At 39.0% G+C, this 262803-nt stretch overlaps 6 protein-coding genes and 4 pseudogenes across 13 annotated transcripts; 5 read left to right on the forward strand and 5 right to left on the reverse strand.

Annotated features, from left to right (window-relative positions):
- Positions 1-1122: 1122 nt before the first annotated feature.
- Positions 1123-1922, reverse strand: NCBP2AS2 (NCBP2 antisense 2 (head to head)). The gene has a single exon (XM_047098561.1). It carries the CDS (start codon positions 1854-1856, stop codon positions 1557-1559), a length of 300 nt encoding a protein of 99 aa, XP_046954517.1. The 5' UTR covers positions 1857-1922; the 3' UTR covers positions 1123-1556.
- A 103-nt stretch (positions 1923-2025) lies between these two features.
- NCBP2 (nuclear cap binding protein subunit 2) lies at positions 2026-35652 on the forward strand. Of its 2 annotated transcripts, XM_047098560.1 has the most exons (5): positions 2026-2163; positions 6912-7093; positions 9965-10103; positions 10620-10687; positions 35510-35652. In XM_047098560.1, exons 1-5 carry the CDS (start codon positions 2086-2088, stop codon positions 35511-35513), a joined length of 471 nt encoding a protein of 156 aa, XP_046954516.1. In that variant the 5' UTR covers positions 2026-2085; the 3' UTR covers positions 35514-35652. The 2 variants fall into 2 exon arrangements, with proteins under 2 accessions (XP_046954516.1, XP_046954515.1); XM_047098559.1 differs by lacking the exon at positions 35510-35652 and having other exon boundaries at positions 2027-2163; positions 10620-10863.
- SENP5 (SUMO specific peptidase 5) lies at positions 12258-63010 on the reverse strand. Of its 4 annotated transcripts, none has more exons than XM_047098558.1 (10): positions 62840-63010; positions 42792-43354; positions 33702-33807; positions 33437-33575; positions 33123-33170; positions 29803-29880; positions 21029-21166; positions 18191-18274; positions 16309-16359; positions 12258-15527 (listed from the first exon to the last, which is right to left on the reverse strand). In XM_047098558.1, the coding sequence occupies exons 2-10, from the start codon at positions 43321-43323 to the stop codon at positions 15417-15419; spliced, it is 1287 nt and encodes a 428-aa protein (XP_046954514.1). In that variant the 5' UTR covers positions 43324-43354; positions 62840-63010; the 3' UTR covers positions 12258-15416. The 4 variants fall into 4 exon arrangements, with proteins under 4 accessions (XP_046954514.1, XP_046954511.1, XP_046954512.1 ...); XM_047098555.1 differs by having other exon boundaries at positions 41826-43354; XM_047098556.1 differs by lacking the exon at positions 62840-63010 and adding an exon at positions 43498-43585 and having other exon boundaries at positions 41826-43354.
- Positions 36192-37432, forward strand: LOC124525924 (40S ribosomal protein S24-like; annotated as a pseudogene).
- A 34796-nt stretch (positions 63011-97806) lies between the features above and the next one.
- On the reverse strand, positions 97807-147783 carry PAK2 (p21 (RAC1) activated kinase 2). The gene is made up of 14 exons (XM_047098763.1): positions 147597-147783; positions 128316-128416; positions 127825-127972; positions 125004-125035; positions 124134-124241; positions 122955-123087; positions 121522-121585; positions 118064-118112; positions 117463-117575; positions 116259-116376; positions 114612-114711; positions 111670-111866; positions 100008-100145; positions 97807-99550 (listed from the first exon to the last, which is right to left on the reverse strand). Exons 1-14 carry the CDS (start codon positions 147781-147783, stop codon positions 99464-99466), a joined length of 1575 nt encoding a protein of 524 aa, XP_046954719.1. The 3' UTR covers positions 97807-99463.
- On the reverse strand, positions 143925-147440 carry LOC124526059 (NADH dehydrogenase [ubiquinone] 1 alpha subcomplex subunit 5-like; annotated as a pseudogene).
- Positions 147649-232708, reverse strand: PIGX (phosphatidylinositol glycan anchor biosynthesis class X). Its single transcript, XM_047100428.1, has 9 exons — positions 232673-232708; positions 229826-230159; positions 229351-229785; positions 226660-226723; positions 213866-214007; positions 203185-203398; positions 200656-200756; positions 197357-197413; positions 147649-147804 (listed from the first exon to the last, which is right to left on the reverse strand). Exons 1-9 carry the CDS (start codon positions 232706-232708, stop codon positions 147793-147795), a joined length of 1395 nt encoding a protein of 464 aa, XP_046956384.1. The 3' UTR covers positions 147649-147792.
- Positions 159374-164444, forward strand: LOC124526498 (40S ribosomal protein S21-like; annotated as a pseudogene).
- Positions 216131-217776, forward strand: LOC124526057 (ras-related protein Rab-5A-like; annotated as a pseudogene).
- Positions 229807-237741, forward strand: CEP19 (centrosomal protein 19). 4 transcript variants are annotated; one of them, XM_047098768.1, is made up of 3 exons: positions 229807-229891; positions 235467-235663; positions 236273-237741. In XM_047098768.1, exons 2-3 carry the CDS (start codon positions 235534-235536, stop codon positions 236632-236634), a joined length of 492 nt encoding a protein of 163 aa, XP_046954724.1. In that variant the 5' UTR covers positions 229807-229891; positions 235467-235533; the 3' UTR covers positions 236635-237741. The 4 variants fall into 4 exon arrangements, with proteins under 4 accessions (XP_046954724.1, XP_046954721.1, XP_046954720.1 ...); XM_047098765.1 differs by having other exon boundaries at positions 229815-229891; positions 235464-235663; XM_047098764.1 differs by lacking the exon at positions 229807-229891 and adding an exon at positions 229985-230074 and having other exon boundaries at positions 235464-235663.
- The last annotated feature ends 25062 nt before the right edge of the window (positions 237742-262803 follow it).

The raw sequence follows: 262803 nt of genomic DNA on the forward strand, positions 1-262803 counted from the left end.
ATAAACAACTGTCCCCCTCTCTTGCTTTTCTTCCCTTTCTTACCAAAATGGCCAGTTTGTCTAGTAGCTTCATGGCTTCCTGCAATGCTTCCTTTTGCTCTCTGCCAGTCTGGAAAAAGACCTACCACTGAGTGTGCTGACCTGTGTTGAGGGTAGGGGGTCCAGCTGGAGACCGCTAATATTCTGCTGCTCTGAGATCCAGAGACAAATGAGTGAGATTGAGACCAATGAGGCAGAAAGGCAGTAGAAGGAACAAGGTCTTCAGGCTCCTCATTGACAGCCTCAAAGAAGCCGGAGTTGTCTCTGGTCTGGGAGAAGGACTTGTCCTTTGGTAGGACAGGGGGTAGGATGCCAAATCAGGACTCTGGTCATCAGGACAGTGGAACTTCTGGCCGCAGAGAGGATTAAATAGCAGCACCTCTGATGGGATATCAAATCAGAAGTATGAACATTAGGAAAGCTACTTTAGCTTCTCCATCCCCATGGGAGGTCTCTGGCCATATCCAGCTTCCTCTCTGTGACTATAAGAAAGGCCAAAATATAAATTCTTGCTCGTCACCAGCCTAAAAACATCTCCTGTGGCTTCAAATTCCCTAGATTGCATGATTAGCTGTGGAGCCTAACTAGAGGCAATCAGAAATTCAGTCAGAAGCCTCAGATGACAAGACATTTCTGTATACCATGGATTTCCTAATCACGGGTCCATTAACTGGGCCATAGTCTTGATTGTATCCCAAACCCTCTAAAACTGGGACTAGGAATCCAGACAGCTTGTTCCATGGTAGGCAGTGGTCCTAACGCCCAGTGGTGACTTCTGAAGGTAGGAGGTCCTGGGGTGAAGGCAGGCATTGAAGGTCAGGGTAAATGCTGCAGAGATTTGTAATTAAGGACTTAGGCCCTGGAATCAAACTCATGTATTCACATCCCACTCTGTAAGGATGTAACCTACACTTCCTCATATGAAAGTGGTTGTAAAGTGTGAGATAATCCACATGGAGTGCAATTATCAAGTGCCAGCACAGAATAAGCATTCAAAATGCGTTAACTAGTATTACCATGGGCCCATAGTCCCCAGGAACCCTAGCCCATCTTGCCAGAGAAGTACCACACTCACATCATTACTCAGCTCATACATTTAATCAGAGGATTTGGGCAGCTGCAGGTTTGTCCTTCCATCCATGCTCCCCCCCTGGAAGTAGCGCGCTGCTCTGTGAGTGCAGAGGTAGCAGCATCTAGCACGAGTTTTAGTCCCATTAGCAGAGGGCACTCTTTCGGCTGTGGTTTGGTTCATAACTCTCTGTACACGGTACATCAGGGCCCAGCCTATCTGCTTCTGTCAGGCTTCGGGGCTTTCTTCACATTGTCCAGTCGGATCACAGGGCTTCACCGGGGATGTCGGTTTGGCCTGGGCTCCCTGATGAACGGAACCCCAGAAGGCCGACAATCTGAGTCAGAATTCGAAGCCGTGCACAGTGCCCACGGTGACTCCTTACCGCCGAGGCCTGTGTCGAGCCCAGAAAGGAAAGCCGGTGACCTTGATCGGGCCCAGCGTGGATTTAGGGGTTTGCGCCTGGGCCCCTCTGGCTACCCGGGGGTGACCCCGGGCGGTCCCGGAGGCCGCGGCGCAGCTCCTGAGTGAAGGTGTCTTTGAAGCGGGCAGCGCGGCGACCTAGGGAACCCGCGGGCCCAGCCGCAAGGGCTCGAAGGCGCCGGGCTGCGTCCTGGCCGCGGAGCTGGGCCTGCAGCAGTGCGAAGGCTGTCAGCTGCGCCGCACGCCGGATGGGCTTAGACTCCGACAGACGCTCCACCAGCTGCGGGCTGTAGAGCAGCGCAGCCAAGAGCCGCCGAAGAACCATTCTCGGAGCAACCCGGAACCCAGAGGCCACAGCTCTTGCTTCCGACCGACGACTCCCCAAAACGGACCACGTCTGCGCCCGCCCCGCCCCGTGACGACACTACCGCGCTGGGATTGGTCCATAGGATATCCACCTTCTGCGGCCGCTTCAGCGCGTTTCCGCTTCCGCCGCCGCCGCGGCTGCCTCGTTGATCCCTGAGTGGCGGCGTCTTCGTCTACCTCTGTGCACTATGTCCGGCGGCCTTCTGAAGGCGCTGCGCAGCGACTCCTACGTGGAGCTGAGCCAGTACCGGGACCAGCACTTCCGGGTGAGGGAGGCCGGGACGCGAGAAGGAAAGCCCAGGGCCAGAACGCCCAGAATCGGCTTACTGTTGTCTCATTATGTCGTTTTCCATTCTTTGGTTTCCCGAAAAGCGAAATGAGGCCCGGTGTCTCCTGGGGAACGGATGGTGAAAGGGCTGAATGCCCTTATCTCATAGAGAATTTGAGGCTCATTTTCCTTTCCCTTGCAGCTGCTCCCTGCAGAGGGGTTCCAGCGGCAGTAGTAACGGTGGCTTGCGTTTTCACAGGCAATGGCTTGGGAAGGTGACTTTGTGATATGAGGGGCAAAAGGTGTCCTTTTGACACTTGGAGGGAGTATGGAGGGGCGCTTTCCTGACCCAGGTACTGGGACTTTTTATTACTTTTTTAATTTTTAGAGAGGGAGCAGAAGCGGGTAAGAGTTGCAGAGGGGGAGAGAGAGGGCAAGAATCCCAAGCTGTCTCCCTGCCCAGCGGGGAGCCCAGTGCGGGGCTCCATCCCGTGACCCTGGGATCATGACCTGAGCTGAAATCAAGAGTGGGAAGCTCAACTGACTGAGCCACCCAGGTGCCCCTAGTGCTTTTTTATTTTAAGTTAGATCAGCTTTTTGTCGTTGTGGCCCTTTCCTTCCTTGGCAGAGTAGATTGGTCCTACAAAGTTCTGCGCAGTGGGCTGGCGAGACACAAAGTTCAGCCTTGTCTCCAACCTTAAGGAGCCCTCGGAGTGGGAAGGTGGACCATCCCAGCTAGGCACTTTTAAGTGTCTAGGTGTCCAGATCAGAGAACTGCTGGGTTTCAGAAGAGGGAGGTTTTAGTTTGTGGGAAAAGGAAAGGCTGCAAATATTCAAGGTGGGCTGTTGAGTATCAGCAGAGGCAGTGTTGAAGTGGAGCAACACTCATCAACCACTGGTTATTTCGTAAACTTTTATCGAGTGCTGTTGCCGAAACTGCTAAGTCCTAGAGGGAGAGGGAATATTGTTTCCGTACCCTTAGAGTTTATAATCTTCTAATAGGGATTGTAAATAGTGGCAAGTAATCATAATCTAGAGCAGAAATGGTGAGGATAAGGGAATCCTGTGAAGATTCAGAAAAGGAAGACCGCTTGTGACAGGAAAGGAGGGACGTGTTTTCAGAAGAATGTGGGCAGGGGTACCTGGCCGGTTTAGGCGGTTAAGACTCCAACTTCGCCCTGCATCAGGCTCTGTGCTGACCGCTCAGAACCTGGAGACTGTTTCAGATTTCTCTCTCTTCTTCCCGCCTCTCTCCTCCCCCTCTCCCTCTCCATCTCTCCCTTTCTCTCTCTCTCACCTTCCCCCTCTCTCCATCTCCCTTCTCTCAGTCTCCCCCACCCCCTTGCATTCTGTCTCCTTCTCAAAAATAAATAAAACATTAGAAGAGGGTGGGCATGGAGAATGCAAAAATGTGTTAGTAGGGTAGGGAAAAGTTAATTTTGAGGCCAAATTGAGGATGATCTTAAATTCATTCACTAAGCCAGCCGTTTTTAAATGCTTACTATATGCCAAGCAAGATTTTCACTTCTATCACTTTTACAGTTCTCGTTGCTTTAGAAAGTTTCCTGCATCATAACCATCTTGAATTTCAGGTATCCTATGAGATTAAAACTGTGAAAAGTTTCAACTTTTTCTGTTATTCATCTGTGCGGTCTAAAGGACCTGTAACTTTATTCAGATAGTAGTAAGATACTATCATGAGGAATTTCTGGTGTTCTCTGAATGGAACCCACATGAATATTCCTTAAGTAAGTACTTACACCACAGTTGTCTTAAGCTGTAGCTGTTTGTTTGGAATAGGCTATTTGTTTGGATTACTTACATGTGTGAGAAAAGTAGAATTAAGAAAAGGCCTCCTGGTAATTTTAATAAATCAGTAACAGCAGTGATACAAATAAGGTGAATCTACTTTAATGCCTCATTCCAAAGCTCTGAAAACTCAGGGCACCGGGGTTGCCCGGTCAGTTGAATATTCAACTCTTGATTTCAGCTCAGGTCATGATCTCACAGTTTCTGGGTTCAAGTCCTGCGTGAGTTAGAGCACTGTTAGTGCAGAGCCTGCTTGAGATTCTCTCTCCCTCTCTTGCTGCTCTTCCCCCACTCTTGCATGCAAGCAATAAATAAAACAAACAAATAAATAAAATTGATGTTTATTTATTCTTGAGAGAGAAAGAGACTTGGAGCGGGAGAGGGGCAGAGAGAGAGAGAGAGAGGGAGACACAGAATCCAAAGCAGGCTCCAGGCTCTTGAGTTGTCAGCACAGAACCCGATGTGGGGCTCCAACTCACAAACCGTGAGATCATGACCTGAGCTGAAGTTGGATGCTTAATGGACTGAGCCACCCAGGCATATTTTTAAAAGGGGTGCTGGGGTGGCTCAGTCGGTTAAGTGACCAACTTCAGCTCAGGTCACGATCTCATGGTTCATGAGTTCAAGCCCCACATCAGGCTTTGTGCTGACAGCTCAAAGCTTGGAGCCTGCTTTGGATTCTGTGTCTCTGTCTCTCTGCCCTTCCCTGCTCACTCTGTCTCTGTCTCTCTCTCTCTCTTTTTATTTTTTAATGTTTATTATTTTTGAGAGAGAGTGTGAGTGGGGGAGGGGCAGAGAGAGAGGGAGACACAGAATCTGAAGCAGGCTCCAGGTTCTGAGCTGTCAGCACAGAGCCTGACACAGGGCTCGAACTCATGAGACCATGGCCTGAAACGAAGTCAGACGCTTAACTGACTGAGCCACCTGAGACGCTTAACTGATAGAGCCACGTTAATGTATCTGACGCTTAACTGCCTGCCCCGAAAACTTGTTTTTAATGTAGAATGACTTGTCCTGTGTACTTTTTAAGGAAGTATGGGATTGGGGCTAAGACTGGGTTTGGATTCCAGCTGCAACTACTGAGTAGCTGTATGACCTTGAATGAATTACTTAACTGTCTTTTCTCAGGTGTAAAATAGGATAATAAAACAGGACCTACTTCGGGATACCTGGGTGGCTCAGTTGGTTAAGGTCCAACTCTTGGTTTCAGCTCAGGTCATGATCTAACACTTCCTGAGTTTGAGCCTTACTGTCAGCTCAGAGTCTGCATGGGATTTTCTCTCTTGCGTGTACGTGCTTGCTCTCTCTCGCTCTGCCCCTCTCTGACCTTCCCCTGCTCACACACTCCCTCTTTCAAAAGGACCTACCTCATTCAGTTCTGAGAATTAAATGCGATTCATAGGTGGAAGTCTCTGGCCTGTGGTCCCTGGAGGAAGATATACCTGTTTCTTGTGTATGAGATCTATGTATATTCATACTTAAAAAAATAATAATTTGGGGGCATCTAGGTGGCTCAGTCCATTGAGTCCCCAACTTCAGCTCAGGTTGGAATCTTGTGGTTTCATGGGTTTGAGCCCGGCATCAAGCTTGCTGCTGTCAGCGCAGAGCTTGGGATCCTCTGTCCTTCTCTCAAAAATAAGTAAACATTAAAAACAGTAATAATTTGGAGCATACCCTTCACATTGTTCTGTACCTTTTTTCAGTGTGCTATCTTGGAGATGTTCCTTATCGCTGCATGTGGTTCTACTTTTTTCTTGGGGCTGCATAGTTTTATATTTATTGATGTACCATAATTTATCTCATCATTTTTCTCTTGACGTGAGTTCAGATGGTTTGTCTTTTCCTCTGTTCTACCACTGTACGTGATCACATGAGATCTGTTAGTCTGAGTGACCACTGTGCTACAAAGCATTCAGAGACCAGCAATGCAAAGTCTTATTCTTAGAGTGAAGGAAGCTGGATCAACATTATATAGAGAGTAGTAAGTGAAGAAGGGAGGCCTCTTGGTAAAGTGCTCTGGGGGCCTGAGTGTGGATCTACCCAGCCACTTTCCAAACTGGAATACCACTGTATGGTTGGTGTTAGAGCCTTAACCTGAGAGCCTGAGAGCAGGTCAGTGGGTAGGCCTTCTATTTAGTCAGCATCTGTCCTGCCCATTGTGGAGGCTAGAAGAGGAGATCCAAGATGGCCAACTGGTTTCTATGCCGGCATATAAATACTAGATCTAGCCCATGATGAGTCCCAAGTATTGTGAAGTGTGTTGGCTGAAGGCCAGTTATGTTTCTGTCTCTGGCTTCATCCTGTCTTCCAAATTAGGAAGGCTGTCAAGAACATAAGCACTCGTTTTTAGTGATTATTACATTTTCTCCTAAACTCAGAAAAATCTATGAGCATGTAAACCATCTCTTCTCTAGGAGAGTATTATAAGGGATACCCTGTCTGAAAATGCATTTATTTTTCACTACAAAAAAAAGACCTTTCTAGTGTATTAAATTTAACAATGAGAGAAGGATCTAATGCTGAGGATATGGAGTGTGCAGGGAAAAGGCATGCCATTGGGAGCAGTGTGTTACAGGAGGGCTACGTGCAACATGACTCAAGTTGTGGCTGTCTCCTAGAAGCAGTCTGGACCTGCAGATGTGCCTCCTAGAATGTGAACACCTGTCTTTCTCTCTCTCTCTCTCTCCCTCCCTCCCTCCCTCCCCCCCTCCCTCCCCCCCTCCCCCCCTCCCTCCCCCCCTCCCCCCCTCCCTCCCTCCCTCCCCCCTCTCCCTCCCTCCCTCCCTCTCTCCTTTTGGCAAGGAATTTGTGGTAGACTGGGATGATGAGAAAGAAGCTGATTCCCAAATCAGAACTAATTGCCATACTTTGAATACTGTTTAAGCAGGACTCTTCTTAGATTGTGTTGCTTAACTTTTTCTCTATTTGAAATTCCAGGGTGACAATGAAGAACAGGAAAAATTACTGAAGAAGAGCTGTACGTTGTATGTTGGAAATCTTTCCTTTTACACAACTGAAGAACAAATCTATGAACTTTTCAGTAAAAGTGGTGACATAAAGAAAATCATTATGGGCCTGGATAAGATGAAGAAGACAGCATGTGGGTTCTGCTTTGTGGAGTATCCTTCCTATGTGTCTGGCATAAGCTATTGGATGAGGGTGGGCCTAGAGTGGCTAGTCACCTGTTGAAAAATTGAGTGAGGCCATCCACTAATTAGCATCCCTGTACTTAACCTCTCCTTCTTCCTTCATCTCCCTCTTAACTTCCTGTCCAATGTGTCTACACTCTTGAATTGTGAAAGCTGATAACATTTACATCCTGTTCTGAAATCCATGCTTTTGTTTATAACTGATTCTTTAAGAAACAATCTGTTGAAAGTATATGCTCATGATATTTACCAAAGTCCAAAGCGGGGGCACCTGGGTGGCTCGGTTGTGTCCAACTCTTGATCTCAGCTCAGGTCTTGAGTTCAGGGTAGTGAGTTCAAGCCCCATGTTGGGCTACACACCCACACTGGGCGTGAAGACTACTCAAAATGGGGGCAGGGTGGGGGTGGAAAGCTGACCAAAAGTTCAAAGGGTATAGTGAAAACCTCTGTACTATTCTAAACCTAGAGACTGTTACCAGTCTCTTGGGTATCTTTCCAGAAGTGATCCTGTGGATGTGTAGTAGCATACTGCATGCACTAATTTTTGCCCTCTACCTTAGAGATTGTTTTATGTTAGCATATGTAGGTGTACCTCTTTTTTAATGGCTGTATAATATTTCATTATGTAGATATATAGAACTTGATTTTATAGGTCAAAACCAAACAATTTACTTCTCTGGAAATTGTATAAATGTTGGACTTCCTGGATTTATCATTTGGGGGGTTCTTCCCCAATATTTTCGTATTTGGTTGTTTTGCTTTATATTCTGAGAAATTTCCCAGACTTGATCTAACAGTGTGTTTTTAAAAACTTGTTTTTGTGTCCCAAATTACCATTTCTTTTTTCTTTTTGGCAGGTTGTATTTATGCTGTAAATTTTCCTTAAATGTCTGGTGATCCCTAGGTTTCTGATCATAATCAGGGAAAGGCTAAGGCTAACTTTGTAGACCCCAGCAGATCTTCTCTCTCAAGTTTCTGCCTTGCCTTTGGGATATGTGGGTTTCCCAAACGCTAGTATGAAAGGGATTTTATTTTGTCATACTAACATCAAAGACACTGCCCTAACCCTAGTTCCTCCAATTTGTTCAGAATTCTGTCACTCTTTTTTTATTTGCCTAGGATTAAATGCCTTCCTGCTACCGGGTCGTCTTCCCACATATAGACCTTTAATTAAACCGTTTGCTGTCTCACACTTTTGAGAGCCTCATGTGTTTGCTGTCTCCTTTAAGCTCCTTCAAGAATATTTCAAACTGTGACTTTCTTTCATCAGCAGTCTTCCATCAGCTTTTGTTGAATCTCTGGTTTCCTGATGGCCTTTTCTGTTCTTTGGGTGTATCTTTTCTGTCATTTTAATTGGGTCTTGAGAAGGAAATGAGGAATATGCTCACTCTGTCAGCTTGAAATGGAAGCCCTACTTAACCTATTCCAAACTTGTGATTTTGGTATTTGATTTCTAGGCTCTGCAAGCTTCTTCCATTCTCCTGTCAGTCACAGAGGACAAGAGTGCTCAGATTTTATATCTGCCTCTTCACAGGGAGAACAATGAGAACACAAAAAGCAAAGAAAATCTACCTTATAATTAATAATCAGTCTGAGAATTGGAATGCTTTTGCATCTGTCTTGTAGGTCAGAGATTCACAATCATAATAGCAAATACCCAAAGGAAAGGCTGCTGTGGACAGTGGTGTCTCTCAGTTTGCCCTTTTCTCATGTCATTCATTCAGCAAAAAAGTTATTGAATGCCTATTATGTGCCAGCAGTGTAGGTGTTGGACACTGGAATTTCTGCAAGTGCTTCCTTACCTGTGTAATTAAAGACATAGAGGGAAAGGGGCGCCTGGGTGACTCAGTTGGTTAAGCATCTGACTCTGCTCAGGTCATGATCTTGTGGCTTGTGAGACTGAACCCAGCTTCGGGCTCTATGCTGACAGTGCAGAGTCTGCTTGGGATTCTCTCTTCCTCTCTCCCTTTCTCTGCCCCTTCCCTGCTTGTGCATGTTTTTGCTCGCTCTCTCAAAATAAGCCTTAAAAAAAAAAAAAAAGACATGGGAAAAAATCTAGATCAGCATTTCCCTGAACCCAGCCAATGATCATAATTGCTTATGGAGGTTTTTTTAATATATAGATTTTTAATGTTAATTTAGTTTGAGAGAGCATGCGCATGAGCAGGGGAAGAGCAGAGAGGGAGAGAGAGAATCCCAAGGCGGCTCCCCAACTCTCAGCATGGGAGCCCCACGTGGGCCTCGAACTCACGATCCATGAAATCATGAACTGAGCTGAAATCAAGAGTTGGATGTTTGAGCCATCCAAGTGTCCCTGGAGATTTTTTTTTTTTTTTAATACCACTCCAAAGATAGATTTAGTAGACCTAATTAAATAGATTTGGAAACAACTAACCTGATAGAGCCTTTCCTTCTAATGAAATGCAATGGCAACTCCATATGCACTGTAATCTCTATTTATTAGGGTTGTTGAATATACAGTTTCAGATTTGGATGCTTTTGTTTCTTTGGATAAGAAGTGTGCAGTTTGTGATCCAAACCTGCACTGAACATATTTATACTTTACAAACCAAAATATGGGGACAGTGGGACCAAATCATTATCGGCAAGATTCTCCAGGAAATCTCAGTCAGTAGTCCTGGATAAATCTTAGTTGACCCTGTAAGTGCTTTTGGACCAACCTCAAACAAGCTTGTGCAAGCCAGATTACTGTCTCTGAAATCTATCTGGTTGGATTTGTTTTTGTATTCTTTCTTATCTCAGCTTCATTTAGATGTTTCCTGTATTTCTAAAAATGTTTGGAGAAATGCTATATAGTGTTCCTTAATACTTCCACTTAAGATATTATTCAAGAGCAGATGCAGAAAATGCCATGAGGTACATAAATGGAACTCGTCTGGATGACCGGATCATTCGCACAGACTGGGACGCAGGCTTTAAGGAGGGCAGGCAGTATGGCCGTGGGCGATCTGGGGGCCAGGTATGCAGGAAGGTTCTCTTGGCTCAGGGTTTGCCTAGGATTTCAGTCCTAATGACAAGATTTTGTCAGTTTGTGTTTGCTCTTGTAGAAAATAACTTTGTGCCTATAACCCTCGCTTGAAGGGAATCTGAAAACTACCCATTAGGATTGGTAAATTACAGATTGTATACATTTTCACAAGCAACCATTATTGGACTTCTGCCAGGGCCTAGATATTTTGTACCTGCAAGTGTCTAGAACAAAAGGAAAATGCACTGAAATAAGTTCTAAGTTTTTATTTTAAAAAATAGCCTAACTTGAGTAATCTTTGGAGTATGCTACTTTTGAATGCTGGTGAAAGAGTATGAGCATAATGTTTGGTAAAAAACTGTTAGTAGGGGCACTTGGCTGGCTCAGTCAGTAGAGATGTAATTCTTGGTCTTGGTTGTGAGTTCAAGCCCCACGTTGGGTGTAGAACTTACTTTATTTGCTATCCCAATCTTCTCTATAATGTAACTTGTGTTCTTTTCAATTAAGGTACGAGATGAGTATCGTCAGGACTATGACGCTGGGAGAGGAGGCTATGGAAAACTGGCCCAAAACCAGTGAGTGGTGAGAGCCCCATCGTGAAAACTCAGTCCTTTGGCCTGTTCAATTTGCCATGCATTACCCAAGGTCTACAAACCTGTCCACTTGTACCATGCTTTGATCAAGGTCTCTTCTGAGCTGGAAGCCTTTTCCTGGTTTTCCTTTGAAAACTATTAAAGGACAGAATCCAAAAGAATGCCTTTAAATCTATAGTCTTACAATCTTGGCCATGTGTCAGGTTACCAGGTCAGAATTTGTGTTCCATGGCAACAGATTCGATCTATGATGTTGATCTGTCAGCCCCAAACACCACACTTCTTTTAGGAAGATGGAAAAATTTTTAAATGGATAGTACGATCACAGTCTACATTGGGGCCTGGAATTATTAAAAATCAGGTTTGCAGGAGATAAAATGTAATAAATGGGGCTTTGCTGTGTTGTACAGCTTTGTTCTGTTTAGAAGTCTGACAACTACATTTGTTTCTGGGTTGAGTTCTAATCTCTAAAGGCAAATTTAGGAGTCAGGGCAACTTCCTAAATTGTTGGAGCAAAAGTAAGCCTTAGACTGTAAGCCAGGGGATACCACCAGCTTATATGCTATATGTATTAAGACTTGAGTATTTATTATTTTATACATTTTTCAAAAGATGTGTTTTACTTAGAGCTACAGAAGGGTTTATGCATCAGACTGATTTGTTTTCAGAATGATGTTAGGAATGGACTGGGTTTAAAAAGGGCTTGAAGATCAAGAGAACACATAACAACAAGAACAATCAGAATTGCTTCCCTCAGGAAATGTGTTTTGGCTAATTCTCATACTGAAGTCTGTCTTGTTTTTTCCTTAATTGTGCTTACGGAGTGTCAGAGTCTGGACAGGGAGCTGATGGTTTCTTTAGAGAAGGGAGTCTACAAAACTTATTTTGTATTCATAAGGCATAAGTTGATTTCTCTAATGTAACTGTTAGTCTAATATAATTTTCCCTGACATATAAGTGAAATTTTCTCATCTATCAACAAAGTATCTCCTAACTTCTAAGGTTTGTGAGAATTGGAGATGAAGTACCTTAATAGGAACATCTTTCACATTAAAGTATAGGTTCTCTCATTAAGTTCAAGTTGATTACTTGGATTAAGAGCTATGACTAGCTGTAAGTGCAGATGTTTAATGAAGACATAACACTTCATCTGAAATATTTTTTACGCTGTACTTTGAATTAACGTATTTTATAATGTTGTAGTAAAACGTAACTCAGATTTCCACAGACAGTGGTTCCTTTTTGAATTGTTGAACCAAGTTATCATCTCTGCCCATCACCTATAAAGAGAGACATTGGAACAGACATCTGGAATATTTGAGTAATGTGCAGAATTTACATGTCTAATAGCGAGCTCATGAGTCACATGGGGGTAGCGGCTGTTGTAGTGCATGCAAATATGAACATTGCCATCACTGCAGAAAATTCTGTTGGACACTGTTGGGTCAGCTGCTTAGAGCTTACACTGGTCACTGTTCGTAAATGAGCTTTGTCGTGACAAGAGCGTCACTCTCCCAAACAGTACGTGTTATTCAGTACAAGAGAACACACGTTTATAAAGGCATTTAGTTTATTTTTCAAAAAAATATTTTTGCTAGAAGGTTTGAGTAATTTTACATGATCACAATCTTTAAATAAATTCTTTTTCTGTCCAAAGGTACCATTTAAGTGAACAGCTTATCTAGGCCTGTTTTCGTAACACCCAAATACAATTTGCGTTTCTCTGACGGTATATTCCCTAGGTCTTAATTATCTATAGGCCAGGAGGCAGAGCCTCGCACATAATAGAAGTAGGTGCTTTACAACTGTTGATTAGTTTGGTTTCTTAACATAATTAAACAGAGCAGGTAGTCAGTATATTCAATTCACACTATTTATTATTAACATACTTTTTCTCGTGTGAAGGGTCTGATCCACCCAGAGCTCTCCCAGTCAGCCCTTCTCACCCGGGGAAGCAGTGAACACAACTGCAAAGAAAAAGGGCAGCTCTTCCACTAGTCAGGGCTGTTGTTTTGTTCCAACCGTGACTCCAAGATGACAGTGTCACTCAGAAGTAGAAAATACAATGCAAAGCCAGAAAGTGGGGATTATTGGCAGCAACTGCTTCCTTTCCCTTCCTTAGAGGTTCCCTTTCTTCTTAAGAGAACTACAAGTTGAATTAAATCCACATTCATGGCTACAGATTTAACATAAGGACAAATCACTGGAAAGAAACAACAGACTAGTAATTTGCTGATGGACCGGGCAGCTTGAAGGCACATCATAAGCAGCTTTTAGTTTGTACAAGGCCTGCACCCAACCTCAAAAGCATAAGGTCTGCCCACTTTGTGGGCACCCAAACAATTCAGTGCCAAGCTAGTGACAAAACAATGCCTGTCTCTTCCACCAGCAGCCCAGACTATATTCAAAAAATGTCTTTGTTGCAAAGAAGCAATTATTGCAAACATCAGGACAGAGGCCCCTCTGATGTAGGGTTTGGGCTAATAGAGGTTTACACCTAATCACAAGGGGAAAAAGCAACTCTGTATGCTAAAACCGAGTTTCATGAATAGAGGAACGTTTTGAACCATACTTAAAACATCTGACATTTGGGCAAAAGCAAGCTTGACAGTACACCTCAAGGTGCCCTATGAAGCTGGAAGTGAAAGGGAAGCGGGACTTGGGCAGCTTACTGTAGTTACCTCTGAGCACCCCTGCTTGCCTCAGCGCCGAGGAGGTGACCGTTTCTCAGACTGGAGGAAACTGGCAACTCCACTTCTGAGCATTAAAGATTCAGAACACAGTTCTGCCTCTTCTACGTGCCTGGTTGTCAGTGAGGAGGTGAGATGGAGCTCTAAAGTATAAAACACTGTGAATCCACAGCCTAGTTACTGGCCACTGCATAACTGCCCCCTTCTCCCATTAGGCAAATGTCTTACATGCAGATTTGAAAAAAATCTCATGTTTGCATAATTAGCTAATGTCAGAAAACCTCAGGATCTCTTCCTCACTTTAAATTGTCATCTTTGCAAATGCTGACAACACAAGCCTAACTGTAGCAGCATAAAGTGCCTCTGATCTCAGTCCTTTTAGTGACCTGAAGCACAGTAAGAAATACTGACCTGGTTTTACACGAAGTCTAGAGGAGTGTGGAGAATGCTGGGGCTCTTTACAATGTAAACACTGGTGTTGGTGCTTGGAATGTCAGGGGATGGGAACCCTGCGTGTAAACATGTTCTGACTCTACCTTCAGCTGCTGGAAACCTTACCTCATGGCCAAGTTTAACTGCACGTTTTAGCTTTTTATTTCCAACACCCCACACCTAACCAGGCATAAATCCAAGTATCTTCTGTCATTTACTTGGTATTTGGTGTAAGCTTCTGAGATGCTTACATACACCTCTGTTGTTTTTTCTGCCCCAGTTCAGAAAAGGTAATTGAGTAGTTTAACATGCATCTTTCCTCATTTCCTTTCTTTTCAAATATCACAAAAGGCTAGAATAAAGATGCAAGATCCATTACTTTAATCCTAATGCAGCGAAGTATTAGGACAGGGTCGCTTCTGCTTTTCCCCAGAAGACGAGGTTGATAGAAGTGAAAAAAGGACTCCAGCTCTGGAGTCTCAGGGTTGGTCAACAAGAGGCCAACTGAGGGAGCCCCGCATGCTGCTGAGATCACTAAAGAGGTAGGAGCAAAAAAAAAGTCTAGTAACATCTGCTGTGCTCCTGTGCAAGCAAGTCTTACTACTTTTCCTCTTCTCCCCACCCATCTGCAAAAGACCTGGTCAGTCTTTAGTTCTGAAGATTAATATTTAAACACCATTGAAATAGAAAGGTATTTGCCACATCTTAGACAACACAAGGGTAGTGACAACTTGTAAATTACTCTTGGAAAGGCTGAATTCTCATGTGGTTGACTACTAGTTTGATGGATATTAATGTTTTTTAATAAATCCAGAGAATTCAGTGTTCCAGCAAAAGCCTTTATAAGATTTAGGCATTTGTTGTAATTCTTAAAGCCAAGATTGACATTTTCTCCTGTGTTAAAATAACTGGACCCCCCCACCCCCAAAAGCTGTTGTCTTTAATCAACTCCTCCCAAAGTAGGCACTGCACTTGTAAGTGTGCTTGTATAAATAGAACACACCAGTCAGGTTTTGGCCACTTCTCACCCTTTCAAAAGGAATGCAATTCACTCTGCAAGACTCATTTGGAGAAGGAAGTCCATGAAAGGTGCAGCAGATAAAACAGGACTGGCTTTGTCAAAACCACCACTCCTAGCTACCCTTTACACCCCAGGGAACAACGATCCTTCTCAAAGTTATGTTTTATCAAAAACATCCTGCACTTTTAGGTTCTGGGATTAAATTTTAAACCTGTATTCAGTTCACGTCTAAGTAAATTTCAAAAGCTGCACCAAATCTACTAGGCTTTTTTTTTTTTAATACTCTGCACTGCATGCTCTGTCTATATGCATGCGTTTGGATAATAAATATTAAATATGGGGGAAACACACGGAATCCATAAAATTAAAAATGAAACCAAACTGAACATTAAAAAATAGTACACGGTAGCTAGAGAAATGAATAGGGCAAAAAACAAATTTGAGGTAACAATAGTGGCCCAACACCACTGATCTGAAATATCTGTAAAAATTCAAATAAGTGTTTGGAGATTCAAGTAACAAACCATCTGCTTCAACTTGGTCAGACCTTCCAGAGTCCTGCTGAGTTTCAGTCCATGAGCCGGCACTCACACAGCTCCTTGTAAATCCTCTTCCGCACTCGGGGCATGTCCTCTTGGGAAAACTGGAAAGGCTGCTCTAAGGCGAGGCACTTGCAGTACTGCAAAAGTCCCAGAAACACTTAAATGGCATATGGAGCTTTGATGCAGACCTAACAGAATGGGGCCTAAGGTGGCATTTTAAAGTTTAAACTCGTTGTAAAAACATTGTTTTGAAACATTTGCCTCCAAATTATAGTCAACTTTCCAGGTAAGTATATGGTTTGGGGTCTCCCCTCTCTCCCCCAAACAACACTGTGAGAAGCAGAAATTGATGGAGAGGCTCCAACTCTTTCCAAGGTGCTACCTGCTGAGACTGCCACTCCACCTAAAGTGGTCTTTTAAGTGAGAACTTCGGTTTGTTTACAAACCCCAGACATTCATGAGTCAAAGGAATGAGCCCATCTTCCATGATCTTTGCAAATCTCTATAAATTCGTGGGTTATACACAATTTCTTCGTAAACGTAATGTATGACAAAATTTGCATTAATCCTTTTAGACCACTAAGGGAACCCACAGCATGAGAAAGCAGTTTTTGAATGTGGACCTTATTTAAAATGTAATTAATTTTGTTCTGTGGTTAAAGACCACTTGCCAAAGGTCAAAAAAAAAAAAAAAAAAGTAGTTAATTCTGCAAATGCCAAGGGTCTACGATACAGACAGATTCAGGCCAGTCTCTAGCGTGCCTAACCTCTGATAAGACGTGTACACCAGGGGAGGAGATATTGGGGTACCTGTGCCTAATGCCAGGTACATAACAACAGGGGCTCCCATCTCTCCTTTCTAAACCCAACAAATTTAATTCACACATTCCAAATTCTGGATTAAACAGATTTCTTTACCTGGAGCACAAAGACTCCACAGTCACTGTCATTTTTCTGTTGTGGAATACACTAAAGAGAAAAACAAAATGATCATTAAAATAAGACCAAGTACTCATCTTCAGATAGGAAAATTTGTTTTTATGGAAAAATAAGTAAAAGAAACTTGTCTGTCCAGGACAGCTGGTGTACTAGTATATATCTCTGGTATTTAAAGTGTGTGATTTTACAGAGGCATCAAAAGAGCTAGCAACCAAATGTATGGAACCTTCGCCTAAATATGAGAAATAGAAAATCAAAACCCTGTTTTAAAACTTGATTTGGATAGTTTTGCTATCAGATTACTGACAATGGAATCAAAATGGAATTGTGGATCAGAAAGCATACGCCTGGACTCTGAGTATGTACTAAAAATCCTGCTTAGTAGTCTTCACGTTTCATCTGTCACTCTTTGAAAGAAATAAAGATAAGCAGTATGTTGGGGTGCCTGGGTGGGTCAGTCGGCTAAGTAATTTTGGCTCAGATCATGATCTCACGGTTTGTGAGTTCAAGTCTCACATCAGGCTCTCTGTCAGCGCAGAGCCCGCTTCGTATCCTCTGTCCCCCCTTCTCTGCTCCTCTCCTTCTTGCATGCTCTCTTAAAAACAAACATTTAAATTATTTAAAAAATAAAAAAGAGCAGTATGTTTCCCAAAGAACTGATTATGTATTCTGCCTAAAAGGGAAATGTGAAGGATGTTGACTAAATTTGGAATACCTAGATATTCTAGTTGGGTAATTTTCAAAATTTACAAGTTCAATTCCGGTTTCAACTAAAAGACTAAGTTATTAAAAGAAAACTTAAGCCTAGGTTTAAACCTTAGCATTTGGTGTAGTTCAAGGATGAACAAACAAATCTGGTTCCCTTGGGTTTGGCTTAAAAGTTTGTTTCAAGACTCTGCCTTTTTTTTTTTTAATAGGTTTGTTTTGAGAGAGACAGACACAGTGCAAGTGGGGGAAGGGCAGAGAGAGGGAGAAAGAACATCTCAAGCAGGCTTCCAGCTGCCAGCTCAGAGCCCAACATGGGGCCTGAACTCACGAAACTGAGATCATGACCTAAACTTCAACCAAGAGTCGGACGCTTAACCGACTGAGCCACCCAGGCACCCCAAGACTCTGCCTCTTTAAGATTGTGCTCAGTGATCTAGACCTAAGTTCAAGGACCCAACTCTATCAGTAGTTCTGATGGCCTAGGTGACACCTAGGCTTCAGTTTGCTCATCTATAAAATAAAGAGGATGCCCATCCCTAAATGACCTGCCTACCTCATAGGCTGTAAGGATCAAATGAGATCACACATGGCAAAAACACTCTGAAGACAATAAAGCAGTGACCATAAAATGTAAGATGCTGGTATCTGTGACAGTGATGAGAAGACCTGCCTGAGCACTCTGCCCCATAGACAGCATGAGTGCATATAGGACAAACATAGTGCTGCTTTCATACTGAAACCTTCAAGCCACTGTCTTCCCCAGATGCCTGGTAAGAAGCCCAGTGCACTTGCTCCCTTAGTGGATCCAAACAGTCACTTCAGCATTTCTCTGGGTCTATGTGGGTCATCTGGAAGAGGCAGGTGCCATCAAAAGAAAAAGTTGTTTTCCTTTCCCTTTTTTCCAATATAACAACCATATCATTAGCAGCTGCCCCACTGATGAAATGACTAAATTTTTCTCCAGAAGCACTGGGAAACTAAGTAGCTAGATGATCAATACTACACAGGTTTATTCTAAGCTGCCTCCCTGCAGCCTCCAGACTCTTACTGGTATCTCCATCACCAGTCTTCAAATGCTTTTAAAGACACCCACCCCTAAGGATAATTCCATCCCCTTGACATGCCTGGGTTTTCATTTTTATCACATACTTACCTTTGTAACAGCAGTCTGCCAACCCTGAAGAAATTCAGGTCTATTTTTTTCTCTGGCTTCAGTCAGCAAATACTTTCTTATATTCTGGTTAAAAAGAAACCACAACACAGATGCTGTGTTCCATCAGTTGGTGAAAAATGGAACCTGCTCACAGCAGATAGAAGCAAAGGAGGAGGAGGCTGTGGCCCCACCACTGGGCAAAGTCTGCACTCAAGAGTTTAAAAGGTGGAACTTTATTTCTGACCTTTCATTTCATAGTGTTAAGAAGGACTCAGGCCTTCTATACTCAGGTATGCATTTAGGCTGTGGATACCACTGTATGTTTTAATTAGAAGTTTTTGTAAGATGGTCAGCCTTTTCCAGCAGCCAACTTGCTGAATTTGACATTTAAATATTGGGAAGACAAAAAAAAAAGACCTGATTACTGCCAATGTTCAATACAAAGAAGGAACCCATGGCAGAAATCAATAATTGAAACTAAATGAAAAACATTCCAGCCTTAGATATACTCTATTTTGAGGGCTGCAGATAAAGGTATCTTGCAGTTTCTAGAAAGTTCTACTGAAACCCATTCTGGATACTAAATACAGTCGAGTCCACTGCTGAAGCTTCTACCAAGATGAAGCCTATCAGAGTTTCAAATATTCCCTTATGCCCTCTACTTCTGTGCATCACTTCTAAAGGTGAAGTCAGAGGTAACAGGAATTAAACCAACCACACCGAAGGTGGAATATTAGTATGTATGTACATGTATACAACTGTGTTTATGCACATACTACCACACACACATATATACATACATACATGCACATATGTATTTTCTTCCCATAAACATATACTCTATCACTCTGCAACTGGCTATTTAAAACCCAATAGGTCTTGGAGATCTTTCCATGTTATTTAGAACATGGAGATCTATATTCTATGATCTATGATCTAGATCCATGATCTATGGCCAGTTTAATAGTATGAATGTACTATAGTGTACTTAACTATTCTGTTGGTAGAGCTAAATTTAGGTGGGTTTTTTTGGTTTTTGTTTTTTGTTTTGTTTTTACTATCAGTAATGCTGCTGCAGTCAACATTCTGGTGCATGCCCTATCACTGTGCACATATGTACACAAGCATTTTTATATACCAAGAAATAGAACTGGTATTCAATAGGATATATATTTTCTTTCTTTTAAGTAGGCTTCACGCCCAACATGGGGCTTGAACTCACACAACCCTGAGATAAAGAGTGTACTCCAAGGACTGAGCCAGCCAGGAATCCCTAGGATACACATACATCTTTTATAAATTTATAAGGCACTTAGAACTGATCAGGATTTCAACTCCCCTAAGTGGCTGGCTATATTAATTCATATACTCCACCAGAAAAAATGAAAGCTGGTTTCCTTACACCTAATGAACACCTGAATACCATCAAACTTGCCTAATGGGCAAAAAATGAAGCCCTGATGTAGTTTTCATTTGCATTTCCTGTATTTCTGATAAGACTAAGCATCTCTCCACATGTTTCAAGGCTATTTGCATTTTTCCTAAAAATTACTTATTTGAATAATCTTTATCCATTTCTCTTAAATCCTTTTATTAATTTTTAGGAGTTCTTTATATTTTCTGGGTAGTGATTATTATATGTCACAAATATTTTCTCCAGGTCTTTCCTTTCTCTTTGAATTTTAGGACATGCAGAAGTTTTAAATTATGGTATGGTCCAATTTATCAATCTGTTCCTTTAGGTGTTTTGCTTTTATGGCTCTGTGTAAGAAGTCTTTCCTGAATCTAAAACATAGCATTTTCTATATTTTATTCTAACTTTTATAGTTTTGCATTTTATATTTAGGTCATTATTTTACATGGAATTTGCTCTTATAAATAGTATGAAGGATCTGTATGTGGATCCAAATAGACAGCTACTTTTCACAATGGCATATATTGAATAGCCTGTCTTTCCCCAACTTTATCATATACCAGGTTCCCTCATATACAGCAGTGATTCCTAGATTCTCTGTGCTGTACCACCAATCTACTGGTCTATTCCTAAGTTTTAATTATTAAAACTTTGTGATATGGTTTGGCCTCTAGTATTCCTTCCTTCAATGTTCATGCAATAAACTCTGCACTATGAATTCTAGGATGAGCTTATCAGTTTTCATTCAAAATCCTCTTGAGAAATTGGGGGCAAATTGGTATATATTATTAGTTTGAGAAGAATTGATCTCTTTCCAATACTGAGCCTACCTATCTTTCCATCTGCTCAGATTTCCTTTAAATATAGAGCTCTACTCTTAAAGAACTTCCACAATTTTTGCTGGAGTATATACTCCTGGTCAGTTTATATCTTTGTTTGCTTTTGAAAACGGAATCCTTCTTTTTTCAGTTAAATTTAACTGGTCCTTGCTACTGAAAGAAAATCAGGAAACCTATGGATTTTTCTTGCATCTCACCATGTTGTTGAACTGTCATTAGTTGAGCTCTCCTATTTTGCTGGCTGATTCTCTTGATTATAACACATTCTACATAAGTTATTTTGAAGATACAAGCCAATTTTAGCCCTAAGAGAAACCAAGGAAAATGATTTGTATCCATTCAAAATGCAGCTTTATAGGGAGGCAGGAAAATATGTGACAAAATCCAAATTAGACTTGTTTCTCAGAGTGGGATCCATATCACAGACAGCTACCTCTCCCAACCTGGGGATTCCTCTTGTAGTTCTTTTTCTCTGCCAACATTTTAGAGGGTTTTCATGACAGAAATTGATCCTCTATGATAACTGACTTCTGTTCTATTTGATCACAAGATAAATGAAAAAATATAGGCAGTATATTAACTTACCTCTACACAAAACTTAAAATGAATGCCTTGGGAATCATAAAATGAAATAATTCGATTAGAGAGTGTCACGGTAATGAGAGACCAGTGGACTTCCAGGTGAATAGGAATCAACAGAAGACTCTTTTTAAACAAATCCACCTGATTAAAAAAGAAAAAGAAATGCGGCCATCACCACAGACTATCCAAAACAACAGCAGAAACAGCTTCCATTTACTGACCTTTGACCTGTTTGAGGTCATAAAAGCAGGAACTGGTGAAGCCAAAATCTGAACCTAGGTCTGAATCTAAAGCCCATGCTTGTAACTACTAAGCTATAATACACAATAAGAAAACTGAAGATCCAGAAAGCACCATTTCACATTCAAACCTGCTACACCTGTGCTTTGCAAATGCTTAATGTGACTTAGCCTCTTATTTTTATGCTTTTGTGTACATATTTGACCTTGACTCAATTCTTATGTAGGAAGGAATCATCATATTGTAAAACAGCACAGGCACCATAAGCCTTCTTTTTATAAACTCAGTGTCCTAGTTAAGATCATGGGCTCTGAAGGAAGTCTGGTGAAGTTCAAAGAGAACCTCTTCCACTTACTGGCCAGGTGACTTTGGTCATTTTCATAGCTTCTTTGTGACTTGATTTCCTCAACTATAAACTATAGACAACAGCCCCTACCTTAGGAAATTATTGAGAGAGATGATACATATAAGATGCAGAAAACTGCTTTCACATATTCTATGTAGCCAGTGAATCTTAACTATTACCATTATCACTACCTCAGGTTTCCCAGATGGTAAAATTGAGAAAAATATCCTTGATAATTCTTTACACATCCTTTACAATCTAGAAATATTTACTATTCCACTCAAAATCCCAGTTGTGGAATGAATGATAAAGTAGTAGGTGCTCAATAAACATCTGTAAAAGTTGTGAATGAGTTTTTTTTCAGGTTTTTTTTTTTGAGAGTTTTTAGGGATTCCTTGGGTTAAAACAGTCACAAGGCTATTTTAAAGTACATCAGATTCTTAGAAGCTATTTCTCAAGCCTTCCTTGCTTTCTGATATTCAGATAATGTCCTGCTCTAAATGAATCTTCTACTAGTCGACATGATCTTGGAGCAAAGCACTTTAGCAACTCTACTTTTCCATTTTCTGCATCCATAAACCTGGCAGGTGAGGTGGACAGAAGAAAACATGAAGACAGTTGGTCCTTTCCAATGCACAAATCCTAAGTATCTAAAACAAGGAATCACATCTAAACACAGTATTAAATGAGGCTAAATTTACATTCTGCTTAAAAAGAAATTCTTTCTGGGGTGCCTGGGTGGCTCAGTTAAGCGTCTGACTTCACATGATCTAATGGTTCAGGAGTTTGAGCCCTGCATCGGGCTCTGTGCTGACAGCTCAGAGCCTGGAGCCTGCTTCAGATTCTGTGTTTCCTTCTCTCTCTGCCCCTACCCCGCTCATGCTCTGTCTCTTGAAAAAATAAACATTTTTAAAAAAGCTTTCTCCTAATTATAAAAACAATTTTGTCTTTTTAGTTTATTTTAGAGAGAGAAAGTGTATGAGCAGGGGAGAGGGGCAGAGGGAGAAAGAGAATTTTCTTGTTAGTAAAGATTTTTTTTTAATTTTATTTATTTTTAAAAATTTACATCCAAATTAGTTAGCATATAGTGAAACAATGATTTCAGGAGTAGATTCCTTAGTGCCTCTTACCCATTTAGCCCATCCTCCCTCCCACAACCCCTCCAGTAACCCTCTGTTTGTTCTCCACATTTATGAGTCTCTTATGTTTTGTCCCCCTCCCTGTTTTTATATTATTTTTGTTTCCCTTCCTTTATGTTCATCTGTTTTGTCTCTTAAAGTCCTCATACGAGTGAAGTCCTATGATTTTTATCTTTCTCTAATTTCACTTAGCATAATACCCTCCAGTTCTATCCACATAGTTGCAAATGGCAAGATTTCATTCTTTTTGTTGCCGAGTAATACTCCATTATGTATATAAACCACATTTTCTTTATCCATTCACCCATTGATGGACATTTGGGCTCTTTCCATACTTTGGCTATTGTTGATAGTGCTGCTATAAACATGGAGGGGGTGGGGGGAGAAAGAGAATCTTAAGCATTCTCTGTGCTCAGTGTGGAGCCCAACACAGGGCTCAATTCCACATCCCTGGGATCACAACACAAGCCAAAGTCAAGAGTTGGACACTCAACCGACTGAGCTACCTGGGTGCCCCTATGAAAACAATTTTTAAATAAAAATTAGAAAATACAGATAAGAAGTACACTTCAGTGTATATCTTTCCAGATTTTTCTTCTTTTTAATACATTATCTCTCTCATACATAACTTTATATATATAATTAAGAATGGTATGTGTGGTAGACTGTATTATTATTGACCCAATTATTTGTTGCCCTTCCTATAAAGAGAATTATATAGAACTGCCTGATGTCATGTGGCTTCACTGTCCCTCCCAGGTGAAGAAAGTAGTCCTGTCATGTGATTTGCTTTAACTAGTGCTCTGTAAATAGAAGTGAATTTATGTCATGACCAAGCTGAAGCTTCAAGAGCCATCCTGTGGCCCTGAGACTGTTATGTCTCCAGATTAGGTGCTGTTCCTCCCATCTGGGAGCCCATTTAAGGACTAAAGATGAGAAACTATAGGATCATGTCCTTAGACGCAGGAAAAGTATTTGATAAAACTCAACATCCATTTATGGTTAAAAACTGTCACATAAACTAGGAATAGGACCAAAACTTCTTTGACCTGATAAAACAGTATCTACAAAAAACCCTACAACTGTCAACACAAACAGTAGTGAAAGACTGCTTTTCTCCTAAGACTGAGAACGAGGCAAAGATGTCCCCTCTCATAGAAGTCCCAGCCAGTGCAATAAGGCAAGAAAAAAAATGGCATACAAATTGGAAGGGAAAATTAAAACACTCACTACTTAGAAACATGATTGTCTATGAAAATCTCATAATCTACAAAAAAGTTCCTCAACCAGTGAGTCTGGCAAGGTCACAGGATACAAGGTCAATTCACAGAAATAAGTTGTATTTCTATTGCTAACAGGAAACAATTGGAAGACAGCATTTAAAAAATTCTGTTTATAGCAGTTCCGGAAATATGAAATAGGGCTATGTTTTGTTTTATAATTTTTTTTTAATGTTTATTTTTGAGAGAGACAGGAGGACGTGAGTGGGGGAGGGGCAGAAAGCGAGGGAGACACACAATCAGAAGCAGGCTCCAGGCTCTGAGCTGTTAGCACAGAGCCTGACATGGGGCTTGAACTCACAAGCCGTGAGATCATGACCTGACCTGAAGTCTGACACTCAACCGAGCCAACCAGGCGCTTCATGTTTTGTTTTGTTTTCGAGATAAAGAGGGCGCAAGTGATCTAGGGGGAGGGGGAGAGAGAAAGAAAGAAGCAGGGCTTGAGCTCACCCAATGTGGGACTTAAACTCATGAACCATGAGACCGTGACTGTGCCGAAGTCAGATGCTTAACAACAGCCACCCAGGTGCCCATGGTTACATTTTTTTAAAATATGTGCAAGACCTGTACACTAAGAATTAGAAAATATTGCTGAGAAAAATTAAAGACCCCAAATAAAGGGAACATGTACCATGTACATGGAAATGGAAGATTTAATATTGTTAAGATGTTTATTCTCCCCAAACTAATCCCGCAAGTTTAAAAAAAAAAAAAACTGACAAGCTGATTCTAAAATTTGTATGAAAATGAAAATGCAAACGACCTGGAATTCCCAAAACATTCTGGAAAAAGGATAAAGCTGGCCAACTTACACTATATATCAAGATATACTCTAAAGATACAGTGATCAAGACAGTGTGGTATTGGCATAATAACAGAGATCAATGGATAAGAACACAAAGTGCAGAAACCGACCCATACATATGTGGTCAGCTGATTTTCTACAATGGTACCAAAGCAACTAAACTAGGAAAGAGAAGTCTTTCCAAGCAAATGACATTGGAAGAACTGGATATCCATATGGAGAAATCATCAAAACTAAAAATCTTTACCAAAACACATGCTTAAGAAAATAAGTAAAAAAGCTATAGACAGAAAACAATCACAAAACATAGACCTGACAAAGAATTTATTTCCAGAACACCTTTCTTTACTACAAACCTTTTCATTCATATCACCCACCTATTTTTCTGCTGAGTTGGTAGTCTTTTTCTTATCAATTTGTATAAACCCTTTATATATTAAGAAAATCAGTTCTGTGACATTAATGGCAAATATCTTCCCTAGTTTACTATTTGTTTTTTTACATCGCTATTTTAAATGCAGAGTTATTTTTATGTAACTGAATTCACTTTTCTTTTATAAACTTTTAAGTTGTGCACAGAATGGACTCAGTTACCCTATGGACCAGTTCTTTCATGGAGTTTTCTTAGTATTTCCATTGTTTTATTTATTTTTGTTGCATTCAAATCCTTGGTCATTCTGTAATCTATCTTGATGTAATCTAATTTAGTGAACACTAAATTCTGTTTTTAATTTTTTATTTAATGATCAAGGCATTTAATGGCCATTAGCTTTCTTCTTCTTTTTTTTTTTTTTTTGAGTTTATTTATTTATTTTGAGAGAGAGGCAGAGAGAGAATCCCAAGCAGGCTTCGCACCATCAGTGTGGAACCCGATGCAGGGCTTGAGTCCACGGAACCCTGAGATCATGACCTGAACGAAAATCAAGAGTCAGACACTCAACCAACTGAGCCACCCAGGCACCTCCTATATATTGAAATTGTATCACACAGTTTACTTTCTACCTTAAATTCTACCTCATCTGCTCCTGATACTGCCATTCCTTCTTTTTATTTACCACTCCTTTCTTTTGGTTTACATTTGCCTAGACCCTTTTTAACTGTCACTTTATTTTCAACCTTTCTTGTTCATTTTCTTTTATGTTTCTTATATATAGCATATACAGGCATACCTCGGAAATATTGTGGGTTCAGTACCAGACCACTGCAATAAAACGAGTCAAAGGAGTTTTTTTGGTTTCCCAGTGCATATAAAAGTTGTTTACACAAACTGTAGCCTATTAAGTGTGTAGCATTATGTCTACAAAAAATATACATACCTTAAATAAAAAATATTTTTTGTTATTAAAAGTGCTAACCACCAACAATGCTGACTCACTTTTAGTGAGTTGTAATCTTTTTGGTGGTGGAGGGTCTTGCCTAAATGTTGATGGCTCCTGACTGATCGGGATAGTAGTGTACTGAAGGTTGGGTGGCTGTGGTAATTTCTTAAATTGGATAACATGAAGTTTACAGTACTGATAGAATCTTCCTTTCACGAACAATTCCTCTGTAGCATGTGATGCTGTTTGATAGCATTTTACCCACAGAACTTCTTTCACAATTGGTGTACATTTTCTCAAACCCTGTTGCTGCTTTATCAACTAAATGTATATAATATTCTAAATCTTCTGTTGCCATAACAATTCTCACAGCATCTTTACTAAGAGCAGATTCCATCTCAAGAAACCACTTTCTTTGCTCATCTGTAAGAAGCAACTCCTTATCTATTCAAGTTTTATCAAGAGGTTGCAGCAATTCAGTCCCATCTTCAGGCTCCACTTCTAGTTCTCTTGCTATTTCCCCCACATCTGCATTTACTTCTTCCACTAAAGTCTTGAACCCTCAAAGTCATCCATGATAGTTGGAATCCACTTCATCTAAACTGTTAATTTTGATATTTTGACCTCTTCCCATGAATCATAAATGTTCTTAATGGGGCACCTAGAATGGTGAGTCCTTTCCAGAAGATTTTCAATTTACTTTGCCCAGATACATCAGAGGAATCACACACCATCTATGGCAGCTATAGCCTTATGAAAAGTATTTCTTAAATAATCTGACTTGAAAGTTGAAATTTCTCCTTGGTCTATGGGCTGCAGAACAGAGGTTATGCAGGCATAAAAATATTAATCTCGTTGGACATCTCCATCAGGGCTCTTAGGGTAACCAGGTGCATTGTCAATGACAGGTCTTATTTTGAAAGGCATCTTTCTGAGTAGTAGGTCTCAACAGTGGGCTTAAAATAATCAGTAAATCATGTTGTGAACAGATGTGCTGTCGTCCAGGCTTTGTGGTTCCATTTACAGAGCCCAGGCAGAGTAGGTTTAACATAATTCTTAACGGCCTTAGGATTTTCAGAATGGTAAATGAGCACTGGCTTCAACTTCAAGTCACCAGCCACATAAGCCCCTACCTAACAAGAGAGTCAGCCTGTCCTTTGAAGCCAAGTATTGACTTTTTCTTCTCTAGCTATTAAGGTCCTAGATGGCATCTTCTGCCAATAGAAGTCTGTTTCATCTACACTGAAAATCTGTTGCTTAGTGTCATCACCTTTATGAATTGTCTGAGCCAGATCTTCCAAATAACTTGCTGTAGCTTCTACACCAGCACCTGCTGCTGCTTCACCTTGCACTTTTATGCTATGGAGACGGCTTCTTTCTTTAAACCTCATGAGCCAACCTCCGCTAGCTTCAAATTTTTCTTCTTTCGGTTTCCTCATCTCTCTCAGCATTCACAGAACTGAAGACAGGGTCTTGCAATAGATTAGGCTTTGGCGTAAGGGACTGTTTTGTCTGGTTTGATCTTCTATACAGACTACTAAAACCTTTGCCATATCAGCAATAAGGCTGTTTTCACTTTGTCATTCATGTGTTCATTGGAGTAGCCTTCAAGAACTTTTCTTCTGTGTTCACAACTTGTCTGGCACAGGAGGCCTAGCTTCCAGCCAATCTCAGCTTTCAGTGTGCCTTCCTCACTAAACTTGATAATTTCTAGCTTTTGATTTAAAGTGAGAGGCATAGGACTCTCCCTTTCACTTGAACACACTGTGGTGTTACTGGCCTAATTTCAGTATTGCTGTGTATCTAGGGAATAGAGAGGCCCAAAGGGAGAGAGATGGGAACAGTTGGTGGGGGGAGCAGTCAGAACATACATAACATTAAGTTTGCCATCTTCTATGGGTACAGTTCATGGCACCCCAGAACAATGGCTATACTAACATCAAGGATCACTGATCACTATAAAAAATATAATAATAATAAAGTTTAAAATAACTACAAGAATTACCAAAATGTGACACAAAGACACAACATGAGCAAATGCTGTTGGAAACACGGCGCCAATAGACTTACTTGATGCAGGATTGCCACAAATCAATTTGTAAAAAGCGCAGTATCTGTGAAGCACAATAAAGTGAAGCACAATAAAAGAAGGTATGCCTGTATGTGGCTTGTACCACTGGATAGGCTGTATTGGTGTTTATGCAAGAAAAATTAAGGATAACTATTAGGGGACTGGTCAATTTAAAAAATATACCCATATGGTGGGATGCTACTTAACCAAGAAGAGTTATGTAGATGAGGAAAAGATCATCATATACTGTACTTGGAAGTCATCTTTCACATTTCCTTCTCCTTCATGCCCATAACCAATCTGTCACCCAAGTCCTGTTGATTTTACTTCCTAGATCACATTCATATTTATGTACATATCCCATCTATCCTGCTACCATTCTAATCCAAAGTACCACTAATGGTACTTTGCAGTGGCCTCCTGTTCTACCCACATCAGCTTTGCTCCCACATTCATCCATCTTCTTCAGTGCTGCTAGAGCAAAGACTACAAATTGGATGATGTCACCAAGAACCCTTCAATAGATTCCTATACATTTAGGGTAAAATTCAAAATCTAAACCTTAATGCCCTACATCACTAGATCAGGTCCACTTCATGCCACTCTCTTCTTTGCTCTCTGTACTCAAGCTACACTAGCTGCTGCCCATGTTTCTACCATCATAACATAATGATTCTTACTGTTGTGCTTAGTGATTTACACAAATTATCTCATTTAATCCTCTTAGCAAGGTAAATACTTGTGATACTACCATTTGACAAATGAGGAAACTGAAGCTTAAAGGAATTAAGTCATCTGCCCAAGGTCTTACAACTTGTAAAGTGGCTACAGCAGGATCTGAACCCAGGTCTGAGTCCTGAGTTCATTCTATCTATTCCCCTGGATTTGTACCCTTCAGCCATGTTTATCTTGGCATTACTGATAATGCTTTGCACATATTACCTAAATAGTCATGTTCAGTCAGGTGTTTTACTTTGCAAAAAATTATTTCCATCCACAACTACTCAAGACAAGACTTACTCTTAATTTTCTATAACCTATCCAGTATAAAAAGACAAAATGCTACAGTATCTCTAAACCTGTAACTGTGGAATCTAAACTCGGTAATTATGTCAAAATATCAAAAACAGAATATAAATGGGCTTTTAAAATAATGTTTCTGGCACTAGTAAATGACTCCAGAGAGAAGTTAAGGTTGCAAGGAGCTTTAAGGGTTATGCTGATTTTATCATTTTGTTTTATGAAGCCCAAATGAAGCATTCTGAAGCCCAAATAAAGTGTCTCGTCCAAGTTGCACAGCAAGCTAATGACAATGCTGGAACCATTAACTTCCAGCTCAGTGCTTTCATTTAGAGCATAATCCAATAAACTGGACAGACTTGGAGTTTTATTAGTGTCTTGTGTTTCAAACAACAGGATGTAAAAAACAATAAGAAATAATTATATTAAAAGAGTGGTTTTTTTTTTAAGCGTCTATTTCTAAACAGTATCATATGGACATTAAAGTTGTTATCCTTCCACTCAAAGTGGCTTATTTGCATTTCACATTTAGAATAAAAAAGAAATAAAGAGAATACCTTTTTAGTCCATCTTTTTACTCCATTATATCCTTTGGTTACCAGCTGTCTATGAAAAAAGCTGTTGAAGAAGTGAACCTAGAAGAGACATCAAATATAAGCACCCAGATTATATTAAGCCGTACCCAGATTTAACTTCAAAAGAACATGGAAATTTAAAAACCCTTGTATGTACGACAGACCAAAAGGAGGAAAAGTTTCTTCTATAGAAAATACATTACCTGATTCACAGAAGATTCTGTTCCAAATTTTCTTAGAATAACCTTACACTGTGGTCTATAGTCAGAACTGGAATGGGACAGTAAATAAATAGATTACCTGAATCCAATCAAGTAGAGAAGCAACCTGACAAATCTCTCCAAATCAGGTGATAAAACTGAAAGAGGCTAAGAAAGAATGAGGTAACATTACCTTGAACTCAAGGGATATGGATTACAAAACTAACCCCATCTGAAGGATATGGACTTGCAGATTCCTGCTTTCATAACTGTTAAAAAGCCTTAACATGATCATTTCTAGCACAGAAATAATTAACCTGGTCATATGGAACATCATGTCCTGACATCAAATTTCTGGCTTATAAATTAGGATCGGCTCATGTGAGCTAGTAAACATATTGTGGTCTTAACGTGTTCACTCAGTAATGGATTCGCTTGAGATGAAAAAAATGTTCCCTCAGTGTTGAGGTTCTCAGGATGTGGTCACCAGATCAGCAGTATCAGCATCCCCAGGAACTTCTTAAAGTGCAAATTTTCAGGCCCTACCCCAGACCATTTACTAATGCAGAAACTGAGCGTGGAGCTCAACAGTTTGGTTTGAAAAACCTTCCAAAAAACCCTAATGCACGCTGTTCTGAGATCTCTGCAGCTTAAGATATCAATAAAAAGAGCTTGTGGGGCGCCTGGGTGGCGCAGTCGGTTAAGCGTCCGACTTCAGCCAGGTCACGATCTCGCGGTCCGTGAGTTCGAGCCCCACGTCAGGCTCTGGGCTGATGGCTCAGAGCCTGGAGCCTGTTTCTGATTCTGTGTCTCCCTCTCTCTCTGCCCCTCCCCCCGTTCATGCTCTGTCTCTGTCTCAAAAATAAATAAACGTTAAAAAAAAATTTTTAAAAAAATAAAAAATTAAAAAAAAAAAAGAGCTTGTAATAGCTATTTCTAAGAAAAGTGATTCTCAAACTCTGTGTGCATTAGAATCCGGACAGCTTGTGAAAGCAGATTGTTGGGCCCCACCTCCAGTTTCTGATTCAGTAGGGGTAGGTTAGAGTTCAAACTTTTACATCTCTGGTAAATTCCTAGGTAATGTTGGTGCTACTGGTCTGGGGACTGTAAGTGTCCTTTTAATCCAATGAAGGTTCAGAATTAAATATAATGTAGAAATAATGAAGGTAAATTATACCCTTAAAATTAACACCTTTATGTTAAAAGTCATCTATAATATGTGTTTAGGTTTAAACTTTCTGGTGATTAAGAGAATTTCACATAATAGAGAATCCAACAGATTAACCTCATGATTCCAATTTAAAATGCAACAGAATTGCGATTTTAAGTGGAAAGTTGTAAAACATTTTGTCTATATTCATAAAGTGTTGGAATCTCCGACTCATTATATTTATTTACCTGTTTAAATTATTAGATTTATAAAAGTATTTGGAAAGATTTTAGATATTGAAATCAAAAGTTACCCATCAGGCAATCTAAATACTCAGAAAAATTAACACATTAAATTAAAAAAAATAATTTTAGGGGCGCCTGGGTGGCGCAGTCGGTTAAGCGTCCGACTTCAGCCAGGTCACGATCTCGCGGTCCGTGAGTTCGAGCCCCGCGTCAGGCTCTGGGCTGATGGCTCAGAGCCTGGAGCCTGTTTCCGATCCTGTGTCTCCCTCTCTCTCTGCCCCTCCCCCGTTCATGCTCTGTCTCTCTCTGTCCCAAAAATAAATAAACGTTGAAAAAAAAATTTTTTTTAAAAAAAAAAAATAAATAAATAAAAAAAAAAATAATTTTAATAGTAACAAAACTCTATGGGAATTTTAGAGTTTAAGGAGGGTTTGTCTGTATTTAAACAGAATACCCAAGATTAATCCAAGAAAAAGTGACAATGAATACCACTTTATTACATCTTTAAAAAGAATAAGACTTTAAGTTAAATTGAAAAACTTAAAGCAAAAATACACTCTTTTTGTGCATCTCCTCACTGTTAAAAAAGAGACAACAGACCCAAAATAGAGTCTAACTTAGTGCTGACTTGTGCTTAGCCCATGTCACCAAACCAAAAATACCTAACCTAATTGCAACTTCAGCCTCTCCCAGGACTGTAATCTTAACAGAATTACCTGCTCAGCACTACTTAGGTAACCTGCCTGTTAGACCTGGTCTTCCCCTCAAGTAAGGTAACTTTGCTGCAATCAATCTACTCTTGCTAATAACCCCCTCGTCCTGCCCCCTTCTGCCTTATAAGTCTTCCATTTTGTACAGCTCTTCAAAGCTCCTTTTTACTTATTAGATGGGATGCTGCCTGATTCATGAATCATTTGAATAAAGCCAATAAGATCTTAAAATATACTCAGTTGTTTTTTATTTTTGAGAGCAAGCACGAATGGGGGGAGGGGCAGAGAGAAAGGGGACAGAGGATCCGAAGTGGGCTTTGCAAAGACAGCAGTGAGCCCGATGCAGGACTAAAACTCAACAACCGGGAGATTATGATCTGAGCCAGAGTTGGATGCTCAACTGACTGAACCACCCAGGCGCCCCAACTTTTTTCACACCTTAAAAAAGCCTCCTTGGGGTGCCTGTCTGGTTCAGTTGGTGGAGTGTGTGACTCTTGATCTTGGATTGTGAATGCAAGCCACTCGTACAGAGATTACTTAAATCTTAAATTAAATCTTTAAAAAAAAAAAAAAGGTGAGGCACGCCTGGATGGCTCAGTCCGGTTGAGTGTCTGACTTCCACTCAGGTCATGATCTTGCAGTTCGTGGGTTCAAGCCCAACGACAGGCTCTGTGCTAACAGCTCAGAGCATGAAGCCCACTTCAGATTCTGTGTTTCCTCTTTCTGTCCCTCTCCCGCTCATGCTCGCTCGCTCTCAAAAGTAAATAAACATGTAGGAAAACACTGGCAATCTGACTTTCTTATGCTCAAATATTGTCTAGGACCTATGCCCAACCTAATGTTAGCGCCTGATCAAGATAAAATCAAAACCTTTAAAAATCGAAGGAATATTAAAAAAAAAAAAATCGAAGGAATATCAAATAATTACATCAAGTTAAAAAGAAACCTCATTTTAATACACAAGAATTCTCTCTCCTGAAGAGTAACTTTCACTTACTTTGTCTGGGACTGCATCCATTATCAGCTCACCATACATATTAATGACCTATAAAAAGTCAACATAAAACCAGCTTACTAACCCTATACAATTCAGAACATCCCATCAGAACATCCCATCAGAATGAATAACACTGACACCGTTAACAGTAATCAAACCTTTTGGATGCTGGGGTTGGTGAATGAGTAGCTTTAGTAAGGGTAAAGAATCCTTGATTCAAAACATAACTATGAGACCAACCCAAAGGTTAATTATATTTTATTATCCAACATCCTCTGCAACTTTTCCACACTGAGAACCTACAATACACTAACCTGGTCATTCAGCCAATTCTGACCATCCAGAGTTGCCAGATCATCCATATCCAGCATGTGCTTATTGTAGAAGATGCGGAAGTTGCATTTTTGATGCCTGGCCCGATAGTTTGTTATTTCTCTATTGATAAATGGTTTTCTGAAAAAGATTTTGAAAGAAAAGAAACACGAGTTCCACTAAATTTACTAAGTATCTTCTTTTTTTAAAGTCACATGTACCAACAATTTTATTTTCAAGGGCTTAAATTAAGCATTATTGACAAACCTATTAGAAAAGTCTTCATTAAAGACATCTTTTAGTCTTCCAAGGACATCTTTTTCACTGAGTGGGACCAAACTGCCATACTTCTTCATAACCTCATCTAGGAATCCTTAAATAAAGGAAGAGAAATTACAATGGAAAAACCATTTTCAGCAAAAGTCATTCTCCCAATATTTAACCTATACACAACACTTACCACACATTTAACCTATACATTACGCTATACAGAAATCTTTTAATTAAAAGTTATGTTTTGTAAGAAATAAAATAGATCAGGCCCTCACCATTCCAATCCAGAGAGAAATGCCTTAAGGTATCATTTCACATTGGATTTTTAAAGCTACTGATGCACTGTTAGAAAATGGCTAGCTAAAACTGAAGATTGACATCACTCAATAGTTTAACCTTGAAGAAGAATCTTCCCTTCTAAAGAGTGAAATCTAAAATGGTTTAATCACCTGGTTAAATGTGTATCACATCTGGTAACTAAAGGAGTTTTCTTTTTTAAAATATTTTTTTTATTTTTGAGAGAGAGCATGTGTGCATGAGTGGGGAAGGCGTGGCAGGGCTACAGAGGATCCAAAGTGGGCTCAGAGCTAACAGCAGCAAGCCCAATGAGGGGCTCGAAATCACAAACCCTGAGATCATGACTTAAGCTGAAGCTGAATGCTCAACCAACTGAGCCACCCAGGTGCCCCCAAAGGAGTTATCTTTTCAAAAAGCACAATTTGTTGAAGGATTTGTTGAGATCGCAGTCACTATTATTTGGTAAGTGTGTGTCAGCGTATTTTAAAAGGGGAAGCAGAATTAAAGGATGACTTCTTGGCCAGAATAGGACAGTCTTTGGGTCAAATAAGATGTATACGCATTTTAATGGCTTCCATGAGGACCCACTGAACAAACATACTTAAAAAGGTCCTAGGAAATAAAATCAGGGCTTTATTTCTAAGGAAATACACAGAAGCTGAGGGAAAGAAAGGCTTACAAAAATGCTGACATGACTTAGGACATTCACTGATGCTGAATGGGGAGAGCAATAACCTAATTAACCATCAGTCTAAAAGTTTCCAGAATTAAGATGGGAAGAATGAGCACTGTTAGCCACTTATTTTACCCAGTCCCCTTTCTACCTTCAAGAATGGCCTCTGGTACACATCAGTACAAAATGGACAGGAAAGAGAACAATGGAGTAACTGTCCCAAGAACAGGGTGGATTTTTTTGAGGGAGGGTCAGACAAAGGTGTGAAAAACAGATCTTCCTTTTGTTAGTCTCCTACCAGAAGGCTCCCAATTTGAAAGGCTTCAGAGCAAAGGTCAGGATATAGTAAACAGGAAACCGCTGATTGTTTATGCCTGGTTCTGGTCTAGGCTTTAGGCATAAAGAAGACAGAAAGGGAATCCTTTGTTCCAGCTTAATAAGAGAAGGAGGTAAAGATTTGGGGCTTCTAAACTTGTATTTGCCAACAAGTGTTTACAGGTTACCTAAGAACAGCCTTATGTCTGTCTACATGGGAGAATGAACTCAAATAGAAGATAAGGAATCCCAACATTTGAGAAACTGCATTTGAAGAGCAAATTTCATACAAAAATAATGCCCCTAATAATAAAAGAGTAAACTGTAGGCTCAGCAACCTTGAGACTCTTCAAATAAGAAAGCAGTCTCCTCTATCAATGGGATATTGACCCCAATTCCAAACTAGTATCATAGGAAAGAGGTATCCCTCTTAACAGTGTTATCTATGGTGGTAGTATTGGGGGGATTTTAAGTTATTTTTGTTTCTTCTTATCTGCATTTTTGTTTTCACTTTCAGATGATAAACATGGATTTCTAATGCAGCAGAAAGGTCCTGTGCAGATGTTCAAGGAGAACCCTAGAGGACAATGTCTTATTGATACACACATCTCACTGGGACCAGAAGTAAAACTGCATTCAAATAGCATTATCATAAACCAACCACTACTACATCTCATCCTTTTAACTACCCTGTGTTAGACAGCATCCCTACTTTACCAATGGAGGTAGGAAGCTTAGGGAGGTTAAGTAACTTTCCCAAGAACCCTTAAGTAGCATATGGCAGAGTAAGATTCTGATTATAGGTTATATGACCACAGAAAGTTAACCATTAACTATTAACCTATGCTGCCTCCAAAGCAGGAGATACCTATTATCTTTTCTCTACAAAAGCAACTTGTTCTTCACTGCATCTTTTCCTTTTAATACCCCCTGGCCAAGAATTACCCAGAAAATGGCTTCTTAAGATGAGAATTAAACCCATTATTTTTTACCCACTTGCATTCACAAACTAATGAACCAAAAAGGAAAAATGCATGTGGCATAGTACTAAAACTTCAATGTGACCAAGAAAGAAATGATAAAATGTTAGGGGAAAAAGAAAACAAAAACTAGAATTCAAATTATAGTCCATCTGCCAGCACAAAAGGTAGTAACAAAAGGTAGTAACTCTTCCTCCCTGGCTGCTAGAAGCTCAGCCATCATGAACAACACAACAACAGTAACTGTTGGGACCAGCAAGTTCATGACCAGTCCACTATTTCAGCAGAAACAAGTGGTCACTGATGTTCTTCATCTGGAAAAGGCAAAAGTACCTACGTCAGAAATTCGGGGAAAAACAGCCAAAATGTACAAGACCACATCAGATGTCATCTTTGTATTTGGATACAGAACCCATTTTGGTGGTGGCAAGGCGACTGGCTTTGGCATGATTTATGAGTCCTTGGATTATGCAAAGAAAAACGAACCCACAGTCTTGTAAGACGGCCTGTATGAAAAGAAAAAGACCTCAAGAAAACAACAAAAGAACACAAGAACAGAATGCAGAAAGTCAGGGGGACTGCAAAAGCCAATGTTGGTGCCAGCAAAAAGGAGTAAAGATTCTACAATGACTTTATCTGTGGTGATTGTGCAGATAAATACTGCAGAAATCCTTCATGAGAGGATTAATAAACTAAGAATTAAAAAAAAAAAAACCCACAAAAGGAAATAATATGAAAAACAAAACCTGAAGTGTTATTTCAGAAGTTAAATTGCTCATCTTAAACCAAATGTGCTGGATAGTTTTTTCTAAAGGCAATTGACAGGTCACATCCCACCATGAATGTGGAATGAGGTTGTGTTGTGCATACAAGAAGTGGAACCATTTGCTTCTTCAACAAAATACAATACACATGTCAGAAAGGTCCCATCAAAAATAAGGAAGGCATGGGGCATCTGGCTGGCTCAGTGGGGCATGCCACTCTTGATCTTAGGGTTGTAGGTTCGAGCCCAACATTGGATGCAGAGATTACTTAAAACAAAATCTTAATGACAAAATAAGGCATGAAATAGCTAAGACTAAAGAAATGTGTAAGCCTAAGTGAAAAGCACAAAATTCTGGTGAAAGGACATAGGTCAATAAATGGAGTAATTCTTTGTTTTTAGACAGGAAAACTCAGTATTATAATAAATGTAATTTCCCCTTAGTCTATAAATGTGATGCAATACCAATCAAAGCCATTATTTTTGTTTGTTTAATTGAAAAAACAAATCTAAAATTCATCTTGGGACCAAAACATGAGAAATTCCTAGAAATTTTTGAAAAGAATTAAAGAGGAGAGGTGAATAAGGGAGGGCAAGAGAGGAGAAGGGCCTACTCCCATCAAATTATAAAACTGGGGCACGTGGGTGGCTCCACTGGTTAAGCGTCCCACCCTGGATTTTGGCTCAGGGCACGATCTCATGGTTTGTGAGTGTGAGCCCTGCGCTGGACTCTGTGCTGATAGCACAGAGCCTACTTGAGATTCTCTGCCCCTCCTCTGCTCACACACACTGTCAAAATAAACTTTAAAAAAATTATAAAACTACTAGAATTAAGACAGACTACTACTAGTACAGAAATTGAAAAACCAAATCCAGAAAGAGACCTAATAACAGGTAGCAACTCATAACCACAGGGAAAAGATCACTCAAATAATATTAGAACTATTAACTAAATCTTTTATTTACAGTTGGAATTCATTTTGATGTAAATCGAAGCCTAAATCAAGAGTCAGACGCTCACTGTTCAATCGACTGAGCTACCCAGGGGCCCAGGATTTTTTTTTTAATATTTATTTATTTTTGAGAGAGAGGGAAAGACAGAACGCAAGTGGGGGAGGGGCAGAGAGAGAGGGAGACACAGAATCCAAAACAGGCTCCAGGCTCTGAGCTGTCAACACAGAGCCCCACATGGGGCTCAAAATCATAAGCCGTGAGATCATGACCTGAGCCGAAGTCGGACACCGAACCAACTGAGCCACCCAGGTGCCCCAGTATTTTTTTTCTAATACATGACCATAAACATTTTAAAATAAAATGGCAATCATCCTCTAATTCCTTTAGAACTTTTATGCCCTTTAATATGAACATCATTTATTCAACATGTAAGTAGCACTCTAGTTTCTCTTTTTGAAGTTATTTTATCCCATTAAATACACTATGGAATTTTTTTTTCCCTAGGCCAATTCAAAACAATCTAGTAACCCAGTAAATGGGTATGCCATAAACAATTCCCTACTGGGGACCATTTGTTAATTTTTTAGCTCTCCAATTAATGTCACAACTAAAACCCTTGATATATCCTGGTTCTGTTGTTTCTTCACAACACACTCACTAAAAGTCAAATCTCTGGGTCAAAGGACATGCATATCTAAAAGTTCTAAATTTTCATTAATGACTTCTTATATACACACACAGCTTTAGTGTTTATGGAGTCAAACTGGTATATTGCGTCTGAGTTTCCTATCAGGCTTTAAAATGTATTATTGGGACACCTGGGTAGCTCAGTTGATTGAATGTCTGACTCTTGATTTTGGCTCAGGTCATGATCTCATGGTGAGACTGGGATCTACGCTGGGCATTAAGCCTGCTTGGGATTCTCTCTCTCCCTCTGTCCCATCTCTGCACATACACTCTCTCAAAAAGTAACAGAAAATTATTAAATGTATTATTAATGTGAAATTATAAAATGGTGTTATGTGTTCTTTTTAATAGCTTTACTGACCCATGATTCACATACCACAAAAAATTACTCTTCTAAAGTGTAAAAAAATTCTTTTTTTTTTTGGGGGGGGGGAAATTCAGAGTTGTCCAACCATTACTATCACCTAATTTAGTAACATTCATATTACTCCACAAGAAACTTTGTACCAGTTAGGAGTCACTCCTCATTGCTTCCTCTCTACAGCCCCTGGCAACTATTAACCTACTTTCTATCTCTGTATTTGCCTACCATGGACATTTCAAATCAATAGAATCACCATAGTATGTGGCCTTTTGTGCCTGGCTCTTTTTACTTAGCATGTTTTCAAGGTTCATCCACACTGAAACATACAGCAGTACTTCATTCCTTTTTATGCCAGAATATCCCATTGTATAAAATACCAAATTTTACTTACTTTTTCATCAGTTGATGGACATTTGGATTGTTTCTACTTTTTGGCTATGATGAATAATGATGCTATGAACATCTGTGTACAGGTTTGTGTGTGTGTGTCTCTAATTGGTTAAATTTTTAATCTACCTGGAATATACTGACATAGGAATCTATTTTTTTTCCTTCCAAAACCAGTTTTATGCAATATTTACAATTATAAAACAGTAAGTAAACTGTAGTAAGTACTACTGGCTCTTGATAAGTGTATCAATCTACTGCAGTGAACATGTGTAGTTCTATTAGAGAAAAGCCAGCATTCACCATGCCGTGGAACTTAGTATTAACTAATGCTATAGAAGTCAGTTAAAGGAGCATTCACTATACTGATTGTCCCGTATGGATTCCTATTCTAATTGCTCTATTAATACTGATTATTCAGGTTTAGTTCCTTTATTTGTTGAATTTGTCCTTTTCATTGTGCTGGCTTTCCTCATATTTGGTGATAGATTGTGGGCTTATCTCTACTCGGGTAATTTTTTTTTTTTGCTGGTGCAGGGAGGGCTGTGATGGGCAGTAGCTGTTGCTCTGCCTTCAACCCTTTTCAATCAGCATGGAGATGCTAAGTAAAACCCCAAAAATGGTTCTTCTGGTTCTTCTTTCCTCAGTCTATTAAAATAATGAATTACTTTGCAGATCACCAAGTGTGCATTCTGTAAAAATGCCTACTTCCTCATGTCACACTACAGTCTTACTGTATGCCATTAGTCAACTGATCAATTGCTTTTGGAAGCGCTACATCTCTTTAAGTTAATTGGTATCTATGCGTAAATGCTTACTTTTTCAGGTTTATGTATTATGTGGTTTTGCTAACTTTATAGTAGAGAATTTGCCTTTCCCTATTCTAAGACAGTATAAACAACAGAAACTGTTTTATTTTTAAAGATTTGCTAGGACTCTGTACTACTCTGTGTCTTTTTGTGGAGAAAAACTTTCTATACATACTTAACGGTTAAGAAAACAAAGTGCTCAGAATTGTTTAAACCACCAAGAAGTGATTCTCCTAATTCCCCAGAAAAGCCCTTTATAACAATTTGATATCTATTTCCAGATGTGGCCGATACAAATGTGTGCACACTTCTATACATATGCTCCATTTGTGTGTATATCTCTTAACAAAGTGGCATCATTCTGTTTTGCAACTTGCTTTTTTCACTTTATGTAGACAGCTTTCAGTTCAAAATATAGACTGAACTTTTTAACAGCTTCATAATGTAGTATTGCCCAGATGTGCTGTAATTTATACTTCCATAGAAACTTTTTTTTGGTTGTCTCCAGTTTTGTTTTGTTTTTATAAAAAAAAAAAAATTTTTTTATGTTTATTCATTTTTGAAAGACAGAGAGAGACAGAGAGCAAGTAGGGGTGGGCGGAGAGAGAGGGGGACACAGAATCCAAAGCATACTCCAGGCTCTGTGTTGTCAGCACAGAGCCCAACGCGGGGCTCAAACTCACGAACCACGAGATCATGACCTGAGCCGAAGTCGGACGCTCAACTGACTGAGCCACCCAGGTGCTCCAGTTGTCTCCAGTTTTTTTACTACCAGGACAATACTATAAGTAATGTCCCTATACAAATAAATATATTCCTATTTTGGATAAACTGCAAGAAGGGGAATGGGTCAAAGACTAATATTGCCATATTGTCTTCCAAAAATGTTTACACCAGCTTACTCATGGGGTAGATTTTGACAAGAAGACTTTTTAAAGTATGACGTAAAAACTTGAAGCCGTTAAAGATAGATAAGTTTCACAATGAAGAATTGATCATTTCCTTTAAGCGAAATTACCACACTCAAAGTCAGGGTACTTTTACCTTTGGGGAAGGAAAAACTTAAACTCTTAGGACATTTGTAATTAAAATTTAACAAGGTAGGAATCACTGTTTCTTGCTCACTGCCACAGTCTCAGAACTAGCACAATGCCTGGCATATAGGAACTTCTAGGCAAAGGAAAATTATATACAAACCAAAGATGGCCAAGAAACACAGAAAAAGATGTTCAAACTTTAAACTCAAAAACACAAATCAAAACAACTCTCAGGTGATCTAGAAGAGAAGATTAGTAAATTTTAACAAGTGTAAACTGGTTCAACTTTTTGGAGGGTAATTTCACAATTCTCTTAAAATTTTAAGTGTATTTGTTCATTATCAATTCCACTACTACAAATTTAACTTAGAGAAAAAACTGTTAAAGTATAAAGAAGTAGTTTCATTGCGCTATCATTTATAGAAGAAAACAACTGGAAGCAACACAAATATCATCAACCAAAAGTATTGAACATCTCCATAATACAGCAATATAGAAGACTTCAAAGAAGAATGTCTAAATGCTTAAAGGGAAATCCATGTGTGGAAGGAAAAAACAGGAATCTCCCAGAAAAGATAATGGGGGGCACTTGGGTGGCTCAGTCAGTTAGGCATCCAACTCTTGGTTTTGGCTCAGGTCACGATCTCATGGTTTGTGAGTTTGAGCTCCATATCGGGCTCCGTGGGAACAGTACGGAGCCTGATTGGGATTCTCTCTCTCCCCCTCTCTCTGCCCCTCCCCCAACTCATTCTCTCAAAAATAAACAAACTTAAAAAAAGAACACAGAAAGAAAAGATAATGGACAGCAAGTGTGGGCCGCAGGTTGAGGGAGAATAAAGGAAGAGTGCGTACCAGAAAGGCAGATTGACAGCTGTTCGTCATCCACGGGAGATGCTTTCTGACTGTTCCTCCCACCTCCTGCTTGATTTTCGAGTTTGAGTCCACTGCATGTCAGAGGAGCCTCCAGTGGACTTTTACAGTAAGGGTGGTCCAGCAACTTAGAACTAAGAATGTTCTGCTTGAGAGATCCATCCTCATCCATCTGGCATGAGCTCTCAGTCTTTTCGGACACAGGCCCATCTACATCACTCACAGACTGATCTGCCCCAGACATGGGCAGTTTTACTCTGTCATCACTGACAGTACTTGTCCGATTTTCCTGACCCAGAGTCATAACTTCTCTTTCGTTTTCTGAGATAAACATGTTACTAGAATCATGTTCTGATAAGGGGATATCATGAATCAGCTCTGTACACTCCCACTTAGGAGAACAGGGTGACTGGTCCCAGGTGTATGTGACACTACCATTCTGTTGGTCAGGGAATGCTTCATCTAAACTAAGCTCCTTGCCCAAGAAAGGGCTTCCTTTAGTGTGGCCATCAGGCACATGAGAGTTCTTTCCCTTCATCACAGCATTGCTGTCCATATCTGGGAAGTACGGTTGATGCCGACAAGAAGGGTCTTTAGGTTCTGGGGAAGGGAATGGGCTGCAACTGCCACCCTCACTGTTTTCCCTAAGGGTCTCTTGATGGTCCCCAGTGACCTGCACCCAGCTTCGCTGGGCTTTTTTTAGCTTGCAAACTTTGCTTTTTGTTCTGAAGTGCTGGGATCTGAGAATCCTGTACCGAAATCTAATCATGGATAATTTCTCATACATCATAAGAGGAGATACTTTTATTCTTCTATGTTGGTTAAGTTGAAACTTTTTTGGAATCAGGGGTCCCCCATTCCTGTGGTGCTCCAGCCCTTGGTAGCAGCCATAACAAAAGCGCTTTCTCTTATGGTTGCTCAAGGTGACCACAATTGTGCCACTCTCACCTGGACTTTGGCTCTCCCCATTGAACTTCATGGGAAAGTCAGAAGCTTGTGGCTCCGTCCCAGGTCTGTGACCACTGACCTGACCTAAAACACTATTTGCTGGTAAGTCAGCAACCGCCTTCAAGAGACTTTTATCTCCACAGTATTCATGGTCAGAGTTCTTTGTTGATGATAGCAGCCTCTCTGCTTGGAGTTTCAGGAGGGTCCTTGAGGAGGAAATGAAGTGTTTAGAGTCTTTTCTTTTCACTTTAGAGGGCAAAGTACTAACATTCTGAGAAGCCACACTGGACTTTGCCTTAGCAAAAAAAGGTGCATCCTGGACCCATGTCTTCTGGATTTGAAGGGCCTTCTTTCTGCACTGGAAATGCCTCAGCTGCCTGCTCCAAATAATTGGCCTTCCCAATTTGGCTTTCAGAATGCACAAGTGTTGGTGAAAGCAGAACTTCTTAAAGCCTCCAAATCCAGTATTCCATTTCTCAGAAAAGGCTAAATGGATTCCTTTCCTCCATAAAATTTTCTTCTGTTTTTTCATTTTTCTGATGCATAATGAGATCTTGATGCAGCTGTGAAGAGAAAGAAGAGTTACACATTTACCCTAAAAATGTCATTAAGATATAATCACAGCATTAGAAGTTAGAAAACTCTTAGGGGCAAAAAAAAGCCTATGAAGTGCAATTTAGACTATCAGACATAACGAAATCCTTACCTGATTAAGGTTTTCCTCACAGTGAAAACTGGAAGACATGAATACTCTCACATGACCCCATTTGGTATAGCTGACTCTGACAGAAATGTCAAGATCATTTCCCAAAATGCAGTCAATTTCTGATGGAGTAAACAGGGTAGGGAGTCAGAAGAAAATCGGTCAGTGTTGACACTGCTTCTTGTTAGCTAAGTGACTTTAAGTCAGTCACCCAAATTCTGTGTTCTCATTTGTAAAATGAAGGATGGGGAAGGAGGGGGGACCACATACCATTTAAAACTGATTCCATATAAAAAGAGTGTGTTCTAGGGGTGCCTGAGTGGCTCAGTCGGTTAAGGGTCCGACTTCAGCTCAGGTCATGATCTCACAGTTCGGGAGTTCGAGCCCCGCATCAAGCTCTGGGCTGACAGCTCAGAGCCTGGAACCCACTTCGGATTCTGTGTCTCCCTCTGTCTGCCCCTCCACTGTTTGCACTCTGTCTCTTGCATTGTCTCAAAAGTAAATAAACATTAAAAGATTTTTTTTTAAGAGTGTGTTCTATACATCAAATTTTAGAAAGGAAGGGCGATACTTTTGCTGGGTATAGACATCTAGAGGCAGACAATGCAAGCAACATCAGTACCTCAAGAGGGAAACCAGCTTCCTCTTTGTCAGTCAGTCAAAAACTATGAGTGACTATGCAGGGATATGAGCCCATCAGGTGCTCTCACACAGTTAGGGTTCTGATTCTCAAGTGAATCTAAGTAAAAAAGCACACGCACACACACGCATATATGAAGTTCGGGGACACACTTATTAGGAATGATAGATGAAAATGATAGTCAAAAACCAAACAGGATCCCCCCTCAGATTTAATAAGATCTAGCACTACTGAAGGCTCTTCAGTGCAGAATGAAAGGTGTCGGCTGTTGTGGGTGGTGGGGCAGAAGAAATAATAGACTATGAATCAAAAAACTAATAATCTAATTTCAGCTTGCTATTAGCTTATTAAGAAAAGTTGTATTACTTTTTTGTGCATCAGTTTTCTCTGGGGAAAAAAAAAAAGGACTGAGCACATGTTTACCTCAGTTCCCTCTCCAAATCCCATTAAGATGAGAGAAATGGGTTTTAAGAAGGGAAAACTCTCACGGACAAAGAAAATTAAAAAGCAGACAAGAAAGGGCGCCTGGGTGGCTCAGTCGGTTGAGTGTCCGGCTTCGGCTCAGGTCATGATCTTACGGTCCTTGGGTTCGAGCCCCGCGTCGGGTTCTGTGCTGACAGCTCAGAGCCTGGAGCCTGCTTCAGATTCTGTGTCTCCCTCTCTCTCTGCCCCTTCCCCACTCATGCTCTGTCTCTCTCAGTCTCTCAAAAATGAATAAACATTAAAAAAAAACTTAAAAAAAAATTTTTTTAAAAAGCAGACAAGAATACAATTTTGAAAGAAGAAAGCACAGAACTGAGTGATGAGCAGGCCAAAAGAATGAAAATCTAAGCCAGCAGCAGGGGAAGACCAGAAGCAAGTTACAGGACCTCAGAAAGGCTCAGGAATAGAAGCAACAATACCTATGAAGGTCAAGAGAAGGGAGTTCAAGGGGTACCTGGCTAGCTCAGCTGGTAGAGCCTGCAACTCTTGATCTCAGGGTTGAGTTCAAGCTCACGTTTGGTGTACAGATTACTTAAAAATAAAATCTTTAAGGGGCACTGGGTGGCTCAGTCAGTTAAGCATCCGACTTCGGCTCAGTCACGATCTCACTATTTGTGAGTTCAAGCCCCATATGGGGCTCTGTACTGACAGCTCAGAGCCTGGAGCCTGCTTCGGATTCTGTGTCTCCCTCCCTCTGTGCCCCTCCCACACTCATGGGGTGTCTCTCTCTCTCCCTCTCTCAAATAAATATTAAAAATTTAAAAAAAATAATAAAAATTTTTGTAAAACAAAGAAGGGAGCTCAAAAAGGAGGGACCCATTTAAAGTCTGAATAAGAAGCAGTTAGACCCCCCAAGATGCGCATTCTCCTACCCTGGCAGATAACCAAAGTTTTACTTTCTGGGGAGGACGAACCAGGCTAGTCAGGCACATCATGCACAACTGAAGGCAGGGGTTCAACAGGATATAGGATTTTACACAGTGAATTCCCTCCCCAACCCATTTCCCCATTTAGATCCCAGAAAAAGATTTATAGCTTAAGGAAGAGATCAGCCTTGGGAGCAGATACTGATTTTTGGGATGCCTCAACTAAACAGGCCCGAACAATTACCCTACGCTATACCCCAAAGTTTAAGCAGTGACACCCCAAATCCCTCCCCAACTCCACCCAGGAGGTAACTGCCCCTCCACTACCCAACTTTGGAAGTTTATTCTCCAGAAAGGGTAAAAGTGAATGAAGCTCTGCAGCCAGGGTGATCCCAGACACAATATGAAGATGGATTTATACACTAAATATATGCATCCCAACACTTTCCCACTCATTTCCCAGAACCTTGGCAGTTTGCTTTACCATCCAAGTAGGAAATTAGAAGATTCTTCTCTGGGGAATCTAATTAGTCCACAAGAAAATACATACAGGTATCCCCCCAAAATGGCCCAGGGTGGCCCACAGTACATCTCAAAGGTTGCCAAGTCTCACTGCATGTTCTAAATTACCAAGCAACCTCTTAGTGGTTATTCTTTAAAATGACAGGAAAATCCAAGATTCACCAGATTTCTAGGGTTGACAAGTGGACCAAAATAAACATTTAAAAAAGCAAAAACTTACATAGAGAAGTCCACTTCAAAAAACTAAGGGAGGGGGCACCTGGATGGCTTAGTCAGTCGAGCGTCCAACTTTGGCTCAGATCATGATCTCACAGTTCGTGAGTTCGAGCCCCATATCGGGCTTGCTGCTCTCAGTGCAGAGCCCACTTCAGATCCTCTGCTCCCTCTCTCTGCCCCTCCCCCACATGCACTCTCTCAAAAATAAATAAAACATTAAAAAAATTAAAAATAAAATAAAAATAAAAAACTAAGAGGAGAAGGAAAGAGGAGTTCTTGTTTAATGGGTACACGTTTCCATTTAAGAAGATGAAAAAAGGTTCTGAAGATGGATTGTGGCCATGGTTGCACAGCAGTGTAAATGTATTTAATGCCACTGAACTGTATACCTAAAAATGTTTAAAACGGTAAAAGTTGGGGCACCTGAGTGGCTCAGTGGGCTAAGTGTCTGACTTCAGCTCAGGTCATGATCTCGTGGTCCATGGGTTCGAACCCCACGCTGGGCTCTGTGCTGACAGCTCAGGGCCTAGAGTCTGCTTCAGACTCTGTCTCCCTCTCTCTCTGCCCCTGCCCACCTTGCACACATGCTCGCTCTCTCTCTCTCCCTCTCTCTCACACACATACAAAAATAAACAATTAAAAAATATTTTTTAATAAAATGAAATAAAATGGTAAAAATTATGCTATGTATATTTACCACACTAAAAAACAAGAGGGAAGGAAAAAAATCTAACAGTATCTTCAAAGTAAAAAAAAAAAAAAAGTTATATCCACTGGGGGGAATATAATAGCATGTTTTATGTTGTTTAAGTTTGTTTATTTTTGAGAGAGAGAGAGAAAAAACAAGTATGAGCCAGAGAGGGACAGAGAACGGAAGAGAGAGAATCCCAAGGAGGCTCCACACTCCACGCAGAGCCCAACTTGGGACCTGATCCCACAACCATGAGATCATGACCGGAGCTGAAATCAAGAGTCAGATGCTCAACGAACTGAACCACGCAGGTGCCGTTTTGTTTTTGTTTTTCTAAAGGAACAATCAAAAATAATAAAGGGACCTTGGAAATTTAAAAGAATTGAAAAACTCAGTAAAAAGTAAAGGGCTAATATCCCTAATATAAAGAACTTTCTTAAATTGAGGGATAAAGAAAAAAAAAAAAAGCCTGATGGAAATATGGGAAAAAGACATAAGGAGACATTTCACAAATATTTTTAAATAGCTCTTAAACATAAGAAAAGATGTTCAACTTAAAAAAAAATGGGCAAAGAGGGTTGGGGAGTTGTGCAAAATGAGTGAAAGGAGTCAAAATGTAAAAACTTCCAGTTATAAAGTAAGTTATGGAGATGTAATGTATAGCATGGTGATTATAGTTAATAATGCTGTACTGTGTATTTGAAAGTTGCTAAGAGAGTAAATCCTAAAAGTTCTCATCACAAGAAAAAAAACTTTGTTACTAAGTATAGTAGATGTTAACTGGACTTACTATAGTCATCATTTTGCAATGTATACAAATAGCAAATCATGATGTAGAACTGAAAATGATATAATGCTATATGTTAATTATACCTCAATAAAAACGTGGGCAAAAACTGTAACAACACATTCTGTTGGTGGGAGAAAAGAAACTTTCATACTTTGCTAATAGGAATACAAACCGATAAAATCCTTTTGGAGGAGAATTTGATAATATCTAACAAACCCTGGTATTTACCTTTTAATCTAGCAGCCCCACTTTTAGGAATTTATCCTTAAGATACACCTCCAATAATAATGAAAATACAAAATCAAGGTTAGTCATTACAACATTGTAATTGCAAAATACTGGAAACCTAACAGGAAGGTAGTTGAATAAAGTATGGTTCTTCCACACACTGAGTGAAGCTATAGAAGAATAAAAATGAACTCCATGAGCTAACATGGAATGATTTCCAGGGTAAGTGAAAAAAGCCAAGTTCAAATAAGTATTAATACTATGCCACCAAGACATGACCGTGGCACATAGACACCACAATTGCAAGTTTGGGGAGTTCCCAAAACCAGCCTCAGGTTTGGCAACTTGCCAAAAGGACTCACAGAGCTTACTGAAAACTCTTATATTCATAGTTATGGTTTATTAAAGCTGAAGAATATGGATTAAATCAGCCAAGTGGAGAAGCACATAAGGTGTTCTAGCACCATGAACACAGGAGAACTTTACTGTCCTGACATCAGTGTATGACAATATTGCCATCCAGGAAAGCTTACCTGAGCCTTGATATCCAGAGCTTTTACTGGGGTTTTTAGGCATAACTGTTTGCCCACAAGACTGAGCTCAGTCTTTCAGCCCCTCTGGAGATCCACTGATACCAAAGTCATTACCCTAAACTACACTGTCAGTCCTTCTGGCATGGCCAATCCCCATCCTAATTCATGCTGTTAGACTGTTGGTGATCCAAAGCTCCCAGGCAAATACAGACATTCCAACAAGGCATGACATTCCAAGGGCTTAGAGATTACCTCCCAGAAGCCAAGGATAAAGGCTTGCTTTTGGGGCAAGGTTAAATTCTTTACCATGTAGCTGCTTCTCATGAAAGAAAAATTACAAAAATATACACATATATCTGCCCTTTCGTCCCCCAAGACAAAATAAAATAAAAATACAAACATGGGAGGATAAACCAGAAACTAATGAGAACAATAACATACAGGAAATTATAGATATGTATAGGATGAAAGAATGAGAAGGAAAGGGCACAGGGATGAGAGAGAGTGGTACTTCTCTAAGCTTGCCTTTTTATAAAGTTCTGACTTTTAAAACCATGTTAATGCTTCATATACTAAAAAATATATACAAATAGGGGTGCCTGGGTAGCTCAGTAAGTTAAGTGTCTGACTTCAGCTCAGGTCATGATCTCATGGTTCATGAGTTCAAGCCTCGCATCTAGCTCTCTGCTGTCAGTGTGGAGCCTGCCTCAGAATCTTTGTCCTCCACTTCCCTGCTCACGCTGTCTCAAAAATAAATAACTTAAAAAATACATATATATATATATATATATATATATACACACACACACACACACAAATAATTAAAATCAACCAGAATGCAGGAGGACTCCAAAATGAAATACAAATAGCAAATGAATGACAAATAAATAACTATACTGAAAAAGTATGAAAAAATTAGCCAAAGTAATTTTCAAAAACATTTGGACTGTACAGGACTAGAAACAAAAGGACTGTATACAAATACTGTACTTTAGTTAGCAAATTAGTCTTCACAGATGAATGAGTTAATTTTGAAACTCTTTTGTAAATATTCTAATTTTTTTAGTTAAGTAGGCTCCACACCCAACATGGGGCAAGGGTTATATGCTCTATCAACTGAACCATCCAGATGCCGCAACTTGTAAATACTAAAACTGAGTACATAGGAAAATAAGTTGTAGATAAATAGAGCTAGGTTTTTCACCATTGATGAAAGGAGTAGCAGATAATGAACAGACTGAGACAGGTTTGAATCTATAATGACAGAATGAAATCAGAAGTATCCATATGAGTTCATGATTTTATATATACATATATACAGATATACATCTAGAAATGTGCACACATGTGTATTTCCTAGCTCTACTTAGCGCAGAAGCAGTAACATCCCAGTAGCAATGAATACCCCTAGCACCCAGATCTTGGTTCCCATTTTAAAAAATGACTGATGCCAGAGCGGGACAGAGCAAATAGATGAGCCTGGAATATCATTATAATGCCAGAAAGCAAAAAAAAAAAAAAAAAAAAGTGCTCAAGAAATTATGACATGTCAAAAGAACACAGGAACCAACCTAAAGAGACTTGCCATGGTCAAAGACTCTGAGCAACTAAATATATAATGACAGTAATGGATTATAAGAGCAGAACAAATGTCCTAGTCTGCAACAATATATGACTAAATAAATGGGGAGAAAGGGACAGCTCTCCTTACACAGAATTTCAAATTAATAAATACAGAAGGAATAATGGAAATAGAAAAGTTATAATTTGCAACTCATAAACAACAGACTCAGGAAAGAAAATTACATGAAAAAATACAGTGAGAAACAAGATATATACAGTCTCAAAGTATCTCCACAAGATACTTAAAATCACAAAGGGAAAAGTTGTACCTTTCAACAGAAAACCTGACAAACATCACCTTAGTCAGGTGATCAGGGCTATCATCACCAGTAGTAATAAGATATGATGTTCATATGCCTCCTGATGTAGCACAATGTCACTTGTATGATTTATCACCTCTGTGATGTTATAAATGTATAACCTGAATTTAATCATAAGTAAAAACAGATAAGGCCACACTGAGGGACGGATACTCTACAGGATAACTGGCCAATACTCTTCAAATGTGTCAAGCAGGGGTGCCTGGGTGGCTCAATCAGTTAAGTGTCTGACTTCAGCTTACATCAAGATCTCACAGTTTGTAAGTCTGAGCCCTACACCGGGCTCTATGTTGTCAGCACAGAGCCCACTTCAGATCCTCTGTCCCTCTGCCCCTCCCCCCAGTGCACACTCTCTCTCAAAAATTAACGAACATTTAAAAAAAATGTGTCAGTCAAGGTCATGAAAGACAAAAAGATTGAGGACCTGTCCCAGATTAAAGGACTAAGCCTAAGACAGGATAACTAAGGCAACATGTAATCCTGGATGGGGTCCTGGTCCAGAAAAAGATCACATGTTAGGCCATAAAACAAGTCTCAATAAATTTAAAACTGAAATTCTATTATGTGTCTTTTCCAACCAGAATGGTATGAAACTAAAAATCAATGACAAGAAAAAAAAAGAATTAAAAAACACAAACACATGGAGGCTGAACCACATGTTCACCCAATGGGTGAACAAAGAAATCAAAGACACCAAACAATACACGGAAACAAATGAAAATGAAAACACAGGGTCCAAAATCTTTGAGACACGGCAAAAGCAGTTCTGAGCAGGAGATGTGTAGTGATAGAGGCCTACCTCAAGAGAAAAAAAAAAATCTCTCGGGGTGCCACCCGGGTTGCTCAGTCGGTTAAAAGTGTCCAACTCTGGATTTTGGCTCAGGTCACAGTCTCGTGGTTTGTGGGTTCAAGCCCTGCTGGCAGTGTGAAGCCTGCTCAGGATTCTCATTCATATTCTCTCATTCATATATTCTCTTTCTCTCCTCTCTGTCCTCTGTCTCCCCCTCTCTCTCCCTCTCCCTCGACCTCCCCATGCTAAGTAAATATATAAACTTAAAAAAAATCTCAAATGAGTAATCTAAACTTACACCTAAAAGAACTAGAAAAAGAAGAATAAAACACAATACGAGTAGAAGAAAGGAAATAATAAAGAACAGAAATAAATAAAATAGAGACTAAAAAACCAATAGAGGGGCACCTGGGTAGCCCAGTCGGTTAAGCATCCAACTCTTGATCTCAGCTCAGGTCATGATCTCCGTCGTGAGTTCAAGCCCCACACTGAGTTCCAGGCTGAGTTTGAAGCCTACTTAAAAAATAATAATAAATAGGGGCGCCTGGGTGGCGCAGTCGGTTAAGCGTCCGACTTCAGCCAGGTCACGATCTCGCGGTCCGGGAGTTCGAGCCCCGCGTCAGGCTCTGGGCTGATGGCTCAGAGCCTGGAGCCTGTTTCCGATTCTGTGTCTCCCTCTCTCTCTGCTCCTCCCCCGTTCATGCTCTGTCTCTCTCTGTCCCAAAAATAAATAAACGTTGAAAAAAAAAATTAAAAAAAAATAATAATAAATAAATTTTTAAAAATAGAAAAGACCAATGAGGGGCACCTGGCTAGCTCAGTTGGTAGAGCATATGACTCTTGATCTTGGGGTCATGAGTTTGAGTCCCACATTAAGCAGTAGAGATTACATTAAAAAAATATTTTTAAAAAAGAAAAACAGGGGTGCCTGGGTGGCTCCATTGGTTAAGTGTCTGACTTCGGCTCAGGTCATGATCTTGCAGTTCATGAGTTTGAGCCCTGCATTGGGCTTTGTGCTGACAGCTGAGCCTGGAGCCTGCTTCAGTTTCTGAGTCTCCTCTCTCTGCCCCTCCCTCACCCATGCTCTCTCTCAAAAATAAAAAAGTAAACATAAAAAAAATTAAAAAATTAAAAATTAAATTAAAAAAAGAAAAGAAAAAAGGGCAAAAGGAAAGAAAGAAAGAAAGAAAGAAAGAAAGAAAGAAAGAAAGAAAGAAAGAAAGAAAGAAAGAAAAAGAAAGAAAGATTATAAACCGGAAGATCAAGGTCTGAGGGAAAATTATTTTCAACACAGAACTTGAAACTCAGCCAATTCATCAATCAAAACTGAGCATAGAAAAAAGGTTTTCAGAGATGTAAGTTATCAAAATACAGAACTACCATGCATCTTTTTCTCAGGGAGCCACATTTTGTCACACTCTGACAAAACGAGGGAGTAAATGAAGAAAGACCTGAGACCCAGGAAAGATCCAAAACAACATACAAGCAAGAGAAATCCTAAAGAAAATGGTAAAGAAAGATCAGAGTGACAACTATGCCTCAAGCCTACAGAGCCACCAATCCAGAAGAAAGAGGTCAAAAGGATTTGGGAAAGATGTCTCCAAAAATGTGAAATTGATAGGATTTCTAAAATGTCTGAATGCAAAGACAGATGAGATACAACTGGAAGAGAGCTTGAAAATATATTTAGCTTACTAAAAAGACTACTCACTTTAGGGACAAGAAAAAGTTGCACAAGAAAGGAAAAACAGTCACTATAAATCATAGAGTACTACGTAACTTAGCTGTGATTACCATTTACATAATCATAAAAAGGCAAACACTGCTCTAATCAAATGGTTCTCAACCAGACACTCCATATCATACCTCTCAGTCCAGTATTTAGAACTGTGTGGGAAATTTTTGGTTGTTACAATGAATTTAGGTTGGTATTGATATTTAGTGCCTGGTATAATGCTAAATATCATGTAACGGACAGGATAATGAAGCACCGTCTCATCCAAAATGACAATACTGCCCCTATTGAGAAAAACCGCTTCTAGCCAAAATTACAGAATCACTACACAGTGAGGATAGATGGGACAGCAGACGTGTACATGTATGTAGAAGTGAGGAGCACATGTTAAAGAGAAGTAAATCTTTATCTTCCATAGTCTACAGATAAAGCTTAACACTAGGAAATCAAAAGTAACATTAAAAAAAAAAAAGCTAATTTAGGGACATGCTGTCGATACCAAAAGAACAGCTCAAAGACTTGAAAGTGGCTGTTGCTGGGAAACAGGAAATGGCAGAAAGGGGCAAGATTCTGGGAACTAAGTCAGGAAAGAGGGCTAGAGGTTTCTCCTTCAGTATACATTTCTCTACTTAGTCCCTTTTATTTTTTTTAACATTTATTTATTTTTGAGAGATAGAGACAGAGTGCAAGTAGGGGAGGGGCAGAGAGAGAGGGAGACACAGAATCCAAAGCAGGCTCCAGGCTCTGAGCTGTCAGCACAGAGCCCAACACAGGGCTCAAACCCACGAACTGGGAGACCACGACCCGAATCAAAGTCGGATGCCCAACCGACTGAGCCACCCAGATGCCCCTCTACTTAGTCCCTTTATAAAGCACCTACATCCCATCCTCAAATAGGCAAGGTTCCCTCAGACCAGAGACTATTTTACCCTCTCCACACCACATACTAAATCTTTAGTTATCCTGTTTTTATGTATAGGGAGAAGAAAATGTCAGATCTGGAAGGATTTTTCTTAAACAGACTTTCAATCACTTATGTATATATATTTTAGTCTCACCTTCACCTACATGTCCACAGTCCATGACACTACTCACTAACCCTGAAACTTTTAAAAGGTTCTGAAACACAAACATGACTACTTGTCAGCTTTCTCCACTTGTTGGTTTAGGATTCAGCTTTCTCAAGTCTGTTAATCAGTTACCACTAGTCTTTTCTGCTTTCCAGCTTCCAGAATGTGGGGCTTGAACTCACCACCCCAAAATCAAGAGTTGCATGCTCTGACTGAGCCAGCCAGGCACTCCTCACTTCTCTAATGGAGTTTTCAGGCTGCTGTGGAATTAAATGTGTACATTCAATCCAATTTCCTTACCATAACACACTGCTGAATAAAAAAAAAAAAAAAAAAAAAAAATTGCTAAACAAAATGTACGAGCCCATTTTTTGCTAAGTGGAAAAAGCCGTGTATTTTGAATATTTATAGGGGAAATCATGTCTATCAGAATTTACACCAAACTACTAAGAGTTTAGGCCCACAGTTCCTAAACTATGTGCCAAGGAACCCAAGGGTTCTGCAGTAAATTCAGAGGGATATCACAAAGCATTCTAAATCAGAGGGGAAAAAATAATATTCTTTATCTGTCATACCTATCAAACACGTGACAAACTACCAGTTTAATACAATTCAGTTTCAAATTAGATCATGGTATATTCTTTCTAATGACATCCTATCTTTGCAAAGTTGGGTTTTTGTTGGTTACTGTGATGATTAAAAAAAAAAAAAAAGTTTGCAAAAATCTATTTGAAATAGGAAATGTGGGTAGCAGTGTCTAATGATTCCAAGGTTTGAGAAGTTCTCTAGTGCCCAACCAGTACATTGGGTAATTGATTATTTAAGAATAAAATAAAAATACTATATTGTCTTTCAACTGATGTGTATTTAAAAAAAATTTTTTTTAAGTTTATTTATTTTGAAAAAGAGGAAGAGAGAATCAGTGGGGGAGGAGTACAGGGCGGGGACAGAGGATCCAAAGCAGGCTCCGTGCTGATAGCAGAGAGCCCGACGTGAGGCTCAAACCCACAAACTGCCGAGATCATGACCTGAGATGAAGTCATACGCTTAACCGATTGAGCCACCCAGCTCCTGATGTGTATTTTTTAAACAACTATTGGGTTGCTAGACTATAAGTACTTAAGTTATTTAGATCTAATTACTTAATAAATTACTAGTTATTTAATTATTAGGCCTAAGGATACTATGAAAAAGACACGAAGGGGGCAGTAAACAAAGAAAGTTTGGGAACCTCTGGTTTAGGGTATTTTACTTTTTTTTTTTTTTAAGGTTTTTGTTGTTGTTGTTTTAGGTTTTCTTTCTTTTTGGGTGGTGGGGCGGGTCAGAGAGAGAAGGAGAGCGAGGATCTGAAGCAGGCTCTGTGCTGATAGCACCAAACCCCATGCAGGGCTCGAACTCACAAACCATGAGATCATGACCTGATCCAAAGTCGGACACTAAACCAAATGAGCAACCCAGGTGTCCCTTTATCAATGGAAAAAGAAATTAAAATAAACAATATGAAATCCAAATACATTCTCATTGTGCACTACCAACATAAAAGGAGATCTGGAGTTTATTCTTCCTAATACTTAAATGTAATAATCACTGGGAAATCTTAATAAGATGTTTGTCTGTTTATTTATTTATTTAGAGAGAGAGAAAACGAACACAAGCAGGGGAGGGACAGAGAGAGAAAGAGAGGGAGAGAGAATCCCAAGGTGGCTCTCCACTGTCAGCACAGAGCCTGATGCAGGGCTCAAACTCACAAACTGGGAGATTGTGACCTGAGCCAAAATCAACAGTCAGATGCTTAACCGAGTAAGCCACCCAGGCACCCCTATAAAATGTTTTTTATTCTAAAAACACACACAGAGCTACATAATTATGAGCCCATAACAAATATAGACTGAAGAAGGGGGTAAAAAAATGTATAATTAAGATCTTAAAAGTCCTGCCCAAATTAGAGAAACTATCTGAACTGTACCTTAAAAAGTTAATCTAACATATTTCTTGGTGGTGGTTATATCACCAATAATGCTGAAGTTATAAAGATATAGAAACATCTTTCAAATTTCAATTCAATAAATGAGTTTTTACAAATATGATGACATATGAGTGTTCAAAAAATTATTATAGTCTAATGTGAGAGTCATTTGAACAGGTATTCACAAATGTAATGAATAGAAGGTCAAATTGAGAGTATTATGGGAAGGGGCACCTGGGTGTCTCAGTCAGTTAAACATCCAACTCTTGATTTTGGCTCAGGTCATGATCTCACAGTTCCTGAGATCAAGCCCCACATCGGGCTCCACACTGACAGCATGGAACCTACTTGGGATTCTCTCTCCCTCTCTCCCCTTCACCCCACTTGCACTCTATGTTAAAAACAACACAACAGAGTATTATTCTGGCAAAGGGTCAGGAGGAAAGACCTCTCTGAAGAAATTATTTTTAAGCTGAGACAAAGGATGATAAATGGTTACCAGGCAAAGGGAACAGATCAACAAAAGCCCAGTACAGTGAATGCAGTATTCAAAGGAAATGAAAGAAACTTCAGGATCACTTGGAGGAGGACCCGGAGAATAGAAAATGTAAACTAATGGTGCTGCTACTTAACATAAAGGTAGTGTCAAGGCACTAAAAGATAAAGAGGGGTACAAGACCTGATCTGTATACTTACAAAGATCATTCTACCTGCCGTGTACAGAATGGCTGGGAGAAGGCCAGAGCAAAGGAAACCTGTTAGGAGGCTGTTGCAGGTAAATATAGGCAAGGTGCAAAGTCACTCAGATTAAGAGACAATGGAGAGAAACAGCAAAGTGAATCAATCTTGCGACTTTTTAGAAGACTGTGTGGAGGGAGAGGAGTAAGAGTTTTGGTATGAGCTACTGGGTAGATGGCTGTATAATTTACATGGAACAAATGGAGAAAGACTGGAGGAAGGTTATACTGGCTATGTCTTTAGTTTTAGACATGGCAGACTTGAGGTGACTGTAGGAAATTCATCTGGATGTATACTGCTGGATATACAGGTCAGGAAGTCTAAAAAAAGGATACCACAGGAATTATAGTTTAAGCCATCAGCTTATAATAACTAAAGCTACAGAAACTGATAAACTCACCTAGGGAGACTCTGTAAAAGGTAGAAGCAAATGCACCCTAGGGCAGTATTCAGAGGAACTCTGGGATGTAAGAGTGAGATAAAGGAAGACTACTTAGCAAAGGAAAATGACAAGGAATGATCAGAGAAATAGGTAGAAAATCAGGTTAATGTGGTATCAGGAAAGCTAGAGAAAGTTTCCAGAAGAAGAGAAATGGTCAAAGGCTGTTGAGAGCTCCAGCAAAATAAGGACTGGGGTACCTGACTGGCTCAGTCAGTACAGCATGAAACTCTTGATCTTGGTTGTGAGCTTGAGCCCCATATTAGGTGTGGAGATTACTTAGAAAACAAAAAACAAAACAAAACAAAACAAAAAAGATAAGGATTAAAAAGTCTCCATTTGATTCTCATGACATTTGTAAGTCAAATTTTAATAGAATGGAGAGAACAAAAACCAAGATGGATTGAAGAAGACAATATATAAAACTGCCCAAGAAGCCCAAGTAAATACGAGATAAACAGGGTAGGGGTTTTTTTGTTTTGTTTTTAACGGAGACAGTTGTTCATATGTGAATGCTCCATACTATACTTATGGAAAAAGATGGCAGACTGAACATATTTTACTCTTACTCCCTCCAAAATCCCATTAAAATGAAAATAAAACATTATTTTAACTTTATTTTTTAAGATATGAATTATATACAATGAAATGTATAGATAAAAAGGTTTTGGGTTTTTTTAAAGCATATATACACAAAATGGAAGAGGGGACAACAAAACCTTTTGGAACTTGGAATGCAGATTGACTTAAAGACTGAAAAAAGTTAATCTCAAGTTCGCAAAGGGGAAGCAATCCAGTTTATGCAACAGTGCCTCAAAACAGATCAGGAATTGGCAGCATCAGGTTTTATAAGAGAGGTGTAAACATGGTGCTAAAAATGAGACCAAATCATTTAGATAACCTCCTACTCTCCACAAAACCAGCCAACTACCCCTATCTCACCTTTACACAGTATGGAGAATTATTTTCTATACGAGAACAGTGCTGTCCAATGAAACTTCTGCAATGACAGAAATATTTTATATCTGCCTTATCCAACATGGTAGCCTTTGGACACATATGGTTACTGACCACTTGAGATGTGTCTGGTTCAAATGAGGTATTTACTCTTTAATTTTAATCACTAAATTTAAGTGGCTACATGTAGCTACTGGCTACCATATTGGACACTGCAGCTCTAGAAGGTAAAACAATGGATTCCTGGCCCAGTTAAGAATATGGGTATCATACTGAAAATAGTTAACCAAACATAAAGAGTTTACACACTAAGGGCTAAAATCTCTATCCCTTCACTCAGGTTAGCTACCAGACTGCTGGCAGCCAGCTTAAAAGCTCCAAGCAGGAGATCTGAAGATTTTTTTTTTTAAGATTTTATTTTTAAGTAATCTCTGTACCCACTGTGGGGCTCAAACTTACCACCCCAAGATCAAGAGTTGCAAACTTACAACCCCAACTGAGCCAACCAGGTGCTCCTGAAGATTCTTTTTTGAGGAATCTAACTTGCTCAAAAGGAAAGCCAAAGATACTGCTACTGAAGGTTCTCTAAGAGTCCATCCAGTGTGCTCTAAAATCGACAAATCTCAGGGCGCCTGGGTGGCTCAGTCAGTTGAGCGTCCAACTCTTGATTTTGGCTCGGGTCATGATCTCACAGTTTGTAGGTTGTAGCCTGCATCAGGCTCCTCTCTGACAGTGCAGAAGTGCAGAGCCTGCTTGAGATATTCTCTCTCTCTGCCCCTCCCCACCCTTGCTCACTCTCTCTCAAAATAAAAAAAAATTAATTAGGGGTGCTTGGGTGGCTCAGTCAGTTGAGCATATGACTTAGTTCAGGTCATGATCTTGCCATCCATGAGTTCGAGACCCACACTGGGCTCTGTGCTGACATTTCATAGTTTGGAGCCTGTTTCAGATTCTGTGTCTCCCTCTCTCTCTCTCTCTGCCCCTCCCCTGCTTGCTTGCTCTCTCTCTCTCAAAAATAAACATTAAAAAAAAAATTTTAATTAATTAAAACAAATGGTATCCCATTATGCTCTCAAGTCCTCACAGACATAGAAGACTGCCTCAAAGACCAGCAAATGACTTCTATTAAACTCCACTTTTCACTGGGTCTTCAAGTTGTTATTACCCTCAGCCCGCCTTGGTTTCTATGTTAAACCTGTAATATCAGTTTAGACTAAAACTGGAACCATGGGTTCAGATTTATCCTTTTTAAGTACCTCTAACTTGAAAATTTTGCTGGCAAAATATGAAATTCAACAATTTTTAAAACATCAGAATTAAGGTATTTCAGCCACAAAAATAAAAAAATTTGGAGACTCAGTAACGGCTTTTCATCTCAGACACATATCATGTTTCTCTAGACTTGAATTCACAGACTACATATCTGTTAACCTAGGGGTTTTAAAAAATATTTATTTTTGTAATCTCTGCACCCAATGTGGGGCTTGAACTCATGACCCCAAGATCAAGAGTTGCATGCTCTACTGACTAAGCCAGGCAGGCACCCCTGTTAACATGTTTTTTTTAATTAGCAAATTTAGAATGCCCTTTGTCATCTTGTTGTAGGAAGTTAACATGCTAATAAACAGGGTCACTTTTAGAAAATAATTCAGCATCCTATGGACTTGTGATGTAGGGTCTATTTGTGGCTCTCCTACTAACACAGAACAGGAATACTAAAGCAATGAGGTTACTGAAGAATAATTTGAGAATGAGTATATCTCCCTAAAAGAGAATGTTCAACTCTGCCTCGTTACCTTAGCAATTCTGAAAATATTACAAAAAATAAATAGTCAAGAGGTTTTCACTATAAGAAAGATACACATGAAATACTGTTACCGCCTAATCAGTTGACCCTTTCCAGGCATCTATCAAAATTTTTTAAATATTTATTCATTTTTGAGAGAGAGAGAGAGAGAGAGAGAGAGTGTGTGTGTTGGGGAGAGGCAGAGAGAGAGGGAGACAGAGGATCCACAGCAGGCTCCAAGCTGAGAGCAGAGAGCCAGATGCCAAGCTCGAGCTCACAAACTACAAGATCATGGATGATCTGAGCTGAAGTCAGACACTCAACCGACTGAGCCACCTGGGCACCCCATCAAATTCTTTAAACCAGTGACACATTACAACTTAACCAAGAAAAGAAAAGGGACTAAAAATTCAAGGACAAGCTTAAATACCAAGAGCCTCTAGTTAAATTAGGTGTTTATAAGGCAATTAGAGATGTTTAGAGCCCAGTTCTCAAACTGTGTTTCACTGGAAGCTGACCAGTGATACAGAGTGGTCATACATACGAGTACACATGAGGATAGAGGAAGGGGTTTAAAAAAAAAAAAAAGTCTGTGTATAGTTGACTGGGTTTATGATAAGTGAGAACAACAGCAAAATTTTCTTAAATAGAATTTTTCCATGGTTTGTGAAAGCTTGGCATAAAAGCCTACTAAAAAGCTGATTTACAAAGTGATATAACCTTTATATAATTACGCCAAAAAACAAACCTAAGCAATATTTAGTAAGAAACTTTATTGTAAAAGTTAATACTTTCATCAAAGAGCTTTAAGGAGTGTTAATGCATAAGAAACTACAAAAACAGAATTATACTGAGCCACTGACTTAAAGGACTTATCTTCTGGGCTCAAGGTGGTACAAAAGAGTACTACTGATTCAAGTAAAGTGATTTGTTAAGGAAAGGAAGAGAAAGAAAAAAATTAAAAAGGTATAGAAGGCAACAAATTAGTTGGACATTACATTTCATCTCTGAGCCTGTTTATAAACTAATATATGAAACCTGCTCTACATCTGGGTTTTCAAAACTTGAGTATCACCTGAGAAGCTATTTAAAGACCACAAATACCCATGTGCCACTTGAGATCCACCCAGGCACCTGGGGTTTTGTTTTAATTACCCCAGCCGATGCCCAGCCAGGTTTGGAACCACTGGATTAGATAACCCTCAAGGTCCCTTTCGTGTCCATGAGCTAAAATTCCCAACTGACAATTCTGTGTCAAAGGAACTGAAGAGTGCACTTGGCTACATACCGCATGGCAGCCATTGTCATGTTCCATTAAGGAAAAGGAAGCATCTTTAATCTGTCTGAGCAAGCAACTGTAAGAACAGGTGCAACTTACTCAAATCACTTGGCTGCATATCTGCTTACTCCTCCCCAAACACTTCTCTAACTTTGGGTCTACTCAACTTCAGGGGCACCTGGGTGGTTCAGTCAGTTAAGCCTCCAACTTCGGCTCAGGTCATGATCTCACGGTTCTTGGGTTCGAGCCCCACGTCGGGCTCTGAGGTGACAGCTCAGAGCCTGGAGCTTGCTTTGGATTCTGTGTCTCCCTCTCTGTCTGCCCCTCCCCGACTCACACTTTCTCTCAAAAATAAATAAAACATACAGAAAAAATAAACTTCAGAGTGGGGTATGTTCTACTCTCTCCAATACAGAGAAAGGGCAGCTCCTCAGATTAACTCAGGACTGTAACGTCCAGCCACTCAAAGGGTCAAGTTCTTGTTCTTATTCTCTGCGCATTTTCAATTAACACTAAGTGTTTTAGAGGACAAGTGAGGGGTCCTCAGAAAGATGTGCAAAGAATTTCTTCTAAAGCAGGCCAAGGTATAAATAAAGCCCCTCCAGCTTTTTATCCTAGAAAGGGCCCACTGGACAAAACAATCTTGAGTAAGGAGCAAAACTGATTTAGGTTATTCCTCATATACCAATAATGCTTATCATTAAACATGAGACATCTGGTTGGCTAGGAGAGTCTGACCTCGTCCTAATGCTGCCCAACCCAAAGCAGAGCCCACAGTTAGGTTCTAACCACATAAGATACTAGTTTCTCCTCTGGCCCCCTCCTCCATAGCAAGTGTAGTTATTCTGAGTAAAAGATGTAATTAAGAACCTACCATTAAATGTCCAGGATATTCTTAAATCCAAAACGTTTAATGGCTGATGTTCTGCTTTTTTCACTGCTCTTCATTCTCCCAGGTATTTATGTAGGTATAAGAAAGCTCCGCTTTACATGTGGTTAAAATGTCTAAGTGTCTAACACGAGATTAAAACCACTAACAAATGGCAGGCTAGGATTTTAACTCCGCTCTTCCGACTTAAGTACAAAACCCTCATTTCCCACATCCTCTCGGCGTCTCTCCTCCCCCAACAGAGTGGCCCAGTGGAAAGGGGGTTGATACTGCCCAGCATAGACAGAAAAACAGAAAGCCTCATAGAAAACAGACTTCCCACCATCCTAATGTTTAATTGTGCCACACACATTCGCTACAACAGGGTCTTAAGAGTGTGCGGGGGCAAGGAACCAAAGGCAGGAAGAAAGCAGAACTGTCCGAACAAACATAAACTCTCGGCTTTCAAAACGGCAGTAGCGGGAGGACCTCTAACAGCAGCTCTTCCTCTCAAACCTTTCCCCGGCCTCAGGAGGGGCCCTAGCTTTCTCCCCTTCTACGTCGTACAGTTCAAACTGGAAAGAAAAAGGGGAGGACAGAGGTCCCTCGGGACAAGCTCCCTTCCGGCCCCCAGAAAGGCAGAGCAGCGCTCAAGGAGAAATTTGCTGCCTCCGGTTCGGGCGTGGGGGAGGGCAGCGCTCGAGGCCTCCAGGCCGGGGTGCTGAGCTGGCGCGCTCTGGCGCGGGAATGGCCAGCAAGCCCGGTCCGTTAAGTCATCCCGATTTGACACCGGGCACCTACTTACCTACGTCGCTCGCTGCCGGCACCTGCCCCACCGCGGGTTCAGATACTGCCGCAGCTCAGACTAAGGCCCCGCCTTCGCCAGCTCTAGGGAACCCCAGACAGTGAGGAGGTGTCCGGCCTGCTCACAGCGGCCACGGCCACCGAGCTTCCTTTGCAGCCTCCGCCGCGAAGCCGGCGCTCACTTACATCGTCACCTCCTTCCGTGCCCTTCCGCCTCAGCCCCGCCCGTGCCCCGTGCGGGCAGCGGAAGAGAGAGTGGCAGGCTGGCGCTGGGGGCGTGGCTCCGCCTTCCCTCCGCTTCCGGCGGCGCGTTTCCCCGCCCCCCGAGACGTCCGCTTGACGCGTCCTGCCGCGCCACGGGGACTCTTACCCGCGCCTCTGCAAGGGAGGGGTTTGGTAGAAACAGTACCTGGAAATTGTAGAGGCTCGGCAGGGCTGCTTTGAGACTTTTCTGTTCAGCCCCCTCTCACCTTTATAACCCCAAAAGGGCCAAGGCAGACCACAACTACTATATGGCCGCTCCCTCCGCTAATCCCTTTTTCCCTTTGGCCCAAAGCGAAAGACCACATTCCTGTTCTGGATGCACTTTAAGGCGTGGCCCAAGCTTTTCTTTTCTGGTTTTTCCGTGATCTTACCCCTTGGTATAGTAATGTGCCTCTTCATCTGTGCTCCGCCTGTGAGGGAACACTTCCCCTGGAGAGGAGAGCCGGGTCTTATTAACGTTATAGCCCCAGCACCGAACGGTGTCTGGCCTACAAGTGCTTGCTTAGTAGGTGTTCAGTAAAACTGTTACTTTATTTCTTATGAAGAGAGAAAAGTGGCTTCAGCCTGGTACATTGAGGCACTAGTCACTCAACATTTTTTTCAACGTCTTTATCTTGCAAGCCCTCAGTCTAATTGTGGGGAGTCGTAAATGGATAATACAATGTCTAGACAGAAAATACAGCAGATGTATAGTGGAAAGTGAATTCCATTTTGGACATTCGATTTGGAATAGAATGGAGGTGGATACAAATGAGTATTACGGGTGGGGTGCTTGGGGCCCTGCGCCCCGTAGGAAATTCTCAGGCATCGTCTCTTCAACTGGAGTTTTTGCTTCATTCCCTCCTTTCCTCTGAGATTCCAATTACATGTGTAAGACTATTTGACCTTGTACATCATGTGTTCTAACACTCTGTGCCATCTTTCTTCTCACTTGATGCTTCAATTTGAATGTTTTCTATTGTCCTATTGTTTTGAGTTTCCTAATTCTCTCTTCTGTGATCTTCAGTCATTTGTCAAATCTATACACTGAGTTCTTAATTTTTAATAATGTATATTCAGGGTTTTGATTGTTTTATACATTTTATGTAGATTTTATATCTGATGAAAATCTCCAGCTTTTCATTTTGTTCATCATTTCTTCTGTTTTCTTTATCATGTTTTGTTTGTTTGTTTTTCCTCCCTCCGTCCTTGTTTGCTAACTTCAATGTTTTGATCATCCTTGGTCTAGTTCAGTGATTCATTATTCTCTTTTAATTATCTGTCATATTTTCCTGCCACTTCACATGCTCGGTAGATATTATTTTCTTGTGTACATAAAAGGATTGTAGAGCCACCACATGATATCATCTACTGGTGAGGATTCCCCCTTCCCTCTGTTAGGTTGGTAGAGAGGGGCTAGTCCTCGGAGTCTAATCAGGGATTGAGATGGGTCTTGGCAAGTTTGTCTTCTATACTCATTCTACCTCTTGTTCATCCCTCAGGTGTAGCTCAAGTTTTTGATAGAAAATCTGTTTCCTCAGCCCTAAAAGACTATAGTACTTCCAGTTCATTCCTCTGGGGCTTTGAGCTTAGTTCTTTAGCCTCCAACCAATTGTGCTTCAAAATATGAGAAATGTCTTGCTGAGCTGGAAAAAAAAAAAAGAGAGAGAGAGAGAGAGAAATTAGCCATGTGTTTGAGGAGGCCATGTCCCTCTAATGGGGTATGGTTTCCTAAGTACCATGACTTTTTTTTTAAGTTTTGGTTCAGTCCCATAGCCTCCCAAGCAGGTCTCAACTCAGAAAATGCCCTACATGGAAAACTAGGTATGCATGGGGGCGCTTCTGCTTTCAGTCAGTCCCAGTAGCCCACTAAAAGTTCCTCTGGGTGTTCTTTGCCCCCATAGGCTGCCTCTGCCTAGATTAAGACTGATTCCCAGCCTGTCCCTAAAATCAGCAAATGTTTCCAGAAAAAAAACCAGCTAGTGATTATCAACTCACCTTACAAGGGCTCTCCCCTCTCTGGAGTTTTTGTTTACCTCAAGTTAGATAACAAGTCCTTCTTACTTCACAGCTCTCTGATACATTTTAAACTATGATATTTTTAACTTATTCTGCACTTTCTAAGGTTGTTGTAGCAGGAAAATTGTCCTGTTACAACCTACTATGTCCTATTTGGAAGGAAAAGTCACTTGTAAAACTCAGTTATAGCATGTCTACAATGCCCAAAGTATAAGTGATACCTTCAGTTTATAACCAAAATCCTCACATTTCTTTAGACTTAGACATTTATATAGACTCATTCCTCACTACAAAACCCTTCTGCAAAATTTTTCCATCCATGATTTGGTAGACTTTTTAGGAGATTAAAAAAAATAATAACCATAATTGAGCTCTTACCATGTACTCAACATTTTATGGATATAACATTTTACTTTGACAACAAACCCTTGATATGGGGATTTTTCTATTTTTATAAATGAAAAGACAGAAACTAGAGTTAGTCATAGGCCTAGAGCCATGTAGCGGGATCCATCCGATCTTAAATTCCCTAAAAAAATACTATTTTGCTTTCCCTTTAGGGTTAAATACTCTACAACTGTACTATAAAAAAATAGCCACTAGCCACATGTAGCTATTTTAATTTAAACTAGTAAAATTTAAAATTCAGTTCCCCAGTTACACTAGGTGCATTTCATATGTTTAATAACTATATGTGGTTAAAGGCTACCATAATGGAAGACAAAAATATAAATCATTTCCATCATTGCAGAAAGTTTTACTGGAAAGCTCTACTCTTAGATTTTTATAGAAAAAAAAAGGAAGATTTTATAAGAACAAAATACTTTGAGTTCTTCATATTTTAAAAATTTTTGTGATCTGGGGTACCTGAGTGGCTCAGTCAGTTGAGTGTCTGACTTAGGCTCAGGTCATAATCTCGGGGTTTATGAGTTGGAGCCCCACATCAGGCTCTCAGCTGTCAGCACAGAGCCTGCTTTGGATCTTCTGTCCCCCTCTGTCTCTGCACCTCCCTCACTTGCACTACCTCAAAAATTAACATTAAAAAAAATCTGTGATATATATGTCTTTATTTTTTTATTTGAATTTTTTGCATGCCTTTATTTTTATTTTTTTTTTAACGTTTATTTATTTTTTGGGGACAGAGAGAGACAGAGCATGAACGGGGGAGGGGCAGAGAGAGAGGGAGACACAGAATGGGAAGCAGGCTCCAGGCTCTGAGCCATCAGCGCAGAGCCTGATGCGGGGCTCAAACTCACGGACCGCGAGATCGTGACCTGAGCTGAAGTCGGGCGCTTAACCGACTGAGCCACCCAGGCGCCCCGCATGCCTTTATTTTTAAATAATGATTTTGTAGCAGGATTCTCACACAGAGTCGTGGCACTGAGGCTTTTCTTTCCAGGAAGCAACTTTATTCCTGCCAGCACCACTCAGTTGGGTTCCTACCTGAAGAACTGAGCCCCAAATGCCATGTGGTGTAGTTTTTTTTAATATATTTTCCACTTCTTTGTCTCCCATATATGGTAACATACAAACATGTAGACTGATTAAGTGGTCTCATGTTACAAGGTCGTGAGGGCTGTTGTCACGGAAGCATATAACCAGGTTGCTTGAGGTTTTTTTGTTTTTTTGTTTTTTCTTTCCTTAGGGAGGGGTCTCTACCACATTCTCCTCTTTGATGCTCTGACCCCTCTATTTTGGGTCAAAGAGCATCATCTTGGTTTAGAGTTTATATTTTTATAACAGCCTTACCTGAGTGGCCGTTCTTTTTAAATTATGGCCTCAATGAGACAAGACAGACCATACAACCAGGGGAGTTAAGCAAGGTAAGATTAAGCAACCTCCCAGGATAATTTTTAAGAGAGTTTTGAATCCCCTGAAAGTTGAAAACCATTCTCTAAATAACTGCCTGGGGTTTTAACCATTCCAGGTCTGGACAGGGATATGAGAAATTCTTTTCATTTGATTTGTGATACCTTCTACGACTTTTTTCTCATTATCTATCTGTAGGCAGCAGTTGCTTAGGTTAAACTTTTTACAAACTTCTTCCTCAGAAGCAAGTAGGCAATCTAAGGCCAAGCGATTTTGATCGACAGCATTGCGCATTTTGGTTTGTTGCTTGGCTAGTAAGTTATGAGCTCTGGCACTTTATTGGTTATAATTTTTATAACTGCTTGTAGTCTGATTATGAGGTTTAGCATGTAAATGGGAGTGCGGTAGCCCAAGGACCCATCATCTGCGCAGGTGGCAGGGCCATAATATTGGATTATATGCTCGGGAGGCCATTTATCATCTTTTTAATTGCCGATTTGTAAGGCATGCCGCTTTTTTTGAGTCTCCCTGTCCCCATACACTTGCACTAGAGCCATGTAGCGGGATCCAACCGATCTTAAAGTCCCTAAAAAAATACTATTTTGCTTTCCCTTTAGGGTTAAATACTCTACAACTGTACTATAAAAAAATAGCTACTAGCCACATGTAGCTATTTCAATTTAAACTAATAAAATTTAAAATTCAGTTCCCCAGTTACACTAGGTGCATTTCTTATGCTTAATAACTATATGTGGTTAAAGGCTACCATAATGGAAGACAAAAATATAAATCATTTCCATCATTGCAGAAAGTTTTACTGGAAAGCTCTACTCTTCGATTTTTACAGAAAAAAATAGGAAGATTTATAAGAACAAAATAGAGTTCTTGCATATTTAAAAAAATTTTTTTTAATTTTTAAAAAATTTTTAAAAAAGCCTCCCAAATGTTTCCCTCAGGCAAGTGAGAGCAGGAAGATGGACGAATAGTTTCCAGCACACATGCATGATCCTGACCAGACTGAGGGAAGTACTATATAGGCTGTCCTTCCACATATTAGTTTGGTCCACCTGGGGCCTGCCATTTGATGGCTGCGTTGACATTGTTCCAGGCCTCTTAGAGATGAGAGAAGTTAGACAAGGGGTGGAGATCTAGCTCAAGGTGATCTGGGGTCCCCCACCATCGGGGTTTTTTTGGCAGTTGAGTTATAAAATCTTTGGCCTAGACATGTTAAGTTTTTAACAAAGACAACAGTGAACTTTTTCCCTGCTAGGGAAAACAGTTTTTCCCAATAATTGAGCTTTTGAGAAGCCAAACCCCAGTAGTAGGACTGGGGTATTTTGTTTTACCATAAGGTTTGTGGGGATCTAATTTTCTAGTCTCTTACGGCCGTTGTTTCCCCATGTTGGTACCAACGAAGTATCCTATCCACAAAAAGAAGGTGAGTGTTAACAGAAACCTCTCACTACATTTTCAGCCAGCCAGGGTGGCCTTGGCCAATCCTATGGCAAAGAATAGAGCAAGAATCATAATAATAACGAGAAACAAGGCGCGACAGTGCATCACAGTAAGGAAACATATAGAAAATAAGGACAGTCTTTTGTTTCATCGGACAGCTTGAAACTGTCAAGCTCCTGCCACGTGTAGATTAGTCAGCTTCTGCAGTGACTAAAGCAAGGCTGCAGTCTCCTGGAGCCTCTGGAGTTGCAGACTGCTTCTCCCATATGGTCAGCTTGCATGGCGTTGATGGATCAGGAATGCACTCCCAGTTTCGAGATGCCGGCTTTACTCTGCTGTAGTGAATCCAGGGACCCACTTTGGCTACCTTTACTGAGTAGGGATGGACAAAATGACAGTGAACAGGCCCCTTTAGGGGTTGGACATTCCATTCCTTCACCCATACAGCATCTCCTGGTTTAAAGAGGTGAGCGTCTGTGGTCAGACTCACAGGTAACTGCTCCCTGACCCAGTGGTATAAGGTGGTTAGGGTAGAGCCAAGGCCCGCATCTGTTGCCTTAGGGTTAATTTGCCTATCTCATTTAGATGCCCCGCTTATGCCCTTGATAATGGGGGGAGGGCACCCATAAAGGATTTTATAAAGGGAGAATCCCATCTGCTTCTTTAGCCTCCCACTTACACCTGCAGTCTGCCTCCCTGAAGGTCCCTATCTCTCCCTGCCTAATGTTAACCCTTTTCTTATGTATTTCTCCCCTGGAATAGGGCCTGTAACTGCTATTAGGGAACAGGGACGATGACCGTGTTGGCTCCTTCAAGCTGATAAGGGATGGTGTGGGGATACAGCAGTTAGAGTCTACCCTACGGTCAGTCGAGTGGCCCACGGTGTGGTTCTACAGGAAGGCTGGCAGGCATGAGGCGGCATAAACATTAGCAGACACAAAGAGAAAAACACAAAGTAGGGATTATACTGACCAACAAGATGGCACCTTAAAATGTCTCCAGTTTTTAAACCTGTCAAACAATCTAGGAGAGACCCTGACTTTGTCAGTGACATATGTCAGGGAATCTCTCGTACCCCAGGTGCTGGAGGAGTAGGAGCAGTAAGTAATCAATGGTGGCTCTATTTCCAAGAGTTTGGCCCTAACTTAATTAAAAGAAAATTTTAAGCATCTAATGCTTGTTAGCTATTATTTAGAGGTTTGCTGAGTATAAGCAGACAGTTTGCTTTATTTTGAGGTGTAAAACTTTTCCAAGAGCCTGGAGTTCTACTAGAGAAAGAGTCAGGCAGCCATTTACCATTATTAATTTGCAAATTTTTAGGTAAGCCAAACCTGGGTATTATTTTAATGTGTATTTATTTTTGAGAGAGACGGAGACAGAATGCAAGTGGGGAAGGGGCAGAGAGAGAGGGAGACACAGAATCGGAAGCAGGCTCCAGGCTCTGAGATGTCAGCACAGAGCCCGACGCAGGGCTCGAACCCATGAGCTGTGAGATCACGACCTGAGCCGAAGTCGGACGCTCGACCAACTGAGCCACCCAGGCGCCCCAGGTATTATTTTATAAAGCAGAATTTTTATTACTTTTTGTGCCTTTTCTGTTTTGTAGGGGAAGACCTTTACCCAATTAGTAAAAGTATTAACCCATACCAACAGATGTTGGAATCTCTTTGACCTTGAATGAGTGAAACCTAATTGTTAGTCTTTCCTGGATAGCCTCCAGTTTCTTGATTGCCTGGGAGAGCAAGTTTGTGGTTGAGAGGATTGTTTCTAAGACATACTTCACAGGCTGATACTACTTGCTGAACTGTCCTTGACAAATTCTTTTCCAGTAAACATCCTTTGGACCATTTGATACGTTTTGTCCCTCCCTAAATAAAAGGCCTGATGCTGTCTTTTAATGATCTTTTAGCTCTGTGAGCTTGGTAATAGTAACTGGCCTGTTCTGTTTGTAACCATTCCAAGGGCTGGAAATAGTGTCTATGAGTCAGACTGCAGTTTATTTTGGGGGGAGGGGAGAGTAGGTGGGATTGAGTCTCCTTTAATAAATGATATAGCGGGGCGCCTGGGTGGCGCAGTCGGTTAAGCGTCCGACTTCAGCCAGGTCACGATCTCGCGGTCCGTGAGTTCGAGCCCCGCGTCAGGCTCTGGGCTGATGGCTCGGAGCCTGGAGCCTGTTTCTGATTCTGTGTCTCCCTCTCTCTCTGCCCCTCCCCCATTCATGCTCTGTCTGTCTCTGTCCCAAAAATAAACGTTGAAAAAAAAATTAAAAAAAAATAAATGATATAGCAGGCAAACTATTTTCCTGAACCCTGATAACTATAGCCTACAATATCCAGTAATTTCCAAAAACTCACATAAATGTTTTCTGTCCTGGCGTTAGCACCACCATAGTCTCTCTAATTTAGTTATAATGTCCCTTTCTAGAAATGGAGTAAGGCTCTCTGACATTATCAGGAAAGAATGAGAAAACATTAGGTTTCCCCATATACATCCCAGGGGCTGAGAGAAAAATTTAGTTTTCTGAAGATGCCTCTAACCGTCATGCTGCATTTGGAGAGTTGGCCTGGGGTAGACAGGAGGACGAAAAGGTAGCTCCGATGTTAAGAAGGAAATCAACCAGTTTTCTATATTTAGAGTTACCCAAGGCTCTGAGTTTCTGATAGACAGTTGGTTTAGGGGAGCCACCATGAAGAGGCCCAGGCCCGTTAGTCCCTTCCAGGGACATTGGTTATCTGAGCCCTCACAGATAGAGGTCCCCAAGGGCATTCAGATTTCCAGTGATTGTCTCCACATAAGGGCAAGGCTTATGGGGTTTTAATTTCGGTTGTCCTCTCTCAGGACATTCTCATTTTAGTGCTCTGAATGGTCATGTAAATGGCACTTGGTGCCAGGATCTCAGGAAGTCTGGTCTGACATAGTAGTAAGGCCACAACTAAGGCCTCAGATTTTTTCTTTAAGCCTCTTTTTCATTTATATGTTTGTTTGTTTGTTTGTTTGTTTGTTTTATTCTCCTCTTGATCTTGGTTGTAATGTTACAGCAAGTACTCAGCGCTCAGGAAGAAATAAGCCACACACACCCTGGGAATCAGAAAAGACTGTTTATTGCGCATTGGTGTCGGCCCAGCAGAGTCACCTCCAAAGGCTGAGCCCCAAACCTTGGCACCTCCTTTCATGACTGGGATGGTAGGGGGTTGAGAGACAAAAGAAAAAGGGGAGGGGGCCCTTATCAGTGATGCTATCTGGGCAGTTGGTAGACACAGGAGACAAACAAGATTACAAAAGCCAAAAGTATGCAAGGGGAGAATCCAGCCGTGGGCATCTGACTGGCCTCTTTTATCTTGTTTTTACAGCTTTTCTTCTCATTCCCCCCTCTTGATTCTCAAGCTGCTGTAGCAGACGTAGAGAGAATCAGTTTGTGGGGGCCAGGGAACCCTTTGCCACCATGGGAGGAGGGGGGAAGACCATTCTGGCTTCTTCCTGCTGGACAGGGATGTCGAAGGGAGGGGTGAGGCAGCTAGGGTTCTTCGTCATCCAAAGGAGAGTAGCGACAGCTAGAATGGTCCAACTGGAGCACCATCTGGAGTTTTATAGCTTCTAGAGGAGAGGAAACAAACCTGGTTGGCATATTAAGAATGCAAGGACTGGGGCGCCTGGGTGGCTCAGTCGGTTAAGCGTCTGACTTTGGTTCAGGTCATGATCTCGCAGTTCGTGAGTTTGAGCCCTGTGTCAGGCTCTGTGCTGACATCTCAGAGCCTGGAGCCTGCTTCGGATTCTGTGTCTCCCTCTCTCTCTGCCCCTCCCCTGTTCATGCTCTGTCTCTCTCTGTCTCTGTCTTTTTTAATTTTTAACAAAATTAAAAAAAAAAAAAAAAAAAAAGAATGGTGGATCCAGGCAGTTAGACCTGCACCCTTGGGAGCTGTGGGCATGGTTAGCACAACTAAATAAGGTCCCTTCCAGGTAGGTTTAAGTGGTTCCTTTTTCCGATTTTTTACCCAAACCTGATCCTTAGGTTTGTGGGGGTACAGTTATTCCTAGGGAAATAGGTATCCTGTCTGTCACCCATCTATGTATCTCAAATACAGTTTTCCCCAGTCCTTGTAGTTGTTGTTTTTCTAAATTCCCTAGCTCTGTCAGGTCCCCCTTGAATTTGACTAGTGGAGGGGGTCTTCCACATAGGATCTCGAAGGGGGAGAATCCTATTTTTGCCCAGGGTGTTCAGTGTATTCAGAGAAGAGCTAGGAGTAGTATATCTGGCCAGGGCAAGTTAGTTTCCTGACATAGTTTTGCCATGGCAGATTTAAGGGTCCGTTTCAAACATCCCACTTTCCCTGAACTCTGGGGCCGGAAGGCTGCATGTAAGTTCCATCGGATGCCTAGGACTTTGGCTACTTGCTGCACCACCTCGGTCACGAAAGCTGGGCCATTGTCTGAGCCTATGGTTAACGGCATACCATGTCTGGGAATGGTATCCCTTAGCAAGGCCTTAGTTACTTCTCTTGCCTTTTCAGTGTGTGTGGGATAGGCTTCAACCCAGCCTGAAAACGTGCAGATGAATGCCAAAAGATATTTATATCCTTTACTGGGTCTTATTTCAGTAAAGTCTACCTCTAAATCTTCGAAGGGTGCCTGACCACAGCGTTGGATTCCCATGGGCCCAGTGGGGCCTTGCTTGGTGTTATTTTGAGCACAGAGGAGACATCATTGAGAGACTGAGGCACAGAGGGATGGGAGTCGAGCAATTACATAGTAATGGCTTAATAAGGTTTTAAGGGCAGTTTTTCCTAGGTGGGTGAACTCATGCTGTTGGAGAGCCACCTGTTGGACTAGCTCTTTGGTCTGGAAGTACCCACCATCCTTCTTTTGTCTGGCCTCCTTTTTCCTATTGTGCCCCATTTTGTTTCTTGGATTGTGCACTTTGGGCAAGTTGGCAGTTGTGGGGCCAGCATGATTTTTGAGGGTGCTGCTTGTTTTCCTGCTGCTTATTTAGCTGTGGCGTCGGCTCATCAGTTACCTTCTGACACTGAGTCCTTTCTCTTTGGTGTCCCTTGCAGTGAATGACTGCTTCCTCCCTCGGTTCCCAGACTGCTCTTAATAGTTTTAGGATTTCGGGGCACCTGGGTGGCGCAGTCGGTTAAGCGTCCGACTTCAGCCAGGTCACGATCTTGCGGTCCGGGAGTTCGAGCCCCGCGTCAGGCTCTGGGCTGATGGCTCAGAGCCTGGAGCCTGTTTCCGATTCTGTGTCTCCCTCTCTCTCTGCCCCTCCCCCGTTCATGCTCTGTCTCTCTCTGTCCCAAAAATAAATAAACGTTGAAAAAAATTTAAAAAAAAAATAGTTTTAGGATTTCTTCCTGATTTTTTATTTCTCTTCCTCCTGCGGTCAAAAGTCCTCTCTCCTTGTATAGAGCCCCATGTACATGTGGAGTGGCGAAGGCATAGTGCGAGTCAGTGTGTATGTCGGCCCGTTTGTCTTTACTGAGTTCTAGTGCTCTTATTAGGGCCCACAGTTCTGCTCTTTGGGCTGACCATCCTTGTGGAAGGGCTTTTGCCTCTGTGACCTCAAAATCAGAGACTACTGCATAACCAGCATATATTTTGCCTTCGTTCATGAAGGCTGCTGCTGTCGGTGTACAGGATGAAGTCACGATTTTCCGAGGGCCTATCTGATAGGTCGGGTTGGCTAGAATAGATTTCATCAAGTACTTCTAGACAATTGTGCTCTGGGAGCCCCGCTGCTGCAGGCAAGAAAGTGGCAGGCTTTGGAGTTTTTACAGCTTCCAGTCTTATCCGTGGGTTCTCACAGAGCAGTTCCTGATATTGTAACATCCAAGCATGCGTTAGCCAGTGTTGCCCTCTGGCCTCCATCAAGGTAATAACAGAATGGGGAACCTTAACATTTAGATTTTGCCCCAACATGAGTTTGTATGCTTCTTTGATTAAAAGTGTGGTGGCTGCTAGTGACCTCAGACAGGGTGGCCATCCTGCCGCAACGGAGTCAATCTGCTTTGAAAGGTATGCCACTGGTCTTTGGCAAGGTCCAAATTCCTGGGTGAAAACCCCCGGGCCACCCCATTCTTCTGTATGTACGAACAGGTTGAAATCTCGTGATACATCTGGGAGTTTCTTGATTAGGGCCCCCGAAAAGGGGTGCTCTCTCTTGCCCCTTTAGTACCTCGTATAGAGGTCTGGCCAACTCCGAGAACCATGGGATCCATATTCGACCGAATCCCGCTGCTCCCAGGAACCCTCGGATCTGCTGGTGGGTAGTGGGAATCGGAATGGCACAGACTGCCTGATTCCTTTTGGCTCACAGCATCCGTTTGCCTTGGGTAATTTTAAAGCCCAAATATTTAACTTCCCGTTGGCAAATCTGTGCTTTTTTCTTTGACACCCGGTATCCTGCCTCTGCTAGTAGCCTGAGTAGGGCCCTGGTTCCCTCCTAGCACTGGGGTCCCTGTGGGACTGGCTAGCAGAAGATCGTCCATATATTGGAGGAGGACGCATCCTAGGTCCCATCCCAGAAATCTGGCTAAATCAGATGCCAGCGCCCCACTGAATAAGGCTGGTGAATTTTTGAATCCTTGTGGCAGCCTAGTCCAAGTGAACTGTTCCTTTGCCCCTGTGGCAGGGTTTTCCCATTCAAAAGCAAATAGGGGTTGGCTATTAGATGCTAGCTGGAGAGAGAAGAAGGCTTCTTTTAAATCTAGGCATGTGAACCATCCTGCTTCCGAGGGTATGAGTCCTAGTAGAGTGTAGCCTGTTGAAATGTGTCTGGATCCCCAGGTGTGCCTCCCATGGGACCATGTATTGGCATATTTCGACAGGTTGAGATCCAGGCTTTAGGTCATTTAATATCAGGGGGTGGTTTTTTTTTCCAGACCAAGGGAGTTTCCCTTCTACCCAAACTGAAGGGAATTCAGCCTCTAGCCTTGGGGCCACAGTTGGCTCACTGGGAGGGGAAGTATATAATCTCCATTCCTCTTCCATGGAATCGTCAGGGACAAAATCATGGGTTGGGCCTTTTTGTTTAGGCACAATTGTGTCTGTCCATCTGAGGAGAAGGCTATTTCTGCCCTCAACTTGGCTAGGAGGTCTCTACCTAACAGTGAGACCGGGCAGTCAGGTAGATACAGGAATTCGTGAACTACTTGGTGACGCCCCCCCCCACCCCCCCGAGCCGGCACTGTCAGGGACCGCAAAATGGCCTTCAGGTTTGTGCCTCTGTGGCTCTTGCAATGGTGACTTCTCGACCTGACAGAGGTGCTACCTTGTGTGTCACCAGAGTGTTCGGCCCCAGTGTCGACCGGGAAGTCTAATGTTTGGCCCCCTCACCACCACCCCCCCTCCCACACTACCTTCATTTAGACCATGGGCTCATGGGGGCCTAGTTGGATAGAGCCTGGTCTTTCCTAATCAGAGTCCACTCCTACCAGTTTGATCAGGTCAGCCTCAGGTGGTCCTGGTTGGTAATGGCTGGGTGGAGTGGATTTTGCTTTCCCTTTTTGGTGGTTGGAGCATTCATTTTTCTAGTGTCCACCTTCCTTGTAGTAGGCACATTGATCACGTCCCAGTGGCACCCCTCTTTTTTGTTCTTGACTCTGTCATGGTTTCTGTGGGGGTCCTTCTGGAGAGGGTGGTCACCCCAAAGCAGTGGCAGGAGAGCTGCCTTTTGTTTCATTCTTTGCTCTGCTTCCTTTCTGGCAGCTTGATCCTGGTTTACAAAAACCTTGTTGGCGATTTCCAATAATTCAGTGACTTTTTTTCCAGTGAATCCTTCCAATTTTTGGAGCTTCTGTCTAATGTCACTTTGGGCCTGTCCCACAAAGGCAGCATTGACCATGTGCTGATTTTCAGGGGCTTCTGGGTAGAATGGAGTGTAAACTCTGAAGGTATCACATAATCTTTCACAGAAATCAGCCGTACTCTCTTCTGGTTTTTGTAGGACCTCAGATACCTTTGCCATGTTAGTGGGCTTTTTGGCCCCTGCTTTTACCCCCTGGAGGAAGGCGGGTCGGTATATTTCTAATCTGGCCCTTCCCACCTCTGTGTTGGGGTTCCAGCGCGGCTCCTCTTCGGGCATAGCCTCCCGTACCCAAGCTTCAACGTCTAGATTCCCATCTGGTGCCTGAGTCTGGAGCCATTTGCTGGCTTCGCTGACAATTCGTCAGCGCTCTTCCGTGTTGAAAAGGGTAAGAAGAAGCTGCTTACAGTTGACTCAGGCAGGACGGTGAGTCTGAATTATAGATTCTAGGAGATCTATCATCGCTTGTGGTTTCTCAGAGTAGTGCGGCGTGTGCTGTTTCCAGTTGAGGAAGTCAGTGTGGAGAACAGTTGTTAGTAGAAAACCGATGCCCCCTCTTGTAAGGTCCCGTTGGGGCCTATTCTCTGGGGACCACTTGTCTCCCACAATGGCATCTGCATTGCCATTGGGGCCTTGGACCTTGAGCTTCGGACCTGAGGCATCTTTCTACTGGTTCAGGTGTCCCTGGTTGGGGTAGGCTGGCTGCTGGCAGAGGCATGATTGATGGAGGTGGACTATCAGGCAGGCGAGGTTCCCTTCCCTCGATTGATGGGTTGCTGGGGGCATAGGGTGGCAGAAATGGAAGGACTTCTTCTGAATTTTCTTGGAAGATGGGGGGGGCAGTTTTTCTGCTGTGAAGTCTTCTTCTTGGCCTGTGTCACTGAGACCCTACACTGTTCCTTACTATTAATGCAGAACTGGACCCAAGGAGGCTTGACTTAGGCTATGTCCAGTCATTGATCAATGTGTGGGAATTGATCTGGGTGGCCAGGGTCTCCACTAATTACTTTATAAATAGCTTGAACTGTGGGGACATCTAGGGTGCTCTCAGGGGGCCAGCCTGCACCAAACGTGGGTCATTCTAATTCACAGAGGGTGTGTAACTTCCCCGGGGTCAATTTGACCCCATAGTCACCTGAAAATCCCTTTTTAAAATTCTTAATCGTACATTCCAAAACAGTTGGTTTTGAGGAACTCTCTCCATCGTGGTATCCTAGATAGATCCCTCCCAATGTACAGTGTCGTAGGACAAACATGAGGGAAGAGGTCACTTTTTCTGCCTAGCCACTCCCCTCTCAGGGATTTAGACACCCTTTAGCATTGGCAGGTCAGTATAAACCCCTGACCTGGATCAGTCCTCTGAGGACCTGATTCTGCCTTGAGCCGTATGAGGTCATCAAGGAATCAGAATCACAAGGTAGGACCCACTCAAGCTCCGTAGCCGAGACGGTGGAGCATGGGCACTCACACATACATTCAGACAGATTGCAGGCTTTCACCCAGGACTTCCTTGTCCTATGTGGTGACTGTGTCTCCCAGGAGGTGATCAGACTCCTCTTCTGCCTCTAGGGCGGACCTGAACTCTGTCTTGGGTCCCTGGGGACACTTACCTGATCCGACGTCCCATCCTGGCAGAATTTTCTGATTCCCCTTGGAGTCCATCCGAGCGCAGCAGGGACTGACTATTGCCAAGCCCAGCGAGGGTCAGGGTCCAGTGAAATCACATGGCATGCCTTCCTTTCCATTGTAGGGCCCTCGAAGATTGGATTCTCTGCTGGCCTCCCACAACAGTGGCTCGAGGGACCAGCGTGGCTGTTGAGTTTCCCGGCCCATGCACCAAATGTTACAGCAAGTACTTGGCACCAGGAAGAGACAAGCCATATGCACTCAGGGAATCAGAAAAGACTGTTCATTGCACACCAGTGCCAGGCCAGGGGAGTCACCTCCAAAGGCTGAGTCCCAAACCTTGGCATCGGCCTCCTTTTATGGCTGGGATGGTTGGGGGTTGAGAGACAAAAGAAAAAGGGGAGGGGGCCTTTATCAGTGGTGCTATCTGGGCAGTTGGTGGACACAGGAGGCAAACAAGATTACAGAAGCCAAAAGTATGCAGCCTCGGGCATCTGGCTGGCCCCTTTTATCTTGTTTTTACTAGCTTTTCTTCTCATTAATAGCTCCTAAGAGCTCCTCCAGGGTCCCTTCAAGGCCAACAACCAATTTTTGTATATTCTCTGAATATTTAGGGCTGATTGAGTGATAAATTTGTCCTTTAAAATCATCTCAGCCTTAGGAGTCTCAGGGGAGATAACCATATATTTAATGAGAGCCTCTCTCAACCTCTCCAGGAATGCCATTGGGCTCTCATTTTGTGTTTGTAAAATAATGGCTAATTTAGCATAATTTAAGGGCTAAATCTTAGATTTCCTTAATTTTTTTTCAAAACAGCTGTCTCACTAAGGGTCTAATTTAACAAAAACATTATATCTTTCCAGGTCAACTCAAAACATATGTAATATTCTGAAAAGCCTTTATATACTTATCTGATCAGAAAATTTACCTAGATCCCCTTTTACCTGTCTTAATAAGGTTTTTTCTTCTGGCATTCTAGCTTCTTATAAGGGAAACATGCCTGTTACATTATGAGGAGGGCTTGGATAAGGTGGGTAGCAGGGAGCAAAATTGTAATTTTTTATACATATAGATTGAGGACCCGAGGAGGAGGAGGATGAAGATCCCTCTCCTCCTTCTCTAGGTCTGTTTTGGATACAGGTAAGGGGCCCTTAATTGTTTCCCCTCCTGATTGCTGGACTTTAGAAAGAGTTGCCATTAAATTAGCATCCACCTTACATTGCTTACATATATCTTGATTTGTTTTTATTAAGGCCCCAAAACCATGAACATAGGGGAATTCTCCCCATCTCCCTTCACATTTGCAAAACAAGTCCAATTATAGGATAATACTGTCACTGATATTTCCCTCTGGCTGCCAGGTTCCCTCTTCCAATTTGTATTGGGGCCAAGCCTTTGGGCAAAAGAAAATGAATCATAATGCATTCCAAAGGAGTAATGGCTTTGGTTGGGGAGTTACCCAACTATAGGAAAAAGGAAGAAAGTTGTCTCTTATTTCAATTTCCTAGAGCTGGCCAGGAGAAACCTCATCTCCTGGCCCCGTGCATTTTGGCTGGGTATGGGACTGACAGCCAAAAGCCCTGTCAGTCTTGCGAGGTGCTGGGAGTAGTCATTCTTACCCAGGCTTGACCCTATCTCCAAGAGCTGACCTGGTCTTTCCTATTTTTTCTTACCCCTCCGTTTGTCACCTGCAGGACTTTGGGGGTATGGACTGTGACGAAGCAAGACTTTCCTGGTTGTTGTAGGATGCACTAATTTTATTTTGGCCCAACAGTAACTTACATATTGATCATTGGCCATTGAGCAAAACAAAAGAGACTCTTAAAAACTGAGGACAAACTGAGGGTTGATGGGGGGTCGGGGGCGGTGGGGGGGGGGAGGGTGGGTGATGGATATTGAGGAGGGCACCTGTTGGGATGAGCACTGGGTGTTGTATGGAAACCAATTTGACAATAAATTTCATATTTAAAAAAAAAATGATCATTGGCCATTGAGGGAGGGAGTTAAAGGGCCAAAGTCTAGGTCTATTCTACCTTTTTCAACAATGCCCACATAAATATGTTTTAGCCATGTGGATATCCATTTGTGGCACACAATGGGCTAAGTTTAGTAAAATGGCTCCCATGTATCTTAGTAAAAGCCCTTCATATACCATCCATCCCTCATATGGCAGAGGCATCCGTTCCTCTGCTAAACAGGAACAACACAAATGTGGAGGATTTGGAGGCCGGCTCCAAGGGTATTGCCATCATTTTCCCAGTCTTTGGATCAAAGTAGAAGGAATTTTAATCTTAACCCAGTGCACCTTTAAAATCCATTTATTTTAACCTTAGTCCATCCTGACCACACATAAAATTTCTTTTTAAATATTTCCTTCACGAACCTTCTACAACTTTTCTTTGCATTTAGATTTTGTCCTAGGCCATTTCTCTCCAAATAACAAGTTTCATTCAGGACAAAATTACTTTCTTTTACCTTTAACAAAAAATATATTTCTATTTTTTTATATCTTTCATATCTCCTACTTTCCTACATACAGAGTTGCTTTTCTTATTTTATTAAGTTTTAACTACATTTAGCAGAATTTTAACTCTTAGAAACCTTAGTCTCCAGGGAAAACTTAGTAACCATTTGTGAACTCTATGTTACATCAGAATTATTTTATTATTTATTTATTTAAAAAAAAGTTTTTTTTAACGTTTATTTACTCTTGAGACAGAGAGAGACAGAGCATGAATGGGGGAGGGTCAGAGAGAGAGGGAAACACAGAATCTGAAACAGGCTCCAGGTTCTGAGCTGTCAGCACAGAGCCCGATGCGGGGCTCGAACTCACGGACAGTGAAATCATGAGCCGAAGTCGGCCGCTTAACCGCCTGAGCCACCCAGGCGCCCCCAGAATTATTTTAGATGGCAAACTTATGAATCCATTAAGCACAAACCATGTTTTTCAACAGATCCAAATATCATTAGTTTTTTGCAATAAGTCAAAAGCACAGACCTACATCTAATAATTAGTGCTCTAGCCTCTAATCTTGTTAGATATCCAATGAATTTAATCCCAACTTATTATGCAAGTAAAAACTTTAACATTTTAGGTTAACAGAGACTTTGAAAGCGATCTTAACAATTACCCCCCCCCAAAAAAAAACTATGAGACAAAGAAAAACCATTAGTTTAAGTCATCCTTTTTTTGTTAACAAATTGGCACAGAGGTAACCTGAGTTTATTTGACCTTCAGCAAATCTAGGTAGAATAAAAGTTTTTTTAATGTTAATACACATTGTCTCAAACCATCAAACTTAAAGTAGCTTAAACACTGAATACGTTTTACTTGGGTCTACGTCAAACAATTTGTTCCCCATGGTTAACTTTCACCTGGGACGTTGGTGGGGAAATCCGAAGAAGTTCGTGGTCCTTGACATCTAGGGTGGGAGGAGGAGCTGATGGTGCCTGAGGCATTGAGGAGCCAGTGGTGCAGGCCACCCCCAGGTGGTGCAGAAAAGGAGGGGGGCGGGGAGGGAAGGCAGAAAAGGAGAGGTGTCAGTAGAAGGCAGAGAAAGAGAAGTCTGAGTTTTAAATCTTGTCAGCTCAGAGAGAGGAGTAGATTCCAGGTTTCTTTTGTTTTGTTTTGTTTTCCACTAGTGGCATTAGGCAGTCCCAAGTCAGTCAGAAGAAGGCAGGTAATTTCCCTGAAACAAAAGGAGTTCTGGCAGCTGCTTGGGAATATTCCTTAAAGTCCCCGTTCTGAGGTAGAATAACCAGAGACAGTTGACTCTAATTACCATAGTCCATTGACCGAGGCAATGAATGTTAGGCCAGTCCCCACACACAGTCACACTGCGACTCCAACCCACCGCCCAGCACCCAGTTCCTTAGAGTTGCAGCTTCTTTCCAGCAACTCTGGGAAGTGATCAGGCTCCCCTTCTGCATCTTAGGGGCAGGTTTGCCAAAACAAACCCGGATTCTTACCAGTCTGATGGGCGGCGCTGTCTGAGCTGGTTCCTGGGCCTCACCAGTTCCATTGGAACACATGGGGTCCTCACCTGAGCCTCACTCCCGGCTAGTCTCCTGCGAATCAAGTGGTCTGCTGGCCCATCAGGTGAGCTGCCTCTCCGAGTGCCCTGAGGTTCGTATCCCCAGTGGCAGAGGAGATGGAAATGCACGGGCTCCAAATCCCAGACGAGCCCCCAAACGAGCCCCCAAGTAATGTAGCAGGATTCTCACACAGAGAGTCCTGACACCGAGGCTTTTCTTTCCAGGAAGCAACTTTACTCCGGAGGCCAACACCACTCAGTTGGGTTCCTACCTGAAGAACTGAGTCCCCGAACGTCACATGGTATAGTTTTTTATATATTGTCCACTTTTTTATCTCCCATATATGGTAACATACAAACATGTAGCCTGATTGAGTGGTCTCATGTTATAAGATTGTGAGGGATGTTGTCCCGTGAGCATATAACCAGGTTACCTTGAGGTTTTTTTGGTTTTTGTTTTTCTTTCCTTAGGGAGGGACCCTACCACAATTTCCCTGGGTATAGAATCCTAGGGTGACATTTTCTTACACTAAGGATTTCAAGGACTTAATATAATCTTTTAGTGGTGAATGTTGCTATAAGAAGTCTGGAGCCAGCCTTATTTCTTTACAATAGCTTTATTGAATTGCATATTTTTGATACAAATACCTTATCAAATATGCAATTTGCAAATATTTTCCCTATTATGTGAGCTTGATGGTATCATTTGCAGCATAAGAGTTTTCAATTTTGAATAAATTTATTCTTTTATTTTATATTGCCCCACATGCTTTTGTAGTCTTATCTAAGAAACCATTGCTCCACTGAACGATCATAAAGATTTATTCCTATTATTTCTTCTATTTCTTTATTAAAGTTTATTTATTTATTTTGAGAGAGGGAGCGAGTAAGGAAGGGGCAGTGAGGGAGAGAGAATTCCAAGCAAACTCTGCACTGTCAGCACAGAGCCCAACGTGGGGCTCAAATTCATGAACCATGAGATCATGACCAGAGCCAAAATCAAAAGCCAGATGCTTAACTGACTGAGCCACCCAGGCACCCCTCCTATTATTTCTTTTAAAGGTTTTTTGTTTTATCTCTCACACATACATCTGTGATCCACTTGGAATTAATATTTGTGTATAGTGTACAGATGGGGTCCAACTTCATTCTTTTGTACATGGACATTCAGTTGTTCCAGTGCCATATGTTGAAAAGACTATTCTTTCCCTTATTGAATTGTCTTGGCACCCTTCTCAAAAATCAATTGACCACAAATGTGAAGATTGATTTGTAGCCTCTAAATTTTATCCCACTAATCTTATGCCTGTTTTTATGCCATTACCGCACTTTATTGATTACTGTTCCTTTTTGCATATTGTTCTTGGATCCTGAAACCTTGCTGAACTCATTTATTCTAAAATTTTTGTATTGCGAATTCCTTAGGATTTTCTAAGGTCATGTCATCTGAGAATGGACATAGTTTTCTAACCCTGGCTAGAACATCTAGTACAATGTTGAATAGAAATGACAAGAATGGACATCTATGTCTTGTTCCTGACTTTTCACCATTAAGTATGATATTATTTGTGGGTTTTATAAATGGTTTTATCAGGTTGAGGAAGTTCCTTTTTCTTTTCCTAGTTTCTTTAGTGTTTTCGTCATGAAGGGATGTTGAATTTTGTCAAAGGCTTTCTCTGCATCTATTGCAATGTGGTTTTGTTACTTTGCTCTATTAATATTTATTCTATGAATTTGAATGATTTTTTTGTTAGACCAACCCATCTTTCTAGGAATTTGACCATTTTGTCTAGGTTATCTAGCTTGTTGGCATACAATTGTTCATGGTATTCCCTTATAATTCTTCTTATTTCTGTAAGGATAATAGTAATGTCCCTTCTTTAATTTCTGATTTTACTAATTTGAATCTTTTTTTTTCTTGGTCCTTTTACACAGAGATTTGTCAATTTTGTCAACCTTTTCAAGGAACCAACCTTTAGTTTTGTTGATTTTCTCTATTCTATTATCTAGTTCATTTATTTATGTTCTAACCTTTATTATTTCTTTCCTTCTGCTTGCTTAGGATTTAGATGACTTTTCTAGTTTCTTAAGATGGAAGGTTTGGTTATTGATTTGAGTTTTTTTTTAAATATAGCCATTGGGTGGGAATTCAAGCTGGTGCATCCACCCTGGAAAACAGTATGGAGGCTCCTCAAAAAACTAAGAACTACACTACCACCCAGTAATTGCATTACTAGGCATTTATCTATGGGATACAGGTGTGCTCTTTCGAAGGGACACATGCACCCCCATGTTTATAGCAGCACTATCAACAATAGCCAAAGTATGGAAAGAGCCCAAATGTCCATCGATGGATGAATGGATAAAGAAGATGTGGTATATATATACACAATGGAGTATTATTCGGCAATCAAAAAGAATGAAATCTTGCCATTTGCAACTACATGGATGGAATTAGAGGGTATTAATGCTAAGTGAAATTAGTCAGAGAAAGACAAAGATCATATGACTTCATTCATATGAGGACTTTAAGAGATAAAACAGATGAACATAAGGGAAGGGAAACAAAAATAATATAAAAACAGGGAAGGGGAGGGGCGCCTGGGTGGCTCAGCTGGTTAAGCATCCAAGTCTAGATTCCAGCTCAGGTCATGATTTCCTGGTCTGTGAGATCAAGCCCCACATCAGGCTCTGCACTGACAGTGTGGAGCCTGCTTGGGATCCTCTCTCTCTCTCAGTCTCTCTCTCTTCCCCCCCTCTACTCTCTCATGCTCCCTGTCTCTCTCAAAATAAATAAATAAAACAAACTTAAAAAAAAAAACCAGGGAGGGGGACAAAACATAAGAGACTCATAAATATGGAGAACAAATAGAGGGTTACTGGAAGGGGTGTGGGAGGGGGGATGGGCTAAATGGGTAAGGGGCATTAAGGAATCTACTCCTGAAATCATTGTTGCACTATATGCTAATTTGGATGTAAATTAAAAAAAAAAGTGTTAGAGAGGAAAAAATATATATATAACCATTGGGGCATCTGGCTAGCTGTCAGAAAAGCATGTGACTCGGTCTTGGAGTCATGAGTTCGAGCCCCACGTTGTGGGTAGAAATTACTAAAAATAAATAAGTAAACTTATACATGTGTGTATATATATATATATATATATATATATATATGTATACATGTGTGTGTATATATATATGTATGTGCATGTATACACACACACATGCACATATGGTCATTACAGTTATATATTTCCTTTTAAACATGGAATTAGTCATGTCCTGTAAGTTTTGATATATTCTGATTTTGCTTTCATTTATCTCAAAAATATTTTCTTTTTTTAAGTTTTATTTATTTATTATTATTATTATTATTATTATTATTTATTTATTTATTAGCACATGTAAGTGGGTGAAGGGCAGAGAGGGAGGGAGAGATAGAATCCCAAACAGGCTTCTCACTTTCAGCTCAGAGCCTGACATGTGGCTTGATCTCACGAACCCTGGGATCATGACCTGAGCCAAGATCGAGTCAGATGCTTAACTGACTGAGCCACCCAGGCACCCCTCAAAAGTTCTTTTGAACTATGTTTTTCTTCTTTGTACTTGGACATCCCCTCTTAACCACTGGGGGCTAGTGACCCAGTTTTGCATTAGCTAATCGGCCCTAATATGACACTTCTGTGAGACACTCCTGCCCATGCTGCTCCCTTGGTTGTAGCAGCTCCATAAACAAATAGTTCCTCACCCCAACCCCCAGGCCAGATCCTGGAATTTTGCCCCTGCCCAGCCCTGAGCTCTTCCAGCATCTGAGACCATCTCCTCAAAGGCCCTCGAGAATCACAGTGAATAAAACAATTCCTCACATCTACCTAGCTTGTTTGGGTGGAAGAGTTACACTATGTGGATGAAGGCCCAAAGGAAGTCCCAGAAAATTAAGGTGAATATCTTTTTTCTTTTTTTAATGTTTATTTATTTTTGAGAGAGAGAGAGACAGTGTGCGAGCAGGGGAGGGGCAGAGAGAGAGGGAGATACAGAATCTGAAGCAGGCTCCAGACTCAGAGCTGTCAGCACAGACCTCGACGTGGGGCTCAAACTCATGAACCCCAAGATCATGACCTGAAGTCAGACACAACAAACTCAGCCATCCAGGCACCCCTAAGGTGAATATCTTGAATGCCTCCCAGGGGCCTGATGGTGTTACAATGCTGAACACCTGAGAATCAGGATGAGCTGAGAAAATAAAATTTTCTTACTTAAAAACATACTATCGGGGTACCTGGTTGGCACAGTTGGTTAGGCATCTGACTCTTGATTTTGGCTCAGGTCGTGATCTCGTGGTTGTGAGGTTGGGCTCTGTGCTGGGTGTGGAGTCTGCTTAAAATTCTCTCTCTCTCCCTCTGCCCCTCTCCCCTGCTCACGTGCTTTCTATCTCTAAAAAAACAAAACAAAACAAAACAAAAACAAAAAACGAAAGAACACATAATATTAAATGCAACGTGGTACTCTGGATTGGATCCTGAAACAGAAAAAAGACATTAATGGAAAAACTGGTGAAACCAAATAAAGCTTGTAGTTTAACATTATCGTACCAAATTGTTTGGTTTTGACAAATGTGCGACGGTTAGTAAAATGGTATTAGGGGAAGCTGAATGAATGGTAAATAAGATCTCTGTACTATCTGTTCTGCAAACCTAAAGTTATCTTAACGTTAAAAAAAATAATGACATGTATTGAGGGATTTTTACGTGCTAGGCACTGTGCTAAGCACCTTAAGTGAATTATTTCAAATAATCCTCACAACAATCCATGAAGTCAGCATTACTGACCCCATTTTACAGGTGTAGGAAGAAGATTTAGGCCATTCTACTAACAATGCATCAGAATACTCCATTAAACAGGAAAAGAGTGAGCATGGGGAGATAGTTTCTTGCCAAGTCCTTTCCCCATGCCCTGCAGAAAGTAGAATTTAGCTGGTTATTAACAAAAGGAAAGAGAAGGTGTAGAAGCTCTTTCCTCTTCCCTATATCCTATGAGATTTAAGATTGGTATGTAGGCAAAAGTGGATAGGTCCTATATTGGGCATCCCAAGTATGAACTTGAAAGATAACTAGGACATAACTATGGCAGAACTAAAAATCTCTAAAGAATCCAGTCATTAGAATATTCTGTCTTTGGGAAAGCTCTCATTGCCTTGTGGAACTTTTAATTGGGTTGCATTCCATGCCTCCAATAACTATCTATCAACATCTAAGGATCCTGAGATATGATTATGTAGATTCAGTCACACTGTACCGGAATTGCATTCAGTGGAAATGACACCTGACTGGACTTCTGGGACTAAGACTGGAGGCACAATCTGCCATAGGCAACATTTCATAGTGCAGTAAATCTCTGACATCCTGATATCATCATAAATTCCCAAACTAAATAGCATAATGTCCCTCAAAAAATAAAAAAAGCACTAAAGTAGAACTGAAAATTTAAGTGGCCCCTTTTAGCCATATAAGTTAGTGCTTCCATGCCAGTTAGAAAATGTGGATAAAGAGTGACCGGCTAAAATCATTTGACCAGCCAAATGCCCCTCTTTCCTGTGCCTTCTAGTCATTTTACTTTAGTGAAATGATGAGCAACCATAGATGACTGCTAATTAGCACTTAAATTCACAAATATTAAACTGTATATGTCAAGAACTTTATCTGTATCACAACATCTGTAATTTAAAATGTTTTAGCAAGGACAGTGTGTGTTGTTCTAATAGGACATTCACACACAAGATGGGGTCAGTTCCTAGTCAGAAAGGCCATACTCTATGGACAGCTACTACAAACACATTTTTTTGTTGTTGTTGTTGTTGTTGTTTTTGTTTTTTTAAATTTACATTCACGTTAGTTAGCATATAGTGCAATAATGATTTCAGGAGTAGATTCCAGTGATTCATCCCCTGTGTATAACACCCAGTGCTCATCCCAACAAGGTGTCTTCCTTAATGCCCCTTACCCATTTAGCCCATGCCCCCACCCACAACCCTTCCAGCAACCCTCAGTTTCTCTGTATTTAAGAGTCTCTTATGTTTTGTCCCCCTCCCTGTTTTTATATTATTTTTGATTCTCTTCCCTTATGTTCATTTGTATCTTAAATTCCACATGAGTGAAGTCATATGATATATGGTTAGTCTTTCTCTAATTTCACTTAGCATAATACCCTCTAGTTCCACCTATTCTTTTTTTTTTTAATGTTTATTTATTTTGAGAGAGAGAGAGAGATAGTGAGCAAGGGAGGGGCAGAGAGAGAGGGAGAGAGAGAGAATCCCAAGCAGGGTCCACACTGTCAGTGCAGAGCCCCACACAGGCTCAAACTCACCAACTGTGAGATCATGACCTGAGCCAAAACCAAGGGCCCAACACAACCGACTGAGTCACCCAGGTGCCCCCTACAAGCACTTCTGTATCCATATCTCAATCATCGCCTAAAGCTCTTCCAACAAGTCAAATGGAGATGAGAGATGGGTGTTTCTCTGTGAAATTCATTGCTTGGTAGTTAGCAATGGGCTCTTATCAGTGAAATTAAGGGTGATCAAGCTATTTGGATTGGCTAAAGTAATTTAAGAGGAACTGTAGCCTTGCATGAACAGGGTTTAAGAATCTAATGAGGACTGGGGCACCTGAGTGGCTTAGTCGGTTGAGCGTCCAACTTCGGCTTAGGTCATGATCTCACAACTTTTGAGTTTGAGCCCCGCGTCTGGCTCTGTGCTGACAGCTCGGAGCCTGGAGCCTGCTTCGGATTGTGTGTCTCCTTCTCTGTCTGCCCCTCCCCCACTTGTGCTCTGTCTCTATCAAAAATAAAAAAAAATTAAAAAAGAAAAAGAATCTAATGAGGACTGCAACCTGAGTCTTTAAAGGGTGGCCCTCAGGGCGCCTGGGTGGCTCAGTTAGTTAAGTGTCCTTCAGCTCAGGTCATGATCTCCCCATTCGTGGGTTCACATCAGGCTCTGTGCTGACAGCTCAGAGCCTGGAGCCTGCTTCAAATTGGGTCTCTCTCTCTCTCTCTGTCCCTCCCTCACTTGCACTCTGTGTCTGTCTCTCTCAAAAATGAATAAACATAAAAAATAAAGGGTGGCCCTCAAAGCTCTACCTCTAAATGAACACTGTTTAGGAGGATGTCTGGTTCCATGATGGCATCTTTAAGGGTAACAGAGTCCTGCTCTCTGGAATGTTTCCTTCTCTGCCTGAAGTGAAACCTTTCATGCAAGGTGTGGACAGAGCACTTAACAGGACAGACAGCAAGGATTACAATGAACTGTAGAACAGGCTAAATGAATGCTTTTGCTAATAAATGTTTGCTTAATTAGCTTCTAGGTGCATGGCACAGCTTGGTTTGAGACTTGCTTACAATTTGGCCACCAGACTGGTGGTGAGGTTAGTTACCCCTTACCACTTCAAATTTTTTGGGTGGCTAGCTTTATCCAAAGAACCTAAGAGTAGTACACAAACAAATTGGCTTAGGTCAATTTGCAACAATATGCAAGCCATGCTTTTCTTTATCCCTTTCTAGTTCATCTCTCTCCAAAAGTTGAGTCTACTTAATCATAGAAGATCTTCATTATGGAAGTCCATGGTACTCTGCAATCCTGAACAGGGTCAGTTTTTAAAATCTGCCTTTTGTTCTATCCTTCGCTATCCAGTAATCCACCCTAATCCAATGCTGACTAAAGTATTGCAACAGGCCCTTAGCACATTTAGGAGTTATATTACCACAGATCTTTTGAACTAGAAATATTAAAAGCTTGCACTAAATCATCCTGAAAGGAGGGCAGGGAGGAGTGATATACATCCTTTCATCCCGACTTGACTCCTCTTTTACTCTCCCTCTCAGCAATAGCATGGCAGTACCTGAATAGCATGGCAGTCTGAATTAGGAGAGACCGAAATTTACAACCTCTCAAAGTATTCCCATTTTAAAAACTGTTGACACCAAGCCAAGATCCTACCTAAGCAAATTTAAGAAGCAAGCAAAATTGGTCAATCCCCTGTCATATTTTTCAAAAATATTGTCCTGTGTTCATCCTCTGACTTACACCCAGTACTGTCAAGATCCTCCTTATCTTGATGACCTTTCATACTCCACAATTCTTTTCATCCATCCTCTGAGAGATTAACGAAGGTTCAACTAGAATTTAGATTAATGGATTAGTGAAATTTACACCAAAAGGATCTAAATCCTTCAGGGGATATTTGCAACAAAGAGAAGCTCATAATCTAAACAAATATCTTCTTCATTAAATAATTTCATACACTCCCACACCGGAGGAAAATATCTGCAATTGTTTTTCATTAATCATTCCTTCAACTCTCCTTATTTAGCCAAAGGTCATCTCAGGGCCTTAGTGAAAAGAGGCTTCCAGAATTTAATCAAGTTTCTTGACTGGAAGGATGGTTAGCAGTCAACAAAATGTAGCTCTGCAGAAACCAGTTTCCCCCAAGAGCAGGAACACAAAATGGGTGGGTACATTCCTTAGGCTGGAAGCATACACAAACCAAAACTACTATACAAAAGGGCTAGATTAGTACACAAGCCACGTGATGGCTTCTAAGAAGTGTCACCTTATACCAAAATTCAGGGGAATATGCATTTCTGACTTTGAACCAATGTTTCATCAATCTGGGTTAAACTGAATCAAATTGTTTCACACTTTTTTTCTTTTCAATGTGCACATTTGAAACTATCCTATCCATAAAGCAGTTCCCAACCCAAATTTAAAATCTATCAATAAAATCTTTGTTTTGTCTTTATAAAAATTTTTTGGTATTACTTATTTCTAGATACTTCATACATTTGGTCTATTATAAATGGTAGATTTTAAAGACAATTTCAAGAGCTTCTTGCATATTATATATTCACTGGCAAAAATAGACTCCTACTGACTAGAAGTTTACCAAATCCATAGCTACATTATATTCTAGACCTTAGCCCAAAATAAATGTCTGGTCATGGCATTTAAAAGCTAGGAATAAAAGTCCTCTATCCTACAACGAGGAAGTCTGAAAAAAGTAGAATTTTAGGAATTCTCAAAAAATCCCAGCAGGCACACTAGCTACCAGTTGAAGAGGTCTTTTTTTTTTTTTTTTTTTTTTTGATATTGTGAGAATTGCCTGGACATTCAGTGGTTACTGGTGATATTTAGTTTCAACGACATGTGGAGAGCATTTGTAATATGAGAATGAAGAGAAAAACAGTAAGTTTAGTTTCCCCTTTCTAGAAGTTTAGCTGAGAGAAATCAAAAGAAATTTGTTTTAAAAGGAGGATACGCAAGTATGCTTGAGGGTTACAGGTTGCAGGTAGAGGAGAGCCAAGATAAGTCAGAGGGACTGAGGACCTGGCAGGTGGTGAAATATGGAAACAGGTCCTTAGTGAGGTTAGCTGCGGAGATGGAAGAACATCCTGCACTGAGACCAAAAGTAAGTCAAAGATAGAAACCAAGAACATTCCAGCAGTAAGGTGGAAGAAAGTGTTGAGGTGGTGGGATAAAGGGGTTGAGAATCATGAGCTAGGTTGGAGAAAAAGAAAAAAAAAAAAAAGGATCTAGGACTAAAATGAATGATCGAACATCAAGGAGAGCCCAGCTGAGAACTGAGAAAAGTTAATGTGTAAATGAGTATTTAGTGCAGTGCCAGACAGCACAATCCTAGGGTTGCTACACAAATAGTATTAATCTGCAAATATGTACCAGACATCTGTAAAAAGTCTATGTGAAAGAATTAAAAGCAAAAAAGAACCCAGCAAAAACACACAATCCAGAGATAGTACAGCATGAATGTTTGTAATACCCCAATTCAAATGTTGGAAGTCCTAACACCCACTGTATTGGTATTTTGGAGATGGAGACCTTGGGAGGGAATTATAGTCAGATAAGGTCATGAGAATGGGGCCTCATGAGGAGATTAGTGTTCTTCTAAAAAGAGACTCCAGAAAGATTTCTCCCTCCCCACGTGCATATACAAAGAAGGGGTCCTGTGAAAACACAGCAAGACGGTGGCAGCCTAGAAGCCAAGGCCTCAGAATGAAACCTACCTTGTCCAACATCTCAGTCTCACACTTCTGAGCCTCCAGAACTGTGAGAAATAAATTTCTGTTGTTTAAATCATTCAGGCTATCATATTTTATGATAGCCTGAACTAAAAACTCACACTACTTTAGGAAAGATATTAAATTTATGAAACAAGAGCAGAAGGCTATGAAAACAAAGATCAGAAAGAATGAGCTTTTGGAAATTAAAAATCTGATAGTTGGGGTGCTTGGGTGGCTCAGTCGGTTAAGCATCTGACTTTGGCTCAGGTCATGATCTTACGGGTTCGTGAGTTTGAGCCCTGAGTTAGGCTTTGTGTTGACAGCTCAGAGCCTGGAGGTGTTTTGGACTCTGTGTCTCCCTCTCTCTCTGCCCCTCCCCCACTTGCATTGTGTCTCATTCTCTCTCAAAAATAAACATTAAAAAAAGTTAGGGGCGCCTGGGTGGCTCAGTCAGTTGGGAGGCGGCCAACTTCAGCTCAGGTAACCATCTCAAGGTCTGTGAGTTTGAGCCCCACATTGGGTTCACTGCTGTCATTGTAGAACCTGCTTCGGATCCTCTCTGTCCCCCTTTCTCTGCCCGTCCCCCACTCATACTCTCAAAAATAAATAAAACATTAAAAAAGTAATAACTTATGAAAAAAAAGAAGCAAAAGGTAAAAAAAAGATAAATAATGCAGGAATTCTAGAAACCACAGGGGGAAAAGTAGCAATTTTTAAATAAATAATACAAGAATTTCCCAGAACTGAAGGAAAGGAGTCTGTTATCAAGATGGCTTGGCATATGCACAAAGCCAATGAAAATATATACACCCTCACCAAGGCACTTAATGGTAAAATTTTAGAACAAAAAGCAGAAAAATGATTACATATAAACATCAGAAATGTCAGGTTATAAGACAATGAAGTAGTGACTTCAAAATTCTCAAGGAAGAGGATTTCTAACCTAAAATTCTGTATATCAATTAAATGTGAAACTTTTTGACATGCAAGTTCAAGTTCCAGGAAAGAAAAAGGAACTGTCATTACCTGAGATGCCTAACTGCACAGAAAATAGTCTTCAGAGGGCTTTTGCAATTTTGTGGCGAGTTTGGGATAACTTAGTTAATAGAAACACAGGAAACTTTCAAAGGACACAGTAAGACAAGAAAATGAACAACAGGAAAAGCAAAGAGTTGTACAATAAATGGTATGTGACGATAATAAATTACTTAAGTGAACAACATTCCCACATAGTCATAAGGTAAAAACTGACTGCCACTCCAATAAACAAAAATTGCTACCTCTTGGGGTGCCTGAGTGGTTCAGTTGGTCAAGCATGACTCTTGATTTCAACTCAGGTCATTATTTCAAGGTTTGAGAGAGCCCTGAGTCGGGCTCTGTGCTGACAGTGGGGAGCCTGCTTGGGATTTTGTCTCTCCCTTCTTTCTTTGTCCCTTCCCTGCTCATGCTTTCTCTCTCTCTCAGAAATAAATAAACTTAAGAGAAAATTGCTACCTCTCTTAAATGGGAGACTAGATGCAGTGAAATGGGACAGTAAGTTGGTATGACAGTACCCAAATTCTCAACTGCGTTAATAAGTTGCTAAAGTAAAATATAGAAATGTCAAGAAATACTTGCAGAAGTATATAATTTAAAAACGTGAAGCTTAATGCCTGCTACAAACAGCTCAGAGTTAAAAGTGGAATTCTCATGGAGCTGGACTTGGCCATGGGGAGTTTAAAGCTGGGGACTGGTACTATTTATTACAACTCCCTTATTTGGATTTTTAATCTATGTACATTGCTTTGTTAAAAACCTAGAATAATTAGGCCTAAAAAGACATTTCCCTTCATGTTCTCCTTTTGAAAGATGAAACTTATTAATTTAGCATAAAAAAATAACTCTCTAATTAAAAAAGCCAAATATCAAAAGTATCAAGGTAGTAGTAAAGCATGAAGCTTTTAGAAATAGTGCTTTTTTTTCATTAAAAAAAATTTTTTTTAATGTTTACTTTTTAGAGAGAGAGACAGAACACGAGCGGGATTGGAGCAGAGAGAAAGAGAGAGGGAGACACAAAATCTAAAGCAGGCTCCAGGCTCCGAGCCCAGAGTCCAATACGGGGCTCGAACTCACAAACCGTGAGATTGTGACGCTAAACCGACTGAGTTACCCACATGCCCCTCCTAAGAATAGTGCTTTTTAAGTCATCCAGGCATTTCTGAACCTTTCTTAGGCAAATGTTTTAAACACTTGCTAAAAGATATACAAATGTTAGAATAGCACTAAACAGCTTTATAGTGTAATATATATTTGTATATATATACATATATGTATATGTGTGTATGTATATGTATGTGTGTGTATGTATGTGTGTATATATATATATATATATATATATAAAATTTTTTTTTAAGTAGGCTTTACACCCAGTGCAGAGCCCAATGTGAGGCTTGAACTCATGACCCTGAGATCAAGACCTGAGCTGAGATCAAGGGCCAGATGTTTAACCAGCTGAGCCACCCAGATGCCCCATAACAAATATATATATATATATTTTTTTTTTAATTTTTTTTTCAACGTTTATTTATTTTTGGGACAGAGAGAGACAGAGCATGAACGGGGGAGGGGCAGAGAGAGAGAGGGAGACACAGAGGGAAACAGGCTCCAGGCTCTGAGCCATCAGCCCAGAGCCTGACGCGGGGCTCGAACTCCCGGACCGCGAGATCGTGACCTGGCTGAAGTCGGACGCTTAACCGACTGCGCCACCCAGGCGCCCCATAACAAATATATTTTAAGCAGTCATTACCTATATCCCACCCTATGCTAAAAAATGGGGCACCTGAGTGGCTCAGTTGGTTAAGCATCTGACTCTTAATTTTGGCGCAGGTCATGATCTTGCACTTCGTGAGATCATGCCTCCAGTTGGGTTCTGCACTGACAGCACAGAGCCTCCTTGGGATTCTCTTTCTCCCTCTCTCTCTGCTCCTTCCTCCCTGCCCACGTGAGCACATGTGCTCTCTCAAAATAAATAAACTTATATATAAAAAAAGATCTCTTGGTGTATTTAACACAGAAATGCTGGTAATATTATTACTTCAGTGAGGTAAGCATTTGAATTTCAGGCCAAGTTATAGAATAAGATGGGTAAGAAATGTTTCCCTGGGTTTGAGAGCCTGAACACTTACAAGAAATGTATTCTAGTGGCTCCTGGGTGGCTCAGTCAGTTGAGCATCCAACTCTTGGTTTTAGCTCAGGTCATGATCTCACGGTTTATGAGTTCGAGCCCCATGTTGGGCTCTGTGCTCACAGAGCAGAGCCTGCTTGTTCTCTCCCTGTCCTTCTTCTGCTCTCTCTCAATATAAACAAACTTAAAAAGAAACGTATCCTAAACCTGACTTAAAAGAGAGAAGGTTCATGCTTACTATCCATACATTTCCGGAAACTTTTCTAATTGGGAGCTCTGTAATACATTCTGAATGGTGCCATGTTTAAAAAACACTTATCCTTAAAAATATTAGAATGCTTTTTGAAAATCTATTATTCTTTTAAACTATTCTAATCTAAAGAAAGAACTGAAGTTTAGGAAAGGGGAAAATGAACATAAAAAAATGTTTATTTCTAGCCCTGAAAGAACAAAATTATTGAACAAAGTCATCAAATACAGCAGTTAATGTCAATGTAACAATTAAATAATTGAACGGGATTAAATTAAAAATAAAAGTCAATATAAAATTTGAAGACAAAACAGAAAAGACAAGCTACTTTCACTTAATTCCATTTCTATCTATCAAAATAAGGGGTGGGGGGAAAGGCAACACATTCCTATCAAAGACATCCAATTCCAAATATAATCCTTTGCTTTTCTTAATACAGAACGAAAATTTGACAGAATTATACATTTCTTTCTCCCTTTCATTTGGCAACATTCCAGAATGGTGAGTAAAAGGACTTCAACTCTCTCCAGGCCAGTCCAGTGCTTGATTCTCCTTTGTAATTCCCACAATATATACCACAGTGTCTTTGCCAAAGTGGTCAGTAAATGTGTTGATTAAAAAAAAAAAAAAAAAAAAAAGTGTGTGTGTGTGTGTGTGTGTGTTTTCCTTTCTTACACACACACACACACACACACACACATATACATACACTGCGGGAAAACGAATTTTAATTGTTTAGCTTATCTATTGTGGAAGCAATGGAAACACCGAAGACAATCTTCACTTAACTATGAAATTCTACTATAAAAAACCCAAAAGGAATATGAATCTGGATTTTAGCTATAATTCTATAATGATTTTTTGACATTTCACTGGATATGGATCTCATTATATTTAAAGTTTTTAAATTAAGAAAACTGATGCAAATTCTCATTTTTTTCTAACTATACCTACAGCCCAATCAGATCTAAAATTGTTCTGGCTAGAATACAGTATATGGAAACAGACATGTATTTATGTGAGCCCTATAAAGAAATACTCATATAGGTAGTTTTAAATTGCTTATGAAAGGCACAGTTTCATTTAGGACTGGTGGTAACTAGATACATATTATTAAGCAGCTTAATGTTTATGTGTGGAAGGGAAGAGAATTTATTCTATGTGCCAGGCACTCAACACACGAAGACAGTTGTGTTAGCTTTGGTTTCTTACGCTATCACAACCACTCTGTTTAAAAAATTCAATATTTTCATGGTTTCCCGGTTTTAACTGTCCCTTTAAAGCAGCAAAAGGAACAAGAGGAGAAGGAAACTTTAAGACCACCAGAAAATCTGAAATATAATAAATAAGTACTATAGTAATAATTGTTTTAATAACACAAGAGGACAACTAAGGTAACTTTTAGATTTAAATGGGAATCTTCATTCTAAAGTGAGGACAAAAAGGGTGACTACAAAAGGTAGTTATTAAAAAAACATGAACTGATTCAGATATAATTTTTCTTTCAACAAGATCTGAACATTTTAATTTAAAATTAACTAATAAATCACAATTCCATATTGCTTTTAGGATTACGTTGTTTAAAAATGACACATTTCAGAATTAACCAAAGTATATTTCTATTACAAGTTAGTTTATCCAAGTAAGTAAAGAATAAACCACAGTGTAGCTCCCTTAACCTAGGAGTCAGGTTTTAATGACAAAGTCCGTTGCCAGCAATGGACATGCAGGTAACCCTCAAAGAAGTTGTAAATACAAATCCCAGACTGCTTCTATAAATTGAAAAGACCTTTGTTGAGTCACAGGCATAAAAATGGGGCATTGGCACTAAATTGAAGGAATATGGTCTTTATGACATATGTATGGAAGGGCCTTCTAGAGTGGTCATGAGGATCACAGTCTTAACATCTAGTTGGTTTTCTATTTCATTGGTAGCATCTTCTTTATCGTAATCCATCCAAACAACTATTTACACAGAATGTTCGAATCTGAAACTCAAGAGGCACTGTAGATTTTCATCAGAAATAAACCAGCTTGTATATGTAAGGTAATTTAGTAATAGCTGTAGGTGGTCAATATAATCCAAAGAAAAATGAAATCAGGAATCAAACTGGGGGGCGCCCGAGTGGCTCAGTCGGTCTAAGTGCCCGACTTCGGCTCAGGTCATGATCTCACATTTTTGAGTTCAAGCCCCAAGTCAGGCCCTGTGCTGACAGCTCAGACCCTGGAGCCTGCTTCAGATTCTGTGTCTCCCTCTCTCTGTCTGCCCCTCCCCTACTCACTCTGTCTGTCTCTCTCTCTCTCAAAAATAAACATTAAAAAAAACTTTTTAATTAAAAAAAAATCAAACTGAAAACAGAAATCATTAAGTGCTCTACGTAAAAGTTCCACTAATTATTTTACACATTTTGTGAAAACCTTGCGTTATCAATAAAAAACAGCCATTCTATCCTCATATCTTAACACAGATGTGATGAAAATGACAGGACATAAAATTCTATTAGTTCCCTTAATGTACTCAAAATTATTTTTATTCATGATTTGTACTACTGACGGCAAGTAGGTGTGAAGTTAATTAAGAGTGGTGGTGGGAACAAAATGCCTGAACCAAACCAGATTGTTTTCTTTAATGTGGCTTGAGGGATGACACTGCTTCCATAAGAAAATAAAAAATAAGGAGAGAATGGGGAGGGGAGAAGAGAGGGCACTCTCATAATTAATGCTACAGGTCACAGACCTTCTTAAAATTTTTAAAATAAAAAAAGTATTGCTATCAACAAGGATATTTCATTTTTCTTCCTTTCTCTAGTTTTTTTTTTACACATTTTTTTTGAAAAAAATCTAGAGTAACTCAACATCTCAAATAATCAATGAATTTATCAAGAACTTTGTCATGTTAAGTTCTCATTGCTAGTAAAATGTTGGTACTGGGTTGGGAACAATGTTTATAACAAATCTCCACAGTTTACTGGTCAGAAGCCGCATCTCTATGTAACCGTCATTTCTCTTACATGAATATAATCTTACCTAATTATTTTAGAGTTCTAGTCTCTCGCTTTGTTTCTGCTAGCTCCGAGTATTTTTCTTCTTTAAATGGGAAAAAAATTAACTTTTAAATTCTGAAAATTCAATGGTTATTATATTATTTACCAAAGGGAGAGGGGTGGAGTAGGGTGCGAGGGTTAATTAAAAAACAAACTAACTAAAATTACAACATATACAGAAACTTATTTCCAAAATGAAGGGAAAAAAGGGGGAAGGGCAAAGTAGCAATACCAACCAGTCACAAAGCCCAAGTTGGAACAAGAAAGAGCAAATAACTTTGGTTCCTAAAGCCCAATCTGAAGAGGATACACTTAGAAAGGAAATTAAATTGTAAGGTTGTATAGTCAATGGGATTCTTTTTCTGTCTCAATGATTTAGTTATAAATATAGATTATTAGTCTCTCTATTATACATGTAACAAATGCCAAACTCACTACCATGAAATTTCTAAAATTGACTTTCACATTATTAAAAAAGGTAAAAATCACATATTTTTCTTCCCTTCCTTCAGTTCAAATTATGAACTGAAATACTACGTGTAATAATAGCTGGCCCTAACTTCTATACAAAGCTAAACGATTTTGAGCTCCTTTGCCAATATAAGGAACTACATAATTTTATTACATTTGCCTCAAATTTAGGCTTGAGAAAAATTTCTCAAAGCAACTCAAAAAGAGCATGTCAAGGGAAAAAAAGGCTATGGAGAGAAAAGACTAGCAGATGAAACAAATACTCTTGAAAAACTCGAATCTGCCATTCAAGTATTGAAAATACCCTCCCCCCCCAAAAGGGACAATGAATGGGATCCATTACAGTGAAATCAGCAAAATTAAATGCAAATCTCAAGCATGATAAATGGCCCTGATGGGCTGTCTGCTGAAAGATGGCTAGTGATTCAGTCCATAATTCCTTTTGGACCCTATAAAGAAGGGATTCAATGGAAAGTTTTCATTCCGTTTTGTAATTTTCTCTTGGTTGTCTTCAGGAAGCAGTAGTTTGCTTTTTCCTCCATGTTATACAGACCATTTCTTTAAGCCCCAAAGAGTAATAATTTTCATATATTAAAAGATTTCTTTTAGAAAATGGAAGAAAGAATACGAGGCCACGGCAATGATGCTAACGGTTACTCTTCATTGCTTCTTTAGCTGCCATGATCAGTGGCGTCAAGCTGGACAATGGTTTGGCCAGTTTCAGGAAGGGATGCTGCCAGAAAGAGGGGGAAAGATGCATGAATGTCACTAGTTTAGAAGCTAAAAATTTCCTTTCAATTAAACCCCAAAGACTATTTTATGGATTAAAATTTATTTAACAAACACATATTTCAGTATGTGTATAAAGTCAATATAATCAATATATCACTTTTATAGTTGAAATCAGTCTTTTTAGTCTATTTAATATTATAAAAGCTCACCTAAATGACCCAGATACCCACACCAGCAATGGACTTGTCTGACAACTGACAGCATGCAAAAACTCATATACCTAATTTTAGTGTTATAGCTATTTTATTCCTAGCAGATACAATCCTAAACTGCAGCAGCTACAATGTTGCTGGTGATAAATGAAGAGCAAAGTGGTAATTATTAACCCTATGTAAACTTTCTGTTGCTTACTCAAAAAAGTCAACTTTATCCAAAAATAGTATTATTTCCAAATTCACCTGTAACAATTCTTTGGCCGAACCCCTTTTCTCCACATCCATTTCCAAACAACGGTTTAAGAAATCCCGAAATATTGGGGAAAGTTTCTCTGGATTCTGAAGTTCTGGGGTTCCATTAGTTGCTATCAGGTACAAGGCCTAAAAACAGAAGAACATTTTTGACATACTTAAGGTAGCGCAACAAAGTGAGACACCACTTTATAAAAGTTTATGGATCTTTTGCTTAATTTTTTTTTAAAGATTTATTTATTGGGGTGCCTGGGTGGCTCAGGCAGTTGAGCGTCTGACTCTTGATTTTGGCTCAGGTCATAATTTCAGGGTTCGTGAATTTGAGCCCCATGTAGGGCTGGCTCTGTGTTGACAGCTGGGACCCTGCTAGGAATTCTGTTTTCTCTCTCTCTCTCTCTGACCCTCCCCTGTGTGGTCTCTTGGGGCGGGGTTGGGGGGAAGACAATCACCGGAAACACTAAATTAAGGTTTAGTATTATTTCTGCCTATTTATTTCATATATTCTCCCTTAGCTTTTATTATTTTTAAATGTCTATTTATTTATTTTGACAGAGCACACACGGGGAGCAGCAGAGAGAGAAAGAGAGAGAATCCCATGCAGGCTCCACACCCTGTGCAGAGTCTGACAAGGTGCTTGATCTCATATGAGACGCTAAACCAATTGAGCCACGCAGGCGCCCCTTCCCTTTATTTTTAGATGTTGTATTCTCATTTCTTTTTCACATTTTTAAAAAAAGTTTATTTATTTTTGAGAGACAGAGCACAAGTGGGGGAGGGGAAGAGAGAGAATGAGACACAGAATCCAAAGCAGGCTCCAGACTCTGGGCTGGCACAGAGCCCGATGTGGGGCTTGAACTCACGACCTGAGCCGAAGTTGGATGCTTAAGTGACTGAGCCACTCCAGTGTCCCTCCTAATTTCTTTTTCAAAAATTAGCTTCATCTTTTTGGAGAGGGGTTATACTAAATGTAATACATATTGATAAAAGAACTATAATACATAAGGGTAGAAAGAAAAATGAGCACAATTCCAATATCAACATATAGCATCCATTTACCTTTCTCGAGCTTTTTTTTCTCAAGTCACATCAGATTTCAAAACAGGATTTCTTGAAACTTTGTTTCAGTTTATTATTTATTTATTTATTTATTTATTATTTTTACTTATTTTTAAAAAAAAAATTTTTTTTTCAACGTTTATTTATTTTTGGGACAGAGAGAGACAGAGCATGAATGGGGGAGGGGCAGAGAGAGAGGGAGACACAGAATCGGAAGCAGGCTCCAGGCTCTGAGCCATCAGCCCAGAGCCCGACGCGGGGCTCGAACTCACGGACCGCGAGATCGTGACCTGGCTGAAGTCGGACGCTTAACCGACTGCGCCACCCAGGCGCCCCCTATTTTTACTTATTTTTTAAAAATTACATCCAAGTTAGTTAGCATATAGTGCAACAATGATTTCAGGAGTAGATTCCTTAATACCCCTTACCCGTTTAGCCCATCCCCTCTCCCAAACCCCTCCAGTAATCCTGTTTGTTCTCCATATTTAAGAGTCTCTTATATTTTGTCCCCCTCCCTGTTTTTATATTATTTTTACTTCCCTTATGTTCACCTGTTTTGTATCTTAAAGTCCTCATATGAATGAAGTCATATGATATTGTCTTTCTCTAATTTCTCTTAGCATAATACCCTCTAGTTCCATCCACACAGTTGCAAATGGCAAGATTTTATTCTTTTTGATTGCTGAGTAATACTCCATTGTGTACACACACACACACACACACACACATTGTGTACGTACACACACACACACACACACACACCCCACATCTTCTTTATCCATTCATCCATTGATGGACATTTGGGCTCTTTCCATACTTTGGCTATTGTTGATAGTGCTGCTATAAACATGGGGGTGCATGTGCCCCTTTGAAACAGTCTACCTGTATCCCTGGATAAATACCTAGTAGTGCAATTGCTGGGTCATAGGGTAGTTCTATTTTGAATTTTCTGAGGAACCTCCATACTGTTCCAGAGTGGCTGCACCAATTGCATTCCCACGAACAGTGCAAAAGAGATCCTCTTTCTCTACATCCTTGCCAACATCTGTTTTTGCCTGAGTTGTTAATGTTAGCCATTCTGACAGGGGTGAGGTGATAATCTCATTGTGGTTTTGATTTGTATTTCCCTGATGATGAGTGATGTTGAGCATCTTTTCATGTGTCAGTTGGCCATCTGGATGTCTTCTTTGGAGAAGTGTCTGTTCGTGTCTTTTGCCCATTTCTTCACTGGATTATTTGTTGTTTGCGTGTTGAGTTTGATAGATTTTGGATACTAACCCTTTATCTGATATGTCATTTGCAAATATCTTCTCCCATTTGGTAGGCTGTGTTTCAGTTTTGCTGATTGTTTCCTTCACTGTGCAGAAGCTTATTTTGATGAGGTTGCAATAGTTCATTTTCGCTTTTGTTCCCCTTGCCTCCGAGACATGTTGAGTAAGAAGTTGCTGAGGCCAAGGTCAAAGAGGCTTCTGTCTGCTTTCTCCTAGAGGATTTTGATGGCTTCCTGTCTTACATTTAAGTCTTTCATCCATTTTGAGTTTATTTTTGTGTCTGGTGTAAGAAAGTGGTCCAGGTTCATTCTTCAGCATGTCGCTGTCCAGTTTTCCCAGCACCACTTGCTGAAGAGACTGTCTTTATTCCATTGGATATTCTTTCCTTTGTCAAAGATTAGTTGGCCACACATTTGTGGGTCCATTTCTGGGTTCTCTATTCTATTCCATTGATCTGAGTGTCTGTTTTTGTTCCAGTACCATACTGTCTTGATGATTACAGCTTTGTAATATAGGTTGAAGTCTGAAAACTTTTTTTTTAAACCAGCTGTATCTATAAAGCTATTGAAACAGGCAGAATATAGACGATTTTTAGGGCAGTGAAAATACTATGTATGGTGATGGACATATGTTACTATTTCATTATACATCTGTCCAAGCCCATAAAATTGCACACCAAGTGTGCACCCTAATGTTATGGACTCTGGGTGATAACGAGGTGCTAATGTAGGTTCATGGATTGTGGAATGTACCCTCTGGTGAGGGATGTTGATAATGGAGATGGTTCCTTACATTAATACAATCAATTAATTACATCAATCACTCAACAAAGTAATTAATTAATTACATTAATACACTTGTTACAAGTGAAGAACCACTACTGATATATTTTCACTAAATGAAAGTCTATGACTTACACTGGGGTCCACTCTGTGTATAGTTGTATGGATTTTGACAAATGCACATGGTCCTGTTTCTGACATTATAGTATCCTACAGAAAAATTTCACTGTCCTAAAAAATCTCTTATACTCCACCCATTCTTCTTCCCCATCCCATCTCTGCAAACACCTGGCAACCACTGATCTTTTTAACTCTACAGATGAAATCATGTCTTCTAAAGTGGTTGTATCATTTTCAATTCCCACCAGCAACAAAAGAAAGTTACTGCTCCACATTCTCATCAGCATTTGGTATCATCATTAAAAAAAAAAATTTAAGGCCATTCTAATAGGTATATATCTTTGTGTTGTTTTAATTTTGCAGTTCCCTAATAAACACGATGTTGAACATCTTATTAAATGCTTATTTGCCAACTGTGTATCTTCTTTAGCTGTCTGTGGAGATGTTTTGTCCATTTTTGCATTAGGTTGTTTATTTTCTCATTGTTGAAGTTTGAAGAGTTCTTTATATATTTTGGACAACATTTGATCATCTAATGGGTGTTCTGGAAATTATTTCTCCCAGCGAGTGACTTATCTTTTCATTCTCTTAATAGTGTTTTTGTCAGAAAGGATGATTCTAACTTTAATAAAGTCCAATTTATTCTTTTATGGATCATGCTTTTTGATGTTTTATCTAAAAACACTGCCAAACCCAAGGTCACCTAAATTTTTTCCTGAATTATTTCACGTTTCTGCTGTATCACCAAAATGCCATAAAAAAGGATACTGACACTCAAAAAATCAGGACATGAGTGTGTCCATTTCTTTGCCACCTGAGCTCACTTCTCTTTATGTGATAAAATTTTCATTTACAAATGCCATGCTAAGAAATTACTTGAGATAGCAATTCAAGTGAAGATCCTCAGATTGCTAAGCCCCATACTCCATCAGAAGGGGTTAAGAGGGAAGCCCATAAAAACAAGCACTCCTGTCAAGTATGCCTTCTCTCCAAATGCTTAACAGCCATTTTTCTACCTTGAAATAAATCTTATTACCCTCTGTATCTGCATTTATGCTAGTGATTACAAGGAGACCGGGACTGCTTGTTCCCGCAGCTTCTGTACTCTCATGCCCATTTGGCCCTGCATGCTCCCCTTTCCACCTTCACTTCTTCATCCACCACTGCCCCTCCGTTCATGAACCGTTCTCCCCTGATGAACTGCCTCATCCACAGTGCTCTCTAGGAGTAGGCCAGTCCCTCTTAGCCCTTTGTACCACTGTACCTAGAGAAGGAGTGTCCTGGTGGTTCCTCATTGCCGGAGATATCTACCTCCCTCTTCTGGAAGTCCCAGGCTTTCAAACTCACATCTACTTTACTTTGTTTCAAGTATCTACCAAACACTGTTATCATCTCTAACACTGCTTATAATTCAGAGCGATTTCAGTAGCTACAGAGATGCCAGTAACAGTTCCTTGACCTCCTCTTCTCCCATGCTTTTGTGCTTTGGCCTCCCTTGGTCACACAAACTCATGGGCACAGCCTGTGCCTTATCAGTACCCATGACTGCAACTCTGAAATCACTATTGCTGTCCACCTCCTACCTTCTGCATTGTGAACACCCCCAACACCTTGATCCTTTGACTCCACTAAACTTAAATAAATCCCATTGATCTTTGGTTGTTCATCATTCCTTCCATATAATCACTTCGACCCTCTTGCACTTCATAGCAATCACTTTGCTACATATCAAACTTTGCCTGCTCTTTGCTTGTACCTCCACAGCTAAGGACAGCAGAAGAAATAGATCCCTGTGGACTGGCATCATTAACCTCATAGAGGCCCTTAGTGCTTCCAGCATTCGTACTATAGATTTCCCTATTTCACCCCTCCTCCCACCCTAGTTTCTGTCTCAGGACACTCATTATACATTACATCGTGTTGTCATGTCTCTGTGGGCTCCTCTTGGCAGTGAAAGTTTCTCAGACTTTCCTTTGCTTTTGATGACCTTGACAGTTTGCAGTATTGGTCAGGTTTAATTTCACAGAATGCCTTCTACTGGAATTTGATGTTTTCTTCATGATTAGAATGAGAATATGTGCTTTGGGAAGCAACATCACAGTTAGAGTGCCACTTTCTATCTAGAGTGCCACATACTATCAACATAATTTATGCCTGTTGATGTTGACCTTTTCAGCTGGCTAAGGCAGTGCCTGTCAGGTTTTTCTACTGCAAAGTTACTGTTTTCCTCTCTTTTCTTACTGTGCTCTTATCACTATGTGCAGTCTATACTTAAGGAGTACGGAGTTATGCTCCATTGCCCTTAGGGTGGAACATCCACACAAATTATTTGAAAATTTTCTGCATAAGAGTTGTCTCTCCTGCCGATTTATTTATTCAATTACTTACTTATACCAGCAAGGACACATAAATATTATCTTATACTTTGGATTATTATCCCCTACAACTTTATTTTGTTCAAATTGTTGCATCTTTGGCCACTGGAGCTCTTTTCATTGGCACCTTGCCCCTTTGACAGACCGATCCATGTGGAGTCTTCTCTTTAACTCAGAATTATTTATAATTCTGTTTTATCTCCTTAGTTGAATTTTATTAGGTGTAATTCTTTCAGTATTTTAGGGTTTGCTTAAGAGGTAAGGGGCATACATCTTTCAATTTCACAATCATCACAATATTACACCAGACTACAACAATCTTATGGTTCTCTCCTCAGCCTTATGCTTTTGTTGTCATTTTACCTGTACATGTTTTTTTTCTTCCCCTTCCCATTATTATTTTGATGTAAACAGTTTTAACATTTATTTACTTACTTAAATGTTTTATATTTGAGAGACAGTGTGTGAGTGAGGGAGGAGCAGAGAAAGATGGAGACAGAATCTGAAGCTCCAGGCTTTGAGCTGTCAGCACAGAACCTGATGCAGGGCTCGAACTCACAAACGAACCTCAAGATCATGACCTGAGCTGAAGTCAGATGCTTAACCAACTAGCCACCCAGGTGTCCCAACAGTTTTATCTTTTAAAGATATTTACATAAGAAAAAAAAATTGGATTTATTTACTCACAGTTACTATTTCTAATACTCCTCATTTCTTTGTGTGGAGTCATATTACCATTTTCTTTCTGCTTGAAAGATTTCTTCTACTATTTCTTGTAGTGTAGATCTGCTGGTGATAAATTCTTTCAGTGTCTATGTTTGAGAAAAATCCTTATTTTGCCTTAATTTTAAAAAGATATTCATTGGCTGCAGAATTCCTGATTGTCTGATTTTTCCCCAAAACTTATTTCACATATATTAGAACACTTAAAGTTATCTCACAGCTCACTACTGCTATTTCATTTCTTAAAAAAATTTATTTCTATTTTGGATAGCTTTTTATTACTTGATCTATGATTATCATTAATCATTTTTTCTGCAATGTATCACTTGCTATTAATTCAATCTCAAACTATAAACCTTCGAACTACACTGTAGTTTCTATCTATAACTTCAATTTGGGTTTTGAAAAAATATTCTTTTAAAATGCCTCTGCTCTTAAAAACTGCTTTAATGCTTTTATGTACTCTTTTATCTGTGTCAGTTCTGGTCTGTTGCAATGGATTGATTTTTCTCATTATGGGTTGTACCTTCCTGCTCTTCTGCCTCTCTGATGAACTGTGACTGGATATTTAAGCATTTGTTGGGTGCTGGATATTTCTGTATTCCTATAAATATTCGAGTTTTGCTCTGCAACGCAGTTACTTGGGAACAAGATCTCTTTGGGTCTTGTTTTTAAGATTTGTTAGGTGGGACCATAGCAGCATTTAGTCTAGGGGTAATTATTTCCCATCACTGATGCAGGACTCTTTTGAGTCTTCCATTCCATATCCTGTGAATTACAAGGTTTTCCACTGTGGCTGACAAAAGCAGGAACTATTCCCAGCCTCTGTGTGAGCACCAAGCAACTGTTTACTCCAATCTTACCAGATGGGTCCCCTGACCTTGGGTAGACTCTTCACACAGATGCACCAATCTCTACTGAATGCTCAAAGGGGACTTCACGGATCTCCAGAATCTTCTATGAAGCTTTCTCTTCTCCCATTCTCTGTCTTGTAAACTCCAGCTGCCTTATTCTCCCCAGACTCTTAGTGAGACCACTGTGCTCCACCTGGGCCCTTCCTCCCTGTACATGGCCTAGAAATTCTCTTAAGACATTAAGCTGGAGGCAGTCACAGGGCTCACCTCAAGCCTTTCCCACTTTTGGAGATCACTGTTCTTCATTATTTGATGTCCAGGGTCTTGCAAACCATTGTTTCATATATTCTCATTTTTTTGTTGTTGTTCCTTTTGGCAAGGGTGGTTAATCTGGTACCTGTTATTCCATGTTGACAGGAGAAGTTCCTGCTTGCCAAGTTTCCATCAATTACATTCACATTGCCAACTTGAATGATCAAGTCTTAGTCTTCATCTTACTTGACGTAACTGTAGTTTCTGATAAGCTGATGCCTCCCCCACTTTTTGCGTGAAGATTCAATGGCATGTGTTTATTTTGGTTTTATGTACCTCTCTAGCCATTCCTTGCTGGTCTGCCACATCAACTGTTAACTATGGAACAAATGCCTCAGGATGCAAGCTGAAAATTTTCTATTGTCTGTCTATGCCCATTTGACCTGGTGATCTTATCTAGCTGCATAGCTTTAAATAATTTCTATAGCTAAGTCTCAATTTTACACCTCTGGCCTAATCCTAGACTGGCATACCCAACAGCCTATTCAACATATCCACTTGGATGTCTTAATAGAACATATCTAAAATATGCTAAAATGTTACCTCCTGATCTCCCACCTGCCACCCCACATGCCACTCTACCTGTAGTCTTCCCCATTTCAGTTAAGGTGAACTTGAATTTCACCATTCCAGTTGTTTAGGCCAAATTCTTGGGTCATATCACCACCCCCCCCCCCCCCCGCCATAGGCTCTCCTTTCCAAATACATCCAGAATCCAATTACTTTTCCCCACCTCTACTGATACCATTCTGGTCTAGTATACCATCATGTCTTGCCTGGATTATTGCAATAGCCTTCTAACTGGTCTTCTTGTGTCTATCTTTACCTCACTTGAAAATCTTTTCTCAACAAAGTAGCCAGAGTGATCTTGTTAAGATGTCAGTAAGACCATTTCACATCTCTGCTCAAAACTCTACAATGGTTTGCCTGTCTCACTTATGAAGAAGCCAGGATTCTTTTTTTTTTAATGTTTATTTGAGGGAGTGCATGCACACATGCACAAGTCAGGGAGGGACAGAGAGAGAGGGAGAGAGAATTCCAAGCAGGTTGTCAGTGCAGAGTCCAACACGAGGCTCAGACTTATGAACCATGAGGTTATGACTTGAGCCAAAATCAAGAGTTGGATACTCAATTGACTGATCCACCCAAGTGCCACCAAAATTCTTATAAAAGCCTAATAAAGCACTATACAGTCTGGTCCCATTTCTTCACCTATCTTTTTTCTCCTACTGTGTGCTCCCTGCACACTAGCTATGGAGGAATCTTAAATGGTCTTTGAATATACCACGAATGCTTCGGCTTCACAGCCTTTGCATGTACTGTTCTTTCTGACTAGAATGTTCTTCCCTTAGGTACCTCCTATGTTTCTTATCTCCTGTGTTCAAATGTCACCTCAGTGAAGCCCTCTCAAGCACTCTTGTGAAATCAAACACTCCTGAATCCCTCCTACCAGTCAGGGCACTTAGACTCTATCATTTAATATATTACATAGTATTCTTACTTATTTATTGTTTCTCTCTACCTTCTATGAAGGCAGGAATTTTTGTCGGTAGACAGCACCTTGTATAGTGCCTACTGCAGAGCAGGTACTTGAATCAATATTTGTTAAACAAATGAATGAAATTAGAGGATTTTAAAAATTGTTCCAAAGTGTTCTAAAATTAATCACTTCTATTAAAGTACTGTAATTGCTTGCTTGAACTGGAATCGTTGCAAAAACATTCAGGAAAAAAGAACATCAAAATCCAAAGCCACCCAGACAGGGCCCCTCCTACAAATACCCATTACCTTGGCCTCTGGAGTCCATTTTATAACAAGTCCAACTTATTTGGAAAAAAATTAGAAAAGAACAATTTCTGGCAATAAGCCTATACTCATATGGTAACTTAAAAACTTTAAAAATTGCTTCATTGAGATACAATCCACATACTATAAAAATCACCCTTATTTTCTTTTTAATGTTTAGTTTTGAGAGAGACAGACAGACAGACAGAGTGCAAGGGGGGGGGGGGGTAGACAGAGAGTGAGACACTGAATCTAAAGCAGACTCCAGGCTCTGAGGGGTCAGCACAGAGTCCTACATAGGGCTTGAACCCAGGGACTATGAGACTGACCTGAGCCAAAGTCAGATCCTTAACTGACTGAACCACCTAGGTGCCTCAAAAATCACTCTTTTAAAGTGTACAATTCATGGGGCACCTGGGTGGCTCAGTCAGTTAAGGGTTCTGGATTTTTGGTTATGTCATGATTCCAGGGCCATGGATGGGATCAAGCCCTGAGTCGGGCTCTGTGCTGGCTATGGAGCCTGCTTAAGATTCTCTCTCTCCTCCCTCTGCCCCATCTCTGTGTGCATGCGCTCGTGGCTCTCGCTCACTCCCTCTCAAAAAAAATTTTTTTTTAAACGGCTTTAAACAGAAACACACAAAAAGCAAGGTTATGTATTGATCTGTTGACAGAAATGTGACCAAAGGCTTGCAAGAACCCAACCCTGTATCTCCCCTAAAAACAACAGTTCAGAATTTGTTAATTCAGTGTTTGCGGCTTTGCAAAACCCAAATAACAAAAATCGATGGCAAATGGAATCCTACAATATATGACCTTTTGTGTATGACTTTCATTTAGCAAAATGCTTTCATGTTTAATGTTGCGTATACCTGTACTTCACTACTTTTATTATGACTAAATAATATTCCATTGTAGTGGGATACCACTTTTGTTCATTCATTCATCAGGTGGTAGGCATATGGGTTTTTCCTACCTTTTGACTATTATGAATAATGCTGCTATGAACATTTGTGTACAAGATTTTATGTGGATAGAAACTTTTTTTTAAAAAAGTATTTTTATTTTGAGAGAGAAGGAGAGGGAATGCGTGTGGGTAAGTTGGGGAGGGGCAAAGAGGAAGAGAGAGAATTCCAAGCAGGCTCCATCCACTCTGTCAGTCTGGAGTCCTAAATCCAACTTGGGGCTCAATTTCACTAACTGTGAAATCATGGCCTGAGCTAAAATCAAGAGTCAGATGCTTAACTGACTGAGCCACCCAGGTGCCTTTTAATTGTCTTGGGTATGTAACTAGCAGTGGAATTACTAGGTTATATGGTAACTCAACATTAACTTTTAGAGGAGCTGTCAAATTGTTTTCCAAGTGCTGCACCATTTTACAGTTCCACTAGCAATGTATCAGGGTTCCAATCTCTTCACATTCTCACGAACACTTATTGTCCATCTTTTTGATTATAGTCATTCTTTTTAAAAAAAATTTTTTTTAATGTTTATTTATTTTTGAGAGAGAGACAGAGCATGAGCAGGGGAGGGACAGAGAGGGAGGGAGACGCAGAATCTGAAGCAGGATCCAGACTCTGAGCTGTGAGCACAGAGCCCAATGTGGGGCCTGAACCCACAAACCATGAGTTCATGACCTGAGCCGAAGTTGGGTGCCTGACTGACTGAGCCACCCAGGAGCCCTGATTATAGTCATTCTTGAAGGTGTGAAGTGGTATCTTGTTTGGGTTTTGATTTGCATTTCTTTAATAACTAATGATATTGAGCCATATATGGTAATTTACAAGTAGAAGAAAGAAAGAAAGAAAGAAAGAAAGAAAGAAAGAAAGAAAGAAAGAACAAACTCCTAAACTCTTCACCTGAGAGAGAGAGACAGAGAGGGGGAAAGAAGGAAAAAACAAACTCCTAAACTCTTCACCTCAGCTACTGGAATATCTAATTGTTTAAAGTCTACTGACCCCATCTCTAACTCAGGACCCTAACCCTTTTGTTTGAATGTGACCTTTAACATCACCATCTACACAGTTTTCTCACAGATGCAATCTTGCTTTCCTCTCCTGTGCACTTGGTACAGAAGCCAAGGTTCAAAGTTGACAATCTGAAGGGTACATCTAGGGACACTTGTACAAAAGTGAGCAAATTCTTATGTGCAAACTTTAAAACCATACAGCTTACTAAAACTCTACAAACTCTTTACCTCACACATTCAACTCAATAACCCAGAAGCAAATAATTTTTAGATACAGAGGGCAGAGACCAGGTTATATCAACTTTGTATCTTAAATTTTTGGCGAGTGCCTGGCACAATCAGATTCTAAATAAATGTTCTAAAGAAATGTATTTTCCTAAAAATAAGGCTGGTGTTTAATTGGTCTTACCCTCAAGGGATTTTCATTGAGGTATGGAGGCTCTCCTTCTACCATCTCAATAGCCATGATACCCAGAGACCATATGTCCACTTTAGGGCCATAAGCTTTCCGTGTAACCACCTCTGGTGCCATCCAGTATGGCGTTCCAACCATGGTACTTCGCTTGCTCTGCTCAGGGGTGATCTGGGCACAGAAACCGAAGTCAGCTATAAAAAAAAAAAAACACAAAAAACCGTATCTAGAGTTAATGGTGTCATGGATAGTTCCATCTAAGAGGTCATGATAGATGACAATTACAATGGACTGTTCAGCCTCTTTTTTTTTTTTTTTTTTAATATTTATTTTTGAGACAGAGTGCGAGTGGGGGAGGGGCAGAGAACGAGGGAGACATAGAATCTGAAGCAGGCTCCAGGCTCTGAGCTGTCAGCACAGATGGGACTTGAACCCACGAACTGTGAGATCATGACTTGAGTTGAAGTTGGCTGCTTAACTGACTGGGCCACCCAGGCACCCCAGTTTTTGTTGTTCTTTTTTTTAAAGACTGTATTAAAAAAAGTAAACCAGGGGCACCTGGCTGGCTCAGTCAGTAGTGCATACGACTCTTGATCTTGGGGTTGTGAGTTCAACCCCGCATTGGGCACAGAGCTCACATTAAAACAAACAAACAAACAAACAAAAAACAACAACTAAACCAGAATGGGTTTACAAATATTTTGATGATGTTACATACTCTTCACTTGTTTACTTTTACTTCCCACAAGCAAAGGACAAATTATCAGGTCTTTTATCCTAAAAATTTTAAAGAAGTTGAAAAAGGTCTAAAAGGAAAAGGTATCAAAGGTGAACAAAACTAAATTCTATAAAACAGGTAAAGGTCAGGAGGTGGGAACTAATTTTGAAGAAAATAAACAGAAGGTAGAATTACTACATATCTGACTTCGCAGACTTCTAGAAAAGGAACAGCTTTAACTACAGCCATACCTAACAAAGTCCTTGCCAGCATCACTCCACTCCAACCACCTTATTTTATAACAGGAGCAGAAAGCCTAGGTTAGCACTCAGTGTTTATTTAGTGGGAATATCAAGATGAGAATCTAGAATTTTCTCCTCCCTTCTATAGACCCATTCTATTTAAAAAGTAACTATTAACATTTAAGTTCTTAAGCTTTAGACTTCTTGTTATGAATTTACATAGGTACAAAAATTACCATGAACTGCATGGTTTATTTTATCTAAGTTAGGATACTTTGTAAAGTGCTTTTTATTATTTTTTTAAAGTAATCTCTACCCCCAATGTGGGGCTCTAACTCACAAACCTGAGATCAAGAGTCACAGGCCCCACCAACTGAACCAGCCAGGTGCTCCAGTATATTGTTTCTTAAAATTTATTTTGAGAGATATTTCCATAGTTGTACACTGATCTACCTCATTACTGTAAATATGCAATATTACAAAATAAAAAGGCTTATAATTTATCATTCCTATGCTCCTTGACATTTAAGGTTTTTTTTTTTTTACAGTATTGCAGAGAACAACTTTGTGTTTATTGTTGTGCTTATGTTCAGTAAACCTATAGAAAAGAATCCTAAAAGCAATTGTTCCATCAAATCGTAATATTTATAGCTAAAATGAGTACTTCTAACAACCGGGGACTGTTCCAAGTATCTTATAAGAATTAACATACCTAATCCTTATGATAACTCTATGAGATAGGCATATTTATTAATATTATTCTCATTTTACAAATTGGATAAGTAAGGCATACATATTTTTAGGTAACTTGCTCAAGATCATTCATCTAGTATGTGGAAGAGCCAGGATAAAATATTATCCAAAAAAGTCTAATTCAGTTTACATGTGTATCCACCAAAACAGTAGGAGAATGTCCATTTGTAATTTGCCTGCTGATTAAGATTAGTAATCTTATATTTTTGACCATCTAACAGAACCCTCTTTCTTGTGGTTGAATACTCTCTGGAGGAAGTATCTTTAAAAAGAGATGTTGAAAAAGGAGCCAAACATTCTAGCAGAACAGAAGGAAAACTTTTTGATTTCTTGATCCAAGAAATGCCTTGAATTTTGCATAGTTGCAGCAAACTCAATAGAAGTTGTTCCTGAATCCTCCAGAGGGCCTGGATGAAACTGACAAATTATAGCCAACAGAGGAAAAGGAAGTCTAGGATTTTTTTCCTCCATGACTCTATCATGTCTGATACAGAAGATAATTAGGAAAAGAGGTTTATAAGAGTTTTTTTTCCCTTGTCATCTCTCAGGTCAGGGTCATATAGCCCTCCCTCAATTAGGCCATACTTAACCAAATCCAAAGAAAGCTGAACAGCATTAATAAGAAAGATCTACCCTAACAGACAACAGAGAAAATTTTAGTTTATCTTTGGAAGGCAGCACCAACATTACAACAGTCCCAGGCACTTTTCTTCAGTGCTTTACATTTTTAATCCTCAGAAAAATTCTCAGATACTTAATCTTATTTTCCTTATCATATAATTGAGAAAATAAACACAAAGAGATTAGGTAACTCACCCCAAATTAGTCAGCAACTAGTAGCTTATCTGCTATTTAAACCCAAGCTGTCCAGTTGAGAGCTCATATTCTTTACCATTCTTTCCTTTGTCCTCCTCCATATATTAAGTCATAAAAATATTAATAGGTTAATTTTTTAAAGTTTACTTTGAGAGAGAGTGTGAGTGAGTGAGTGGGGGAGGGGCAGAGAAAGGGAGAGAGAGAATTCCAAGCAGGCTCCTCACTAACAGCACGGAGCCCAATGTGGGGCTTGAACCCACGAACTGTGAGATTGTGAAGGAGCCAAAATCAAGAGTTGGACACTCAGCCACCTGAGCTACCCAGGTGCCCCAATAGGTTTTTTGTTTTTTTTACTTAAACAAAAGGCAGAAGTATAACAAATAAATGTTATTTCTTCATTTGTTACTCACTAAGTTTAACCGATCCTTCCATCCCCAAAAGCACATTGTCACTTTTGATGTCTCTGTGGATCACTTGATTAGCATGTAAAAACTCCAATGCCTGTAAACACTAAACAAGAAAAACACATATCAATGAAACAGTCCCTGAAAAGTCCAAAGGAAGTTCACACACAGTACTTTTGGCCTGAGCATGACTTCAGAAGTCTCATCTAGCCACTGAAAAGTAGGTAAGATCCTGGGAGGTCTAGTTCCACCCAGCTGCTCACTGATGTGATGTAAGATGTTTTCTCCCATTTCTTTTACAGTGGATTTTACATAAAGCCTAGACACCAATGATAAAAGAATAACTTTCCTCGTATGCTATGTTTCAGAAAGCATGGAGTCAGAAGTGAGGAAAAACTTATTCCTTCCTTAAATACAGGAACATTAGAGTTTTAAAATCCACTTGCCCCTATGTTTTTGAGTATAAATTATAAACATGGAAAAAGCTGTTTTTATTTCTTCCCCGAAAGAGGAAAACAACAAATAAAGGATGTACATTATGAATAACAACTAAAAACCTCATTCAAAATATTCTACTATTCATTCAAGGAAAAAGAGATAAATTGTGTAATACTGTATTACATTTACCAAGCATTTAAGCAGATTCTTGAAAAGAACAAATCCTCCCCGTAACACTGGTACAAATGAATAGAAACAAATTTGTCCTTCATTTAACTGCTTTCTCTAAGTTGCCAATTAGAGGGACCCCTAAAATAATTTTTAAAACAATTATGAAAAGAAATTAGAGAAACAAATTATACATAAATAGGCAAATTCTTTTTTTTTTTTTAAGTTGATTTATTTATTTTGAGAGAGAGAGAGTGTGAGTGGGGTAAGGTCATAGAGAGAGGAATAAATAGAATCCCAATTCAGGGCTTGAATCTACCCTAGGATCATGACCCGAGCCGAAATCAAAAGTCAGATGTTGAACCGAGCCATCCAGGTGCCCCATAAATAGATAAATTCTTAAGTTTTTATTAGCTTTTAAGTGATCAAACATTCTTTGTTAGAGATATCATATTATTGAAATATAATATTTATATTATAGAGTTCTTATTAAAGAGTTCTTATTTCCTTTCCTCCTGAAACAACCAAAGGCTTGGACTTATTGGGCAATTTGGCAGAATTCTATTGGCTGAAGCAACAGTATGTCTAAAAATTCATTAATGAATATCAAGAAACAACCAGTTTTTCACCTTCGATGAAATTTATAAAGCCAGAAGGAAACTTAACACTTAAGGTAAACATGTGTCTTGCTTTGCCTGAGACAGTCCATGTTTCTACTGTTGACTGGCCCTCCCTTTCACTCTTAAAAGTACCCTGCTTGGATGCTAAATTTTAATGATCACCCTGCTGAAATTTACCTGTGAGCTGGGCTCTTCAAAAAACCATGCTCCATTTCAGAATTATCTTATACATAAGAAAGGGTTTAAACTCTCATGTAGGATAAAATGGTACGGAGACGCTTGCCGCTTGCAAAGAATAATGTACATGGAGTGAGTATTTCACAGAGTAAAAATTACCTGTGCAAAAAGCTCCCGCCCCCCCCTTTTTTTTTTTACCTCCTGCTTAACCACACATTGCTGTAACTTATCCAAAAGGGGACACACTCACCTCTCTGCATACAGCCGCAATCTGTGCTTCATCCATGCAGGTTTCCGTCACGACATCAGTAAGTGATCCCCCAGCAAGGTACTCCATTACCACAAACAATTCATCTCCCATCAGGTAGCTAAAATTATTATGAACACACAAAATACACTCACATTTTTATTTCACCACCACTCTGTGTTGAAGAATTCAAATGCCAGGCACCCTAATAACAAAACTAGAAAGTTGGAAGTTTTGAGAGCCAGGGAGAAAACTGGCAAGCTGAGAAAACAGCACAGAAAATTAACCGAGGGTCATTATGATTTTCCTGAGTGACTTGAAAGTTTGCCCCCAATTGTGACTTGAGTGTATACATAGATCATTCCAATTAAAATGACACTGTTTGGCAGTAATTATTAGTCCTGTTTTACAGATGAAGAGATGGAGGCTTGGAGAAGCTACTCATCTAAGTTCACATACCTAGTAGGTGACAGAACTAGAATCTGAAGCCAAGTGTAACTAATTCCAAACCTTATGGCTTATCTTACCTGCCATGCTAGACTGACTTGAAACAGTATTTCCAAAAGCAGGGAAATATACCTGAGAAGTGGATTTTTATGAACATGTCCCCTATTACTAGGGCTGAAATCTAAAAATGTGTTATCTTTTCCCCAGTCTAAACAAACTTCAATATGGCACTAAGAAAGTCATCTATAATCCTCTATCTCCAATATAATCACTATTTTAATTTTTGTTTATTTTTCTATTATTCTTCTTTCATTCACATATATGTAATTGCATAATGGTACAATATATAATTTTCTATTCTGCTTTCTGTTCTGCTATTTAACATCAACTCCAAAATGAAATGAGGTTTTGACACACTATCTGCCCATGAAAGACAGCATTTAAAATAAAAACTGATGTAAGTTTAGAAACCATGTAGTCAGGCACCCCTGTTAGTCAACACATTAATTACAACTCATTCCATTAATGTTGCTGCTTGTGATCATTTATAATACAAGCACCAGCAGCAATGTCCTTCATTTAACTGCCTTCTCTAACTTGCCAAGTGAGATATATGTAGAAAAAGGCCTGCTAAACTACAATGTGTTACTTTTTACCTCTCCTCCTCCTTCAAGCTTACTTTTCAACACTGACATTCTACTCAGTCTTAACTCAAGGGGCTAGCCCCCAACACCAGGAGACTTGAAATACTCATATTTACCTGTCTAAGAAATTAACTATGTTGGGATTCTTCAATTCTTTCATCACTAGAATTTCATTAATGATTAATTCCTTCTTTGGCTGTTTCTGTAAATTAATCTGTTTAATAGCAACCTATGATGGAAAGAGAAACAAGAAAAATCAGAACAAGTTTTCTAATTCTCTTAGAAAATTACAAACACCAATCAGGTAATAATTTAATTTACTGTGTATCTATTATATTATCAGTGAGCTTACTCACAGGTAGTACTTTTACTTCCACACTGGCAATGCACAATGCTCTGTAATACACAGAACCTAACTACTTTTGTATTTTCTCTAAACCTGATTAATCAGCCCAAGGTCATACCAATGCCAGGAATGAATCCTCTTTTCTTTCCAAGCTGGGAAAATAATTTTTAAAATATTTGCTCCTTTATGAAACTCAATGCATAATTCCTTCTTTTTTTCCCTATTAAGAAAAGTGCTACAAAATTACATGAAGTAATTCTTCCAATATATTCAACTGAAAAAAAGATTCCTACTGATTATTCACAGATGTGTCTAGTTTCTTCCTACACTAAAAGCTAATGGTAACACCCAAAGTATGAAAAAGAAACTACCTCCTGTCCCAATGCCACATCAGTAGCAGTGAAAACTGTACCAGAAGCCCTAGGGGGAAAAAAGACACAACCAGATTTAAGGTTTCTAAATCACTATCATTTATATATCTAAAAACTTTATACTCAGAACAATTACAAAAGGATTAAAGTACACTTAAGACTTAAACATCTTTTATTTATCTGTTTATTTTTAGAGAGGGAGAGAGCGCACACACACCAACATAAGTGAGCACGAGCAGGGGAGGGGCAGAGGGGGAGAGAGAGAGGATCCCAAGCAGGCTCCGTGCTGTCAGTGAAGAGCCCGACCAGGCTCAACCCCATGACCATAAGATCATGACCTGAGCTGAAATCAAGAGTAGGATGTTTAACCAACTGAGCCACCCATGCACCCCAAGATTTAACATGTTTATTATTTATTTATTTATTTAAAAAAAATTTTTTTTAACGTTTATTTTTGAGACAGAGAGAGACAGAGCATGAACGGGGAGGGTCAGAGAGAGAGGGAGACACAGAATCTGAAACAGGCTCCAAGCTCTGAGCAGTCCGCACAGAGCCCGACGCGGGACTCGAATTCACGGACTGCGAGATCGTGACCTGAGCCGAAGTCGGACGCTTAACCGACTGAGCCACCCAGGCGCCCCTAGACTTAACATGTTTAAACAGGAGTAAAAGCAAAACAAAAGGGGGAAAAATAAGAAAAAGGTAATCCCTGTGGCCAAAACTTATGTTAGAAATTTGTCATAAAAAGAAAGATAAAAGTGATAGATACTCATGGATCCATTTCCCTGCTTACGAAACAAAAAAACTACAAATAAATTTGTAATGTCCTTGTGTGCACTTTACAAAGGCATCCTCCTTTCTCCCAAAAGTAGTCTGTATTTGATGTGCACCATTTCCAAGTACATTCCTACACTTTAATTATAAAGGACATAGGTGTGTATCACTATAAAATACATTTAACATAGTTTTTAAATTTCTTATTAAGGGTTTCATTTTATAGATTTTTCTGCAATTTAAAAAAAATTTTTTAAATGTTTATTTTTTTATTTTTTATTTTTATTTTTTTAAAGTTTATTTATTTTTGGGACAGAGAGAGACAGAGCATGAACGGGGGAGGGGCAGAGACAGAGGGAGACACAGAATCGGAAGCAGGCTCCAGGCTCTGAGCCATCAGCCCAGAGCCCGACGCGGGGCTCGAACTCACGGACCGCGAGATCGTGACCTGGCTGAAGTCAGACGCTTAACCGACTGCGCCACCCAGGCGCCCCTAAATGTTTATTTTTGAGGGAGAGTAAGAGCATGAGCAGGGGAGGGACAGAGAGAGAGGGAGGGAGAGGATCCAGAGCAGGCTCTGCACTAGCTAATAGCAGAGTTGCCTGATGGGGAGCTCAAACTCACAAACTGTGAGATCATAATGTAAGCTGAAATTGGACGCTTAACCAACTGAGCCCCCATGGTGCCCCATGTGATTTAACGTTAATTCAACATTGGATTTGGGATAGGTGTTATTCATTCATAATAATAATTATTTATATTATTCAATATAATTTATCCATTATCATGCTCAAGAATATTAAGATGATTTTCAATTTTTGTTATTAAACCAGTGATGGAACTAAATTTAGTTGTGTTTGTTAAAATAATTTAGACAGAGAGTATAAGCAGGGGAGAAGGGCAGAAGGAGAGAGCGAATCTTAAGTAGGCTCCACGTTTAGTGACGAGCCCGACATGGGGCTTGATCCCACTACTCTGGGATCATGCCCCTAAATTTAGCTTGTTTTTTTTTTTTAAGTTTATTTATTCTGAGAGAGAGAGATAGAGAGAGAGAGAGAGAGAGAGAGAGACAGAGAATGTGTGCACACAAGTGGGGGAGGGGAAGGGGAAGAGAAAGAAGGAGAGAGAGAATCCCAAGCAGGCTTCCAGCTATCGGTACAGAGCCCCATGAAGGGCTGGAACCCACAAACCCTGAGATCATGACCCGAGTTAACATCAAGTCACTCACTCAACCAACTGAACCACCCAGGCACCACTTAAATTTAACTTTTAAAAAGAAATTCATATATACAAACAGATTCATAAGTAAGTTTTCAAAAAAGACTTAAGTTCTCTTTCTAAATTCACAGAATACTTTTCCAGTGATTAATAACATTAAAAATTGAAGATGGTTGGGGCACCTGGGTAGCTCAGTTGGTTAAGCATCTGACTTCCACTCAGGTCATGACCTCACAGTTCGTGAGTTTGAGCCCCATATTGGGCTCTGTGCTGACAGCTCAGAGCCTGGAGCCTGCTTCAGATTTTGTGTCTCCCTCTCCCTCTGCCCTTCCCCCCCCCGAACACGCACTCTCTCTCTCAAAAAATAAACATCGGGGCGCCTGGGTGGCGCAGTCGGTTAAGCGTCCGACTTCAGCCAGGTCACAATCTCGCGGTCCGTGAGTTCGAGCCCCGCGTCGGGCTCTGGGCTGATGGCTCAGAGCCTGGAGCCTGTTTCCGATTCTGTGTCTCCCTCTCTCTCTGCCCCTCCCCCGTTCATGCTCTGTCTCTCTCTGTCCCAAAAATAAATAAATGTTGAAAAAAAAAAAATTAAAAAAAAAAAATAAACATTAAAAAAAATTAAAAATTTAAGATGGTCATTTGCTCCCAAGCAACAGAAAAAAAGTGTAGTTTAAAAAAAATTTTTTTTGGCATTTATTTTTGAGACTGTGAGCAAGTGGGGGAGGGGCAGAGAGAGAGAGGGAGATACAGAATCCAAAACAGCTCCAAGGCTCTGAGCTGTCAGCACAGAGCCCGACGCAGGGCTGGAACCCACGGACCGCAAGATCATGATGAACTGAGCCAAAGTCGGTGCTCAACCGACTGAGGAGTCCCAAGTATAGTTTAAAAATACAAATTACTGGGGGTGGCTGGGTGGCTCAGCCAGTTAAGTGCCAGCCTTCAGCTCAGGTCATGATCTCACAGTTTGTGGGTTTGAGCCTGGCATTGGGCTCTGTGCTGACAGCTCAGAGCCTGGAGCCTGCTTCGGATTCTGTCTTCCTCTCCCTCTGCCCCTCCCCCGCTTATGCTCTCTTTCAAAAATAAACATTAAAAAAAATGTAAAAATGACAAATTACTGGACAAAATCAGGGTATCAGACTCAAAAACCAATATTCAGTGATGCTTTTATTGCTTATAATCTTGTAGTAAATGTTCTTATTATCTTTTAAATGTATTTGATGGGCAGGGCAATTTCCCCATCTAATCTCTTAACAACCAATGGGAAATAACATTCAAGAAAAAGCAATGTAAGATTATTGCTAAACGGCACAAGTTTTTAGTAGCATGTAGAAATAAATGCATTACTTACAAGAATACCACTCATAGAATACTGTAAGTGTTCAATGTCAACAGGCAAAAAAAAAGAGGTATCATACTGTATACCCAAGAATTATTAAATATTGTATAATATATTCATGAATACTTACCCTTGCCCAATTTTTTCATATCTTGTGTATTTTTTCTTAGGGTCACCTATGCTCACAATAGTTCCTATTTTAAACAAAAAACAAACAAAACACTGGAAACTCAGTCAAGTATTTTAAATTTGTAAACTAATTCCATCATTATTCCTAATAAACTCTACTGATTTTAGAACATTAGCTTTCAAACATAACACTAAATTTTAAAAATTATGTTTCAAAAGCAAAACACTAATGAAACTTATCAGAAGCAAGAACATATTATTTATATTAGGTTGGACCTCCTAACCAATGTCTTAATTATCCTATCACTTTCTCAAAAATAAACACACTTTAAAATGACCAACCATGTTAGTCTGCCTAAGAATGTAAGAGGTTTTCAGGATGTGGGAGATTCAGTCTTAAGTGGAAAATTCTTGGGTAAGGATGAGTATCCTTTAATACACTGAAATGTATTAAACTAATGATAAGTTATGAAACTACTTACTATCAGAAATAATACATAAATGATATCCAAGTGAATAAACCTAAATGGCTTTTCTGACTCTTCCCATATATCTTCTACCTTCCAATATATTTAGAAAGCCACTTATTACTATAAAGATTACTTTAGTATGAACTAATCATATATCTGTTTTAGGAAGGTTCACAAAGTCACAACTAATGAACAGTTTTAAAATCAGGATTTGGATATAAAACTATAATTTATATTCTTACTATCATTAAGTCAAAACATGAGAAAACCACACAAAGTCTTCACTTGCTTAAGGTAAAAGGAGATAGGATCATATCAAGGAAACTCACACAAATAATCCAATTTTATATAGGTACCCAATCTTAGGTCTAGAGCTACTATAGCTGTAGTATTTTTCCTTGATCCCTCTCTATATAAAGTGCTCTTTATAACTACAGCTGTTGTAGACTTGCGACTAGACATTACTGCTACCCTCTCCCTGGCACTGTGTACATTATTTCCAATGGTTGATTCAGGCCAATGGCAGCTGATGGATTTAAAGGGAGAAGAGAAAAAAATATATTTAATGTTTATACATATATCTATATAGGAATGCCATATTGTTTAGTTATTTGGAAACATTTTGTATTTTCATACTGAGAAGCTAGAAGTATGCATAAACATAGACAAATTTCTTTTAATAAGGTCTCTAATCATGAGCCTTAGATTTGGCCCTTTGGGAGAAAGTACTGCTCCCAAAGGTACTGACCATTGCAAAGACATTACTCAATAGTCAACACATAATAAACAAGCAAATTAGAGTATGATTGGCTTCAGGAGATTTTAATTAAAGCTATTGTTCCTAGAAGAAAACTATTTTTTATGTCTTAAGCCAAAATATAAGGTATAAATTAAAACCCATCTGAGCCAAATGTTTCAAGAACTATTAGCAATTTAAGAATAATGTAAAATGTAGGTAACATACTTAATTTCTCCATAATCTCTTCATCTGTCATTTTGGTCTTCTTTTTCTGTTTGTCAGAAGACTTGGCACCACTATCAACATTAGAATCACCAACTGGTGCAGGAATAGGGTCAATTACAGACCGTGTATAAATCTGTAGAGAGAGTCAATAACGGAGATCTGAGGAAAAATACTTTTAGGTATTCTTACTGGCACACTATTCAGTTCTTTGACTTAAGATACATTTTTTGTTTGTTTTTATTTTATTTTCATTTTAGAGAGAGTGAGAAAGCATTCACAAGCAAGCAAGGGAGAGGGGCAGGGGGAGAGAGAACCTTAAGCAGGCTCCAGCATGGAGCCCAATTCAAGATTGTAACCTGAGCCAAAATCCAGTCGGTTGCTCAGCCGACTGAGCCACCCAGGTGCCCCTCAATTCTTTGATTTCTAACCAAAACTAATTTTCTCCAGTTGTTCTAAACAATGAGAATATTTTCAGCTTTGTCTTAGTAGCTACTAATTCTCACAAAAACTTTTACCCAAAGATGATTTCTACTATTTCATTTTAAGCAGCCAATTCTAGGAGGTCAACAAAGAAATCAGAGGCCTCTCTCATTAGATCAGGATCCAGTGGCAGTCCTCAGAGTCCTTCCTGCCAAGTGTGCCAGCGTTCCACAACACGGCACCTTCCCCACACTTCCCTTGTGCTAGTACAGGGGGAGGCAAAGGATCTTTCTGCCTCTATCTGAGGTCATTAAATTCTCCCATATCCAGTTGGGAATTTCACTCACAGCAGCCTCCTGAATGACATCAAGACCTTGAGAGAAATGTAAAATGGGAGATAATGTACACAATCTGGTTAAGAAGTTAAGAGTTAGGTTTTAGATTACAGTAGTTATCTGCATTGAAATAAACAGAGAAAGTCAGGGAAATAGATGAATTCTCTGGAAGAGAAGGTGTAATATAGAAAGAAAAAACAATGAGTATTTTAACTTCTAAGGAAGTCATTCAATTTAAGTTTTCAATAAAAAATTAGTTTTTTGATGAGTGGATTTTAGGTAAAGATCTCCTAGTCAAATTTCCCCACACTGAGGGCTTTTGAAAATTCATCACTGGAAGTCAAATACAGACTGCTACTTTTTTTTTTTTTTTTAAACACACATGCCCAGACACCCACAGTCCAATTAATAATCAGACACGCACTGATTTTGTATGATCCGGTCGTGGGGCAATAACAGGAGGGGCAGCCTCTTCATCATCATCATCTTCCTCTGTTACTACTGCTGATGTTTCTGATCCCTTGGTATTCAGCTGTATTAATCACATGAGCAAAGTAAGGAAGATACATCAAATACAACAATATGTTAAAATAGGACTCTCTTTTTAACATATTTGAAAAAATGTATTTCTTTAATACCTCATTTCAAAATGATAAAACCTCACTGGTTCTAATATAATCACTTAAAGAGTAAAGGCAATTCTATAACTTATAGAAATTGAGTTTATGAAATAAATGTTTACAGTAAATATCAAGTTTTCTTAAAAGAAAATTTATACCTTTTATATGAAGAATTTTACACCCTTTAAACAAGTCCTAAAAGGAAATAATCACTTTATTTGTTAAGACCAAAAACAAAGATCCTCTAGGCTTTACATAAGTCAGAGTCATTTTTGGTCATTTTAAACAGCCAGATTATCACCATAAAAAATGGTGGCTAATCAAATAAAGGAAGACGTTAACCTTTATACAGAGTTTATTATATGCGAGATATGTGCTAAGTAGGTACTTTACATATTACCTCATTTAGTCTTCATACTCTAGGAGACTGTTTCTTCCCAATTGAGGAAATTCTATTTACTTAATATGGCTTCCTTATTTGCTTAATCAAGCATCTAGCTTAAAACATATTTAAAATAAATAAATAAATAAATAAATAAATAAATAAGACATGTTAAGTAGTTCTTTTTTTTCTGGTGGCTGTAATTTATTTTAGAAAGCAAAATAAAAACTGATATTTGTTTTGGGTAACTTAAGTTAGAAAAAGAGTTACAAGAAGTAACGTATTAACTTACTCCTGGTGTTCCAGAAGGGAAGCCATCTTTCTCTGAATGTGGAACAGAAAATAATGCTAAGTCAACAAACTCAAAAAATAAAACAACTTCTATATAATAAAGGAAGAAAATACAAAGCAGAGCAAGTAAAATGTTCTTAGACTGATTTCAAGTTGAATTAAGTCTTCAGAAAAATGACAGTATCAATATTCAAATAAGAATTTACACAAGATTGTGCTAAAAAAATCTCAAATCTTAATGGAACTGTAAATTTACTAAAAATCACTGATGTATATACTTCAAATGGGTGAATTTTATAGCATGTGAACTATGATTTTAATAAAGTTATTAAAAACATATGTGAAACTAAACTTGTCAAAGTGTAATTAAAATAAAACAAATTTATTCATAGCAATACTTTCTTCAGTAAACTATCGAGAAACTTAAAGCTACTATTCAGACAATGGCAGTTGTACAAAGGGAAATTTTTTTTTTTAATGTTTTTTTACTATTCTTGAGAGAGAGAGAGAGAGAGAGAGAGAGACAGAGCACGAATGCGGGAGGGGCAGAGTGGGACAGAGACACAGAATCTGAAACCGCTCCAGGCTCTGAGCTGCAAGCACAGAGCCAACGCGGGGCTCGAACCCACAAACCACGAGATCAGGACCTGAGCGGAAGTTGGAGGCTCAACCAACTGAGCCACCCAGGCACCCCAAAGAAAATTCTTTTTTTAATGTTTATTTATTTTTGAGACAGAGGGAGAGAGACAGAATGAGCAGGGGAGGGGCAGAAAGACAGGGAGACAAAGATTCAAAGCAGGCTTCAGGCTCTGAGCTGTCAGCACAGAGCCCCACTCGGGGGCTTGAACTCACCAGCTCCAAGATCATGACCTGAGCCGAAGTTAGACGCTTAACCGACTGAGCCACCCAGGTGCCCCAGGAATATGCTTTCTTTTTGATCAAAATTTATGTCAAGAATTTTCCTTTGGGGAGCCTGGGTGGCTTAGTTGGTTAAACCTCTGACTTCAGCTCAGGTCATGATCTCACGGCTCATATGTTGATCTGTGCTAACAGCTCAGAGCCTGGAAACTGCTTCTGATTCTGTCTCCATCTCTCTCTGCCTCTCCCCTGCTCATGCATGGTTTCTCTCTCTCTCTCTCAAATATAAATAAAAATTAAAAAAAAATTTAAAAAAAAATGAGAAAGCATATTCCTGAAGGCAAAACACAGTTCATTAACATTAAATGTCAAAATATTCATTCTGGAGTTTAGAAAAGCAAGTTTTGTTTTGTTTTACTTTTCAAAAGGCCCAGGGAAATTTACATTTTTTATACATATGCATATGTAATAATATATAATAATATGTGAACACATTATGCATATATTAACAGGTTATTTAACATATATTAATATATTACCATTATAAATTAACATAATATACAAAACATACTTATATATTATATAAATAAGTGTAACTTATAAATGTGATTATATTAAAGGTATATATTTAACGTGACTTTAACATATATATTAAAGATATATATAGGGTGAAAAGAATATACCATTTTCTGGTCAAACACTGATTTAAAAAAATACTAATTTACACAGACCTACTAGCTGACACAAAAGTTCTAGGGACAAGTCTGACCTTTTGCTAAGGATAAAAAGGTCGAGATCTAGGTAAAAAAGTCAAGATCATTTGGCCAAGTGGTTTCTATTTCTTCCTTGAACATAGCCCTTATTTCTGTGAAAATGCAATCAAATTAAGTACAATTAATTAAAACTACATGGGTGAATTTTAGCTCAATCATGTTTTTAAAAAGTACATGTATGGAGGTGCCTGGGTGGCTCAGTCAGCTAAGCGTCTGACTTCGTCTCAGGTCATGATCTCTCGGTTTGTGAGTTTAAGCCCTGCGTTGGGCTCTGTGCTGAGATGACAGCTCAGAGCCTGGACTCTGCGCTTCAGATTCTGTGTCTCCCTCTCTCTCGGCCCCTCCCCCATTTGCATTCTGTCTGTCTCTCTCAAAAATAAATAAAACATTAAAAAAAATTTTTAAAAATTAAAAAAATTTTAAAAAGTACATGTATGACTTTAGGGGTCAGAGAAACATATTAAATGACTCCCTGGGGATGTAATTAGCAAAATCCATTGGAGGAAATAGGACCCATGATCCTGTTTCTTCAACAAATAAAATGCAAGGAAAAGAGAATCTAAGAATAAGTGTGAAGAAGCCTAAATATCGAAAGAGATTCAAAAGATACAGTGATGTATGGACTTTATTCTGATCCTGATTTGAACAAATAAACTATTTTTAAAAATCCACTATACTCCAATTCTTACCAAATGATTTTAATTCCAAGGTATAAAATCTTTAAGTTCTAATGCTTATTTTATATTCATATATTTTTGAACCAATTTCAAATTTTTGAATGACTTAAACATTTTTTTACTTCATAGTCTGTGTGTTTAATATAGGAAAACAACCCTCCTCCTGTCCCACTGACAATAAATATATTTCTAGTATGAACATGCCTATAAATCAGCATCTTTCTCTTCTATTGCTGGGAGTCATTCAAAAGCAGTGACAAGAAAAAACAAACAACAGGCCAAAACATCCACTTTTGGCAAAACTAAGAGAATAGCATACTCCCCAGACTCCAAATTATGCATGAGAGCTGCTCCAATCAGTTTACAAAAGGCAGATCTAGAGCAGGGGAAAAAGTAGAGACAAGAACCATAGCTTAGGTTTTTATTTTTCCAGAAGCAATCTTTTTATCTAGGTGTGCTTCAAAATTCTGCAATCCCATTTGAATCAGCCTTTTACCATTGCTGGACATCTTACCAGGAGGAGTAAAGCTCAGATATTTCTGCTTCACCGTGTTGGAGTCATAGAACTTTAAGACATCCAGCACGGCCTGAGGATTCTTCTTTTGCTCTAGTTTGGTGATATTGGAGGTCTGTAATAATCGAGCCCACTGTTCTGGCATGCCCTAACAAAAAAGATATTAAGAAATTAGTGGTTTTGACTTGCTCTAATAAAATCAACTTCCAGAGGAAAATGACAAGATACATAAAAAACAAGTCAATCTACATAACTGCAGCCCTGACTAAATTGTAGGTCTTATTTTTCTAAAGGTCAATTTTTCTAAATCTATTTTGCATAATTTTAACTAATGAGCTCAGCTCCCTAGAAGAAAGATACATCCAACCACAAACACTTTCATAAGAGAAAAGCACTAAAAGTTCACAGTTAACATGTGGACAGAAAAGTTAACTTGAAACATAACGATGCAAGGAAAGGGACATAAACGAGTCCCAATCTGGTAAACTTACAGTGAATTCTCCAGTAACTGCATCAAAGCCAACATGAATGGTGTGCTCAAAATCAGATGGAGGAGAAATTTCTGGCCGTTCCTTTTCTTTCTTCTTACTTCCTAGAGGGCATTAAAAAAAGAATCAGTCTATTTAAACAAGATTAATAAAGGTACTCATAATCAGGTTTTCCCCCAAACCAGATTAGGAACAAAGTTATTCTAGAAGAGACTTTCCCTAAAGACACTGGCTGATAGAAAACTGATAAAAGAAGTAAAGTAACCTATTCTGTCATCAAGCAGAGGTGGGGACAACCAGACAATGGCCTGATTAAAGAGGTACAAAGACTGACCCAGCACTGGGCCTGAATAAAAGAGCACAGGGCAGAAGACACAGCCCTTTAGAACACTGGTTCTCATAAAAGCCTACACTTCAGTTCACTGAGCAAACTAGAAAACAATGTCTATCTCCATCAGGCTATCTTCATCCCAAAAGAACTTAACATTATTATGATGGTATAGACAAAGAGTCTATGCGCATGCCTCTTGTGCAACACTAACCCTTCCTTTTTATAAGGTTAATAACTGTTACATCTTAACACTTTCCAGTGTTTCTGTGGTTGTACCAATTATTTTTGCTACATTTCTGACACACATCAGTAATATTCTCTGTAATTTAGGGCGCTTCGGTGGCTCAGGTGGTTAAGTGTCAGACTTTGGCTCATGTCATGATTTCATGGTTCGTGGTTCAAGCCTCGTGTCAGGCTCTGTGCTGACAGCTCAGAGCCTGGAACCTGCGTTGGATTCTGTGTCTCCCTCTCTCTCTGCCCCTCCCCCACTCATGCTCTCTCAAAAATGAATAAACGTTAAAAAAATAATATGCTCTATAATTTAAACACATCTGTTCCTCCCTACCCCTGCCCCCCCCTCCCCACCTCCCACCTGCCTTGCTCTCATATCCTGCTTTAATCTGCAGTTTATGCCTAGGCTTCTGACCTAGCTATTGTCCTAGGACTTTCCTAAACTTTTACCCTGTGCTAGAATCTATTTTCTGGATTATTCTGTTTCCTTCTTCTTAGTTTACCCCTTGATAATTTTTGACTATATATACTTAGGTTGAAAATGTCCCCCCCCCCCCTTGGAATTTCTTCTAATTTCCAGCGTTGCTATTTAGAAGGCCAATGCCATTCTGAACCACTGTGGAAAATCAACTATCCAAATATGCCTGAGTCTATTTCTAGATGCTCAACTCTGTTGCAATGATCTCTTTACCTTTATGCCAATACCAGCCTGCCTTGACTACTGTAGTTTAAAAATAAACACTTGAAACTACATAGTATAAGCCTTGCCACTTTTTCCTTTTTCAAAGTTGTTTGGCTATTCTAGGTCTTTGCAATTCCATGCAAATTTTACTTAAGTTTTTAAACGTCTATTTAAAATTTTTTAAAAATGTTTTATTTTAGGGGCACCTGGGTGGCTCAGTTGGTTGAGCGTCCAACTTCGGCTCAGGTCATGATCTCACAGTCTGTGAGTTTGAGCCCCGCGTCAGGTTCTGTGTTGACAGCTCAGAGCCTGGAGCCTGCTCTAAATTCTGTCTTCCTCTCCCTCTACCCCTCCCCCATGCTCGCACTCTGTCTCTCTCTCAAAAATAATGAATAATCATTTTTAAAAAGTTTTATTTTATTTTTGAGAGAGGGAGAGCAAGCAGGGGAGATGCAGAGATAGAGGGAGACAGAGGATCTGGAGTGGGCTCTGTGCTGACAGCATAGAGCCCGATGTGGGGCTCAAACTCACCAACCGTGAGATCACGCCCTAAGTCAAGTGGGACACTCAACCAACTGAGCCACCCAGGCGCCCCTATTTATTTTTTATTTTTGAGAGAGAGCGCAGTGCACATGCATGTGAGTGGGGTAGGGGCAGACAGAAAGGGAGAGAGAGAAAATCCCAAGCAGGTTCCCAGCTATCAGCCAGAGCCTGACACAGAGCCTGATCTCAAAACCATGGGATCATGACCGGAGACAAAATCAAGAGCCAGAGGCTTAACCATCTGAGCCACCTAGGCATTCCTGCGTGCAAATTTTAGAACGAGCCTGATAATTTCTACAGAAAATCCTCCTCAGATTTTGATTGGAATTGCACTGAATCTACAGATCAATTCAGGGAGAACTGATTTCTTAACAATATTGAATCTTTTAATTGATGAAAAACAGCAAATCTCTCCATTCATTTAGGACTTCTTTAACTTCTCTCAGCAATATTTCAGTTACCAGTGTATAGATGTCACTGCTTCTGTCAGATTTCTGCCTCAGTATTTAAAAATTTCTGTTGCAATTGCAATAGTACAACTTTTTATTTATTTATTATATAACTCCAGGCATTGGTGGCTTTAATGGCAAAGCCAGTTAGTGAAGGAGTATTCTTACAATGCAAGATACTAGCACTTACTGAACTTTGAAAAGGTTTTCTGGTTAACTGTGATAGTATGTTTTACCAGTGAAAAATACTCTTTCTCTCCTGCCAAGGCACCTTTATATAAAAGCATTTAGTCGGAGGTCACTTTTTTTTTTAAAGTAAACTCTATCCCCAACATGGGGCTCAAACTTGTGACCCCAAGATCAAGAGTCACATGTTCTAGTGACTGAGCCAGCCAGGTACCCCACAAATGGTACAGCTTTTTAAATTTGGTTTTCAACTGTTCATTGACAGCACAGAGAAACCCTGATATAGAGCTTATACCTGAAACTTTACAATGTCTACTTTTTAGTTCCAGTGACAGTTTTGTAGCTATTACAGGATTTCATATAAAAATTCAATCATGTTTTCGGTGAATAAAGGTTTACTTCTTTCTCATTCTGACATCCTTTCATCTCTTTTTCTTATCTTACCGCACTGGCTACAACCTCTAGTACACTGTTGGTCTTAAAGGAAAAACATTCTTTTTTTTTTTTTTCACAATTAAGTTTGACACTAGTGTAAGTTTTTCAAAGATGCTCTTTTTATCAGGTTAAGGGCATTTCCTTCTATTCCAAGTTTGCTGAATGTTTTTATCAGAAACAAATATTAGATTCTGTCAAATGGTTCTTCTGTAACAGATGAACATGTTTTATCTTTCTTATTTTGTTAATATAATAAATTACATGGACTGATTCCCAAATGTTGCACCAACCCTGCATTCCTGAAATGATATCCACCTGGACAGTATGTACTATTATGCTTTTCATATACTGTGAGATTCTAATTGCTAAAATCTTGCTAAGATTTTCCATCTATGTTAACGAGAAACATTGGTATGTCGCTTTCTTTTTTGTGATATCTTTGGTTGGGGCATCAGAGTAACGCTGGTCTCATAAAATAAGTTGGGAAGTATTCCTTCTCATTCAATTTTCTGGAAGATTATGTAGAAATGTTGACATTTCTTCCTAATGTTTGGTAGAATTCACCAATGGAGCCATCTGGGTCTGACATTTTCTTTGTGGACAGTTAACTACAAACTAAATTTTCCTAAGAGATAGTGTTTTTAGGTTACCCATTTCTTCTTGAATGAATTTTGAAAATTTGTGTTTTTCAAGAAATTTACCCACTTTATCTAACATGTTGAATTTGTTACCTATCATTTTTAGTATCTGTAAAAATGCCACCTCTTAGGGCTCCTGGGTAACTCAGTCGGCTGAGCATCTGACTCTTGGTCTCAACCCAGGTCATGATCTCATGGTTCATGGGATCGAGCCCTGCATCCAGCTCTGCACAAACAGTGCAGAACCTATTTGGGATTCTCTCTCTCTGCCCTTCCCCCCTACTTGCTCTCTGAGTAAATAAACATTAAAAAAATTGTTTTTAAATGCCACCTCTTTCTTTCTCAATGTTGGTAATTTGTGTCTTCTCTCCCCATCCTACTTACCATTATGTCTGCCTAGAGGTTTATTCATTTAATTGATATTCTCAATAAATCAGCTTGTGGTTTCACTGATTTTTCTATTTTATTGATCTCCACTTTAATTTTTGTTATTTCTTTTCTTCTACTACTTTGGATCTCACTCACTCTTCCCTTCTAGTTTATTAAGACAGCTTTGCTTAAGTTGTTGATTTGAAATCTTTTTCTTTTCTCATATGGGTGTTTAGTGGTATAAATTTTCCTCTAAGTATTATCTTAGCAGCATCATACAGATACTGATGCTTTGAATTTTCATTCTGTTTAATATACTTCCTAAATATCTTTTGAGTTCTTTATTTAGAAGTGGGTTTTTTTGTTGTTATTTTACTTTTGAAATATTTCCAGAAATTTCTGTTACTGATTTTTAATTTAATTATATTGTGGGCACAGAATATACTTCATGTGATTTAAATTCTTCTGAATTGTTAGGTTTTAAAAATCTCCCTAGAATATGATCTCAGGATGTGTTCTGTGTTCACTTAGGAAAGAATATGTATTCTGCTGGGTGGAGTGTTCTATAAATGTCAGCTGGTCAAGGTGATTGATAGTTTTAGCACTTTTCTATCTATTTGCTCTATCAATTATTGATAAAAGTATCCTGGAATCTCCAACTGTAAGTGTACTTATCTATTTCTCCTTAAAATTCTATCTGTTTTTGCCTCATGTATTTCAAAGTCCTATTATTAAGTGCATAAATGGTTACATCTATTATATCCTCTTGATGAACTGACATTATACCATTATAAAATAACCTATTTCTTATCCTTATCCCTTAAATATTTAGAGCAGTATTTTTTGCTCTATAGTCTACCTTATCTAACATCAGTCAGTACAGGTTTTCTTTTCACCGTTAGCATACTTCAAAAATCCAAAGCAGGCTCCAGGCTCTGAGCTGAAAGCACAGAGCCCGATGCAGGGCTTGAACTTGTGAACCGTGAGATCATGACCTGAGCTGAAGCTGGATGCTTAACTGCCACCCAGGCGCCCCTAACAAACTCTGCTTTTAAATTGGGGTGTCTAGACCAGTTACAATTAATGTGATTATCTATACAGCTGGGTTTAAACCCACTATTCTATTATTTGTTTTCTAATGGTCTCTATTCTTTGTTTACATTTTCCTCTTTTTCTTCTTTTGGATTAACTAAGTATTTTTTATAATTCCCTTTTATCTCCTTTGTTGTTGTGTTGTTTAAATAGGCTTCATACCCAGTGCAGAGCCCATCATGGGGCTTGAACGCACAACGCTGAGGTCAAGACCTGAGCTGAGATCAACAGCCGGACGCTTTAACCGACTGAGCCACCCGGAGCCCCTCCTTTGTTGGTTTTTTAAGTGGTAACTCTTTATACGCGATAAAGTTAATCTGGGTTTTATTTATATATAGAGTTGTGCAACCATCACTGCAATCCAACCGTGGAACATTTTCATCATCCCTAAAAGAAACCTTGTACTCATCAGCAATCACTACCCATTAATCCCTCTCCCCTTACCAAGCTCTACACAACCACTAATCTTGGTCACTACACATTTGCCTATTCTGGCCATTTCATATAAATAGGACCACATGGGGGCACCTGGGTGGCTCAGTTGGTTAAGCATCTGACTCTTGGCTCAGCTTAGGTCATGAACTAGCAGTTTCCTGAGTTTGAGCCCTGTGATGGGCTCTGCACTGATAGTATGGAGCCTGCCTAGGATTCTGTCTCCCTCTCTGCCCTTCCCCTACTTGTGCTGTCTCTGTCACTCTCAAAATAAACAAACTTAAAAAAAGAAAAAGGACCACACAACATGTGTGTAAATGGCTTTTACTTAGTTTCTGAGGTTGATCTGTGATAGAATGTATCAGTACTTCGTTTTTTAAACACTTGATTATTTTTTCAGAGATTTAGACAAGAAAAAACATTTTCAGTGATTTTCATTCCTTTATGCAGATCCACATTTCCATCTGACAACATCTTCCTTTTGCCTGAATGATTTGGTTTAACATTTCTTACAGTGCAGGCCTGCTGGTGATCAATTCTTTCAGCCTTTACACATTTAAAAAAGTCTGTTTCCCCTTCACTTTTGAAAGATATGTTCACAAGACAGAGAATTCCAAGTTAACAGACTTTTTTCTTTCAGTACTTTAAAGATATTGCCCCATGTCTTCTGGGATGCACCATTACTTCCATAAAGTCCGCTGTCATTTTTTGTTCCTATACATGTGTGTCTTTTCTTTCTGGCAGCTTATTTTTTCGGCTTACAACAGTAAGCTTTTTTCTTTTTTTTTTTTTTAAATTTTTTTTTTTTCAACGTTTATTTATTTTTGGGACAGAGAGAGACAGAGCATGAACAGGGGAGGGGCAGAGAGAGAGGGAGACACAGAATCGGAAACAGGCTCCAGGCTCTGAGCCATCAGCCCAGAGCCCGACGCGGGGCTCGAACTCACGGACCGCGAGATCGTGACCTGGCTGAAGTCGGACGCTTAACCGACTGCGCCACCCAGGCGCCCCAGCTTTTTTCTTTTTTAACAGACTTCATTTTTTAGAGAAGTTTTAGGTTCACAGAAAATTGAGCCAAGGTCTGAAAGCTTTTAAGATTTTCTCTTTATTATTGGTTTTAAACAATTTGATTATGTGCTATGGTGTAGTTTTCATCATATTTTTTGTGCCTGGAATTCACTATCTTTTTGAATCTATGGGTTTATAATTTTCATTAAATTTGTAAAGTTTTCAGCCACTTTTTAAAAAGTACTTTTTTTTTTTGTTTCCCCCTCCCATTCTTTGGAGACTTCAATTACACTTGTATCAGGTCTGCATGAAGTTATCCCACAGCTATTCACTTTTGTTTCAGATTTTTCCTCTTTCGTTTTATTTTATTAAAAAAAATACTTATTTTGGGAGACAGCATGCGTGCACAGTCGTGCACATGAACAGGGGAGGGGTAGATAGAGAGGAGACAGAGAGAACCTCAGCAGAGAGCCCGATATGGGGCCTGAACCCACGAACTGTGAGATCATGACCTGAGCTGAAATCAAGAGTCAGATGCTTAACATACTGGGCCACCCAGGTGCCCCTCTCTAAAATATCGTTGTAGATGGTTTCTATTGTCATGGTCTTCAAATTCACTAATCTTTTCTTCTGCAAGCCTAATCTGTGATTCTTATCCCTTGTATTTTCCATCTCTAAAATTTTTTTCTTTTCTTTATCTTCCATCGCTACTTCTAAATATGCTGAATCTTTCTTTTGGGTTCTTCAACATATAGAATATAATTATTTCTATGTCCTTGCCTACTAATTCTATCATCTGTGTCATTTCGGGATTGATTTTACTCATTACGGGTCTTTGCATGCCTGGAAAATATTGACTGGATGGCAGACATCAAAAATTTTCCGTGGTAGGTGCCTGATATTTTTGTATTCCTATCAATATTGGTGAGCTTTGTTTTTGAGACACACATAGGTGATTCTAAGCTGTTTACTTATATATGAATGAAACAAATTTAGAAAGAGTTGATCCTTTTAGGAATTAAAGTTTTGTTAGGCAAAATTGGAGCAACATTAAATCTAGAGTTAATTCTGTCCCATTACTGAGGCAAGACCTCTCTATGTTTCTTATTCTGAATGGTGGGACTAGGAAATATTCTGGGCCCTGTGTGAGCACTGAGGACAGCTTCCTCTCATCATTTCCAGTGGCTGCTTTTTCCACCTCCGGGTACTTATCTCACATGCATGTGCTACTGAAGACTCAAGAGGGATCTCTACAGATCTTTCTCCCTCTCTGGTGTGTGTATACAAACTAGCTGCCTTGACATCTCCCAGCTCCCAGCTGTTTCTTAGCTCTAGGAGACCACCTAATTGTCCCTCCCTGTGCTGCAGCCTGGGAACTCTTGCCAGGAAGTAAGCTGGATCAATTGTAGGGCTCACCTCAATCATTTCCTATCTCTTAGGGATTGCTTTTCTTCATTATTTGATGGACAATATCATGAAAACCACTGTTTTGCATATTTCCCCCCCAGTTCTATTTCAGTTCTTTCAGGTGGAGGGGTAAATCTGGTCACTGTTACTCCATCTGGACTGTGTATACAACAGGTTTTGCTGTCTTAGCTATGTTATTATGAAATTTCAGGATGATATGATTTGAGGTGGTCTTTATTCTTTCATTGGGCTGGGTACTCGGTGCATCCTTTCTGTCTGGAAATTATATTCTTCAGATCTGGGAAAACTTTTCTATTATTTCTTGGATTATTTCACTTTATTTTCTTTGTTCATTATTAGTTACATCAGTACATCTTGGTCTGATCTTGTAACTGTTATATTTTTCTCATCTTTGCATTTTTAATAATCTGGGAAAATTTTCTTGACTATCTTCCAATCTTCCACCTACTGATATCTTTTGTTTGTTTTGGTAATCTTAAATGTTGATTTTCCAAGAATTGTTTCTCACTGTTCTCTGATCTGATCTTTCTCTGAGAATACTTTCCTTGTTTCATGGATGCCACTTATCTTCTTCTTGAAGATTATATATAGTTCACTTGTGTGTATAGGCTGGTTTTCTTCATATAGCAAAGTATTAAAAAGTTAACTGGGAAATAAGTCAGCCTTTTCATTAAAGATGGGGACGGGGGGTACCTACACTTTGAAAAATCTTCTAATCTCTAGTCTGAGGGCTTTGAGTCAAGCTCTAAGTATTCTGAAGGCAGGGTAGAGAAAAGAAGTTTATTATATTAAGTTACATTGAATCTACTTTTCTTATTTTAGTGCTACATCTTTCACTGACTCCTCCAACAAGAATGAGGGGCCTCTGAGGTTTAATTTCTCCTTGAATACATATCAGCATCAGTTTGTTCTTTTGTTCTACCAGAAGATGGGACTTACAGCATTTCATTGGCTGAATGGGATAAAGAAGGAGTCCTAAGGGGCCTGACACCTCCTACATAGATTTTCCACTAATTCCCCCCCACCCATTTTCAACTTGTGTATTATAGGTCTCCCACCCCACCACACACATGATGTGTACCTCTAAATTCTAAGCCTCTGAGATTTTTACACGAAAACTGGTTCACTTCTCATAGATGTTCCCTCTGCAAATGCTTAGGATAGGTCTTCATCTGTTCAGTTTACTCAGCTGCCATTTTTCCACCCTTTCATCTTCCAAATATGTATTGAAATCTTTTGTACACTACTGTCTCCTATTCATTTTGCCCTTATGATATTTAAAAAAATTTTTTTAACTATCACTTTACTTGGGTCTGGGGAGGGACAGCAAGATGTGGTCAATTTGCTTTGTTAACCAGAAAATTCTAGTATAAAAGAGTTAAAAGTTGTGTTGTCTGATAGGTCTGCATATCTACAATTGGAATGTTACTATATACTATTCTTTGTTTACAAGACGCTACGGACCTAGCATTAGAAGGAAATACATATATTTTTTTGACTAGTGATGACAGATTTGTGCTCAAATGTCCATCTCCTTTCTAGGTCTCCTTGACATATAGAATACTTATTTACAAGAGATCTGACTATATTTAACTGACTGAGCCACCCAGGTGCCTGAGATCTTACTATATTAAGAGGGCAGGGCACATTAGATGTGGCAAGGAGCAGAGGGAAATGGAACTGTTAAAGCCGAGTATAAATTTTGCTCTCCTTACTGAAATGCACAACCCCATCTATCATAAACAACCTCTTGGGGCATCCGGCTGGCTCAGTCAGTTAAGCATTTGGTTAAGTGTTCAAATCCTGATTTTGGCTCAGGTCATGATCTTGCAACTTGTGAGATGGAGCCCCGCATTGGGCTGTAATGACAACATGGAGCCTGCTTGGGATTCTCTCTCTCCGTCTCTCTGTCCCTCCCCACCATGCTCTGTCTCTTTCAAAATAAATAAACTTAAAAAGAAAAACCCCGGAGTGCCCGGGTGGCTCAGTCGGTTAAGCGTCTGACTTTGGCCTAGGTCATGATCTCATAGTTCGTGGGTTCGAGCCCTGCACTGGCCTCTGTGCTGATGGCTCAGAGCTTGTAGCCTGATTTGGATTCTGTGTCTCCCTCTCTCTCTGCCCCGCCACCGCTCACATTCTGTCTCTCCTTCAAAAAAAAAAATAAACGTTAAAAAAAAAAAAAAGAAAAAGAAAAACCCCAAAACCCCCAAAACCAAAAACCTCTCATCTTCCACTACACTATGAGTATTCTGAGGTTATGCCCTCTATTTCTCTTTAGAAGACTCTTCAGAAGTCCCTAGAGTTCTAAGTATCCTGAATACATAAGAAATATTTATTAACCAACTATAAACCAATAGTTTACTTTTTATATGACTCTGAATTGATGACAGCAAAATACATAATTTCACGTAATACAAAGTACTTGTTTCTTCTCCTTTTAAAACCTCCTTTTTAAAAAAAGATTTTAAGTAATCTCTACAATCAATATGGGGCTATCTCTCATAACCCCAAGATCAAGAGATGCACGCTCTTCTGAATGAGCCAGTCAAGTGCCCCTCCTCTTCTTTTAAAAAAATCTGCTTAGAGGGTCGCGTGGGTGGCTCAGTCAGTCAGGCATCCAAGTCGGTTAGGCGTCCAGGTCATGATCTCAGAATTGTTGAGATTGAGTCCCATGTCAAGTTTTGCGCTGACAGTAAGGAGCCTGCCTGGATTCTCACTCTCCCCCCCCCTCTCTTCCCCTCTCCTGCTCGTTCCTCCTCCCCTCTTTCTTTCTTTCTCCCTCTCTCTCTCTCTCAAAAAATAAATAAATAAACTAAAAAAAAATTTTAAGAAAAAAATTCTGGTGCCTGAGTGGCTCAGTCAGTGAAGCATCTGACTCTTGATTTTGGCTCAGGTCACGATCCTAGGGTTGTGGGATTGAGCCTCATATTGGGTTCCGTGCTATGTGTGGAGCCTGCTTAAAACTCTCTCTCCCTCTGCCCCTCTCCCTAGCTTGGACTCTCTCTCTAAAACAAAATAAAGAAAGACATGTAGGAAGAGGACTGCTGGTTCCATTTGTGCCTAAGACCCAGCCATATTTTTTAATTTGAGAATGTTGAGTTTATTTTTTTTTTAATTTTTTTTTAACGTTTATTTATTTTTGAGACAGAGAGAGACACAGCATGAACGGGGGAGGGGCAGAGAGAGAGGGAGACACAGAATCGGAAGCAGGCTCCAGGCTCCGAGCCATCAGCCCAGAGCCCGACGCGGGGCTCGAACTCGCGGACCGCGAGATCGTGACCTGAGCTGAAGTCGGACGCTCAACCTACTGAGCCACCCAGGCGCCCCGAGAATGTTGAGTTTAGAGACACATATTAAAGAAAGTTTCATATGTATTAGGAGTACAGAATAAAAAGTTAAAGAAATAAAAACAAGCAGAACTTAAGACATTTACATACATTAATCCACTATAAAAGAAATGACTCAATACCCTAAAAATCTGTTTAATTCCATTTGTTTTTATATAACACACATACATACATACATACATGTATTTCCTGTATTTTAGTTGTCTCAGGAAAGGAAAGGAGAGACTTAAAAAAATATCTAAGAAAAAAAAAAAGTGAAGCATGTTTCAAATCAAACAATGTGCTAGAAAGATATTGTTACATAAACAGAATCATTCCTTTATAACTCTGGAAACCAAGAACTACAAGGACCACCACCACCACCAAAACCCCCCACCATCTTCTATCTACAGATATCCACCAAGCAACTGAATCACTAGATTGGAAGTAATGGATCAGGGAAAGAAACTCTTTTCTCTAAGAAATAAAACCCACAACTTCGTCATTATAGAACAAAACAAGCAGACCAGCAGCAACTTTCGGCCAAAAGGTGGGGCCCCTGAGTCATGTGTTACACAGAATGTACTTAAAAAGAGTCATAAGTATGTCACTGCCACATTCTTTAAGGCCACCACCTTTTAGGCTACATTTGAGCTAGAATATAAGGCTCGACACCGCCCCACCCCCCATCTCCTTAAAAGGGAGACTCTTCTATTTCTACTCTAACTGAATCAGTGATTACCCTTTTGTTCCTTTGACCCAGAACAACTTCAAATTAGTGAAACCAACTTTATTTCATGACAAAGAAGAGTATTCTCTAGCAAATAGGAAGACGGGTATGGGCGACTCTCGTTAAAGTTAGAATTCAATTTTTGAACCAGAAGGGATATTCACAGTTCTATCATCTTCATCACTGTCCAGAAGTAAAGGTGCATACAGACTGAATAACTAGAAAATTGCCTTGGTTAATAAATACCATACCATTCAACACTAACTAACTGAATAGAGCTTTTAAAAATAAGCCAAGACAGTGGCTCATTGCCATTTTTATTAACAAAACTACTAGACTTGTTAAGCCATTGTTCACCTGGACTACTGCAAAATCCTCCTAACTAGCTTCCAACTTCAGTCTTAGGCCTCCAACAAAACTTATTTTCTATACAGCTACTAGTCTCTCCTATTTAAGACAGAATTGTGTCCATGTCTTTCCCATGCTTAAAATTCTGTAATGGTTCCCTAGGAAACAGGATAAAATCTGAGCTCTATAGCATGGAATATAAGGCCCTTTATGACCTGTTCCCTGCCCACCTCTTCAGCTGCTTCTGCTGTCTGTAGTTTCTTCCATACATCATACTAGAATTCTTTCCCTCTCTTTGCTTTAGAGTCACACTGCATTGTACTCAGCTCCATGAATATGCTATGATCCGTCTGAGACTCTTTTCTAGGCACAGAACACACATTTAACGATCAACATCTTCCTAATTATTTTCACTTATTCATTCTTTAGTCTTCTTCAGGTCTATTGTCACTTCTTTAGGAAGACTTCCCGGAGAGTACAGATGTCTTATACTAATCCTATTACCACTTTTATAGTTTGTAACTTCATGTTATAGTTTTTGGTATGTCATGAGAGCAGGGATACCATCTGCTTTGCTTATCACTATCTCTGATGACTCACAGGGTACATATGATATGTATGTATCAAAATGTGAAGAGATCTGTTCAATCAAGTTGTCATAAAAAGTATAATTTCTAAGGGTGCCGGGGTGGCTCAGTCAGTTGAGCGTCTGACTTCAGATCAGGTCATGATCTCACAGTTCGTGAGTTCGAGTCCCACACTGGGTTTGCTGCTGTCGCTTCGGATCCTCTGTTCCCCACCCTCCTCCACTTGCATGGGCTCTCCCCCTCTCAAAAAGGAGTAAACATTTTAGAAAAAAAAAAAAAGTAGCAAAAAGTAGAATTTCTAATTTTCTTAACTCTTCCAGTGACACTGATTAACCAATAATGAATCACTGAGAACAGGCCAGGGTTTTGTTTTGTTTTAATGAAAACATTAGCTGCCTGTTGTTAGTAAGGACACCAATGAGGGATGTAAATGAATAAAATGAGTACTTCTAGATTAGGACATTAGAGATGGCAAAAATATTACAGTAATTATGATTTTTTAAAATAAAAATATGATTTTTCCCTTCTAGACTCTGTTTTCAAGACTAACCACATACTGTAGCCCTCCCCTTCCTGGTCAAATCTCTTTATTTATCATGGAACAAAATCAGTGAGGAATGCCTAAAGATGAAAAGCAATTCAGATAAAACTGTGGGAGAGAAACAGCTACTCAGGATGTAGGCAGGAGAATGCCAGTTCAGAAATGTCGGGATTAGTTAAGCAGGTAAGATCTCTGTGTTCATAGAAGCATGATTATGTGCGCGCACGCACACACACACACACACACACACAGGGTTCTCCCTTCTTCCTAACCCTCAAAGTTTCAGGTCACACTAATGTAGGAGGTGACAACTTCTAGGAAGAAACAAAAGTGCAGGGAGGCTGGGTTGGAAAGGGAGGGAAGAACCCCAGAGAATGAGAAGAATTAAGGAGCACCCTACCCTCCAAACATTCCATCTTTCTTTCTCCTTCTCTCTCTACAACCAGGCTACACAGAGACTGCAGGAGCTCTACTCTTACTTAACAATAAAGCTGAATGCGATTCTTCCCATCTCACTCTACAAATTCAATGCAAATCTAATGAAAACATCAGCAGGTTGTTTTTTTAAAAAAAATTTTTTTTAATGTTTTATTTATTCGTGAGAGAGAGAGAGACAGAGCATGAGCGAGGGAGGGACACAGAGAGAGAGACTGGGACACAGAATCCGAAGCAGGCTCCAGGCTCTGAGCTGTCAGCACAGAGCCTGACGCAGGGCTCGAACCCATAAGCAGTGAGATCATGACCTGAGCCAAAGTCAGACGCTCAACCGATGGAGCCACCCAGGCGCCCCTGGTTGTTTTGTTCTTTTTTTTTTTTTTTTAAAGTACGTGATAAACAAATTCTAAAATTTAAAGAGAAGAGCAAAAGGACAAAAGATCATAAAGAACCTGGTAGCAGGTTTGCTCTCTCAGGTATTAAGAATTATAAGCTATAATGATTAAGACAGTACAGTATTAGCTCAGGTACAAATAAGCCAATGCAATAAAGTAGACAATAGAGAAACAGACCCTGGCATACTGGGAAACCTGACAGATAAGGGCTAGTATGGCAGGTCAGTGGGGAAATGACAAAAGTTTCAATGAAAGGTTGGGAACACTGGTTCAAAAAAAGTGAAAATGGATCTCTCTTTATACATACACAAAAACCAAATCCAGACAGTTCAAAGGTTTAAATTATAAAAGGCATACTGTTAAACCTTTAGAAAAATATAAGAAAACATCTTTGACCCATAGTTTGGCAAAGATTTAAATCTTAAGACACAAAAAGCTCATATTTGATAAAGGGATTGATCGATTTAACTACACCAAAATTAGTAACTTCTATTCAACAAAAGATATCACTGAGAGGGTGAAAAGGCAAATCACCACTTGGAAAACTATATTTAATAACATTTAGCTGACAAAGGATTAGTATACAGACAATAAGAAATGTTTATTAATAAAGAAGGAAAAAGCAACTCCACAGAAAAATGGACTGAGGAATAGATGGAACAGAAAACACAAATAACTGGTAAATTAACATATGAAAAAATAATTTCCCAAGTCTTCAGGGAAATGGAAATTAAACCCACAATGAGATATTATCTCATACTTCCCAAGGTGGCAAAAATTCAAGTCCTGTAAAACAGGAATTTGCAAGGATGTTCAGCAAACATTCATGTTCTGTGGGTAAGAATGAACACTAAAAAGACTTCAGAAAACAATCTGACAAACCTACTCAAGACACACATGGGAAAACCCTGTAATCCTACAATTTTACTCCCAAGTATACATCTCAGAGCAACTTTTAAATCTTTGGCCAAGACCCACATCAATACGTTTACATTCTGACCTAATACACACATAACTGAAAGAAAAGTTTCATGAATTCATGAAAGAAACATTTTTTTTCTTTTTTCTTTTTGAGAGAGGGAGAAAAAGAGAATATCCCAGGCAGTTTCCACATTCAGCATGGAGCCCAATTTGGGACTTCATCCCATGACCCTAGGGTCATGTCTTGAGCCTAAATCAAGAGTAAGACGCTAGGGGCAGCTGAGCAGCTCAGTTGGTTAAGCCTCTGACTTCGTCAGGTCACGACCTCATGGTTCATGAGTTCAAGCCCCAGGTTGGGCTCTGTGCTAACAGCTCAGAGCCTGGAGCCTGCTTCACATTCTGTGTCTCCCTCTCTCTCTGATCCAGCCCTGCTCGTGCTCTGTCACTCTCTCTCTCGAAAATAAATACTAAAAAAAAAAAAAAAAAAAAAAAAGAAAGAGAGAGAGAGACACTCAACTGACTGAGCCACCCAGGTGCCCCCATGACACAACTCTTGCACAGTGTGCGACATACTCTGATTATTTCTATTTCATTTAACATTATAACTACTATATAGATTTCACAAGACACTAATGCAGTGGTTCTTGACATTGGATACACATTAGATTCACCAGAGGTGTTTAAAAAATTAAAAACAAGAACAAAACTGATGCCCAGGTAAGCCCCTGAAGACTGATTCAATTGGTCTGAGATGGAGCTTGGACATAGATTTATTTTTTTAAGTCCCTCCCCCCCAAAAAAGAGATTCTAATAAGCAATGAGAATCAAGAACTAAACTAATGGGTCACCTGATGCTTAATAAGCACTGCCATAGAGAAATACTTGCACACGCCCTCAAGATTACCCATAGAGCAGCACTGTTCCTGAAAACAACCCAGATGTCTTTTGATAGGAGACCAGCTAACTAAATTGCCATATATTTATACAGTGCACTAGTATAGTATACATCAGTGAAAATGAACAAAACACAGCTGCATATAACAATATCAGCAGTGAAAATGAACTATAGCTATGTATACCAAAATGCATCTCAAAAGCATAAAGTTGAGTGAAAAATGTAAAATGTAAGTCCTGGAAAAATGCATACATTATGATTCCATTTATAAAATGTTCCCAAATAGGCAAGCTTAAACCATACGTTGGTGATATTATGTTATAAAACTATAATAAAAAGCAAGGGAAAAAAACTGCATTAATTCAAGATGGCAGATATTGGTGGGAGGTGGAGAAAAGAGATTGGGTGTGGCAGATGGGGGCTTCAGAGGTATTGATAAAATTCTAGGCTGGGTTATGTAAAGTTCTAGGCTGGGGAGATAAAAATGGTGTATAATGTGATATGGTGATATAACGATTATGGCTTTCACAGGTGTACCCACTGGTCAAACTGTACAGTTAATTTCTGTACATTTCAATCTATGTAAATTTTCATTGATTATGTATTCTTAACTCTCAAGTAAAATGTGTATTATTTTTTCATTTAATATTCAGTTACCATTCAATTTACAGCTCTGTAAGGGGAGAAATATATTGGAAAAAAACACAATTCTCTCATTCTGAAAATTCTGGATTTTGCTTTGCAATAAGGGATAGCAACACACACACACATGCATACAAACACACACAAAAGTACTATCTTTGAAGTTAAAAAATATCAAGTTTAAGTATTTAGAAATGACAGGGTCTAGGAAGGAAGGGTGAGGACACATGAAAAGTAATTTACGCCAACTGTTTCTTTCCTTGAATAGTATTTATCTTCAGTTTTATACCCAACTGCACTCATACTCGAAACTTAGTGAAAACTACCAGTCTTTCTACTTTGAAGTTACAACCCTATGACAAAGATGTTCTGAATATAAGCCTATCCACCATATCAGATAAATTTTAAACTTTTGCTGTCTCTTCTTTTACATAAATTCAATCTCTATCCTGATGTACTTTGGTTGATCAAGAAAGCTAAAGGCTAAGGAACAGAAAGCTAACTTCTTTAAATGAGACAAAAGGAAAAGTTTTTCCAATTACCACTGCGAATAAGAAATCTTTCTCTGAAATACCAAATCAATTTCTTCACCTTATCATTTGATGGTTTTTACTCTTACTACTTCACTTCAGTGACCTATAAATCTGTCTAAAAAATAATAATTAAATTCCTTTCATGTTTTTTTTCAGGATAAAAAACATTAAATGATATAAAAACACTAAAATGACTTCACATTTTGATTATGACCTCTGCATTGAAAATCTATAGGAATTTTTCCAATTAACTTTCAAATCTGTTAACCTGTTAAAAAAATAAATAACAATCCCCCCCAAAACATCTTTGAAATAACTCAAGTGAATGCTTTACATAAAAAAATGGAGTCACAAATCCCTATTACCATAGTCATCAATTTTAACAAGTCTCCTAAATATGTCCTGTATGTTTTCTTGATTTTAAGATGTCAATAATATGGAAACATTAATATAACAGAAAATTTAATTGTATTAGCTCCCCATCAACACAACAGTCATTTAATGATGATTATATTGGCCATTTCCATTGGTTGGCAGGAGGCTCTTCCACTAAAAGCTCCCATAGTTTCCACTGTATCATTTTTCTTGCCAGACTTAGTTCATTTTCAGCCTGAAGAATCACCTCTTCTGGTTGGCCACCCTGAAGTTGGTCTTCTAATTTCTTAACATCTGGTTACACTTTAACCATACTCAACTTCTCATCTGTAATCTGTTCTGTATACTTTCTATTGCTGCATTTTTAGGAATTTGCTCAAGAACATCAAGAATCGTTGTGTACAATATTCTTAGCCTCTTGTGTGGACTTACACAAAGCCAAAACCACAAGGCCAGTGGTCTTCTTCAGCAAACCTGCCATGGCCACGCCAACAGGCCCTGTATATTTATTATTATATATAAAGCGCTACTCCTCTTCCATTTGGATTTCCTTCACCATGTTAACTTGGCTATCTATGAGTGGAAATATATCCTTATCTACACTTATATCTATTATTAGCTATCAGAGCCATATAGCCATGCTTAATGTAATTAAATAAACTAATCCCTAATTCTTACTCTAAAACCCATTACCAGTCCATAACGCCTATCTAATTCTAAAATCCAAAAAGCTCTGAAAACCACAAGTTCTTTCCTGAGGCTTGGCACCAAAACAAATTTAGTGACTTCAATTTATAGGAGATGACTATTTATAGTTTTTATCCCAGCTTGTGTGACTAGGCCAGTGGTTGTTAACTGGCGGTGATTTTGCTCCACGGAGGATATGTAGCAATGTCTGGAGACATTTTTAGTTGTCATAGCTGGGTGGGAGGTGCTACTGACATCTAGTTGGTAAAAGCTAGGAATGGTTTATAGGATGTTCTATAATGCACAAGATCAATCCCTGCATCAAAGTTATTTGGCCCCCAAATGTCAATCTTACTGAGATTGACAAACCTTGGACCAGACTCATGTTTGCAGAAGACACATTAATTTACTAATCACGGAGTGCTGCCTTGGAGGGCATTAACAGAATACAAGATTAAAAAATAGTACTAAGTATTACTACTACTGAAAAATCACAAACTCTCTCAATGAGTTCTTTCTCAAATCTCCAAATCTCATTCACGTTGGGAAGCTCATGTCTTAGAAAATGAAGGAGAGGATTAGAGAAATTCATTTGATATACCAAGTATATGAGTAAAAACTTAGTTTTATTCTTTATTATCAGAGGTTAAGAGAAACTAGCCTTTCTAATAGTGCCTATATACCACCATCAATTGTTTTCTTAGATCTGTTATTGTTCTCACCATAAAATATCAACTTATTATTATAATTTAATTAAAAAGAGATAATTGAGAAAAGATATCAAAATCGGTAACATAAAATACAACTGAGACTCATCGGGCACCTGGGTGGCTTAGTTGGTTGAGCATCTGATGTCAGCTCAGGTCAGGATCTCACAGTTCATGGGTTTAAGCACCACGTTGGGCTCAGAGCCTACTTTGGATTCTCTGTTTCCCTCTCTCTCTCTCTGCCTAATCCCCCAACACTCTCTCTCTCTCTCAAAAATAAACATTAAAAAAAAATAGTAATAATAACCAAGACTCTTGAAGCCACAATAGCTATTTACCTTTCTCTGTGCCTGAGAATATAGAGATGATTTTATTCCTGGGCTTTTTTTCCTCTGGAACAGAGGGCAAAGGTTTCAAACTGTGATTGGCTGACAAAGGGTCTTTGCCTCCACTGCTAAAAATGGTACTGCTCATTCGCACAGGAGGTGCTGGAGGCTTGTCTTCCAGTTCTCCGTTATCAGACATGATTCGGAATTATGATGTGGCCTGAAATAGATAGGCAAAAATCATACAGTCAATAACAAAGTAAAAAATAGTACAGACAAGCAGAAACAGTAATAATTGTCCTCTTTTCAACTGTGAATTAGAAAATGTTATCCATTTAGAGTGAAGTTTGCAAAATTTATAAAATTCAATAAGAGACGAAACTGGTTATTAATATAGGTAATCTCCCGTAACAAAGGTGGTAAATGGTTAGCTGAGAGAATGTTTGAAAAGCCATGTCCAGTTAAGAGGACTAGGGTAAGTTTTGGGAAAGCATGATGATAATAACGTATCAAAAGATATTCACCTAATCAGTTGATTCTAAGAGTAAATATTCCAATGAAAAGACAGACAACATGGAATCTTAAAAAAAGAGAATTCCAAAGAGGAAGATTATGTTCTAACCAGCCAAAGGATAGGTGCCTGACAGGTCCATTTCTGTAGCAAAGATAGAATGCTTGCTATTAAATATATCAACCAACACCACTCCTTACAAAGAATCTGAGTCCATGCTTCCCTAGCCTTGTGATTACAACTTAGCCTTCATATAAACTCTCCTAAAGGATGAGAATGTGCCACTGATGTAATATATGGTTTCTTTGAAAATGTGACGTTCTAACTACATGTGTTAGTCTCTTGCAAGCTTTGCAGACAGTTCCATAGAACTTGATCTAGTTCAAAAGTAAATCTAGATTTTGGCTCAAAACCAGAGTATGGCCATATCTCAAGTTTCTGTCATCATGTGATGCCGTCCAGGCAGTCAAGTAACCCCTCTTAATCCACATGGCTAATTCAGTAGAAAACGTCAACCTTGTTTATATATATAAACATTAATATCACATAAACCTTATTTACATACATATTTACATACATATTTATATATTTTAGTCCTTTTACAAAAAGTAGATTATACACATTTAAAGTTAGCAGTAAAGGGGAGGGTATGCCTAACTTCCAGATGAGGTCTGATACAAAAGTATATATTAGGAAACAACACATCTCCTCACTAAACAAGATTTCAATTGGTAATTAGATCCTGATTTTATTATAGCTACTTATTGCATTTAAGTGAATAAAATTTTGTATATATACAATGTAAAGAATACGAACTATAGGGGCGCCTGGTGGCGCAGTCGGTTAAGCGTCCGACTTCAGCCGGGTCACGATCTCGCGGTCTGTGAGTTCGAGCCCCGCGTCGGGCTCTGGGCTGATGGCTCAGAGCCTGGAGCCTGTTTCCGATTCTGTGTCTCCCTCTCTCTCTGCCCCTCCCCCATTCATGCTCTGTCTCTCTCTGTCCCAAACATAAATAAACGTTGGAAAAAAAAAAAAAAGAATACGAACTATAGTTAGATAAAATTAAAAATGAATAAAAAATGTCTTTTATTTGAGAGAGAGAGCACACACACAAGTGGAGTAGAGGGGCAGGCAGAGAGAGAGAGAGAGAGAGAGAGAGAGAATAGTTTAAATAATTTTTTTAAGTTTATTTTGAGAGAGAGAGAGAGCGTGAGCAGGGGAGGGGGGGCGAGAGAGAGAGAGAGAGAGGGGGAGGGAGGGAGGGAGGGAGGGAGGGAGAGGGAGAGAGAGGGAATCCCAAGCAGGCTTTGCAGAGTCAGCACAGAACCCAATGTAGGGTTCAAACTCAAGACACTGTGAGATCATGACCTGAGTGGAAATCAAGAGTCTGGACGCTTAACCGACTGAGACACCCAGGCATCCCCAAAACCACTGTGTATTTTGTCTTCCATAATGACAATTACTTTTCAGCCTACAAAAGAGGAAGAAGGAGAGACTGTAAAGGGGGAAAATAAACTTTTCTGGGGATAACTAGCTAGAGAATGGCTGGGAGAAGAGAGTAAAAAAAGATCTGTGTGTGTGAGAAAGACTTCCTGAATTGAAATTAATATTGGTGGTCAAAAGAAGAAATGGGGTGGAATCTAAGAATGTCACACAGATGACCTAGTCAGATGATTCTTCCAAACCAAGTGATCACAACATGTGGGGTTTGTTCTGCTTTGGAGTGAGACGCAACTGGCTGTTAAGCGTGGACTGTCAGGTGTGCATCACAAGAGAGGACTTATCTGTTGCTAGAAATGGAAGAAAGATAAGGCTTAGGAACAACACTTGGAAGATTACTTGAGAACCTGATAAATCAAGACAGATGTTTATCTCTTATGTGACCATAACATCAAGGCAAAACAGAATGACTCTATAGCAGCTCACTTTCATCTTAATCACCACTTAAAACAGACATGGCACATTCAGATTCTGGTTACACTGTAAATGCTTCATATTTGTGCATATTTAAAAATTAGGATAATATAACAAAATCTCAAAATACATTTGCATGCATTTAAAGAAAGAAATGTACCAAAATATTAACAGTAGTTAATTGTGGCTAACAAGTAATTTTTAGCTTGATTACAACCATCACAGCTGTGGTTAAAAAAAAAATCAATATAAAACAGGGCTTAATAATTATTTAGGGTGAGATGACTATCAACTGTATCCTTAAGACTGGCTCACAGACTTGGGGGCCCTGGGTGGTTCAGTTGGTTAAGTAAGTGTCCAACTTCAGCTCAGGTCATGAGCTCATGGTTCATGAGTTCGAGCCCCGCATCAGGCTCTGTGCTGACAGCTCAGAGCCTGGAGCCTGCTTAGCTCTCTCTCTGTCCCACCCTTGCTTGTGCTCTCTCAAAAATGAGTAAAATTAAAAAAAAAAAAAAACAAAAACAAAACTAAAAAAAAAAAACTTAAAAAAAAAAAAAAAAGACTGGTTCACAGATGGAACATGACTAGAAACTGCCAGTGCACCTTCAGCTGCATGCTGTCCAAAGTTATGATTAAAAGCATGGGTTGAGGAATCAGATTCCCTCAGTCGGAATCCTGGTTTCACCATTTATTTAAGTGTGTGACCTTGGGCAAATTAAATTACTTAACTGTAGTCAGGGATCCTTGAAGAAATGGCTGGTTCTAGGCCTGGGACAGGGAAAATAAGGATGCGCCTAGAGTATCTTATATTGTCAGAAGGTAAAGAAGTACTTAAAAAGGATAAGGACACAGGAAAGAGTTCCCAAAAGCCAATACTGGAACGAATGGAGCAGGAAAATAAAGTAGCATTATATTTAACCCAAAGTAAAAAATAAATATATACAGTTCATCAGTACAAATGAATAAATAAAATGGTGGGGTGCCAAATCTTCCTTATAAAAGAATTCCAAATAATAATTGTAGCTACATCCCCTCCTAGGAGTTGGAACTTAACTTCCTTCCCCACTTGAATATATGCTGGATCTAGTGACTCATTTCCAAGAGGTAGAGTATGGAAAGGGAAAAATAACTTCATGGTGGAAAAATGTGGCAAACACTGCATTAACCAAGTGATCAAGGTTAACATCTCCAGTAATAAGTTATGCTGACGTCACTCACCACCTGATTGAATGTGATGAGAAACCTACTTTACCTCTATGGTATTCTTCCTCAAATTCCATAACCCCAGTCTAACTATGGGAAAAACATCAGATAAACCCAAACTGAGGGACATTCTACAAAAATTCCTGACCAATACTCCTTAAAGGGGCACCAGGGTGGCTCAGTTGGTTAAGCATCCAACTTTGGCATAGGTCACGATCTCGTGGTTTGTGGTTCCAGCCCCACGTCAGGCTCTGTGGTGACAGCTTGGAACCTGGAACCTGCTTCAGATTCTCTGTGTCTCCCTCTCTCTCTGCCCCACCCCTGCTTGTACTCTGTCTCTCTCTCTCTCATTATAAACATTAAAAAAATAAAAATTAAAAAAAAAAACTATCAAAGACATGAAAAACAAAGAAAAACTGAGAAATTGTTCACAGAGCAGAGGAGTCTAAAGAGACATGACAATGTTATATTCTGTAACAAAAAAAGGACATTAGTGGAAAAACTGGTGAAATACCAATAAAACCTAGAATTTAGTTAACAGTAATGTACCAATGTTGGCTTCTTTGCTTTGACAGACATTTTAGGGTTTGTGTTAACATTAGAAGATAGGTGATAGCTATACAGGAAATCTACTATCTCTGCAAATCTGAAATTATTCCACAATAAAAAGTCTATTTCAAAACGAATTATGTAATAAGTTCCTTTAAAAGTTATAGAATTATCTACAATATGACCTAGCAATTCCACTCCCAGTATATACCTAAGAGAACTGAAAACATATGTCCACAAATAAGTTGCATATGAATGTTCACAGCATTATTCATAATAGCCAAAAGATTAAAAAAAAACACCCAAAATATCCATCAACAAATGGACAGATAAAATGTAGCATATCTATACAATGGAATATTTGGCCACGTAAAGGAGTGAAGTACTAATACCGGCTACAACGTGGCTGGACCTTTAAAACATAAGTGGAAAAAGAAAGACACAAGAAGACCACATACTGTATGATACCATTTATATGAAATGTCAAGCACATGCAAATATTTCCACAAAGACAGCAGGTGATTAGTGGTCACTAAGAGGTGAACGGAATGGGATGTGACTACTAATGGGTATGGCGTTTCTTTCTGAACGCCATTTCATGAAAATGTTCTGGAATTAGACATCAGACATTGCACAACCTTTTTAATATCTTAAAACCACTTAATTGTACAGTTTAAAATGGTAAGTTTCAGCTATGTGAATATCTCAAATTAAAAAAAAATTTTTTTTAATGATTTATTTTTGAGAGACAGAGCACGAGTGGGGGAGGAGCAGAGAGAGAGGGAGACAGAGTCCGATGCGGGGCTTGAACTCAAGAACCATGAAATCATGACCTGAGCCGAAGTCGGACACTTAACCTACTGAGCCACCCAGGCACCCCGCTACATAAAATACTTTAAAAGTGAACTTAAAAGTAAAGATACAGGGGTGCTTGGGTGGCTCAGTTAAGCCTCTGACTCTTGATTTCAGCTCAGGTCATGATCTCTCGGTCATGAGATCAAGCCCTGGGGCGGGCTCCATGCTGAGCGTGGGGCCTGCCTGAGATTCCTGCCCCCCTTCCCCAGATAAAAACAAAAACAAAAACAAAAATAAAATAAGAGAGGGGCACCTGGGTGGCTCAGTCGGTTAAGCGCCGACTTCAGCTCAGGTCATGATCTCGCGGTTTATGGGTTTGAGACCCGCATTGGACTCTGTGCTGACAGCTTGGAGCCTGGAGCCTGCTTTGGATGCTGTGCCTCTCTCTCTCTCTGCCCCTCCCCAACTCATGCTCTGTCTCTGTCTCTCAAAAATGAATAAAAGTTAAAAAAAACTTTTTAAAAAAATAAAAAATGAGATACAACAAAATTAAACATTTTATTGATTTCATGAAGTACATTTTTTAAAAATTTTATCTATCTATCTGTAAGTTTACATCGAAGTTAGTTAGCATGTAGTGATTTCAGGAGTAGATTCCAGTGATTCATCCCCTGTGTATAACAGCCAGTGTTCATCCCAACAATTGTCTTCCTTAATGCCCCTTACCCATTTAGGCCATCCCCCCACCCACAACCCTTCCAGCAACCCTGTTTGTTCTCTGTATTTAAGAGTCTCCTATGTTTTGTCGCCCTCCCTGTTTTTATATTATTTTTGCTTCCCTTCCCTTATGTTCATCTGTTTTGTATCTTAAATTCCACACGAGTGAAGTCATATATTTGTCTTTCTCTAATTTCACTTAGCATAATACCCTCCAGTTCATCCTACGTAGTTGCAAACGCGAAGTACATTCTTAAGTGAAACTGGTCTTAAAGAAAAAACAAAAAAAACCCTCCAAGTGTATGGCCACTGCCTCGATTTGTGCCAAAATGTAGGCTGTTTTACCTGCAGCACTGCAAGTGTCAACAGTATGAAAGGCAAAGAGTATCTTAGTATTATTATGAAAATAGGTTTTGACTTCATAAACCCCAGTGGTACCACACACCACACTGAGAACAGCTGCTTTAAAGTATATCCCAGCTCTACACTTCACCCTCATACGCCAATTATTGTTTTACTGAGGTGGCAAAAGACACATATTTATTCATTCTTTCAAAACACAGCCTTTCTATATACAGTACTTTGTTCACCCAAAAAATTTTCTTTACTGCTCTATTTTAATATACTGCACAGTAGGTTTTTAATTTGCTGCATACATTCAGTCCAATAGAACTAAAGAGGAGCTAATAGATTATTTGTTTCACAACATTCTTCTTGGTGATTATATATTACAGGTAAAGTTGAATTAGCTATCTCAAGGAAATCCCAATTAACATGATGTTATTACCTTACAGGCAACACATGTCTAAATAAACCCCCAAATTTAACATTAAACGTATGGGTCACAGATATCCTTAATGAAATTACTCAAGATGACAAATATGACAAGAACAATTCTAAGTAATATGCCTCATAAGTGATTAGATCTTAGTAAATACAAGCATGACAATCCTTGATACTATAACATCAGCTTAGCTGAGGACTTCATCACTTCATCTCAAGATTTCTCTAACCAGTATCTATGTCTTCAACTGCTGCTCAGAGGAAGAGGTTAGAAGCTTTAACCAGCTTCCTAAAGAGTTTCCATGCATTCAGGTTTTGCTTAGAGCTACCCATAAGCAACAGACTGAGGACTAAACTCTGATATTTAGGGACATTTACTACTGAATTGATCTGATATCATGAATGCACCACATAAATCATATGCCTCATTTTACCCAAATACACCAAAGAATTTTCTGGCCTAACTCATCTTTGTGTATAAATTTCTCCATTCTTAAACTTTCTTCAGTACTTTCTGTATCTAACCAAATCTTTCAATGTTCAGCAAGAATTATTTCCTATGTAAGATCATTCCTGTCTATCCTTGTTCAAAATGATCCTTCAAATCCTCTGAACAAGACTGACCCCCGCCCCCCACCTCCACACAGGCCCCTCACATCCTCTGAATACAAGTTACACAGGAAAACTAATTCAGAGAGTAATAAAGCTGGATTAGAATTTACCTGGTCCATCTTTCTTTCTTTTTTCTTTTTTTAACGTTTATTTATTTTTGAGACAGAGAGAGAGCATGAATGGGGGGAGAGCCAGAGAGAGAGGGAGACACACAATCCGAAGCAGGCTCCAGGCTCTGAGCTGTCAGCACAGAGCCTGATGCGGGGCTCGAACTCACAGAGTGCGAGATCATGACCTGAGCCGAAGTTGGACGCTTAACCGACTGAGCCACCCAGGCGCCCCTCTTTCTTATTTTATGCGAAGGACCAACACCCCCCAAAATAAGTAGGCTGAATTTAATTACTAACAAACTAAGACCAGAATTCAAGGTCAGTAACAACTCAATCTCACGTTGTTGTTTTTTTCTTAATCATGTTAATATATTGGATCACCCTCGGGGTATCTGGCTGGCTAAGTCAGTGGAGCATAGGACTTTTGATCTCCAGGTTGCAAATTTGAGCCCCACGTTGGGTGTAAAGATTTTTTTTAAGACTTTATGATTTTTTTTATGTCATCTCTACACCCAATGTGGGGCCTGAACTCACAATCACGAAATCAAGAGTCACAAGTTCCACCAAGTCAGCCAAGCACCCCTAGAGATTACTTAAAAATAAAACCTTTAAAGGACTCTGGCAATGAGTTACAACTGTGCATCCTTAATTATTCTTTTAGGTATCTTTCCTGCTCAAGACTTCAAGCAATTGGGGCGCCTGGGTAGCTCAGTCGGTTAAGCGTCCGACTTCAGCTCAGGTCACGATCTCGCAGACCGTGAGTTCGAACCCCGTGTCGCGCTCTGGGCTGATGGCTCAGAGTCTGGAGCCTGCTTCCGGTTCTGTGTCTCCCTCGCTGTCTGCCCCTCCCCCGTTCATGCTCTGTCTCTCTCTGTCTCAAAAATAAACGTAAAAAAAAAAAAAAAGACTTCAAGCAATTGAAAGGCACCACCACCACTATTATTATTATATATTGTACTGTCTCCTTTAATGTTTAACACAGATCCTTGCATGTATTAAGACAGTTAATAGTTGGGGCGCCTGGGTGGCGCAGTCGGTTAAGCGTCCGACTTCAGCCAGGTCACGATCTCGCGGTCCGTGAGTTCCAGCCCCGCGTCGGGCTCTGGGCTGATGGCTCAGAGCCTGGAGCCTGTTTCCGATTCTGTGTCTCCCTCTCTCTCTGCCCCTCCCCCGTTCATGCTCTGTCTCTCTCTGTCCCAAAAATAAATAAACGTTGAAAAAAAAAGACAGTTAATAGTTACTGATTTAAGGTACTATATACTCTGTCACCAGAGGAAATATTCTTCCCAAATTTATTAGTTCTCTATCAAAAAGCATTTCACTACACAACATATAAACTACCCTATATTAACAAAAATATCTTTGGAAAGATTTACACTTTTCCTCTAATAGCTAATTCATGGCGTTAGTCTTTAATCCTTTTCCATAAAACAATGTTATTTTTTTCTGTGTGTTGCTTCTACTGATGGTGTCAAATGCCTAAAAAGTGCTAAGTGACGATGTGATAAGGTTCTCTACATCTTATATTTTAGCCAGAAACAATATAAGAACAATTCGTGATAAAATTCTGATTTACCAGTGTTTTGCTCCATCATTACCCAAAAATGTTTTCTTAAAAAAAAAAAGATAATAATGCTTCTCTCTAAATCTGTTCACTTTTTGCTACTTTTCAGTGAAAAACAAGTAGGCGAAACAAAAAGCCCCAAAACACACTGTACTTTTCTAACAGGCCCATTGTTTAATTGTGACACGACTCAAAAACAAACAATTCCTCAATTGTCTACTGAAGGAGACCAGGGGAAGCTAAATATACGACAGAAATGAAAAAAAGGAGTGGTGTCTGGAACTAGTCAGTCTTAACTAGTAAAAATCGATATATTTTTTATAATCTAACTTGGATCAACTATGGTACTTAATGTACAAACTATACACTACTAAAAAATGATTTGAAAAGCACAACTTGCTTTATATTTTTTACTTACATTTTATATAAATAACAAATGAATCTTAAGTTTTCAGTACCTTAAAAATGAAATCTAACACTATTTGATAGACTTCTAGTAATCTCTCAATAAGCTATAAGAGCTCCCAAAACACTGGCCTCTCCTCCCTTCCCACCTCACAAAAGCTTCAAAAGCTTTTGAGAGAAAGTATCGATTAAAAATATCACTAATCACCTCAAATGTACAACACACGCTATGGAAGGCAAGTTCACAAATTAAAAGGAAAGGAGTGTTTTTATTTGGTGGCAATGGCCATAACATCAGGTCTGTTAGTAGCAAAGCCAGAAAGGAAAAGGAAAAGTGGGGAAGAGATACAGAAGACTACTGGGGCACTGGAAAAGAATAAAGTAGTGTAAAGAAACTCTGACTCAAACTCAAATAAATGAAGGAGTGGATAATATATCAAATCTATAAGGATAGGCTAGTTAAGATGAAAAGGATGTTTCCATAGAGCCCAAAGCAAAGTGAAACCAAGAACAAAGAGTAAGCAAGTTACCAATCCATTTATTCTTGAAGGATTTTTGACTAACCCTTGGAGACCTTAAATTTCCACTTTGACGGCTGTCACAGGGGACAGGTGATAAAGCCAAGTCTGCCTGAATTGAAAAATCTAATAGAAGCCCCTTCCACACAAGACCAGGACCTAAAAAGTAAAATCTGTTCAAGAGTAAATCAGGAATGAATCCCTCTGGGCCAAACGGAACAAGAAAACCTTCAGTATTTTGAGTCCAGTGATACTGTGGAGTGGGGGCTGGGGGTGAGGTTCTCTGAGGAATCCTAACAACAAAATGTACGTTTTTTGGTATGAATTCATCCCACCTCTGAGGTCCCCCAAATTCCCAAATAGGTTTAATTAAATATGGTCATGCTAGTGAATGGTAAAATCAAATGACAAGAACTTTAGATCTTTTTGGGTACTACTCAGATCTCAAATAATACCCAAATATAAAATTCTAAGGAAAAGGAACATCTCATAGTGAAAATTCAGAAAACGAAACAAAGCACCATGACAGAACTAGCCAAAACGGACTGGTGAAATAAATAGATGTAGAATGATTTGACACAGAATATGTATCAGAAGTTTGAAAAAAAGCAAATATGAAAAACCACCATACAAAACTTTTGGAAAGGGGCACCTGAATGATTCGGTCAGTTAAGTGTCCAACTTTGGCTCAGGCCATGAACTCATGATTCGGGAGTTCGAGTCCTTCAACAGGCACTGTCGGTGCAGAGCCTGCTTGGGATTCTCTCTTTTTCCCCCCTCTCTCTCTCTCTGCCCCTCCCCCCATTCTGTTTCTCTCAATCTCAAATTTAAAAACTTAAAAAAAAAACCATAATACCTGAATATTTGAATTTGACATTTGAAGTAAAAAGGAGTGCAGACTTAGTGGAAGGAAGAATTAGTGAACTGGGTGAGGTAGGTCTCTTTAGAAAGTAACTAGAATGCTGCATAGACACAAAGAGAAAATATGAAAGAAAAGTAAGATGAGTAGGTTGGATGACCTAAGATATAACTATTTGAGTTTCAGAAGAAAGGACATAATGAATGAAGGAATGGTTTACCAGATAAATTAGTAGCTGAGAAATTTCTAGAAGTGATGAAGGACACAAAATCCATAAGATGAAGAAACTTAATAAATCAAAAGCAGGATAAAAGTAATTTACACACCAAAGTAAAGACACATCAGAGTGAAATTAAGATCAAAGAGCAAAGAGTTCCAAAAATCAGCCAAAGGAGAAAAAGGGGCAACTGGACTTTAGCTTACTTCCTGATAGCAACAACAGCCAAAAAACATTGGAACATTCTCAATGTCCAGAGAGAAGGTGCCAACGTACTTCAGATTCAACAAAACTCTTCTGAGAATGAGGACAAAATAAAAATAATTTGAGACAAAGAAAATTTTCAAAAGATTAGAATTCCACTATTCTCTTAACCAAAATCAGTCAAGTTGGAAATCAAGAACAAAAAGAAAACCAGAAAAATATACCTTAAGTTTTGGAAATTTTAAAACATCTCTAAAAACTTACAGTTAAGAAAAGATATAATGGAAATTAGAAAATACTTAGAACTGAATGAGAGTGACAAAGCTACGTACCAAAACTTAGAGGATTGGATAAACAAAATGTGGTATATACCTACTGTAGAGTATGTTCATCTATAAAAAAGAAGTGAAATTTGATATGTGCTCTAATGAGCATCAACTTTGAAAACATTAAGTAGAATGAGCCAGACACAAAAGGCCAAATAGTGTATAATTTCACTTCCATGAGGCATCTGGAGTAGTCAAATTCATAGAGACAGAAAGAATAGAGATCACCAGGGCCTGACAGTAGAGTGAAATGAGCACTTATTGTTTAATGGGTACAGAGTTTCTGTCTGGGATAAGAAAAGTTTTGAAAATGTTAAGTTTTATGTTATGTATATTTTACCACACACACACACACACACACACACACACACACACATGCCGGATGTGATTAAAGCACTTAAGGACACTTAGAGTTCTGAAGTTTTACTTTATAAACACTCATAGGAATTAAAAGGAGTTCTACTGGTAGTTAGCAGAGATCACAGATAACCAGTATTTCGCAATGGGTCAGCAAGTCCTCATAACTCTTGAATGTCCCACCGTACAATGGTTTAGTTATATATAAAAATATATACGTATATATGTGTGTGTGTGTGTGTGTGTGTGTGTGTATATATATATATATATATATATATATATATATATAAACCTAGAGCATAGTTCTCTTTTACATATAAAATATATTTTTTAAGAAATTTTTTTAACGTTTATTCATTTTAGACAGAGAGAGACAGAACCTGAGCAGGGGAGGGGCAGAGAGAGAGAGGCAGACACAGAATTGGAAGCAGGCTCTAGGCTCTGAGCTGTCAGCACAGAGCCCGATGTGGGGCTCGTACCCACAAACCAAGTCAGATGCTTAAACTGACTGAGCCACCCAGGTGCCCCTAAAATATATTTTTTACAGTTTTAACTCTCACTGAATTTTCCAGCCATGCAACCACTATGAAACCAAGAGGACCTTGACCTTCACTTTGCTCAGTTCACTTTTACTGAGATGTTTATTCACCATCTGTAATATCATATCACTTAAAGCAACATGCTCATGCTGGATGAGTAATCAATGGCAGTACATCTACATGAGATTGCATTAGGTCAAGCCTATGAACAGATAGATACAGGTACTTCATACTGATTTTTTGAGTAGTTGTGATCAAGTTATTTACAAATGTGTATTATAGTTTTCCTTTTATTTCTTATAATGAATATAATAAACAAATATAAAAAATATAAATATACATTATTATATATAAATAATGGGTTGTATTACCTGTAACAGCAAAAGACTGGAAGCATCTCAAACAGTAATAAATAGGAGACTGGTTTAATTAGCTAGATGTATCACCCACTAAAGTATTATATGTGAAAATGAATGAGAAAATCACTCTACCCCATGGAGTGATCTCAGGGTACGCTACTAATGAAAATCAAAGATGGGAGAAAAATAGAAGTATCATATGCTACCATTTATCTAAGGGGAAAGAAAAGGCATGTCAACACATAGACATGCACATATGCACTAACACATGCTTATTATCTTTTTAATCGAAGGATAAACCTTTGATTGGTTACTGTGGGGGGGAGGAAGGGACCAAAATGGGGAGGGGGGGACTGGGGCACCTGGGTGGCTCAGTCAGTTAAGCGCAGATTCTTGATTTTGCCTCGGGTCATGATCTCACAGTTGACAGCACAGAACCTGGTTGGGATTCTCTCTCTCTCTCCCCCTCAATAAATTACCAACAAAAGTAGAATGAATACCACTACTTGAAATAAATAAGATACCACAGAGACCCAATCTAATAATCCATTGGCTGCTAAAAATGTCCTTGCATTTTTCACTTCACAGACAATACGTGAAACTTATTTAGCTTTACTATTAAGTGAAACAAAGACCACTGTACAAAATTAAATGCAATTTGGCAGAGGTTAAAAATTCCCATTTTCTTCTGTTCTTACATCTTTCGGGGTTACAACATCTACAATGGGAACTTCACTATGTGTTACACATTTAGCAAATACTCATTAACCAGGTTATGACACTGCTTCTATTATGAGCTATTATGATGTATCATATTTCCTCTACCAAACTCCCTTTGTGAGAAGGTACTAATTTTGTCTCTCTCTTTACTCCCCAACAGCACCTGGCAAAGTGTTATATACATATACGTCAACATCGTAGAATACCAAAATGTGTTTTTCACCTACATAAACAATGTTAGCCAGTTTAGGCAAGTAAACTATGCAACTAATCAAGTTGACTACTGAAAGACAATTCACTTATCTCTCTAGTCCTTCAATTCAATTACCTATAAAATGTATTAATACCTGAATTACTATTTTTGAAGTGACTGGGGACAGGAGACTGCAGGATGTGAAAAATGCTTTGAAAATTTTTTTATCTGGGTTTATTACCATTTACTTCTTTTCCTCCAATGGTTTTGCTATGGTAGAAGAAACAAGTGTTATTAATTGCAACTAAAAAGATTGTCTACAAAATGCCAACAAAACTATGATAAATTATTAAGGTAAACACAAATTTTGCCAAGATAAAGAGGAATACACAAAACTCAACTGCATTTCCCAAAGTGAAATGGGAAAGGGAAAAGATACCATTTATAACATAATAAAAAAATACCAAGTTCCTAGAACAGAAGTTCCCAAATCTTCTCAACTCACGGTGCCCTTGTTATTCCCAGTAATTATTCAAAAATGACAAAAGAAATTCCAAATGGTTTCATTTATTTAGTAGTTAGGTCCAAACAACTTTGGGAAACATGCACCTGATGGGCACTGCACAACTCAAGACCTCAGACACTGCCCACACTCATTTCCTGCTCCATGCTGATCTTTGTACTTTTAATCTCAGCAATTGCTTCATAAAAACAGACATTATCAAATGTATCACAACTTAATGTTGAAACTGTGAACTCCCAAGAGCTCAAAGTCCACACAGTGCTCAACAGATGTCAATCACCGATACCCTCTAATATTTAAAATCCCATGGTGACTCTGAGTTCAGTGGGATATCAGTTTGGGAACCATGTAATTAGAACGTTTACACAGAGGGGAAATATACTCAAAGATATTAAGTAGAACTAATAAATGGAGAGAGATACTAATGTTTATGAATTTTAACACTCAAAACTGTACAGATGCCAAATTTCCTCAAATTAATCTACAGATTCAAAGTAATCTTAATCAGGGGTACCTGGATGACTCAGTCAGTTGAACGTCTGACTCTTGATTTCAGCTCAGGTTGTGATCCCAGGGTTGTGGGATTGAGCCCTGTGTGGGGCTCCATGCTGAATGGGATATTCATTCATTCATTCATTCATTCATTCATTCATTCTCTCTCTCCCCCCTCCTCTCCCCTGCTTATGCACTCACTCTAAAATAAATTAATTTAAAAACAAAACAAAACAAAAAATACCAAAGTAATCTTAATCAAAATCCCAAATGGGTTTTATGAAAAACTACACAGCTAATTCTAAAATCTATACAGAAGAACAAAGGCTCAGGAGTAGCAAAGACACTCCCAAAATAGAATCATGTGGAGAGACTTGCCCTGCTATGAACATTTTTTATCTAAGAAATTGGATCCTGTACCAGATACCACACCACTTATGCATCTTTTCCAATCCTTTTAGCCTCACCTGTCTCTTATTCAAGTTGCTACTCCAGCAACCAGCTCTATGCTGGATGTGGCCATTTTTTATTTTTCTTTTTTATCATTTTTAAAATTTTATTTATTTTTTAAAATTTACATCCAAATTAGTTAGCATATAGTGCAACAATGATTTCAGGAGTAGATTCCTTAGTGGCCCTTACCCATTTAGCCCATCCCCCCTCCCACAATCCCTCCAGTAACCCTCAGTTTGTTCTCCATATTTATGAGTCTCTTCTGTTTTGTCCCCCTCCCTGTTTTTATATTATTTTTTTCCCTTCCCTTATGTTCATCTGTTTTGTCTCTTAAAGTCCTCATATGAGTGAAGTCATAGGATTTTTGTCTTTCTCTAACTAATTTTGCTTCACATATTACCCTCTAGTTCCATCCGCGTAGTAGCAAATGGCAAGATTTCATTCTTTTTGATTGCCAAGTAATACTCCGTTGTATATAAATACCACATCTTCTTTATCCATTCATCCATCAACGGACACTTGGGCTCTTTCCATACTTTGGCTATTGTTGATAGTGCTGCTATAAACATGGGGGTGCATGTGTCCCTTCGAAACAGCACACCTGTATCCCGTGGATAAATGCCTAGTAGTGCAATTGCTGGATTGTAGGGTAGTTCTATTTTTAGGTTTTTGAGGAATGGACGTGGCCATTTTTTAAATGCATACACAACATAACAATGCCTCACTTCATTCCTGAGCTGCGTACATTGCCACCCACCCATGTGCAATCTGGTAATGCAGGGGTGAACCTATAACTATTCGTGATGAGAAGACATCCCACCTCATTAGACAGATCCTTTTTCTATCCTGTGTTGGATGATCCTGTGACAAACTTTCTATAACTTCCTGGAGGACAGTACAATGGGATTGAGCAATCAGTTACACTTCCATATGGGCTACCACTCTACGTATGCTCCACTCCCTCTTTCCCATTATTTCTGCTCCCTGGGATATATTCTTCCTAATAATGAAAAGATACATAAGCCTTCTGCTGCAAGCTCTGCCTTCTGGTGAATCCAGGTGAAGAAAGATCCCTGCCTTATGTCATATCAAATAAAATTTTATATGGATTAAAGATTTAACATGAAAGGAAAATTCTCATTTTTATTATTATTATTTTAATCTGTATTTATTTTTGAGAGAGAGAGAGAGAGACAGCATTAGAAGGGGAGGAGCAGAGAGGGAGACGCAGATTCTAAAGCAGGCTCCAGGCTCTGAGCTGTCAGCACAGAGCCTGATGCAGGGCTTGAACTCACGAAAGTGAGTTCATGACCTGAGCCGAAGTCAGATGCTCAACTGACTGAGCCACCCAGGCGCCCCGTAAAATTCTCATTTTTAGAAAATTATATAGGAGGATATCTTTATGTAGAAGAATACCTTTTATGACTGTAAAGGAAAAGAATGATAAATATGACTACATTCTATACTATAAAAAGACATGCCATAAACCAGGAGATATCTGCAACAGAAGTAAGTTGACAAAAACTGTATCCAGAATATAGAAAGAATTCTTATAAAGAAATACGTTCTGTACTCACGCTAGTGGCAGTGGCAGCAGGTGCACCCTTGGCAGGCAAAATGATGCCAGCGAGTTCGTGGACCTATATGTGCCGTGAAAATGCTCCTCTAGCAACCGCATCATCGGCACCAAGGACCACGCATCCATTCACATGAAAGTGGCTGAAGCTGACAAGGTGACGGGCAGGTTCAATGGCCAGTTTAAAACCTACGCTATCTGTGGCGGCACCATTCACAGGATGGGTGAGAGAAACGACTCCACTCTGGTCAAGGCCGATGGCATCGTTTCAAAGAACTTCTGACTAAAGAAGATCATGGATGTGAGATACTTGTCATGAATAAATAGCACCCCCCCAAAAAAGAAATAAGTAAAAGACAAACAACCCAATAAATAATGGGCAAATGACATGAATGGGCATTTCATGGAAGATGACAAGTGAATAAAATACATGAGAACATGCCCAACCTCATAAAAAATCATGGAAATGTTAAGGCCAGTAGTAGATAAGGAAATGTAAGTTAAGGCCATTAGTAGATACCATTTTACATCTTCTCGATTAAGAAGGCTGACCAAAATCAAATGCTACCAAGATGCAAAGAGAACTTTTATAACTGCTGGCAGGAGTGCAAAGTAGCAAAACTACTTCAGAGAACAATTTGGTATTAGCTTGTAAAGTTGTTTGCCTTTACATTCTGCAACTTAGCAGTTTTATTCCTGGATATAAATCCAAGAAACTCTTGCACATATGCAAATTGTAAGAATATTTATAGTAGTACTGTCATACCAATAAAAGACCAAAAACAACCCTTTATATGCCAGGCTATGTGCTGATAACAAACATTGCAAAATCTTAATGTTTTAACACAAAGAAGGTTTATTTCTAGTGGACACTAAGCTTGAGGAAGTTATTTTTCTTAAGATAATTTATGGATCTAGGCTGCTGTGATTCTAAAGTTTACTATCTTAACAAGTTGTCACCAAAATGGAAGAGAGAGACTAAGGGAGCCTGTGGGCTTTTAACTGTCTCAGTCCACAAGCGACATACCTTACTCATGGTTCAACAAAACCTGCCACATGCAAGGCAATCCATAAATATCTGTTGAATGAATGCATGAGTACAGAGGAATAAGAGACCATTTTTACCATCTCAAAATGATTTGTGAAAGTGCATGCCTTTGACTTGATAAATGACATAAAAGATAGACAGTTTCACAGATAAAAAATGGGGGAAAGATACTCCAGTACTACCTATCGATCGCAGTGAACACGCTTCACCTCACAGACTGTGAATGATCCTGAGAGGCTGGCTGCCACATCTTCCTGTAGGCTGTGATTAGAATTCTTTTTTTTTTTTTTTAATTTTTTTTTTCAACGTTTATTTATTTTTGGGACAGAGAGAGACAGAGCATGAACGGGGGAGGGGCAGAGAGAGAGGGAGACACAGAATCGAAAGCAGGCTCCAGGCTCTGAGCCATCAGCCCAGAGCCTGACGCGGGGCTCGAACTCCGGGACCGCGAGATCGTGACCTGGCTGAAGTCGGACGCTTAACCGACTGCGCCACCCAGGCGCCCCTGTGATTAGAATTCTGAGGCTGCATTCCACTTCTGGGAGGGTATGAAATAAAATAATCCAGCAAAGACAGACAAAAAAAAAATCTCTCCTTGCTTTAAGAAAAATGTTTTTTGGGGCTCCTGGGTGGCTCAGTAGGTTAAATGTCCGACTTCGGCTCAGGTCATGTGATCTCACGGTTCGTGGGTTCAAGCCCCCTGCCTGGCTCTATGATGACAGCTTGGAGCCTGGAGCCTGCTTCAGATTCTTTGTCTCCTTCTCTCTCTGCTTCTCCCCTGCTCACACTTTGTCTCTCTCTTTCTCAAAAATAAACGTTAAAAAAAATAATTTTTTAAAATGTTTTTTGGAAAATGATGGAGAAATATATATATTACATATATATTCCTAAGCAGTATCAAATTAGATACAGAGGTTTAAAAAACTGAACACTCAAGGGGCACCTAGCTGGCTTAGTCCATAGAGCACATGACTCTAATCTTAGGGTTGTGAAATTAATCTCCATGTTGCATGTGGATCCTACTTAAAAACAAAGAAAAAGAACAACAACAACAACAACTAAATACTCAGAAAAGTTTTCCTTTGGTGCGCCTGGGTGGCTCAGTTGGTTAAGCGGCCAACTCTTGATTTTGGCTAGGGTCATGATCTCACAGTTTATGAGTTTTAGCCCCTCATGGGGCTTTACACTGACAGCAGAGCCTGTTTAGGACTCTCTCTGTCCCTCTCCCCCACTCTCTTTCTCCCAAAAATAAATATATGAACTTAAAAAAATAATAAAATCTTTAAAAAAAGTAAATAAAACTTGTTTCAGTATGAACATACCATTCTGTAAACTGCGCTATTTAATATGGGTGGATATACTAGACATATATGGCTATTTAAATTTAATTAAAATGAAATAAAATTCAGATACTTAGTCATACTAGCCATATTTCAAATGCTCGGTGGTTACATGTGGCTAGTGGCTGCCATATTGGGCAGCAGAGATATAGAACATTTACATCATGGCAACAAGTTCAAGTTAAACAGCACTATTCTAAATCCTTCTATACAACCACTCATATACAGTCAGAGGAAGAGTGGTTATTTTAATATTAGATATTTCTAAGTCAAGATTACACTGAAAAGGTTTAAAAACTAAACTTTAGTATAAAGTTTTAATGTTTTCCTTAAGTTTATCAAAAATGGAAAGCAAACAATTCACTTCTGTACCAACTTGGTTAAAAGGCTGACAAGTCAACAAGAACCAGTCTAGATTTAGTAGTATAGAATATATCTCTGAAAATGGGCCTAACATTATATATCCTGGCCACTTATTTATATAAGCCCAGTTGTGAATTAACACCCAAGAACTTTGCTTTCATTCTTTAGAATTACTGTCCAACTTTTAAAGTGTAAATGCCAATAAACAGTGATATGGAATTATAAAGGCTTTCTTTCATGAGAATCCTTCAGTCTTTGACATCTAGGCAAGGATTAATTCCTATACCTCAACAAGGGCAAAATTCAGTTTTCAATTTGTTTTCCCAGATTAAGTCTGCCAGAACCCTGTTTACTAAGAGGCGCATTCATATGAAAATCTTTGAGCAAAGAGGAGAAAAGCATGATGGACTTCTAAGATGCAACATTCCATCAATGTGATTACACTGCAACTACAATGTGATTAACTTCCTGATGGTCATTTAAAGAACACCAAAGTAATGTCTAGAGATTGTCTATTCGACAAGCTTCTATAAAAAGTTACAAAAATACTACATCAAAATAAAAAGCTTCTGCATAGCAAAGGAAACAACAAAACTAAAAGACAACAAAGATGACCTACAGAATGGGAGAAGATATTTGCAAATGACATAACTGATAAAGGGTTAGTATCCAAAATATAGCAAGAACTTATGTAAGTCAACACCCAAAAAAACCCAAATAATCCAATTTAAAAAATGGGCAGAAGACATGAACAAAAGAACACATGAAGATGTACATGAAGATGTTCAACATCATTATTCATTAGGGAAATGCAAATCAAAACCACAATGAGATACCATCTCACACCTGTCAGAATGGAGAAAAAGGAACCCTTGTACACTGCTGGTGGGAATGCAAACTGGGTGAGCCACTACAGAAAACAGTATGGAGATTCCTCAAAAAATTAAAATAGAATTACCATATGATCCAGCAATTCTACTACTGTGTATTTACCCAGAGAATATAAAAAATGCTAATTCAAAAAGATATATGCACCCCTAAGTTTATTGCAGCATTATTTACAATAGCAAAATATGGAAGCAATCTAAGTGTCTATCAATAGATGAATGGGGTGCCTAGGTGGCTCAGTTAGTTACGCGTCCAACTTTGGCTCAGGCACATGATCTCACGGTTTGTGGGTTTGAGTACCACATCAGGCTCTGTGCTGACAGCACAGCTTCGGATCCTGTATCTCCCTCTCTCTGCCCCTTCCCTGCTCATACTCTGTCTCTCAAAAATGAATGAACATTGGGGCACCTGGGTGGCTCAGTCGGCTGAGCGTCTGGCCTCGGCTCAGGTCATGATCTCATGGTTTGTGAGTTCAAGCCCTGCGTCAGGCTCTGTGCTGACAGCATAGAGCCTGGAGCCTGCTTCTGATTCTGTGTCTGTCTCTCTCTCTCTGCTCCTACCCCGCTCATGCTCTGTCTCTCTCTCTCTCAAAAATAAATAAACATTAAAAAATTTAAAAAAAAAAAGAATTAACATTAAAAAAATTTTTTTTACACAGATGAATAAAGATGTGGTATATAAATATAATGGAATATTACCCCCCCAAAAAAGAATGAAATCTTGCCATCTGCAACAACGTGGATGGATCCAGAGGATATAATGCTAAGTACACTAAGTCAGACAAGACAAATACCTTATGATTGCACTCATGCATGGAAATTAAGTAACAAAACAGACAAACAACAAAAAAGAGACAGACAAAAAGCCAGACTCTTAAACACAGAGAACAAATTGATGGTCAACAGAGGGGAGGTGGGGCAGGGAGGATGGGTAAAGTAGGTGAAAGGGATTATTGTGATGAGCACTGAGTAATACATCGAATTGTTGAATCACTATACTGTACACCTGAAACTAATATAACTCTGTATGTTAATTGTACTGGAATTAAAAATAATACAAAAAATATAATAAAAAATTTTAAAGTACTTACATAAATAAATTTTGCATAAACACCAAAGATAAAGTTCCTCCAAATGCTAGTATATATCATTTTGCATTATTATATTTCAAAGCCAATTTCTTCTGTAAACAAATATACAAAAGCAGCAGCAAGCACCACCACAGAAAGCTTTCCCTCCCAACTATCTCCTCTACCTAGCCATATTTGATCAAATGATTAACATTGATTCTTTTTAAGGGTAATAGACCTGAATGTTTTTCCCATGTTTCTACAATACACAAGGAGAAAAATACTTTTCTATATTCTAATTTTTATAAATGAACATGTACTGTTTTTGTAATGAGGAATAATAGCTGTCATCTTCAATTAAAAAAAATAAAAACTTTAGGTGAAATAGGTGAAGGTAAAGGGGATTAAGAGGTACAAACATCCAGTTATAAAATAAATAAGTCATAGGGATGAAAAGTACAGTATAGGGAATATAGTCAATAAGATTGTAATAATAACACTGTGTGGTGACAGATGGTAACCACACTTATTGTGGTGAGCATTTTGTAATATACAGAATTGTCAAATCACTATACTGTACACCTGAAACCAATATAACATTGTATGTCAATCATAGCTGAATTAAAAAAAAACCCTATTGATCTTACAAGAGCTTCATATACTACTACTTTTTTTTTTAATTTAAGAGAAACAGTGAGAATGGGGGAGGGGCAGAGAAAAAGAGGGAGAAAGGGCATCCCAAGCAGGCTCCAAGCTGTCAGCACAGAGCCTGATGTGGGACTCATCCTACAAACCGTGAGATCATGACCTGAGCCAAAACCAAGAGTCAGAGGATTGACTGACTGAGCCACCCAGGCGCCCTGCTCATATACTACTACTTCTTCAACTGTCATAATCTCATAGAAGTTCTACTCCTATGAGCTCTGACAGCACTAATACCATTCCCTTGCTGGTTACTGATTTAGTGCCTCTCAATTCCAAGTTCATCCAGTCTGTCCATTCTGAAAATAGACCTGGGACTTTTAAAGTTTTTCCGTGGCCAGCGGGCACGATGTTAAGCTTTATCAGTAGAGGGCGCAGGAGAGACACTGTAGGAGAAAAGTTTTGCTTCCTGGTTCTGGTGTGTTTGCTCACCAGACTCCTCCAGCATCAGACTTGTATTCGGCAAGGTGACCAGCAGCATACCCAGCAGCCACCAGTTCCCCCTACTCTCTTCTTGGGAGCTTTTGTAGTGGAGTTAACTAACACCTCCCTGTCAACAGCTTTCTCTGGTACCCTAGAGAAAAGATGTTCGGCAAGTTCTGCCCACACAGCACCACTGCTATTTAGGTATCCACAGGCATGCTGTCTCCAACAAGGTCTAGATCTCAGCTCTGGGGGAAGGAGGGTTCCTTCCTAGGTGCCGAGTGAGCTATGAGCCCTAGGTAGCAGCTGTTCCTTATATCTGCTATTACTATATTCTTCAGACTTGTATTTACTTCTTACTAGCTCACGCGTCATTATTCTACCCTCTTGTTGTAATCAATAATTCGTTCCACGTTCAAATGATTCTGTGGGTTCTCTTCTGATTGGACCCAGAATGATAGAGTCCCATCTGTAAGTTTTACACTTACACACTTCTTTGAACTTCAATCACCCGGCATCTAACTTTTCTTATCTCTTTCTGTAAGATATTTTTTTTAAGTTTATTTACTTATTTTGAGAGAGAGGGAGACTGCAAAAGCAGGGGAGGGGCAGAGAGAAGGAGAGACAGAATCCCAGGCAGGCTCTGCACCATCAGCACAGAGCCCAATGTGGGACTCGAACTCATGAACTGTGAGATCATGACCTGAGCCGAGTTCAAAAGCTTGACATTTAACTGACTGTACCACCCAGGTGCCCCTCTATAAGATTTTAAACTCATGGCTGGCAAGGAACATTTTTCTTAATTTGCTGCATCAATCTGATGCTGTCCAACATAATTCTTTTAATACAGAGGGACTAACAAATGTTTAAACTCACTTCACATGATTCATAAATACTCTATACACCCTCATTAGTTTAAGACCACTATAAACAAATAAAACACTTTTTAATGATCCGCAATGGTTTCAGAATTTCACCAACCAAACCATAAATAATCAGGATAGCATTAGAATGTACTCCTTGGTGTCCCTAGACTACAAGGTTTCAGAGACTGGAACAGCCAACATGCTTAGACCTCCTAGGCCCAGTAAGATAGGAGATATGAACTGCTCATGCTCACAGACTATTCATGGCTACAGGGTCAGAAAGAGGCTGAGGATGAATAATGCTTATTTTTGTATAAATGTGAAACAATAAGGTAAAAAATTATGCTCAGAACAAGGATGTTAAACAGCCAAGTGACAAGTTATTTACAAACAAGTAACATAACTACATTGGAATTTCAGGGTGATAAGGTTGGATGTAAAATAAAGGGGTACGAGGTGTTATGGTAAAGGTGCCTTCTGTGCTTTTGGAAACCTGGCAGAAACCCCCCTCTAACAAGCACAGTATCATCAACACTGAGAGTATGTCCTATGAGGGAAAGTGGGAAAGGGTCAGAAAGCTATCCTCACTGGCCCCAAACTTAATTTGCCTGATCTTTGCTGAAACGGTACACTCTAGCTTATCCCAGTAAAATGTAACTAGCTTGTGTAAAATCTGTATGAAATGCATGTTTTCCTCAAGCCTCAAAACCAGCCCTCTGTGGGATTACCTCAGTAGCAAGTTAGAATTGGGAGTCATAGCTGGAAGTACAGAAAATATAAGAAACATGCAATTGCCTTGAGTTCAAACACAGAAAAAGTTGCGTGACTTTTCAAATGCCTTTTAGTAATGTAAAACAGTACCATTCAAAAAGAGTTACGCTAACTGTTTTCTACCAGTACTCAGTGAAATACAAAAATTGAGAGAAACTCAATTTAGACTCTCACAGTAATTTGCTATTGACACTAACAACAACAAAAAGGGCTTGTATTTTGTACATCTAATTTTTCTTTCATTTCCATTGTATAGTATTTTATAAAAGTTGTTAGTCCAGTACCAAAAGATTCTGAGAGGCACTGTTCTAAACCACTCAACGCTGAACACAAGATATTTTCCCAAAAGACCTGAATACATATTTCTCAAAAGATATAAAAATGGCCAATAAGCACACTGGAAGATACTCAATGTCATTAGCCATCACAGAAATGCAAATTAAAACCACAAGATACCATTTCACACCCATTAGGATGGCTACTATCAAAAAGAAAATAACAGGTGTTAGTGAGGATGTGGAGAAATTGGAACTCTCACACACTGCTGGCAGGATTGCAAAAGGGTACAGTCGCTTTGGAAAACAGCCTGTTAGCTCCTCAAAAGGTTAAACGTGGAGTTACCCTATGACTCAGCAATTCCATTCCTATGTATATACTCAAAAGAAATGAAAGTATGTCCACACAAAAACCTATACACAAATGTTCACAGAAGCACTATTTGTCTAACAGTCAAAAAGTGAAAGCAGCCCTATTTCCATTAACAGATGAGTAAATAAAATGTGGTGTACCCATACAATGGAATATTATTTAGCCATAAAAAGAAATGGAAGTATCCATACACACTACAATATAAATCGACCTTGAAAACACTGTGCTAAAATGAAAGAAACCAACCACATAAGACATTTTCCATGAATCTACTTACATATCCAGAACAAATTTATAGAAACAGAAAACATATTGGTGGTTGCCTGGGACAAGGGGGGAGCAGTTGGGGTAAAACAAGTGACTGCTATCGGGTGCAAGATTTCTATTTGCAGTAATGCAAACATTAAAAAGTAGTGATGGTTAGGTAACCTTATGAATACAGTTAAAATATATAACACACAAAAACCCCCACTTAAATGTACACCCTTTAAAGGGTGGATTTTATCATAGATGAATTATATTTCATTTTTTTTAATTTAAAGGAAAAGAAGCCATATAGATGCAGAAAGGGAATAACAGAAACAGAGGCAGAGATGGAGGGTTTACTTCTGGTAAAGAAGCTACTCTGAAGAAATTGCTGCAGCCTCCTAGAGTAATTAAAAAAAAAAAAAGATTTCTAAACAAACGATTTGAAGAATAGAAACATCACTGGAATGATCATACAGCCTTTCAATGGGACAGCTTTCCAGGAGACAAAACTATTTAAAGTCACACTTCTTGCTGTGTTCAGAAAATGAATCATGGTATCTTCAAAGCCATTCCTCCTACATTCTATGCTACTGTTCTTCATATGTGAGAAAAAGACTGATAGTTATCATGTAACAAAACAACAACAACAACAAAAACACCGAAAAATAACAGCTGTCTGGATTATGTGTTCTGCTAGTAAAATTTCTATCAGGTGACATAAAAATATGGAAGTAAAAATGTTCAGTTTTTCCTTTAAGAAATTAATGGTCTTGGAGGAAAACAATTTTGAAAATCATTTGTTTCAGGCTTTCACACTCTTATCATAATACCCTAATTCTCAAAATCATCCATGCCTCTCAAAACTTCTAAGTCACTGCAGCCCATGACTTAATCAGTTATTATACCTAAATGCACTCTCAGCCCCTCCCAGTCTAATCTTCACACTGCAGGGAGCAACCCTGAAGTACATTAAATTTTGTCACTTCAGTATCCTACTTAAAGCCTTCAAGTGGGATACTGAAGATAAAGCCCAACAATACATGCATGATAAGGTCCCTAACTTTCCAGACTCATTTCTTTGTAGTCTTTCCCTCTACGGGCTTTAAGTTTTATCCATTCTTCCAGTTTTTCTAACGGCCATCTCAGGCCTTCACACATGACCTTCCAGGAAGATTTTTTGTTCACTGAACGGTCATCCTAATTTCCCTGGGACTAGAGAGCTTTCCTGGGACATGGGACTTTCAATACTAAACCCAAGAAAGCCTGTGGCAAACTGCAACTGAGTTGGTCAGCCTATTTTCTGTCTACCACCTCCGCCTGTCGAGTATTGGCATACAGGTCACTTTCTCAGAAAACCTTTTCTAACATCTCTTCACTCCCATCCCATGTATCTTATTTTATCTCGTTTGTTAACATTCATCACACTGGATTTGCCTTTTTAATGTCTGTCTTCCCTTACTATGTTATAAACTCCACAAGCACGGATCGATTATTTTGTTGACCACCTCATCACCTAAAATTGTGTCCAGTTCATCTGTTTACATGAGTAATTGCTGAATAAATAAACCAATGAAAGTTTTATCTATGATGGCATCAGAGTCAAGTAAAGGTTTTTTCCTTTTTAGGCTAGAAGGGACCCAGCAAAATTTGAAGATACAGTCACTATTCTGTCTTCTTTCAGGTCACTATTCTAGAAAACTAAGACAATTAATTAAACGCTCTATTTATTCTGATCCTCACAACTGATAAAACTGATCTAGGAATCTCACCTTAACAACCATATATATTCAGGATAAGACCAGCAGGACATTAAACAGTCTAAATTCTCACGATTCGATCCCTATTACAAGAATTCCTCAATTTACAACAGATCATATTCCTACTCAGAAGGTAGGATTCCAGGCAAAAGGAACAAGCATGAACATGTAAGTATGATCTAATTTATGGGACAGCAAAGAGACAAGAGGACATATGGCAGCAAATAGTGAAAGGTCAGACTGTTGAATGGGGCCAAAAAGTCACAGGTGCTGGGCAACTGGGAGCACCAGAAGTTTGAGAGATTTGGTTTTAAGTATTTTTTATTTTTGGGGTGCTTGGGTGGCTCAGGTGATTAAGCATCTAACTCTTGATTTCAGCTCAGGTCATGATCTCTTGAACAATGAGATGGATCCCCGCGTTGGGCACCATGTTGACAGTGTGAGCCTGATTGGGATTCTCTCTCTCCATTTCTCTCTGCCCCTTCCCTGCTCACACGTGCGTACTCTATCAAAATAAACTTTAAAAAAAAATGAGTTTAGGGGCACCTGGGTGGCTCAGTCAGTTAAGCATCCAACTTCGGCTCAGGTCATGATCTCTCAGTCTACGAATTTGAGCCCTGCTTGGGCTCTGTGCTGACAGCTCAGAGCCTGGAGCCTGCTTCAGATTCTGTGTCTCCCTCTCCCTCTGTCCCTCCCCTGCTCACACTCTATCTCTCTCTCAAAAAAATAAACATTAAAAAAATTTTAATAGGGGCGCCTGGGTAGCTCAGTCGGTTAAGCGTCTGACTTCAGCTCAGGTCATGATCTCGCGGTCCGTGAGTTCAAGCCCCACATCGGGCTCTGTGCTGACAGCTCAGAGCCTGGATCCTGTTTCAGATTCTGTGTCTCCCTCTCTCTGTGATCCTCCCCCATTCATGCTCTGTCTCTCTCTGTCTATCTCAAAAATAAATAAATGTTAAAAAAAAAATTTTTTTTAAATTTTAATAAAAAATGAGTTAAAAAAAAAAACAAGTATTTTTTATTTTCATCTCTTATTCTCAAAAGTAGTACATGATCATTACAAAAAAACCCAGACCAGAATAAAATCTAAATTCCACTTCCCAGAAAGACCTGTTTTTTATATTTTCATACTAGAAGCAGGGAAATGACACAGTTAAAGGAAAAACACCCTCAGGCTCTCCTAAGTCATTCAAATATTTATTTTGTGCCTACATTGTGTCAGATGCTAGAGATCAAAGATAACTACCATTCAGTGTCCCCTCTGAGCTTGTTGTCAGTGGGAAAAGTAATAACAAGATGACTACTGTGAAGTAAGGTAAGAGCAATAGGGATGAGTGGAATGCAAAGGAAAACAGGACCCACAGCTCCCATTCATATGAGTAATGAGGCCAAGAAATCAGACTTGTCTTTTGAAAGATGAGAAGAAATTTGCCAGGCAAGTAAAGAGAGGAAGGTCTCTATACACAGAGGAAGCAGGATGTAAAGAAATGTTGTAGTCTAAATGTGATCCTTTTTTTCTTCCCCCGGGCCTTCACCCAATCACCACACTAAAAAAGTGAAACAATGACCAAGCATGAAAGAAGGGTCAAGACTCAGAAAATGCTTCAAAAAGCCTGTAAGGTAGAGAATGGGGAAGTAAGGAACAACAAAGACTACTTTAAAAAGATAAAAAGTTTTGGTCACAAACACCAAATAGCAAAAAAAAAAAAAAAAAAAAAAAAAGAGCAGGGCAATAAATATATGAAAAGAGAGATGCAAACTGGAACAAGATACCATTTCCTACCATCAAAGTGATAATCTACCAATCTAAAATAAGACCTTTTACTGAAAAATGGTCAATAGCAGACCGATTTTACTCAATTCCTTGGGTGGTTATCTAAGTTAAACAAAAACTGGAGCCAGCTTATCCTCATAAAAAATGGTATCAGATCAGAAGCCACCCATGTAGTCTATCCCAAATTTCCATGAAAACAATTTATATCAGATCTCTGAAGGATTTCCACTAGCTATAAGGTCAATCTTAACTGAGAAAAGATTCATGACCCAGCCATGCTCTGCTTCATATAAGAAAGTTCAACCATCTGCCTAAGAGAAAATTTGAAGGTATCTTGTCCTCTCTGCAAGCCACCTTTTATTTAGAGACCCAAAGTCGGCCTCAAAGAAACAAACTAATCAGCCAGTCTAGTTAAGCTGTTTCTTGCTATGCAGAGGTGGGTTTTGTGGCAGCCAGCATTCATTTTCCTGTCTGATCTTTCTACATGCATTTAGGAAACTACCATGCAAGTTCCAGAAAACAAGCAAGAAGTGTCTATGTGCCTGTGTGTATGTATGTAAGGTTCAGGTGGAGCTGTGTAAGTACAGAGAAACATGGATTGGCGCATGGCTTCCTGGGAGGTATAGTCCTATATAAGCAAAGTGTTGTGTTGTGGGTAGAATGCTAGAATCACAAAGAGCCCTAACAGTGCATATTAGAAACCAGGGTAGGGCAAGATCCCACCAGAACTATCATATTAGATGAGTATCTACTAATCACTGGAACTCAGACTAGGAGCTGTGTTATCTTTCAGCAATACACCTAAGAAGAGGTTTCAACCAGAATCCCAGTCAACTATAACAAGGATAATTCACAAACATTTCTAACAAATGCATATCAGATACTATATAACTGTTATAATTCAAAGATGAAGAAGCAGAAAATATATTCAACAATTTTTGTTGGTTCCAACAAAAAATAATGTAGCACAAGAGATAATTACCCATCACATAGAGGCAGAGCCTAATTTAGATGGTAAATAACCTCAAGACACAACTAACTTCCAGTTTGGCAAACTCTATGAAACAGGCATATATGGAGAGAAAAGACAATGATAAAACCAGAGTAAGAAGAAAAGGGAGTAGGGCAAATTTTTAAAGGATGTAAAGAAGCTAAAATTTCAATAGCAGAAATAAAGCCTACATCAGAAGAGATAAAGGAAAATAAAATGAGTGATAAGGACAAACATTTTGAGAAGCTCATGGAAAAGACAGAAATGATAAGCCAGCCTAATTATTACAAGTATTTTCAAGAAAGAAAACAGAACTAGATCAAAATAACCAAAAACATTTCTGGAAATGAAAAAAGAATGAAGAACAAAGATTATAAGGCACTAACGTATCAGGCAATATTAACGAACATTTATAAAAGATATAATCTGTCAAAACATTTCAGTAAAAAGAAAAATCTTTATCACCACCAGGCACAGGAAGCTCTGAAGCAAGATGATTAATGCAAGACAACACAGAACGACACCTACAGAACTTGAGGATGTTAGTGATCTAGTAATTATTAAATATGTCTTCTAGTTACTCTTACTAAAAATATTAGCTGAAAATTCTGGTTGACATACATGATCAATCAACTTAAATGTTAAGACAGAAAATTGGTTGGGGTGCCTGGCTGGCTCAGTCGGTTAAGTGTCCAACTCTTGATTTCGGCTCAGGTCATGATCTCACAGTTCGTGAGTCTGAGCCCCACATGGGACTCTGTGCTGACAGCACAGAGCCCACTTGGCATTCTCTCTCTCCTCTTCTCTCTCTCTCAAAAGTAAACATTAAAAAAAAAAATACAGAAAATTGGCAATGAGCACCAACTCCATTTAAATAAAACTTAAAGAATTTGTGTTAACATTCAATGTAATTACCAAGAGAAAAGTCTTGAAAGATAAGTTAAAAACATGAAATGGGTAAAAAATATACTAACTATATGAAGTTCCAAGCTCACCATAGAGTGAAAACACAGATAAAGTGAAAGTGGATTAAGAGTTGAGAAGCTAAAAAAAAAAAAAAAAAAAAAAAAAAAGTTGAGAAGCTAGTCTAATATAGAAGGAGTCAAAGTATAATTTTCTTTTTCAGACTGAAAAAGCAGATAGGTTTATTTTTTTAACCTAGATTTACACTTGAATTCATATAAACTATAAAATAGTGGACTTAAAAACAGGATGTATAAATTCCAAATATCTGAGATAAAAGCAACCCAAATATAATTTACAATGCAAAAGACAGAAAATATCAACAGACAACTGGATAAACAAAATATGGTATACAGCTGGCCCTTGAACAACACAGGTTTGAACTGTGCACTATATGCCAGTTTTTTGATACAGTACAGTACAATAGATATGTTTTCCTTATGATTTCCTTTGTAACATTTTCTTTTATCTTCCTTTATAAGAATATAGATATATAATACATTTAATGTGTAAATTATGTGTTAATCATTGTTTATGTTATTTGTAAGGCTTCCAGTTAACAGTAGGGTATTATTAGTGGTTAAGGCTTCTGGTCAACAGTAGGGCATTAGTGGTTAAATTTTGGGAGAGTCAAAAGTGAGATGCAAACTGTGTATGGGGGGTTGACACCTCTAATCCCCGTATTGTTCGAGGTTCAAGTATATATATACAATGGAGTATTAGCCTTAAAACAGAATGAAGTACCAATCCATGCTATACATGGCATGTGAAATAAGCCAGACACAAAAGGACAAATATTGTATGATTCCACTTACATGAATCATCTAGAATAGGCAAAATCATAAAAGACATAAAGTAGATCACAGATAGGTTACTAAGGATTGCGGGTAGGGAGGAATGGGGAGTTAGTGTTTAATGAGTATAAGAGATTCAGTTGGGGAAGATGAGATGAATGGTGATGATGGGTGTACAAAATGTACATGTACTTAATGTCAAAGATTTATATAAAGTGGTCAAGACGGTAATTTTATCTTATGTGTATTTTACAACAATTAAAGCAGCAATTAATCATTAAAAACAAAAGCATTAAAAATAAAATAATAGAAACACACCCAACATAATTCATTATGACAATAAACTAACTTTAAGCATTTACCTTGAATTAAAACAAAAACAAACCACATGTAATTTAAAAGAGACACAGCTAGGGGTGCCTGGTTGGCTCAGTTGGTGAAGCATCCAACTTTTGATCTCAGGGTCATTGAGTTCGAGCCTACTTTAAAGGAAAAAAGAAAAAGAAAAAAAAAGGAGACACAACTGAAACAAAATGGCATGGAATGAGAAAGCTGGGTCATTTATTGAACAAAGAAATTTAGGACAGACAGGAATTTAAGTAAAATACAAGACTCAGAAAGCAGGGTGATTATTTTTGATTAAGTGTAATCTATAATGAAGATCTTTAGCAGTAGAGAACTTACACATGCATCAAATAATACTGCATCAAAATACATGATAAAAATCATTAGAGTTGAGAGAATGAGAAGCCAAGCCACAGACTGGAGAAAAATACCTGCAAAAGAAACATCTGATATATAAAGGACAGTTAATGAATACATACAAATAACTCTTAAAACTCAACAATATAAAAATTAACAATCCAATTTAAAATGAGCCTAAGATCTGAAGAGGTACTTTACCAAAAATGATACAGAGATGGAAAAGCAGCATGTAAAAAGATGCTCAGGGCACCTGGATGGCTCAATCGGTTAAGCATCTAAATTTTTTTTTGTGGGAGAGAGAGAAAATGCAAGTAGGGGAGGGGTGGAAGTGGGCCCACACTAACAACAGAGAACCCAATGTAGGGCTTGAACTCACAAACCATGAGATCATGACCTGGGCCGAAGTTGGATGCTCAACTGACTGAACCACCCAGGTGCCCCAAAGCATCCAACTCTTGATTTTGGCTCAAGTCATGACCTCACGGTTTCATGAGTTTGAGCCCCAGGTCAGACTCTGCTCTGACAGCTTGAAGCCTGCTTAGGAGTTTCCCTTTTTCCCTCTCTCTCTGCCCCTCTCCCAACTCACGTTCTGTCTCTCAAAATAAATAAACTTAAAAAAAAAAAAAAAAACAGATGCTCAACATCAATCATTAGAGTACTGCAAATCAAAACAATGAGATACCACTACATACACCTATTAAAATAGCTAAAGTCTAAAACACTACCAACATCAAATACTCATGAGGATGTTGGGCAACAGGAACTCTCACCTACTGTTGGTTGAAAAGCAACATGGTATAGACACTTTGAAAAACAATTTAAAGGCTCCTTACAAAAATAAATATACTCTTACCATACAATCCAGCAATTGTGCTCCCTGGTATTTACTCAAATCAGCTGAAAACTTCTATCCATACAAAAACCAAATACAGGAGCACCTGGATGGCTCAGTTGGTTCAGCGACCAACTCTTGGTTTCAACTCAGTTTGGGTTCAAGCTCAGTGTCAAGTTCTGCATTGACAGCACAGAGCCTGCTTGGGATTCTTCCTCTCTCCTGTCCCTCCGCTGCTTATCCTCTGTCTCTCTCAAAATAAGTAAATAAATACACACAGATGTTTATAGCAACTCTATAAATGACAAATGTGAAAGCGACTGAGATATCCTTCAGCAGGTAAATGAATAAACAAACTGTAGTACATCCAATGGAATAATGTTCCGTGCTAAAAATGAATGAGCTATTAAGCCATGAAAAGATATGAAGGAAACTTAAATGCATATTCCAAGTTGAAAAGGTTACGTACTATATGATTCCAATTATAGGATATTCTGGAAAAGGCAACATTATGGAGACTGTAGAAGCACCAGTGGTTGCCAGGAATTAGGGAGAAGGGAGGGATAAATAGGTGGAACACAGGCGATTTTTAGGGTTGGGAAACTGTTCTGTTTTTCTGATGGATACATGTCATTATCCACCATTTGTCCACACCCACTGAATGTACAATATCAAGAGTGAACTCTGATGTAAACTATGGACTTTGTTTGATGTGTCCATGTTGGTTCATTAATTATAACAAATATACCACACATGGCAAGATGTTGACTGTCGGGGAAGGAGTGCTGGCAGTACAGGGGAGCTTAGGGTATATGGCAACTCTGTATTCTTTACTCAATTTTGCCACGAACCTAAAATTGATATATAAAGTCTATTAACTTAAATATTAAAAATCATTAGAAATGAAAGAAACCGACAACCAACCAACATGTACTTACTGCAAGCTCATGTGTTCTAAGTAGAATAGCAAAGTAACAGAGAAACAAGAAAAAGAAAGAAACCAAATAACTTCAGATGAAAGTGCTATAAAGAAAGACAAAAAGGGGGGCGCCTGGGTGGCGCAGTCGGTTAAGCGTCCGACTTCAGCCAGGTCACGATCTTGCGGTCCGGGAGTTCGAGCCCCGCGTCAGGCTCTGGGCTGATGGCTCGGAGCCTGGAGCCTGTTTCTGATTCTGTGTCTCCCTCTCTTTCTGCCCCTCCCCCGTTCATGCTCTGTCTCTCTCTGTCCCAAAAATAAATTAAAAAAAAAAAAAACGTGGAAAAAAAGAAAGACAAAAAGGGATGCCTGGCTGGCTCAGTCGGTAGAGTATGTGAATCTTAATCTCGGGGTCCTGAGCCCAAGCCCCACATTGGGCATGGAGCCTACTGTTAAAAACAAAACAAAACAAAACAAGACACAGAAGGGTAAGAAGACAGATACCAAGTGGGCTAGGTGGGGACTATTTTAGTAGACTGATCAGGTAAGGCCCCTTCAAAACAGTAATGTATGAAGGGAAGATTCAGGCAGAAGAAACAAAAATGTAAAAGTCCCAACGTGAAAATAAGGCTCTTAAAAACAATGCTACCCTGTCAGTCTTTGACATATTAAGATTTAAAAATTAATGAAAACTAAATTTTATAATTAATAAGAACTATTAAGAAGGAATAATAAACCAAATAAGAGAATTTGAATAAAGTTTTACATATATACTCTGAAAACACAAAGTGGTTTTTTTTGTTAAAGCTTATTTACTTTGAAAGAGAGAGAGTGCCAGGGAGCAGGGGAGGGGCAGAGCGAGGGAGAGAGAATCCCAAACATGCTCCACACTGTCAGCGCAGAGCCTGATATGGGCTCAAACTCACAAACTGTGAGACCAACTGAGCCACTTAGGTACCCCAAACAGAAAATGTTTTTAAGTTTCACAGAACATTCACCAAATTGGATTATCCTTTAAATCATACACACATGCACAAAACTCTCAGTAAATCAAAAAAATATTTTTTTTTAATTTTAAAGTAGGCCTCACATCCAGCAGAGAGTCCAACATGGGGCTTGAACTCATGACCCTGAGATCAAGACCTGAGCTAAGATCAAGAGTTAGACACTTAACCGACTGAGCCACCCAGGTGCCCCAGTAAATCTTAAAAAATAATTTAAAAGACTATAAAAACAGAGTGAATAGAACTGTCCTAAATATCACTTGAGTCAAAGAGGAAATCAAACTAGAGCTACTATTTGGAAAGTAATGAATATAAGAACATGATTCATGTAAATTTTAGAGTGCAGCCAAAGCAGTCCTCAAAAGCAAATTAAGAGCATCAATGCTTTCATTATTTAAAAAAAAAAAAAAAAGAGGAACTAAGAACTTGAGTAGAAAAAGCTCAAAAAAAAAAAAAAGAAGAATAAGAAGAAAATCAAAATAAGGAGAAAAGTAGAAATCAGGAAATCAGAAAACCAAAAGAATTCACCTCAAAGTTGGTTATTAAAAACAACTAAGCAGACAAACATCAAATCAAGAATCATGGAAAGAAATCAAATCAAGAAAAATAACAAAATCACGAATAAAAAGGTAGAAATACCAGATTTTAATTATAATATATTACACACATCCATATAATGACAAATTTGAAAATCTTAAATATATAAAATGGGAAAATACAAATTATCAAAACTGACTCATGAAAAAGAAAGGATTCCTCAAGATTCTACAGAAGTAACTATGTAAGTTACCATTTGGCCTGTATACTATTAAACTAAATTTCTGAGATTCTTTTCTACTCTTTCAATAAATTCTGCACATTTGACTAATATGAATGGGGTTTTGGTTCCTCATAACATGTCCCTTTGGATACCTTTGGCTATTAGCAAATTTATGATATGTACACTTATTTGTAGTTAAAAGAAGGAAAACCTTATCAACACCTAAAAAGTGTCATAAAAACATCTGCTAAAATTCAGAAGCCATTCCTATTGTTGTAAGGTAGGAACAGAATAAAATAACACTATTTCTCTAAAACCAACAGTTGCCACCATCCTTAATTGTAAAAATACCAGAGACATTGTCAGAATGACAATTATTACCTCTCTTCTTTAAAAAATTTTTTAAACATTTTTTTAAGTTTATTTATTTTGAGAGAGGGAGAGGGAGAGAGCACCAGCAATGGAGGGGCAGAAAGAGAAAGAGGAAATAAGTTACACATTCAGCAACAGGAAAAGAACAAATACAGCACAGCTGTGCAATGGAATGTTAGGCAAACATTAAAAAATGATCTTTTTTTTTTTTTTAATGTTTATTCATCTTTGAGAGACAGAGCATGAGCGGGGAAGGGGCAGAGAGGGAGACACAGAACCCGAAGGAGGCTCCAGGCTCTGAGCTGTCAGCACAGAGCCCGACACCAGGCTCCAACTCACGAACTGCGAAATCATGACCTGAGCTGAAGTCCGACGCTCAACCGACTGAGCCACCCTGGCGCCCCACATTAAAAAATGATCTTGGGGCGCCTGGGTGGCGCAGTCGGTTAAGCGTCCGACTTCAGCCAGGTCACGATCTCGCGGTCCGTGAGTTCGAGCCCCGCGTCAGGCTCGGGACTGATGGCTCGGAGCCTGGAGCCTGTTTCCGATTCTGTGTCTCCCTCTCTCTCTGCACCTCCCCCGTTCATGCTTTGTCTCTCTCTGTCCCAAAAATAAATAAAAAACATTGAAAAAAAAAAATTTAAAAAAAAAAAATGATCTTAAGAACAAAGGGAAATGTTCAAGATTTAGCAATATAACAAATTATAAAAACCAGGATTCCAATTTTATAAAAGTAACTGTTCTCACACACATATATATGTACGTGTATACATGTGTATATATACATATATATATATAACTTTCTCACACATATAGGTACGTGTATACATGTGTATATATATATATATGTGTATGTATATGTGTGTATATATATTTGTGTGTGTATGTATACATACATATATAGTGGCAGGAAGCATAACAAAATATCAACAGTATTTTGATATCCATACATAATGGAATAAGGGGTTAAAAAAAGCAACTTTATTCTTTTCAAGTATTTAATCAGGAAGGTGAAAAAAGTTCAGTAAGAATTTACAATTTACAATAGAGATACTTTATCAAACATTTAGTTCTATTTCCACTATTATATGTGCCAATGTAACTTTTCCTTCTTTAATAATTTACTCTTTAGAGCACCTGATATTTTCTTTAAATGCTTTACCCACCTTTTGCTGCTCATATTTTTATTATATAATAATTTTGTTTTGTTCACAAGCCTATAAATTAAGAACAGAAATTAAAAATTTCAAAGCTGAGAATACACCTTAAAATCACCTTGTCCTAATGAAATAAAAGGCCAAAATGAAACCTTCTAGCTTTCCAGAACGTATTAAACATTCACATGAAAAAACATTACCAATAGCTTGATCAGAAAGATGTGAGGAAGAACTCAGTAGTGCAAGCTAAAAGTGCCCTGCATGCATATGTACATGTAGCACTTGAAAAAATTTTTTTGGGGGGCGCCTGGGTGGCTCAGTCGGTTAGGCGTCCAACTTCGGCTCAGGTCATGATCTCACGGCTCATGAGTTCAAGGCCCGCCTCGGGCTCTGTGCTGACAGCTCGGAGCCTGGAGCCTGCTTTAGATTCTGTGTCTCCCTCTCTCTCTGCCCCTCCCCCTCTTGTACTCTGTCTCTCTCTGTCTCTCAAAGATGAATAAATGTAAAAAAAAAAAAAAAGAATTTTTAAGTTTATTTATTTTTGAGAGAGAGTGTGCGCACAAGCAGGGGAGGGGCAAAGAGAAGAAGAGACAGAATCCCATGAGGATGGGGGGCGTGAACTCATGAACTGTGAAATCATGACCTGAACTGAGATCAGGAGTCAGATGCTTAACTGACTGCGTCACCCAGGGGCTCCAGTACATGTATTACTTTTAACCAACACTAGTGAGTTCTTCCTTACACCTCCCTCTTTGATTAGTTTCAACTGGCAAAAATTGAGAAATAACTCTCATTTCTAGATGAATAACTCAGGCTTTCCCCACACTGCAAATAAAGATTATGGATTAACATGTTAAGAAAATATATAAGAACAATAAGAATACCTAAACCAGAGTGGAGCTCAAGAAAAACTGCCAAAGAGAGCTACACACACAGGTGGAAATTTGAAGGATGAGAATGAAATCAGTAGAGGACAAAAGATGGGGATAAAAGGGCTTTTTGGTTGTTTGTTTGTTTGCTTTTCAGATGTGATGCTTACAATAAAACCATCACAATATTACACCCTGAATCTCTATAATCCATTTTCACAGCAACCTAAAACTCCTAAAATTTTTTCTCTGCCCGTATTTCACTTCAATAGCCAAGCTATTTTACATTGTTAAAACTCTTCCTTATCCCTATTGTGCACAGACACTAATTCCAGAAGGAGAGTACAACAATTATTATTTTTTTAAAGTTTTATATATTTAAGTAAACTCTACACGTAACATGGGGCTCAAACTCATGACCCCAAGATCAAGAGTTGCATGCTCCTCCAATTGAGGCAGCCAGGCACCCCAATACAACAATTATTAAGAAGAACGTTTTTGATAAACATGCAATGGGAAAGTGCTTAAACAGAAAGATTATTATCTATTATGTATGAAAAGCTTCGACAATTCAATAAAGAAGTATAGATTGAGGGGCGCCTGGGTGGCGCAGTCGGTTGAGCGTCCGACTTCAGCCAGGTCACGATCTCGTGGTCCATGAGTTTGAGCCCCGCGTCAGGCTCTGGGCTGATGGCTCGGAGCCTGGAGCCTGTTTCAGATTCTGTGTCTCCCTCTCTCTCTGCCCCTCCCCCGTTCATGCTCTGTCTCTCTCTGTCCCAAAAATAAATAAAAAACATTGAAAAAAAAATTTTTTTTAAATAAAAAAAAAAAGAAGTATAGATTGATATATAGCCTTTTAGAATGGCAATTTGGCATCAATCGAAACTTAAAATGCACACTTAAAAATCTTACTTAAGGAAATATTTGTGTATACACACATGTGCACAAAGATATAGTAAGTTCACTAAGGCTCCAGTTTTACTTGCTCAAAATTGAGAATACAGACTGTCCCTGACTTCTCATGGTTCAACTTACAGTTTTTTGACTTTACGATGGTATGAAAGTGAAGTTTCTACATTCAGTAGGAACCATATTTTGAATTTTGCTCTTTTCCTGGGCTGGCAATATGCAGTACCACACTGTCTTATGACACTGGGCAGTAGCTGCAAGCAGCAGCTCCCAGTCAGCCACGTGATCAAGAGGATAAACAACTGAAACACTTAAAACCATTCTATTTTTCACTTTCAGTATACTATTCAATAAAGTGCATAAGATATTCAACACCTTAATATAAAACAGGCATTGTGTTAGAGGGGTCTGCCCAACTGTAGGCTAACCTAAGTGTTCTGAGCTCATTTAAGGTAGGCTAGACTGAGCTATAATGCTTTGGCGTACAATGTTTTCAACTTTCAGTGGGTTTATTGAGACAAAACCCCATTGTAAGTTGATGAAGATCTGCACAGCAGTCTTCTCTTACCCACGGTTTCTCTTTCCACAGTTTCAGTTGCCAGCAGTCTAACCGCAGTCCTGGATCCTACTACCGAGGTTTGGTCAGAAGGTCAGTAATAGCCTATCACTACATCACAGTGTCTACCTACACCATTCACCTCACTTCATCTCATCATATAGGCATTTTATCATCACATCATCACAAGAAATGTTAGTAGAGTCCAATGAGATATTTTGAGATACACCACATTCACATAACTTTTATTATAGCATATTGTAATAACTGTTCTACTGTATTATCAGTTATTGTTGTTAATCTCTTACTGTGCCTGAATGATAAACTAACTTTACCACAGATACGTATACATGGGAAAAAACATAGTATATATAAGGTTCAGCCTATCCCTGGTTTCGGGAATCCACTGGAGGTCTTGGTACGTATCCTCCATGGATAAGGGAGGACCACTGTAACATAAATTACCATGAATAAAGTGCAACCATACAATAGACTACACCATGACTGTTAAAAAGATGAAGTACAGCTATGTGTATTGGGATGGAAAAGATTATATAATGACCAGATCTTTTATTTTAAAAAAATTGGGGGGCGCCCGGGTGGCGCAGTCGGTTAAGCGTCCGACTTCAGCCAGGTCACGATCTCACGGTCTGTGAGTTCGAGCCCCGCATCGGGCTCTGGGCTGATGGCTCGGAGCCTGGAGCCTGTTTCCGATTCTGTGTCTCCCTCTCTCTCTGCCCCTCCCCCGTTCATGCTCTGTCTCTGTCTGTCCCAAAAATAAATAAAAACGTTGAAAAAAAAAATTAAAAAAAAAAATTGGTTAAACCCACAAACATAATGCTTATTCCTAACTTCATAAAGAAAACAAAATTGTTAGCAGGGGTACCTGTAGGGAATGGGACTAGAAAGTGAGGAAAGAGTAATGTTCATTTTTTTTTATTATAAATAATTGAGTTGTTTTTGAGAGAGAGAAAGAGAGAGAGAAGGAGGGAGGGAGGGAGGGAGGGAGGGAGGGAATGCGAGCGGGGGAGGGGCAGAGAGGGAGACACTGAATCTGAAGCAGGCTCTAGGCACTGCTCAAACTCATGGTCCTCGAGATCATGACCTGAGCCAAAGTCAGACACTCAACCAACTGAGCCACCCAGGCGCCCAGAGTTGCTGGAACCTTTTATAAAAAGCAAAAACCGCTTCTGGAATTTAAAAATAAGGGAAAAAGCACTAGTCTGTTATGATGGTTATTTGAGACTAAAGTGATTTTTGTCCTGTTTCTTAACAATCTTCACTACTCTCCAAATTTTCTATGAGAAATATGCATACTTTATAAAATCTGAAAAGCATGTACTTAGAAAACCTATATTTTATATCTGTGGCAAAACTTTTCCCAAAAAATAATTTTAACAGTCATGGTTTCAGAAACTTGGTCCTGAGATTCCAGCCTCTTCCAGAAAGCATTCTTAAACTTAAGTTTGGGAGCTCGTTACAGAAGAAATTAAATGTAAAGCCTATTTTAGAATGGAATATTAACTAACCTCTATAAAGAACTTAAGTACTACATTCACAAAGTACTTTACCTGCATTATCTCATTTACTTTAAATAGCCCCATGAAATTTGTATTATATGATTATTACTATCAATCCCCATTTTACAGATGAAGAAAACCAAATCTTGAAAAGAGAACATGTGTTACCCAGAGTCAACTAGAAGAGCCAAGATTCAAACCCAGGTCTCCAGCATCTAACCGTCTGAGATACATGAAATGGTAAGTGCTAATGTACCTCAGAGATAATAATAGGCTAGTACTCTGAAATCCTGCAGGAATGTTCGGAATGACTATTCTTAAATAGGTTAGTGATCCTAAAATGAAGAAGCAGTGAAAATTCTGATCACAGAAGAAAACAATCAGTACTTCATCAAAGCCAAGGGGGCTATTTTTTCTTCTTTCAGTTTCTACCAAGGTACCAGAAGGATACAAGGGACAACCGAGGTTTGTCAGCAACTTAACCAGCCCTCTGACTGGCCTCGAATTAGCTAACTGGGAGGGCTTTTGAAAACAAACATCAGAATCCCAAAGGCTTAAAGCCTTCAACAAGGTCCAGTTTCAAGTTTTAATCAAAAGAAACATACTTGAATATTAGAATTATCAATATTGACAGAATAAACATAAGGATTTAAAAGTACCTACTTATTTTAGTCTATATGAACAAGTTCTCTTTAAAAAAAAAAAAATAACTGAAAGTTTATCCTTAGTTACCTGAACAAGTTCTAAGTTTTTTTCTTTAAAAAAGTATAATAAAAAAGAAATATATACCACTGTTAATCACGTCTACTTGGAAACCTGCCTATCATAAAGATCAGAGAACCATAGGAACCCCAATTCATTTGTTTAGTAGATACACCTCAAGTACAAACTTACCATTACTTTACAATTTTAGGTTTGCAAGGTTAGTAATGAACGTCACAAAATCGAGAAGAGTAACACTCTCCTTTTGAATAATGGTAAACCAGGAATCAAGGCCCTAAGGGAAGAGGAATAAGGAACTCTTCCTTGGTAAAAATTATCTGCTTATAGGGGCACCTGGGTGGCTGAATCAATTGAGCGTTGGACTTTGGCTCAGGTCACGATCTCACAGATCTCACAGTTCGTGAGTTTGAGCCCCATAGCAGGCTCTGTGCTGACAGCTCAAAACCTGGAGCCTGCTTCTGATTCTGTGTCTCCCTCTCTCTCTGCCCACCCACCCCTCAAAATAAATAAATATTAAAAAAAAAAAAAACAACAACTATCTGCTTATAGAAACTGGCAGAAAAGCTGACATTATACACCAAATTATACACTCTATCATTTTTATACCTGCAACAAGACCTCTCAATTAAGTTAAGGACAACTGACATCAAATGATGACAGTATTAAGGCTCAGTACTAACACTTAGGTAAAAATGCAGTATTTAATGAAAACAAAATTCGCTGAATTTACATCAACCACTTTCAACAAAACCTGGAAGTAGGCTTAATACCTACATATATTACAGTTCAAAAACATTTTAAGGTTCATTTTTCCTAATGTACATCAGTGTTCTTGTATAATTAATAGCTAGAAAGATTTAAAAGCCAAGGACGAAAGAATTGCCTTAAATCAATACCCTTAATAGCTTAATAGAACATGAACAAAGCTTTCCACTTATAAGTGTGTATATAATATGTGTATGCGTGTGTATATTCATATACACACATAAAAAACATTTAGAAGTTAGTATGAGTGTGTTTTACAAATGCCACAGAGTTTCTGGCAGAGTTGACAAGTTGTAACCTGCTTTAAAAATTACTGTTCACTGCCTTCAACCCAATCTAATTTTATTTAATGTTATTTTTTTGGATAACTCTACAAAACTAAAACCCCCCCAAGCAAATTCTTGTACATTTCAATATCCTGCCTACTTATAAGAGCGGAAGAGTCTAACAGAGCAGGGGAAAAAACGTGACGTGCACAACCTTGATCCAAAACACAGTTCGTCGGAGTCTAATTTTAGGCCTAACCATTTTGATTGTCTTTTACAGAGGTTAAAAAGAAAAAAAACAACTATAGATCACTTTTAAAGGAGAAATGAAATAACTATCAATGGAAGTTGTACATGATTTATCAAAGAGGAAACAAATCACGCTCACAACTGCCTAGAGTATTCCAATTAAAATGAAGATACAAGGAGGATACAGCCCCACACCAACCGACAACAGAAATTACTTTTCATACTTTAATTCTGGGATGACTTTAAAGAAATACTCAAAAGGCTGGGTCCACCGAGGATGTTGCAGCAATGTCGTATGTGTCTTGATTTAAAGAAAGCCAAACATGGTGAAAAGCCAACCTTCACCTAAATTACCTAAAGAAGCAAATATTCACCTCCTGGCTGAAGATCAAACAAGAATCACGAGAAGACCCAAAAGTTCGGTTGTTAGGTGAGGCCCTCAAACTCTCGGAAAACTATGTTTCTACCAATAGAAATATGGAAGAGATTTCACATTGTAGTTTAGAAAAGAGTAAAGGGACTAGAGACCATATATGCCTAAGCAATGAAACTATGATGACCACAGAGGTAGCAAGGAGGAGCTGGGACTCCGGAAAAATCATCGAGGACTAAAACCTGAGTCGTTAGGTCGAACACTAAAGTAAACTGAGAACAGGAGGAAGCTGAAAGGCTAGGGAAGGGAGACCGAGAGTGGGCAGAGCCTGTGGCGCGACACGGCCCTGGGCAGGGTTGGGTCCAGGAAGAGTCAGACTTCGCCAGCCCAGCAAGCTTCCCATTTCGGGCTGAAGCCGAAGAAAACAGCCCTAGGGAGCAGACAATGAGCCACCGCCCCGGGAGCCACGGCTCCAGGCACGCAGGTGGCGGCTACCCCGGCGCTGCTCCGAGCAGGTAGGCTGCCGCGGGCCGCTGGCGCCGGCCAGGCCGCGGAGAAAGAAGGAGGAAGAGAGCGACGGCCCGCGTCCCGGCCCGCCTGCACACTTACCCCAGGCGAGGGAAGGTCCCCGCCCCAGCGAGGCGCCTCGGTCCGAGCTCCCGGCGGGCTCTGGAACCGCCCCGGGCAAGCGCAAGGCGCAGGGCAGGCAGGGAGGGAGGGGGAAGCGGGGCGGGAAGACGAGCCGCGCTGGAGCGCAGCCGCTGCTACCGCAAGGCCGAGCGGCAGCCGAGCCCCGCGGGCGCCGGGAGGGGAGGGTAGGGAGCCTTCGGCAATGGCGACGGCCCGGGCCAGAGGGGAAGCGGAACAACCGCCGCCGCTGCGCGTGGCCACAACCCTGGGGGAGGGCGACGGCGGGGAGCGGGTAGGGGCGGGGCCAGAACTCCGCCCCCTCGCCGGCCCAAGCACCGAGCTCCACGGGGTGGAGACCGGCACCACCTCCCGCTGGGCGGGCTCGCCCGGGGCTGCTGGGAGTCGTAGTTTGGAGACGTGCAGTCGGCTTTTCTCGCCTTTCTCTTTCTTTTTTTGGGGACGGGGTTTAGGGAATATTCTTTAAACTGAGAAGGAGAGCCAGTTCCTCGTTTAACTTAGCATGGTCTCCAGTCAGGTCTGTGCCAACCAAAGATGCTTGACTGACACTGCTGTTACATAAACCTGCTCCAGAACATTTGTTTCTGGGAACTCATCCATTACCCATTTGCATTTTACTTACAAACTCTTACTATGTCTTGCTGCTAAAATAAGTCCCATCTCCTTGAAATCAAGGCCTTCATGTTCTATCCACAGTGGAGTTCATCAGTGTATTCAGTAACTCTACAAACATTTGAGCATCTAAAATGTATCAGACATTTAGTTATCAGGGATACAAGGGTGAACATGAGTCACTTTGCCTTTGTGCAGCTTACAAATATGCAAGCACAATTATTAAACTAGTGATATCTGGTATGAGGAGACAACTGGGGAGATTACTTTGGATCCGGTGGCCAGAGAAAGCATCTTTAAGGAGGGGGCATTTAAGCTGAGAACAGGAGAGAGCCATGAGAAGCTCCGAGGAGAAAGCATTATAGGCAGGAGGAAGAAAAGGACTTGCTATGGTCAGTTATGAAGACCTGTGTAGCTTGAGCTTAGAGCAAGAAGAGTAATGTACTGTGATAAAACAGTAGAGTGGACAAGATTCAGGTCAAGAAGAATCTTGAATGCCATGCTAAAGAGTTTGGATTTATTCCAAGAAGCTACTAAAGAGTTTTAAGCAGGGAAGTGATTTTATCTGGCTTACATTTTCAGATCACTAGACTGCTATGCGGCGAATGGAGTATATAGATGCAAGAATAGAAGGAAATAAACTAGAAAGGCTGTAATCATGACTGATACTAAGGAGAAAGCAGAACTGGAAAAAGGTAGCTAGACTGTGTTTATCTATACATGTAGAATACAAACTGATATAGAGAGAAAGGAATCAAAGACCAATATGGCACACTATTATTAGATAACCTGAAAAACAGTCCCATTATTAGACACATCGAAATGCTGGATAAAATAGAACATCCTTTCGAAGGCATAACTAAGCTTTCAAGAAAGGAGGAGGAATACCTCTGACACTCTTCCAAACCCCACACTCAACCCAAAGAGACAGCAAAAAACCTGAGTAGTAAGCAGGACAGTGAAGCTATGGTTGTGTTGAGGGTATATACTTATCTCAGAAAATGGTTTTTTGTTTGTTTGTTTCTGGGTTTTTTTTGTTTTTTGTTTGTTTGTTTTGTTTTTTTTACTGGCTGGACAGAAGAGCAAAGACAAGGCCTTGGGCTGTACAAAGAGCTGGGACATTGATCCTGCATAAGACTGGGAAACTCAAAGGGCTATGCCCTCCAAGAATAGACTGAGGATAAAAAATATCCCCTGCACCAGCCCTGGGAGACAAGCAGACATTAGTATGTTTGTCTGGACTTGGTATGGAGGGGGAAACAATTTCTCTTTAGAATTCATAATCAGAAACTTTCCCTCACATGTGTTTGAAAGTTCAAACTGACATTACCTATACTGTCCAGGAAACTTCAGGACAAGAAAGTAGTCCCAGGCTGGTAGTGCTTGGAGGCCTGGAAGAAACAAATACAAATCCTCACCACACAGGTTCACTCTTAACCCAGGACTCAAAGGATTCCCAAAGATAAACAGGATTTCAAAAGCTAAATATGAGCACCCAAAATATAACTACAATATACCTGAGAAAATAAGGCACCATAAATGAATCAGCAGAAACTGTGAACAAAATAATGAAGTCTGAACTTTAGAGAGTCGAATTATTGGTTACAGAATAGAAAATGAGTTTATTAAACTGATTAAACAAAATAATACAGGAGCAAGAAACAAGATACTATTTATTTAATGTTTATTTTTCAGAGAGAGCATGCAAGACGGGGAGGGGAACAGAGGATTCAATGTGGGCTCTACACTGACAGCAGCAAGCCCGATGCTGAGCTTGAACTCACGGACCATGAGATCATGATCTGAGCTGAAGTCAGACACTCAAATGACTGAGCTACTCAGGTGCCCCGAAACAAGATAGTATTTTTTTAAAAGTGACCAGGAAATTTTGAGAAGTAACCAAGTAGAACTTCTAAAAATAAAGAATTTAATAATTAAAATCAAAGCCAATGTTTCGGTTAAATAGCAGATTATATATTGAAGAGAGAATTACTAAACTGGACCATAGATCTAAAGAAATTATGGAGAATAGCCCAGAGACAAGGGAAATATGAAAGAAAGATCAAGAGACATGGGGATGGATTGTGAAGGTCTATCATATGCTTAGCAAGAACTCTGAGAGAAGACAAAAGAGGCAGTATATAATGAGATAATGGCCAAGAATTTTCCTGAACTGAATAAAGACAAGATCCTTCAGATTCAGGAAGCAAAGTGAAGCCCAACCAGGGTAAAGAAAAGACATCTTTTCAAACATGTCAATATGAAACTGCAGAATACCAAAAATAAAGCAACTAGAAAGAAAAGACCTACCCTACAAAGAAATAACTATTAAACTTCTGAAGATTTCTCAACTGCAACAATGTGTACCAGTTAACAATGGAAAAATATTTACCAAGATTACCAAAATATTACACCAAGATAAAAGAACCAACCTTAGAAGTGTATGTGTAGCAAAATTATTGGTCATATGAGGGTAAAATACAGATATCATCAAACAAAAATGTTGCTGGTATTGTAATAGCATTGTATTGCGACAATGGTACCTATACTTGTGAGCATAGCATGAAATATAGACTTGTCGAATAGCTGTGTTGTATACCTGAAACTAACTGTAACATTGTGTGTGAACTATACTTCAATTTAAAAAAAAAAAAAAAAAGATGTTGTCAACAACAGGGACCTACTAAAGGAACTCATTAAAAAGATACACTTCAGGAGGAAACGGATTCTAGAAGTAAGGTCTAAGATGCAAATCAGATAGATAGCTAAACCTACTCATCCTATCACTGGTTAGGATGATCCTGAAGAGCATACTTAATCCACATTATTTCATTCTCTCAACTCTACATTCAACAACCTGCCAAACGAATATTTTGTAAGTTTGGAGGATAATGCAGATAGGTGTTGGTCACCTCACTCTAATTTATCTTACCAATAAGCACTAATTATGAAAATATAGGTGAGTAGCTTGAAATAGAATATCTTACTAGAATAGTCCTTAAACTCATTATATTCTGAAATCATTAAGAGCTGCCATAGATCTTTCCAGTTCCCAAGTCATATATTATACCATCTTCCCTGAGATCTAGCTAAATAATGTAAATTCTTGGTAGAGTGGCTTAGATACACACACACACACACACACTCAAATAATCTCTGCCCCATCACCACCCTTAGTTGAGGTAACCCACGTCTCTGTTATGTTCATCCAAAAGAACATATTACTTTAAGAAAACTAAACCATAAAAGTGGAGCAGATACTGGAACAGAATGACCAATAGGAGTACCTATTTTCTTAGCTTAAACAAAAAAGACCATACACTGAATTACAAAACTGATTACAAAAGTAAAGTGCTTAGGGGCTCCTGGGTGGCTCTGATGGTTAAGCTTCTGACTCTTGATTTCAGCTCAGGTTATGATCTTGCAGGTCGTGAGACTGAGGCCCCTGTTGGACTCTGCACTGACAGCACACAGCCTGCTTGCAATTCTCTCCCTCCCTCTCTCTGCTCCTCTTACACTCTCACTCACTCTCTCAAAAATAAAAACAAACAAACAAACAAATAAATAAAATAAAGTGCTTAGGGGTACCTAGCTGGCTCAGTAGACAGAGCATGTGACTCTCGACCTCAGTTCAAGCCCCACCTTGGGAATAGAGCTTAATTTAAAAAAATTTTTTTAATTACAAAAAATAAAGTGCTTATTCATTTTTTAAGCATCCAAAGAAGATAATATAAAGAGTTCAAAACCAGAAATGTTCCACTGTATCAAAAGTAATGTCATTAGCAACCACTTATTAGGCAGGAAGAGTCATATGAAAGTACTCTTCACTTACTTTCACATTTTTATTACACTTCTGAATACCTGTATAAATACGTAAGTGGCTGAATCATGTTCCAAACCACCATCTCAAATATTAACTTGAAAAGTTGTTTAAATACTGATGAAACTTGGTGCTAATACGCAAAAGAAAATAAAGATATATGTACACTCTGCCCTCTACTCCACATGTACTCTTAAGAGGTACCATGTTCCCCTCTCCATATTTCAAAATGTTGTCTGTTGATGTTACTGAATTTTGACTGACATATAATTTTACTTCAATGCCACTATATAAATCCCAGTATGAAAGAAATGCTTGTAAAAAGCATGGAGTTCTTTCTTATAAGAAAACATTAAACAAGTATAAAATTAGACCGGGTTGAAATTTTATCGATCTCTAATATTTCTGTTTTATGGCACTTGGTTGCTTTTTTCAATATTTAAGTTCTTAAACACACCTTTAAAAAGAACTATTTTGACTAGTCAAGTCATACATGTCAAAATACAAAATATTTATTCCTATAAAAACACCAGAATGTTTTAGGAAATTAAGCAGTGATATATATAAATGTTTATCATTCCATTACTCTATATAAAACAAACATTGCCAACATACCCTGGTTTATTGGCTTCTGTTTCGGAATATGCTTGTCCTAAATGCACTGCCCTAAATAAACAGAAGAACATGCTTGCCTTTTTATTTTTTAACTAGCTTATGGCACTTACTTTATTTTCTACTTTTTTTCCCAAGAAAAACAGTACATCAAAAGCTTTTGTTTAAAAAAAATCACTGAAGATGCAAAAAAGATTTTTTGTACATGTACAACTTAATAAAATATACTCTTTAAAATGACAATCTGAATAGTCTTCTTGACAAATTCAGTACTAAATGTTAGTACGTAGTTTCATTAAGCCCTTTGTAAATTCATATACTCAGAAGAGTATAATAAAATATAAAAGAAGTGTGGAAATGCTTTAAGGAATAATCAATTTTGATATTAATAATTTCTTAGCTCTCCTACTTTATTTTCTTTAAACTCTGGATAAGTAACTTTAATATTCTCATAAAATTGACGTTTAAATAAACTGATTCATCCAAAATATTTTATTCTTATTTATAATGATTTTCTCAATTTTTAGCTGAAATTTAAATGTTTCTATTCACAATGAGAATAATTTATCTCTAATACATAAAGTACCCATTTTTGTAAAAGAAATGAAGATAAAATCACTTCTCACAAAATAAATATTAATTTAACGAAACTAAGTTTCCTCTATTGGCACTAGCTTGAAGATTATCAAAGGTCTATACAACAGAGCACTAAATTTTGGAATTAGTTGAAAATGATCCAAAATTTCCTCTAGTAGACATAATTTTAGTCATAAATGAAGACAAACATAATGACATAATTCTAGAAGAACACTTCTAGTCACAAGTAAACAGGTCTTATTTAGGTTTATGGAAAGCACTTAACTCGGTAAAACTTATAGGGAGAAATGGCCATATTTGAAAACAGCCACAAGGATCAAAGTAGAACACAGGATGGTAATGAGCAGAGTCACAGAACATACTAAAGAGGTATGTATAGTCAGTCCCACTGGAACCTGTAGAGTCACATTCTTATATACCTATAGAGAAAGAGAGAGAGAGGAAGAAAGAGAGAGAAGTTAGAGATATTTAAAATGCACACCTTAAGGTGAAACCACAATTTCTTTAATTTTTTAATTTAATTTGTTTCTTTTAAATATCTTCCAGCCAGTGCTACACTACATGTAACATTACTATTTGAGTGATTCTTTTGGATTCAACATTTTATTTAATATAACAGAATCAGACTCAATCCCCACAATAATCCTTAAATTCTCCTTAGTTTTGACTTTTTCTGCTTTCTGCAGATGCTATCTCCCATCATCACCTCTGTAATCAATATAAACATTTACTTCCTCTTACTATGTTTCCTATTAGAATACAGAATTCTCTCACAGTTAAAGCCCTAAAGAAAAAACATTAAAACAATAAAGCTAAGTATCCATTTACTCCTGTTTTGTTGTTTCTTCCTCCAAAATAGCTTTTAAAAGTCTGTTATTCACAAATTACACAATTGAATGGGTCTTTTATTGGTACAACATCAAATCTGTTGTCCTACTAACCCGTAATACAAAAGTTCTATGTTCAACTTAGTTTCTATTTTCTATTTGGTTTTGAAGATAAAGAGGTTCAATTAGAAACTCTAGTAAATTTTATAGGTTAAAATAGTTTTTAAAAATATTAAAATTTAGGTAACTTGGGAATACTTTTATTTTTTATTTCTTTTTATAAATATCTGGATTATAATTTCACATAAAAAAAAAGTTACCAGCATAATCTGTAACAAAGCCACCCTACCAAAAAAATGGTGTCTTAAACCAACAACCCTTAGTGTATAGATCACCACTGTAGTAATGGTCACCTATTTTTCTGGTATATATAAACAAGCAATACTAACACACACACACGCACACACACACACACAAATTCAAAGGGCTTAATTATGACCTCTTATTTCAAGTTACATGGTCTAAAAGAACTGAATTCAAAATGTTTTAATAAGGTAATTACTTATTTTGTAGCAATGCACACTACCAATATTTTTTTTGAAGTTTGAACTGCATTTTATTTATTTTTTTAAATTTACATCCAAATTAGTTAGCATATAGTGCAACAATGATTTCAGGAGTAGATTCCTTAATGCCCCTTACCCATTTAACCCATCCCCCCTCCCACAACCCCTCCAGTAATCCTCTGTTTGTTCTCCATATTTATGAGTCTCTTATGTTTTGTCCCCCTCCCTGTTTTTATATTATTTTTGTTACCCTTCCCTTATGTTCATCTGTTCTGTCTCTTAAAGTCTTCACATGAGTGAAGTCATAGGATTTTTGTCTTTCTCTGACTAATTTCACTTAGCATAATACCCTCCAGTTCCATCCACGTAGTTGTAAATGGCAAGATTTCATTCTTTTTGATTGCCAAGTATATATATACCTCCATTGTATATATATATACCACATCTTCTTTATCCATTCATCCATCAATGGACATTTGGGCTCTTTCCATACTTTGGCTATTGTTGATAGTGCTGCTATAAATTATTGGGGTGCATGTGTCCCTTCGAAACAGCACACCTGAATCCCTTGGATAAATGCCTAGTAGTGCAATTGCTGGGTCGTAGGGTAGTTCTGTTTTTAGTTTTTTGAGGAACCTCCATAGTGTTTTCCAGAGTGGCTGCACCAGCTTGCATTCCCAACACACTACCAATATTTTAATTTTTTTAATGTTTATTTTATTTTTGAGAGAGAGAAAGAGAGAGCATGAGCAAGCGAGGGGCAGAGAGGGAGGGAGACAGAGGATCCAAAGCAAGCTACAGACTCTGAGCTGTCAACACAGAGCCCGATGCGGACTCGAACTTATGAACTGTGAGATTATGACCTGAGCCGAAGCCGGTGCTCAACTGACTGAGCCACCCAGGTGCCCCTTAAATTAATAAATCATAAATAAACACTGATTATACTCTTAATTCACATTTAAAAAATCAAATGTAATGCTCCAGATATATTTTAGAGTTTGAAAAAAAATTTGGGTTCCATATGGTAATGGAAATCTACTCAAAAGCAACTCTACATTGCAAAAGATATTGGCACAGTCATACATCTTACCAACTGTCAGTTCTAAGAGAGTTCTCCACAACAAAATAGCAGTGCTTTGCAGTAAGCCTGCACTCTAAGTAGTTATTTTCTCAGCTAGCTGGTAGACAGACTTCAAAGCACAACTCCAAGGAAAATACTTCAAATTTAAATATCCACAATTGAACATATGAACAAATCTGCTTTATGTTTTTCTGACTCACAGGCTACCTAATATTTTAAATTTACTTTACTTCGGTTGCAAATCCATTTGACTCCTTGTAAAAGTAAATTGTGAAAACGATGGCACAGATTGTGCTACTCAACCAAAGCAAGCAGGCCTTAAAGAGAATTAGAGACAAAGAGAAACACAGTTATTACAACCATCAGTTAAAATGCAGCCCATAAAAGAGGAAGGAAAGGACAGAAAAAAAAAAAGAGAAAGAAAAGAGATGGATTATATAAAACTACTCACTCCGAAAAGAGGAAAGAAGCAGACCATGTTAACTAAAGGTAAATAGAAAACTGTACACTCCTTAGACAAAGCCAAAGTTAATGAAGTATGAATACTTAACCTAATTTATTAGCTGAAAACAAGTTGGGAGGTCAAAACTATAAAAATGGCCAGCAATGACCTAGATTTAGATATACAAATTGCAATACAATGATCTAAAATTTTATCACAGTTGAAATACTACTTTGAGTCTTATTTTCCTTTTTTCACTTGTTCTGTGCAATATAGTGAAATTAACTCATTTTGTTGTTTAAAAATTAATAAATCTTATAATTTTGGGTCTCTCTCCGTCTCTCTCAAAATAAACATTAAAAAAGGGGGGCAACTGGGTGGCTCAGTCAGTTAAGCATCCAACTCCTGATTTGGCTCAGGTCATGACCTCACGGTTCATGAGTTCGAGCCCCACATTGGGGCTTTCTCTCCAAATAAATAAACATTAAAAAAAAAGCATACTAGTTATACTTAAACTCTGGACCAATGAGGCATGGAACTAACGTTAATATCTGGCACCCAAATTAAATGATTCTGGCTCTAATGAGGAACCACTGTTGCCACTAGTAGCAAAGAAACATTGAGAACAACCAAACACAGCTTTCTATGGTAGAATATAGAATGCTAATCCTTTAAATGTGGCAGAAACATTATGAGTTTTAAATGAGGCAGCATGATCTAAAAACAATATAAACTATTAACTCACTGGTTTATATTTCATATTGTTCCATTGGCAGATATCCTTACTCTTCAAAGCACAAGGAGCGGCCACTTCTGACTGAGCCCAGCATTTCAAAATTGGAAACTCTGAGAAGAAATGGTAGAACATTATATCAGAAAACCTGCATCTGGACTAGATAGAGGTGAGGCCAGTCTTTCATGTTGAGATATCAGTATTCAAACTTTTAATACACAATGTACATGACCTGAATCCATCTATCACATGCTGTTTTATTTTAGCAGCCTGCTCTACATGGATGCTAAGGAATTACAAAATTACTAAGACTGTGCAGAAGTTAAGCATGACTTCTTAACAAATCCCATTACAGTAGGTACCACATTTTAAAAATTTAACGTAGGGGCACCTGGGTGGCTCAGTTGGTTGAGCGTTCAACTCTTGATTTGGCTCTGGTCATGATCCCAGGGTCATGGGATCGAAGCCCACAACGGGCTCTGTGCTGAGCATGGAACCTGCTTGGAATTCTCTCTTTCTCCCTCTGCCCCTCTCCTCCATTCAATCTAAAATAAAATTTATAAATAAATAAATATTAAAATTTTTTTTGAAGTATAACATATATTCAGAAAAATGAATAGATCCTAAGCATATAACCAAAAAAATTTCCATTGAGTAAACAAGCCCATATAAAAGAGCATTCAGACTAAAAACAAACAAACAAACAAAAACAATGAACAATACTAGAATCCTAGATGCTCTCTCAAGAGAGGGCACTTTTTCGGGGCACCTGGGTGGCTCAGTTGGTTGAGCGTCTGACTTCAGCTCAGGTCATGATCTCACAGTTCATGAGTTTGAGCCCCACATCGGGCTCTCTGCTGTCAGCATGCAGCCCACTTTGGATCCTCTGTCCATGCTCTCTCTGCCTCTTCCCCATACATGTGCTGTTGCCCACTCTCATACTCTCTCTCAAAAATAAATAAATATTTTTAAAAAAGGGCACTTTTTCAAACTTTAGAGTAATTAAAAGAAAGCAAGCTAGGCTGGATGAACAAATTTAGCAGAACTGAACACTTTATTATTTTTTCATCATGAAAAATATGATGGCAGCAGAGTAGGATTAAAAACTTTCAATCTCCCAGTCTTTAGTGCTACTAATTTGTGAATATTCCAATCAACCCAAATTTGGAGACACGAAGAGCCAAAATCTGAAAGGAGCTTCTTAAAGTCTTGATTCTAGGAAGACTGCAAATGGGGAAAGCATAGTTTTAATTTACACAAATCACACATAAAAACAGAAAGAACTGGTGCGCCTGCGTGGTTCAGTCGGTTGAGCAGCTGACTTCAACTCAGCTCATGATCTCACGGTTCATGAGTTTGAGCCCCGCACTGGGCTCTATGCTAACAGCTCAGAGCGTGGAGCCTGCTTTGGATTCTGTGTCTCCCTCTCTCTCTGCCCCTCTCCTGGTTGTGCTCTGTCTCTCAAAAATAAAATAAACTTAAAAAAAATTTTTTAACGTAAAACAGAAAGAAAAATTATTCCCCAAACCAAAAAGTCATGGCCAACATTTATAACAAAACTAGGTGATAAAGTATCCCCACCAAATACACAAATCCATGCAAGTGGATACAAAACACCAATAGCTGCAAGTCCTGCAAATCAGCATGAAGAAACAGAAAGCAGCAAAGGGACAGAGGATCAATGGCTGAAAAAAGAAATACACTAGACATTATATGCCTAATCATACAAGAACACACCACCACCTATAGTCTTGTCAAAACAATCAAAGCTGAATCTGATCACACATCTGGAGCCAGTGGCCAACTTCCAGGAAATAGAGGCTAGATGAACAGCATGAGTGTAATGTGTAATCACCAAAACCCCAACTATGAGAAATCCAGGTTTCTCTACAGGTGAATTTTTATTTTATTTTAACTTTTATTTTTATTTATTTATTTATTTGTTTGTTTGTTTGTTTGTTTATTTATATTTATTGTTTTAAGTAGGCTCCATGCCCAACATGGGACTTGAACTCACAACGTTGAGACCAGGAGTCTCATGCTCTACTGACTGGGCCAGCCAGGTGCTCCTCAAAAGGGGAATTTTCAAAAAAAGAAAGGGAAAGAGGAGGAATCTGTAAATTAAGAGATTTAACGGTAATACATTTATTTAAATGGAAAAGATGAAGCTTTATTCTCTAAGAATGCCCACTTGGGTGAAAAAAAAGTATAAAGAAACATAAGGAAGTGATTAAAAGTCAGGATAGTAGGTTAGTTTTAGAGGAAAGGAGGAAGCAATGATTGAGACAGGACACACGGAGCTGCTGCTAGGGTGACTGGTGAAGTTCTATTTCTTGACCTGGGAGGTAATTACAAGGGTATTTGCCTTATAATAATTTACTATTTATTTGTGAAGTTTTTCTATATCTATGGTTTATTTTACAATCAAAAAATTAAAAAGAAAAAAGAAACATGCTTTTGTCATCCTTGCCCTTGATTTCAGACTTGCCAACACATCTTTACTTTTATTTTCAACCTTCAGAAAAGACTTGCAACCCTCACCTTGGTCACAATACATTAGTAAATCAGGGTTATTGACCACAATAACGGTTTCTCCATCTTTACTATGTGGCCGATGATAGCGGTAGTGCACAGGCAAAAAAGCTTGGAAACAATCGATGCACTGTGAATCTTGTCTGGCATAAATTAGAACTTCAGATTCCTTGGACAAATAATTGGGAGCTTCTATATTAAAATTTTCTGAAACCATCACTGCCTGTCAAAAAAACAGCAAATATTAATCCAGAAGAAGAAATGAATGAGGAAGATCAATAAATAAAACCAGAAGATTGCTATACAGATGAACAGAAATGTCTAATCCCCCCCTTATAAACAATTTCCATTCCATGCCATCCGCAAAACACAAGATGTGCTCTAAAAGTTTGTTTACTAAAAGTAAACTGAGGAAATTATACTCTAGGGTGTGAACTTTCCACATAATAAAAATTATTTATTTGTAGTTTCTTTATCAACCTTGCTTGGGTGACAAAACAGGTACCAAAAAAAAGAGAAATTCTGGGAATATAGCATTTAATAAATATGAAAACTGTGACAAAAACAGTTAACCCAGTATTGGGTTGAAATGATTGCTATCATTCTGGTAATTTCCTGTTCTTCAGAGAAGTTAAGATGGCAGTGAGTAAGACAGAGTACTGTGGTCAGGAAGTCAAAGCAAAGGTCAGCACTCTTTCCATATTTGGTATAAAAAGTTAATAGAAAAATAGTAAATGCTTCTTTAAAAAAATATGGTAAAAAACAATTTAAAATAGATCTTCTACACCAAAAGTAAAAATGCATATGTTGCAGAAATTAGTCCTGAATTATAATGTTTGTGTGTGTATATATTATATATCCATCCACACACATTTATGTATAAACACACATATACACATGCACATATATGTACACATATATAGGCACTCTATACATAATCTGTGAGTGTGTGTGTATGTGCGTGTACAGACCTATACACATACAACTTGTCTCTAGATTCTCTATGTGAAGCCCAGATACATCTCAGAGAAAAAAACAGAATTAACTTCTTCCCATCATGGCAAACATCCTAATCCTCCTGTTTGATGGAAGCACCAAGTACTTTATTTTTTCACATGTTTTTCCTTCTCTGATTATCACAGGAATAAGAAAAAAACAACTCACTGGCAAAAGCCAAGGAGTTATATAATCTTATGAGTCATAATGAACTTTAAAGGTGATCAAATTAAACCACTGTCCCAATGAGAGCATTGTTCAAGGATCCAGTCACTGCTTGAATACTCTCAATGACTAAAAGGAAGCTTATTGCTTTAAGTCATCTCATTTTATCTACTGTTAAAAGGTTATTCTTTTCTTTTTTTTTTTTTTAGGTTATTCCTTTTTTATGCGTAGAAATTTGATGCTCTGGTATATAACATTCACAACTGTCCTTGCTTACAATACCTACAATAAAACTGTTCCCTATTTCACTAAGGGTCCCTCAAACATTTCCACTAAATTTTCTCCTCCTCAGAGAAACATTCATAGCTTTCTTGGTTTCTCATGATATGGTTTCCAAATCATTCATCATATTAGTTACCTTTAGAAACACTCAGGGTATATAGTAGCAATATTACTTTCAGTCAAAAATTGTAAGATTATTTTAGCAGCCTTATTTCAGTGAGATATATATCCATATATAGAAGATATATGTACTTTTTTTAAAAAATTAAGACTATTTTTCAGAGCAGTTTCAGGTTTACAGGAAAACAGAGCAGAAAATACAGCATCTCTATGTATCACCCCCCACCCTACAGTTTTCTCTACTATTAACATTAGTATGGTACATTTGTTACAATTGATAAGCCGGTTTTGACAAATTAAAGTCCATCATTTAAGTTAGGGTTCAATCTTTATGTTGTAGATTCTATGTGTTTTGACAAATGTAAAAGGACATAAATTCCCATTACAGCATCCTACAAAGTAGTTTCGCTGACCCTGTCTGTGTTCCACCTATTCGTCCCTATATCTTTCATTTGAAAATTTTGCAAAAACATTCAAGAAACTCCCATACTATTTTTTCAAATAATTGACTTATTACTAACTAAATGAAGGGCCTAGATTTATCTCTATTAAATTTTATCTTCCTGGCTACAGTCTATTTTTTCCCGGATGTTGAGATTTAATTGAAATTCAACCTGTCAACCAACATTTATGTAACATTTATGAATTTGGTAACTATGTCTTCTGTATTTTCACTTAAGGATAAAAACATTGACCAGGAGGATCAAGAGCAAAGTCCTAAGGAATATTACTAGAGACCTCCTGCTAGAAATTTATTAATGAACTCTCTTTGGATACAACTAAGTGTAAATAAAAAAACAGCCCAAAATTTTCTATCTTATGAACATCTTATTTTCTATCTATCTTTAAAAAATTTTTTTAAATGTGTTTATTTATTTTTGAGAGAGAGACAGAGCAAATGAGGGAGGGAGAGAGAGAGAGAGGGAGACACAGAATCTGAAGCAGGCTCCAGGCTCTGAGTTGTCAGCATGAAGCCTGACACGGGGCTTGAACTCACGAACTGTGAGATCATGACCTGAGCCAAAGTCAGATGCTTAACCGATGAGCCACCCAGGCACCCCTTCTATCTATCTTATGTATGTATGACATGATAATAATAAACATATCTTTCTTTGAGTAGTTACTATGTTGACAGGTATTTCATTAAGTGATTTATATACATTATCTCCTTTAATTTTCACAAGAACCCTATCTGGTAGGAACTATTAGCCTTATTATATAAATGAGCAAACAAAGTATCTGAGTGAATAAACAATATAAAGAATAAGTAGAGGAGCCAAGATTCAAAGCCAGGTCACATGGACTCCCTTATTCAATTAGGTTAAACTAAACAAAAAAACTAATATTTAATACAGCCATTCTTTAGAGATACTGTGGGTTTGGTTCTTGATCACCACAATAAAGCAAATCAAATGAATCCTTTGGCTTCCCAATGCAAATAAAAGTTATGCTTATACTACATTGTAATCTATTAAGTGTGCAATAGCATTATGCCTTAAAAAAAACCCCAATGTACATGCCTTAAAGATATTTTATTGCTAAAAAATGCTAACCAGCATCTATACTTTCAGCAAGTTATAATCACTGATCACAGATCACCATAACAAATATAATAATAAAAAAGTTAAAAATATTATTACCAAAATGTGATACTGAGACATGAAGTGAGCAAATGCTGTTAGAAAAATGTTGATAGGCTTGAACAGAGTTGCCACAAACCTTCAATTTGTAACAAAACACAGTATCTGTGAAGTACAATAAAGTGAAGCACACCAAAGATGTAAAGGATCTGTATGCTGAAAACTATAGAAAGCTTATGAAGGTAATTGAAGAAGATTTAAAGAAATGGAAAGACATTCCCTGCTCATGGATTGGAAAAATAAATATTGTCAAAATGTCAATACTACCCAAAGCTATCTACACATTCAATGCAATCCCAATCAAAATTGCACCAGCATTCTTCTCGAAACTAGAACAAGCAATCCTAAAATTCATATGGAACCACAAAAGGCCCCGAATAGCCAAAGTAATTTTGAAGAAGAAGACCAAAGCAGGAGGCATCACAATCCCAGACTTTAGCCTCTACTACAAAGCTGTCATCATCAAGACAGCATGGTATTGGCACAAAAACAGACACATAGACCAATGGAATAGAATAGAAACCCCAGAACTAGACCCACAAACGTATGGCCAACTCATCTTTGACAAAGCAGGAAAGAACATCCAATGGAAAAAAGACAGTCTCTTTAACAAATGGTGCTGGGAGAACTGGACAGCAACATGCAGAAGGTTGAAACTAGACCACTTTCTCACACCATTCACAAAAATAAACTCAAAATGGATAAAGGACCTGTATGTGAGACAGGAAACCATCAAAACCTTAGAGGAGAAAGCAGGAAAAGACCTCTCTGACCTCAGCCGTAGCAATCTCTTACTCGACACATCCCCAAAGGCAAGGGAATTAAAAGCAAAAGTGAACTACTGGGACCTTATGAAGATAAAAAGCTTCTGCACAGCAAAGGAAACAACCAACAAAACTAAAAGGCAACCAACGGAATGGGAAAAGATATTTGCAAATGACATATCGGACAAAGGGCTAGTATCCAAAATCTATAAAGAGCTCACCAAACTCCACACCCAAAAAACAAATAACCCAGTGAAGAAATGGGCAGAAGACATGAATAGACACTTCTCTAAAGAAGACATCCGGATGGCTAACAGGCACATGAAGAGATGTTCAGCGTCGCTCCTTATCAGGGAAATACAAATCAAAACCACACTCAGGTATCACCTCACGCCAGTCAGAGTGGCCAAAATGAACAAATCAGGAGACTATAGATGCTGGAGAGGATGTGGAGAAACGGGAACCCTCTTGCACTGTTGGTGGGAATGCAAATTGGTGCAGCCGCTCTGGAAAGCAGTGTGGAGGTTCCTCAGAAAATTAAAAATAGACCTACCCTATGACCCAGCAATAGCACTGCTAGGTATTTATCCAAGGGATACAGGAGTACTGATGCATAGGGGCACTTGTACCCCAATGTTCATAGCAGCACTCTCAACAATAGCCAAATTATGGAAAGAGCCTAAATGTCCATCAACTGATGAATGGATAAAGAAATTGTGGTTTATATACACAATGGAATACTACGTGGCAATGAGAAAAAATGAAATATGGCCTTTTGTAGCAACGTGGATGGAACTGGAGAGTGTTATGCTAAGTGAAATAAGCCATACAGAGAAAGACATATACCATATGGTTTCACTCTTATGTGGATCCTGAGAAACTTAACAGGAACCCATGGGGGAGGGGAAGGAACAAAAAAAAAAAGAGGTTAGAGTGGGAGAGAGCCAAAGCATAAGAGACTGTTAAAAACTGAGAACAAACTGAGGGTTGATGGGGGGTGGGAGGGAGGGGAGGGTGGGTGATGGGTATTGAAGAGGGCACCTTTTGGGATGAGCACTGGGTGTTGTATGGAAACCAATTTGACAATAAATTTCATATATAAAAAAAAAAAAAAAAGAAAAAGTTCATTTGTATGTATGGTCTTCCTAAAAGTAAATATGAAACAATAAAGAACTTTCAAGCACAAAAAAAAAAAAAAAAAAAACAATAAAGTGAAGCACAGTAAAATGAGATATGCCTGTAGCTGAAAATTAAGCATAATAAGTAAAACTGATATAAAGTATATTCCTGATTGTGATACTTAGAATTTATGATGGCACGATGATCTTCAACTTCTCTAAATATTGTTTTACTTTTTTTCCCATAGAAATAAATATATGGTAAGTTCTCCAAATTGAGAATTTTTAAAACGTGCATTGAAACTGGGATATAATGAAAATGAGGCAGGAAGAAATAACAATTTGGCCTTCAGAGAGGGCTCTGTTGGTTGAAGAGTTATTTGGTAACGGTTCAAAAACTTTTACACTAGGCATTGAAACTCAAAAGTTAGCCTTCTAAGGGTTTCTTGGAAAATAATGAAAATATTCTAGAATAGTTGTGATGGTTGTACAATTTTATGAATATACTAAAAACTACTAACTTGCATATTTCAAAAGGGTGAATTTTGTGATTTGAATTGTATCTCAATTCTTAGAATGAGAATCTTTTTTTTTTTTTACACGAACTTCAACAAAGACCTAAATCCATTTTAAACCAAGATCAATTAAGAATCAACACAAGCTAACCCATAAACAACAACTTGAGGTCTTAGAGGTGATTTAGGAGTTTGGGCTAGGAGTTTCTTAAAACCTACCTACAACAGGGAAGGGGAAAAAACTGTACAAGTAGGTACATGCATTGACAGGTAACCAAAACCTCAGACAGCTGGAGGTGTGTATATCACTTTAGATGTAAAACAAGAGAAAAATATTTTTGGATATCATAACCTGACAATCAAAAGTAATCTGGACAATGGCTGGATGCTAGTAGATTTCCCAAATATGTGCCTAAACTATCAGTGCAACCCCCAAAAGCCTAGTGACTATATACTGATCTGCAAAAAATATTTTGTTATTCCATTCTCACTGCAGATAAAATAGCAATAATGTATTATCAAAAAACTGAAATTATACATCAAACATTAATCCAAAAGGAGCATACACTGGTTAACAGACATGGATCTATACTCTTTCATGACAATAGTTGAGTGTTGTCATGTGACTACATATGTCACAAACCACTACAGCTAAGTTAAATGAATTAAGCTATGAAATTGTGCCATATCAATAACATTTGCCATATCTTTCTCTCATGAACTAGAGCTCTTCAAAAAAACTTCTCAATTAAGGCATAGTAAGTGGTGGCTTTGAACAACTTCTACAATCTACAAATGTAAAACTTTATAAAAATTAAAGGTATAATACTTTTCTGACACTGAGATGTTAATTCTAACCGTACATTTTTTTAATGATCTATTCCTGGGTGCCCGAATGGCTCAGTCAGTTAAGCATCCCACTTTGGCTCTGGTCATGATCTCATGGTTCATGAGGTCAAACCATGAATTGGGCTCCATGCTGACAGTGCAGAGCCTGCTTGGGATTCTCTCTCTCTCCCTCTCCCTGTCCCTCCCCCACGTACGCTTTCTTTCTTTCTCAAAATAAATAAACTTAAAAGTCACATTTTGTACCAACTGAGCCAGCCCAGGCGCCCCCAATGAAAAATCTTAAAGTATACTCTTTTCTGTTAACTTTCAAATATACATTATTGTTAACTACAGTCACCATACTCTACACTAGTTCCCAGAACTTACTCATCTTATAACTGGATGTTTGTACTCTTTGACCACCTTCACCTATTCGTCCCACACTCTTGCTCCTGGCAACCACCATCAGTCTACCAATCTGAGTTCAGTTTTTTTTAGATTCCACATATAAGTGAGATTTGTCTTTCTCTGTCTGACTTATTTCACTTAGCATGATGCACTCAAGGTTCATGTGTGTTGACGCAAAGGCAGGATTTTCTTCTTTTTTATAGGTAACATTCCATTGTGTGTGTGTATACACACACACACACACACACACACACACACACACACACACATATTTTCTTTATCCATTCATCTGTTGATGGACACTTAGGTTGTTTCCATAGCTTGTCTACTGTAAATAATGCTGCAAGGAATATGGGGTAGAGATTTCCCTTCAAGATAGTTCAATCACAGGGACAGTAGGCCATTTGAAGTCCCACAACTCACTACTGCTCCATTTACTTTTTACATTTCTATTTTTTAATCTGTTTTATATGTTTTGTGGTTTCTATTACTATGTTTTCAAGTTTATTAATTTTTCTGCAATCCTTGAATGCCATTACTTTCTTCACAAGTTCAATGTTGCCCTCTTATATATCTTCCACGTCTCTACGTACCTTTTTGAACATATGAATACAGTTATAATAACTGTTTTCATGTCCTGTCTGTTAATTCTACTATCTGGGCCAGTTCTAGATTGGTTTTGATTGATTCATTTATCTCATAACAGGTCATATTTTTCCCCATCTTTTCATACCTCCTAATTTTTTATTAGAATCAGAACATTGTGATTTTGATCTTATTGGGTGCTGGATACTTCTATATTCCTATAAGTATTCAGTATGCAGTAAAGTCACGTACAAACAGTTTGGTTTTCTGAAGGTCTTGCTTTTAAGATTTATTAAACAGAACGGCCATAATGTTCAGTCTAGGGCTAAGTATCTCCCACTACTGAGTAAAATTTCTTCTATTTACTCTATCTAATGCCCAGTGAATCAGGAGGCTGTTCCTAGCCTGGTTGCTGGGAGCAGACACTACTACTGGCCTTGTGTGAGTACCAGACACTATAACCTCTAATTTTTTCATACGGTTCTTTTCCCAGCAGCAAGTAGTTTCCTCACATGCATGCACTAATCAATACTCAACTATGTACTTGAGGAGAATCTTTTATGGATCTCTGGAGTTGTCTCTATGCAATTCTCTCCTCTCTACCATGCTGTCTTGTGAATTCTGCTGACCTCGGTCTCCCCAGAATCTCACCTTCATCTCCTCAATTCAAGAAGTCTACCAGGTTCTGCTTGGGTTCCTGCTCCCTATACTGTAATCTGAAAACTCTCCAAAGCAATAAGCTGGGATGGTTGTAAAGCTCACCTTATTAATTGCCCAATTACTTCACATATCACTGCCCTCATTGTCTGATAGTCAATGATCTTTTCCATCATTTCATATATTTTGTCTACTTCTTGGTTGTTTCACGTGAGAGAGTATATCTGGTCGCTGTCCTCCAACTTGGTCAGGGCATAGGTCAGGGCATAGAACCTAATACTACACATTTTGATTGAGTAAAACTTATGATTTCAAAAACACAGCATTTCCATTTTGATCTAAAGAACAGCAATTTCATATGTTTCAATCTAATATTATGCTGTTTTCAAAGAATGTGAGAGATTTTGATTAAGTATATCTAATAGCCCTATCTAAAAATGAAATGAGATTCATTTGATGTGCCTTATCCAATATACCTATTTAAAGCTTGTCTTTATTTTCAAATTGCTGATAAACCATCACAAACTCCTTACAAAACATTTTGTTGCCACACATCACTCATTTAATTTGAACCCACTGTTCTATTTGCTGCAGTCACAAATTTTATCTCATGGAACAGTCAAGATCTCTATCTAAATATATAAGCATTGATCATTTACTACATATAAATTAACTTCTATCCAGTTATACTCATCATTTAATACCACTTCTTGTGACAGAGTTTCTCTGCACAAATAATTGGGCCACAGTCTCAACCCAGCTAGGCAGAAGGAAATAACATCTCATATATCAGGAAATCAACTTCCAATTAGCTATGTGTCACAAATGAGACATCTATTTTTCTAGAAATTGCCAAATGAAAAAGTAAATTCACTTAAAAGTCTTATAATTAGGGATTCGAAAATTAGGAAACAAGGGGCACCTGGGTGGCTCAGTTAGCTAAGCATCTGACTTTGGCCCAGGTCATGGTCTCATGGTTCATAAGCTTGAGCCCCATGTTGGGTGAGCTCGAGCGTTGCCTGGGGTGAGCTCAAGCCCCGCTTTGGGACTCTCTCTCTCTCTCCCTTTCTCTGCCACTAGCTCACTCACTCTCTCTCCAAAAAAAAAATAGGAAACAGAAAATCAAGATAAAGAGAAACTTGTCAATCAATCCAGAGTGGCATCCTGTTCCTGCCCAGTTTTCTTGCTACAATCATCTGCACATACCCCAATCTCATCCCTACCAAGAGGGTGTGCATGTGACCTCTTTTTGGGCATTCCTGTGCAAAAATAATTCCATTTTCTTAAAACATGGTAGGCAATTTTATTACGGAAATTTAAATATGATTCCAATCCATGTCACTACAAGCCAAGAACTGCGTTTAAATTTGAAACCTATTATTAAAATTTCAAAAGCCTCATTCAAAATTCATGACGCAGTGAAGGAAACAGATGAGGAAAAAAGCAATGAGGTCTTTCCACATGTGTATATGTACTGACACTGCCATATATGTGAACATGTGTATCTAAACTGTTATATATGTGTAAAAAAAAACAGAACACAGGAAGAAATTTCATGAATGGGGGTTGAGAGAGGTGGAAGTTCATCATTATACACCTTTTCATACCTCCTGAATATTGAACCATGAGAATATAATTACCTATTCAAGAAGAAATTTAAGTAAGTAATTAAAACAGATGAAGAAACTGGCCTAAACCACAATTAGAAATAAAATGTCATTATATATGACTCCAAGTATAGTATATTTATTTTACCTTTTCTATATTTATATAGAGATTATAATCTTACGAACAAAGATTTCCCAAAATTTCTTAATAGGAATCATCTGAGTTGTTAAAAACAGATTTTTGGTCCAATCTAGATCTACTAAATTAAGATTTCCCAGAAAGACATAATCTGCACAAAAAGCAGCCCCAAGTAATTCTTACCAAAAGTTAAGGAAACCATTAACTAAGGAATAAGATTCATTTCTGGAAAGAGCAACAACTTTGCAATTAGACAATCCTGGATTTATCTCTTGGCTCTTTCATTTACCTGTGTCATCCTGGATAAGTTACTTGGCCTCTTTGTGCCTCAGGTTCCTTATCTATAAAGTGGAAAGATAATACTTCTAGGGTTTTTATAAAGATTGATCAGTGCAGAAGGTATGGGACATCATCTTTCTCTAATGCTTAACATACCTTGCTTCCTTAAAAAAAAAAAAAAAGAAGATATCTGGCATATAGATATCCAATAAATATCAGCTTCTTTTCCTCCCACATTCGAATTATACAGATGTTGGGGTATATGTCACTCTAACGATACTGTTAAATGCTGAAGCAGTATTTATTAATCATTAATCTTCACAAAAACATATAATAGTCACTAAACTAGGAGCCAATCTGACAAAAAGCATTTAACTAGTTCAGTTTAGTTGGTTTATTACTGACAAGCTTGACACATATCACTTATTTTTTAAAGAATATTCCTATCCTACCTAAAAAAAATTACTTTATATGCTTTAACAAAATGAATAGAGTACAATGTTGCTTTGTCTATTATTTTTCCTTAATCCAAATTATAGCATCCCTAAAATAATTTCTCTCTCAAAAAAATTCTCTAATAGTTATACCTCTGTTATGTTTCTCTCTCGTAATGAAGCCAACTCATATGGATCCACAAAAAGTCCTGATGGAATGTACTGTTTAATTAAGAGTCGGCAGGTCTGTAAGTCCTCAAGGCTTTCTCCAAATTTCACTTTTATTAAGAGGTCTCTGTAAGATAAGTACATTTAAAATAAATCTCTCCATTCAATTGTTAAATGAAATAGCATAACATTACATTCGAATTAGTAAAAACACTGCATTTCAAATTCATTTTTCAGAAAATCATAAAGTCAAATGAAATATTTATATCATGTCAGAACCACTCATGAGATCGTTCATGAATTTATGTCATAAGCCACAGTACAGTATTAGTATGAAAACAAAGATCAATGGAAAGAAATAGAGTCCAAAAACAGACACACACGTTTATAGGCAATAAAGGTGCCAATATAATTTGATAGGAAAAGGAGAGTCTTTTCAACAAGTAGTACTGAAACAAGAAGTCTACACAGAAAAAAAATGAACCTTGATCTCAAACTCATACCACATACAAATATTAATTTGAAGTAGATTATAAACCTAAATGTATAATTGTCCCAGCTTTCTGTCTGAAGGCACATGTTGGACCAAGTATGCGGAAGGAAACCCAAAGCACAACACAGTGGTTTTGCTTAAATTATAAAACAGAGATAGAAGTAAAGGGAGGGGCGCCTGGGTGGCTAAGTCCGTTAAGCGTCCACCTCTTGATCTCTGTTCAGGTCATGATCTCAAGGTTTGTGAGTTTGAGCCCCACGTTGGACTTTGCGCTGCCAGTGCATAGCCTACTTGGAATTCTCTCTTTCTCTCTCTCTCTCTCAAAATAAATAAACTTAAACAATAACAACAACAACAACAACAAGTTAAGGGAGACTGAAGTAGCTGGAAGATAAGGTGCTAAATTCCAGAGAGGACGGTACTACATAGGAGTTCTATAAATCTGAATTGGTCTCCCTTTGAGTTTTTTCTGAATACTAAAAAAAGCATGAGTAAAGTGTAATTCCACGAGACTGGGCAAAGAATAACCAGGGAACTGAAAAATCAGAAATTCTAAAATTTCACACAAGTTGGGAGAAATCTGCATTTCCAACCAACCAAAGTACAGAGACCATAGCTTTTGGTAAAGATACCAATACAGCAAGGCCTTTGCAGCTAAATTAGCCTTGCAGTAAAGGCCACTTTAATTTTAGAGCTATACAAAAAAAGGTTAAGAAGATCAAGCTGATACACAAGTTAATTTAACTGCTAATAGAAAAAATAAGCCCAATGCCCTTCAAAGGAAGATAAAATCCACACACTCAAAAATGCTCATATCAGGATGCCTAGGTGGCTGAGTCAGTTAAGTGTCTGACTTTGACTCAGGTCTTGATCTAGTGGTTCATGAGTTCCAGCCCCATGACAGGCTCTGTGCTGACAGCTTGGAGCCTGGAGCCTGCTTCAGACTCTGTGTCTCTCCCTCTCTCTCTGCCCCTCCCCTGCTTGAGCGTGCGCACTCTCTCTCAAAAATAAATAAACATTAAAAAAAAAAGGAAGAGAAAGAGGAGAAAGAAATGAACGATTCTAAGATTCAGACATTATTCTTAGTGTGGAATAATATTTGAAGGTAGGCTATGATAAGCTGAAATTGTACACTATAAAGTCTAAAGCAACCAATTAGAAAAAGAAAGAGGTATAGCTAGTAAGCCAAAAATGGAGATAAAATGGAATGCTTAAACAATATTCAATTTATCTAAAATAAGGCAAGGAAAGAGAGAAAAGATTAGCTAGGACAAATATAAAAAAAGTAACAAAATGGATAGGGTTAAACCAAACCAAGCAAATAAATATTTATATTAAAGTAAATGGTCCAGGGGCACCTGGGTAGCTCAGTCAGTTAAGCTTCTGACTCTTGACCTCAGCTCAGGTCACGATCTCATGGTTTGTGGGATTGAGTCCCATGTTGGGCTCTGTGCTGTCAGCGCAGAGCCGGTTTGGAATTCTCTCTCTCCCTCCCTCTCTGTCCCTCCCCTGCTCACATAAGCACACATGTGCGCTCACTCTCTCTCTGTCTCCCTCTCAAAATAAACTTAAGAATTTTTTTTTTAAAGTAAATGGTCTAGGGGCTCCTCAGTGGCTCAGTTGGTTAAGTGTTCAACTTCAGCTCAGGTCATGATCTCACAGTTCATGAGTTCCAGCCCCGTGTCGGGCTCTGGGCTGACAGCTCAGAGCCTGGAGCCTGCTTCGGATTCTGTGTCTCCCTCTCTCTCTGCCCCTCCCCCACTCACACTCTGTCTCTAAGTGAATAAACATTAAAAAAAAAAAAAGTAAATGATCTAATCATTCCAATTAGAATGTAGAGATTGACAGACTGGATAAAATAGCAACAATTAATTATATGCTATCTATAAGACACACATTAATAATAAAAATAGTGAAATAATAATAATAAAAATATTGCTATATTAACATAAAAAATGCAGATTTCAGGACAAGGAATATTGTCAGGGATAAAGAAGGACATTACAAAAAGATAAAAGGATCAATTCCTCAGAACACATAATAATCCTAAATGTGCTATAAAACATCTAAAAACAGTGCTTCAAAATGTTCATGTATTTTACTTCACAGCAAAAACTGGTAAAGCTTCAAGGATAAATAGACAAATCTGCAATTACAGCCAGAGATTTTAATACCCCTCTCTCAATAATGGATAGAATAAGTAGAAAATCAGTAAGGATATAGAAGGCATTCACAATCTTCAATCAAGTTTATCTGACATTAATAGACTGTTCTACCAAACAAGAGCACACTGCACTAGAAAAATCTATATGCTGGGCAAAAAAAGAAGTCTCTAGAAGTTTTCATAGGACTGAAATCTTGTTGAGTATAGTCTCTAACCACAGGGAATTGAGTTAGAAATCAAAAGAGGAGGAGAAACCGCCTTCACCAAAGCCACAGCCTCAGGCTCAGTCTCCTCCTTTGCCTCTGCCTGGGATCTGCTGCCAGGAAGCTTTGGCTTCACAGTTACATGTGTAGTCTCAGGTTTCTTTACCACCAGAAAGAAAAAAATGGACACCCTGCATCCTGGAAATTCATTTAGGAGATTGAAATTAGGGCCTCTTTCAAATGTGGACATGGCTAATGGTGGAGCAACAAGACCCAACAGGCCAAATACTGTAGATACAATATGCCAGTTCAAACTAGTACTTCTGGAAGAGTCTGCCCTTGGCAAATCAACCCTAGTTCTTTGTTTTGTGAAGGGCCAGTTTCATGAATTTCAAGAGAATACTGCTGTGGCTGCTTCTGTAACCCAAATTGGCTAGCTTGATAATACAACTGTGAAGTCTGAAGTAGGGGACGCAGCTGGTCAAGAATCATACTGTAGCCTAGCACCAATGTACCACAGAGAAGCACAGGTAGCCAGACTTGAATATGAGATCTCAAATGAGGAGTTCTTTGCAAGAGCAAAAAACTGGGTTAAAGAACTTCAGAGGCAAGCAAGTCCTAACACTGTCATAGCTTTACCAGGAAACAAAGCTGACCTAGAATAAATGAGCTGTAGATTTCCAGGAAGCACAGTCCTATGCAGATGACAAAATTATTATTCATGGAGACATCAGCTAAAACATCAATGAATGTAAATGAAATATTTACAGTAATAGCAAAAAATCTGCCAAATAATGGACCACAAAATCCAGGAGCAAATTCTGCCAGAGGAAGAGCAGCAGAATTTATTGAACTCACACAGCCAACCAAGAGTCAGTGTCGTAGTAATTAAACCTCCAGTTTGAGCTAGCTGGAATATTCTTCTGCTTCTTAAAATGTTTTTTTTTCCCTTAAATGTTAATAACACTGAAACTGGTACACTTAACTGGTCCAATGTGATTTCCAAAAAGAGATTTATGATAGAGTCAAGTTTCTAATACAGAATTATTTTAAGTGTTTTGAACTTAATTTTTAATAACACACATGTGTCCCTCTGTTCAGCAATAGAAGAAAATGAAATAATAAAGAGCAGAAATCAATGAAATAGAAACTAGACAAATAATAGAGAAACATCAATGAAATACTTTCTTTCCAAAGATCAGTAACATTGACAAATCTCTAGATTTGTCCACTGCTTTATTGGAAGGTTAGAAGAAATCATTTCTTATCACCAGAGATATAACAAAATACTATTTGGACCCACAGTTAACCACAGTTCTATGAAAAAGGCATGTAACTCATTAACTTAGGCTTTGCAAAAACATTCTTTTTTATTTATTTCTATTTTTTTTCAAGTTTATTTACTTATTTTGAGAGAGAGGCCTTGTGTGCAGGGAAGGGGCAGAGAGAAAGGGACAGGATCCCAAGCAGGTTCCATGCTATCAGCACGGAGCCCACAAGGCTCCATCTCAAGAACTGCGAGATCAAAAGTCAGATATTCAACAAACTGAGCCACCCACACACCCCAAAACATTCTTTTTTAAAAAGGATGATCTAAAGATACTTCTACTTTGCTACAGTAATTCAGACAAACGATAATTTCTCCTAGAATCTACATTTAAAGTGTATATCCCACATTTTAACAAATTAGCCATGAGAAAACAGTCCCATATCTTCAGGGGAAAAAAATAAACATCAATGACATCTAAACTATAGCCAGTCTTGTTATTTTTTAAATAGACTTAAAAAAATCAAGTGCAACCACATCTAAATTTAGGAATATGAAACTGATAAATGCATCTTAATGAACAGCACTCCCTGCAAACATGTGGGCTCTTCAACAAAAATGAAACAAACCAGATGTCGGTGAATCTGTTTAATTACTACTAGCTTTGTCGTTTAGGGGCTAAAAGGGGCTTTTGTTCCCTTTGGATGTAATATAGTCGATGCACTAACAATATGTACATTCAAACTTATTTTATTTTTTTTTTAATTTTTTAATGTTTCTTTATGTTTGAGAGAGAGAGAGAGAGAGACAAACTGTGAGCAGGGGAGGGGCAGAGAGAGAAAAGAATCCGAAGCAGGCTCCAGGCTCTGAGCTGTTAGCACAGAGCCCGACACGGGGCTCGAACTCATGACCTTTGAGATAATGACCTGAGCCAAAGTCCAATGCTTAACCGACTGAGCCACCCCGACACCCCAAACTTATTTTAAATTCAATCTTCAACTGTATTGGAAGTAAGGTACTGGACTGTAGTGTCCATATTATGTTTACTACTTTTCTACAATATTAAGAGTTGTTTGAAAGTATGCAAACTTTACAGTTACTAAAACAGCTAATTATTTCCTCTCTCCTTCTTTGGAAGGAAGAGGGCTTCAGTTGTTCCTGTATGGCTAGAACCATCGTAAACAACATACCTGTAATCTATAATATGAGTGCTGCAATATGTTGGTAATAATCTTGCAGCCTTATTTTCCAAATTCATTTTATTTTGACCACTTCTGTATATTGCACTAATTGTTTTAGGTATTTCCATTATGTGTCAAGGATGATCTAACCTATTTGAGTGCTGAACAGCTAGCAGAACTTGTACATTTATAATAATTCCAAATTGGTAAAGAAAACATTTCACTAGTGTTCAGTTTATTTTGAGGTGCTCAGGTTAGAATAAATAGTTACTATAAAAAAACAAACAAAAAAATCAGTAAAAAATTTCTGGAAAATCCCCCAAAACCTTAAAATCAAACAACATATGTCTAAATAACTGATGTAAGAAAAGAAATCAAAAAGGATATTAGAAAATATACTGACCTAAATGAAAATGAAAACAAACACGTCAAAACTTACAGGATACAGCTAAAGTCCTGCATAGAAGGAAACACAGCCTTAAATGCAAAGATACTTTTATTAAGGAAAAAACTCTAAAATCAATGACCTAAGCCACCACATTAAAAAACTAAGAAGGAAATTAAACTTAAAGCAAAAAGGAAAGAAATAATAAAGAGCAGAAATCAATGAAACAGAAAGTAGACAATAGAGAAACATCAATGAAACCTTTTCTTTCCAAAAATCAGTAACATTGACAAATCTCTAGACTGATCATGAAAGAGAAAAAGCACAGATCACCAATACCAGGAATAAAAGAGGAAACATTACTATATGATCTCTACATATGAAGAGGACAATAAGGGAATACTTGAATAATTTTACTCCAATTAAACAACTTAAAATAGCTAAATTCCTGGAAAGAAAAAATTACAAAAACTGACAAAAGAAAAAATAGAATATCTAAATATCTCTGTATCTTGAATCTGTAATTAAAAGAAAAAGTTTAAAGCCTTCCCGCATGAAAAACCTCAGCCCTAGACGGCTTTATTGTTTAATTCTATTAAATATTTTAAAAAGAAATAATACCAATGCTGCACAATCAGAAAATAAAGTAGAAGGAAATATTTCCCAATTTATTTTACAAGGACAGCACTGGCCTGACACCAAAGCCCAAATAAAGCATCACAACAAAAGACAAGTATAGACCAATATTCCTCATGAACAGAGAAGTAAAAAATCCCTTTTTTTTAATTTATTTTTATTTTTTAATCTTTTAATTATTATTTATTTTGTTTTGTTATTTTTTATTTTTTAAATTAAATTAAATTTTTTAACCTTTTTCAAAAATGTTTATTTACTTCTGAGAGAGAGAGAGAGAGAGAGAGAGAGACAGACAGCACAAGTGGGGGAGGGGCAGAGAGGGAGACACAGAATCTGAAGCAGGCTCCAGGCTCTGAACTGTTAGCACAGAGCCCGACACGGGGCTCGAACTCATGAGCTCTGAGATCATGACCTGAGCCAAAGTCGGACGCCCACCTGACTGATCCACCTAGGTGCCCCAGAAGTAAAAAATCTTTAACAAGATACTAGCATATCAAATCCAGTAATATTTCAAAAAGATAATAATACATCACGACCAAGGGGGAAGTTTATTATTCCAATTATCAACATTTGTACTGTACCATATTGACAGAATAAATTAGAAAAATCATATGATTCTCTTATAATAGATGCAGAAAAAGCTTTTAATAACGCTTAACATTAATCACGAAAAAAACTTTCAGGAAACTAGGAACATAAAAGAACATCCTCAACTGATAAAAGCCACCTACAAAAATATCTAACATAAATACCATATTTAATGGTGAAAGGCTGGATACCTTCCATTTAAGATGAGAAACAAGGATGGATGGAAAGGGAAGGATGTTTTATTCAATACTGTATTAGGAAAAAATAAATTAAAAAGTACAAAAATTAAAACAACAACAACAACAACAACATTGTATTAGAGTTTCTAGCCAGTTCAAAAAGGTAAGGATATAAAAATCATACAGGGGCACTTGGGGGGCTCCGTTGGTTAAATGTCCAACTCTTGATTTCAGCTCAGGTCATGATCTCACGGTTCACGAGTTTGAGCCCCACGACAGGCTCTGACAGCGCGGAGCCTGCTTGGGATTCTCCATCTCCCTCTGTCTCTGCCCCTCCTCCACTCACGCTCACGCACATTCTCACTCTCTCAAAAATAAATAAACATTAAAAAAAATCATACAGATTGTCTTTCTTTTGCAAACCCATGATCACCTATGTAGAATATCCTAAGGAATCCATGAAAAAGCCACAGGCATTGATAAATGATTTCAATAAGGAATTAGGGTACAACATAAACATACAAAAGTCAACTGTATTTTATTACCAGCAAAAACCAACCAGAAATAAAAACTTTAAAACAATATTTTTTACATTAAAAAAAAACTTAGGGATATATTTAACAAAACATATGCAAGACTTATACTCTGCAAGTTACAGTATTGTTAAGATAACTGATAAAGCCTAAATAAATGAAGATGCCATATTCAGGCACCGGAATACTCATGAATGGTAACATATCACTTCTCTACAAAATTGATCTAGAGTTTCGACAGAATCCTAATCAAAAGTTCATGAAGCTTTTTTGAAGAGATCTACAAATTAATTCCAAAAGTTAACAACTTTGAAAAAAAAGTTGAAGAACTCCGACGTTCTGATTTGAAGCCATAATATTGTCAAGCTATAGTTATCAAGGTGGTGCATTAGTGGCATATGGATGGACATCCAGGGGTTGGCAAACTTTTTCTGTAAAGACCCTAACAGTAAATATTTCAGGCTTTGTGAGCCTTACAAAATTTGTTACATATTTTTCTTTGCCTTAAAAAAAAAACAACCACCTTCAAAAACATAAAAATCATTATTAGCTCAAGGGCAGTACAAAATAAGCCATGTGCAGGATTTGGCCTTGAGCCAGTTTGCCAAATGTTTGTGCATCATAGAGTGCACAGATAGATCCTCACACATAAGGTAATTAATTTTCAACAAATGTGTCAAAGTAATTTGATGAGGAAAGAATAATCCTTTCACCAAATGATGCTGGGTCAACTGGATATCCATAAGGAAAAAAACCTAATAGTATACACAAAAATTCAATGATCTTGGAATAGGCATGGATTTCTTACTTAGGACACAAAAACGATGAACTACAAAAGAAAAAAAAAATGATAAACTGGACTCCATCAAAATTAGAATTCTTACAACCCAATAATAAGATGACAAACCAGCCATTCAGTTTAAACATGGACAAGAAGGGGCACCTGGGTGGTTCAGTCGGTTAAGCATCCAACTTCAGCTCAGGTCATGATCTCACAGCGTCAGGCTCTGTGCTGACAGCTCAGAGCCTGAAGCCTGCTTTGGATTCTGTGTCTCCCTCTCCCTCTGCCCCTTCCCTGCTTGCACTCTGTTTCTCTCTCTCAAAAATAAATAAACATTAAAAAAAAAAAAAAGAATGCATATAAAGAACTGATTATCAACAGCAGCTAAATATAGAGAGATTTTTGTTTCTTTGCTTATATTCTTCCAAATAGCCTGAGGTAATTTTACATATAGCATTTTATTTTCCTAATAATTTGTATTCACTAAAAGAATTCTGAATAATATTTGTGTTATTGTTATATTCTATTTTCATTAAAAAATATCATTTCTAGTAATGTAAAATCTAAGGATAAAATATGCAAATCAATTAAATCCCAAAGTTCTGTATTTACATGGGAGGAAACAAAAATACTTTCCCTCTTCAAAAAGAAAAAAAGAAAAGAAAAAAAAAACAAAGAAAACCAAAGCACTAAGAAACTAATTTATCCAAGAGTCAAGATTCAAACCCCAGTAGTTATACTCTAATCCCTACATTCTTAGCACTGTATCACTTCACCTCTATAAAAGTAGAACATACTTATAATTTTTCTTCCAGATAATGTATATGTAATTATGAATATATGTACTATTTTATAATTAGAAAAATATATATGTATTTAAAAAGACAGAGACTCGGGGCGCCTGGGTGGCTCAGTCGGTTAGGCGCCCGACTTCAGCTCAGGTCACGATCTCGCGGTCCGCGAGTTCGATCCCCGCGTCGGGCTCTGGGCTGATGGCTCAGAGCCTGGAGCCTGCTTCCGATTCTGTGTTTCCCTCTCTCTCTGCCCCTCCCCCGTTCATGCTGTGTCTCTCTCTGTCTCAAAAATAAATAAACGTTAAAAAAAAAATTAAAAAAAAAAACAAAACACAGAGATTCTTCAGGACTTCCCTCCAAGATGACATTCAATCCATTAATCAGAACATGTTGGATGAATCTGTTATTTTTTTTTTATTTTGTTAATCTTTATGAAGTCATTTCTCTGTTCTATTTTCGAGTTCACGTTCCTTATCTTGTTCACAAATACAACATGTAAAACTTCATCAAAAGTCTTGCAGAAAAGACTCTGATCTACCTATCTAGTGATCTCTATAAAGGACATAAATTTGTAATAAATTCATGCTGGTTCCCAGAGACCACCACTTCCTCTTTTGGGTTCACAAACCATACTTTTAATAATCAGAGCTAGAATTCTGCCCAGAATCTACATCAACTAAGTCCCAGATTATCCAAGGATTACAAACAGAAGTTCAGCAATCATTTAAGAAAATTCTTGTATGGTACTAAGATATAGTTCATCACACGAGACCCTAAACTCATTTATAATAGTAAGGTCCTTTTATATAATTCCCTTCCATATTTTGCACTTGTTTCCTACTAACAATATTTGCTTGGCCCTCTCCAGAATTACTTCTTCTTGAACAAGAGGACAGAAATAATTTTACTTTCTATAATCTATTAATGTTTCTTCCTCCACCCTAACAGCAAGACTACACCTGCTCTAATAACTAAAAAGCCTTTTAAAAAAATGATTACTGGTGGGGCACCTGGGTGGCTCAGTTTGTTAAGCATCTGACTCTTGATTTCAGCTCAGGTCATGAGATTGAGCCCCCCATCGGATTCCTGGCTGAGCTTGAACCCTGCTTGGGATTCTCTCTCTCTGTCCCCTCTCCCTCAAAATAAGTAAGTATTAAAAAAAGAAAAAAAAAGATCTATGGAATTTTCTGAAGGTCTCAAATAACTCTGAGATTTCTAGTTTCTGAAGTTATTCTTGTGGGTTCTATCACTCTTCACCCTTAGTTTTATGTCCCAGTTTTTATTTTCAGCACTTCTAATTGGACAGTTACTTTTGCTGTCACAACAGCCTCTTCAGGTACTTCTTTATTCCTCATTGGAATCATTTATGATTGCACTGTCAAGTGTTATTTAGTATATCCCATTCCTTTTGAGAATATATCACAATTACTTTAAATTTTTTAAAATTTTTATTTATTTTTGAGAAAGAGAGACAGAGACAGAGAGACAGAGCATGAGTGGGGGTGGGGCAGAAAGAGAGGGAGACACAGAATCTGAAGCAGGCTCCAGGCTCCGAGCCATCAGCACAGAGCCCGATGCAGGGCTCGAATTCAAAAATCACGAGATCATAACCTGAGCCAAAGTCAGAGGCTTAATTGACTGAACCACCCAGGCACCCTCCTAATTACTTGGCATAATTACCCTGACATTGCCTAAAATATATCTGAAACTTGGCCAAAAACGCCTTTTAGGAGTGAGTTCCCTCCCAAAATCAGTTTTACTACTTTATAGTCACATCTCTTCTTTTACAGAAACTGTATTGCCTACCTCAGTCACTTATCTCATTATTTGTTTATTTATTTATTTATTTATTTATTTAATTTTAAATGTTTATTTTTTTTTTAATTTTTTTTTTTAACGTTTATTTTTGAGACAGAGAGAGACAGAGCATGAACGGGGGAGGAGCAGAGAGGGAGACACAGAATCGGAAGCAGGCTCCAGGCTCTGGGCAATCAGCCCAGAGCCCGACGCGGGGATCGAACTCACGGACCGTGAGATCGTGACCTGAGCTGAAGTCAGACGCTCAACCAACTGAGCCACCCAGGCGCCCCTAAATGTTTATTTTTGAGAGACAGCACAAGCAGTGGAGGAACAGAGAGAAGGGGAGAGAATATCCAAAGCAGGCTCTGTGCTAAAAGCAGCATGCCTGATGTGGGGCTCGAACTCACAAATTGTGAGATCATGACCTGAGCCAAAACCAAGAGTCAGATCCTACCCAACTGAGCCATCCAGGTGCCCCCACCTATCTCATTATTAATAATCAAAGCTAACATTTCCTGGGGACGTGCTATGTGACAAGCACTACATTAAGAGGCTTTCCATATATTCTCAGATTTATTCCTCACAACCCTAATGAGGAAATACTATCATTATCCAATTTTACTGGTAAGGTAGCAAAGATTTCAATAAACTTGACTAAGGCCACACAGTTACTAAATAATAGAGCTACACTCTGAGCCCAAATTTGTCTGAGTTAAAAAACAAAACAAGGGGTGCCTGGATAGCTCAGTTGGTTGAGCATCCAACTCTTGATTTTGGCTCGGGTCATGATCCCAGGGTCGTGGGATCAAGCCCCACGTTGAGTCCCGTGTTGGGCTCTGTGCTCAGCATGGAGCCTGCTTAAGGTTCTCTCTCTCTCTCTCTCTCTCTCTCTCTCTCTCTCTGCCCTTCTCCCCTGCTCAGTCGAAAATAGAAAAAATAAAAAATAACAAAAAACAAAAAAACAAAACAAAACAAAAAACAACTTTTTTCCATTATGCCTCCTAGCCAGTCATATGTAGGCTAACTTTGAAGACAGTGGAAACTGAGATGTTTCATTTTAAGGTGACTTATAAAATTCAGTGGTTCTGAATGTATGTACAAAAATGTATCAGAACTTGTAAATCAAGTGTTTGAGAATCATTTCAAATTAATTACCTTGAAAAGCTTTTAAAGTTTGGGAAGTTTTCTTAAAGAACAGCTTCTACAACTTTTTAACCATTTTTTAAATATCTTCAATCCTGGCAAATATTCATTTTTGAGAATAATTTCGATTTTGGAAACAGCTTGGTCATTTGGAACCAAGTATTATAAATCAAAAACAGTGACTTAGGTTGACATAACATCTTAGTACTTGATAGCATGGCTTTGGAGTATGACAGTCATAAATTTGAGTCAGAGCTCTACCACCCTAACTTCTACTAAATTAAATTCTCTGAGCCCTAGTTCTCTCATCTGAAAAGCAAGAAAGGTATCATCTATCTCACAACCATTGTGAATGTTATATGAATACTATGTACATAGTTTCTAGCTATATTATATATATATATATATATATATATATATATATAATATACATGTATGGTAAAAACATAAACATTTGTTTTCTTCTCTGTTATTTTAACTATTTCAAACTGTGAACCACATATGACAAATCTGTCATTTATAATATAAGAAAGCAAGTGATTTTTGGTTTATCCATTTTCCAGTTACTGATTTTGCTCTAAATTATATGAAAACAGTATTTTGATGTAAGTAGAAGTCAATGGGCAACTTACCTATGGAAACCATCTTTCAAAACTTCTTGCCTCAAAATAATTTCAGAACAAGTGGCCCTTATGCCTATAAGAACCAGAAGATTTTTTTTTAAATAAGCATACTATGAAAGAAAATTTAAATAATTAGAAAGTAATTGTTTGAATAGGTTTCACTTGCCTGCAAAATCTAACCAACCTATAAACAAAAGCTTTTAAAACTTAAGCAATTTAAACTACCTAAAAAAGCTACTTCTAGTACAGCACAGGGGTTAAGAACATTGATTTTGGAGTTAGATAGCTTACTTTTAAATCCCAGTCTGTCACTTAATAGCTATGTGACTTTGGACAAGACAGTTTCTCTCTCTGCTAGTTGTCATGAAAACGTAATAAATTACAACAGGGCTTACCACAACAGAGCTCAATGTAGGTACTTATTTTTTTTTTTTTTAATGTTTATTTATTCTTGAGAGAGAGAGAGAGTCAGAGTGTGAGCGGCAGAAGGGCATAGAGTGAGGAAGACATAGAATCTGAAGCAGGCTCCGGGGTCCGAGCCATCAGCACAGAGCCCGACGCGGGGCTTAACTCACAAACCGTGAGATCATGACCTGAGCAGAATTCAGACGCTCAACCGACTGAGCCACCCAGGCACCCCTAGGCATTTATTATTAATACTACTTTATTCAGATGATCCCAGGACACCAAAAGGAACAGAATGGCTAAAGAGCCAGGAGATCTCAGTTTTAATCCTAGCTCACTGAAACTGTGTGTCTGATACATACTGCTAACTTCTGTATACCATCCGCACCTGGAAAACTGAGAAGATGGTACTTTCATGCCCTGTGAAGATGCTGGGAATGTTTAAAACAGAGAAACAAAAAGTAGAGGCTTTTCAAAGATTCAAAGGGTTCCTTTATAAACCTAGAATAACCAGAAATCTCACTGTACTGACACCATGCAGAATTCAGATATTAAAACTATTACTTGGTGTTAACATCATAAAATTAAAAAATCAGTTGCTAACGATCATCAACTCTGCCAGGCACCTTGCTATGGAATTTTACTCCATTTTCAAAAGATGGGAGTGTGTAGGAAGAACATTAAAACAAACACAAAGAAAACCATAAAACATCATGTGTTGCTAAATCCATTAGATGTATTCCTGAAAAGACACATGAAAAAATTTTATGAAAATTAAAAGACTGAAAAAAAGTATAGGTTAATATTTATTACATAATATCCAGGGGTGCCTGGGTGGCTCAGTTGGTTAAGCTTCCGACTTCCGCCCAGATCATGATCTCACGGTTCCTGAGTTCAAGCCCCACATCAGGCTTTCAGCACAGAACCTGCTTCAGATCCTGTCTCCCTCTCTGCCCCTCCCCAGCTCGTGCTCACTCTTTCCCTCTCTCTCAAAAATAAATTTAAAAAATAATAATAATATCCATATCATAGATCTACTTGGGGCTTTCGTGTGCTTTAATTTTCACAACCCAGCAAAATATGCAGGCAAAATTATTGCCATTTGCACATAGAAGGAAACTGATTCTAGGGGTGCCTGGCTGGCTTAGTCTAAAGAGCATGAGATTCTTGATCTCGGGGTCATATGTTCCAGCCCCACAGTGAATGTAGAGATTATTTAAATAAATAAAACTTAATAAATAAAAAATAAACAGTTCTGACTCTAGGCCATACCACTAAGTAAGTGACTGATTAGAAGCAAGATGTGCCTGACTTTTAAAGCCTAAGATATTTCCACCCTCCTAGCTATTTAAAGAAATCTGTATTTGCTCTGGGAACAAATTATTCCGTTGTTTGTTTCACACAAATAACTTTGGGTATCTCTTGTACAAATTCAGATGTTTCTTCATTATGTTTAATTTTAATAGGGGTGGGGAGTAGGTGTTTATATCTACCTATAGATTAAATTAGGAAAAAAAGTTCATATTAATCGGCTTAAATTCTACTGGTATACACTAGAGAATAGTAAATCATATTCACCTGGGTTGGAAGTAAGGCTGATTTACAGACAGTATATTATTATTTGTGATTTTTAAGGCAAAAATACCATTTTCAAAATGAAGTTGTTGCATGTGAATTCACCTTCAAGAGTTTTCCTCTTAAATATTACTTTATTTGGTTATTGTTGCCTGAACTGGCTCTGGAAATTGACCTCTTTTTAATTATAAAATATCAGTAGTGGAAGAGTCTTTAGAGATCACCAAGACCAGTTGTTTAAAACGTCATTTTAGCTTCATAATACTTCAAATAAACTTGGAAACCTAATATGTGAAGACACAAAAGCAGTGATTGACACTAGTCTAATATCCTCATTTTACAGAGGGAGAAACTAACCTGGTTTGTACTGACTTTCCCTCTCATGACTATTGCACAGCACCTTGCACAGCACCTAGCACAGCACTGCGGCCCCCAACTCGGGCCCAAAGAAATGAAATCAACTCGTCTGCCCAGCCAGGAGTCATAAGAAAAACCCCAGCCCAATCCAGTCTATTACAAAAAATATTTGTAAAACAAAACTAGTTGTCCTCCCCTTCCCACGCCCCCACCCCCGGCAGGCTCTGTATTCTGGACTGGGATTCTCACACCCCACAGGGCACTGTGGCCTTGCTGGTCCCCTTGGTGGTCACAAGCTTCATGCATCCCAAGACACCTGATGGCTGTACTTCCCCACTCCCGCAGCCCCGCCCCTCCCTTTACCAGTGTCGGTGGGAGCCGCAGAGAAGGCCGTGGCTGCTATGCTAGTGAATCCAGCCACCTCCCAGAGAAGCAGCCAGGCCACCGCCCGGACGCCCACGGCCCTGGCAGCCAGGACGCTGGAGAACGCGCTCCCCAAAGGAGCGCGTGCGGACGGTGTGAAGACAGAGGAGCTAGCGGACGGAGGAGCCTGCGCACGCCTCACGCCGCTCCTAGAGAGTGCTGCCACGGAGTTGGTGACCGGGACGGAAGACTCAGTGACGCGCCCCTGCGGTCCTGCCGTCCCCCGGCTTCCCGCAGCAGTGGACCCCCGAAAGTTCCGGCGTCGCGGAAGGCTGCAGCACGGACCGCCTAGTTCACTCCGTCGCCGCCCCGCCCCTCGCCGTCTGGTCGGGGGCGGGGCGAAGAGCGGCGCAGGCGCCGTGGCGTGTGCCCGGTCTTACTGCTTTGAAACGCCTGCCTGGGCCTGCATCCAGACCTCGAACCCCGGACGCGTTCCTTCCAGCAGGATCCGGGAGCTCCCTGTCTCCACCGGCACTGGCAGGTACTTGCGGATTCGGGCCTCCTGCAGGGAAATTCAAGCCTGCGGGGCTGTGGCTGTCGACTCTTCCTGCAGCGCCCGGCCTCAAAGTGCTCCTCTGTGCACAGCGGTTGGGTGGAAACAACCCCCTCACGGCGGTTTTAGATCTTCCCCTGCAGAAGATGCACTTTCTGTACTTCTCTAAGGGTAAGAAAGTCAGCCTTGCCCTGGTGGGGACGTGAGTAGGGAGAGGATCGTCTACTTGTTGGCAGAATCCGTACACTTTTAGGTGCTGTAGAGAATGTTTAGCAAGGTCATGGCAGTCACTGTTCCCCGGGGAGAAAAGTATTAATGCCTAAGAGGAAGACTTAGGTAAATGTGTCGTCTGTCTTCATGAATTAAGTTGAATCTGCAAGTAGGCCTAGATGCAGATTGGAGCAGAACAGACATTTCTAGGACAGGTGTCTGCAAGAGGAAAGATGCCAGAATGTTCTGTCAAATACTGAAAACAGCAGTATAAGCATGCTACTAAGAAATATGGAGGGGCGCCTGGGTGTTCAGTTGGTTAAGCATCGGACTTCGGCTCAGGTCATGATCTCGTGTTGGTGAGTTCGAGCCCCGCCCCCTCCCGGTAGGGCTCTGTGCTGGCAACTCAGAGCCTGGAGCCTCCTTGGGATTGTGTGTATCCCTCTCTCTCTGCCCCTCCCATGTTCATGCTGTCTTTCTCTCTAAAAAATAAAAAATAAACATTAAAAGAAAAAATTTTTAAAGAAATATGGAGATACAGGGGCGCCTAGGTGGCTCAGTCAGTTGAGCGTCTGACTTCGGCTCAGGTCATGATCTTGCAGTGTGTGAGTTCGAGCCCCGCGTCAGGCTCTGTGCTGACAGCTCAGAGTCTGGAGCCTGCTTCAGATTTTGTGTCTCCCTCTCTCTCTGCCCCTCCTCTGGTCATGCTCTCTCTCTCTCTCTCTCTCTCTCTCTCTCTCTCAAAAATAAACATTAAAAATTTTTTGAAAAAAAAAGAAATATGGAGATACATTTTGGAAGAAACACTTAAAAGAATTGAAACTGGTTGCCTGTAAAGAGAGGAAGGGCAGAGGACAGCAGTTATTTGTTATAATCCTCAGAGAATTATCTTACATTTTATTTCTTTTATTTATTGTTTTTAATTTTTTTAACGTTTATTTATTTTTGAGAGACAGACAAAGCACCAGTGGGGGAGGGGCAGAGAGAGAGAGAGGGAGACAGAGGATCCCAAGTAGGCTCTGCACTGACAGCAGACAGCCCAATGCGGGGCTCCAACCCATGAACCATGAGATCATGACCTGAGCCAAAGTCGACTTCTTAACCGACTGAGCCATCCAAGTGCCCCTATTTATTTATTTTTTAATGTTTATTTATTTTTGAGGAAGAGAGAGACAGACAGAGCATGAGGGGGAGGGGAAGAGAGAGAGAGAGAGAGAGAGAGAGGGAGAGAGAGAGAGATATGCAGAATCTGAAGCTGGCTCCAGGCTCTGGGCTGTCAGCACAGAGCCCGACGCCTGGCTCCAACCCACAAACTGTGAGATCATGACCTGAGCCAGTCGGCTGCTTAACCAACTGAGCCACCCAGGCTCCTGATTGATTAATTTTTTTTTTAATTTTTTTTTTTAACGTTTGTTTATTTTTGAGACAGAGAGAGACAGAGCATGAACAGGGGAGGGGCAGAGAGAGAGGGAAACACAGAATCTGAAACAGGCTCCAGGCTCTGAGCTATCAGCACAGAGCCTGACGCGGGGCTCGAACTCATGGACCATGAGATCATGACCCGAGCCGAAGTCGGACGCTTAACCGACCAAGCCACCCAGGCGCCCCTGATTTATTTTTTTTAACCTTTGAATTTTTTTATACTTTTCTCTCTCTCAATCCTCATATCCAGTCAATCAATCAATCACATCACCAAGACAGCAGACGCTACCCCCTTAGCACCTTTGGAATTGAATCTTCAACACCCCTGCCAGTCTCAGTGTAGAGCCTTCTCACTTGGGGTCACTACTATTCCTCCCAATACCCAGCTCTCTGTGTAATCCTCTTCCAATCTGGAACCACACTTCTACTGCTCTGATTCCAGTCCTTTGAGAGTTCCCCAGAACTTTTAGGGTAAAGCTCGAACTTCCAAGTAAGATCAAACCATAAAGCTCTGAATGGTGTGACTACTACTGCCTGATTCTGACCTATTATCTCAAGCCTATCCATGTTTCAGTTACGACAATAATGAATGCCATAGAATTATGCATTTGGCATAACCAATGCTATTCCCTTTACTGGAATTCCTTCCACCTCCTATGTTTAACTCCTGTTTATTCTTCAAAGCAGAGTTCTGAACTTGATATATACTTGGAGGGGGTTGTTTCTGTTTCTGTAGCAGGAATATGTTTGTCCTGACATAATCTTACTCTTCTCTCTGACCACTCTTTTATTTCTTATTATTTTTAATTTACATTAAAAATGTAAAGTTAGTTAAGTTAGTTAACATATAGTGCAATAATGATTTCAAGAATAGAATTTAGTGATTCATCACTTACATATAACACCCAGTGCTCACCCCAACAAGTGTCCTCCTTAATGTCCCTTCCCCATTTAGACTCCACCCAAAACCCCTTCAGCAACCCTCAGTTTCTTCTCTGTATTTAAGAGTCTCTTATGGTTTGTCTCCCTCACTGTTTTTATATTATTTTTGCTTGCCTTCCCTTATATTCATCTGTTTCGTATCTTGAATTCCACTTGTGAGTGAAATCATATGATATTTATCTTTCTCTGACTTACTTCATGTAGCAAAATGCACTCTAGTTCCATCCACATTGTTGCAAATGGCAAGATTTCATTCTTTTTAATCACCCAGTAATATTGTGCCAGTACCACACTGTCTTGATGATTACAGCTTTGTAACACAGCTTAAAGTCTGGAATTGTGATGCCTCCAGCTTTGTGTTCTTTTTCAGGGTTGCTTTGGCTATTCAGGGTCTTTTCTGGTTCCATACAAATTTTAGGATTGTTTGTTCTAGCTCTGTGAAGACTGTTGGTGTTATTTTGATAGGGATCGCTATTTTACATTTTAAACAGAAAAGAGACATTACTTTAGTACAAATAAAAGTTAAATTTTAAAAAGAAAAGACTCTGTAGTAAATAAAAAAAAAAAAACGTACATTATTATCAGTTGCGTATGTCATTCGTGAGTATGGGCATTTGCTTGAGTGTGTGGGATTTATATTGTGCTCAGTGGGATCTCCTAGAAAGCTTACTAACAGGCTAGATTTTAGTGAGATGAACTGGGAGTAGTATTTGTTAAGAAGGGGATGGGTGAAATTATTACATCAGATCAGAGGCAGAGCACAGTAATTTGAAAAAGCAGTTATTTATGATTAGTTTCTTTTTTTTATTTTTTTTAATGTTTATTTATTTTTGAGACAGAGAGAGACAGAGCATGAATGGGGGAGGGTCAGAGAGAGAGGAAGACACAGAATCCAAAGCAGGCTCCAGGCTCTGAGCTGTCAGCACAGAGCCCGATGCGGGGCTCAAACTCACGGACCGTGAGATCATGACTGAGCCGAAGTCGGATGCTTAACCGACTGAGCCACCCAGGCGCCCCTGTGATTAATTTCTTAAGAGTAAAAATTCTGATGTCCAACAGTAAGGGGTGAATGTTATAGATTATGGTATGTCCATAGGATAAAACACTTGGCTATCATATAAAAATTTGCATTTTAGTAAAACATCTAATGACAAAGTCACATAGGTGGTTAAACTTAAAAGGCAGGACATAGGGGCTCTTGGCTGGCTCAATTTGTAGAGCATGAGACTCTTGATCTCAGAGTCGTGAGTTTGAGCCTATCCCGTATGGAGCCTTCTTTAAAAGGCAGAAGACAGATGCTTAATATAAAAAATTCTATATTTAAAAAAACTATGTGTAGAAAAAAAACTGGAAAGAATCAATGGTAATTATTTTATATATGTTTCCTCCTCCTCCTCTTCCACCTAACCCCCAGTTTTCTACAATGTACTATTTTCCTAAAGTGATTCTCTAACAGAACTAAGTTTATGGAGATATCATCACCCTGTGCTGCTTTACCTCTAGGTTCCTTGACATTTTGAAGTCTTCTTGAGAATGTCATAGTCCTATCTAAGGCAGTCCCTATCATTAAGTGTATTTTGGCACTGGGCACCAGGAAGAGGGGATAGAAAGTATTAACTGCAAAATAGCTGTGCTTCTTGTGACTGAAAAAACATATAGTGAGACAAATGAGTTGAAATAAAAACCATGTAAAACTTTATTGCTTGTATATGTAGAGGTTGAATCTGCATCAAGTCTGCATTTTTTATCAGACTTCTAGACTGTGAACACTTAGAGGATGTACAGAGGCTGTGTCTTGTATTAGTACATTAAATCAAACAAGTATGTATGGCATGCCTACTACATTCCAGGTATTATGCTGGGATGTTCTGGTGAATAATCGATACGTTGCTTACCTCATGTAGCATGTAGAATAGAAGAGGGATGTCTAGCTGGCTCAGTCAGTAGAGCATGTGCCTCTTTTTTTTTTTTTTAACGTTTATTTTTAGTTTTGAGAGACAGAGAGCACAGAGGGGGAGGGACAGAGGGAGAAAAGGACACAGAATCTGAAGCAGGCTCCAGGTTCTGAAGTGTCAGCACAGAACTTGACGTGAGGCTTGAACTCACGAACCGTGAGATCATGACCTGAGCGGAAGTCAGACGCTTACCTGACTGAGCCACCCGGGCACCCCAAGCATGTGACTCTTGATCTTGGAGTTGTGAGTTTGAGCCCCACGTTGGCTATAGAGATTACTTAAAAATAAAATCTTAAAAGAAAAAAAGAAAGACGGGTAGGTAAATGATTAAATAAGTAATCATAAAAAGCTTGATGAGTAAAATGATTGGGGAAGTACAGAGGAGACAGATCTGGTTGGGTGAACCTCTCAGGACATAATGTTTAAGGTTAAAAAATCTTACTATCTTGCCATAGAGGGTACTTATGCATACTTGTTTAACTGGTAAATAAAAAAGATCCTAGGGGCACCTGGGTGGCTCAGTCGGTTAAGGGTCCGACTTCAGCTCAGGTCATGATCTTGCGGTTTGTGGGTTCGAGCCCCGCGTCGGGCTCCGTGCTGACAGCTCAGAGCCTGGAGCCTGTTTCAGATTCTGTGTCTTCCTCTTTCTCTGACCCTCCCCTGTTCATGCTCTCTCTCTGTCTCAAAAATAAATAAATGTTAAAAAAAAAAATAGGTCCTATAAGTTGATTCTTGGGCTGATGCAGAGGTTCATTTACAATCTTTGATTAAGAGTGCAGTACACCAAGAGGTCCGGACTGAACTGCATATCCAGGCTCGTGTGTGAACAAACCTACACACCTCAGTGAACCAGGGACCCAACAGACTACGGATAACTGAGGGCCAAACTGAACTTTCACAGTAGCTCTCAAAGTATTGGGCTTGATAGGCCAAGAATGCACTCCTAGAAGTGGACTAGAGCCAGATCTGCTAGGGAGGTGGGGTACTAGGGAGTGTGGTTTATCCAACACTTACGTTTTTTTCCCCTTTAGCAGGAAGTCATTATGTGACTAACACATTGTCATCAGACTTCCTCTGATTTACCCTGAAGTGTATGTGAAAATGATGTGCATTGCCAAAAAATGTGGAATTAGGTTCCAGCCTCCAGCTATTATCTTAATCTATGAGAATGAAATGAAGGGGAAAAGTCGCCAACGCATCATGCCAATCCGAAACTTTTCAAAGTTTTCAGGTACCTCATGTTTTATCTTGCCTATCTTAAATCTTCTCTAAGTCACTCAATAAGAATGATTTGAGTCTCATAATGAAGTGACATGGTCTTCAGAGTTACATAGTCTTAGGTTCAAATCCTGACTGTCAGGGTAGATGTGTGAACCCAGCTAAATCACTTATTCTCAGTGAGCTTCAGTTTCCTGATCTGTAAGAGGAAATTGATAATCCCACCCATTCAGAATTGGATATGGGTTAAATGAGAAGCATTATTCAGTAATATTAACTCTTTTCTCTCCCTCCAAATGTGTTTTTTATATGCAGTGTTGATATTAGTACCAGAACTAATATCTAAAACTATAATACTACTTTTTCATTTCAGATGTTTTCTCCAGTTGCAAATATTTAAAATCTCCTCAAAGTGATTGAGGAAATAAAAAATACATCCCTCCTCCCCCCCTCCCCCACATATCCCAATATAAAGGAATAGTTCTGCAAAATAATTCATTCTGAAAAAGCCACTTCGCTTCTTGGCTGTAATAGCAGATAATGCTTTCAGTAGTTTGTGGTACATCAGTAGTTTTTGGTGTATGTGTTATGTGTGGTATATAGTTTTGTTTCTTCCTCCTAGATAGCAGCAGAGCTGCTGAACAGTTAAAGAATAATCCACGACACAAGAATTACCTGGAACAAGTGTCCCTGAGGCAACTAGAGAAGTTATTCAGCTTTTTACGAGGTCATTTGTGGGGACAAAGTTTGGCAGAAACGATGGAACAAATTCAGCGGGAAACAACGATTGATCCTGAGGAAGACCTGAACAAACTAGATGACAAGGAACTTGCCAAAAGAAAGAGCATCATGGATGAACTTTTTGAGAAAAATCAGAAGAAGAAGGATGATCCAAATTTTGTTTATGACCTCGAGGTTGAGTTCCCACAGGATGAACAACTTCAGTCTTGTGGCTGGGACACAGAGTCAGCTGACGAGTTCTGATACCAGAAACTCAAAGAATTTATGGGGCTAGTAGAAGAACCATGTTTATACATTCTTTGTATAATTGTATAATACAATATTATACACTTATACAATTATACAAAGAATGTATAAACATGGCTCTAGAAAAATCTGTAAAGAGCACTAAACGTACATGTTGGGTCATGTTTGGATTAACCATGTTACTTTTCAAAACTGAGACTTTTAGATTATCTACTATGTAGATGCATGAGGAATATAAGAGAAACAGAATATAGGAATATGCCTTTAAGGAGCTTACAATCTAATTGGAAGATAAGTCAAAAACTTGTGAAAAGCTAATTAACAGAATTAGGCAGCAAACAGATTAGAGCCAAATGCTTGAGAAAGGTTAGAGGGCCAGAGCCTAGGTTACCATAGGGTAGAATAGTCAGGAAAGACTGCCCTTTAGTGGAGAGATGGAACTTTGCCTGGCCCTTGAAATGGTAGTATTTGGATAGAAGTTTATATAGAATTCCAGATGAGAGAAACTGGAAGAAAGAAAAATAAGAGGAGGTTAATGATAAAGAGATAGGGATGAGAATATTTTATTTGAGGAGCAGAAAGCAAATTATAGTTTGCTAAGATTGGAGGGCATAAATGGTTAACAGGGGATTATTCCAGAGGCATTATGTCTTCATGTATGTTTAACTGTGGAGGAGAAGAGCAACCCTGCGGGACGCCGGCTACCACACATTGAGGTCTTCTGATGGACGGCTGGGGAATTCTGCCCCTCCAGGATCAGGAAATACATTCTAAAGACATTCTGAAAACCTGAAGGTCTTCCCGTAACTACAGAAGTTTGTTTGTAATATGGGAAATCTACCCATACTAAAATGAACAATAGGCATTGCCAGTTTAGGCTTATTTATGAGTTTCGATCTACAAAGAGAAGATCTTTGTTGAACTAGGTTATATGTGTACAGTTACATCTTTCTTCTTTTAGAATATTGTTTAACTGGCGGATATTCTATGTTTCCTGCAAGGAAATTAATATTAAATAAAACTAAAAAATTCACTCTTTCTACCTGTCTATCCCTACCCTCTTTACCATTAAAAACTCCATTAAAGGGATCATTCCTTTTTTTTTTTTTAAGTTTATTTATTTTGAGAGGGAGTGTGCATGTGGGAGGAGCAGAGAGAGAGAGAGAGAGGGAGGGAGAGAGAGAACCCAAGCAGGCTCCGCACTGTCAGGACAGAGCCTGATAGGGGGCTCCAACTCATGCACCATGAAATCATGACCTGAGCCGAAACCAAGAGTCAGACACTTAACCAACTGAACCACCCAGACGCCCTTCAGGTAGCATTCTTAATGTTATCACCAGGGGCTTAAATGGTCATGTGATATCTGTATAATATTTGCCAAAGGTAGCAAGAGAATTTTCAGAATCGGAGATTCTTCTATATCTACATAGTATTCCATTGTATAGATGTAGATGATCTATTTTAAAAGTTGACCTTAGGTTGTTTATCCTTTCACTATTAGAAATAATGCCACAGCAAATAACCTTGTACATTCTCTACTTTGTGCCTTTGTAAAACTACATGTAATGCCTAGAGGGGAAATGCTAGGTATGTCTACTCTAAATTTTTTTTCTATTCTAAATTTTAGTAGATATTGCTAAGTTGTCCTTCAAAGAAGTTTGCTCATTCATTCATTCATTCAGTATGTGTACTTAATGAACCCTATTACATGCTGAGCCTGTACTATTCTAGAGTCTATGTACACAGCAGCATGCACAACAAAGTCCTTGCCTTTACAAGGTTTACAGTCTAATGGGAGAGGAGCAATAATAAATATGTAGAATAATGTAATTTTTAAGTGCCTGGAATTAAAAACAGGGTAAAAAGAGAATCATGGAGGGGTTGAGAGCCACTTTTATTGACAATGATCAGAGAATGCCTCCCTATAGAAGTGACATTTGAGTAAGGACCTGAAGGAGGTAAGGAAAAATTGATGTGCATTTCATGGGTAGTAGGGAAAGGTAGGTGCATAGACACCTAGGGCTGGAGTGTGCTTGGCTTATTTGAAGAGGAGCAAGGACACAATTGTGGCTAATTTGGATTGAACAAGAGAAAAATGGTAAGAGATGAGAGGTTGGAGTGTATTTTACCAATGCACAGTACTTACATGAAGGTCATCCCAACTTAAATTGTCAGCAGTACGTGAGAATATCTGCTCTCAACAGATAGTGTTGATCACTCAGATCTGTTGAGTGTTGACTCAACAGATAGTCATTGATCTTTGCCAATTTTATAATTTAAAAATGGTGTCTCATAGCCTTACAGGTTTTTTGTTTTTGTTTTGTAGCTTGGAGTCTTAATTTGCATTTCTTTTATTACGAGGGAGACTGAGCATCTTCATACACTGGAGGGAGATTTTTTATGAAATAACATGTCATTTGCTCATTTTTCTACTGTGATGCTAGTCTTTTTACTGATTTGTAAAAAAAGTTCTTTATTAAGGAAAATAGTCCTTGGTTTGTGATATGAATTGTAGATATTTTCACCTTTGTCATTTGTTTTTTGACTTTGTTTATGCTATTTTTTCCAGGCAGATTTTTTCTAGTCAAATCAATCAATATTTTTCTCTGTGCTTCTGCATTTTTGTCTTATATACACGGGCATTTCTCACTCCCAGGTTTTGTTGTTTTTTTTTTTTTTAATCCCATGATTTTTTTTCTACTCAGGAATTTATTTTGATATAAGACACAAGATGTGAATCCCAACTTTATTTCTTCTCAGATGCCCATCCAACTGTCCCAACACTACTATATTTTGAATTACCTATCTTTCCCCCAATGATTTAAAAAAATTTTTTTAAATCTTTATTTATTTTTGAGAGAGAGAGAGAGAGTGTGTGAGCAGGGGAGGAACAGAGAGAGAGGGAGACACAGAATCCGAAGCAGGCTCCAGGCTCTGAGCTGTCAGCACAGAGTCTGACACGGGGCTTGAACTCACGAACCGTGAGCTCATGACCCAAGCCGAAGTTGGACGCCCAACCAACCGAGCCACCCAGGCACCTCAACCCAAGTGATTTGAAGTGCAAGTTCCCATATGTATCAAAACACTTCTCTTTTGATTATGTTACTGTCATCTGTAGCACACTTTCCCAATCCATGTTTTTTGGTGTTTATTGAGCACATCTCATATTCACCGAATTAAGAGCTATAGTAAGATGCAAAATGGGCCATAGCTTTTGTCTTTGAGATTGTAACATAGTTTAGCCAAAGCAACAAAACTAGCATATATGAGCTAGAGAGACCCTATCTAAAGCAGGAGGGGGTGGAGATCATGTGAGCTGAGCAGTTGTGGGTTTTTTTTCTTTATGTATCTTATCCAAAGTTAATTCTGTTGAGCTCTTAAATTTTTTTCTCATTATAAAATGAATATATAATCAACACCCATTATTTGAAAATGTAGACAAATACCAGAGTGTAAAAGTAAAATGGGAAAATTCTCCCCTCAACTTCACTCAATTCCCACTCCGCAGAGAATCTGGCTTCCCTAGAGGGCTCCAGAGCCCATCTTCTGTGACCTTGTTTCACCAATATTCTTTCTCTCACTCTCTACCCCTGTCTTTCCCATTTTCAGCTTCATTCTCTGCTGGTTCATTCTCGGCAGTCTGTTAACATGCACAAGACCCTGCCATATTAAAACAAGAAAACGCATCGCCTTGTCTTTATTTACCCAATACCATTTCTAACCAAATTATAGCTTATCTAGTTGTTAGATAAATTGAACCCTTCCCCCACTGCCACACCCTTTAGAGCAAATCTGGCTGTAGTCTAATTCTAGACTAGACTAGAGATGCATGCTTAGCCTATGAAACTCCATGCTTTGAGAGCTGCCCTTATAGTTCATTTTGGCCCTGGGTTATTCTAAGAATCTCTGGTTCATTCACAGGTGTAGGTTTGTTCACATGTGAGCCTGGAAATACAATTCAGTTTGGACCTCTTAATGTACCGTAGTTTATTGTTGTTGTTGATTAATGTTTATTTATTTTAAGAGAGAGAGAGAGACAGAGCATGAGCAGGGGAGGGGCAGAGAGAGAGGGAAACACAGAATCTGAAGCAGGCTCCAGGCTCTGAGCTGTCAGCACAGAGCCTGGCTTGGGGCTCGATCCCACGAACCATGAGATCATGACCTGAGCTGAAGTCAGATGCTCAACTGATTGAGCCACCCAGGTGCCCCTAGTGTATTGTAGTCTTAACCCAAAATTGCATATAGATCCCTGGGTCAGCACAAGAATTAAGCTGAAGGGTTTTTTCTATCTACAATTAAACAAGGAGTTATCAAGCACCCTGTATGTCAAGGTACTGCGAGTGGTCACCTTAAACCTCATGTCCTGAGAGTCTCACCAGATCTGTCTCCCTTGCACTTTTGCAATTATTTTACTCGTAAGTTTTTTTGTAATTATTTCATCACCTACCGAATATTTTGACAAAAGTAGTAGATGAAAATTGAAGAAAGGCCATTGGGTTTGGTAGCTAGGTCTCTTAATATTCAAGAATGAATCTTGAGGGGTGCCTGGGTGGCTCAGTGGTTACCCTTCTGACTCTTGATCTCAGCTCAGCTCTTGATCTCAGGGTCGTGAGTTCAAGCCCCACATTGGGCTCCATGCTGGCCATGGAGCCCACTTACAAAAAGGCGGGGGGCGGCGGGGGGAGCACCTGGGTGGCTCAGTCAGTTAAGTGTCTGACTCTTGATTTCAGCTCAGGTCATGATCTCATGGTTGGTGAGATCAATCCTCACTGGTGCAGAGCCTGCTTGGGATTCTCTCTCTCCATCTCTCTGCCCTCCCCTGCTCTCTCTCTCTCGCTCTCTCTCTCTCTCTCAAAATAAATAAATAAAACTTAAAAGAATGAAACTTTAAGGGAGTGAATAGGATAGAAATTGCAGGATATCATGAAGGAAACACGATCATAAACCTAAATGAAAAAGCTAAAACTACGGCTTTTAGAAGAAAACAAAGGAGAGAATCTTTATGACCTTGTTGTCTCACTTTAGGCTATTATAACAAAATACCATAAACCAGGTGGCTTATAAACAACAGAAATTTATTTCTCATAATTCTGGTGACTAGAAGTCCAAGATCAGGTGCCAGCCTGGCTTGTTTCTTGGTAAGAATCCTCCTCTGTGTTGTAAGCTATCCACTTCTTGTAGTATCTTTTCATGGTGGAGAGCAGAACATAGCTCTCTTGGGACTCATTTTAAGAGCACTAATCTTGTTCATAAGGGCTCCACCCTTATGATTTCATCTAATTGTAATTACTTCCCAAAGGCCCTACCTTGTAACACCATCACTTTGGGGGTTGGGGCTTCAATATGTGAATTTTGGGAGAACATAAATATTTAGTGCATGACACTAGGTTTGGGCAAAGAGGTCTTATAATTGACACCAAAAGCCTGATTTATAAAAGGGAAAAATTGATACACTGGACTTCATCAACATTTTAAAATTTTGTATTCTAAAGACAATATTGAGAACATTTTCAACTATACTCAAAAAAAAATTGAGAACATGAAAAAAGAATCCACAAACTGAGAGAAAATATCTGCAGATCATAATCTGAAAAAGGACTTGTATCCAGCATATAAAAAGAACTCTTACAACTCAATAATAAAAGAAAGAACCCAATTTAAAAATGAACAAAAGACCTGCATAGACATTTTACCAAAGAAGATATGTATATGATTAATAAGCATGTGAAATGATGTTCAACATCATCAACCATTAAAGAAATGAATTAAAACTAATGAGATACTACTTCATACCCACCAGAATGTCTATAATCAAAAAAGACAAATAATTACAGGTATTAGTAAGGATACAGAAAAACTAGAACATTGTTGGCAGGAATGTAAAATGGTACAACCATTTTGGAAAACAGTTTGGCAGTTTCCTAAAAAGTTACACAAAAACTTACTATACTACCCAGAAGTTCCACCCCTGGTATCTACGTAAGAGAAATAAAGACATATGTCTACCCAAAGATTGTTCTCGAATGTTCAGAACAGCCAAAAAAGGGAAACAGTCCAAATATCCATCACTTGGCAAGTGGAGAAACAAAAATGTAATATCTACACAATAGAATATTGTCCTGCAATAAACCATTATGCTAAATGAAAGAAGCCAGACACAAAAGACTACATATCATACGATCCATTTACATGAAATAGCTAAGAAGGCAATCTATAGAGACAGAAAGCAGATTAGTGGCTGCCTGGGGATAGAGCTGAGGAATGGGAACTGATGGCACATGGGTCAGTGGATGGATGATAGGAGTGATGGAAACACTCTAAAACTGGATTTTGTGATGTTTGCACAATTCTAAAAATGCACTAAATTGATTTGTGCTCTTTTTTTTAAACGTTTATTTATTTTTGAGACAGAGAGAGACAGAGCATGAACGGGGGAGGGTCAGAGAGAGAGAGAGGGAGACACAGAATCTGAAACAGGCTCCAGGCTCCGAGCTGTCAGCACAAAGCCCGACGCAGGGCTTGAACTCACCAACCGCGAGATCATGACCTGAGCCGAAGTCGGACGCTTAACCAACTGAGCCACCCAGGCGCCCCAGATTTGTGCTCTTAAAAACAGGTGAATTTTATGGTGTATATATATTTAGGTATGTAAGTTTTACCTCAATAAAGCTCTTAAAAAATAGGAACTAGAGTAGAATCAATGTCAACAGATCATTTGTTCTAAGAATGAGTAAGAGAGTTAAAGATGTGTGTAGGGACACCCAGGTAGCTCAGTCAGTTAAGCATCTGATTCTTGATTTCAGCTCGGGTCATGATTTCACAGTTTGTGAGTTCAAGCCCTGCGTGGGGCTGTGCGCTGATAATGTGGAGCCTGCTTGGGACTCTTTCTGTCTCCCTCTCTCTCTGCCTGTTCTCAGTCTCTCTCAAAATAAATAAATAAACTTAAAAAAAGAGAGAGACAGAAGATCTGAAGTCCAGAAGACTGATACGGAGCAGACTACGGTTTACGATTTTGGTCTTCTCTTTAATGAACCTGGCAGAAACTGAGGGCTGATGGGGGGTGGGAGGGAAGGGAAGGTGGGTGATGGGTATTGAAGAGGGTATCTTTTGGGATGAGCACTGGGTGTTGTATGGAAACCAATTTGACAATAAATTTCATATATTAAAAAAAAAAATGAACCTGGCGGAGCCATCCGATTATAGTGAGGAGGAGCTAGAGGAGAGATTGAGGAGATGGGGTGAAAATGAGCAGAAGAACTTTTGCTCATATGGAAGGGTAATGTTGGTTGTGTTCAACATAGAGAAAGTAGAATGTGGAGGTTGAACAAAAATCTGCGATCTAGGAGTTACAAAATGATATTCCCCATCCTCACTTCCTCTCTTCTAAAAACAAACAAAATTACTTCTGGTGGTCAAATTTACAAAAGTGTTTTTATTTTTATTTATTTTTTTAAGTAGGCTTCATGCTCAGTGCACAGCCCAATGCGGGGCTTGAACTCAGAACGCTGAGGTTATGACCTGAGCTGAGATCAAGAGTCGGAGGCTTAACCGACTGAGCTACCCACGTGCACCATGAGCGTGTTGATGGCTAAATTGACAATCAATCTTCAAGCTCAAAAACTTTAGCTTTTATGGCCATAAAGTCCTTCTGTCAGTGGTTCACCATTTCGCACTATAGCAGATATTGTGGATTACCTACCCATTATCCTTTTCCCCTTCTTCATTGCCTGTGGAGGCCCAATATTATTTGTGCAGGTATAATTCCTCCCACATAAGTCACAGATCCAGAAGCAAATTTTGATTGGTCTCAATAAATCCCAGTGGTCCCATTTCTTTGTCTGTGATTGGTTTAGAGATGGGCATGTTACTCAGTAATAGCAATAACGTGTACAGGATCCAGAGGACTTGGAAAAAGCTGTTCTCTGTTGGAGAAAAGAAAAGTCCTCTCTGTTTCCCTGGACATGATTATATCTGGATGTGACAGCTGGAAATACTGCAGTCCTTTTGTGGCCAGCCTGAGGATAACACTTGCCATTTAATGAGAGCAAAACAAAGGGAATCACAGAAAGATGGGGGCCAGAGCCCTGGCATACTACACCTGGAGCCTGCCCTACCTTTGGACATTTTATTATATGAAATGATAATTTTTTAAAGTCAATTTAAATTGGGGCACCTGGGTGACTCAGTCGATTAAGCGTCCAACTCTTGATTTCAGCTCAGGTCATGATCTCATGGTTTGTGAGTTTGAGCCCCGCATCAGGCTCTGTGCTGCGAGTGCAGAGCCTGCTTGGGATTTTCTCTCCCCCTCTCCCTCTGCCCCTCCTCTGCTCACGTGCTCTCTTTCTCTCAATCTAAGTAAATAAATAAACTTAAAAAAATAAAGTCAATTTAAATTGATTTTTTCTGGTTTTTCAGTAAAAAAAAAAACTCCCAGTAACAAGGAACAAGGCTTTTTCATTTCTGGACCCAATATGGACCACCTGTACTTCAAAGATAGGCCCAGAGATCTCTGGGAAGAGATTGCTACAACAGACAGCAAAGCATAAAGGATTGACTATGGCCAGGAACCTGGCAAAGGGAACACAAAGCATGGACCTTGGAATCTAAGGCTGGATGAAATCCTGTGGAGGCAGAAGGAAACTGAGCCAAATGGAAAGGAGTTGAGCAATGAAAAGTACTACAATGGGTGGCATCAGAGGGCAGGTTTGGCAAGTAGTGACAGGTGAGCTTGGGAGAAAACAGAGCAATGGGGTCAGAGAAGTGAAGTACTGAGTTAAGAGATCTCAGAAGTTTAGCAAGTGCTGGCAGTGATGAGATCCAGCATTTGAACTTTCCAGACCAAAACAGGTAGAGAAGGAAGTCCATAAAATCAAAAGGGTTATGGACTTTTGTGAAATTACAGAGTTGGAGGGGCCATAGCTCACAAGTTGAAAGGCCCTGGGAAGACTGATGAGGGGCAGAGGGCAGAAGAAAATTAGGCAGATCCTAAAATCATTGGTTAGGTATAAAATGCTTACTATGGTTCAGGGCAACAACATCAATAATTTAAAGAAGAAAATGTAAAAGGACAGAGTGAATAGTAGATGTATAGAAAGAAGGAGAGAAAAAGTACAGAGGAAAAAGGTGATAAAAGATTAGGTGTTGTTGTTGTTGTTGTTTTAAGCCAGAAAGTTCTTATGCTTGTTCCACTGGAAGCAAACAAACAAAAAATTGGCAGTACATGTTCAACACAGTCAGGATATTCTTTGAATGAATGCTCCTTGTTCCTAACCTAAATATGGACACCCTAATGTATGATTATGGGTGCAGGAGCCTTTGAGTTTCTGGTAAGAACTCTTAGGTTAGCAAGTTCCATTAGGGCTGCCTTCTTGACCTTAACCATATGCTTTGATACTTAAAAGGAAATTTTAACCAGAGTCAAGCATCTGTCATCACACTGTTGAATGTTTGTTAATCTCATTGTCCTTCTTCCCTGTTATTAAATACTGAATACTACATAATTTTCACATTTTTGATTTAATGCATTCTCCACTTCCAAGAAGCTCGAAGGTATTCATTATTTCTGATCATGAACTACAAAATAGAATGGATACATTAAAATCTATTGTAATCCTCAAAGTTCATTTTACCCAAAACTTTTCATCTCTTCCCTCACTTGATCTCTGCCACTCAACAACAAACACTCTCTCCCTAAAATGAGTTATCAACTTACAACAAGAGAAGTTTGGAGAGATTTATGTTTTCTCCTTCTCATATCCACTATTTACTATATGAGAAGTCCTAGCACACTCAAAAACAGGGAAAAGACAAACAGGAGAAATATATAAGAACTTTATATAAAAAATGTAAAATTTATATTAAAAATACACACATATATATGAAAAATATAAAAACTTGCATTAAAAATTATCTAAAACTTACAAATAAGGGAAAGGACAGGGCCACTCATCTTTTTCGATATTATACTGCCAGCCTTGTTTAAAAGCTTTCCCAAAGATTCTTCATTTTCTAAGATAATGTATTTGTGTTTGACTTGGCTGTTTACTGTTTGGTTAAAGCCCAGATATGGTACACTTACATGTTAATTAAAAATTTCTGGGGTGCCTGGGTGGCTCAGTCAGTTGAACATCTGACTCTTGATTTCAGCTCAGGTCATGATCCCAGGGTCTTGTCCTTGAATCTAGCATCCGGCTCTGAGTTGACCATGGAGCCTGCTTGGGTTTCTCCCTCTCTCCCTCTTTCTCTCTCTCTCTCTCTCTCCATCTGCCGCTCTCTCCTGCTTGTGCTCTCTCTCTAAAATTAAATCAAAAAATAAAAATGAAAAATGAAAAAATTCCATCCAGTAGAGAAGGTAATCAATAGGTTTATTTGCCTATAGGATGTTAACCTAGAAATCTTATTCTAACATTAATTTGTAGAAGCCTATAAATTCTTAGTTCTTCAAAATACTTTTTGAATTAATTTACCATCTTATTGGTCCCCTTCATCAATAAGTTAATAAATCTTAGACATGTGTTTATTTCATTTTATTTTATTTAACAAATTTTTTAAAATGTTTATTTATTTTTGAGAAAGAGAGAGACCGAGCCAAGCAGGGGAGGGGCAGAGAGAGAGGAAGACACAGAATCCCAAGCAGGGTCCAGGCTCTGAGCTGTTAGCACAGAGCCTGACACGGGGCTCAAACTCACGCGCTGTGAGATCATGACCTGAGCTGAAGTCGGACACTTAACTGACTGAGCCACCCAGGCACTCCAACATGTGTTCATTTTATATTGCTATGAGGATTATGTTTTTAATTTTATAAATATTTATTTATGTATTTATTTATTTATAATTTTTTAAATTTTTAGGTAATATCTACACTCAATGTGGGGCTCAAACTCACAACCCCAAGACTGAGATGTGCATGCTCCGCTGAGAGCCAGCCATGCACCTCCATTAAAAAAATTTTTTTTTAATGTTTTTTAACATTTATTCATTTTTTGAGAGAGAGTGAGCGGGGAGGGGCAGAGAGTGAGGGAGACACAGAATTTGAAGCAGGCTCCAGGCTCTGAGCTGTCAGCACAGAGCCTGACGCGGGCTTGAGCTCACGAACTGCAAGATCATGACCTGAGCTGAAGTCAGCCACTTAACCAACTGCACCCCCTTTTTAAAAATTTGTTTAATCATACTTTGACACCTGGTAGCCCATGTGATAAGAAGATTAACATCTTTGTAGTCTTTGGGGGACAAACTTTTGGTATCATGGGCTGACATATTTTAAACTTTCAACTTTTGACATTTCCACCTGTGAGAGGAGCTGGGAATCGAAAACAGGCAAAAGATGAAGAGGCCAAACTGAGAAGTCAAACAAATAAAGGACAACTGCCATATGAAGTGTCACCCCACTTTGTGTCCCAGGTGGCCCTAGCAAGCAAGCTGTGTCACTGTCTTCCTGACTCAACCTCTGGGTAGGCCTACCCGAGCACTGCCAAGTTAACCTGTCGGACTCCAGAATAAGACTGCTGGGGGAAGCAATCTGGTTGGAAAGATTGGGGAAAGGGTAGTAGACAGGAGAATTGTCTTGAACATATATAGCAAGTGCATTGTGCATCTTAAAGTCCCTCCCAGGCCACTCTTTGGCTCTGCCATTACCCACAGCCATACTTCTATCTTAAGGGAACTAGAATATTCAACTATTGCTGCTAAAATTAAAAACAAAAAAACCCACTACCATTAGAGGGCAGTGTGTGTGTGTGTGTGTGTGTGTGTGTGTGTGTTACCTATCAAAAGGCAGCTTGGCTTAGCACTGGAAGGATGTTAGTAATGTTTTCTTAAAATTTAAGCACTTTGCCTACACCCACATGCAGAGTGAATGCTGGGGTGAAACTTGCTCAGCCTTTACATTGTTTTTAAATAATCTTTTTTATTTTTTTTAGTTTATTAATTTATTTTGAGAAAGAGAGAGAGAGACAGAGAGAGAGAGAATCCCAGGCAGGCTCTGCATTTTCAGTGCATAGCCCGATGCGGGGCTTGAACTCACAAACCATGAGATCATGACCTGAGCCAAAATCAAGAGTAGACACTTAACCAACTGAGAAATCCAGGTGCCCCAAATAATCTTTTTCTAAGTGGTAGGATTTCTATGTCATACTTAGATTCTAGGTAATAGTGATATAGAGGAGAACAAGGCAGATAGAACCCTGCATTCATTGAGCTCACATTTCAGTGGGGAGAAATAATAAGAAACATATCTTAAGACCATAAATGCTGTAAAAAAAATTTTTTTTAAAGACCATAAATGCTGTTCAAGTAAATTAAAGTAGGGCTGTATAGGGTTGATCCTTCCCTTAATCATCATTCACTGTTACAGAGTGTAGAAAGGAAAACAAGGGGAAAAAAATTCTGTCAGCCTGATAAAGCCATGAATACAATTTCCGAGATCACGTCACATTTTATAGCATTATATGCCCAATAGACTTTGTTTTTAAAATCCAACTTTGGGGGCACCTGGGTGGCTCAGTCGGTTGAGTGTCTGACTTCGGCTCAGGTCATGGTCTCACGGTCCGTGGGTTCGAGCCCCGTGTCGGGCTCTGTGCTGACTGCTCAGAGCCTGGAGCCTGCTTCAGATTGTGTCTCCTTCTCTCTCTGCCCCTCCCCCCTCATGCTTTGTCTCTCTCTCCCTGTCAAAAATAAATAAACATTAAAATTTTTTTTTAAAAATCCAATTTTGTCTTTTCCTAGTTGTTTCTAATTTTTGTCCGTTCCTATGTGCAACTTCATCTTCTTCAAAAAGCTAATGAGATGTCACCCTAAGGAAAAGGAGCCAGGAGTTCGTTTTTCTGCCCTCCCTCTCTGTGGCCAACTTTTCAACCACGCTGAACCCAAGCCTCCTTTTGGGGGGAGGCTGACGTGGCATGTGGGCAAGTTGGAGCACCTGTGTGCCTAGTTGTCTCTCAGACTGATGACCAGTGAGAAAGACCCGTCAGAGAACAGAATACCTTCATCTTTGTCCCTTCCCCTCCATTTCCTCATTTGTAAAATGAGATGTTAATTCCTGTTTTCACTGGATGAGTGTGAAGATTAAATAAGATAGTGTATGCATAGTACAGAATATAGCAAGGAGTAAGTATTCAATAAATGGAAGTTTAAAAAAATATCTCTTGCCCTCATGCACTGCTGGTGGGAATGTAAACTGGTGCAGCCACTATGGAAAACGGTGTGGAGTTTCCTCAAAAAATTAAAAATAGGAATACCATATGGTCCAGTAATTCCACTACCAGGTATTTACCCAAAGAAAACAAAAACATGAATTTGAAAAGATACATGCACCCCTCTGTTTATTGCAGCATTGTTTACAATAGCCAAGATATGGAAGCAACCCAAGTGTCCACCAATAGATGAATGGACAAAGAAGATGTGGAATATTAGCCATGATATACAATGGAATATTAGCTACAAGAAAGAATGATGTTGCCATTTGCGACAGCATGGATAGACCTAGAGGGTATTATGCTAAGTGAAATAAGTAAGACAGACAAAAACAAATATCATATGATTTCACTTATATGTGGAATCTAAGAAACAAAAGGAACAAACAAGAAATAAACTAAAAGCGGAAACAGATGCATAAATACAGAAGACAAACTGACGGTTGCCAGAGCTGAGGGGTGTGGAGAGTTGGATAAAATGAGTGAAGGGGAGTGAGAGACGCAGGCTTCCAGTTAATGGAATGAATAAGTCACAGGAAGAAAAGGTACAGCCTAGGGAATAGAGTCAACGCTATTGTAATAGTGGATGTGGTGACAGATGACAGCCACACTTGTGGTGAGCACAGCATAACATAGACGTGTCATATCTATGTTGTACACCTGAAACTAATGTAACTTTGTGTGTCAACTATACCTCAATTAAAAAAAATTTTTTTTAACTGAAAAAAAAAAAGGCTCTTGCTTCTACCGCTGCTCTCCTAAGCTGTGGATACATGTGGGTGGTCTTCCAGATGTACAGAAGTAACACTAAAATTCAAGGCAACTGAGGCTGGGCAGTAATAACTCACTGAGCAACAGAATCATGATTTTATAATATTTTGAGTGACTGGACTAATACCAGTAGGATGAAATATTATGGAGATCAAAGTAGAGCCCAGAGCTTACATTAAGAAAAATAAACTGCAGGAGCACAGGCTGGGATGGAATTCACTTAACAGCAATTAACATGAAACAGAGGGGGGTTAATTGACAGTGGATTCAGTCTGAACAGACTGCAGCGGGCCGCCAAGGCAGCTAATGTAATCCCATGCGGCACTAATTGAGGTTCAATGTCCAGATCAAGGGAAGGAGTGGCCTGTTGTATGCTGTCTGGCCAAATCCTGTCTGGAGCCACGTTCTCTTTCAGGAGCCTCATTTTATTTTATTGTTACTTTTTTAATGTTTATTAATTTTTGAGAGAGAGACAGAGAGACAGAGTGTGAGTGGGGGAGGGGCAGAGAGAGGGAGAGACACAGAATCTGAAGCAGGCTCTCCAGGGTCTGAGCACAGAAGCCAATCTCACCAACTGTGAGATCATGACTTGAACCAAAGTGCAGACTGAGCCACCCAGGTGCCCCCAGGAGCCTCATTTTTTTTTTTTAATTTTTAACGTTTTATTTATTTTTGAGACGGGGAGAGACAGAGCATAAACAGGGGAGGGTCAGAGAGAGGGAGACACAGAATCTGAAACAGGCTCCAGGCTCTGAGCTGTCAGCACAGAGCCCGACGCAGGGCTCGAACTCACGGACCGCGAGATCATGACCTGAGCCCAAGTCGGACGCTTAACCGACTGAGCCACCCAGGCGCCCCCAGGAGCCTCATTTTAAAAGGGACATTGACAAACTGGACCATGTCACATGAGAATCTATGGGGAGATGTGATGGGGTTTTTGCCTACAAAAGAGAAGATTGTTTTTAATGTAGTTTATTTATTTATTTATTTATTTATTTTAATGTTTATTTATTTTTGAGAGAGAGAGAGAATGAGCAGGGGAGGGGTAGAGAGAAAAGGAGGGAGACACAGAACTGGAAGCAGGGCTGCAGGCTTTGAGCTGTCAGCATTGAGCCTGATGCGGGGCTCAAACTCAAGAGCCATGAGATCATGACCTGAGCCCAAGTCGGAGGCTTAACCTACTGAGCCACCCAGGCGCCCCTTAATGCATATTATTTAAAGAATTTTTGAACAGAAAAATGTAGCAGTGTTTCCAGAGGGAGAATCTAGGCACTGTGGGTGCAAGTTTAAGAAGCAAGTCTCACCTTAATGAAAGGAAGAATTTTCTGAGGATCAAAACTTCCAGCAATAGGAAAGATGACTTTGTTAAGTAACGATCTAGCTGTCCCTAAAAGTAGTCTAAGGACACTGGTTGGGAGGTTAACTGGATAAGTTGGTTTCACGTTGCTTTTTTTAAGTTTATTTATTTATTTTGAGAGAGAGAGAGTGAGAGAGAGTGTACACGTGCAGGAGCATGAGTGGAGGAGGGGCAGAGAGAGAGAGAGAGAGGATCTCAAGCAGGCTCCGCACTGCCAGCTCAGAGCCCGATGTGGGGCTCCATCTAATGAATTGTGACCGAAAATCAAGAGTCAGAGGACGCTCAACCGACTGAGGTATGCAGGTGCCCAAGAAGGCCTTCCTGCTGAAGAAATTCAGAGAAGGGAAGGATTAGTGTAGTCTGCAGAAACTGGGAAATGTTCAAAAAAGGGGTCCGATTTCAGTTCATCCTCAGAGGGAGATTTGTCTGTTTAGAATGGAAAGGAAGGAGCCTTTCCGACAAGAAACCAATAGCCAATGACCCCTGAAAACAGGAACATGTGTTGGGATGACACTAAGGAAACAGGCTCACCCTGGCACACACGTCTCTTCTACAAAGAGGTGCAGTATTGTTATGGGAAGGCATCCTGTCTATGGCCAGGACTGTTATCACTTACTAAGTGCAGCCAACTGCACTGGAGGTGAAGTGACGTTGACTTTGTTGTTATCAGGCCGCTAAGCTGTTCAGCAGCCCCCACCCCGGGGCAGGGCTGCTGTGTGGCCCAGGCATCACCACTAAGGGAATGAGGGTGTTTACTCCTAAAGCCCAGGATAGATGATTCCACTTCTCCTTTCGGTGGAAAAGCCCCCACCCCTGCAGGGTGTGGCAAGAGCTGACCTGAGGAAGAAGTTTTGCTCAATAGGAAATGAGCTACTATGGTGAAATGAGGAAGCCCTCGTGGGCTTCGGCTGGATGTTTTTGAATTACAAAAAGTAAAGAATATATGAAAAGTGAACCTGAGAGTGGAAAAGTGGAAACACCATAAGCACCCCTCAACAAGACATTGGTTATTCAAGTCCCTGTGCAGGCACCAAAAAATCATAACATAGCATCACATAACATAACACTAGTTAAATAAATTTAGAGTCCATGCTGTGGCATAGTGTGAAGCACATAGGAAAAAGGAGGTCGAGTTGGACATAGTTACCTGGAAAAATCTCCTGGTTATACAGTGAAATAAGAAAAACAGGTTGCCAAAGTGAGTGTATTATAATCCCATGATTTGAAAAAATGTATCAGTAAAAACTCTTGAGAAAAGATCATAAGGTAACTGTTAACAGTTTCCTGTAAAGGGGAGCGACATTAACACCGGAGGTGGGGAGCTTGAAAGCCTAAGTGCGATTTTTAATTTTTGAAATTGAATTTCTGAATAGTTTGAATTATTTTACATGTACTTAGAATAAACACTAGCGAATGCTTACTAAGGGTCAGACACTATTTTAGACCTATTGATTTCTGTAATCTTCCCAATAAATCTATGGAGGTAGGTATTATCAATTTCCTCCATTTTACTGATAAGTAAACTGAGACGAAATTTATGGGGGTTTTTAATGTTTATTTTATTTATTTTGACAGAGAGAGAGAGCAGGGCAGGGGCAGAGAGAGAGAATTCCAAACAGGCTGGGCACTGTCAGTGCAGAGCCTAACGTGGGGCTTGATCCCACAAACTGTCAGATCATGACCTGAGCCAAAATTAAGAGTCAGGTGCCCAACCAACTGAGCCACCAGGCGCCCCTGAGACACAGCATTTAAATGACCTACCCAATGTCTTAGTTAAGCGTTCGACTTCGGTTCAGGTCATGATCTCACAGTTTGTGAGTCAAGCCCTGCATCGGGCTCTCTGCCGGCTCCCTCTCTCTCTGCACCTCTACCCCCCGAAAATAAAAGTAAAACACTGACAAGTGTTAAAAAATAAAATAAAAAATAAATGGCCTACCCAAGGCCACACAGGTAATAAATGGAAGAGCTGGGATATGGACTGAGGTCACCTGGCTCCAGAATTTGTGCACTAAGCCCTCTTACCAGGACATCTCTCAGTGGACCATGTTAACTGTATGTGTAATAATATCCTAACTAAAAAACAAACGATAGGGGCGCCTGGGTGGCTCGGTTGGTTGGGCGGCCGACTTCGGCTCAAGTCACGATCTCGCGGTCCGTGAGTTCAAGCCCCGAGTCGGGCTCTGTGCTGACAGCTCAGAGCCTGGAGCCTGTTTCGGATTCTGTGTCTCCCTCTCTCTGACCCTCCCCCGTTCATGCTCTGTCTCTCTCTGTCTCAAAAATAAATAAACGTTAAAAAAAATTAAAAAAAAACTATATGCATAGAAAAAAATGGAATCTAGGTTCTCTAAAGCTGTCCTTTTAAAATACTGATCCAAAGGTTCACTCTGAATTCCAGCTTAGATAGGATAATTCAGGCATAAAATAAGTGATTTCAGAGCACAGGAAAACCTTGTTTCTCTTCCTTACCACAAACTGTTGATTAACATTTCTTGGACAAGGGCTAAATGTTTTTACTGCTCAAATAAAGATAAGGTTTAAGGGGCGCCTGGGTGGCGCAGTCGGTTACGCGTCCGACTTCAGCCAGGTCACGATCTCGCGGTCCGTGGGTTCGAGCCCCGCGTCGGGCTCTGGGCTGATGGCTCGGAGCCTGGAGCCTGTTTCCGATTCTGTGTCTCCCTCTCTCTCTGCCCCTCCCCCGTTCATGCTCTGTCTCTCTCTGTCCCAAAAATAAATAAACGTTGAGAGAAAAATTAAAAAAAAAAAAAAAAGATAAGGTTTAATATCCAAATATTTCTGGAGAAGATGTAACTACTTCAGATTTAATAGTATAAATCTCTGATTTAATACTATTTAGGTATGGATGGCAATTATGTACAAAGAGCAGGCTGTGTGAGGGGTAGGGGGAAGACAGGCAGGAAGGAGAATCTGAGAATATCATAAAATTGATATGGGGAGGCTGGAAGTAGCAGGTTATCACATACTAGCTATTAATGCCGCTGCTTTACAGTGATAAGAGTCTTGCCTTTTATAAGTACTTGCCCATGTATTTTACACATTTGATCTTTACAACTTCTTATGAGCTAGAGAAAAAAAAAGATATACCCATTTTATGGATAAGGAAATCAAGTCTTCAGGAGGTTATGGTTTGGCAAATCATCAAGTTGGAGCTGGAGGCCAAAACTCTCAATTCTCCTTCCAGGACTCTTGAATCACACCCAGATACCTCAGCTACATCACAATCTTATCCAGGGCTAGGCCTGAATCAGCACTGGTGGAAGAAAGTGTAGCCAATAAAGGCTCTAGATGTTCAGGGTAGCAATGAGGTCCTGACCAGGATGGGATATCCAGGTGAGATAACAGGAGTACTGGTCAACCAGAAGGGCAGAGTGCCAAGGTCTTTGCTCCCACCCCTTCCAGCACACTATCCCCATTTCTGAGACCTTCCTCCTACTCCTTTCCCTTCTGTCTTTGCATCCCCTTACTCCAAACTCACATTCACAGTCATGTAAAGCAGGAAAATACATATTTAAAAAAATTTTTTAACGTTTATTTATTTTTGAGACAGAGAGAGACAGAGCATGAACGGGGGAGGGGCAGAGAGAGAGGGAGACACAGAATCTGAAGCAGGCTCCAGGCTCTGAGCCATCAGCCCAGAGCCCGACGCAGGGCTCGAACTCACAGACCACGAGATCGTGACCTGAGCTGAAGTCGTACGCTTAACCGACTGAGCCACCCAGGTGCCCCGACATATTTTTAAAAAGAAATTTGCGGGGCACCTGGGTGGCTCAGTGGTTAAGCATCCAATTCTCGATTTCAGCCCAGGTCATGATCTCGCGGTTTTTGAGTTTGAGCCCGGAGTCAGGCTCTGCATTGACAGTGTGGAGCCTGCTTGGGATTCTCTCTCTCTCTCTCTCTCTCTCTGCCCTTCCCCTGCTAGTGCTCTCTCTCTCTCTCTCTCAAAATAAATACACTTAAAAAAAAAAAGAAGAAATATGTTTAAAAAATAAATAAATAAAAAGAAATATGCTCTACCATTGGGGTCAGATTTATAATCCCATTCCCTTAAGTACAATAAAAGCCCTGATAATTCAGGGCGCTTTGGTGGCTCAGTCAGTTAAGCGTCTGACTCTTGATTTCGGCTCAGGTCATGATCTCATGGTTCTTGAGATGGAGCCCTGTGTCAAACCCCATGTTGAGCCCTGTTTTGCGCCCTGTGTAGGGCTCCTCACTGACAGTGTGAAGCCTGCTTGGGATTCTCTCTCTCTCTGCCCCTCCCCCACTCATTCTCTCATGTTCTCTCTCAAAATAAATAAACATTAAAAAAAAAAAAAGCCTTGGTAATTTTTTGAACTTCTTTTCACTTTGTCACCAAATTAGGATGGGTGAAGTTCCATAACTCAATTGTTTCACTTCTTAATTAAATTCAATTCATCAATTTATTGATTCATTAAATCTTGAATTTTTTTCATATTCTATCTGCTAGGGCCACAACTGTTTTACATATTTAAATGATCTCCAGGTGGATTCTGTATATCTCCCATGGTTTTGTTTAATTCTGTGGTCACACCTCCTAAAAAGGCCATGCTAATGGCACAAAGACATGGCTGTGCTTCACAAATCCATGTGATCTGGAGGAGAAGCAAATATACAAATGAAAACAAATATACCACAATTCCTCTGGGCTAATTGGATGACTCCGGAAATTTCCTGCAGTGTGTGTTTGGACTACCAGTATTAGGAGGGAAACAGCGCTAAGGAGCAAGAAAATTAACAATCAAAAAGCTAGTGTGCACTACAAGGAAGACATCTCATGATTTTTGTTTTTGTATTTTATTTGTGCCCTTACCACAAGCCACATAGTTTTAAAAATCACCACCAGGGGGCAGGAGTGTGCCAATGTCAGACGTTTGACTCTGCTGGGTTTGGATTTACTTTCAGAGAATTTCCTCCTGGAAGGATTTCTGTTTGGATTATCCAGATTAAGGAACTAAGGCAGAGCAAAGTAAATAGTAGGCAACCTAGCATCGTATGAGTGGCAGAGGTAGGATTTGAACACTAGTTCCAGTAATTCATCCGGAGGCTCTTTTAGAATTCACTTGAGTTCGTAGCTATGTTTTCTACATTTTTTTCCCCAGTGTTTACAACCCCTTTTTATTAAAGGCAGTAAATTAAGAAAACTTTAAACAATGTTTCTATACCTGCTTCTTGTGTCCTGTTTTCTCTCACTTATTCCTAATTTTTGTCATTCATAATTCTTTCATCCCTGTGCCCAATGTCAGAGAGTGCCTTGTTCTCTTCCACTAAACTCGCCTTTCTGTTCTCAGTTAAGAAATCCTTTCTGTTCTGTTGTCTATGATTTACTTTAGAGACTTCAGCAGAATGGTATAAATGTGTGTGGATTAGAACTGAACTACATGCTAGGAATGGCTGGATGTCCTGTACAAGAACACATACACTGGTGGGGGTGGTGACAAAAACCTGTCATCAAATGCTTCCAATAGTTCTGTGTCCAGACCACACCAGAGGTTTTGTCAACTAGCATAATGGATGTTAGAAACATTTCACTGCTGGGGCACCTAGGTGGCTCAGTCGGTTATGTGTCCAACTCTTAATCTCAGCTCAGGTCTTGACCTCAGGGTCGTGGGTTCAAGCCCCACACTGGGCTCCATGCTGGATGTGAAGCCTACTTAAAAAAAAAAAATAGAAAGAAAGAAATGTTTCGCTGCTGAAATTAGTCGTGTCCCAAGTAGATGTGGGTTCTCTGGAAATACTGAAGAGCGTCTCTGTCATTGCAAGGTCAGGGTCACAGGCTGGTGGCCCAGACTCCATAGAATGGCACTCTGGGCTTGTCTGCTAAGCGGTCCTGTGATCCAGCTGCTGATTCAGAAGAGTTCTGGCCCTTTGAGTTTGACAAGATGGTAGCTGAATCCTCACAGGAGAATAATATTTGACATGTTTCAAGTGAAATGGGGTGCTTAAAGGAACAGCTCCGCAGCTTCATCAAGTCCATGAAACAAATTTTAAGACTGCTTTTATACCTGCTTGATAATGAACATTATGTGTGTGTGGCCAATTGTGGGTTGAGACTCATTTTCATTGTAGGAACCTCATCTCTTATCTACCAAAGCAACCCTAATAATGATAAACAGCCCAATTGCCTTAGGTTGGTTCAAAATATTCTTGTTTACACCCTGCTTTGGAAAAAAAAAATCCCCTCCACAAATATATCTGCATCTCTTTCCTTTTTGCAAGAGGGAAAAGTGCAGTCACCTACATACTTAACGGCATGCTTTCACCTCTTGCCAGAGGAAACATCTTTCTCTCCTCTGTTATACAGAGGCCTGATCCCCACGCCTCCTTTTTTGTTTTTGTTTTCTCACACAGGGAGTTGCATGTGTGTTAGGTAATTAACATGCCCCCTTTGGCAAGTTTTCCTAAGCTGGGTTGTAACACTTGGCAATTCATTTTTTGAAAAAAAAAAAATAAATAAATAAACTATTTAAAGCAATATTCTCCCTTAAAATACAAGATACAATGGAAAAGGAAAATAAATATATTTACTCACTATAAGATGGCTATTTCCACACTGTTCTTTCTTTCTAAGGAGTTGCTGCTACTGTTGATACTACTAAATCCCGAAGCGTCAACTCAGAAAGTACGACACTTGCCCCCCACCCACCTAAACATCCACCACATCTACTGCATTGGTCCTGACTTTTATTATCTCTTGTCCATATTGTTGTTATTGTCTAGATTGGTTACTATTGTTGTTCCATAGTTCTTTTTATTTTATTGAAGTTTAGCACGGTGCATCAACTTTAAATGTGCAGTTCAGTGAATATTTTCATATATACACATATGTAATACCACCAATATGGAGGTGTAGCACATCTCCAGAACCCCAGGAAACTCTCTTATGCCCCTTCCTTGTCAATACCCAATCCCCTCAAAGATTACAACTACTCTGACCACTACCACCATAGATCGTTTTCATCTTTTCTTAAATATAATTGAATTAGACAGTATGCACTCTTCGGCACTTGGTTTCTTTGTTCAACATAGGGTGGTGAGAATAATCCACTGTGGTATGTAATTCTTCTTTTATATTGCTGTGTGGTATTCCACTGCATGCATATATCACAATTGGCTTATAGAGCCCTTTATGGATACACTTTTAGCTTGTTGCCAGTATTCAGCCCTTATAAGCAAAACTGCTAGAAATGTTCTTGCACATGTCTTTTGGTGGAGACGTTCCTTGGATGTATACTAAGAATGGAATAGCTGGGTTGTAGGATAGGCATACAATTAACATAAGTACATACTACTCTACAATTTCCTAAAGTTATCCTATATTCCCACTAGGATAGAGTTCAGTTGTTTCATATACTCATCAATAGTTGGTATTATCAGTCTCTTAAAAATTTGAGCCATTGTAGTGAATGACAATTAGTAAATTATTGTGGACTTAATTGCACTTTCCTTATTTGAGCAACTTTTTTATGTGTTCATTGTTCATTTGGATATCCTCTTTTGTAAAATTTTGTGTCTTTTGCCCATTAAAAAAATTAGATTGTTGGGTTTTTTTTCTTATTGATTTGTAGAAGTTCTTTTTAGATTCTGATAAAGAGTCTTTTGTTGGCTATACATATTGTGAAAATCTCTCTAGTATGAGTAGATTTTCATTCAATTGCATTTCTTTGATAAACAGTCTTAATTTTAATCAATCTAAAGCATCAATTCTTTTCTTTTGTTTATTGCCTTGTGTGTTCTGCCTAAAAAAATCGTTGCCTACCCCAAGGTCATAATGATATGCTTTCATTTTTTTTAGAAATTTTATTGTTTTAGTTTTAATACTCAGGTCTATGATCTATTTCAAATGAAATGTTATAGATGCTGTGAGTTAAAGGATCTTTTTTTTTTTTCCTGTGAGAATAACCAGTTGCTCTAGTCCCATTTATTGACAAGATCATCTTTCCCCCATTAAATTTTAGTGGTGCCTTTGTTATACATCAAGTGAGAGTATATGTGTTAAGTTTATTTCTGAATTCTCTATTCTCTCTTATGAATGAATTTGTTTGTCTTCACCCCCATACAATGCAGTCTTGATTAATTGTAATTTATACTAAATCTTGAAATATGGTAGTATAACTCATCCAACTTCGTTCTTTTTGAATATATATTGACCCTTCTAGGTCTTTTGCATTTCTGTATAAATTTTGGAATCTTTCCATCAATTTCTACAAAAAAATCTTGCTGGGATTTTGATTGGGATAGCACTAAATCTATAGATCAATTTGGTGAGATGCAGCATCTTCGCAATATGAGTCTTCCAATCCATGAACATGGTATATTTCTCCGTTGATATGTTGTCTTTAATTTCTCTTAACAATGTTTTGTAGGTTTTAGTATAGGTCTTTTGCACACCCTTCATTATATTTATTTCTAGGTGTTTGGTGTTTTTATGTTATTATAAGTTTCATCTTTAAGATTTTCACTTTCTAATTGATTGTAGAAGCATATAAGAATACAGCTGGGGGGTGCCTGGGTGGCTCAGTCAGTTGAGCATCCAACTTTTGGTTTCAGTTCAGATCATGATCTCACATTGTCTGATTGAGCCCTGCATCAGGCTCTGAGCTGAACCTGGAGCCTGCTTAAGATTCTCTCTCTCTCTCTCTCTCTCTCTCTCTCTCTCTCTCCCCTCTTCAGTGCTGTCTCTAAAATAATAAGAAAAAAATAATAAGACAAAAAACTACAACTGTTTTTGCAGATTGTTTTTCTATCTAGCAATTTTACTTAATTCATTTTTGAATTCTAATAGTTTACTTGCAGATTCTTTTAGATTTTCTACGTATATTGTCATGTCAACTGTGAATAATCACAGTTTTATTTCTTTATTTCTCATTTGTATGCCTTTGTTATTTTGTTTTATGGTAATTGCTAGAACCTCCAATACAATATTGAATCATTCATGTCTCTGATGTCAGGGGGAAAGTGTTCAATATTTCAGCATTAAGAGTGATGATACTCATAGGCTTTGTGTAGATAGATACCATTTATTAGATTAAAAGTTTTTTTTTCCAATTAATGGCTTGCTGAGTGTTTTATCATTAACTGTCAAATACTTTTTTGCATATTGACATGGTTACATGGTTATTCTCCTTTAATCTTTAATGTAAAATTTACATCAATTGATTGCAACTTTTATACTAATCTTGCATTACTGAAATAAACATGGCATTACTGATTAAGATGTGATATAATTTATTTGTATATTGCTGGATTTTATTTGTGAATATTTTGGTTTGCCTATTTATATCTAGGTTCATGAAATATATTTATTGTTTAAAAATTTCCTTTTATGTAATGTAATGTAATTTTCCTTTTTTGCATGATTATCTTAGCATCATAAAACAGATTGGGAAGTATTCCCTTTTCTTTTATTCTTTGAAAGTATTTTTTTAAGTTTGTTTATTTATTTTGAGAGAGCACATGCACGAGAGCGTGCATGAGGGGCAGAAAAAGAGGGGGAGAGAAGATCCCAAGCAAGTTCTGCACTGTCAGCCCAAAGCCAGATGCAGGGCTCCATCTCATGAATCATGAGATCATAGCCTGAGTCGAAATCAAGAGTCTGACTGAACTGTGGGAAATCAAATAGCTATATCCTTGTTAAGGAGATTATAAGGAACCTATTACACTGCTTTCTGACCCTGCTGAAAACAGCTGACCGGTATCTAGTTAATGCATATTTAGGGACTGAGTCCTGCCTGTGCTCAAGAATTCCTTAGACCATGTTATCTATGGAATATCTTATCTTGCTCTCCACCCTGCTTTTGGTATCCGCTCTTTTGTAGTCTTGGGAACACCTTGTTTGGTTTTTGTTGTTGTTCTTGTTGTTGTTTTGCACACTTTCTATACATTCATACTGGCACGTAGTCACCAAAAACATTGTGCAATGTTTTCCCTATAGTGTATGCCTAATAAATACGGGAGCTTGAGAGCAGCTCAGGGAGACTTCCCTTAGCCTCCCTCTCACCTCTCTTGACTTGCATGGAGTCTTGAGTAATCCCTTCTTTTGTCGTGGGCTTTGTTGGACAAAGCCGAAAGCCAAACCCACAATTGGTGACCCCAAAATGATAAGCTGAACCTGCACTCAGCCACCTAGGTGCCCCTGAAAGTATTTAAACAATATTTATATTGTATCTTTCATAAATATTTTGAGTAACTCACTGGTGAAACCATCTAGACATGGAATTTTCTTTGTGGGAATATTTTAATTACAGATTTAATTGATAAGACTACTCAGATTTTTTCTTTCTTCTGTAACAATTTTATTTACTTGTATTTTTCAAGGACTGCTGATTTCACCTAAATCATTTCATTTTTCGCACAAAGATACTTTTCTCATCTTACTATGTTTTGAATGCTGTAGTATCTGTAGCAGTATTTTTATTTACATTCCCAATATTGGTAATCTGTGCTTTTTTCCTCTTAATCAGTCTTTCTAGAAAACTTTTTAAGTAAACTTTTTGTTTTGGAATAATTTTAGATTTGCAAGAAAAGTTGTGAAGATAGCACAGAAGTTCCCATATCCCTTCAAATTTGTTTCCCCTTGTCAAAACTAAGAAACCAACATTGATATGTTACTATTAGCTAAACTCCAGACTCATATTTCACCAGACTTTTTCATTAATGACCTTTGTCTGTTCCAGGATCCAACCCAGGATAATACATTGTGTTTAGTTATTAGTTTCTTAGTTTTTACTTATTTTTCGTGACCTTGACGTTTTGAATACTACTGGTCAGATATTTGTAGAACGTTCTTCAAACTGGGGTTGTCTTTTGTTTTTC

This window comes from Lynx rufus, unplaced genomic scaffold, assembly GCF_022079265.1.
Source record: "Lynx rufus isolate CCGP_SWC_20201006 ecotype Redwood Valley unplaced genomic scaffold, mLynRuf1.p SCAF_5, whole genome shotgun sequence".
In the NCBI taxonomy this organism is placed as follows: Eukaryota; Metazoa; Chordata; class Mammalia; order Carnivora; family Felidae; genus Lynx; species Lynx rufus.

Coding starts and splice junctions, on each gene's coding strand:
- PIGX (XM_047100428.1), bottom strand. CDS start 232,708: ATGTGGATGGAACTAGAGTGCATTTTGCTACATGAA. Junction 214,008..226,659: donor TTGAAAGATGGTTTCCATAG/GTAAGTTGCCCA, acceptor CTTATCTTACAG/AGACCTCTTAATAAAAGTGA. Junction 203,399..213,865: donor GAGAGAGAAACATAACAGAG/GTATAACTATTA, acceptor TTTTTTTGACAG/GCAGTGATGGTTTCAGAAAA.
- NCBP2AS2 (XM_047098561.1), bottom strand. CDS start 1,856: ATGGTTCTTCGGCGGCTCTTGGCTGCGCTGCTCTACAGCCCGCAGCTG.
- NCBP2 (XM_047098560.1), top strand. CDS start 2,086: ATGTCCGGCGGCCTTCTGAAGGCGCTGCGCAGCGACTCCTACGTGGAG. Junction 2,164..6,911: donor ACCGGGACCAGCACTTCCGG/GTGAGGGAGGCC, acceptor TTGAAATTCCAG/GGTGACAATGAAGAACAGGA. Junction 10,104..10,619: donor GTGGGCGATCTGGGGGCCAG/GTATGCAGGAAG, acceptor TTTTCAATTAAG/GTACGAGATGAGTATCGTCA.
- SENP5 (XM_047098555.1), bottom strand. CDS start 43,323: ATGAAAAAACAGAAGAAAATTTTATGGAGGAAAGGAATCCATTTAGCC. Junction 29,881..33,122: donor TGGATGCAGTCCCAGACAAA/GTAAGTGAAAGT, acceptor TGTCTCTTCTAG/GTTCACTTCTTCAACAGCTT. Junction 18,275..21,028: donor ATTTTAAGTTTTGTGTAGAG/GTAAGTTAATAT, acceptor CTTTTTAACCAG/AATATAAGAAAGTATTTGCT.
- CEP19 (XM_047098768.1), top strand. CDS start 235,534: ATGATGTGCATTGCCAAAAAATGTGGAATTAGGTTCCAGCCTCCAGCT. Junction 235,664..236,272: donor AAACTTTTCAAAGTTTTCAG/GTACCTCATGTT, acceptor TCTTCCTCCTAG/ATAGCAGCAGAGCTGCTGAA.
- PAK2 (XM_047098763.1), bottom strand. CDS start 147,783: ATGTCTGATAACGGAGAACTGGAAGACAAGCCTCCAGCACCTCCTGTG. Junction 127,973..128,315: donor CAGTTACTGGAGAATTCACT/GTAAGTTTACCA, acceptor CTTTTTTGTTAG/GGCATGCCAGAACAGTGGGC. Junction 123,088..124,133: donor GACCGGATCATACAAAATCA/GTGCGTGTCTGA, acceptor CTCTCTCTACAG/ATTTATACACGGTCTGTAAT.